The sequence below is a fragment of the Phyllobates terribilis genome, unplaced genomic scaffold, assembly GCF_046119375.1.
Source record: "Phyllobates terribilis strain yellow unplaced genomic scaffold, ASM4611937v1 Scaffold_1__5_contigs__length_1240528914, whole genome shotgun sequence".
Classification (NCBI taxonomy): Eukaryota; Metazoa; Chordata; class Amphibia; order Anura; family Dendrobatidae; genus Phyllobates; species Phyllobates terribilis.
The window spans coordinates 482,587,437-482,875,794 of NW_027362761.1; the positions used below are offsets into that span (position 1 = coordinate 482,587,437).

The following is a 288,358-nucleotide window of genomic DNA, read 5'->3' on the forward strand; positions in this document are numbered from 1 at the left end:
ACCATAGGCTGCAGCTTCTCTTAGGCACAGGATAGATTCAATTGCTGACCAGACACATCTGACAAGAGTCCTCAGAAACAGTAGAACAGTAACATTTAATGAGGCATGGCCAGTGCAATTTAAGTGTCTCTTTGAGCAACAGGCTCCAGTAATAACAGTACAGTCTCCTTTGCAGCACAGTATTACACAGTTTATCCAGTAGCACAGTACAGCCCAGTTTAAGGCATACACAACAACAGGCTTTTTCTTCACAAGAACTCAATAGTACACAGCATTCTTTATCCTGCATGGAGATGGAGGGGGGGGGGTCTGATAAGGGAGATGATCTCTATAACAAGATTCCTTCCAGTCCTTATCTTTCTGCCTGATAATACTCCGCACTGTTAGACTCCCTGAGCTATCTGACCTGTGTTTAGCTTCCCTCTTGACCTGAATTCTGTTCCCTTGCCTTCTGTGAGAAACGTCCCCACAATCCTCCTGGGGCTCTGCTGAAACACTCCCTGTCTCCTGTGACTGTGTTAACCCCTCTAGTTCCTAGATGCTTCTGGAGCACAACACTTCTTGTCTCCTGTGCTTGTGTTACTTCTAATAGTTGCTGGATGCTTTTGAAGCAACAGCATAACTTCTGCATGTCACATCTTCCACATAGAATGTTTCACAGTTGCTTCATTGAGTGACTTGGGACTTCCCAACACCTAGCCACAGCATTAAGCTTCTTCAGAACCTGACTCCATCTTCCGCTCTTTGCAGACACGCCGTGCTATGGTGGGCAGTCAAGAGTTAAGTAGACAAAAACGCCCCAGGTACCTGATCGCTGACTGCGTCGAGCAACATGGTCCTGCCTATGCGGACAAGTGGCTGCATTTTCCGGCTACACTCTCCGTCGCTACGTGGGGGTGATACGGAGAACTCATGGTACACTCTGGTACCCCTCCAAACGATAATCTGAGATCTAAAACACACAAAAAAAAAACACTTAGCACCTAATTTTCCATGGCTAAGGCCCCCTTCACACATCCATATAAAGCCGGTACCAGAAAAAACAGTACTGGAAGCCATCCGTGTGCTGTACATGTTTTACACGAACTCATAGACTTGTATTGGCCCTAGTCATCCGTGATGCTGGAAAAAAATTAACATATCTCCACATGGTTTACATGGACACAGGGTCTGTGTAAAAACACGGACATGTGAGCAGCCCCATAGGTTTTAATGGGTACATGTGAAAAAAACAGGTGCCACACATACTGGAAACACTGATGTGTGAAGGGGGCTCTGAGACTCAGACCCTTGTCTGCCTCCAACTGAGCTAAACAGAAAAAAAACTGACCCCTCCCCACCAGACTACACCTGGGCAGCCGACACCCAGTTTTTCAAAGATGTATCCTTAGTGTCAGCCTCCAGGTGGCAACATGTTAAGCCATGGTTCCCGTGTCCCCCAATGAAGACAACAAGAAGGAAATTTTATGGCGAGTACCAAAAATCTTTATTTTAAGTCTGTTCTGTGACACATTGGGGCCGATCCATTAAAGGGGTTGTCCAGTACTTTAGATTATCTCCCCCCCAATGTATCCCCCCGGGGCCCCTAAGGATTTTTGTAATTAGCTTACGTTGCAGATACTGCCTGTGAGCGGCGCTATCACTGGCCGCTCATGGCTGTCCACCAACGTTCACCATCCAACCTGACGGAACTGGAGAGAATCTGCAAGGAAGAATGGCAGAGGATCCCCAAATTCAGGTGTGAAAAACTTGTTGCATCATTCCCAAGAAGACTCATGGCGGTACTAGCTCAAAAGGGTGCTTCTACTCAATACTGAGCAAAGGGTCTGAATACTTATGACCATGTGATATTTCAGTTTTTCTTTTTTAATACATTTTTAAAAATGTCTACATTTCTGTTTTTTCAGTCAAGATGGGGTGCAGAGTGTACTTTAATGAGAAAAAAAATGAACTTTTTAGAATCTACCAAATGGCTGCAATGAAACAAAGAGTGAAAAATTTAAAGGGGTCTGAATACTTTCCGTACCCACTGTATATGATCAGTACTTGGCACAATATACTTGAATCACCTTGTACAGACAAGAGCAGCATCTTATTCATTTAACAATCTACCCAATTCATTGTTATATAAATTTGTGATGGAGGATAATGTCACATTTGCATGTACAGTTGTACTCAAAAGTTTACATACCCCGGCAGAATTTTTCCTTTCTTGGCCTTGTTTCAGAGAATATGAATTATAACAAAAAAAACTTTTTCTCCACTCATGGTTATTGGTTGGGTGAAGCCATTTATTGTCAAACTACTGTGTTTTCTCTTTTTAAATCTTAATGACAACCAAAAACATCCTAATGACCCTGATCAAAAGTTCACATACCCCAGTTCTTAATACCGTGTGTTGCCCCCTCTAACATCAATGACAGCTTGAAGTCTTTTGTAGTAGTTGTGGATGAGGTTATTTTCTCAGATGGTAAAGCTGCCCATCTTGGCAAAAAGCCTCCAGTTCCTGTAAATTCCTGGGCTGTCTAGCATGAACGGCGCGCTTGAGATATCCCCAGAGTGGCTCAATGATATTGAGGTCAGGAGACTGAGATGGCCACTCCAGAACCTTCACTTTGTTCTGCTGTAGCCAATGACAGGTCAACTTGGCCTTGTGTTTTGGATCGTTGTCATGTTGGAACGTCCAAGTACGTCCCATGCGCAGCTTCTGGGCTGATGAGTGCAAATTTGCCTCCAGTATTTGCTGATAACGTGCTGCATTCATCTTTCCTTCAACTTTTACCAAGTTTCCTGCGCCTTTGTAGCTCACACATGCCAAAAACATCTTCGATCCACCTCTGTGCTTTACTGTAGGAATGGTGTTCCTTTCATCTTAGGCCTTGTTGATCTCTCTCCAAATGTAACGTTTATGATTGTGGCCAAAAAGTTCAATTTTGGTCTCATCATTCCAAATTACCTTGTTCCAGAAGTTTTGAGACTTGTCTCTGTGCTGTTTGGCATATTGTAGGTGAGATACTTTGTGGCATTTGCGCAGTAATGGCTTTCTTCTGGCGACTCAACCATGCAGCCCATTTTTCTTCAAGTGCCTCCTTATTGTGCACCTTGAAACAGCCACACTGCTAGTTTTCAGAGTCCTGAATTTCAGCTGATGTTATTTGTGGGTTTTTCTTTGCATCCCGAACAATTTTCCTGGCAGTTGTGGCCGAAATTTTTGTTCATCTACCTGACCGTGGTTTGGTTTTTACAGAGCCCCTGATTTTCCATTTGTTAATCAGTTTGAACGCTGCTGGCTGGCATTATCAATTTCTTGAATATGTTTTTATATCCCTTTCCTGTGTTATACAGTTCAACTACCTTTTCCCGTAGATCCATTGACAATTCTTTTGCTTTCGTTACGATTCACAATCCAGAAACGTCAGTGGTTAGATGAAAGATGCAAGAGTCTGTCTAGATCCCAGAAACTCACTCAGCTTTTATGCACACACACTGATTACAAGCAAACAGGTCACAGGTGAGGATGTTACCTTTAGTAGCCATTCAAACCCATTTGTGTCAAATTCTGTGCATGTTATCAGGCCAAAATCACCAGGGTAAGTGAACTTTTGATCTGGGTCATTTGGATGTTTTTGGTTGTCATTAAGATTTAAAAAGAGAAAACAGTAGTTTGACAATAAATGGCTTCACCCAACCAATAACCATGAGTGGAGAAAATTTTTTTTGTTATCATTCATATTCTCTGAAACAAGGCCAAGAAAGGAAAAATTCTGCCAGGGTATGTAAACTTTTGAGCACAACTGTAGCTGAAAATGGGGCCCTGGAGTTGGTTACTAGTGGACCTTTGGCACCCCACTCTGACACTGGGTACATGTCACCTCTTTGATGCAGACTTTTTGTGAAGTCGGATACAAACTTAATACTATCAAATCAAAAAGCTGCAAAAATAAAAGGCGTGGAAAAAATGCTTCAAAGACTGTTTCAAAATCCAGAATAAGAAAACCTGTATGGATTCTTGATGTGCATTTGCCGTAAAAACTGCGACACACACACTCCTTAACATAGAAATTATAACAACAAAAAGGGAAAGTCATGAAATTACAAAAATCACAGGATGGATAGGCATGATAATAATATGCCAATGATGAAAAATGGAAACAAAATTGAAAAAAAAAAATTATTTATTCAATATCGAGCATAACCTCCATGGTTCAAAATCTCCACACTTACTCAAATTGGCTGCTATCAATGAGGTACTTAATGGTTGTCTTGAGGAGTGTTCTGCCACACTGAATGCACTTGCGCAAATCATCAAGATCCACTGCTGGCAGCTCCCTTTGCAATTGCCGAACAATGACGGCCCAGGAACTATTCTTCACCATGATAAGGCCACGCTGCATGTTTCTCATGCTACTCTGTGCAGCCTGAGAAGCATACATGTGCTACCAGGGCCTATGTCTTGAAGGCTATGGGAGAAATAATACTGTGTGTGAGACATGATGCTGTGTGGGGACTGTCATACTGTGTATAGAGGAAATGTGGGTGATAATATTGTGCCGGGCTGTGGTATCTGTCATACTGCATATAGGCATCTGTGGGGAACATTATTCTGTATATAGGGGGACAATGGGGGATATCAAACTGTGTATAGAGGGGCTTTGGGGATATTATGCTGTGTTAAGTAGTGCTGTGGGGGCTATAATACTGTGTATAGAGGGGCTGTGGAGGCCATAATACTGTGTATAGTGGAGCTATGGGGCCATCATACTGTATATAGGTAGCTGTGGGAACCATCATACTGTGTGGGTGCTATTATAATGTGTGTAAGGGAGCCACTGGTGCACCTCACTGTGTATAGGAGACCTTTGGGGTAATCATACTGTGTATAGGGAAGCTATACTGGCCATCATCGTGTGTGCGGGTAGTGGGGACCATCATACTGCCATCCACAACCTGTCTCCCCCATACATCTGTGACCTAGTCTCCGGGTACTTACCTGCACGCAACCTCCGATCCTCACAAGATCTCCTCCTCTACTCCCCTCTTATCTCCTCCTCCCACAATCGTATACAAGATTTCTCCCGTGCATCCCCCCTACTCTGGAACTCTCTACCCCAACACATCAGACTCTCTCCGACCGTGGAAACCTTCAAAAGAAACCTGAAGACCCACCTCTTCCAACAAGCCTACAACCTGCAGTAACCACCGCACCACCATAACGCTGTACGACCAGCTCTACCCTCACCTAATATATCCTCACCCATCCCTTCTAGAATGTGAGCCCTCGCGGGCAGGGTCCTCGCTCCTCCTGTACCAGTCGCTGACTCGTTTTGTTAAGATTATGTAAATGCTTTTGTTATGTACATCCCTATCACATGTAAAGCGCCATGGAATAAATGGCGCTATAATAATAAATAATAATAATAATACTGTGTGTGTGTGTGGGAACTAGGTAACATCATAATGTGAGGGGGACATTATGATGTGGAAGGTGTACTGTGTTGTGGGCACAGAGGGGAGGGGACATCATTCTGTGTTGGGGTCACTGTAGCAGCACCATACTTTGCTGTAGGAACTGTAGGGTCATCATATTGTATGTGACAATATATTGAACTGAAGGCACTACCTTAATGTGAACGGGGATCAACCAGAAGCACACTAAGAAATCATGTAACCAAAGAGAGGCAAAGCGGTGTACATAAAGACTGGGATGACCACAAAATATAATGACGTAATTTTATTAGACAAAAAAGATGAACAGGAACAATTTAAAAACATTTAAAAAGCAAAACATGAAAAATTTCATTCCAACAAGTGAGTCCATAATGGGACGAAACACCTCTCCTCCAAAAAACACCACAGACCATACAATATGAATCGTGACCATCAAGATGTATCAGGGGCAAGTCATATAGAGTAAAAACAAGCAATAATGCAAGGAAGTTAGTGTGGAGCCCCTGCGGGTTCAGTTGCCACAGAGGTACTGCATCTCACCCAGAGGTGTAGTATCCCACTCTCAGGTAAGGAAGGAGTACTGCCCGGGACCCAAACACCTGCATCCAACACTACACTACTCCAGACCAGCAGGAGGGGCAAGATGCGCTGCTGAGCCCTGACCCTGGCTGGAGTGGGGGGAACCAAGAGAGGGGGAACCATGTAGTGGGTGTTGGTGGAGGAAGCAGACAGGGGAGCACTAGAGAATAAGGATATAAAAAGGGGAAGCCATCTTGGGTATGTGTTCAGTCAGAGGAGGACAGTGAAAGGAGCAGGAGCTCTGTAGTAGCTCTGCTCGGGAAGAGCGGGTCTGAGTGAGAGAGGCCCAGGAAGAGAGACTGAAGGGAAGAGAGGAGCAGGGAGAAAGGCTCCAGAAGGAAAGAGTGGATCCTAGGGGTACAGGAAGTGCTGGAGGTCACCCGTACGCCGAATCTACCAGGAGTAGAAGGATCAGGCCGCAAAGGGGACCGGCCCCTAACTAGTGAGAATTGCAATATTCAGCTAGAAACCGGAGGCTTCTACATTTCCAGGGTGTAGTTGCCACAGCCGCAATTACTCGCCAAAAAGGTAGCCACACAGGATCCAGGGAACTCCAGGTTGCCCGCCAAGATCTGAGGTTACCGGCTTGGGACACTGTTTGCGAGGCGCAGGGCAGGAGGGTGAGAGCCAGCACAGGAAGACGACCAGGAGGGGCCACATACCACAGGTGGCGTCACGAACATTAAACATAAAAACTATAATCCTTTTCTTTAAAACCCCTTTTACTGACCGCCCTGGGTCATGGACCGGGTCACCGCCACTGTGACATCTCCCCTAGCAACGACCGGCCCGGCTACCGAGTACCCCATGGCCCAGGGGGCGCGTTATTAGAAACCATAGGTGAAGTCACATGGACATGGTGGAAAAAACAAATGCAGCCAGGAGAAATACCTGAAGTAAAGTAAGGTCAATAGGTGTGGAGGAGCTGGAAACCCCACACGTATCGCCACCTCTAATGTGGCTTCATCAGGGGAGGGAGATATGATATTCATATTGTATGGTCTGTGGTGTTTTTGGAGGAGAGGTGTTTCGTCCCATTATGGACTCACTTGTTGGAATGAAATTTTTATAGCATGTTTTGCTTTTTAAATGTTCATCTTTTTTGTCTAATAAAATTACGTCATTATATTTTGTGTTGGTCCCAGTCTTTATGTAAACCGCTTTGCCTCTCTTTGTTTACATCCTATTGTATGTGTGTGCGGTCTGTGCAAGCGAGGTGAATTTTTGTGAGGGAGGTAATTCACTGTGGAGGTATCATGCGGTTTGGGAGCATCATACTCCATAAAAGGGGTATAGAAGTGGGTGAGAACAATAAGGGGCTTCAGTATTGGCATAATTACTGTGTGTGTGCCGCAATACATGTCCCATTCCCTGTTTTTAAATGTTGGGAGGTACGACCCAGCCTATGCTGTCACACTTTTTGGGGGGGGTGGAGAGAGGATGAGGTCCCGATTAGCGCATTTGCTATGGGGCCCCGTGTTTTCAATGTATGCCCCTGCCTGTCGCATCTCTGAACCTGTCTCCTATTGAGCACATCTGGGAAGACATTGGTGGACATTTGCACATTTGAATGCTGAGAGTATTTCCATATGCAGAATAATTGTGTGAACACAACCTAAGGGTATGTGTCCACGGTCAGGAGCCGCTGCGGGTTTGAAGCTGTGTGTTTATGCAGCATCAAACCCGCAGAGTCCAGATGTTACAGCATAGTGGATGGGATTTCTAGAAAAAAAAAAAAATTGCTGCCGCTCATTTGTATAATGAGGGCGAAATCTGCGCGGCTGTTCTGCAGCATCAGGGCCGCAGGCGGCTACGGATCGCGGGCGCATATCCTAAGGCTATGCTCATACAGTTTTATGGGGATTTTTGATTGGATTCTGTGAATAGACCTTCTATTAATATCAATGAGAAACCATGTCTATGGTTCACATTGTTTGCTATTCTTTCCATATTTTTTCCTCAGCATGGAAAAAGAAGTAACATGTCAATTCTTGAGATGTTTTCACCTGAAAAAAAACAACTGAAAATCAGGCCTGTGACTAAACTAAGGTCCAAATTGTCTCTTCAGAGAGGAAGACGACTAGAACTTTAGTGCCACCTAAAGGAAGTAGGTGGCACTAGAGTTCTAGTCCGCTTCCTCTCTGAAGAGACAATTTGCATATTTCCCAGAGGAGCAGTGCAGCTTTAAAAGTCTCCTCACCTGACGTGCTTAACACGTCATTCTCCGCAAGGAGAAATATTACCCGTGGATGCTAAACTAAGGTCGAAACACAGGGCCAAATACAACAACAAAATCCTCAACAGACACTGCACCAAAACCAGCTGTCACGCTAGGTGAGGGGAGGACCAAGTGCACAAGGATGGCAAAAGGGGGGAAGTCCAACAACTAGGGAAAGGGGGAGTGGAGACCCTACAACACACTGACTCCCCTATCATCCCTAAATAGGTTCCGCACCTATCGCCGAGTAGGATACCTAATCCCTGACTGCCCCTTGAGCTAGGCCCTAGGTAGGGAGGGGCGAGCACTAGTCAGCCCCCACTGCAACTAAAGACGAACAGGTAAACAGACAAGGGGATACACTTAGCTTGAGAAGACACCAGAGAGAAGACGACAATAATTCACCTAGAAACTCCAAGAAGAAACGAGCCAACTGCTAGAACTCCAGGCCTGAGCAGGGGAAAATAGTTCTATCACCAGCGACTCTCTGGAGACAGAAGGTGGAGATCACTGCAGGGTCCTAAGGAGAGAACAATACTACACTACAGAGATGAAATGATCAAGGTGTCTGCAAAGCCAAGCGCAGCGACCTTCTACAGCCAGATCCAGAACGACTGTCAAACCTGATACACCCGTGACACCAGCTGTGTGTTTTGTAGATTTCAGCAAGGTAACAGCACATAAAAACCCCCATGTGTGAACATCCTCTAAATGATAGTGGCCTGAGCAGAGAAAAAGGTGGGAAAGTTGTCCTTAACAACCAATTAGATTCAGCCTTATACATATTCTAGGTCAGCTGAGAAATGTAAGCCGCGATTTGATTGGTTACTATTTTTATTTCCATCAATAATTATCAATCAGAATTACACTTTCATCCTTCCATACCGTTTTAGAAATGAAAGGAGAGATCTTATTGGTTGCTACTTGTATTAAATGAAAGGCGCTCCGTGCACCTGTACATTAGTACCGCACTGTACGCGTCCTAGTCACCGTGTACAGGAGGCGGGCAGGAAGTGATGCGAGCCCCGGGGTGGTTGGCGGTGGCAGTGGGTGTGCTGCCGCGCTCCGTCCACTCACGTCGCGTACATGTCATGTGGGAGGTGTGGCGTCCTCTCCTGAGCACTTGCCCGGTCAGGGAGCGCAGGACTGGGCAGGATCGTTGTGCCGGTCCCGTACATGCTGCTCACAATGTGGCCCCGGTGGGCTCTCCTGAGAGGCCGCTCCATGGGCTCGCTCCGGCGACTCTACCACGGAGACAAGGTGGCCACAGTCGGCTCCAGGCCAGACTCCAGTTCCCCGGCTTACCAGGTAGGCCTGTCACTGGGCCGGGGTCACAGGGGCTAACGGGAGCCCTGAATGTAGAGGACATGGTCAGAGTATGTGCAGTCTGGGGAACTACAACTCCCAGCATGCCATATCAGCTGTGTGACTGCAAGGGGATGTAGTCACACAGCAGCTGGAGCATCACAGATTGTGGGGCATGCTCAGATCTCAGGTGTGTGTGTATACACACATACACACACACTATTTGTGTGTGTTTTGGGCGCCCTCTGCTTTGATTCCTTGATGCCCTTGGTAAAGGTAACAAGGTTGGGGCGCAGGCACGCCTCCATCTGCAGGATTCATCGCCATCAGTGGGATTTGTCTAAACCTCTGGGGTGCACCCCACCGTCATATAATCTAGGGCTGGAGAATCAACTGAGCGGCAGTCACTTTGGGCGACACAGTGACTGAGGCTGCGTCTGTTTGTCCCAGTAGCTGTCACCAGTGTCCTTGTAGAGCGCAGCAGCAGAGATGACGGCTGTGGATGCTGCGCTCTGCACAGGCAGCCCTGGTGACAGACGCTTGTCTACTGCAGTGATTGAGGTGACTGGTTGAGTGCAGTAATAATGAACTACAGAATTATGTGCAAAACAGCTGCTGACAGTCATCTCTGCTGCTGCTCTTTATATATTACTGAGGAGGTCCTATTTAAATGCATTTTACCTTAAAGGGGTTGTCTGGGTATAGTTACTTGATGGCCTATCTGCAGGTTCGGTCATCAATAGCAGATGTGTGGGGTTCTGACACCTCCACTGATTGGCTGTTTTTTTTTTGCGGTGGCCAGATGTAAACACCTTGGCCCGAGTTGCTGAGCACAGTTCCATTCAAAGTGTAGCAGCCGCTGTTGGGTACGGCAGAACAGCGCCTATTCTTTTGCATAGAAGATGTGCTGCAGTGGTTGCCAGCGGCTGCTACACTCTGAATGGAGCAGCTCCATTCAAAGTGTTTACCTTTGGCTGCTGCCATAGCAAAGATAGGTGGGGGCTGTGTGTGTTGGACCCCCACACATCTGCTATTGATGACTTATCTTGTTCATAGGTCATCAAATGCTGATGACCCCTTTAAATACAACAGTAGTTTCTTAAAGTACAATACATTTTCTTGGGGATAAGGGGTTCAAGATCGGACTGGTAGAGGGATTTGCCACAGGTTAGGGGGGAGCAAAATACTTTCCTTTCCCTGCAAACCTTTGAAAACTACAGCTAGGCATTTTTTTCTTGGCTTTTCTAGACACTTTTTTTTATTTTACAACTTTTTTTTTCCCTTCTTTCACGAATGTGATGAATTCATGAAACATATAGTCCCGACCCATGCAACTGTGACATATGGATGCGTACACATAGCAAAATGTATGCATGCAATAATACATTTCATGGCCTGTGGATATAAACGTGTTGAGCAGAGCTTTTCGTATGCAGATACCATTGATTTGATGTATTGAAAGTATTCCCCCCCTAGCATGTCGTATTAGTCAGTGTTCACATTACACTAATGGTCTCTGCTTATTCGGTACATGGGGACAACGCTCCCAACTTGTGCGCGAAGTCTAGGTTCACACAAATCCGCTTTAACATCCACACCAAAAACCTCATTAAATCTTTATTTATCTCTTATCTCAATGGAAAGTTCACATTATAGCTCTTATGGTGAGTTTTTTTTATATATATATATATATATATATATATATATATATATATATATCTTATTTCTATAGCGCCAACATATTCCACAGCGCTTTACATTTTAGACTGACATGGTTTTGAAAACCTCACAAAGGAAGCAAAAGGTGACCCGTCACTTCTCTGATGCAGATTCTGTATGGAATCTTGTGTCAAGTGAGAAGGCTGTAAAAAAAAGAAAAAAGTGTTTGGTGCAGAAACACTTAAAAGCATCAAATCTGAAAAATTTGTCCAAAATCACATGGATTCCTGATCTTTTCTCTAGAAAACTACATTGGATTTGTATACCAAAAAAAACAGCTTGGTGTGAACATGTCCTAAGCGGGATTCATATACTTAACCGACAAAGGCCAAAGCAGTGTCTCTTTGGCTTGTCAGGCCGGTTTGCCTGTCGTGTAGTTAACTTTACATAGAGTAAAAGAAATGTGTACCACTTAGTAAAGGTGGGCGACATATTCCACTGTACACCTATAGAGAGGGAAACGTGGCAGCCCTCTGTCGGGTATACATCAGACGCTGTGCTCAGCGTATGCATCACATGGAGGCCATTAACATGATGTGAACAGGGCCTTGCACAGGCATGTCCCATTACTAGGTATGGAGAGCTTACCTGTTTGCTTTGTGTGATCATGCCCTAGGACCAGCTTCACACATCACAAAAATATCACCAAGGTGGTGGTAATATAGTAATTGTAAGACTCTATTCACCAAATAATGATGCTATTATATTACTCCAGTTTATGTAAAATAGATATATAAGGTGTTTTACTGAATTAGTCCTGACATTACCTTCTCATTGCCTTTATCAGGAGAGCTATGACAGAATGAAAGCGCTAGTAACAGAGCTGCAGGATAAAGCAGAGCGGATAAGTCTTGGTAAGTGAAGGTGAAGGCTTGTCATGTACGGCTTTATACACATTAAATGGCTGTATTGTATGCAATGCACAGCAAAATCTTTAGCTTTATATAAACTTATAGCTTGGAAACTTTGGTTCAAACTTGCTGCAAAGAACGGACCAGTTGGTTATCAGGGATTAGAGCCAAGTAAGGTAACGAGAAGTTATTACACTGTATACAACCATAATATTAAGAACACCGGCAGGAGAGGTTATTAAAGTGTTGTCCGGTCTTTTGGTAAAAGTCTACAGGTACTCTGACTGCAGACTTCTGAATCCGCAGGCTGTCAGGATTCTCCAGTGTGGTTGGTGTGAGCGGGCGGTCACGTGACCACAACATGTGCCCACTAGACGTGCTCAGCCTCTCTCAATACAAGTTAATTGATTAAGGCCGAGCACGTCTAGTCAGAATGTGGCCATAAGTGTGTAAATCGTATACTTGTTTTCACATGGCCACCCGCTCTCCCCAGCGACACCGAAGAATCCTGACATCTTGTAGTGCGTGTCCGGTAAGGATTCTGAAGTCTACAGTTGCATAAAGTGACAGCAGACTTTCACTACAAGACCTTACAACCTGTTTATTATCAGTTATTTACTTAGGATGGTATCTACCAAGGGGCCGAGATATAGTAGGCCAATAGTCATTAATTGGTTTATTGCTTATGTATTGAAGGAGGGAATCGGGCAAGCGCAAGGATCAAAGTGACTGACATGGGCCAAATAATTTCTAGTCGACTGGGTCAGGGCATCTCCAAAATGACGGGTCTTGTAGGGTGATCCTGGTATGCAGTGGTAACCACCACAACTAGTCCAAGAAAGCCCAACCATTTACTTGTTGATAGGATCATGAGCACCCAAGGGTTATTGATGGGCTCATTGATAACACTAGCCGGTCCGATCATAGAAGAGCTACTCTAGCACAAATGGCTGCTTGGGTATGCACCAAGTATCGTGGGTGCTTGAGTGACATCGAGTCCCGCATGTTTCGCGGCTGTTGGACACCCAAAAAACAAGCGGGGATTGCCCGTGCAGCACTTGCGCTCAACACTAGTTGCTGACTACGACAGACATGTGTCACTATACACAGGCCGCGCAGCTTGATGTGTAGGACACAATATTACAAATGATCAGTGTATATCCGTCACTAGTGGATCGTTTACTTCAATGCCTGAGCACAGCAGGTTTAGCAGGTCAGATGCTGCAGATACAACGCTTTTCAAAATTGTTGCTTTCCTCATTGTTTTTGATGCTTTTGGTTGTATTACAGGAGGAGGAGAAAAGGCTCGAACACTCCACACCTCTAGGGGGAAACTTCTACCAAGAGAAAGGATTGACCGGCTAATAGATCCTGGGTAAGAAGCTTTAAAGGGGTTGTCCGGGATAATTATTTGCCACAGTTGAGCGTGACAATCTTAGCTATACTCGCCTTCCCCTGCTCCAGTGCTGCCTCTCCACCGTGGCAGTGACGTCACAATTGCAGCGCAGACGATAACTGGGCTCAGCAACTCGTGACGATTCACACCAAATCTGTCAGGCATTATATCAGATTAAAAAAAAATGTGTCAGCGCCACTCTTGTATATAGGCTGTGTCTGGTATTACAGCTCTGTCTCATCGGCCTGATTACAATCACTGACGATGTTGTTATTGGATTAGGTCTCCTTTCCTGGAATTCTCCCAGTTTGCCGGTTACCAGTTGTATGGTAATGAAGAGGTGCCAGCTGGAGGTCTCATCACAGGCATTGGTCGTATATCTGGGTAAGTGGATCCCAAGGATCTAGATGGAAGGGCACTGCGGGCATTTCTGAAAGATTGTAGTGCACCCAAATAATAAAATCAATGCATTTTACATCACTTACTGTGCTTCATGAAGTTGGAGACTTGAGATTGTACTTCCTCTATTTCTTTATATCTCTTATTTCTTTGAAAAATAATAATGACCGATTATTGTCTTGTTATATTCGGTTGTTATAATTGGTTATTTCAGCTGATTCTCTCTATGGTTATTTCAGTTCAGAGACTATGATCATCTCTCTAGGTGATAGATGATACATGTTCTTAGTATTAAAACCCCATCAACATGCTCAAATTGTTGTGCCATTTGGCATCTGAAAGTGCTTAAAGGGGTATTCGCTTCTCCAAGATCCTATCCCAATATGTAGTAGGTGGAATAATAATAATATTAGCAAATACCTCCAATAAGAAATCTAGCTTCAAAAACTGGATATCAATATATACAAGCATGGCACTTCAAACAAACTCATAATCCACCAATCCTGTGCTACATTATTAGTGCAGATAAATGAAGATATCCATAATTATAAAACAATCAATTTTATTTCATCAATCAATAAAAATCAGAAACATGATATTAAAATATATGGCTAAAAAACAGAGTGCCCAGTATGAGAGACTACCTCCTGACCAGGAATCCAATTGTAATAAAGGCTCATAAACTATCATAATTCAGTATATCAGAATATTATAGAAAACACCCTAAAAGTCAAATATAACAGCATAGTAAGTATAATGAAATTAATTAGTGGCCATCTATAATGTAACAAATATAATATAGGATCTTATAATGAACCCTATGTTTAGATCCAAATGAATATTGCCCAAATATTAAAGAGAAGCCATAGTGTTGGTGATAGTAAAGAGATCACGGTAGAAAGGGAGTAAAGACAAGGTATATACCTGTTAAGATTGATGCCAAATACGAAAGAGCCAAAAAATAGAGGTGACCAGGACCCAGTACAGGATGCCGTCTCTTTGCAGTATAGTTCTTCCGATTCATTATGTCACCCCATGTGCAGGGCATTGCTGTAGCTTAGGTATCCATGTTACGACCACTGACCGTCACTATATGAGTGGTCATAACCATGGATACCTAAGCTACTGCAATGCCCTGCACATGGGGTAAGTGACATAGCGAATCAGAATGACTATACTACATTTCTAATTAGAGGTATTTGCTAATATTATTATTACACCTACTATATATTGGGATAGTATCTTGGAGATGGGAATACCCCTTAAACAGGTTGTCTGACCTTCTTTTTTGAGGAGCAAACCATCACCCTGCTTCCTACTTGTGTCTTGAAGATTAGCAATTTCGGACCAGCTGCATGGTCACACTACTAATATGATCTATGTGCTCTCTTATGCTGCGAGAAGAGGCAGCTTTGCTTCTGCAGCATCATAGGAGCACAGGTGCAACAACGCTGTCCACATCCAGCTGGCTCCAGAGCTGCCTTTGCAAGCTCTAAAGCAAAGAGCATGCAAGTATTCCTAGCCGGGAAACCAGGGGCCGTTAACGCATGTGACGAGAATTAAATTGAAATTCCCATTGCGGTTTTACCCATTAAAGTGGTTAAAACTACCCCCCCACCACCACCATTAAAGTAATACTCTATGCACATAGTTTGAGTAGGTAATAGGAAAGACGATGATCCAGCTCCACAGACTCCAATAGTAAAAACAAATGTCTTTTATTTCGAATTTTTTTAAAAATATCCAGATGGCGATAATGTAACTCCAGCTGGTGGAAGAACAATACTAGAAGGGAAACACAGGAGCCCCAAGGAGGGGTGCCCTACCAGACGCGTTTTGAGCGAAGGCCGCTCTTAAACTTGGTATGAATAGGAATAGGAAAGCTAGAGTCTGTTCAAATGTGAGCAACTAGATTATTATACGGGCTTGAAGGTTTTTCTTATGATGAAAGATTCAAAATAATTAGGTAAGTTCAGCTTTGAAAAAAGCTCATTTCCACCAAGGACCTTGCAAACAACCAGTGGACATTTATTGCTTGAGGAGGAAAGGTGATTCTGGCAGCTAAATAGGAAAGGGTTCTTTATAGTTGGAGCAGACTGTGGGATGCCTGAGTGCAAGAGGTGCTAGTGGCAGATACTATATCAACATTGATAAATGGGCTGGATGCTGTGATGCTAATCACTACTCATGGACAAGCCGATAGGCAGGGTAGTCAAACGTTCTGGGGTCATATACCAAGAGAGCACGTAGTAAACTAAAGGGGAAAGACAAAGGTCCGAGGTCAGAATACAGGAAGGTGGTGGATCAGAGCAAAGGGCTAGGCAAATGGATGGTTAGACCAAGGTCAGGCAGCAATAGATCAACAAACAGCGCACAGGAATACAAGGCAAACATGCACCACCGGGCTAATGCTACGGCTAGCAGAGATCTGACAGCTTAGCTACAGGTGCTTCTCACAAAATTAAATTAACTTTTTGATGATATTCTATTTCAAAAAGTGAAACTCATATATTATATAGTCATTACAAACAGAGTGATCTATTTCAAGTGTTTATTTCTGTTAATGTTGATGATTATGGCTTACAGCCAATGAAAACACAAAAGTCATTATCTCAGTAAATTAGAATACTTTATAACAACAGCTGGAAAAATGTTTTTATAATCCAAAATGTTGGCCTACTGAAATGTATGTTCAGTAAATGCCCTCAATACTTGGTCGGGGCTCCTTTTGCATCAATTACTGCATCAATGCGGCGTGGCATGGAGGCGATCAGCTAATTTAGTGAGATGCACCTGTAAGTAGCTGGGTAATCACTTAGAACATGGAAGATCTGATGGAAGCTCAGCACCTCCCCATCTCAGATTGGACGCATGGCTGATCTGTCTATCAAAATACCGACAGCTCAGCACGCCCATGCTCTAGATTGGACGACTTAGATGTCACTCACTGCGTCCAAGACACTGAGCGGAGGAATCGTGACAGAGGCTTTTCTCATAACAAATGGTATTGTGGGTTTGGAACAATTTCATGATAATGTACAATTGATTGAGAAAGGTTGAACTTGATGGATTTGTCTGTTTTCCCCTCCCCCATGACAGCACACCTTGAGAGAGGATCCGCCCCACCAAGGACAGGAAACAGTCTGAAATAAAAGGGCGGTACCTCTCCCTCGCTTCAGTTGGTTTCCTGTCCTTGATGGGGAACCTGTCTGGAAAGAAGACTTACCTGCGGCTGTCCCGGTGTGGAAGAGCGGGCACTGGCCTGTGCACCGGGTTCAGTATCCCAGAAGCGCCGTCTGCAGCTTCCCCTGGGGTCTCTGCGCCGAGCGGGGCGCACGCGGTGAGGCAGGCTCTGTCCTCCCGGAGACCGCGGCGCCGTCCTCCCCCTGCAGTGTGGAACGCTTCCGGGTGTGACGCGCCTGACGTCACTGCGCAGGGCACGCTGGGAGCGGCGCGCTGGGTGACGTCAGGAGGCGGCGCCGATCCAAGATGGCGGCGCCCATCGGAGCGTCCCAGGCCGTTTTTTTTCAACGGAGCTCCGGCCTGAGGAAGGGGGAGGGCCCACAGACCGGAGGAGGCTGGATGGCCCTATATTTAAGGGGGGGGAGCTATCCTGGAAGCGTGGTGCGCTTCTGAGACATGGCTGATCCAGATAGCCAGGAGCAGCAGCTTACCCCCCCACCTCAGCAACAGAAGCAGAGGGATGCATCGTATACAGACAGCCGCTCGAGTAATCGTAGTGGCAGCCGCAGGAGTAAGGCTTCGAGCGCCTCGGGACCATCCAGAATGGAATCATCAGTTCCGCGACAGCCTCCGAATCCGGTACCCGTTTGTGACCTCCGAGGGTGAGTGAGCTTCGTGAATGTCACTGGTTAGTAACGGGAAGTCTCTTATGTGCTTCCTTTTTTTAGGAGCCTAAGAAGAGTAGTGCCAAGCAAAAGCATAGGATGTGTGCCCTTTGCCAAGCTTCTCTCTCAGTAGAGTGGCAGAAACCACTTTGCCAGGGCTGTGTGACCAAAACCATAGCTGAGAATTCCCAGGATTTTCCTGCAAATTTAAAGTCCATAGTACATGCAGAAGTTCAGGGGTCCCTGAAGGGGTTCCTTAGAGGGAAGAAAAGGCCCCGTAGAGCGGTTTCCTCCGTCTCTGATTCCTCCCAGTCCGAGGAGCAGTGGGATTCATCGTCCTCTTCCTCATCGGGGGGCGGTAGACCCTGCTTCCCCATTGAGAATACAGACAGACTGGTTAGGGCAGTAAGATCAACCATGGGTCTGGAGGAAGAGAGAGCATCTAAATCCCGGGATGACATCATGTTTGCGGGCTTGGGAGAGAGGAAGAGACGCTCATTTCCGGTGAACAGTAAGATTCAGGGCCTCATTGACCGGGAGTGGAGGAGACCTGAGAGATCAGGGGCTTTACCCTCCTTCTCCAAAAGAAGGTACCCCTTCGAAGAGAAGGATGCGGAACCTTGGGATAAGATCCCCAAGGTGGACGGGACTGTGGCAAGGTCATCAAAGAGATCTTCCCTGCCCTTGGAGGACTCTGGCGTCCTAAAAGATGCCCTGGATAAAAGAGCTGACTCCTTCCTGCGCCACACGTGGGAGGCGGCAGCAGGTGGCCTAAAACCAGCGGTGGCTAGCACCTGTGTGGCGAGGTCCTTGATGGTGTGGCTCCAACAGCTGGAAGACCAGCTTAAAGATAAAAAGGTCTCCAGGCAGGCAATACTTGCAGAGCTACCTTTAATTCAAACAGCATCGGCCTTCCTGGCCGACTCTTCAGCTGACTCGGTCAGACTGTCAGCTAGGGCAGCGGGACTATCCAACGCAGCCAGGCGGGCCTTGTGGCTCAAGGGTTGCCCAGGCGACCTACCTTCGAAACAGAAACTGTGCTCCCTCCCGTGTGACGGTAGACTCCTGTTTCTCCAAAAGTTAGAGGACCTGTTAGAAAAAGCAGGCGATAAAACCAAAGGGTTCCCGGGATTTTCGGGGGAACCAAGAAGATTTAGTTTTCGGAGGAGAAAATTTAACCGGGGTCGTCCTCCGGGAGACAAAAAGAAATGGGAAGCCAAGTCCAAAAAAGAAACGGGCTACATGTTTGGAGGACCATCCTCGAGTTCGAAGAGATCCTCCCAATGACGCCAGGCTGGAAGTGGGTCGATGGCTTTCCCACTTTTTTCCAGCTTGGGACGCGATAACAACGAACCCATGGATTCTGAAAATTATCAGTGGGGGCCTGAAGATCCGGTTCAGCCAGACCCCCTGGCGGACCTTTGTGGTTACCCCCCTACGAAAGGTCCAGGAAGAACAATTAGCCCTGGAAACAGAAGTGTTAGAGTTAGTAGGAAAGCAGGTCCTTCTCGAAGTACCAGCAACACAGAGAGGGAGGGGGTTCTATTCCCCACTATTCATGATAAAAAAAACAAACGGGTCCTTAAGGACCATCATCAACCTCAGGAGTCTGAACCAAGTAGTAGAAAACCAGACTTTCAAGATGGAGTCAGTAAGCTCGGCAGTGAAGCTCTTACATCGCAACTGCTTTATGGCTGTAATAGACTTGAAGGACGCATATTATCACGTCCCAATCCATCCGGATTATCAGAAGTATCTGAGAGTAGCCCTGTTTATTCAGGGGAAGCTGAGGCATTTTCAGTTTGCTGCCCTACCCTTTGGCCTCTCCATTGCCCCGAGAATATTTACGAAACTAATAGCAGAAGTGACAGCCTTCCTACGGATCAAGAATGTAGTGATCGTGCCATATTTAGACGACTTCTTGATAATAGGGAAAACAGAAGCCCACTGCTCCAGTCAGCTCCTAGTGGTCACGAAAGTGTTGCATCAGCTGGGGTGGTTAGTAAATTTCCAAAAATCAAGACTAACCCCCTCCAGGACTCAGACCTTTCTGGGTCTAATCCTAGACTCTCGTCGTCAAACCCGCTTCCTCCCAGAGGACAAAATCTGCAGGTTAATTGCATTAGTCTCGAAGGCCATTCAAGCTCCAGAGATGTCTCTGAGAGAGGCAATGTCCCTCCTGGGTTCTATGACGGCCTGTCTCCCAGCAGTAATGTGGGCCCAGGGGCATATGAGGCGGCTTCAGTGGAAGGTCCTGTCAGCACAGAGGTCCTGCAACGGGCGTTTAGAAGGCAGGCTCTCTCTCTCCCCAGAAGTAGTAGATTCTCTTTCGTGGTGGACAGTCAGGGGAAATCTGACCACAGGCGTTCAATGGTCCAGATTGATAGATCGGGTAGTTACGACCGACGCAAGCAGTTCCGGATGGGGGGGTCATCTGGCAGAACTCTCAATACAGGGTCACTGGGCTTACCACGAGAGGGGATCATCCTCAAACTTAAAGGAGCTTTGGGCAGTAGAAAGATCCCTCAGGGGCTTCCTCCCTCACATCCAAAATCACCATGTCCAGGTCAGGTCCGACAACCGGACCGCAGTAGCCTATGTGAATCACCAAGGAGGGACAAGGTCACGCCCTCTGATGGTGGTGGCAGACAGGATCCTTGGTCTAGCAGAGCGAAACCTCCTATCCCTCAGCGCCCTTCACATAAAGGGGATAGAAAACGTGAAGGCAGATTTTCTAAGCCGCCATACCCTAAGACAGGGGGAGTGGGGGTTGAACCCGGAGGTCTTCCATCAGATTGTCCAGTTATGGGGGCAGCCAGACATAGACCTGTTCGCCACAAGGGCAAACAGAAAGGTACAGAGATTTTGCTCCCTAAATCCGGCAGAAAATCCCCATGCCATAGATGCCCTCCAGATTCCTTGGGGGTTCAGGAAGGCCTATGCCTTTCCGCCATTAGTGATGATTCCAGTAGTGGTGAGGAAGATCCGGGAGGAAGGCGCCAGGGTGATTTTGATAGCCCCTTTTTGGCCCAAGAGGCCTTGGTTCTCTCTGCTTCGGCTAATGTCTGTGTCAGATCCCTGGATTCTACCAGAGAGGCCGGACCTTCTCATGCAGGGACCAGTATTCCATGCCCAGGCCAGGGGGTTCCATCTTTCGGTATGGAATTTGAGAGGTCGCTATTGAGTAGCAAGGGGTTTTCACCAGGCTTAGTTTCTACTTTATTGGGGAGCAGAAAACCGATTACAACTAAGATTTATAGCAGGGTTTGGGGTAAATTCCTAGAGTTTATAGATATTCCGCTATCGAGCAAACCTCCGATCAGAGGGATCCTGGAATTTCTGCAAAAGGGGCGGGACCTGGGTCTAGCTACAGGGACCCTTAAGGTTCAAGTTTCAGCTTTGGGAGCACTCTACAATTGTAATCTGGCTGGGAATAGGTGGATCTCGAGGTTTATCAAGTCCTGTGCCAGAGCTGGACCGGTTAGGTCCATGGGTGTTCCTCCTTGGGACCTGAATTTAGTCTTGAACGCTCTTACTAGTGAACCATTCGAACCCCTACACAAGGTTTCTCCAAAAATTCTCACCCTTAAGACCATCCTTCTAGTGGCCTTAACATCAGCCCGTAGGGTGGGGGATCTGCAGGCCCTCTCGGTTAATCCTCCTTACACACAAATCTTTGAGGATAGGGTCACCTTGCGGCCAGATCCAGCATACCTTCCCAAGGTGGTATCTAGATTTCACCGTAGTCAGGAGATTGTGCTACCCTCGTTCTGCAGCAATCCCAAGAACCCAGGGGAAGTCAGGTTCCATAGCCTTGATGTTAGGAGGTCCCTGCTACAGTACATTCACATGACTAGTCTGTGGAGGAAAGACTGTTCTCTGTTCCTGGCCTTTCAAGGGTGTAGGAAAGGTCATGGGGTGTCCAAGGGTACCATCTCTAGGTGGCTCAGGGAGGCCATTTGCTTAGCCTATACGTCCACAGGGGTTCCAGCCCCGGACAATGTGAGGGCTCATTCCACCAGAGCCGTTGCAACCTCCTGGGCAGAGAGAGCAGACGTCTCGATCGAGCAGATATGTGGGGCTGCTACTTGGTCTACACCATCCACCTTCTTTAAGCACTATCGGTTGGATCTATCCTCTTCTGATCTCACCTTTGGGAGAAGGGTACTTCAGGCGGTGGTCCCTCCCTAGGGTGCTCATAAATTCTCCAAAATTCTCTCAAGGTGTGCTGTCATGGGGGAGGGGAAAACACCAAGGTTACTTACCGGTAGCCGGTTTTTCCTGAGCCCATGACAGCACCCGTAGTTTCCCCCCCTTATTTTTTCTATGTTTCTCACACCCTGGTGTGCACTGTGTGGGGTGGTGTGTATACAGTTATATGAAAAAGTTTGGGCACCCCTATTAATCTTAAGCTTAATGTTTTATAAAAATTGGTGTTTTTGCAACAGCTATTTCAGTTTGATATATGTAATAACTTTTGGACACAGTAATGTTTCTGCCTTGAAATGAGGTTTATTGTACTAACAGAAAATGTGCAATCTGCATTCAAACAAAATTTGACAGGTGCATAAGTATGGGCACCTCACCAGAAAAGTGACATTAATATTTAGTAGATCCTCCTTTTGCAAAAATAACAGCCTCTAGTCGCTTCCTTTAGCTTTTAATGATTTCCTGGATCCTGGATGAAGGTATTTTTGACCATTCCTCTTTACAAAACAATTCCAGTTCAGTTAAGTTTGATGGTCGCCGAACATGGACAGCCCTCTTCAAATGATCCCACAGATGTTCAATGATATTCAGGTCTGGGGACTGGGATGGCCATTCCAGAACATTGTAATTGTTCCTCTGCATGAATGCCTGAGTAGATTTGGAGCGGTGTTTTGGATCATTGTCTTGCTGAAAGATCCATCCCCTGCGTAACTTCAACTTTATCACTGATTCTTGAACATTATTGTCAAGAATCTGCTGATACTGAGTGGAATCCATGCGTCCCTCAAGTTTAACAAGATTCCCGGTGCTGGCATTGGCCACACAGCCCCAAAGCATGATGGAACCTCCACCAAATTTTACTGTGGGTAGCAAGTGTTTTTCTTGGAATGCTGTGTTTTTTTGATGCCATGCATAACGCCTTTTTGTATGACCAAATAACTCAGTCTTGGTTTCATCAGTCCACAGGACCTTCTTCCAAAATGAAATTGGCTTCTCCAAATGTGCTTTTGCATACTTCGGCCGACTCTGTTTGTGCGTGCTTGCAGAAACGGCTTCTTTCGCATCACTCTCCCATACAGCTTCTCCTTGTGCAAAGTGCGTTGTATAGTTGACCGATGCACAATGACACCATTTTCAGCAAGTTGATGCTGCAGCTCTCTGGAGGTGGTCTGAGGATTGTCCTTGACTGATCTCACCATTCTTCTTCTCTGCCTTTCTGATGTTTTTCTTGGCCTGCCACTTCTGGCCTTAACAAGAACTGTCCCTGTGTTCTTCCATTTCCTTACTATGTTCCTCACAGTGGAAACTGACAGGTTAAATCTCTGAGACAGCTTTTTGTATCCTTCCCCTGAACAACTATGTTGAATAATCTTTGTTTTCAGATCATTTGACAGTTGTTTTGAGGAGCCCATGATGCCACTCTTCAGAGGAGATTCAAACAGGAGAACAACTTGCAAGTGGCCACGTTAAGTAGCTTTTCTCATGATTGCATATACCTGGCTATGAAGTTCAAAGTTCAATGAGGTTACAAAACCAAAAAAAGTGCTTTAGTAAGTCAGTAAAAAGTAGGTAGGAGTATTTAAAGCAAGAAAATGATAAGGGTGCCCATACTTATGCACCTGTCAAATTTTGTTTGAATGCAGATTGCACATTTTCTGTTAGTACAATAAACCTCATTTCAAGGCAGAAACATTACTGTGTCCAACAGTTATTACATATATCAAACTGAAATAGCTGTTGCAAAAACACCAATTTTTATAAAACATTAAGCTTAAGATTAATAGGGGTGCCCAAACATTTTCATATAACTGTATGTATATTGTGGTGTTGGTTATGTGCCTAACCTGTTTAGGGAGGTCCTCTCAATGCTCTGTAAACAACTGAAGCGAGGGAGAGGTACCGCCCTTTTATTTCAGACGGTTTCCTGTCCTTGGTGGGGCGGATCCTCTCTCAAGGTGTGCTGTTATGGGCTCAGGAAAAACCGGCTACCGGTAAGTAACCTTGGTGTTTCCCATCTATGTGATTGAGTTTGTCACTTCCGTTTTTTCAGGATAGAATGCCTTATTGTTGCCAATGATGCCACAGTAAAAGGAGGCACCTACTACCCTATCACTGTGAAGAAGCACCTCCGAGCACAAGAGATTGCTATGCAGAACCATTTACCTTGCGTATACTTGGGTAAGATGCACTTTTACTTAGATGCAATTTATCACCATTTGTTACACCCCTGTCTACTTTTTAACACCATGTTGTCTTTAGGCTTTTCCACATTTATTCTGACTTATCAAATGCAGCTTTTTTAAAAAACTGCCAAAATTGGAGCTCTCTACTTCCCTTCCTTGAGTAATTTTATGAATGCCGTTTATTTTTATGCAGATTTTGTCATTTTGCAAAACGTGTGATTTTTTTTTTTTTTTTTTTGTGCTAAAAAGTTTAAAAATGGGCAAAGACAAATTTTTTTTTATTTTGTGCAAAATTCTTGAAGCCTGCGTGCCATTATGAAAAATTTGGTGTAAAAACCGGCAATGAACACCACAGGACAGAAAAGAAAACTTGCAAATGATGATTTGGGGCCTTATATTGCAGCATCCTTGCATTTCATCATTGTCACACATCCTTATATTATAAAAAAAAAAAAAAAGCATAAATTAATTGTTCCCTTTCAGATAATATTCCGCCCTGGCTGCATTTTGTTTTTTTTTAAAAAAAAAGCAACCAAAAAAAACCATTGTACTCGTCTTCCCTGAGTCCACCGACGAGAGTGCTGATGTCACGTCGACAGCCAAGTAGCCAATCGGTGAGCTCACTGACTCTGAAGAGAGCGTTCCATGTACACTGGTAGAGCCGCTGAGCTCACTGACTGCCATGCTGTCAACGTGACCTCTGCCATAGCTGAATCTGAATAGCAGTCATTCTGTTGGTAAAGCTTTCACCCATTATCATAGGTTATTCACATATATCTTTTTATCCCTCTATAGTGGATTCTGGTGGCGCAAATCTACCTCGTCAGGCGGATGTATTCCCCGACCGTGATCATTTTGGGCGTATTTTCTACAACCAGGCGAGGATGTCATCGCAAGGAATTTCTCAGGTCACTGAATCATTTGCATTGTCGGATAACTTTGCATTACAGGAAATCAGTGTATACATACAAAGTTGTATTTTATGTAAAATCCAGATCTTGTTGCCAGCGCAGAACTGCAATATTAGCTAGAATGTATTGATACCGGAAGTCAGTCACTGATCTGAGAGAGCCAGTCTGGAAATGTATTCTCATTTAATAGGCTAGTGGTATCAGAGTTGGTATGAACATTAACCCTTCAATGTGAGTGTTACATAGACTTCTATGACTGTTCTAGGAACTTGTGTAGAATTTCTCATTGCCTTGTGTACAATTCATTGGTAATGATTATTTGGGTCTTGCTTGCAGGTTGCAGTAGTGATGGGATCCTGTACAGCCGGGGGAGCATACGTTCCAGCTATGGCTGATGAAAGCATAATCGTTCAAAAGCAGGGAACCATTTTCCTAGGCGGCCCTCCATTAGTAAGTAGATTGACATATGCATACTAGAAGAAGAAATATTGGCCAATTTGATATCCATTAAATATGTCCCCAATATCAACACGTGTAAATGGCAAATTAATATGTGGCCTCAACAAGGAAAATAAGGAGGAAATATTTTTCATATATGATGTAATGAAAATATGGATCCAACTTGCATGTATCTGTTGAGCGGGGCCCCATCGCTCGCTGCTGTCAGTGCGGAGGTGCTCAGACTATCCGTACAAGTGGATGAGCATTTTTACCACCTTTGCACTGACAGCTGTGCGCATTAAGGCACCATTCTTGAGATGGGTGCGGGCCCAATGGCTGGGACCTGCATCAACGATACTGTTATGGCATATCCAAAAGATAATGTATGAGGTAGAAATAACCCCTTCACCCCCAGGCCAGTTTCCTTTTTTAAAAAAATTTTTTCCTCCCCGTCCAAGAGCCATAACTTTTTATTTTTCCGTCAATTTTGCCGTATGAGGGCTTGTTTTTTGCAGAACGCGTTTTACTTTTGAATGACATCATTAAATCCAGCCCACCATTGAACACATCTTTGTAGTGTTTGGAGCTCGGAAAAACTGCATCGAGGCATGAGGTAATCACCAGAATTAGGAAGATCCGGCTCAACGGACTGTGAACAAACTGTTATTCACTAAAGTGCTTGAAAGAGGACAGACAAAAATCAGCAGTACAGCTTACATGAGATGCGACATCGACGCGTTTCATGTGACTACCCACCCTTAATCATGATAATTTGTTCACAGTCCATTGACTATATATCAAATCTATATCTATAATGTCTGTGTATGTCTATATGTGGCGAAAAAAAATCCAAAATATGCAAGAGAATTTATTTTTGCTTTTGTCGCCACTTTCCGAGACCCGTAACCTTTTTATTTTTCAGGATATGGGGCTCTGTGAGGGCTTACTTTTTGCGCCCTGAGCTGACGTTTTTACTTTTACCATACGATGTTTTGATTGCCTTGTATTGAATTTTATAGCAATGTTACACAAAAACATAATTCTGTCGTTTTTTGTCATTACTCCGTTTACTGATCGTATTAATTAATTTTATATTTTGATCAGACTTTTACGAACGCAGCGATATGTGGGATTTTTTTAATTGTTTTATTTTTAATGCAACAACGGGGGGGGGTGATTTGAACTTTTTTTTTTTTTTAAAAAAAAAAACAAAAAAACTTTTTTTTCACTGGATTTATTCCCTTGCTGACATGATACGTACTAATGCGTATCTGCACCCTGGGCCTTATGGACCAGATACGTATTAGTATGCGCGATCTTTAATGCGGCACCGCCACTTCAGTCACGGTGATCGCATTAAATTTCCGGCGCCATCTTACCTCAGGGTAGATAGCGTTGGCATCCAGGGGGGTGTGGCCGCCCCCCTGCAACCACAATCGCTGTGATTGGCGGTTCAATTCTGAACCGCCAATCACAGCAATTCTCACTGTTTCCGGCAATCAGATTGCCAGAAACAGTGATGTGCAGCCTAGGATCGGTGCTCCTAGGAGCACCGATCCTAGGCTGCTGCCTAGCAACGCAATCCCTCTCCCCAACCTGCTCTGATTGATGTAATCGGCGATCACACCAATCAGCGCGCCGACCATTAGGTTACCAGGCGGTGACTGGCTTGTGACCGGCCTGTCACCTCCCTGTGAAACCCCTGTAGTGTTTGTCCAGGCCCCAACCAGCTCTGATTGGAGCGATTGATGACCTCAATTGCTCCAATCAGTGCCTGACCAGGTGGTGACCGGCCTGTGACCTGCCAGTCACCACCCTATCACCCCCCCCTGTGACCGCCCTGTAGCTCCTCACACTTGGTGAGGATTTGTACAGCGCAGTCACACTTTTGATCGCTGGTGTGCTGGGCTTTATGGTGCCACAGAAGCCTCTGTGACACGACAAGACGATGTCTTACCTGTTCCGGTCGCTGCTCCTGCTGGGCTGCTGCTGCTCCTATCGCTGATCGACTGCTCCGGTCTCCGGCTGCTGGGCTCCTACTGGTAAGCAGCTCCCGCTGCTGATCCTGCTCCAGAGCCTGAAAGCAGAACAGAGAAGACTTTGGTAAGTCCATCTCCGATCTCTCCTCATCCACCCTCAATCCCCCCCCCCCCCCTTCCCACCCCCCAGTTTTTTTTTCCATGCGTCCTGCAGTGGCCGAGTGCTGACCAGTGACTACGTCACTGATCAATGTCCGTGCTCGACTTTCTTTGTCCCTGTCCATTGCCCAAACCCCCCCCCCCCCGCCCCCACTGTGCACCACCTCCGTGCTGCATCTAGCAGCTGCTGAGAGTTGATCGGTGACGCAAATCACCGATCAGCACTTGCGCACGCTACTTTACACTTTTTTTTTCCACTAACCATTTTTCTTTTGTAGAGGGCGGTCGCGCTGTCCGATTGTGCGCCGTTCTGGGCCTTGCGGAGCCACAGAAGCATGTGACACCACAATCGCCGCTCCAGCTCTAAAAGACATCTTACAGAAGACACCTGACAGACGACAACTGTAAGTAGGATTTTGTGATCCCGTTCCTGTCCGCCTTTCTGCCACCAAGTGCTGATCATTACTTGATCAGTACTTAATTTCTTGACTTTTGTCCTTTTTTTTTTTTCGTGCTTCCTGCAGCGGCCGAGCGCTGATCAGTGACCACAGATCACTGATCCGCACTCGTGCTCGCTGTTTTACACTCCCCACCCCCCCCACCTTTGCACCACATTCGTGCGCACATCCAGCAGCCGTCGAGCGTTGATCGGTGACATAGTTCACCGATCTGCACTCGTGCTCGCTGTTTGCACCACCTACGGTCAGCACACTGACACACACACACACACACACACACACACACACACACACACACACACACACACACACACACACACACACACACACACACTCTAAATAAAGTACTGACACACATGCACCACATACATAACAAAAAATGTCCCGCTCATCCCAAACTCACTATTCAGCGGAGGAGGCATACTGTACGCTTTTCTTGCCTCCGACACTGACAGCGTGGGAGAGGATCCCACATTTCATAATTTTTCCGACTCCTCGTCGTCTTCATCCTCCTTCTCAGGTGCTGCTGGACCGCCATGCAGTCGCCACAGGAGAGAAGATAAACCAGCGCCACCCACTACTGACCCCATATGGACCTCGCCCCCCGAAAATTATGAGCAATTGATTCCTGATTTCGTGGCGGACTCAAGTTTGACACCACCGGCCTCACAGAAATAGACTTTTTCAAAGTCTTTTTCTCTGAGGATTTTGTAAACCTCATGGTGGGCCAAACTAATTTGTACGCTCATCAATTTTTGGAACAAAACCCCGCTTCATCATTTTCTAACTGGTCTCCTGTAGACGCAGTACAAATTATGAAGTTTTGGGGCCTGGTTCTTCATATGGGGATCTTGAAGAAGCCAGAAGTTCAGCAGTACTGGAGTGTTGACGTTTTGTATAACACTCCAGTGTTCTGCATGGCTTTGATCTGGACACGTTTTGAGGCCATCCAGAAGTTCTTGCATTACAACGATAATGCAAGGTGTCCTGCACACGATGACCCAAACTTTGATCGTCTTTTCAAAGTTCAGCCAGTCATCGAGCACTTCAACAACAAGTTTGCTGAAGTGTACGTGCCCCAAAGGGACATCTGCGTGAATGAGTCCTTAATCGCTTTTAAGGGGTGGCTTGGATTCCGGCAGTACCTGCCCAGTAAGAGGGCCAGGTAAGGAATCAAGCTGTATAAACTGTAACTGGTCTGGGAGGTGGAACCTCTGAGCAGCTATACAAGGGGGCAGTCCTTGTAAGGAAGCGGGTGGCTCCCAGGGAAGACGGGCAGGTACTCACGGCAAGTGACAGGGACAGTCTCCGGGTAGAAGGGCAGGTAGTCACGGCAAGTAACAGGGACAGTCTCTGGGTAGACTAGCAGACAGATAGCAGGTGGACTCTCCCAGGTGAGCGGGCAAGAGTCTCTGGACAGGCAGGTGGTCACGGCAAGTGACGGCAGAGCCTCCAGGTAGGCTAGCAGGCAGGTAGCAGGTGAACGCTCCCAGGTGAGCGGGCAAGAGTCTCTGGACAGGCAGGTGGTCACGGCAAGTGACGGCAGAGCCTCCAGGTAGGCTAGCAGGCAGGTAGCAGGCGAGCGCTCCCAGGTGAGCGGGCAGGCTGGTCCATAGACAGACTGACAGGTGTCGGAAGGCAGACCGTCGGACCGCAGGCTTGCAAGCAGGAAACTGGCAGGTGACTGGCAGGTAACAGGCAGGAATCTGGCAGGTGACTGGCAGGTAACAAGCAGGAATCTGGCAGGTGACTGGCAGGTAACAAGCAGGAATCTGGCAGGTAACTGGTAACGGGACCTGAGGGCTGAAGCAGAGTGAAGGCTTTGCAACAACATTGCTCGGGCACCTCCATTTTGGAGGAGGTGCCTTATATATGGAGAGGTCCTCCGGCCATTGGCCGGGGACTCCTTAGGACGGTGCGCGCGGCCCCTTTAAGAGAGGGGGAGCGCGCGCGCCCTAAGCACAGAGGCCGGGAAGCAGCGCGTGCTGCCAGCAGAGCGGGAGGAAGCCGCCGGGCACGGAGCGGAGAGATGAGGGGAACGGCGTCCCTGCCTAGCAGGGGGCAGGGACGCCGACGCTACATAAACTTTGTGAGAGTACCTCAGGGTACACTCACAAGTTTAGAGTTTAGGAAGGGAAGGACTCCCGGATTGAACCCCCTGAATGCTCCCGTGTTCTGGGAGTGAGTAGGTAAATTTGTGGGATTTGATGCACCCACTGCTGGATAAAGGTTATCACCTCTATGTGGATAACTTTTATACCAGTGTCCCTCTCTTCAAGTCCCTCTCTGCTCGAGGTACTGCAGCCTGCGGTACTGTCGCAAAAATCAGAGAGGTCTCCCAAAGACGCTAATTGGGCAGCTGCTCAGAAGAGGTGAGAGCAGAGCCCAATATAGCTTCCACCTGCTGATGGTCAAGTACAAGGACAAGAGGGTTGTCCTTTTCTTGACCACCATACATGGTGATGGCAGCACCCTCAACACTGTACAAGGTTCCTCTACACAGGTCGTCAAACCAAACTGGTTAACAAGTACATGGGGGGAGTTGATCTCTCTGATCAAGTCCTCCAGCCGTACAGTGCTTTGAGAAAGGCCAAGGTATGGTATAAGAAGCTGGCCATGCACATCGTACAGATGGCAATGCACAACGCTTTCCTTCTGTCACAATGTGCTGGCCAGACATCTACATCTTAATTTCACTTCCAGGAGGTAGTGATCAAGGCCCTGATATTTGACAGTGGTGACGGGTCGGGCCCCAGCACTTCCGGAACTGAAGCACCTTGAATAGTACCAGGCCAGCATTTCCTGGGGGTGGTCCCTCACAGCGGAAAAAAAGGTAAGTCACAAAAGAGGTGCCGAGTGTGTTCCAAAAGGGGAATACGCAAGGACACTGCTTATCAATGCGACACATGCCACGACAAACCTGGCTTGTGCATGAAAGAATGCTCTGAAACTGTGACATGAAGCCCGCAGACCATTCCATCAAAGTCTGCATTCCAAAGCGTCACTCCTTCCCTTCCGAGCCCTGACATGCGCCCAAACAGTAGTTTTCTCCAATACATGGGGTATCGGCGTACTCGGGAGAAATTGCACAACAACTTTTGGGGTCCAATTTCTCCTGTTCCCCTTGTGAAAATAAAAATTGCGTCTAGAAAACCATTTACTCTGTCGCCTCATTGGGGGACACAGGACCATGGGTGTTATGCTGCTGTCCACTAGGAGGCGACACTATGCATAATCTGAAAAAGATTAACTGTGGCTCCTCCTCTGCAGTATACATCCCTGGACGGCGTCAGCCTTCTCCAGTTTTTGCTTAGTGTCGCATAGGGCCAGAACACACGACCCTCGGGCGCTAGGAGCGGACGCCCTGGTTCAGGACTGGACCCAGTTTCAGCTCCTGTACATTTTTTCCACCTCTCCCCCTGACATCCAGAGTGGTGAGGAAGATCAAACAAGAGGGAGTTCCAACCATCCTAATCGCACCGGACTGGCCCAGACGTACATGGTACGCCGACATCGTACAGCTCACAGCAGACGTCCTCTGGCGTCTTCCCGACCGCCCGGATCTTCTGTCACAAGGCCCGTTCTACCACCAGAACTCGGGCCCTCAATTTGACGGCGTGGCCATTGAGACCTGGGTTCTAACCCAGTCAGGGTTCTCGCCGCACATCATTGCAACCATGATCAGGGCACGGAAGCCAACCTCTGCTAAGATTTATTACCGTACCTGGAAAGCCTTCTTTATCTGGTGCGAATCTCGTGGCAGACCCCATTGCCTTGTTCCCTCCCCAGGATACTTGGGTTTCTCCAATCTGGTCTGGAGGCCAGACTGTCCCTGGCCTCCCTTCAGAGCCAGGTGTCAGCTCTCTCAGTGCTTTTTCAGAAGTGCATTGCTAACAAGCCGCAAGTAAGGACATTTCTTCCGAGGGTTTCCCGATTGGTTCCCCCCCACAGACGACCACTAGAAACGTGGGACCTCAACCTGGTGCTGACAACATTGCAGGAAACACCTTTGAACCCTTTATTGAAGTCCCACTCCACCTTCTATCCAGAAAGTGGTTTTCCTAGTGGCAATCACCTCGCTACGCAGGGTGTCTGAACTGACAGCACTCTCCTGCAGACTGCCCTTCCTGTTTTTTTTACCAGGACAAGGTAGTTCTCTGTAGGTCCCATCCTACCTTCTGAAGGTTGTGTCCAACTTCCACCTCAATGAGGAAATTTCACTGCCATCCCTCTGTCCGGTCCCGGTTCATAGAGTGGAGAAGGCTCTGCATACGCTTGACCTTGTCAGGGCATTGTGTATCTATGTGTCTAGGACTGCGCCCTTCCGGAAGTCTGATTCTCTTTTCCTTCTACTGGAGGGAGGCCGCAAGCGTCTACCAGCTTCCAAAGCTACCCTTGCCAGGTGGATCAAATCCACCATACAAGAGGCCTACCGCCTCAAAAATTCTCCTCTTCCAGCAGGAATTACAGCACACTCTACACGTGCGGTAGGGGCCTCCTGGGTCATTCGGCACCAGGCTTCGGCACAACAAGTGTGTAAGGCTGCCACCTGAACTAGCCTACACACGTTTACCAAACACTACAGAGTTCATACCCAATCCTCAGCAGACGCGAGCCTGGGTAGATGGGTTCTGCAGGCGGCGGTGCCCCAATTGTGGGGCCTGTCTACACAATATTCGTCCATTGCTTCCCACCCAGGGACTGCTTTGGGACGTCCCATGGTCCTGTGTCCCCCAATGAGGCGACAGAGTAAAGGAGATTTTTGTGTACTCACCGTAAAATCTCTTTCTCTTAGCCTCTAATTGGGGGACACAGCTCCCACCCTGTTGCCCGTCTCGGGCCGTTATGTTGAGTTCTCATATTGGTGTTTTTCTTGAGCTCGTACATAGTTGCCTTCTTATAGGCATGGTTATGTTATCCATGTTACGTTCCTCCTACTGCTTTTGCACAAAACTGAACATGGCTGACGCCGTCAGGGAGTTTATACTGCAGGGGAGGAGCCACCGTTAATCTTTTTCAGATTATGCATAGTGTCGCCTCCTAGTGGACAGCAGCATAGCACCCATGGTCCTGTGTCCCCCAATTAGAGGCTAAGAGAAAGAGATTTTATGGGGAGTACACAAAAATCTCCTTTTTGTGGAAAAAGTGTTTTGTGAAACACTTGGGGGTTCAAAGTGCTCACCACACATCTAAATAAGTTCCCTGAGGGGTCTAGTTTCCAAAATGGGGTCACTTGTGGGGGGTTTCCACTGTTTAGGCCCATCAGGAGCTCTCCAAATGCGACATGGCATCCGCTGTAAATTCCAGCGAGTTTTGCCTTGAAAAACGTCAAAGGGTGCTCCTTCCCTTCCGAGCCCTGCCTTCCGCCCAAAAAATGGCTTTCCCCTACATATGGGGTATCAGGTACTCAGGAGAAATTGCACAACAACTTTTTGGGAATAATTTCTCCTGTTACCTTCGTAAAAATAAAAAAATTGGGGTCTAAAGTAAAATTTTAGTTAAAAGTTAAATGTTCATTTTTTACTTTCACGTTCGATTTATTGCTGTGAAGCACCTGAAGGGTTAATAAACTTCTTGAATGTGGTTTTGAGCACCTTGAGGGGTGCAGTTTTTAGAATGTCACTTTTGGGTATTTTCTATCATAAAGGCCCCTCAAAGTCACTTCAAATGTGATGTGGTCCCTTTAAAAAAAAAAATAAAAAAAAAATGGTTTTGTAAATTTTGTTGTAAAAATGAGAAATCGCTGGTCAACTTTTAACCCTTATAGCTCCCTAATAAAAAAAAAGTTTGTTCCAAAATTGTGCTGATGTAAAGTAGACGTGTGGGAAATGTTATTTATTAACTACCGTATTTTTCGGACTATAAGATGCACTGGTCCATAAGACGCACCTAGGTTTTTGAGGAGGAAAATAGAAATAACTATTTAAGCAAAAAATTTGGTCACAATGCACTGTTATGGGGGAGGGGGTCTGCTGCTGACACTGGTATAGGAGTGATGTCCCCCAATTCTGATAATATCCCCTATCCTGGTATATATGCCCCCCCTCCTATTGTATGTAGCCCCCATCCCCATCCTGATATGCATGGTACCCCTCCATCCTGGTATACATGGCACCCCCCATCCTTATCCTGGTATGCATGGCACCCCTCATCCTTATCCTGGTATGGATGGCACCCTCAACCTTATCCTGGTATGGATGGCCCCCTCATCCTTATCCTGGTATGCATGGTCCCCCTAATCCCCATCACGCTGCACATAAAAAAAATAAACACTCCTACTCACCTTTCTTCTCTCCTCCAGCACTGCGTCCTGTCTGCCCACACTGACCTCGCCATGTGAGCCGGGCATTGCGTCACTGCCATGCGCGGCTCACAAGGAGAGATCAGCTGCCGGAAGTCACTGCTCCCCACGCCGGGACTGTGTGCGTGGGGAGCAGTGACTTCATGCTCCTTAATAGCCGGCACACAGCGTAGCCGCAGCATGAATATTCACCCCCTCCCCATGCCCTTTAATAGCGGGCACACGCGATCGCCCGGCAGCAGCAGGAGCCGCACTGCTGATACACTGTGTGCCGCTTTTAAGGAGCATGAATATTCAGTGCTCCCTACACCCATGGGCGTGGGGAGCAGTGAATATTCATTTTCTTTAGCGGGGAGATTTTAGGCTGCAGCAGGCAGCGGCTGCCTCCTGTGCCCCACTCCTCCACCGCTCCCGCTCCCACCCCACACAGTGTAATATGTATATATAATCTCTCCCTCCCTCCCCCCAAACATTCTGACTATAAGACGCACCCTCATTTTCCTCCAAAATTTTGGAGGAAAAAAGTGCGTCCTATAGTCCGAAAAATACGGTATTTTATGTGGCATATCTCTCAGGTTTAAGGGCATTAAAAAATTTTGCAATTTCAAAATTTAAATTTTTAAGTTTCACCAAATTTCTTATTTTTTTTCACAAATAAACGCAAGTGATATCGAAGAAATTTTACCACTATCATGAAGTACAATATGTCACGAAAAAACAGTCTCAGAATCAGGGGGATCCGTTGAAGCGTTCCAGAGTAATTACCTCATAAAGTGACAGTGGGCAGAATTGTAAAAATTGGCCCGGTCCTTAACATGCAAACCACCCTCAGGGGTAAAGGGGTTATTAGTCGCCTTAGGGAACTTGACGTTGCTATCAACCAATTACTTGAGCTACACTTAGCAGTGCATCAGCTAATATAGACCTAATGGAAAAGAGAAGAATTAGCTGGGTAGAAAGGCAAAATGAGCAATTGTAAGTACACAGTGCTATATAATATGATGACTGCAATATATTAAGAGGATATAAATTTTGATGGGAGGGGGGCGGGGGGGGGGGGGGAGTGCTTCCTTAACGTCAAAGGCCACATTGTATCTGTAAAAATGCTATCCCCCTATTGCGCGCTGTCACTTTGCAGTATGGCCTATCCTATGTGCTCCATTGTGTGTTTTCCCCTTTGATTTTGAAACATGGGGCAATATATGATTTTTTTCCCCTTCTCCCATGACAGCACCACCTGAGAGAGGGTATCCGCCCACCAAGGACAGGAACCTACTGAATAAAAAGGCGGTACCTCTCCTCCGCATCAGTTTTTTTTGGTTCCTGTCCCTGATGGGAGCCTCACCAGGTGGTACCTCACGTACCTGGATTATGGACGGTGCGGCCTGGAGGCCGTGGAAGCAGCAGATGGTCCCTGTTCCCAGCCCGTCTGGCTGCTGCCCGGGTCTGCGTGTGGGGAGGAGGTGCTGTTTTCCTTTGGATGCCTCCTCGCGTGCGCCGGGGCCTGCGGCCGGGTCTGCGCCTCGCAAAGATGAACTGAGCGCGCCGGCCGGCAGGTCTTCCGGGCTGCGCACGTGGGGGTCGCGTCGCACCCTGTGACGGAGCGCGCCGGAAGTCCGGGCTGCGCACGCGCGGGGTGCTGACGCACCCTATCACGGAGTGCGCCGGAAACCGGGTCTGCGCATGCGCGGGTGGGAAGCTGTCATCACGCTGCAAGCGCGCCGGGTGCCGCTGGGCTGCGCACGCGCAGAGGCAGGTGGATCTGCGGGTAGCGCGCCAGCTGGCTAAAATTTAAAAAAAAAAAAGAAAAAGAGAGATGAGCACGCTGCCGGAAGGGGAGGAGCCTAAAGGAGGTGGAGCCCTACTGCTTTTAAGGATGGGGAGCAATCAGGATGGCGGTGTCTGCATCCCCGCCATGATGAATGAGGAACCGCAGTCACCTGGGCAGCAGCTGTCACCGCCACAGGAAGTACAGCAGCAGCCACAGCCATCAAAGCAGCGCAAGCAGCTCAAACAAATGGAACGGGAATCTTCCCATCGACAAAGTCACAGCAGTGAGGGGCGTACGAGTTCCGGCAAGACTGGTCAGAAAAGACTTCATCAGTCCGCCTCCGCCAGATGGGAGCCCTCATGTGAACGGCAACCACCGCCTCCGGTACCCTAGTCTGAACGGCAGTGTGGTGAGTGATCTTCGTGAAAGTCTCACCTTGAATAATGTGCTCTTCTCTCTCTCTCTCTCTCTCTCTCTCTTTTCCTCCTTCTTCTCCTTTTATTTCTTGGGGCAGGAGGCGAAGAAGTGTAGTGCTAAAAATAAAAACAGGGAGTGTGCTTTATGCAAAATCGGTCTTCCCACCTCCTATGCCAAAAACCTATGCTCAGACTGTATTCAGAAAACCATTGCAGAGGAGTCCCCCAGGTTTTCTTTAGAATTAAAGGATCTAATCCAGACAGAGGTCAGAGAGTCTTTAAGAGGCTTAACCTCACTCAAAAAGAAGAAGCGAAAACTAGTTTCTTCAGAATCAGAGGAATCAGTGGAGTCCCGTTTTACGAGAGAACTGCCTTCCTCCTCTAATCACTCCTCATCGTCATCGGAGTCTTCGGATGATAATGGGGGGGGCAGACCTTGTTTTTCGGTTGATAATACTGAGAGACTAGTTAAAGCCGTCAAAGGGACTATGGGTATTACAGATACCAAAGTGCCCAGAACAGTCCAGGATGTTATGTTCGGGGGCTTAGACCAAAGGAGGAGACGCTCATTCCCGGTCAATGACAGGATTAAATCTCTGATAGAAAGGGAATGGAAGAAACCGGAGAGGAAGGGTCAGCTGCCGTCATCCTCCAAGCGGAGGTACCCCTTTGAGGATGAGGATGCGGCTAAATGGGACAAAACCCCTAAGATTGACGTGGCCATTTCAAAATCTTCAAAAAAATCCACTCTGCCCTTTGAGGATTTAGGAGCCTTAAAAGACCCGCTGGATAAAAAAGCGGAGTCCTTCCTTAAGCAAACCTGGGAGTCGTCAGCAGGGGCCCTTAAACCGGCAGTAGCAGCGACCTGCACTGCTAGATCTATGATGATCTGGCTTCAACAATTGGAAGACCAGATCAGGGGGAATGTGTCCAGGGAGAAAATTCTATCAGACCTTCCTCTTGTGCAGGGAGCGGCTGCATTCCTGGCAGATGCATCGGCAGATTCAGTTAGGCTGGCTGCCCGGTCTGCAAACCTCTCTAATGCAGCCCGTAGGGCGCTATGGCTCAAGAGCTGGCCAGGAGATGTGCAGTCAAAGTCTAAACTGTGCTCAATCCCTTGTGAGGGGGACTTCTTGTTCGGCAAAGGTCTAGATGACATCCTAGATAAAGCCGCAGACAAAAAACATGGATTTCCCACGGTGTCTGGTTCCCGATTTAACAGTTCCTTTCGGAAGAGAAAATACAGCCTCAGTAAAGCTCCCAGAGACCAAGGTAGCTGGAAAGACCGAAAGTCGTATAGCAGAGGCTTCATGTTTGGGGGTCCCTCCTCCGAGAATAAGAAAGCCCCTAAGTGACAGTTCCCCCCAGGTGGGAGGAAGATTGTCCCACTTCCTGCCTGCCTGGAAGAAAATTTCATCCAATTCTTGGATCTTAGGGATAATCAGGAGGGGGCTCACACTAGAGTTCAAGAGCAGGCCCAAGAACACTGTCAAAATATCAGCCCCCAGAGGTTTAGCGGAACAGATAGCCTTACAGCAGGAAGTTCTCTCTCTGCTCAGGAAAGGAGTTCTGGTGGAAACACCTGCACCCGAGCAAGGAAGAGGATTCTATTCGACCCTCTTCCTAATAAAGAAGCCGGACGGCTCCTTCAGGACCATTGCGAACTTAAAGAGACTGAACGACCATTTAATCTACAGGCCTTTCAAGATGGAAACAATAAAATCAGCCATAAAGATGTTATTTCCGGACTGTTTTATGTGCGTCCTCGATCTGAAGGACGCCTACTACCACGTCCCGATTTTGCCAGATCATCAACAGTTTCTAAGAGTAGCTGTACAATTCGGCAGGCACGTAAGGCATTTTCAGTTCGCAGCTCTTCCCTTTGGCATTTCCATGCACACTTGAGGGAAAGAGATATTTTAGTCATCCCTTATCTGGACGACTTCTTAGTAGTGGGCAGATCAAGTCAACTCTGTGCTCTAGCCCTGGCGGACGTCATGGCCAGTCTAAGACGCCTAGGTTGGCTGTTAAATCTGGAGAAGTCAAGGCTGGAACCAAAGAGGGTTCAGTCTTTCCTGGGTCTCATTCTGGACTCGGAAAACCAAACCTGTCTTCTGCCAGAGGAAAAGAAACTGAAGATCAGATCCCTAACATCTCAGATTGTCAGCAATCCGACCATCACCCTGAGGAGTGCAATGTCTCTGTTGGGTACAATGACGTCTTGCATTCCGGCGGTTCAGTGGGTCCAGCACCATTCCAGATGTCTTCAACAGGAGATTCTGGCAGCGGACAGGCGGCTCAAAGGTCGCCTGAATGGGAAAATATCTCTTCCAGATGTTGTGATCAACTCCCTGGACTGGTGGACCTCTCCGGTCAACCTATCTTTGGGGGTTCCTTGGACCTTCCAGGTGTCGGATACAATTACAACAGACGCAAGTGCGGAAGGTTGGGGAGCTCACCTAAGGGATCGTTCTGTACAAGGCCTCTGGTCGGACAGCGAGACAAGCCTCTCTTCCAACATGAAAGAGCTGTTGGCAGCCAGAAACGCGCTAAAAGAATTCAGTTCTGTTCTTCAGGGTCCTCACGTCAGGATAATGTCAGACAACAGATCAACAGTCGCCTACATCAATCATCAGGGGGGTACCAGGTCTCTCCCTCTGATGTTAATAGCGGATCAGATCTTCAGGTTTGCCGAGAGTCGGCTGGTTACGCTCTCGGCACTGCATATAAAAGGGGAAGAGAACATAAAGGCCGATTTCTTGAGTCGTCACATCTTGAAACAAGGAGAGTGGGAGTTGAATCCAGCCGTTTTTCAGCAGATTGTGGATCGGTGGGGACAGCCCCAGATAGATCTGTTTGCAAACAGACACAATCGGAAGACCGAAACCTTTTGCTCCCTGAATCCAAAAGAGGGGGCGTTTGCGGTGGACGCGCTGCAGATTCAGTGGGATTTCACTCTAGCTTATGCCTTTCCCCCTTTAGTACTGATCCCTACTATCCTGAGGAAGATCCGAGAGGAACGGGCGAGGGTTATATTGATCGCCCCGTTCTGGCCCAAGAGACCATGGTTCACTTGGATGAAGAGAATGTCCCAAGCAGATCCATGGGTTCTTCCGGACATCCCGGATCTCCTCAGGCAGGGCCCAGTCTGTCATCCCCAAAGAGCGGGCCTGCATTTGACCGCTTGGATTTTGAGAGGTCGCTATTGACGCAAAGGGGGTTTTCTCCAGATCTTGTTACTACCCTTCTAGCAAGTAGAAAGCCGATAACAACTAGAATCTATGGTAGAACCTGGGCTAAGTTCTTGTCTACCTCGGGTCAGTCTGCCAAAGGGAGGGTTCCTATTGAGGCCATACTAGAATTCCTCCAGAAGGGGTTAAACATGGGACTAGCCACCAGTACTCTTAAGGTACAGGTATCGGCTCTGGGGGCACTGTATAATTATGACTTGGCAGCAAATAGATGGATCATTAGATTTATTAAAGCCTGTCATAGATCCAGACCTATTCCTGTTCCAAGAATGCCTCCTTGGGTCCTTAATTTAGTTCTGGAAGCATTAACCAAACCTCCCTTCGAGCCCTTAGAGAAGGTTTCAGGAAAAATCTTAACTTTAAAGACTGCGCTATTGGTGGCCCTGACATCAGCTCGTAGAGTCAGTGACTTACACGCACTATCCGTTAACCATCCATTCACTCAAGTATGTATGGATAGAGTAATCTTAAGACCAGACCCGGCCTATCTTCCAAAGGTAGCCTCCAAGTTCCATAGGACGCAAGTAATCACTCTCCCTTCCTTCTATCCTAATCCTAGGGATTCTGAGGAATATAAGCTTCACACCTTAGATGTTAGGAGGGTGTTAGTCCAGTATTTGGAAGTGACAAAAGCCTGGAGAAAGAGTGACGCTTTATTTATATCCTTTCAGGGGGCTAGGAAAGGACTTAAGGTTACAAGGGGGACCATAGCTAGATGGGTCAGGGATACTATTACCTTAGCCTACTCTTCTAGCAATCTGCCGGTTCCTGAGAACCTGAAGGCCCATTCCACCAGAGCGGTAGCTGCTTCCTGGGCTGAGAAGGCAGATGTGCCCATCGACATTATATGTAAGGCGGCAACTTGGTCATCCCCTGCTACATTTTACAAACATTACCGTCTTGACCTTTCCTCTTCTACTGATCTGTCCTTTGGTAGAAGGGTGTTGCAAGCGGTGATCCCTCCCTCTGGTATTTAATCTCTATAAATCTCTCAGGTGGTGCTGTCATGGGAGAAGGGGAAAAGATCCTAGTTACTTACCGGTAACGGGATTTTACAGAGCCCATGACAGCACCCTATTAATTCCCTCCCCTTTATCACTGTGGTGTGCACTTTTTTTAAGGTGTTTAGTACATATGTTGAGGTGGTGGTTATGTATTAACCTGTCTTCGGAGGCCCTCTCATGCTCTGAAACAAAAAACTGATGCGGAGGAGAGGTACCGCCTTTTTATTCAGTAGGTTCCTGTCCTTGGTGGGCGGATACCCTCTCTCAGGTGGTGCTGTCATGGGCTCTGTAAAATCCCGTTACCGGTAAGTAACTAGGATCTTTTTTTTACGTGTCATTCGACAATCAAAGTTTCTCAAAGGATAATTTCTTAGAGCAGATTGTTGGGCAACAATATGCATAATTCTTGTAATTATTTCTTGTGGTGACCGCTATACACCTTAGGCCAGAGCACAATATTCCTGAACCCCTTCCCCACAGATTTCTGTAGCCAGCTTTGTGCATGACTCCTAGATGAATCCTCCGCAGATCTTCTGCTTTCTGCCTTACAAAGACTTGAGAGATGATGAAATAGTGGAAAATGTTGTGCCCAGTAAATGCTGAGCAGATCTATAACTGTCTCACAATGATAAATATGCAAGAATGCCATTGATTAATTCCTCTTTCGTGTTAATTTTCTCTGTTAGCGTCTCCTGCATTGCTTTGTGCTCCAGGGAAATGGTGGGGTCAGTACAGCCACCTGCAAATTGATTTTTACGTTTAGTTCCATTAAACTTGTGGAAAGACGATCATCGATATAGAGCAGTAATAGGACCTCAAGGAATCCTTCTTTCATCCAGTCTTGGGAAGGCTGAAGCTAAGGGAATGTGCTGCTTGGCCTAGTCTGTCCTTCATGAAATCCGGTGTGTGCGTGTGTCTGTTTTATGGATTTATACATTATACGGCCATTGTTTACTCAATTGAGACAAAATAAAAGAATCATGACATTAAATAATAGATGATAGCGTAGACTCTTTCCACATGCCATTCAATAAGCCGATAAGGGGGCCAGCAGCAAGCCTTCCTGGCTTACGGAAAAGCAGTTAGCTAGGGGTATAAGTAATAGAAAGAGGGATGTTGTGAGGCCGCTGAAGAGGACTCTCCGGAGACCATACTTGGCTAATTGGACAGATTACTGAGGTGTTTGCTTTCAGCTTTTTTCTAAAATGGGGCTCATAATGTTATAAATCTAAAGTTTTAGACCTATTATGTGTTTTAGACACTTTGCTGCTCAAATGTCAAGAGGTATAAGTTAAGGCGTCACTTTAAAATTTGGCAGACAGGGATATGCTTCCATATTATAAGCACAAAATTGACCCAATGAGACGTTATTTTGCAGGGAGAAGATAGAGGTGAGCTGTGCCCATCACTATATGTCAGTGGTGTGATCCAGTGTTATCTATATGTAGATGACTAAAGCCCCCATAGACTATATTTTATCAAATGTATCTGACAATTCCTGTGTATGAATAAAATCTTGCGCAGCGTGACATATTTATTAACTATTTCCAATCTAATAGGCTAGAGGAGTCAGAAGACTTCAATGACATAACCATTACTGCCTTCTTTAAAGGGAACCTGTCACCAGAAAAAAACATTACTAACCTGCAGATATGGGGCTAATCTGCAGGTTAATAGCATTACTAACCTGCCTAGCACCTTCACTTAGCTAAACGCTGCAGGGAGAAAATGAACTTCATTCTCCCCGCCATCATTCGGTTTCAGTCATGTGGGCGGCGTCAGCGCAGGGTTCAGTCACCACTCTGAGAACACAGTGCGGCAGCTATAACCGCGCCCCAGGACCTGACTGACAGCCAGCCCCAATGCAGAGCGAGTGTGCGTCAGGGCTGGGGGCGCAGTTACAGCTGCTGTTTTGTATTCTCAGAGCAGTGACTAACCCTGCAAAAGCACCGCCCCCATGACTACTACCCGAACACTACAGGGGAGAATAAAGTTCATTTTCTCCCAGCAGCGTTCGGCTATGTACAGGCTATGTTCGGCTATGTACATGTGCAGGTTAATAACGCTATTAACCAGCAGGTTAACATCATTCTTTCTGGTGACAGGTTCCCTTTAACCCCTTCATGACATTTGACGTAACTGTATGTCATGATTAGTGTTGAGCATTCCGAAACCGCGAATATCGGCCGATACCCGATATTACAGTATCGGAGTTCCGATACTGAGTTCCGATACTTTTACAATATCGGATACCGGAATCGGAAGTTCCCATAATGCCTGCGCTCTGCAGTGTCTCTGAAGGATGACAAGCTGGATGGCAGCGCTCAGCTGCGATCCAGCCTGTCATCAGAATGCCATCCCAGCGTGAGAGAATTCTCCTGATTGTTTAAAAGCCGGCGGGCGGTAAAAAGCCGGCGGGTGGTAAAAAACCGCCGGCTTTTAAACAATCACACAGCCCCATACTGCTTCCCCGCAGCCTCCCACCCCGATCCTCCGCTCCCCTCGCCATCTCACATCCCGATCGTAAGTTAGGACCGGGCGGGGAGCGCAGCACCAAGGAGCAGGGAGCAAAGGACCCGGGCGGGGAAGCCGGCAGTGAAAAGACTTCACCGCCGGCTTTCCCGTTCTGTGCTGCGCTCTCCCGCCGGTTATTTCAAATGAACAGCTGAGGTATCAGGTGACGCCGATCAGCTGTTCATTTGAAGTAGCCGCGGTGCCCTCAGAGGGTTCATGTGAGTTCATGCTTCACTGCATTGCATGAACTCACATGAACTTTCCCACGGCCGCACAGGTCAGCCACACCTCCCAGACCATCAGACCCATCATGATTGGTGTGTGCGCGGTGTCTGTGCGATGTCTGCGGGTGTGTGCGCGATGTCTGCGGGTGTCTGCGTGCAGGCAGACATAGGCCGATGTGACACTACTACTCCCATCGGCCTATGTCTGTCCTCCGTCCACTCGTGCTAGCAGGATCAGCTCGATGGGAGCAGTAGTTCCCATCAGCCTGATCCTGCTATTTAAACTGCCCCATATGTTATTTTTGCCCCTATATATCTTTTATTCTTTTAGGCCCCCATATATTTTTTTTGTTTTTGGTCCCCAATAAATATTAAATACATTTCATTGGTGGCCAGTGGTTACTTAAAATAAATTAGTTTATACATTACCTGTCCCCGCCGATCGCCACCTAAAATAAAGTAAAAAATAAAAAACTACACCTATACTCACCTAGACACCGAATTCCCCGAAGTCATCGATCTCCTGTAATAAAATATAAAATAATAAACCACAACCTTATCCTTACCCCTCCGTAGTAGTCCACGAGTGTCCCACGAAGATCTCCAGTTTAGAGCAGCCACATAGAATGTGACCGCTCTAAACCGCTGCCGCCGCCAGAATGACGGGGCCGTAAAGCAGCCCCGTCATTGCATAAGCGGGTTCGCCGGAGTTCAGGCAGCGCTGCTCCGGTTAGCTCCTTTACGGCCCTCCTGTACCGTGAGAAATTCCCACGGTACAGCAGTGCCGTAAAGGAGGTCTCCGGAGCTGCGCTGACTGAATGCACTCCGGTGACCCCAGTCAGGGCTCACACTGCCGGGAGCGGACGTGTTCCCGGCAGTGTGAGCTTACAGCAGCCATGCACAGCTGTCACCATCTCCAGATGTGACAGCTGTGCATGGGAGATCAGCGCAGAAACGTGGACAGGTAACTATATTTTTTTTAGTAAACGAAGAATTAAATAAAATGGTGTGTTTTATTTCAAATAAATTATTTTTTTCTGGGTGTAGTATTTTTTTTTTCTTTCTAACACTTTGTAGGTTAGTAATGGGGGTGTCTTTTAGACGCCCATCATTACTAACCTGGGCTTCATGGCAGCTGGCGCTGACATGAACCCCAACCCTATTACCCCCTGCCACCGCACCAGGGCAGCGTGGAAGAGCGAGGCTAAGTGCCAGAATTGTAGCATCCTATGGATGCGCCATTTCTGGGGCGGCTGACGGCTGGTGTTTCTAGCCTGGGAGGGGGCCAATATTCATGGCACCCTTCCTGGGCTATTAATATCAGCCCCCAGCTGTCTGCCTAGCCTTTGCTAGCTATTAAAATAGGGGGGACCCCATGTCATTTTTTTGGGGGGGTCTCCCATTTTAATAGCTAGTAAAGGCTAGGTATTCAGCTGGGGGCTGATATTAGTAGCCTGGGAAGCTCCGTGGGTATTACCCCCTTCCCAGGCTTCAAACATCTGCCCCAGCTGTCTGCTTAACCTCCGCTAGAGACTAAAATTATGGGGGATCCCACGCCAATTTTTTTTTAAAATAAATCCTTTATTTTAACACTAAATGACACTTGAGGGGTTAATAAAGATGCAGTCCCTAAATTATTATTTATTTTTTAATTAATTTTTCCCAAAAATGTTGACGTGGGCTTCGCCATATTTTTGTATGCCAGCAGGTACAGCATCCAGGAACGGGCTGCCCCCAACTCCCAGCTGCCCATTTGTACCTGGCCGGACACAACAATATAGGGAAGCCCTTTTTTTTTTTTTTTTTCATTATTATTATTATTATTATTTCATGAATTTCATGAAATGATTTAAAAAAAAAAAATACGTGGTGCTTCGCCCTATTTTTGTGTCCAGCCAGGTACAACTAAGCAGCTGGGGGCTGGAATCCACAGCGCAGGGTGGCCCAAGCTTTGTGGACCCCCCTGCTGCGAACTGCAGTCCGCAGCCACCCCAGAAAATATCCCCATGAATTTCGGGCTTAGGGCCAGCGGATAATACAAAGCTGGCCCTATCCCCTTTATTAGCCAGTGAGCCACCGCACCAGGGCCCTGGATGAGCTGGATACAGCGCCAGAAGATGGCGCTTCTATGAACGCAGCATTTTCTGGGGTGGCTGCGGACTGCAGTTCGCAGCAGGGGGGGCCCACAAAGCTTGGGCCACCCTGCGCTGTGGATTCCAGCCCCCAGCTGCTTAGTTGTACCTGGCTGGACACAAAAATAGGGCGAAGCCCCATGTATTTATTTTTTTTAACTTATTTAATGAAATTCATGAAATAATAATAAAAAAAAAAAAAAAAAAAGGGCTTCCCTATATTGTTGTGTCCGGCCAGGTACAAATAGGCAGCTGGGAGTTGGGGGCAGCCCGTTCCTGGATGCTGTACCTGCTGGCATACAAAAATATGGCAAAGCCCACGTTAAAATTTTTGGGAAAAATTAATTAAAAAATAAATAATAATTTAGGGACTGCATCTTTATTAACCCCTCAAGTGTCATTTAGTGTTAAAATAAAGGATTTATTAATAAAAAAATTGGCGTGGGATCCCCCATAATTTTAGTCTCTAGCAGGTGTTAAGCAGACGGCTGGGGCAGATGTTTGAAGCCTGGGAAGGGGGTAATACCCACGGAGCTTCCCAGGCTACTAATATCAGCCCCCAGCTGAATACCTAGCCTTTACCAGCTATTAAAATGGGGGACCCCCCCAAAAAAATGACGTGGGGTGCCCCCTATTTTAATAGCTAGCAAAGGCTAGGCAGACAGCTGGGGGCTGATATTAATAGCCAAGGAAGGGTGCCATGAATATTGGCCCCCTCCCAGGCTAGAAACACCAGCTGTCAGCCGCCCCAGAAATGGCGCATCCATAGGATGCGCCAATTCTGGCACTTAGCCTTGCTCTTCCACGCTGCCCTGGTGCGGTGGCAAGGGGTAATAGTGGTGGGGTTCATGTCAGCGCCAGCTGCCATGAAGCCCAGGTTAGTAATGATGGGCGTCTATAAGACACCCCCATTACTAACCTACAAAGTGTTAAAAAGAAAAAAACACACTACACCCAGAAAAAAATAATTTATTTGAAATAAAACACGCCATTTTATTTAATTCTTAGTTTACTAAAAAAAAAATAGTTACCTGTCCACGTTCCTGCGCTGATCTCCCATGCACAGCTGTCACATCTGGATATGGTGACAGCTGTGCATGGCTGCTGTAAGCTCACACTGCCGGGAACACGTCCGCTCCCGGCAGCGGGAGCCCCTGACTGAGGTCACCGGAGTGCATTCAGTCAGCGCCGCTCCGGAGACCTCCTTTACGGCACTGCTGTACCGTGGGAATTTCTCACGGTACAGCAGGGCCGTAAAGGAGCTAACCGGAGCAGCGCTGCCTGAACTCCGGCGAACCCGCTTATGCAATGACGGGGCTGCTTTACGGCCCCATCATTCTAGCGGCGGCAGCGGTTCAGAGCGGTCACATTCTATGTGGCTGCTCTAAACTGGAGATCTTCGTGGGACACTCGTGGACTACTACGGAGGGGTAAGGATAAGGTTGTGGTTTATTATTTTATATTTTATTACAGGAGATCGATGGCTTCGGGGAATTGGGTGTCTAGGTGAGTATAGGTGTAGTTTTTTATTTTTTACTTTATTTTAGGTGGCGATTGGCGTGGACAGGTAATGTATATACTAATTTATTTTAGGTAACCACTGGCCACCAATGAAATGTATTTAAAATTTATTGGGGGCCTAAAAGAATAAAAGATATATAGGGGCAAAAATAACATATGGGGCAGTTTAAATAGCAGGATCAGGCTGATGGGAACTACTGCTCCCATCGAGCTGATCCTGCTGGCACGAGTGGACGGGGGACAGACATAGGCCGATGGGAGTAGTAGTGTCACATCGGCCTATGTCTGCCTGCACGCACACACCCGCAGACATCGCGCACAGACACCGCGCACACACCAATCATGATGGGTCTGGTGGTCTGGGAGGTGTGGCTGACCTGTGCGGCCGTGGGAAAGTTCATGTGAGTTCATACAATGCAGTCAAGCATGAACTCACATGAACCCTCTGAGGGCACCGCGGCTACTTCAAATGAACAGCTGATCGGCGTCACCTGATACCTCAGCTGTTCATTTGAAATAACCGGCGGGAAAGCGCAGCACAGAACGGGAAAGCCGGCGGTGAAGTCTTTTCACTGCCGGCTTCCCCGCCCGGGTCCTTCGCTCCCTGCTCCTTGGTGCTGCGCTCCCCGCCCGGTCCTAACTTATGATCGGGATGTGAGGTGGCCGGGGGAGCGGAGAATCGGGGTGGGAGGCTGCGGGGAAGCAGTATGGGGCTGTGTGATTGTTTAAATCAGGAGAATTCTCTCACGCTGGGATGGCATTCCGATATTAGTGTCCCATTGACTTGCAATGGTTTCCGGTATCGGAATCGGCGATATCCGATACTTCTTGGGTATCGGTCCAATCCGATATTTCCCGATATCTGAAGGTATCGCTCAACACTAGTCATGATCGGGTAGGGGTTCCCACAAAATGATGTACAGTTGCGGGTTCAAGGTGCTCACACCACCTCTAAACAAATTCTTTAAGGGATGTAGTTTCCAAAATGGGGTCACTTGTGTTTTTTTTTTCACTGTTAGGCACATCAGAGGCTCTGCAAACAAGACATGACATCCGCTATCTATTCCAGCCAATTTTGCACTCCAAAAGTCAAATAGAACTCCCTCTCTTCCGAGCCCTGCCGTGCGCCCAAACAGCAGTTTTCCTCCACTTCATGGGGTATCTCTGTACCCAGGAGAAATTTTACAACTAATTGTGTGGCCCATTTTCTCCTGTTACCCTTGTGAAAATCAAAAGGTTGGGGCTAAAGCAACATTTTTTGTGGGGAAAAAAAAATGTTAATTTTTTTTCTTCCACATTGCTTTAAAAGGAACCTGTAACGTTATTTCATGCATCTAAACTGTCCCCAGTGCGTTGTTAGTGATGCAATGTGCATAACTAACACGTTATTTTCATTAAAAACGGCGTTGTAATGATGTATAAAAAGCACTTTATCTACTTATATAGTACCTGCTCGTTTAGTCATTAGGGGTGTGATTCACTTTCTGTTCAGTCACGGGCGTCACCGCCCACTCAATTTGATTTAATTCCCTGGTTGCACTGCCATCAGTAGACTCCCACGCTTGAGCAGTGTGGCACTTGGAGCCGCGCATGCGCAGTGTCGATCAGGAAGCCGCACTTGCGCCGTGACGCACGGATCCCCGCTTGACCCTGCTCAAGCACGGCTGGCGACATGCTACACTCTACGCAAGTGCGGTCCTTAATAACATCTGATATTGATGCCTTATACTGAAAGGTCATCAGTATAAAAGCAGTGGAGCAACCTGTCACCAGATGAAAAGTGATCAGTTTTTGCTCTTATGGTCTTGCTGATCTGAGTATTTCAATTTTTATGTTCTTTACCAAGGGGATGTGACACATGGGATTCTCTGTGGGCATGTCTTTAGGGTCTTCTGCTTTATTACACTGTGAGAAATGCCCCCTTAGTGAAGACCTTAGAAATTAGCACTACATAAAAAGGCCCATATCCCTGAAATCGTATGGAAATGTAAAAAACATAATCAGGAGCGCAGTGGGTATACAATATCAGCAAAAAATGACCACTTTTGACCAGATGACAGGTCCTCTATAAGGGCTTAACGAGGTCAGGATTGCCAAGGAGATCTTGAACATTATAAGGTAAAAGTGAAGTTGCGAAAGCTCCAAACTGGGCCCATTTGCATTTGAAAATAGATAGACTAGGTGTTTAACCCCTGCACACTTTGACACTGATAAGAGCATAGATGTGGTCCAACCCTAATCTGTCTCAAGAGGTTTGGAGTGAAGAATAAAATTGGTACCAGCCAACAGCCGTTTCTGTGTTACAGGCCAAACCTGGGTAATAGTTTTCTGTACCCGTATAGCAGAATAGAGCGATTACTTATGAGCCAAGAATAGTGGCCACCAAGGCAGTAGCCACATTACTTCAGTCAGTGTTTGTTGATCCAACATTAGGAGGCAATAAAGTATAGGTACATATCAGGAGTTACTAGCCCATCTGGATCCTGAAAGTCTGAAGGTCAGCCAAACAAGCATGTTTGTCCCTGCCAGGAAAAGGATCAAAGTATGTTCTCAAAAAGTATACAGAAATTCCTGGGAACACGACGAGACTTAAAAGTAGATTTTGTTGTGATCATGCCAGAAGTGGTGGTAAGATGACTGCTGAAAATGATACAGAAATGGAAATATCACAAAACACAAGAATAAGGGTGAAAAATCAGAAATTAGTTGGAGGGAAGATGAGAAATAATGTCTGAAAATATAATTTTACTGAAAGAGATATGATGTTTGGAACAAACCTCCAGCAGATTGAGAGTGGGTGACAACCTGCCTGGGATAGCCCCATATCTGTCCTAAGAGATGAAGAGAAGGCAGCATTGTAAGGCCAGACTAGATGGACCTGGTGGTCTATTCTGTGTGTCTCTGAAAAGGTAAAAATAATAGATACTTTGGGTTGTGAAGAGGTTACTAAAAGTTCCTGAGTGGTTTTCTTGTGTCTAAAGTCCTTTCTTTATTAATTCAGGTCTGAATTATATCTATTTCTCTGAAAGCTGCTAGAATAAAAGGCATCCACCATTATGACTCGTGCAGAAATTGTCATCCAACTCTTCAAGAGTCCTGAATGGCAATTATGCCTAGTAATCAGGGCTGTGGAGTCAGTGTAAAATGGACCGGCTCTGACTCCTAAAATATAGGGTGGTCCAAAAGTAGGTGGACAGAAAATAATAACATTTATTTTGATTTATATATAAAATTATATTTACTAACACAAGCATAACATGGACAGTTAAATTTTATTCTGAACAATAATACAAAAGCCCTTACATTTTATCAACGCAGGAGCTCAAACTGTTTTCCATTACAATTTGCACAGCTTTGAAGTCGGCCTCTTACGCTTCGAGAAACTTTTTTGCACAAGTCTCTTTCGGTATTAATTTCTTGAAATGCATTTCTTATGTAATTTTTCAAATCACTGACACTTTTTTTGGTTTTCGACTATAAACTTTGTCCTTGAGTACTCCCCAAAAGAAAAAATCCATTGGGGTCAAGTCTGGTGAACGTGCCGGCCAATCAAGTGGGCCTCTTCGGCCAATCCATTTATTAGGAAATGTTTCATCAAGATACTCGCGGACTACTCTTGAATAATGTGGAGGGGCCCCATCTTGTTGGAAATAAAGGTCATTTGAATTAGGCTGTTGCTGTAACTGAGGAACAACTTGATTCATTAGAATTTCGAGATACTTATCTCCTGTGACTGTTCCATCAAAAAATATTGGTCCTAAAACACCAAAACTTGAAATACCACCCCAAACATTGACACCAGGCTCATTTAGTTGTTGCTCTAATGTTAAATGCATGTTCTCATTATACCAGTAAATACAATTATGTCTGTTAATATGGCCGGATAATTTGAAAGAAGCTTCATCACTCCACATAATATTATCTAAAATTACTGGATTTTCTTCAATTTCGTTAAGCATAATCTCACTAAATTGCAGCCGCCTGTCTGGATCATCCTCCAATAAACCATGAATTAGACGTGGACGATAAGCTTTCCACCCAATAGATTTCAGGACTCGCATGATAGAAGCTCGTGAAATTCCCAATTCCAAAGAGGCTCTTCTGGTGGACTTTTTTGGACTCTGAACAAATGTTTCAGCAACAAGTTGTTTATTATCTTCAGTACAGACTGTTTTGGGTCGACCAGTTTTTGGAGCATTAAGGATTGAGCCAGTGGCAGTGAATTTGTCACGAATGCGGTAAATGGTTTGTCTCTTTGGGGCTTGAGTACCAAATGTTTCAACCCACTTTGTCTAACGGTTTCAGCATGTTGAGATTTCCAATACTCTGTTAAAATCCATTTTCTTTGATCTGTATTTAAATTATTTGCCATTATATGTTATCTGAATTATCTGAAAAGAAAACTGATTTGGGGGAGATCTATCTGTGAAAACTAGATATGTGAAACTGGCTCAGTTGCCCTTAGTAACCAATCAGATTCCACCTTTCATTTTCCAAAGAGTCTGTGAGGAATGAAAAGTGGAATCTGATTGGTTGCTAAGGGCAATTGAGCCACTTTCACTTTACACCATGTTTGATAAATCTCCCCCTTCTTAACCTTATTACACTTTCTGTCCACCTACTTTTGGACCACCCTGTATATAATAAATTGGGTACAGTAATTCAATGCAATTTGCGGGGAATATATTTTCATAAGAATTTGGGAAAGTTATGAAATGTCCTATAAATGTCTGTCCTATTCCTGATCTAAGGGTCTAGACTTTTAGCTGAGATGAATCTGAGCTACAGTAAATTTATCACTTAAACATGAGCCGTGTGTGAGGGAGTTGGAGGTTTGGCTTACCGACTCCACAGCCCTGCTAGTAATGCTGTGGAAATGGGGGGAATGTATGGCTCGCATAACCTACAGATACCATACCGAGGTAAGCTAGTGGTTTCACTTGTACAGTACATGACTCACCTAAACGGAAATTAATACTTGAAATAAAACTATTTCTCACCACTCTTCACCATCTGCCGCAAAATGTTTCTATTCAAGCCAGGGTTGTCGGATATCAAACAATTTATCAGGGTTTTAGATGGAATTTGGTGGCAGATGGTGAAGAGTAGAAAGAAATGTGGGGGATTATCAGGTAGTTTATATATAATAGAACACATCTAGTTAGTTGTGAGGTTTATTGCTAGGTGTGGAAACCAATATCCCATCAATCTTGATATGAGGGAGTATTTATATCCACTGATTTCCCCATATACAGTAGGTCAGGTTGCAAGTTCTCTTTTGGAACCTACATGTGTTGCTCTTTAAGATGTATGCAATCTGGCAAATCTCTGTTTTGGGGTCCATAAAATGGACAGGTGTCTTGTGCCTGACATGGTGGTCGTTTTACCTCAATTCACTATCATAAATACTCCATCTGGCACCTAATGTGTAAAAATATTCTCCATTTGCCTCTAGAAAACCTCTGCATACAAATTCCAATAAAAAAAAAATCCATGTAAATAACCTTTGATCCTTGTTAAGCGTTAGTTAAAATGTACTCGTCATAATGGGAATCTCATCGCCAGGTTTGAAACGTATGAAGTTAATCAATCAAGTGGTAAAACTGGAGAGACAAAAAGCGCAAATAGGGTCTTATCTGATAACCAAGTGGTGTAAAATATTATAGGTTCGTTCACCTGATGGGGTTGTGAAAGTCATGACTCCTATAGAAGCATATAAAGGCTGCAGCAGGACCACCAAGGAGATACATGAGGGATACAGTGGTTTCCAAGTCCGCGCTGCCCAAGGTTCAAAGGTACAATCACACACGAAGATGGAGCATGAATGTGGTTTATTTTGTCAATGTGTTTCAAGGTTTTCAAAGCTCTTCATCAGGACCAAACCACAATGATGGTTTGGTCTTGGTGAAGAGGTTTGAAAACCTTGAAACACATTGACAAAATAAACCACATTCATGCTCCATCTTCGTGTGTGATCGTACATTTGAACCTTGGGCTGCGCAGACTTCAAACACATGAAGTTAAGCAGACGTGTTTATGGGGGGCTGTGGAAAAATAATGGTCAACTCTCAAAAATCATACATGTATAGTGAACTCTAGGTTACTGCTGTCTTGTAGCTGTCACTAAAGCACAATCAATCAGGAGGCATTAAGCACCAGAAAGCGAGATCTGCTGCAGCACAAGTCTCAGCTTTTACTTTACTGTAGTTTTACTAAAACTTCTACTAGAATTCAACTATTTAAAAAAAAGATTCTTCCCCATTCACCCTTTCACAGTTCATGTAAAAACGAATTCAGACTAATTACTAGATCCCACCCAATAAGCTGACTTTTTTCTGTATTTGCAAGCTCACGTTTCAACTCTTTTTTTGGTCTGGCCCTCTGGTCAGATATGACATTACTCCTTTTAGTTAATCAGTTTTTTGCTGATAGGTAATAATTGTTAAATTGGTTTTGCCAAAACTCTAAGTGATCAGATGTTCTTAAAATAAAAATAAAAAAAAAAAGTATTTTTATTTCTTTTTTTTCACACTTATTCACATTGTTTTATAAAAAAAAAAAAAAAACCTACATGGTATCGCCTCATTCATGACATTCCCTATCGTTAGAGACTGACCCCTGATCCCTTTAGACACACAATTTTTTCTACTTAATATTTCACAATTTAAACTCAGTTGTAAACGAAGACCGCTTTTATTGCACACAACGGCTAAAAGCTATTTGATAGCCTGTAAATGTAGGTCGGCTCAGTCTCCATCAAACAAAGAGGTACATCTGCGAATACAAGATGTTAGAAGTGTGGAATATCTCTAATAACTTCAAAACGCTCGATAGTTTTATTTATCTGGACTCTGGGAGATTGTTAGTGATTGTAGCTATAAAAATGATTTAGATAGTATAGGCAGATTAAGTAATGTTCTTTACCTCCTTCCCCTCCTCATGTATCATTGTTTTGCCAGTTTATTGCTTTGGTTTTTATAGTATACTAGGATGTAGACTCTTCGAGTCTGATATTTTTTTTCGTTACTGATAACTTTCCTTGTTAATAAAAAAAATTTAACTATTGGCTATTTTTTTCAAGTCACATGCCTTTGATATTTCATGCTTTTTTTTTTTTCCTTTCAGTTAAACTATTTTGAAAAATTTCAGTTAAATAAAAAAAAAAAAAATATTACATTCCCTATATTAAAATTTAACAGGTTATTTCAACCACACAGTAAATACTTTAAAAAGTGAAAAAAAAAATGCTAGAAGACCTTCTTCTCTTTCCATTGCCTCCCCACAAAAAAGTCCAAACACGGCATCATTGGAGTAAAAATTTGTATCAAAACAAAGAAAGTACATATTTGGTATCACCATAATCATACACACATGTAGTATAGAGCTAACACAGTTTTCATGTCGTATGGTGAACTACTAACATTTTAACAACATTGGCGGAATGACTGCTCGCTTTTTTTGCATTCCTTTAAAAAAAAAAAATAGCTTACTGATTAACTTTTGTTAACTATGTGTAAGCCGAAATGGTGCCCTTGATAAGTACTACTTATCCTGCATGAAACACGCCGTCCTACAGCGATGTGGAGGCAATAGAAGCAAAAAGTTTTGGTTCTATTAATGTAGCGATTTCAAAAGCTTAAAAAAAATAAGCTTGGTAATAAAGAGGCTCTGGTAGTGGTTAATAAAATGGTTAATACATTTTGAGTTCAGATGCTGGATTTTTTTCATTCACATTGTAACACTATACACAGGAATACAGCTTAGCATGCATCTAGCATCTCTGACTGGGAGCTGCATTACTGTATCGTCCCTTTTCTGGCCATTAGCGCCCATTTATTTCAACTGTCATAAAACATACACCCTGCTGCACTGTCTATACAGACAATACTGGAAAGAAGTATGTGTGGTCCACATGGCCGCCACCTGGGGATGTTTAATGGAAACTTGTCCGGTCTTCTGACTGTTCCAAATAGTTATTATGGCGGATTACAGACCAATTTGTTCTAAAACGATTTGATGTAACTTGGTAACATGGCAATCTTTCTAAAATGATCTTTCATCCTGCATCACTGCATAAGCTAATGAGGCAGGACTACTCCAGCAGCGTGGCTCTTTCCCCAGACTAGTCCTGCCGCAGATTTTCTAATCTTACCGCAGTGTTTGTGAATCACAGCCTCCATACGGTCACAGCCTCCATACGGTCACAGCCTCCATACGGTCACAGCCTCCATACGGTCACAGCCATGGTAGTGCCATTGTCCAGGCTGTCGATCACACCCAGGGATTAGACGATCCCATGCAGGACTAGTCTGGGGAAATGTACCCCTCTCTGGACTAATCCTGCCTCATTGGCATATGCAATGCTGGAGGATAAAAGTTCATTTTTTAAAAATTGCCGCATTTGTGAGTCACACCAAACACCTTATCAAATAAAGGAATTGGCTTGTATAGTGGGGGACCTAACATATTCCCTTTAAAAAATATTATTGAAAATATACAATACACATTATTTTGTCGTGGCCACCTGTGTAAGTTTCAACAGTTGAAACAGATGTTCAATTTGCGTAACTCTGATTTTCTACCATTACGGCACGCAGTGAGGGCTTTACTGATCTTTCCATCTTGACTAAAGGTTTTCTAGATTATGTAGTTCAAGCTAAAGTTACTAAAGGTCTTTATCTTTTACTTTATAAGTACCTGCTAATACAAATTCTAGGGAATGCCATGGATTTGGTAAAATCTAGGTGGCAGAGAAATGTGGGTCATATTTCCTTTGACACCTTTCCTGGCTACTCCAAAATATCCTCTGACTCGATCAATGTGACCCAAAGAAGATCTCAACTGTTTCTTATACATAGAGCTTATGGACCCCCAAAAGTACGGTAAAAGATGGCCTTATAACAGATGATGATTACCCACGGTGTAGGGAAGAGGGGGCCGACTTGGTTCGTATGTTTTGATAATTTTCTCGCTTAGCTGGGCTATGGGTAATGTTGGCAGAATAATTAAAGAGGGTTTATAACATTCAAATTCCCTTAAATCCTAAATCTTGTATACTGGGATATGTAGGAGATATTGGAGGTACGACCCCAGTACAATTAGCAATAGCACAAATCTTATTGGTAGACATTGGCTTGCAAATATTTCTCCCTCGATAGAAGAGGTAATTTAGTGTCTGAACAATACTAATATAATGGAAAAGAAGGTATATATTAAGAGGGACACAATTGCTAAGTTTGGTAAACAATTGGGTGATTGGATTGGATGTCCAGTGATAGTATCTGATGTCTTAGCAAGGGATGTGATCTTTAATATATTCGGCCTTTCTGAGTTAACTCTTTAATGTTAGTTACCCTTAAAAATAATGTATTTCATTTTTTCCCTTGGTAATAGCACGCCCTGTTTGTAAGCAGCCCATAAAAAAGAGTGGGGTAGAAAAGTTTGGGGGACGTGGAGAGAGTTGAGGTTAAAAATCTGAGTGTCCATTATATTCAAGAACATTGAATGTGGATTCTTTATTCAATTGTTTGTGACTCATCGTGAGCCATGTTTTTCTCAATTGCTCTTCTGTATTTTATATTTTTGTTCAATACAAATGATGTTGAGGCTGAGTCCCTGATTCTAGTGATGTCACTTACTGGTCTGTGTATGTGTGTTGCCGTTTCAATAATATCAGTGTTTTATCAGCAGGAGATTATCACTACAGGACTAGGTGTCTCCTGCCTTCTAGTCAACTGCTCTGTGTACTCCCGCTCCACCACTGATGGGCAGCTTTCTCTCAATGTACAGTGTACACAGGAAGCTGCCAGTCAGTGATGTGGATTCAGAGAACCGCAAGATCTGCAGCAGAGAAAACAGTGATTGTATCAAAACTGCACCAAGCAGCCCAGTAAGTGACACATCGCTAGAATCAGGGTCTCTGTCCCTACATCATGCTATTCTCTGATTATATAGCAAAAAGCTGGTGACAGATTCACATTAATGTCTACATGCTGGAAAACGTGTTGCTTAGGGTTGAAAACTTAGTTGTCATATCCTAATTTTATATCTTTTCCATCTTATTAGGTTAAGGCCGCTACTGGAGAGCAGGTATCTGCTGAAGATTTAGGAGGGGCAGATTTGCACTGTAGGTAAGGTATTGCCTTCACTTGCTTGCAGGCTTAATATTGCTGTGCTGTTGGTTTATATCCTTCTATTTACTCTACTCTCCGAAGTTTCTGATGATAGATTACTTCTTGTTGAGCCCTTGTGTATTAAGAGGAACTTGTCTGTCGATTCATGCTGCCCAAACCACGGACAGGACGACTCGGAGCCTGGCTGCATGATTGCATCAGAGTATGGTTTTTCTCTGAAACGCTGCAGCTCGATTATTCATTTGCTGTTTTTTTTTTAAGTCGCTTTTCTTTTTTTAGGTACACCTTAACGCCATTGGATGGCTTTTGTGCACTCTGATCATACAGCAACTTGGAGTTCATGTATTCACTAATCACAGTGTGCTGATGCATAGTGTATATATACTTTTCTTTTTTTGTCTTGCACATTGAATTAATGCACAGTTGCATAAACACTCTGAGGCCAAAATACGAACATATAAGTACACGATGTGTCAGCACCCCTTCACCCCCGGGCGATTTTCAGTTTTTTCGTTTTAGTTCCCCCTCCTCCTTATCAATAGTCATAACTTTTCTATTTTTCAGTTTACATAGCTGTATAAGGGCTTGTTTTTTGCAGGATGAATTGTACTTTTAAATGACACCATTAGTGTTGAGCGAGTAGATTTCATTAACACTTTTGGCGAGCACACTCGGGTGCTCGCCGAGTATTTTGGCGTGCTCGGCATTTCTTTTACTGTTGCTGCAGCTGCAAGTGTCACTGCTGTTAGACAAGCTGTGACACATGCATAGATTGCCTGTTCGACATGTCTCTGCATGTGTCACAGCTGTCTAACATAAAAATACTCGGGTGCTCGCCGAACGGGTTAATGAAACCTACTCGCTCACCACTAGACACCATCCATTTTATCATGTAATACACTGGAAAGTGGGAAAAAAATCCAAGTGCATCGAAATTGCAAAAACAGTGCAATTCCACAACTTTTTTTTTTTTAATTTACCAGTTTACTATATAGTAAAACTGACCAGGCAATATGATTCTCCAGGTCAGTATGATTACACAGATAATAAACTTGTGTAGTTTTTTTTTTTATTATTATTATTATTATTTTTTTTTTTTATTATTATTATTATGTGGTGAAAAAAAGCTGTAAAAATTAGTTTACAAAAAAAATTTTTTTTTCCTTGTGTTGCCATTTTTTGAGACCCGTAACATTTTACATTTTCAGGGGGATATGGAGATGTGTGATGGCTTATTTTTTTTGTGCCGTGAACTGATGTACCATATTTTTCGGACTATAAGACGCACCAGTCCATAAGACGCACCTAGGTTTTAGAGGAGGAAAATAGGGGAAAAAAGTTTAAGCAAAAAATGTGGTCATGATGCCCTGTTATGGAGTAGGGGGTCTGCTGCTGACACTGGTATTGGGGTAATGTCCCACAATTCTGTTAATATCCTCCATCCTGGTATGTATGGCCCCTCCTTTCTGGTATACGTGGCCCTCATCCCCATCCAGGTATGCATGGCACCCCTTGGTCCCCCATCCAGGTATGCATGGCACCCCTTGGTCCCCCATCCTGGTATGCATGGCACCCCTTGGTCCCCCATCCTGGTATGCATGGCACCCCTTGGTCCCCCATCCTGGTATGCATGGCACCCCTTGGTCTCCCATCCTGGTATGCATGGCACCCCTTGGTCTCCCATCCTGGTATGCATGGCACCCCTTGGTCTCCCATCCTGATATGCATGGCACTCCTTGATCCCCCTTCCTGGTATGCATGGCACCCCTTGATCCCCCTTCCTGGTATGCATAGCACCCCCTGATCCCCATTCTAGTATTCACAGCGCCACTTGATTCCACCATCCTGGTATGCATGGCACCCCTTGATCCCCCATCCTGGTATGTATGGCACCCCTTGATCCCCCATCCTGGTATGTATGGCACCCCTTGATCCCCCATCCTGGTATGTATGGCACCCCTTGATCTCCCCCATCCTGGAATCCATGGCACCCCTTGATCTCCCCCATCCTGGAATCCATGGCACCCCTTGATGCCCCCATCCTGGAATCCATGGCACCCCTCTGAGCCCCCATCCTGGTATGCATGGCACCCCTCTGAGCCCCCATCCTGGTATGCATGGCACCCCTCTGAGCCCCCATCCTGGTATGCATGGCACCCCTCTGAGCCCCCATCCTGGTATGCATGGCACCCCTCTGAGCCCCCATCCTGGTATGCATGGCACCCCTCTGAGCCCCCATCCTGGTATGCATGGCACCCCTCTGAGCCTCTATTACGCTGCCCACAAAAAACAATCCTACTCACCTCCTCTTTCCTCCAGCGCTGTCCCGCTCTGCTGCTGACACTCTCACTGTGCGAGCCGCGCATAGCAGGGCGCGAATGGCGTCCCTGCCATGCACCCTCACACAGTGAGATGCTGTGCTGGTATAGTCATTGCTCCCCACGCTGGGACTGTGTGCGTGGGGAGCAGTGACCATTCAGTCTGTTCAATAGCCGGCGCACTGTACCGCAGCGCAGCTCCTGCTGTGCTCTGCGGTCTGTGTGCCTGCTATTAAAGACAATGGATATTCACTACAACCCATGGGAGTGGGTTGTAGCAAATATTCATGAGCTTTAATAGCGGGCACAAAGATCGCAGAGAGGCAGCTGGAACCGCGCTGCGGCTCCAGTGTGCCGGCTATTAAGAAAAATGAATATTCATTTTCTTTAGTAGCTGGCACAGGGTAGGCTGCAGCAAGCGGCTGCTGCCTCCAGTGCTACGCTGATCACCCACCACCACGCACAGCCATGTATATAGTATTCGGACTATAAGACGCACCCCCACTTTCCTCCAAAATTTTGGAGGAAAAAAGTGCGTCTTATAGTCCGAAAAATACTGTATTTACTGATACCATTTTGGGCTACATCCCGTGTTTTAATTGCTTCTTATTGCATTTTATTGCAATCATGCGCATTAAAAAAAACAAAAAAAAACGTAGTTCTGGCATTTCGATTTCTTTCTCTTGCCGTTTAATGATCAGATTAATTTATTTAATATTCTGATCGGACTTTTACAAATGCAGTGATACCAAATTTGTGTATTTTTTTGTTTGTTTTTTTTATTCTTATTTTTAAAAACTTTTATTTTTAAACTCTTTACTGTATTTCTTAGTCCACTTCAGGGACTTGAACCTGCCATCATCTGATTGCTTCTACTATACACAGTAGTGCTACAGTACTGCTGGGAATAGCAAACACAGTCTTCTTTGAACGCCAGTTGCAGGCTGGCTTTCAGAGGAGTACCATAATGACAAGCACAGAGGTCTTCAGCAGATTCTCGACTGCCATGGCAACTCATCGGCACCCCACGGTCACGACGCGCGTTAAATTCCGCTGACCGAGATTGACAGCGGCATTTAAATGGTTTACAGCCATGGGTAGAGCTCCGCTCCACCTGCGGCTATTAGAGGCAGATGATGGCTGAATAATTCAGCCATCATCTGCCGGGAAAGATGCAGGCTCCGCTTTCGAGCCCGCATCAGTCAGGGACCCAGTACATGACGTAACTGTACGTCATATGTCGGGAAGGGGCTAACTCCCTGCCTAACAAGCGTTTTGTACAGTATAAGTGATTGTAATGTATGGCAAAAAAAAAAAAAAGTAAAGATCCATTTCTAATATGTTAATTAGTTTCGGACTAGTCAAGGGGGTGTTAATTTCCCCACACTAATCATGTTACTACTCCCCTGTGGGCGTAATAACATGATCTACCGGAGTCGGCATTGCAAGTCCCGCGCATGTGCGTAACTTTCCTCATGTCATGTCGGTGCGCAGTGATGCCGGGGGGCGTACATCCAGATGCTATACCAGTCTTGCTGGAGTAGAGGTTGCCGAATACATTTTAGACGCCACTCTTCTAAAACAGTTGCGCTTCTGTGCGCCGCACCAGAAATGCTACTCTAGTAGGCAATTGAATGAATGTGATGGGCAGGCGTGGTGACACCCCTGTCCAGTCCTGATCCTCCCCAGCTCAGCCCCTTCGGTGTACTTGATTCAACTTAGAATGAAAAACGCCAAAAGTCACTATTTCGTGACCTTTCAAAGATTTTATGCCCATTTCTGGCAGTAAAGCTTTGATGAATACACCCCATAGACTTTCATTGCCAAGTTTGATCCAACCCTCAGATCAGCATCAAACATGGCTACGTAATTTTGCACAGACCATTGGCCCACAAAAATTACGGACATGTGAATAGACTATATGAAGTCTGTAGTCTATATAACAGTAAGGCAGTTCACAATGTGTTCAATGTTCACATTTATCTTGGCCCTATGAGTGATCCTGTAATGCCAGTCGCTGCCGACACTACATATATAGAGCTGTGCCTTGTTAAAGAGTCTGGAGCCTATAATTCTGCATAAATGTATCCTTGAGTATAACCGTTCCCAGCTGTGACTTGTTTTATGAAGTCTGTCTTCAACATCTACTTTAAGAACATGACGTGCATGTGATAATATTATATTAGGTAGTAATTCTTTTATACAGCTACATTCTTCTTATACCTGAGCACTTGTCGCGCTGTTTTTCTACACTGAAATCCGTAACTCGACTGTCGTCACCATTGAATTCAATTACTAATTTCCCCTGAGCAATCTGTTATGTTGTTCAGTGAACATGAAGGAATGTTCAGGAAAGGTTATTAATGATCTCAATTATAGGCAAAACATGTGTGTATATATATGATTAATTACACACACACACACACACACACACACACACACACACACACACACACACACACACACACACACACACACACACACACACACACATATATATATATATATATACACACACACATACATACATACATACATACATACATACATACATACATACACACACAACTACACCCTCTTTGAATTAATGTTTCTATGTATCAGGACATAATAAAAAACATCTGGTCCATAGAAGGTCTAAAAGGGACTGTCAGCACAGAATGACTGTTCAGACCAAGTACAGGCGATCGGTGCATCATGTTGGGGCCAAATATTTAAGTACACCTTCTCACCTGCTTGCAGCAGGTCTTACAATCAGTTAAGATTCAAGGCTGTCTTCTTTATACTGTTCCTTTTCTTTCTGCAGTTTACTAACCTGTAGGACATCTTTTTGACTTTTGTTTGCTAATATAAGCTGATGGATGCCTTTTAGAGTTACCCAGAGTACATACTAAGCATACATCATGTGACAACAATATAAAAATAAAATGTAATAAATGTAGCTTGCATATTCTTAGGTGTTCTGGGTCGGTCTTGGAGTTGAGCAAAAAGATTTGCAGGACCACAATCCGGCAGCCACGTGGTTAGTCTGTGGCTGCTGTGCCAGAACCCTGCGATCCTCCTACCTGTTGGCATCTCCTTCATCCCTTCTGATTAATAGGCCCGGTGCACCATAATGTATGCATCACGCTGCGCCTACTAGGAGGTGAAGGAGAAGCCAGGAGGTAGGAGGAGGTTTGCACCACTGGTCCATGGACTACCATTGTGGCTGCTGGCTCGAGGTCCTGCAAATCTTTTCCTATATAGTGTGTTAGGGGAGAATTATACTTATTTATAGAACAGTTTTTTATATTGTCAGTCTACAGGGAAAACATTAGAAATTAAACAATTAATTTTTTTGTTTCAAATTAGGAAGTCTGGTGTGACTGATCACTACGCATTAGATGACAACCATGCCCTTCATCTGGCTCGGAAAACAGTCAGAAGCTTAAACTATAAAAAGACCCTTGATGTAAGTTGCATATATTCTGTAATCGATTCTGTAGTCTGAATTATTTTTGGATTCCTGGAAAAATAAAAAAACTTGATATTATGATGCATGACTTTAATAGATGCTTATTTCGCATAAAAATCAGCAACAAAACTTAGAATTGGATTTTGAAACTGGTTGATAGGACATGCAGATTTTATAGTCTACATTGCAAAGGGTTAATCCAAAGTCAGAACTTGACATGCTGTGGATTACAGAATCTGCAGCATTGGCTTTACAACCCTGTCTGCATGTAATGTACTGTGAGCTCTGCACTGAAAATCCCCAACAGTTCTGCAGCGGGGAAATTCACCCTTATGGTGGAGATCACTGCCTCATTTTTATGTTATTTTCACTTTAATTTATTTAAGGTGACTGTTGAAAAGCCTGAAGATCCACTCTTCCCAGCAGATGAGCTGTACGGGATTGTTGGTGACAATTTAAAGAAGAATTTTGATGTTCGAGAGGTAATGCCTTATTTTACAGTGACAATATAGGGCCCTGTTTTGTTTTGTTTTTTAGAATATTACAATACACAAGACATAATCTATATAACAAAACAAACTTGTTTGCTGAACCCCAAATGTATGCTTTACATCCTTATCGTGTGGGGGATAATCCTGGTATACAGGTAAGCATGGGGGCTCATTTCTAGTAAAATCATATTGCTTCTTACTGGCTATTGATTCAAGAGTAAGTAAGAGACTACACTTGCTCTTATCCATGACGCAGGATCCCATGGCTTTTACATTGAAGACTCAGAATTACCTTGATGCTATTAAGAATGGCTGAACATCTGCCGACCATATACTTTGTCTCTTCCTTGTCCTCCTGCTTTCTAAATCTCCTCTAGGGGAAAAAATTGTATTCATTATCGTTCCACCATCTCCTGTGGGAATTTAGGACATTTGTCCTTTGTAGCGGCTACAAAAAGTGTCTCCTACTCCGGATGACTCAGGACATCTCTGCATTTTGAGCACCGTCTATTGATTTCAGAAAGCGTCGTGTAATGTATAAAGGGGTTGTCTCACGAGTGTTTATGCCAAATCCTAGATTTGGGTACAGTAATGTTGGTGGCAGACTAGTTATTCTTACCAAACTTGCCCTCGTATATCTATTTTAGCCCCCCATAATATTCTCCATGGTTTGTATACCTGAGAAACCATGCTGAGCTATGTGTGACGGAGTCTGCTGTTGTATCCTTTACAATGTCCAAACTTCTTCAAACATAACCAGTTGCTTTTCAATTGCCGTTCCAAACCAAACAGTCTAAATCGGACATGATTGAGTTTAAGGTGCAATCGCAGAAAAATGATAAATTACCTCCAGTGGCTTCACTTAGAATTCATCAGAAGCGCTGCGTGCGATCTCCTGTATAATCTCATCCGCCCCGGCCGTCTCGCTAACAGGGAGAACCGCCATTACCCGGCTTTCAAAGCAACTCTGAGGTTTATCGCAGCCTCCTACTAGTATTTCTCTTAGAACTAATATCCTGCAGGTGAACATTTTCTTTTCCGACCATTCCTGATGTTATTAATTCTGCTCATGTAGAAAAGGGAGAGGATCAGCTCCCAGCAGCCTCGGGTTTCATTTTTCCCCTTTAATTCTGTGTAAATTACTTCAAGTGTAACAAGTGCAAGTAAACAAATGGGGTCTATAAGGATCAATGGCTTTGAACAACAATTTCCTTTTGAATTGCATAGTAAACTTCTGTCCTCATTACCCGAGAATAGAAATATTACTTACCGTATTTTCCCCGGAAACGAAGAAATGGAGCCTGGCTGCCATATAAGAGACAACCCATAGGAAAGTGAGGTGCTGCTTTTATAATTAATAAAATAAAAAAATCTCAATGATTGGGGTCAGGGTTTAGATGAATATTAACTCTTGCGCCCTGACAGGCAGGTTATTTTTAGGTCAGGGCGCTGAGCAATTCTATGCTCGTCTGAATGAGCCATAAGAATGAGAATATTGGAGAATTCCCTGGTGGAGCACTAGTGTAAGTGCTAGAGTTAGCGCAAATCGATTCACAGGACCAGATCCAATGGCCCACGTCAATAATCTGTGGTTGCCTGATGGGAGCCTTGTGAGCCACCTCTTACCTAATGGCATTCTCTGCTCCTCTGTTGATTAGCTGGCCTGGTGCGACGTAGTGCCAGGCTGGCTAATCAAAAGAAGAGCCGCGGATGTTGTAAGATAAGAGGCTGTTCTTCGGCAAGAAATCATTGATGTGGCCGATGGACTGGGTCTTGCGAATCAATTCACACCGACTCTAGTAAGCGCCTGTTCTGTAGCAATGGCATGGAGGATTGTAATACAATGCAAATTTGTATCTTTTCAGAAATGTTTCACCATTCTTATCTGTTGAGAAATATACTATTTCTGCACTTTATAGGTTATTGCAAGGATTGTGGATGGAAGCAAATTTGATGAGTTTAAAGCACTTTATGGAGACACATTAGTTACAGGTACAGTATATATTAGGAATTACTGAAGATTGTTTCATTAATCTGCTTCAAAATAATTTTGTTTTATTATATATTTTTTGCATGGGCACGTTTTTTTCCATTGACATCAGTCTTTGGTCAGCTATGTTTAATGCAGAAGCCCGAGTATTACATTTAAAGTACTCACTCTTGGAAAAGTAGACACCAAACGTTTCTTGCAATGTAAAATAACAAAATCAGATCGTACTCCTCCTCCCCGGGTCCAGTGCCAGATCCTGGGGGAGGATGAGTATTACATGATTTTGTTCTATATTTCAGGAAAAACAATAGATTTTCAGATCTGAAGAGGGAAAAAATTGGTTTTCAAACAGTATATATTCTTGTATTATGTGATGTCATATTTTTGTTATTAAATTGATTCTTTTTATTACTTCAAAGGTTTTGCCAGAATATTTGGTTACCCAGTTGGTATTATTGGGAATAATGGCGTCCTCTTCTCAGAATCTGCTAAAAAGGCAAGTGTACGGTGATCACGAGACACAGCTGCCATATTATAACACTTATTCGCTTTGAATGGTGTTTTCGGTCATAAAGGCCTTCCAGAATAAAATGATTACAGGGTGTCCTGCTTCTAAAATCCGAAACAGTCAGCTGTAATCTTAAGTTAAACCTGGTAGCAAGCGTTTTATATTGGTATAACAGTACTAACAGTACTAAAGTATCAGCGCATAGTTCTCATTTATATGAATAAGCTGTTTGTGTAGTCATGTTGGGTCCTCCAGAGGAAGAGATGTGCTAGCTGCTCTTTTCTCTAACTCTTAGAGATCCTGAATGAAGGTCCTGTTGTCTAAGTATGCCCGATTTTGCTGCGTTTTTCAGGATCCCAAAGTTAATCTTTGCTTTCACCTTGAAAGCATGAGCAATACAAGGTGCTAGGCCACCAATGCAAGACGTATGTGAAAACATAAAACGCTTTTGCAAAAAAGGGCAGTTTGACCAAATTATTTAGGGGAAAAGTTGTTGTTTTATGTTCGGTAGGGCATTGTTTACTCTTTTAACACACATTAATTTAATTTATCACTAATTCCAATTAAACTACTGTATTTTTCGGACTATAAGACGCACCGGACCATAAGACGCCCCAAGGTTTTAGAAGAGGAAAATGGCAAAAAATGTGGTGATGAGGCACTGTTAAGGGGGAGGGGGTCTGCTGCTGACAGTTATAGGGGTAATGTCCCCCAATTCTGTTAATATCCCACATCCTGGTATATATGGCTCCCTCCTTCCTGTCATATGTGGCCCCATCTCCATCCTGATATGCATGGCACCCCTCATCCCCATCCTGATATTCATGGCCCCCTCATCCCCATCTTGGTATGCATGGCACCCCAATCCCCCATCTTGGTATGCATGGCACCCCAATCCCCCATCTTGGTATGCATGGCACCCCAATCCCCCATCTTGGTATGCATGGCACCCCAATCCCCCATCTTGGTATGCATGGCACCCCAATCCCCCATCTTGGTATGCATGGCACCCCAATCCCCCATCTTGGTATGCATGGCACCCCAATCCCCCATCTTGGTATGCATGGCACCCCAATCCCCATCTTGGTATGCATGGCACCCCAATCCCCCATCTTGGTATGCATGGCACCCCAATCCCCCATCTTGGTATGCATGGCACCCCAATCCCCCATCTTGGTATGCATGGCACCCCAATCCCCCATCTTGGTATGCATGGCACTCCAATCCCCCATCTTGGTATGCATGGCACCCCAATCCCCCATCCTGGTATGCATGGCGCCCCTCATCCTGGTATGCATGGCGCCCCTCATCCTGGTATGCATGGCACCCCTCATCCTGGTATGCATAGCACCCCTTGATCCACATCCTGGTATGCTAGACACCCCTTGATCCACATCCTGGTATGCTAGACACCCCTCATCCTGGTATGCATGGCACCCTGTATCCAGGTCCTCATCCCTCTTCCTGGTATGCTTGGCACCTCCCTGATCCCCATCACGTTGCACACTGTGTGAGCCGTGTATGGCGTTACTGCCATGCGCCCTGACACAGTGTGAGATGCTGTGCCAGAATAGTTACTGCTCCCCGCGCCAGAACTGTGTGCGTGGGGAGCAGTGACCATTCACTCTCCTTAATAGCGCGCACACTGTACCCGCAGCGCGGCTCTTGCTCTGGCCGGTGGTCTGTGTGCCCACTATTAAAGACCATCAATATTCACTACAACCCATGGGAGTGAATTGTAGTGAATATTCATGGTCTTTAATAGCAGGCACACAGACCGCAGAGCGGCAGCAGGAGCTGCGCTGTGGCTACAGTGTGCGCGTTAAGGAAAATGAATATTCATTGCTCTCCACGCCCATGGGCGTGCGGAGCAGTGAATATTCATTTTCTTTAGCAGCGGGCACAGCGTAGGCTGATCCCCTGCTGCCGCTCCCCCCACGCCCCCACCGCAGGTATAGAGTACAGGGCACAGTTCGGACTATAACACACACCCCCCACTTTCTTCCAAAATTTTGGAGGAAAAAAGTGCGTTTTACAGTCCGAAAAATACGGTAACTGCTTTGAGTGGGGAGAAACAAGAGGATTGCTTTAAAAAAAATAAGTGCAAATTACATTACAATATAAAAAAATACTAACATTCATGTTCATTCAACAATACCAGGACATTATGGTTTATATTTTGGAAAATCACAAAAATACAGTGCATTGTGTAAGTATTTGGCCCCCTTGAACTTTTTTACCTTTTGCCACATTTCTGGCTTCAAACATAAAGATATAAAATTCAAATTTTTTTGGGGAAGAATCAACAACAAGTGTTACACAATCGTGAAGTGGAACGAAATTTATTGGATATTTTAAACTTTTTTTAACAAATTAAAAACTGAAAAGTGGGGCGTGCAATATTATTCTGCCCCTTTACTTTCAGTGCAGCAAACTCACTCCAGAAGTTCAGTGAGGATCTCTGAATGATCCAATGTTGTCCTAAATGACTGGTAATGAAAAAATAGAATCCACCTGTGTGTAATCAAGTCTCCATATAAATGCACCTGCTCTGTGATAGTCTCAGGGTTTTGTTTCAAGTGCAGAGAGCATCATGAAGACCAAGGAACACACCAGGGAGGTCCGAGATACTGTTGTGGCGAAGTTTAAAGCCGGATTTGGATACCAAATGATTTCCCAAGTTTTAAACATCTCAAGGAGCACTGTGCAAGCGATCATATTGAAATGGAAGGAGTATCAGACCACTGCAAATCTACCAATACCCGGCCGTCCCTCTAAACTTTCATCTCGAACAAGGAGAAGACTGATCAGAGGCAGCCAAAATGCCCATGATCACTCTGGATGAACTGCAGAGATCTACAGCTGAGGTGGGAGAGTCTGTCCATAGGACAACAATCAGTCGTACACTGCACAAATCTGGCCTTTATGGAAGAGTGGCAAGAAGAAAGCCGTTTCTCAAAGATATCCATAAAAAGTCTTGTTTGAGGTTTGCCACAAGCCACCTGGGAGACACACCAAACATGTGGAATAAGGTGCTCTGGTCAGATGAAACCAAAATCGAACTTTTTGGCCACAATGCAAAACGATATGTTTGGCGTAAAAGCAACACAGCTCATCACCCTCAGAACACCATCCCCATTGTCAAACATGGTGGTGGCAGCATCATGGTTTGGGCCTGCTTTTCTTCAGCAGGGACAGGGAAGATTATTAAAATTGATGGGAAGATGGACGGAGCCAAATACAGAACCATTCTGGAAGAAAACCTGTTGGGAGTCTGCAAAAGACATGAGACTGGGATGGAGATTTATCTTCCAAAAAGACAATGATCCCAAACATAAAGCAAAATCTACAATGGAATGGTTCATAAATAAACATATCCAGGTGTTAGAATGGCCAAGTCAAAGTCCAGACCTGAATCCAATCGAGAATCTGTGGAAAGAGCTGAAAACTGCTGTTCACAAACGCCCTCCATCCAACCTCAATGAGCTCGAGCTGTTTTGCAAGGAAGAATGGGCAAGAATTTCAGCCTCTCGATGTGGAAAACTGATAGAGACATACCCCAAGCGACTTGCAGCTGTAATCGCAGCAAAAGGTGGCGCTACAAAGTATTAACTCAAGGGGGCCGAATAATATTGCACGCCCCACTTTTCAGTTTTTATTTTTTTTAAAAAGTTTAAAATATCCAATAAATTTCGTTCCACTTCACGATTGTGTCCCACTTGTTGTTGATTCTTCCCCCAAAAATTTGAATTTTATATCTTTATGTTCAAGGGGGCCAAATACTTTCACAATGCACTGTAAATGTGTTTCAAATCTTTCTGTACCTGGGTTTTTTGTCCCAAGAAAAACTACTAGCGTTTTTACTGTGTTTTTTGCACTGACTCATTGCTTTCCGTGGTTGAAAAAATGCTGCAAAAACACTTAAAGGGGTATTCCCATCTCCAATATCCTATCCCAACATGTAGTAGGTGTAACAATAGTAATATAAGCAAATACCTCCAATTAGAAATGTAGTATAGTTCTTGTGATTCACCGTGTTTCTTTTCCCATGTGCAGGACATTGCAGTAGCTTAGGTGTCCATTTACGACAACTAGCAACTAGCTGTCACTATATGAGTGGTAACCATGGATACCTAAGCTACTGCAATGCCCTGCACATGAGGAAAGAGTCATAGCTTATCAGAAGAACTATACTACACTTCTAATTGGAGGTATTTGCTTATATTACTATTGTTACACCTACTACATGTTGGGATAGGAATACTCCTTTTAACCCCTTTACAACCCAAGGTGGTTTGCACGTTAATGACCAGGCCAATTTTTACAATTCTGACCACTGTCACTTTATGAGGTAATTACTCTGTAACGCTTCAACGGATCCCACTGATTCTGAGATTGTTTTTTCGTGACATATTGTACTTCATGATTGTGGTAAAATTTCTTCGATATCACTTGTGTTTATTTGTGAAAAAAAACGGAAATTTGGCGAAAATTTAGCAATTTTCAAAGTTTGAATTTTTATGCCCTTTAATCAGAGAGATATGTCACACAAAATAGTTAATAAATAACATTTCCCACATGTCTACTTTACATCAGCACAATTTTGGAACCCAATTTTTTTTTTTTATTAGGGAGCTATAAGGGTTAAAAGTTGACCAGCGATTTCTCATTTTTCCAATAAAATTTACAAAACCACTTTTTTTTAGGGACCACATCACATTTGAAGTCACTTTGAGGGGTCTTTATAACAGAAAATACCCAAAAGTGACACCAGTCTAAAAACTGCACCCCTCAAGGTGCTCAAAACCACATTCAAGAAGTTTATTAACCCTTCAGGTGCTTCACGGGAATTTTTGGAATGTGGAAGAAAGAAATGAACATTTAACTTTTTTCACAAAAATGTTACTTTAGACCCAATTTTTTTTTTTTTTTTTTGCAGGGGTAACAGGAAAAAATGGACCCCAAAATTTATTGTGCAATTTCCCCTGAGCACGTAGACACCCCATATGTGGGGAAAAAACACTGTTTAGGCGCTCGGAAGGGAAGGAGCGCCATTTTGACTTTTTGATTGTAAAATTTTATTGAATAATTAGTGGACGCCATGTTGCGTTTGGGGAGCCCCTGATGTGCCTAAACAGTGGAAACCGCCCACAAGTGACACCATCTTGGAAACTAGACCCCTCAGGGAACTTATCTAGATGTGTGGTGAGCACCCTGAACCCCCAAGTGCTTTACAGAAGTTTATAACATGGAGCCATGAAAATAAAAAAATGAAACTTTTTCCACAAAAATGATATTTTAGCCCCAATTTTTTTGTTTTCACAAGGGTAAGAGGAGAAAATGGACCCCAAAAACTTTTGTGCAATTTCTCCTGAGTACTCCAATACCCCATATGTGGGGAAAATACAGTGTTTGGGCGCACGGCAGAGTTCAGAAGGGAAGGAGCACTGTGTGACTTTTTGAATGCAAAATTGGCTGTAATCGAGAGCGGACGCCATGTCGCATTTGGAGAGCCCCTGATGTGCCTAAATAGTGGAAACCCCCCACAAGTGACCCCATTTTGGAAACTACACTCCTCAAGGATTTTATCAAGGGGTATAGTGAACATTTTGAACCCAGAGTTACGACAGAATTTGATAACATTAGGTCCATCATATTGAATAAGTTGTCATTAGTCTTGAGCGCAAGTGCTCGCTACTTGTTTGCATCGGGTACTCAGGTATGCACCATGTATCGCGGGTGCTTGAGTCACATGCTCGAGTCCCCACCCGCATGTTTCATGGTTATTAGATACCCAAAAAAACCCATGCGGGGATTGCTCATGCATGGCAGGCAATCCCCGCGAGGTTTTTTTGGCCGCGAAGCATGTGGGGCGGAAACTCGAGCATGTCACTCGAGCACTCGTGATACTCAGTGCATACCCGAGCACCCGATGCAAACTCAAGTAGTGAGCACTTGAGCTCAACACTGGTCGCCATATCGTCGTCATTTTTTTTTTTTTTTTTTTTTTTTTTTTTAACTTTTGAAAAAATCCCAAGCCCAACCCTAACCCTAGAGTTCATTTTTTACGCCGTTCCTCGTGCGGTATAAGTGATTAGACGACTTTATTCTTCAGGTCGGTGCGATTACAGCAATACCAGAATCATATCGGGTCTTTGATTGACAGCTGTCGCACACTAAAAGACGCTTTTTTTGCAAAGACTAGTTTTTGCATCGCCGTATTTTGAGAGCTATAATTTTTCCATATTTTGGCCGACAGAGTCATGTGACAGCTTGCTTTTTGCTGGATGAGTTGACGTTTTTATTGGTGCCATTTTCAGGCACGTGATATTTTTTGATCGCTTTCTATTCTGATTTTTGCGAGGCAGAATAAACAAAAACCATCAATTCAGGAATTGTTTCTTTGTTTTTGTTTTTTTTTTATGCTGCTCCGCGTGTGGTAAAATTGATAAAGTAGCTTTATTCTTCGGGTCAGTACGTTTACAGCGGTACCACATTTATATAGTTTTTCTATGTTTTGGCACTTTTACACAATAAAAGCTATTTTATAGAAAAAAAAAATTTTTTGCATCGCTTTATTCTGAGAGCTATAACATTTTTATTTTTCGGCTGATGGAGCTGTATGGCGGCTTGTATTTTGCAGGACAAGATGACCTTTTCAGGTGTACCATTTTTATTTACATTCGTCTTTTTGATCACGTGCTATTCCATTTTTTGTTTGACGGTATGATGATAAAGCATTGTTTTTTGCTTTGTTTTTTTTTATTTTTTTTACCGTGTTCACTAAAAGGGTTAACTAGTGGGATAGTTTTATAGGTCAGGTCGTTCCGGATGCTTCGATACCAAATATGTGTACTTTTATTGTTTATTTATTTTCATAGTAATATTTATTGATGGGTAGGTACATTATATTTTTATTTTTGGCGGATTTTTTTTTTTTTTTCATTTTTAAACACTTTTTTTACTTTTATTCTTTGTCCCAGTATAGGACTTTCACTTTTTTTATTCTGATAGCCTGTATAGCACAGGGATGGAGCACCATCCCTGTGCTATACAGGCTGTCAGCGCTGCAGATGCAGAAGATACTTTGGTCAAGCACTGAGCATGACCAAAATATCTTCCTGCTGTCTGGTGACCCAGATGTTGTCATGATGACATCGGGTCATCATGGCAACATCCGGGAAGCCGCGGCAGACATCGCTGGATGCCGGCAGGATAGGTGAGTATCCCGATCACCTCCCCTTACCACCGACTTCAATCGCAGCATTGCGGGGCTTAATGTGCGGGACCGCTCCCAGCACATTGTTACAGCTGACACCTGGTGCTATCAGCTGACACCCTGCGGCGATCGCGCCCACACAGCCTGTGTGCGGGCGTGATTGCCAAGACTTACTAATGCATATCAGGCTCTTAAGTCCCAGGGCGCAGATACGTATTAATACGTCTTGTGCTTTAAAGGGGTTAAAGGATTGACATGCTGCAGGTTTAAAAAACGCAGCAGTTTTCCAGTTTGATCAGGAAAGAAAAAACCAAGCGCGTGCATGCGATTTCTGAAATCTCATAGCTTTTGCTGGAACTGTAAAAAGCCGTTTGTAATTTGCATAAAAACACAGAAACAAACACTACAAAATCACAACTTGTGAAGATAGCCTAAAAGCTAAAAAAATAAGTCTGAGTTATAGATTTTCACTCTCTTGCTCCATTCCAAATCATAGGGGAATTTAAAAAAAACAAACAAACAAAAAAAAAACAGATTGGTAAGGTAATCAAGATGAGCCAGGCGGTGAGAAGGTGAATGGGGGTCACCCAGATGACCATTCTCCCCGGCTGGATTTTCCTGTATGACTGCAGCATGAAGCATAGCTGCAGGGAGGGAGCCTGACTCACATTCATGCTGCATTAGAAGGAATCTGAGCATGGCTTCTATAATACTCATGGTATTGAAGCTGTGTAAAATCACATTTATTCCAAGTGCAATAATGTCTGTCTCCAGATATTTCTTTTCACAAGAAGAATTTTAATTCATTTTCCTTCAGTTGCCATGGCTCAAACTTTAAGGGTACTGGACAGATCAGCAGACAATTTACCGAGACCAGTCCTTAAATGAAGCCCTAGCACACAGTGTCACTTCACTTATTGTGCTGTTTTGTTCAGTGAACAGCTGTGCCATATACGCAATGAAAATTTTATAACCTGCATGTACGAGCCCTGTTACTGAAAATTCAATTTGCTGGTAGCAAGTTCACCCGTCGGGTCTGCCATCCTGCACCTGTTTTATAATGAGTGAAACATGAGCGCAGTGAATTCATAGGAGTTGGGACTTGTCACTTACTTTAAAATATCATGTAAAACGTCCAGTGGTTTCCAGAAGATTAATTTCAAGCGAGACATGTATAGCTCATGTGTATATAGACCTGTATAATGAACAGGTTCTTCATTAGTGTGATTCTGCTGGGTTAGACTATGTTCACATGCAGTGTTTTTTGCTGGGGTTTTTTCTGCAATCAAAACTTTGCTCTATTGGAAGTAAAAATGCTGCTTTTGAAACGTCCGTTTTGCAGTGTTTTCAGCACTTTTTTTGCTGCGTTTTTCAGGTGCGGATTACATATGCGGATTGTCTACAGTACATGTTTAATAAAGTTAGTTTTAGTCACTAAAAACGCCTTAAAAAAACGCTGTAAAAACTGTTTTTGCAGCATTTTTTCACTTTCTCATTGCTCTCTATAGGTGAAAAAACACTGCAAAAACGCTGAAAGAATCGACATACTGAGCATTTAAAAAACACTGCAGTTTTCCAATTCAGTCAAGGAAAAAAGTGTGTGCAATGATTTCTTACTGCTCCTAGCTTTTGCTGGTACTGTAAAAAGCCGCATTTAATTTGCTTTAAAGAAGCATTGTGTGAACACAGCCTTTATCTGGTATTCATGTCACTTCTCAAATCCTATGCTGCACTGTAAGTAAAGTAAAGAATTAATTTGTTTTATTATACTGATATAAAAAGCATTAAAACGCTCCTGTAACATCGTCCAAAGTGTGTGAATAACACTGACTTAAAGGGAATTTGTCACCAGGTTTTGCTTCCCCATCTGAGAGCATCATGATGTAGGGACAGAGATCCTGATTCCAGCAATGTGTCACTTACTGGACTGCTTGGTGCAGTTTTAATGAAATCACTGTTTTATCTGCTGCAGATTTACCAGTTTGCTGAGTGCTCTGCATAACCCACCCACACCACTGATTGGCACCTTTCTGTGCACACTGTGTATAGGCAGAAAGTTGCCAATCAGTGGTGGGGGCGTGTTTGGACTACCTGACAGCAGATGTACTTGTCGTCTAGTGATAATCTCCTGCTGATAAAACAGTGATTTTATGAAGGATACACTGAGCAGCCCAGTAAGTGACACATCGATGGAATCAGGGTCTCTGTCTTTACATTTTGCTCCTCTCAGATTAGGTAGCAAAAACCTGGTGACAGATTCTCTTTAAAAGAATTTGATTCATGTGGCCATAGACATAGCTTTCCTGTCTTACAATTTTCAGACACTTAATGTGAAGTGGTCATGTGCTGATCACATTGTATTGAATCATTGTCCAAGGCGTTTTCTAGCGCCGCTCACTTCCACATTGGTGCTTACTGATGTGACATTGGTCAGCCGCTCGCCAGGTCCTGGGAGGTGTCCTGCATGTATCTATTCTAAGGAACAGAGAAGGTGCACCATACCTGAGATGACCAGCACCCTCTCCTCCGGATGTGCAAGTGAGAGGCACAGGATAACCTCTTTGGAAGTAGCTATATACATAATGATTAGTGTTGAGCGATACCTTCCGATATCAGGAAATATCGGATCGGATTGGATCGGGCCGATACCCAAAAAGTATCGGATATTGCTGATTCCGATACCGGAAACCAATGCAAGTCAATGGGACACAAATATCGGAATGAAAATAAACCCTTTCTTTCCTTGTAGGTTAATTCTACATGAAGGAAAACAACTAACAATAATGTAGAATGTATTGGGGGAGGTGGTTGCCCAAATCGATGGGAACAGTGCTCACAGTGAAACATGAAAAGCCGGCAATTCAGCAGCGGCATACACCGGTACCCGACAATTTAGAACCGAAAGAATAGAGCTTCACACATAGATTAGATAGATAGAAATCATTTAGTGTAAAGGATTTATTTAAAAAAATATTAGTGTTTTCATGCACCGTCTCTTTAAAAAACCTGCCGGCAATTCAGCAGCGGTACCCGACAATTTACAACAGAAATAATAGAGCATCACACATAGATTAGATAGATAGAAACATGTCAGTCACATATATATGAAGTACTGTGATAGTGTTGGTTACTGTACTTGTCATTTAGTGTTAAAATAAAGAATTTATTAAAAAAAAAAATTGGTGTCAGGTTCCCCGTAATTTTAGTCTCTAGCGGAGGTTAAGCAGACAGCTGGGGCAGATGTTTGAAGCCTGGGAAGAGGGTAATACCCATGGAGCTTCCCAGGCTACTAATATCAGCCCCCAGCTGAATACCTAGCCTTTACTAGCTATTAAAATGGGGGACCCCCCCAAAAAAATGATGTGTCGTCCCCCCTATTTTAATAGCTAGCAAAGGCTAGGCAGACAGCTGGGGGCTGATATTAATAGCCCAGGAAGGGTGCCATGAATATTGGCCCCCTCCCAGGCTAGAAACACCAGCCGTCAGCCGCCCCAGAAATGGCGCATCCATAGGAGGTGCCAATTCTGGCACTTAGCCTCACTCTTCCCACTGCCCTGTAGCGGTGGCAGTGGGGTAATAGGGTTGGGGTTGATGTTAGCTTATAATGCCAGCTGACATCAAGCCCAGGTTAGTAATGGAGAGGCGTCTATAAGACACCCCCATTACTAACCCCATAGTCAAAGTTGAAAAAAAACACAAACACCCAGAATAAAGTCCTTTAATTGAAATAGACACAATTCTTTATTGTTCTAAATTAAACCATACTTACCACTACGCCCATTCCAGCTGAAGCCAACGATCTCCTGCAATAAAAGAAAAATAATAAACCAACATCATCCTTACCTTTCGATGGTTCCCAGGACAGCTCCAGCTCTGCTACATCGAGATGACAGGCTGGATCACAGCAGAAAGCTGCCATCCAGCCTGTCATCCCGCAGACACTGAGAAGCGCAGGCATGCTTGCGCTCCTCAGTGTCAGGCTGTGACGGCATCCAGATGAGCCAAGTCTCTCACGCTCACCGCATGCGCAGGAGAATTCTCCCACGCTGTCAGTGACGTGCATGAGTTGAGCTGAGTTCATTGTCGGCTCATCAGGCAAGCAAGCCTGCGCTTCTCAGTGTCTGCGGGATGACAGTCTGGATGGCAGCTTTATGCTGCGATCCAGCCTGTCATGTGAATGTAGCAGAGCTGAAGCTGTCTGGGAACCATGGTAAGGTAAGGATGATGTTGCTTTATTATTTTACTTTTATTGCAGGAGATCGTTGGCTTCAGCTGGAATGGGCGTGACGGTAAGTAGAGCTTAATTTAGAACAATAAAGAATTGTGTTTTTATTTCAATTAAAGGACTTTATTCTGGGTGTTGTGTTTATTTTAAATACTTTTCTAGAAATTCATGGTGGTCATGTCCAATATTGGCGTGACCCCATGAATTTCGGGCTTAGGGCCAGCGGATAATACAAAGTTGGCCCTAACCCCTTTATTACCCAGTGAGCCACCGCACCAGGGCCCTGGATGAGCTGGATACAGCGCCAGAAGATGGCGCTTCTATGAACGCAACATTTTCTGGGGTGGCTGCGGACTGCAGTTCGCAGCAGGGGGGGCCCACAAAGCTTGGGCCACCCTGCGCTGTGGATTCCAGCCCCCAGCAGCTTAGTTGTGCCTGGCTGGACACAAAAATAGGGCGAAGCCCCACATTTTTTTTTTTTTAAACTTATTTAATGAAATTCATGAAATAATAAAAAAAAAAAAAAAAAAAAAGGGCTTTCCTATATTGTTGTGTCCGGCCAGGTACAAATAGGCAGCTGGGAGTTGGGGGCAGCCCGTTCCTGGATGCTGTACCTGGCTGGCATACAAAAATATGGCAAAGCCCACGTCAAAATTTTTGGGAAAAATTAATTAAAAAATAAATAATAATTTAGGGACTGCATCTTTATTAACCCCTCAAGTGTCATTTAGTGTTAAAATAAAGGATTTATTTAAAAAAAAAATTGGCGTGGGATCCCCCATAATTTTAGTCTTTAGCGGAGGTTAAGCAGACAGCTGGGGCAGATGTTTGAAGCCTGGGAAGGGGGTAATACCCACGGAGCTTCCCAGGCTACTAATATCAGCCCCCAGCTGAATACCTAGCCTTTACTAGCTATTAAAATGGGAGACCCCCCCCCAAAAAATGACATGGGGTCCCCCCTATTTTAATAGCTAGCAAAGGCTAGGCAGACAGCTGGGGGCTGATATTAATAGCCCAGGAAGGGTGCCATGAATATTGGGCCCCCTCCCAGGCTAGAAACACCAGCCGTCAGCCGCCCCAGAAATGGCGCATCCATAGGATGCTACAATTCTGGCACTTAGCCTCGCTCTTCCACGCTGCCCTGGTGCGGTGGCAGGGGGTAATAGGGCTGGGGTTCATGTCAGCGCCAGCTGCCATGAAGCCCAGGTTAGTAATGATGGACGTCTATGAGACACCCCCATTACTAACCTACAAAGTGTTAAAAATAAAAAACACACTACACCCAGCAAAAAATAATTTATTTGAAATAAAACACACCATTTTATTTAATTCTTAGTTTACTAAAAAAAAATAGTTACCTGTCCACGTTCCTGCGCTGATCTCCCATGCACAGCTGTCACATCTGAAGATGGTGACAGCTGTGCATGGCTGCTGTAAGCTCACACTGCCGGGAACACGTCCGCTCCCGGCAGTGTGAGCCCTGACTGGGGTCACCGGAGTGCATTCAGTCAGCGCAGCTCCGGAGACCTCCTTTACGGCACTGCTGTACCGTGGGAATTTCTCACGGTACAGCAGGGCCGTAAAGGAGCTGACCGGAGCAGCGCTGCCTGAACTTCGGCGAACCTGCTTATGCAGTGACGGGGCTGCTTTACGGCCCCGTCATTATAGCGGCGGCAGCGGTTCAGAGCGGTCACATTCTATGTGGCTGCTCTAAACTGGAGATCATCGTGGGACACACGTGGACTACTACGGAGGGGTAAGGATAAGGTTGTGGTTTATTATTTTATATTTTATTACAGGAGATCGATGGCTTCGGGGAATTAGGTGTCTAGGTGAGTATAGGTGTAGTTTTTTATTTTTTACTTTATTTTAGGTGGCGATCAGCGGGGACAGGTAATGTATAAACTAATTTATTTTAGGTAACCACTGGCCACCAATGAAATGTATTTAAAATTTATTGGGGACCAAAAACCCCCCAAAAATATGGGGCCTAAAAAAACACGTATAGGGGCAAAAATAACACATGGGGCAGTTTAAATAGCAGGATCAGGCTGATGGGAACTACTGCTCCCATTGAGCTGATGCTGCTGGCACGAGTGGACGGGGGACAGACATAGGCCGATGGGAGTAGTAGTGTCACATCGGCCTATGTCTGCCTGCACGCACACACCCGCAGACATCGCACAGACACCCGCACACTCCAATCATGACGGGTCTGATGGTCTGCGAGGTGTGGCTGACCTGTGCGGCCATGGGAAAGTTCATGTGAGTTCATGCAATGCAGTCAAGCATGAACTCACATGAACCCTTTGAGGGCACCGCTGCGACTTCAAATGAACAGCTGATCAGCATCACCTGATACCTCAGCTGTTCATTTGAAATAACCGGCGGGAAAGTGCAGCACAGAACGGGAAAGCCGGCGGTTAAGTCTTTTCACTGCCGGCTTCCCCGCCTGGGTCCTTCGCTCCCCGCTCCTTGGTGCTGTGCTCCCCGCCCGGTCCTAACTTACGATCGGGATGGGAGGTGGCGAGGGGAGCGGAGGATCGGGGTGGGAGGCTGCGGGGAAGCAGTATGGGGCTGTGTGATTGTTTAAAAGCCGGCGGCTTTTTACCGCCCGCCGGCTTTTAAACAATCAGGAGAATTCTCTCACGCTGGGATGGCATTCTGATGACAGGCTGGATCGCAGCTGAGCGCTGCCATCCAGCTTGTCATCCTTCAGAGACACTGCAGAGCGCAGGCATTATAGGAACTTCCGATTCCGGTATTCGATATTGTAAAAATATCGGAACTCAGTATCGGAACTCCAATACCGCGAATATCGGCCGATACCCGATATTACAGTATCGGAATGCTCAACACTAATAATGATACAATTTTTTCATCACTCTGTAAAGACGTAGACTTTTCCTTTAAAGAAGCACTCCTCCCATCAAACTTTTTATCCTCTTAATATATTGCAATCATCATATTAAATGATTAACTTCTACCCAGCTAATTCTTCTCTTTTCCATTAGGTCTATGACATCATGTGTTTAAAAACTGACTAGCTGAATCCTTCTAAGCTCTATGTAGAAACAGGAGGTCAATTTCCCCTGTATGAGTCACTGCAAAAGTCACTAGCAGGGGGAGGAGCGGAGCAGTTGGGTCAGGAGTTGAAGAGGGGAATGAAAATTCAAGGACAAGAGACTTTTTCTGTTTCTACATAGAGCAGAGAAAAGAGAAGAGTTAGCTGGGTAGAAAGGCAAAATGAGCAATTATACTGTAAGTACACAGTGCTATATCATATGATGACTGCAATACATTAAGAGGATAAAAACGTTGAATTGAGGAGGAGTGCTTCTTTAACCCTTTCTCTTTTGTGCCACTTTTGATAAATCTCTCCCAATATCATGGACTCCTTGAGTTTGAGCTTGGGGATCATACACGGGAGCATGTAAAAATATGGTACCAATAAAATATGGTTTATTTCTCAACTGAGAATCAGGTCTGAAAAAAGAGTGGGGTGATGCAGTCTGTGATGTCAGTTTCTGAGAATCAGGGGTGTGCTTTCCACAATACATTTCAAAGCTGCTGATACTTTCTTTTCGGTTATTGTGTGGTACCACTTGGGACAGGTCTGTAAAGTGTGCTCTACCACTATTCCTCGAGTCCCCCATGAATGTGTTCTCAATGGGGAGAGGGGAATAAGCCTTTGCCTGACATGCCCTGGCAGCGGTGTATACCGTCGCGAGAACAGATGACGCATGTGGAAAGAGGGATTGTCGGCACATATTCATACACAGTAAATGGTTGCCAGCTCTGGCCAGCGTTCGTCCAGTCTGTATGGGCACCCTTCAAGAGGCAGATTCTCTTTATCTAATATCTACGGACAATAGGGATGTGTTTGATGTTGTTAAAAAGTACAAACTTCCTCATTACTCCAATACTTTTAAACTAGTAAGTTAATAATTAATCATAATAACACATGGGAGGTGATGCGTTACCATTGAGACCTATGCTGTAGACTATATTACACCTCCATAATTGCTGTCTGGAATTGAGATTAATACCTTTAATAACAGTTATTAAAAACTCAATGTTACCTGCAACTTTCTAAACTTTTTAATTTAATGTGATAAATAGCAATAACGTCTCCCCTTATTTTACAGGGAACCCACTTTATTCAGCTGTGCTGTCAAAGAAACATTCCCCTCCTTTTCCTGCAGAACATTACAGGTATTTATAAATATTTGGTTATCTAAAACCAAGAGGATAAGAGTTTTGATTATTTTCTTGTAGTAAGCCGAAAAAGGAGACATTTTGTGGAAAGCATGGTGTGGACATCAAATATGCAGCAGGCTCATTATTATGTGGCTTTTCATTGCAGTTTTCACCTTATTCGATGCTTAATGAATGGAGGAGCATGAAATCCTCAATACCGATTTATCACGGATTTGCAACCTAATCAGTAGTGGAAATTTTCTGCAATATGTGAACATAAGTCTAGACTTTTTGGTAATTTAAATGCCAAAGATGGCACTAACTTTGCAGCCATAAATAGTACAATCTTGGTGAATAGGCAACCGTATCCATCAGAACTTACTAGTAACTAATGATGAGCGAGCATGCTTGTTTAACCCTTTAAACGAGCACGCTCGGGTACTCGCCGAGTAGTTTTGGCGTGCTCGGCATATCATGCCGAGCATGCCGAAACTACTCGGCGAATACCCAAGCGTGTTTGTTTAAAGGGTTAAACAAGCACGCTCGCTCATCACTACTAGTAACTGCTGTGGTAGACCGGCTCACTCGACAGCACACGGAGGTAGACACGGGAACACTGTATTTTTTAATTCTTCCCAGGTTTATTATACAGGCAGCATAAACCGTGGCTAAGTAAAAATAAACACGGCCCTTTGGGCAAAAACCGCAAACAAAGCAAAGTGGTAGCACAAAGCACAGTCCTTGTGGTAGCGGGGATCCGCCTGCTCAGAGTTTAGCAAACAAATGGTTCAGCTTTTCCTTGTCAGGACACAAAGTACTGGAGTTCCTCTCTCCAGCCCTACCGAACACTGAATGATTCAAAAGGCCATCTATTTATAGGTGGAGATATGGTGAACAGCCTCTCACCCGCTCTACAGCTGTTCACATAAAATCCTAGGTCATTAAAAATGGCCAATTTAACCCCTAGACACATAGTGGCTGGAGCAAAATTCAAGGTTTCAACTCACTGAAGCTAATAGCCTCAGTGAAAACATATCTCCTCTCCAGTATTTTGCCAATGACTTTGTCACACTGCCTTAAAATGGATCTGCTACGTCTGTCATGTGTCTGTTATAATCAAAAACAATAAATATGCACTGACTGATCTGACCCGGTGTAGGTTTTAGATTTATTTGTTGTGTAGTTCCTGAGGAGGGTCTGACGTAACAGAGCCGCGTCTTCAAGAGCCTTCTTCAAAGGAGTCTATTAGCACGAAGCCGCTCATTGCTATTTCCAGTGCAGCTGAGACCTGTTTTGTACGGAAATAAGACATTTCAAGGTGTACGCCCAATGGTACACACAATAAAATATTAGATATTTTCATTAGAGCCAAATAGCTGTACACATTATGTGACTGCTTGGGCAAATTCCTTTTTCTGGGTTGAAAACAAAGAAATGGCAGGTAATACTCCTCTTTCACCTTGGTGTCCCTTTCAATTGTTGAAAAATAGGATTTGTTGTGGACTCGTGCACACGCAGGCGTATGATTATACTGTACCAAATATTGCACTCTGTACAATGCAAAGTACATTGAAGATTACCCCTTCCATATTGTTTAAGATTTTTTTTCATTTGAACTCCAAATAATTCCTTACTGTTCAAAAACATCCCCTTTAACAGGAAAACTACCCAGAAACATGTTTGCTTTTAATAAGAAATTGCTGCAGTGACCGCTATGTAAGTAGATGCACAATACTGCGTACATTCCCCCTTGAAGACTTTTGTATGGTCGATGTTTCAATGCGTTATTATGACAGGTGTTATTGGTAATAGTGTTGTGTAGGGAAAGTTGGTTAGTGTTTGGGACTAGCCCAGAGTGGGAAGAGATAAGGTGAAGGGACACAGACGGTTTCCTGTCAGGACATCAGATAGGGCCTAGTGTGCATCAGAAGCAGACCTAAGGTCTGGACAGTAAGCAGTGCCATGTGAAGTGGGTGTCCCGAAGCGAGAGGAGACTGAGACAGTGAATAGCATGATACAAAGTAAAGCGGAAGGAAAATTGACAGAAGGGCAGAGTGGTCAACCGAAGATGGGTCCTGAGAGAGGACGCCTAGCAGTACGGCCCCGAGTTTATAACTCAGAAAAGTAATGGGCCAGGTTGGGACAGAGAACGTGAGAAGAAGAGTGCCCTGGGAGGGGGTTCCAAGGTGGCTGTAGCAGAGAAGCTAAGTACCGGCCATGTTGACAAACTAGTTCCCTTGAGGGAAAAGAAGATGCGGAACCGCAGGTTAAGAATAGGGCACTCAATAACTGAACTGTAATACTGAGCTGGGTTGGGGTGAAAGAAGTAGAGACAGAGACCAAGTGCGTGAAGAGAAAAGGAACGGAGAGGCTGAGTTCACGCGATGCGTTTTTCATGCGTTTCCGCGGCATTTTTGCAGTTGCGTAAACGCCGCGGAAACGCATGAAAAACGCATGGTAGAAGGGCAGCAATGTTCCCCAATAGAAATCCGCATGTGAACGCTGCGGTCAAAAATCCGCAGCATGTCAATTAATTTTGCGGAAACGCTGCTCTTTTGCCGCCATTGACTTGCATTAGACCGCATGGAATCCGCATCACTGTATATGTTGATGCGCTTTTCATGCGGTCTAATGTGCGGATGGTACCCGGGTGTGGATGAGAGAACTCTCATCCAGACCCAGGTACCATTAAAAAAAAAAGAATAAAATAAAAAATATATATATTCTCACCTTCTGACGGCCCGCGCTGCGTCCTGCCGGCTTCCCGGGCACTTCGCGGTTGAATGAAGAAGGACCTTCGCTGACGTCAGTCATGTGACTGGTCACGTGACGCTGACGTCGGAAGGTCCTAAAGTCTTCACTGCCGGCAGCCGGGACCGATGAAGCAGGACACTGGGGGCCATCAGAGGGTAAAGTATAGATTTATTTTTTGACATTCACACACTATATAAATCCATGCCGGTTGCATGGATTTATATAGTGTGAAGTTGACAAGCACTTTCCAAGTGATGCTAAAATCGCTTGGGAAGCGCTTGTCAACCCGCATGCGGAAATGAAAGTGAAGACCGCTTCATTTCCGCATGTCCCTGGCAGGAAACCGCATGTACAATCCGCATGCGTTTTTTCCTGCCAGAGAGATGCAGAAACGCTCAGGAAAAAATCCTGAGCATTTCTGCATCGTGTGCACATACCCAGACTGTGTGTGAAAATGCTTCATATTGTGAAGGAAACGGTCATCAAGTAGTGTACCCGCTATCTGTTGTACATAATCCCTACCAAGTTATATTTCAGTAAAAAGTTTCTTTTTGACTGGTGGTCTCCCTCATTGAACTGCTCAACATCTGGTCCTGGCCAACCCAAGCCATCTGTAACATGCGGCCTGCAAGGGCTTAGCTCCCCTTTAGATGAAGTCCACATACCCAGTTCGGACCCCCATCTTCATCTAATGTGTTGGGGCGTAAGAGACGAGTACCTTGCCCACGGCTACTTCCCCGTGTCACGTTACAGCTACATAGAAAATGTAATGCAATGCCTGAACCCTGCAGAGGAATAGTTGTGGCATGTTAGTGCCTCTCCTCGCTGGCTCATGGAGTATGGTACTGGGCACTACACTTATCTATGACATCCATACTTTTTCAGAGAATGTAATTTGTAGTTAAAAAGAAAAAAAAAAAGAATGAATGAAACAGAACGCGTACATCTGCTGGTGCAGGTTTCAATCTTTTCAACACAGGCTGGTTGTACATGTATCATACTGTTTCTATGCCGCTCTGTAGACTATTGCTAGCTGCTTATCCGAGAGCATTCCTGTGCAAAAGTCAAATTTAATTTTGAAACCTACATTTTTCTTGGGAATTTAGACTATTTGACTTTTTGTTTTTTATTCTTTTCTGACTTTAGTTAATATCTGATGAACATATTTATTTCAGGTTTCATGGTTGGTCGAGAGTATGAAGCAGGAGGAATAGCCAAGGATGGAGCTAAGATGGTGACTGCAGTTGCATGTGCAAGCGTACCAAAAATTACTGTAATTATTGGAGGCTCCTATGGTGCCGGGAATTATGGGATGTGTGGTAGAGCTTACAGGTTAGTGATTGTAGAAGCAACAATTGCATATTGTGAAAAAGTGAACCAAAACAGATATTACAAATGACAATACGGTCTATGGTATATTGTGGAACATTGAATCGTGATCGATCCCTTAATAAAGTCTAATATTGACCAAAGAGAACTTGAGTAATCTCAGACCACTCCAGTTGGATAGGTTTTATCACTCGTGTTAAAAAGTAGCTGCCTCCTGACAAGTAATGATTGGTTGAAGCACCTTCAGGTTTGGCTACTGGTGGAGGATCGGGAGACCAGACCACGCCATCAAACTCCTCCAATAGAAATGCACCTCGCGTGGAAAGCTGCTTTTCAATTGATGTAGGCTGATGGACAGGTCTGGTCACACGCTCCTCCATCAGCAGCCATTGCTGGTCAGGTTGTGAGGAAAACTGCACTAATAGGAGAAAGTGGCCAACTCCTTTTTAAAGGCTTTCCCAACATGAAGATTGACCATCTTACAGCAACCCTTTCCTTGCCAAGGACGTACCTTATACGTCCTGGCAGGCTGGCAAATGGCTTAGGATGTATGAGAAGTCCTGGTTATTAATAGACATGTCTCAGCCTGGATTGCTGCTATAGGTGATTCTTAGCAAAAGGAGACAAGGAATCTCCGTTCATAGGGGTTAGTTGTGAGATACAGATGTACGGTTGCTCACTCTCCCATCTCCCACTTTAATCTGTGGTATCGTGAGCTGGCTCAGGCAGAAAAGCATATAATTCGGACCTATGTTATTCAATAAGGCTGTTCAGATTAATGATTTTTCTCTCGGTCTGACTGTTCGGGAGTAAAAAAAAATCTCAGCATTCACTAGTTTCTTCTAAGTCTCGGCTGAGACTCTCACATTCAAGTCTATAGGTGCATGAAAAAAATTGGATCTGACATAGGACATCTGTGTGGCATCAGATTTTCATGGATACATGTCTATTTAATGTAGATGTATTAAAATATCGCACACAAACATCACAAGAATATCACGCGGATCTAAAAAAGCGGGCACTCCCATGAAAAGTTTTCTGGACGACTTTTTTAAACCCTTATCTTACAAAGAGCACAGCGTAGCTGCTGTAGTTGCAATCCAGGCTGAGAATACAGACTGCTAAAAAGCCTTCAGCCACTGTGAAGACATGAACTATAAAACTAGCTTTTCACTCAGCTCTCCCCGTGAATACCAGAAAAAAAGGCAGAATTGTTATTTTTGGTTACTTTGCCTTAAAAAAATTTAACAAACAACAGTCGAAATGTCACTACCAGAGGAGTAAATTGTCCAGATATGGGTTTCCTCCAGTGAAGCATTAGTTGTAGTGGATATTGCTATACACTACAACATGACCCAGACTAAGATTTAGGTTTCCCCTTTACATTCCATGTCTGCATTTTTGCAGTGTGCATTGTGAAAAAGAAGAAAATAAAAAGTTTCCAGGTAGCACCAGGAGACTATCGGCGCGCTTATGATGATGATTCTCCATTTAGTACCTGTGTGCATATTGGTGACGTGATGTGAATGTTCTTTGTGCACCTGACAATCTTTATTAGCGCTTTGTTGCATACGTGCAGTACCATCCATTGAATATTCCACCTCCAGGACCGAGCCCAGTGTCTGCAGTATGGGGATTTGTTGGAGAAATCTCCTGATCAACAGACCTCCAGTTTCCCTATTCTATTTTATGAAGCTAACATGTTTTTATTTGGTCTTATTTCAGTCCGAGGTTCCTTTATATGTGGCCCAATGCTCGGATATCGGTAATGGGAGGGGAACAAGCTGCTACTGTATTAGCCACTATCGCTAAAGACCAGAAAGCAAGGGAGGGGAAACCGGTAAGAAGCTTAATGTATTTAATGGATGTGTATTAATATTTCACTCTTCTACATAATAATGCAATTGTTTCTGAACTGTTAACAATTTGTCAAAAGAAGAAATCTCAAGGGCTCATTTGCTTGGTTTTTTTTTTATTTAGGGGTGAATGCACTTTAACTCCTTAACATCCCAAGTTGAATATATCTGTCGTAAGTGGGGTGTTATTCTCAACTCCATGGCTGACATATGTCATGATGATCTCATGTGTACTGCCGACTGTAATACCAGAGCCAGACAGCCGCTACATCTCGTGGCTCTGGAGTGGCATCCGATGACAGTAGTGTAACCCTTCAAATGCTGCAGTCAATAGCGACCGTGGCACTTAAAGTGTTTGATAGAGGAAGCTCTCTACCTCAGCCTTTGTCCCCTGTGATACTATCACAGGGTGCCAATGGGTTACCATGGCTGATGAGGCTCTAACAGTGGCCCTCATGTCTGTCATTGGTTTCTGCTAGAGATGTGGCCTAATAGGTAGCCTAAAAACATCACCATGTTTACCAAAGCATTATGCAAACAATCTTACTAGTTTGAGATCCTTAATGGGACAAAAGGACAAACATTTTAAGATTAAATAAAATTCAGTAAAGTATCATGAATTCCACACACACAAAAAAATCTAAAAACATTTAGTGCTGCTGCAGTAGTCACAACTCAGAAGTTGAATTGCTGAATATATTAAACAGTGAATTACATAAAATAAAATGTAAACATTAGTAAATTATACAGTTAGATCCAGAAATATTTGGACAGTCCCTGAATCTTTGTGGTTTGGGTTCTGCACTCCACTGTTTTGGATTTAAAATGAAACAACTGAGGTGCAATTGAAGTGTAGACTTTCACGTTTAATTAAAGGGGTAGAACAAAAATATCCCATGAAACATTTTGGAATTGCAACTATTTTTCTACAAAACCTCCTCATTTCAGGGGCTCATAAGTAATTGCACAAATTAACTTTATCATAAATAAAATGTTAATTTTTAATACTTTGTAGAGAATCCTTTGCAAGCAATGACTGCCTGAAGTCTGGAAGCCATGGACGTCACCAAACACTGAGTTTCCTCCTTTGTGAGGCTTTGCCAGGCCGTTACTGCAGCTGACTTCAGTTGTTGCTTGTTGGTGCATCTTTTTGCCTTACGTTTTGTCTTAAGCATGTGAAATGCTGTTCGATGAGGTTAAGATCTAGTGACTGACTCTGGCATTGCAGAATATTCTACTTCTTTGCCTTAAACTCCTGGGTTGCTTTTATAGTATGTTTTGGGTCTTTGTCCATCTGTACTGAGAAGCGCCGTCCAATCAACCTTGCTGTATTTGGATGAATCTGAGCAGAAAGTATCGCTCTGTACACTCCAGAAATCATCCAGCTGCTTCTGTCTACAGTCACATCATCAATAAAGACTAGTGACCGGGTGCCATTGGAATCTATGCATGCCCATTCCATCACACTGCCTCCACCATGTTTTACAGAGGATGTGGTGTGCTTTTGGATCTTGAGCCGTTCCTAGCCGCCTCCATACTTTTTTCCGATCATTCTGGTACAGGTTGATCTAGTTTCATCTGTCCAAAGACTGCTTTACCAGAACTGGGCTGGCTTTAGATGTTTTTTTTGGCAAAGTCTAATCTGGCCTTTCTATATTTAAGTCTGATTAATGGTTTGCATCTTGTGGTGAACCCTCTGTATTTGCTCTCATGAAGTCTTCTCTTTATGGTAGACTTAGATACTGAAACACAGTCTTCCTGGAGAGTGTTCTTCATTTGGGTGCATCTTGTGAAGCTTTTTTTCTCCACCACTGAAAGGATTCTGCGATCATCCACCATTGTTTGTACATGTACAACTAGTCCTTTTTGAGTTCCTAAGCTCACCAGTGCGCTCTATTTTTTGCAGATTTGGAAACTCCTACCATTTCTGCTCTCTCTCGCTGATGGATTTCTTCTATTTTTATTCGTTCTCCCATGACAGCACCACGAGAGAGAGGATCCGCCCATCAAGGACAGGAAACCTACAGGTTAAAAAGGGCGGCACCTCTCTCTCGCCTCAGTTTAGGTTTCCTGTCCATGATGGGAGACCTCACAGGCTTACCTGCAGAAGATGGTCTCTTGCCCCAGAGGGAGCCACAGGGCGCTGGATGGAGCTGTCGGTCCTGGGCCTCTGGAGACGCCACGGCAGGGCTCATTGGGGCACCTCCGTGTGCTTTGCGGCAGGCGTGACATCCCCTCACGGGATGTGTGGAGCCGCTAGCGGTCGTCCGTCCGTCCCCCCCTCCCCCGCTGTACGAGGCAGGAGATCCGGTCCGCGCCGGAGGGGCACGTGACAGGCGCTGCCCTGTGACGTATTTCCGGTGCGTCGGGGACATCACCGGAAGTGGGCGGAAGGAGGACGCCGAAGCCATGAGGAAGACAACGTCAGCTGGGCAGGCGGCAGTGAGCCCACCTGGGTTCGTTAAAAAAAAAAAAAAAAAAAAAAAAAAAAAAAGCAACCTACACATGGTACCTGGTATGGCCAGTATAAAAGAGTCCTGGCAACATACAGAGGTGCTTCCCAGCCCATTGTTACCTTGGTAGTCATGGGAGATTCACAGGAGCAGCTTTCACCTCAGCAAGATCAACTGCTGCAGGAGCCCTCACAACTGGTGGTGCAACGTCATTCCCGGTCTGGGTCTAGTCGTTCAGCTAGGAAGTTCACCACTAAGAGCAGAAAAAATGGTCTGGTTCAGCGTGATTCCCCGCCGGTTATGATGGATTCTTCTGCTTCTACGGTACCAGATATTCTGTGGGGTAAGTGGAATCTTCGTGGAAGTTCTACTAATAGTTTCCTCCTCCTTTTTTCTTTCTATAAACTCCTCTTTCAGAGCAAGAAATGTTCAGCTAAATCGAAACATAAAGAATGTGCCTTATGCAGCAATCCGCTCCCAGATGCATATAATAAGAAATTGTGCCAGCTGTGTATTAACAAAGTAATGGCGGAGGAAACCCCGGGGTTTTCCCTGGGCCTAAAGACTTTAATTAGAGAGGAAATAGGCAAGGGTTTGCAAGGCTCAGAATCTACTCATATTTCTCGGGAACCTCAGCCGGGTTCAGACTCTGACATTTCCTCCTCCGCTGTCTCTTCTTCTGATAGTGAATCGGATAGACAGTGTTTTCCTCTGCAGGAGGTTGATGCCTTGGTAAAAGCTGTCCGGTCTACCATGGGCATTGTAGACACGAGGGCAGAAAAATCTGTGGAGGATGTAATGTTTGGTGGATTAGGTCAGAAAAAGAGAAAAGGTTTTCCCGTGAATACAAGAGTTAAAGACCTCATTGATAGAGAGTGGAAAAAACCCGACAGGAAGGGCAGTGTTCCTCCATCTTTCAAGAGGAGGTACCCATTTGAGGATGCCATATGTTCCTCTTGGTCAAAAGCACCAAAGCTGGACATTGCTGTCGCTAAAGCGGCAAAGAAGACTTCCCTCCCGTTTGATGACATGGGAGCATTAAAAGACCCCCTGGACAGACGAGCCGATACCTTCTTAAAAGGTGCATGGGAGACAGCTGCAGGAGCACTGAGACCAGCAGTAGCAGCCACCTGCACATCTAGAGCCCTGATGGTTTGGCTGGAACAGTTAAACAGTCAGCTAAGGGATGGTGTCTCTAGGAAGGAGATTATTTCTTCCCTTCCACTGGTTCAGGGTGCAGCGGCCTTTCTTGCTGATGCGTCTGCGGACTTAGTCAGATTGGCAGCAAAGTCATCAGCTCTGTCAAATGCGGCTCGACGAGCGTTATGGAATAAATGCTGGCCTGAGGATGTACAGACAAAGTCCAGGCTGTGTACAATCCCTTGCGAAGGGGAATATCTCTTTGGCCAGACTATGGACGAATTATTGGAGAAGGCCGGAGATCCTAAGAAGGGTTTTCCATCGGTACCTCTACCCTCCTTTAAGAGATCGTTTCCGAAAAGGAAATTCATCCGAAGAAAGAGGTCGAAAAGGTAGAGGCCTTCTCTTTGGTTCATCTCCAAAAAATGAGCAGAAGCCAGGGAATGCACAATCAGCCCAGGTGGGAGGGAGATTGTCATTATTTTTCCCAGCTTGGGAACAGATTTCTCATAGTAATTGGATTTAGAGCCTGATTAAATATGGTCTAAAATTTCAATTTCAAGCTTTTCCTCACAAGAGATTCATGATTGTTCCCTCTAGTTCCTTCCCAGAACGCCAGACTGCCCTCGTATCGGAAATTCAAGTCTTAATAAGGAAAAACGTGCTGATTGAGGTTCCGGATTCAGAAAAGGGTCTCGGATTCTACTCCCCGCTCTTCTTGGTCCCAAAACCGGATGGGAGTTTCAGGACAATTATAAATCTAAAATCTTTAAATAGCTTCCTTAAAGTAGACACTTTCAAAATGGAATCCTTGAAAACAGTAATAAAGTTGCTTTTTCCCCACTGTTATATGGTAGTTCTCGATCTCAAGGATGCGTATTACCATATTCCCATTCATAGTTACTATCAGAAATACCTGAGGCTGGCCATTGAAATTGAGGGGGTGGTTAAACACTTTCAGTACACTGCACTTCCCTTTGGGTTAGCAATAGCCCCGCGAATTTTCACCAAATTATTGGCAGAGGTTATGGCCCATATAAGAGAAAGAGACATTCTAATAATCTCTTACCTAGATGATCTCCTGATAGTGGGAAACTCTTTTGTTCAATGCGAGGCCCACCTTCGGGTGACCATGTCTGTCTTGGAGGGCTTGGGGTGGTTTCTAAATTTGGAAAAATCTAGATTAACTCCACTCAAAGCTCAGCAGTATCTGGGGGTCGTTTTAGATTCTAAAAAACCGTTATGTTATTTATCTGAAGAAAAAATTACAAGAATCCAGGGTTTTGTAAGGCAGTGTATGGATAAACCCTCTATGTCACTCCGTAAAGCCATGTCGCTATTAGGGACCTTAACCTCGAGTTTTTCCACAGTTCGTTGGTCACCATTTCATTCAAGGGCTCTTCAGTGGGATGTATTGTATAACAACTCAGTCGTAGAGGGACATTTAGACCGTGAGTTTACCCTGTGTCCTCGGGCCATACATTCCCTTCATTGGTGGTTACGACACGATAATCTTTCTAGGGGGGTCCCCTGGGAGTGTAAGCCGACGGCAGTCTTAACTACAGATGCGAGTGCTGCAGGTTGGGGAGCTCACTTCAAAGGAAACTTAGTTCAGGGGACCTGGTCAAGGAGTGAGATACAGTTGTCATCGAATGTTAAGGAGCTTTTGGCGGTGGATTATGCGTTCAACAAGTTCCTTATATATTTACAGGGCCAGCATGTCCGTATACTCTCGGACAATCAAGTCTCTGTAGCTTATATGAATCACCAAGGGGGAACCCGCTCAAGAGACTTAATGAGGGTAGCGGACAGACTTCTTCAGAAGGCAGAAGATCATTGTCTCTCCCTTTCGGCTATTCATCTTAAAGGGAAAGAAAACGTCACAGCGGATTTCCTAAGCCGTACTTCCATAAAAGAGGGAGAATGGTCCTTGAATCCTCAAATCTTCTCCAGAATTGTGGCAATGTGGGGTCTTCCGACAGTGGACTTATTTGCGACAAAATCCAACCAGAAGGTGACCACATTCTGTTCCCTAGACCCCAGAGAAGAACCCCTGACAGTGGATGCCTTTATGGTTCCCTGGAAATTCCCTCTAGCATATGCATTTCCTCCCATGATCCTGCTTCCAGCAGTTATAAGGAAGATCAGGGTTGACAAGGCCAGAGTAATACTCATATGCCCCTTTTGGCCCAAAAGACCGTGGTTCCCTTGTCTCCGAAAAATGTCCATATCAGATCCCATCCTCCAGCCTCGAGTCTCCATTTGACGGCGTGGAATTTGAGAAGGTGCTGTTAACCAACAAGGGATTCCCCGCAAATGTAGTAAATACTCTCTTGTCTAGCAGAAAACCCGTTACCACCCGCATTTATGCTAGGACCTGGAGGAAGTTTTTTTCATTTACTGAATTTAAACCAGAGGAGGGGCCCCCTATTGGGAAAATACTAGAGTTTCTGCAGCGGGGCTTAGAATTGGGGCTTACCACTAGTACCTTAAAAGTACAGGTGTCTGCTTTGGGAGCTTTGTTTTCTTCCGATATTGCAGCTAATTATTGGATAGCACGATTTATGAAAGTTTCCTTTAGGTGTAGACCCATTATCAAAGCAAAATCCTCTCCCTGGGATTTGAATTTGGTCCTAGATGCCTTAACTAATCCTCCCTTCGAGCCCCTAGATTTAGCCTCCCCAAAAATTATTTTCCTTAAAACAGCCCTGTTGGTGGCCCTGACTTCAGCCAGAAGAGTGAGTGACATACAGGCTCTTTCCATATGTCCGCCATTTACTCAGATTCTGGATGATAGGATTGTATTAAAACCTGACACAGCCTTTCTTCCAAAAGTAGTCACTCGGTTCCATAGAACTCAGGAGGTAGTTCTCCCAACCTTTTGCTTTCCCCCCAAAAATCAAAAAGAGAGGCTACACACTTTAGACGTGAGGAGGTGCGTACTCAAATACCTACAGATTTCACGCAGTTTTAGGAAGGATAATTCCCTATTTATATGCCATCAGGGGGCTAGAAAGGGTTGTAAGGCCTCAAAGTCTACGATTGCAAGATGGATTAGAGAGGCCATATCCCTCGCCTACTGCTCAGGGAATAAGGAGGTTCCGGAGGGGTTGAGAGCACATTCCACCAGAGCGATAGCAACCTCCTGGGCGGAGAAAACAGGGCTTTCCATCAAAGAGATATGTAAGGCTGCCACTTGGTCTTCTCCTTCTACCTTTTATATGCATATAGATTGGACCTGGGTGTCTCTGCCGATCTCACCTTTGGGAGAAGGGTGCTTCAAGCGGTGATCCCTCCCTAATTTCCTTTCGTCTCTGTAATTCTCTCGTGGTGCTGTCATGGGAGAACGAATAAAGCCTTAGTTACTTACCGGTAACGGGATTTTTCGGAGCCCATGACAGCACCCGTATATTCCCTCCCTTCACTGGTGTTTTGCACTCCCGTAGAGTTGACTTTCCTTTGTTTTGTGCACCTTTGGGAGAAGTTGGTGAAAGTAATGTACTTAATGTAATGATGTGTTTATTGTAACTAACCTTGGCGGTCCTCTCATGCTCTGTTAACTAAACTGAGGCGAGAGAGAGGTGCTGCCCTTTTTAACCTGTAGGTTTCCTGTCCTTGATGGGCGGATCCTCTCTCTCGTGGTGCTGTCATGGGCTCCGAAAAATCCCGTTACCGGTAAGTAACTAAGGCTTTTTCACCCTAATGATGGTTTGTTTCTCTTCCAAAGAGAGCTCCTTTGACCGCATATTATGGGTTCACATCTACAGCTTCCAAATGCAAATGCCACAACTGTAATCAGCTCCAGACCTTTTACCTGCTTAACTAATAATGCATTAACAACAATTAATAGCCCATGCAGCCCATTAAAGAACTTTTGAGATTATAAGTGTCCAACTACTTTTGGTCCCTTTTAAGTAGAGGCTGCTACATATTAAAGAGCTGTAATTCCCAAACCCTTGTTTCAATTAGAATGATACCCTCATATTAAAACTGTGAGTCTGCACTTTAAGCCCATATTGTTTACTAAAACATATTCAAGATAGTTATATAAACAGCTCAAATGCCCAAACATGTCACTGTCCAGATATTAACTGTATATTCTCTAAAATGGCATCAATAATGACCACAACGCATATTGTGAAAAAGAAGTCCTCCTATAGTTGCCTTGGAGAAAAAATAGAAAAATTATGGCCCTGTAATACATGTTTTAATTGCGCAAAAGAAAACTTAATTGTATATATCTTTTATCTCTGCACTTAACTTGAGATTTTTACCGCACGGTAAATGGCACAAGTGCAAAGAATAGTAGGGGAATTGCTGTGTTTTGAATAACCTCACCCCAAAAATTGTTAACTTAATTATAAAGGCTGATTAATAAAGTCTAAGTATCAGCCCATAGTGCATTGGGGACAATGTCTGAATACCAGTATGAGAAAGAAGCTGCAGATGGTCTTTATTAGGGTGTGTACTATGTAAAGAAGCGTCTTCCCTTCTCTTCATCTTGTGGCTGCTACATGACTGAATTTTTAGGAGCAATTTCAATCTTAATGCAATATAAAGAGGGCAAAAACTCAGGATATGCTATAGAATTGGTTTTGGAAGACTTTCATTAGTAACTGGCAAGGGCCGCATAGCGCTATGTATGCATCAGTTGGTGGAAATGACTTTGCTGAGCGTTGGCTTGTTGGGATCCTGCAGCTCAGCGGACCGTAGTACAAGAGCTGATTGCAGAGTCCCAGAGTATATGCCATGTGAAGAGTATGCAGAAAAATAGTTTTGCTCAATTCAGTCTCACGTGGCACATTAATATAATCTTGCAGTACACATATGTGCCCTGCCTATTAAAATGGGGTCCATCTCTCAGCATGCGTCACAGGTACTGTGACTCATCCCCATTGTATGGTAATAGGAGAAGGTGCTTGGAACTAAAATAAACCAAAATATTTTTTTTGGAGTAACCTTGATGACAAGTTTTCTGTATGTTGGTGCTGAAAACTAATATTCATTGTACATGTACCATCTGCTCACAGCTGCTTGTGTTCTGTGTGGTGATTCAGAGTGATGTCGGAGATTGCAAAAGCCTTTCAACCATACTGGTTTAGGAACACCGGAATTGTAGCTTACAGAGTGACCGTTGTTTTTATTATTTCATAAATCATTAATACAGATGAAAATAAGCAACTCTGTGAGAAATCCTCTTTTCTCCTCCTGGACTGATCAATCATTCTGAAAATTCTTCATTTTCCAGTAAAAGAATCAGCAGCAACTGCCAACTCCTACCTCAGTAATATAATATTCTGTCTTCACTGAATACAGATTTTACTAAAGAATTAAAGGGGTTGTCCACTACTTTTTATTATGCCCTCAATGCATTCCCCCAGGGCCCATAAGTGTTTTTGTAAATACCTTGTGGTGCCTTTTCTGCCTGTGAGTGGCGCTATCGCTGACCGCTCACAGGCATCACTTGACCCCCCGCTGCAGCCGGCTCTGACATCCGCTGATGTCGCGTCATGGTTCCGGATGCAGCCGGGGGTCTCTCTTCTGCATTACACGGTGGACGCTGGGCTGTGGGAGGGGTTACCCAGCACGTCACACCCGGCATCCACCGCGCGCTCTCCCTCTCCTCATTCATTGGCAAAGCGCACGGTGGATGCTGGGTGTGACGTGCTGGGAATCCCCGCCCACAACCCAGCAGCCACCGCGGGGACCGCGTCACTGATATCACGCCTCACTTGACGTGATACAGAAGGTAATTACAAAGACACTTATGGGCCCCAATGGGATACATTGGGGGCATAATAAAAAGTTGTGGCAAACTTCTTTAAGAATTTTGAGACTGGTCGATCAGCCCAGGAGGAGGAATCTCTGAGAAGATATATTACAAAGTTGCTTATTTTTCATGTTTACTATTGATTTATGAAAGAAAAATTAAAATAGCGGTTACTGTTTAATGAAAACAGGGTTCACTGTTTGTTTTGTTGTTTTTTTCCAGCTTTCTACCCTCAACTTTTCATAACATACAGTATCGCTTACTGAGTAACTGGGCATGTACAGTAACAATATTAGTAATGGTTTCTGAGCTACCATTGTAACAAAAAATAATTGAGACACTTAATTGGAAAATGATTGAGAAGCCTCCAAATGTCAAACAAGAATAAGGAAAAAAAAAAAAACTCTTGAGGATTAGATGATAAATAATACAAAGAAAGTAAGTTCTTAGGGTCTGTTTACATGGACCGACCAGCAGCACTAGACCACCGCCAATTGGTAAAGATTTACAGATCAACAGTTGTTTAGTAGTCTGTTTACACCCCCAGACCTCTAGAAATAATGCGCACTGATCAGTATGTAATATATCGCTCACTGAGCATAGGCAGCCATTTTTCTCGACATTGAGAGACCTGATTACACAGTGGGTGATCGTCAGCTTGTTTACACAGATAGATTATTGTGAAATGAGCATTCTGAAAAACGCTTGTTCATAATAATTTTTCTGTGTCAACACAACTTTACATAAGAATCAGAGCTGTAGAAAGCAGGAGTGTACATGAAACACTGGTGTAGTGCAATACGGCTCATGTAGTACATGTACGTAGCATTACTGTACATTTAGCACAGGTTGTGAACATACTATTTTCCCTTTTACATGTACTATGCGTGGTACAATTTAAGTGTGGTAGAGTGCATTAAGTACAGGTAACCAGTGCAGTATATCTAGTACATGTACAGTGCAGTAAATTACATGGAGCACAGATAGAAAGCAGTACATGTGGCACGCATTGAGAACAATGCATACAGGTGGAGAGCAGGACATTATATGTAGCACAGGAAGAGAGACGTTTAGTAGATTTACAGAGCTATACTTTACATATAGTACAGGTGAAGTGTAGTACAGGTTTAGGGCATTATATATTCAACATTCAAATTGAAACACTAAGGCCACGGCCCCACTATCAGTATCCGGTCAGTATTTTTTCTCAGGAGTGGGAGACAAAACCAGGAGTGGGTGATAAATGCAGAATTGGTGACTTGTTTCTATTATACCTTTTCTCTGATTGTTCCTCACCTGGTTTTAGCTCCCACTCCTGAGAAAAAGTACTGACTGAATACTGACCAAATACTGATAGTGGGGCCGTGGCCTAAGAAGGAAAGTTGGGGAATTATAGATCACAGGATCGATGGACATGTTACTGTTATGCAATTGATGAAGAAAATGGAAGTAACATTTTCAAAACATCCTTATTTAGTATCGATTTTAGTGTGACGCACTTGCATGCCTTGGCATGCTATGGATGAGGTTAGTAATGATTGATAATTGATCTAGCACTTTGAATACCTGGGCACGCACATGATCAAAATTCGCTCCCTTTGCAATTGCAGACTAATAACATCCCAGGAGCCATTTTTCAGCACGACATCGCCAGGTCACATGTTTCTCATGCTACTGTGGGTAGCATGTATGGCCCAAATATGGTACCAGGGCCTGCAGGAGCGTACTGTCCATGTGCTTGTTTGGAGATAAAGTCCAAGATGCTGCAGGCCATGGTAACACATTTAGGCCAATCAGGCAGTTAACAGTAGCATCCGTAACATACAACCTGGTGTTGCCATTGAAAAATGGCTTGAAAATGAAGGAATACAGCACCAGAAACACCATCACTACATGGAATACAATACTAGAACCATCATCCGCACATGAATGCATCACCAGAAGCACTGACAGCACATGAATTCAGCACCAGAAGCACCATTAGTACATAAATGCATCAGTCCATCAATGCAGCACCATAACCACCATCAGTTCATGAATACAGCATCAGACCCAAAATCATCACAGGAATACAGCACCTGAACCCCCATCAATACAGGAATACAGCACCCGAACCAGCATCAGTATATGCCCCTTGACAAAGGCCCACGCCGAAACACTCGTCGGGGTTGTGCGCACAGGATGGTGATCCTCCGGGTACTGACACTTATCACATAAATTCATAGGTCTTTTCACATGTTGTATTAAGTGTCAGCTGTGACTGTGCATGTTTACATATACAGTACAGACCAAAAGTTTGGACACACCTTCTCATTTAAAGATTTTTCTGTATTTTCATGACTATGAAAATTGTACATTCACACTGAAGGCATCAAAACTATGAATTAACACATGTGGAATTACATACTTAACAAAAAAGTGTGAAACAACTGAAAATATGTCTTATATTCTAGGTTCTTCAAAGTAGCCACCTTTTGCTTTGATGACTGCTTTGCACACTCTTGGCATTCTCTTGATGAGTTTCAAGAGGTAGTCACCGGAAATGGTCTGCCAACAATCTTGAAGGAGTTCCAAGAGATGCTTAGCACTTGTTGGCCCTTTAGCCTTCACTCTGCGGTCCAGCTCACCCCAAACCATCTTGATTGGGTTCAGGTCTGGTGACTGTGAAGGCCAGGTCATCTGGCATAGCACCCCATCACTCTCCTCCTTGGTCAAATAGCCCTTACACAGCCTGGAGGTGTGTTTGGGGTCATTGTCCTGTTGAAAAATAAATGATGGTCCAACTAAAAGCAAACCGGATGGAATAGCATGCGGCTGCAAGATGCTGTGGTAGCCATGCTGGTTCAGTATGCCTTCAATTTTGAATAAATCCCCAACAGTGTCACCAGCATGCACCCCCACACCATCACACCTCCTCCTCCATGCTTCACGGTGGGAACCAGGCATGCAGAGTCCATCCGTTCACCTTTTCTGCGTCACACAAAGACACGGTGGTTGGAACCAAAGATGTCAAATTTGGACTCCTCAGACCAAAGCACAGATTTCCACTGGTCTAATGTCCATTCCTTGTGTTCTTTAGCCCAAACAAGTCTCTTCTGCTTGTTGCCTGTCCTTAGCAGTGGTTTCCTAGCAGCTATTTTACCATGAAGGCCTGCTGCCCAAAGTCTCCTTTTAACAGTTGTTGAAGAGATGTGTCTGCTGCTAGAACTCTGTGTGGCATTGAACTGGTCTCTAATCTGAGCTGCTGTTAACCTGGGATTTCTGAGGCTGGTGACTCGGATAAACTTATCCTCAGAAGCAGAGGTGACTCTTGGTCTTCCTTTCCTGGGGCGGTCCTCATGTGAGCCAGTTTCTTTGTAGCGCTTGATGGTTTTTGCAACTGCACTTGGGGACTGTTTCAAAGTTTGCCCAATTTTTCGCACTGACTGACCTTCATTTCTTAAAGTTTTGATGGCCACTCGTTTTTCTTTACTTAGCTGCTTTTTCTTGCCATAATACAAATTCTAGCAGTCTATTCAGTAGGACTATCAGCTGTGTATCCACCTGACTTCTTTACAACACAACTGATGGTCCCAACCCCATTTATAAGGCAAGAAATCCACCTTATTAAACCTGACAGGGCACACCTGTGAAGTGAAAACAATTTCCGGTGAGTACGTCTTGAAGCTCATCAAGAGAATGCCAAGAGTGTGCAAAGCAGTCATCAAAGCAAAAGGTGGCTACTTTGAAGAACCTAGAATAAGACATATTTTCAGTTGTTTCACACTTTTTTGTTAAGTATATAATTCCACATGTGTTAATTCATAGTTTTGATGCCTTCAGTGTGAATGTACAATTTTCATAGTCATGAAAATACAGAAAAATCTTTAAATGAGGTGTGTCCAAACTTTTGGTCTGTACTGTACATTGTTTCTGTTTTGAACGATATCCGTTTTTGAGGTTCCCCATTAAATGTACATATATATATTGAGACAGATACTACTTCATGTCATTTAGGCTTAGCATATAGTAACCATATACATATGTATTTAGTCTCCCTGTGTGCCTTTTCCACATGGCAAGTATTGTTGGTGTTTTTATCCCACATTAACCTGTTATTATTTTAATAATAAAGTTTACCTACGTTTGTACACTATGGACGTTTTTTGATCCTTCATTTAGGCGATTTCTCGTCGTCTCTCCCTCTATAAATAAAGCATCAGAACCGCCCATCAGTACATAAATGCAGCACCAGACTTGCCATCAGTACATAAATGCAGCTCCAGAATTGCCATCAGTACATAAATGCGGTGCCCGAACTGCCATTAGTTCATGAAAGCTGTGCCAGAACTGCCATGAGTACATGAACGCAGCACCAGAACCGCCATCAATAAATTAATACATTGCCATTCTTGGCACAGTGATCAATTGCATTGTCAGATCAGCCCCCACAGTATACATTGCTCTCACATGAACATACATCTCATATTATGTCCTTAAAGGGGCTGGCCGCTTTTGGGAACTTATTCCACCTCACTTATTTTGAGGCTGATTGACTGACTGGTCTGGTCACATACTCCTGCAGCAGCAACCCACAGCCTCCCTTTACACGGTATGATGGCCCCACAGCCGCCCTATCCAGGGTATGATGGCCCCACAGCCGCCCCATACAGGGTATGATGGCCCCACAGCCGCCCTATACAGGGTATGATGGCCCCACAGCCGCCCTATACAGGGTATGATGGCCCCACAGCCGCCCTATACAGGGTATGATGGCCCCACAGCCGCCCTATACAGGGTATGATGGCCCCACAGCCGCCCTATACAGGGTATGATGGCCCCACAGCCGCCCTATACAGGGTATGATGGCCCCACAGCCGCCCTATACAGGGTATGATGGCCCCACAGCCGCCCTATACAGGGTATGATGGCCCCACAGCCGCCCTATACAGGGTATGATGGCCCCACAGCCGCCCTATACAGGGTATGATGGCCCCACAGCCGCCCTATACAGGGTATGATGGCCCCACAGCCGCCCTATACAGGGTATGATGGCCCCACAGCCGCCCTATACAGGGTATGATGGCCCCACAGCCGAGGGATACAGGGTATGATGGCCCCACAGCTGCCCTATACAGGGTATGATGGCCCCACAGCCGCCCTATACAGGGTATGATGGCCCCACAGCCGCCCTATACAGGGTATGATGGCCCCACAGCCGCCCTATACAGGGTATGATGGCCCCACAGCCGCCCTATACAGGGTATGATGGCCCCACAGCCGCCCTATACAGGGTATGATGGCCCCACAGCCGCCCTATACAGGGTATGATGGCCCCACAGCCGCCCTATACAGGGTATGATGGCCCCACAGCCGCCCTATACAGGGTATGATGGCCCCACAGCCGCCCTATACAGGGTATGATGGCCCCACAGCCGCCCTATACAGGGTATGATGGCCCCACAGCCGCCCTATACAGGGTATGATGGCCCCACAGCCGCCCTATACAGGGTATGATGGCCCCACAGCCGCCCTATACAGGGTATGATGGCCCCACAGCCGCCCTATACAGGGTATGATGGCCCCACAGCCGCCCTATACAGGGTATGATGGCCCCACAGCCGCCCTATACAGGGTATGATGGCCCCACAGCCGCCCTATACAGGGTATGATGGCCCCACAGCCGCCCTATACAGGGTATGATGGCCCCACAGCCGCCCTATACAGGGTATGATGGCCCCACAGCCGCCCTATACAGGGTATGATGGCCCCACAGCCGCCCTATACAGGGTATGATGGCCCCACAGCCGCCCTATACCGGGTATGATGGCCCCACAGCCGCCCTATACAGGGTTACTCCCAACATGTCAGCGGTCTACCAAGGGCTACAGCCATAAGGGCTACATTTTAAAAAGGATGATCTCTGATTCCAAACCCTTCCAATAGAAGTGCTGTGCTCATCTGGAAACAGAAGTAACATTACTTTCTTGAAGATACAAATTGTCTATTCAGAGAGGAAGAGGGCTAGAACTCTAGTGCCACCTATACTAAGTAGCAATACTCAGTCAATATCGACCCTTTAACGAGCCTTGTCATATGACTTAGGCTAAAAGCCAGAAACATAATCTCAATTTGCGGACACTGTGTTTCAGGGGACTGCCCCTCTTCAGTGCAAAGCGTGAGATATGGTTTGGCTGGATGAGAGGCGCCAGACCGGTTACCAAGGGGTAACGTTTCTCTAGAGGAGTATTGCGGCTTAAGTCTCCTCACCTTGAAATGCTTAACATGTCACTCTCCGCAAGGAGAAACGTTACCCCTTGGATACCTTTCTTGAAGATGAGATAATGTACAAGCTCTCCTTTGTTATAAATATTTTCCAGCATGTGTACATTACCATTGTTGTTTTATCTATTTCTGAAATTCTAAGTTGTCACCTTGTTATTAAAATCTGCCATCAAATCTCACCCTGGTTTGTCAATCTGTGACAGTAATGTCATTGTGTGCACTAATTTCATTATTTAAGATGATAAATAATGTACAATTGTCTGCATGGTTGATTTATAGTGTAATTGTAATTGATGCTATACAGAACACAACCGCAGGGCAAACTTCTTTTTTTTTTCTTGAATATGAAAGCTCTTCACCTAAAGCGGATGTGTCACCAGAATACAAGCGCCGTACGTTACTAATGGATGTTTTATTCTTCTTTTAATTGGAGTTCTTACTTTCTAAACTCATACCAGATTAACTGTGTAATTCTGATATAAAAATTGCTAAATTTAACAACTTACCTTCATTGTCAATTTTAGGTTTTTGTTTTCTTTGCATTTTCATTTTTTCTTCCTTTTTCCAAAAGTCATAAGTTTTTCACTTTTCCATCCATATAGCCGAATGAGGGCTTGTTTTTTTTGCAGGGCAAGTTTGAATGAGACCATTCATTTTACCATATAATGTACTCAAAAATGGGAAAAAATTCCAAGAGCAGTGAATGAGGAAGAAAAGCAATTGTGCCACAGGTTTTGTGTTTTGTTTCTACGGCTTTAGCTGTGCTGTAAAAATGACCTGGCTAACTGACTCTTCTGATCAGTACATTTTAGACAATACTAAACTTTGATCTTTTTTTACTTTTTTAAGAAAAAAAATTAAAACTGTGTTTGTGTCACGATTTCATGACACCCGTAACTTTTTGTAATTTTCTGTTGATACAGCTGCCTTGATTTATTCACTGTGAGTTCTAGTTTTTACTGGTACCATTTTAGAGTACATACAATCTGATATTTTCGTGATGAGGAGGTGCAAAAACCAGCAATTTTTCCCATTTTTAATTTTTTAATTTTTTTTATTTTGCTGCATTTACCTTCAGGATGAATAATTTTATATTTTGATTGATAGGACTTGTATGGATGCAGTAATGCCAAATATGCCATTGGTGGTGGTTGTTTTTTTTTTGTTTTGTTTTTTTATATATATTTTTAAAAAACCCAATTTCTTAGTTCCCTTAGGGGACTTGAATCTGCTTGATTGCTTGTACTATATACTGCAATACTGAGGTTGGGCTTCACAAGTACCAAGATGGTGTAGATGTTGACCTTCAGCAAACCCTATCCCATGGCTACCTTTCGGCACCCCATGATCTCATTGCTAGTAGTGGACGTGATTGACCCCCTTACTGACGACACCAGGATAGCGCCACTTAGAGGCTGTGATTGGAAATATCTTGTGTCGGGAAGGGGCAAATATTAGGCAGGATTATATAGCCATATTATTTACATAGCCATCTATTTGATCATGTACCTTTTATGAAATTTGGTGACAAGCCCCCTGTAATATAAGTTTATTTATATGCAGTTAGGTCAGTGATGGATACTGCATCCAAACCTCTTTAAATGAATGTGTAGCCCTGTTTAGTTCAGTGAATCCGGTAGACGTTCTACGATCCCTAGTACGTGCTAATGGCTCAGCTCCACTAAGAATGAGATATACAGGAAGGTGATAGAAAATACTGTATTCTTCTGTTTCCTTTATCTTTGTCTAACATAGTGTACTTCAGTACACTAATTTATGTAATGTAATAATGTTTATTGCACAAATGTAATTTAAAGATCATGTGCCGGCTCTCCTGACATGTCTGATTCTGTAAATGCTTTCAGTCCCCATAAAATAATAATTCTAGGGCATGGGATCTTGGACCTTGTATGACGTGTCCCTGCACAGTCTGACATTTCCCAGTCTGCTGACAGTGTCTAGACACCACAATGATGCTAACACGCACTTGTCAGTTTAGTCACCAATTTTCAAGAGGAATAATGGCACAATGCAGATGCTGCAGAATGCTGATTTTATACAGATTGCATATATTTACTATGAGAGGTTTTGGGAGAGCTGACCGGGCCTTGTTAAGCTTTCTTTTTGTCTATTCTGCAATTTTGTGTGATGCTATTTAACATAAACACATTGTGTTATATTAGTTTTCAGAGGAGGAAGAAGCTGCTCTTAAAGGTCCAATAATCAAGCGATTTGAAGAGGAAGGCAACCCATACTACTCCAGTGCCAGGTGAGACCATGTTTAACTAGATCGGACTCCACAAGGTACAGCAACCCAAAAGTAGCAATCACAGCAGGTCCTAAGATCAGGCATTACTGGAATTTTAGCTGCGGACTACACTTGTATAAATTACCTGATCTTTCCAAAGTCTAATGTCTGCAGATGGGTTTATTAAAGGGGTATATTAATCGGAAATGCCATACATTCCAAATAAGGGAGAGCCTGAGAGGTCGGACACACATCTTTCTCCATAGCCAATCTCCTGTATCGCATGGTGCCGCGGCAACCAGAGCAATAAACTGAGAGCAATTGTGGGGGTCCTATGAACATATATTTATTACTGCTATGGTGTCAGATTCCTCTCCCAATGCAGATTGTACCAGATTCATCAACCGGGAGCATGGCATTGTTTTCTGGCACTTTTCTCACACAACTCTAAAGTGTCCTACATTTTTTCAGCACATTCTTATTTGGCAGAAAAAGTGGCAAAAGAGCATCATAAAAAAAAAGGAAAAATTAGTTATTTTCTCCTTCCCCCATGACGGCACCACGGAGAGGGGAACCGCCCTTCAAGGACTGGAAACCTACAGATAAAAGGGCGGTGCCTCTCTCCCGTATCAGTTGGTTTCCTGTCCTTGCCGGGATCTTACAGTTCCAGAGGAGGCATACCTGTGGGATGCCAGGCCCGGCCAGTCCGATCCAGGCAGCGGGGGTCCCCCTGCCTCGGCTGGTGCGGTGTCCTGAGGCGCCACCGCTGGGGTCAGTGGGCCTTTAGGGTGTGCGGAGGGGGGGCCAGAGGAAGAGGAAAGTGCCTGTCGAGGCCGCCGAGGTGCTTCGCTGGACTCCCCTGGTTGCAGCAGGTGGGAGCTCGGTGCGGCCCGGCGGCATTCTTTTCAACTTCCGGGCGCCCCTGGATGATGCGGCGCCGCAAGGCATCACTGGGTAACCAGTCTGCGCAAGCGCGGGCGTCCTCCCGCAGGTGCGGGGGAGGAGGGGGCGTCGGGTCACCACAGGCCCTATGGGAGGGAGGAGCTGCTTATCTCCCAGTGCCTTAAAAGACAGCGGAGGACGCCAGGAGCTGCTTATCAAGCTCTGGCATGCTGTCAGGAAAAAAAGAAAAAAAATTAATTGTATATATTTACAAATTAATTATACACGGGGAAAAAAAAAAAAAAAGGGAAAGTATGAGTGACCAAGAGCTGCCTGAGGTGCATCCTCAGTCGCCACCACCACCGCCAACCCATCGAAAGAAAAAGCCGGAAGAAACGGGGCACCGGGACCATAACAGTGGAAGCGGGCGCTCCTGCAGATCGTCGCAGCGCAGCGAGGACTCCACCTCAGCATCCTCCAGGAGGACTCCGTCTACAAAGAAGGCTCCACCTCCTGAACCGGTACCTGCTCTTCCGTCTGGTTGGTAAGTGAGCTTCGTGAAAGTCCACCTTGTAACTAGGGGCCCTCGCTCTCTCTTTCTTTTTTGTCTCTTATAGGGAAAAAAAAGCACAGGGAAAACAAAGAATAGGACCTGTGCACTATGCACGGAAGCCTTACCCACTACTTGAGATAAGAGACTCTGCAGCTCCTGCATTGAGCAAACTATATGCGAGGGAACCCCGAGATTTGCCTCTGAACTTAGAGTCCTGATTAAATCTCAGGTCGAAAACACCATTAAATCTTTTCAGGGGGGTAAAAGGTTAAGGAAAACTAAAAACATATCCCCCGAGTCCGGATCTAGCAGTTCTGGGGATGGCGGAGATTCGGACACTTCCACCTCTTCCTCATCCTCTTCCTCATCCTCTTCCTCATCCTCATCCTCTTCCTCATCCTCTTCCTCTTCCTCTTCCTCTTCCTCATCCTCATCCTCTTCCTCATCCTCTTCCTCTTCCTCATCCTCATCCTCTTCCTCTTCCTCTTCCTCATCCTCTTCCTCATCCTCTTCCTCTTCCTCATCCTCTTCCTCTTCCTCATCCTCATCCTCTTCCTCTTCCTCATCCTCATCCTCTTCCTCTTCCTCATCCTCTTCCTCATCCTCTTCCTCATCCTCTTCCTCATCCTCTTCCTCATCCTCATCCTCATCCTCTTCCTCATCCTCTTCCTCATCCTCATCCTCTTCCTCATCCTCATCCTCTTCCTCTTCCTCATCCTCTTCCTCATCCTCTTCCTCATCCTCTTCCTCATCCTCTTCCTCATCCTCTTCCTCTTCCTCTTCCTCATCCTCTTCCTCTTCCTCTTCCTCATCCTCTTCCTCATCCTCTTCCTCTTCCTCATCCTCATCCTCATCCTCTTCCTCATCCTCATCCTCATCCTCATCCTCATCCTCATCCTCTTCCTCATCCTCTTCCTCATCCTCTTCCTCATCCTCTTCCTCATCCTCTTCCTCATCCTCTTCCTCATCCTCTTCCTCATCCTCTTCCTCATCCTCATCCTCATCCTCATCCTCTTCCTCATCCTCTTCCTCATCCTCTTCCTCATCCTCTTCCTCATCCTCTTCCTCATCCTCTTCCTCATCATCCTCCTCCTCATCCTCATCCTCATCCTCATCCTCTTCCTCATCCTCTTCCTCATCCTCTTCCTCATCCTCATCCTCTTCCTCTTCCTCTTCCTCATCCTCTTCCTCATCCTCTTCCTCCTCATCCTCATCCTCATCCTCTTCCTCATCCTCTTCCTCATCCTCTTCCTCATCCTCATCCTCTTCCTCTTCCTCTTCCTCATCCTCATCCTCTTCCTCATCCTCTTCCTCATCCTCTTCCTCATCCTCTTCCTCATCCTCTTCCTCATCCTCTTCCTCATCCTCTTCCTCATCCTCTTCCTCATCCTCTTCCTCATCCTCTTCCTCATCCTCATCCTCATCCTCATCCTCATCCTCTTCCTCATCCTCATCCTCATCCTCATCCTCATCCTCTTCCTCTTCCTCATCCTCATCCTCTTCCTCTTCCTCTTCCTCTTCCTCTTCCTCTTCCTCTTCCTCTTCCTCATCCTCTTCCTCATCCTCTTCCTCATCCTCATCCTCTTCCTCTTCCTCTTCCTCGTCTTCAGATAGGGAAGCAGCTCGATCCTCCTCTATCGAGGAAACATATAGCCTTATTAAGGCAGTCAGGTCTACCATGGGGTTAGCAGATCCCTGGCCCAAAAAATTATCCAAGACGTAATGTTCAGTGGTCTAGAGCAAAAAAAGAGGAGATCTTTTCCACTAAATGAACATGTTTACTCTCTGATTAAGAAAGAGTGGAAAAGACCGGAGAGGAAGGGCTTCCTTTCCCCTAAACAAAAATACCCGTTTGACGATCCTGTATATTCCTTTTGGGAGAAAGCGCCAAAATTGGATGTCGCCATAGCTAAAGCCTCAAAGAAATACTCCCTCCCATTTGAGGACATGTGCGTCTTAAAAGACGCCATGGATAAAAATGCGGACACCTTTCTAAAGGGTTCCTGGGAAGCCGCTGGGGGGGGGGGGGGGTTAAAACTTGCGGTAGCTGCCACATGTACACCCTGATCATTAATGGTCTGGCTGAATCAGCTTGAAACACAACTAAGGCAGAAAACATCTAGAGGCACAATTCTTGAATCTATCCCGATAATGAAAGGGGCAGCGGCCTTCCTAGCTGACGCTTCGGCGGATTCTGTCAGATTAGGTGCTAGAGCAGCAGGGCTTGCTAACGTGGCTAGACGAGCCCTCTGGCTCAAATGTTGGCCCGGGGACCTACAGACTAAATCTAGATTATGCTCCATCCCCTGTGAGGGCGAGTTCCTATTTGGGCCCGCCCTTGATGACATCTTGGATAAAGCAGGGGACAATAAGAAGCGGTTCCCTATCCTGTCTAACACTGCTTACAGGAAACCTTTTCGGAGTAAAAGGTTTATCTGTAGAAAACCCCCTAAAGAGCAGGATAGGTGGGAAGACAGGAGAAGGAAGACCAAAGGGTTCCTATATAATAAACCCTCCAATGATGGCAGAAAGCCCCTCCAATGAAGTTTTGCCCCGGGTGGGGGGAAGGCTATCAGGCTTTCTCCTGGCCTGGGAGCTAATATCCAACAGCTCATGGATTCTGAGCCTAATACAATCGGGCCTGAAACTCCAGTTCCTCAAATTCCCTCAGCAAAACTTTGTCATGACCCCTGAAAGGTGGAGCAACTGGCCTTGGAGCAAGAAATCCGGGGACTGGTAGGGAAGGCAGTCCTTCAGGAGGTCCCGGGGGGGTGGGGGGGAGAAGGCATGGGCTTATTATTCCTGGGAAAAAAAACAGATGGGACTTACAGGACGATTGTGAATCTAGCAAAACTGAACAAACTTTTGAGGGTGGAAGCTTTCAAGATGGAAACAATAAAATCGTCAGTAAAAATGTTGTTTCCCGATTGTTTCATGGCCATCCTGGATTTAAAAGACGCTTATCACGTCCCGATACACACAGACTACCGGAAGTTCCTCAGAAGTTCCTATGGGTGGAGTGGTCAAACACTACCAATATATGGCCCTCCCATTCGGCATCGCCATAGCCCCAAGGGTTTTCACCAAAGTTGTTGCAGAGGTGATGGCTCATCTAAGGGAACAAAACACTCTGGTCGTCCCATACCTAGACTACTTCCTGGTAATAGACAGCTCCTTCCTAGACTGCAAATCTCATCTGGAAAAAGTCATGGATTCCTTGACTCGCTTAGGATGGCTTTTGAATCTGGAAAAGTCCAAAACAGAACCATGCCTAATACAGGAATACCTAGGCATCGTGCTGGATTCAAAAAGACATGGGGAAAGTCCCTCCCGTCTATGTCCCTTCGGAAAGCCATGTCCCTTCTTGGGTCCCTGACAGCATGTTTTCCGGCCGTCCAGTGGGCTCAAATACATACCAGGACCCTGCAGTGGGAAATCCTAGAGGCAGAAAAATCCCTAAAAGGGCATTTAGAAGGGCAGTTAACGCTATCTGCAGTAACCACACTTTCCCTAGAGTGGTGGGGGAATATGAACAATCTAGCCCGGGGGATTCCTTGGACAATTCCGACACCGCAGATCCTGACCACAGATGCAAGTCCCAGGGGCTGGGGGGCTCAGCTCAACAACCTGGTAGCTCAGGGGGTCTGGACAGAACGCCTAAAGCTAGTTTCATCAATCATGAAGGAGCTCCTAGCAGTAGAGGGGGCACTCTGGGAGTTCATGCACACACTGCAAGGACACCACATGAGGATCTTTTCAGACAACCCAGTAGTAGTGGCGTACCTAAACCACCAGGGGGGTACACGGTCCTATTCTCTAATGCATGTGGCAGAGGTCATCTTTCACTTAACTGAGAGAAACTTACAATCCCTATCAGCCCTACACATAAAAGGGATAGAAAATCGCACCGCAGACTTTGAGTCGGACACAACTAAAGCAGGGCTAATGGGAGTTAAGTCAGTCAGTCTTTCGGGAGATTGTACGAATGTGGGGTCGTCCCTCCATAGATCTGTTCGCCAACAATCAGAACAAGAAAACACACTCTTTTTTGCTCCCTAGACCCCAAAGGGGACCCCGTAGCCGTGGATGCCTTCACGATCCCATGGAGTTACCCTCTAGCTTACGCTTTTCCTCCGACCGCTCTGATTCCTGCTGTTCTGAGGAAAATCGGGGAAGAGAAAGCGAGAGTAATTTTGATAGCCCCCTTTTGGCCGAAGAGGGCATGGTTTTCATGGCTGAGGAGGTTATCAATCTCCGATCCATGGGTTCTTCTGGAGCTTCCGGACCTTCTTTCTCAGGGTCCGGTTCTCCATCCTCCAGGCTTCAAGCTTACACTTGACAGCCTGGAATTTGAGAGGGCTCTTCTGAAGGACAAAGGTTTCTCCCCAAATCTTATCACAACACTACTTCAAAGTAGAAAACCAGTGACCACCAAACTGTACGGGAAAACCTGGAAGATATTCCTTTCAGTCTCAGGTTCCAGGTTGGGTGGGGAGATTCCATTGATAGCTATCCTGGAATTTTTACAGAGGGGTTTGGAGCAGGGCCTGGCCACAAGTACCTTAAAAGTTCAAGTTGCGGCCCTGGGAGCGCTCTACAATTTTGACCTAGCTAGGGATAGATGGGTATCTAGGTTTATTAAAGCATCAGCTAGATCCCGACCCGTCACATCCCGTAATACTACACCCTGGGATTTAAACTTGGTCCTTTCAGCTTTAACGGAGGCATCCTTTGAACCTCTGTCGGAAGCATCCCTAAAAATTCTGTCCCTAAAAACAGCACTCTTGGTAGCTCTCACATCCGCACGTAGGGTTAGTGATATTCAGGCCCTATCGGCAGGTCCCCTTTCACTCAAATCTTGGAGGATAGGGTTACTCTGAAAACCAACCCTGCCTATCTACCAAAAGTGGCGTCAAGATTTCACAGGTCCCAGGAAAACACCTTCCCTTCTTTCTGCCCTAACCCTAGGAACACAAAAGAGAAGGTCTTGCATACACTAGACATCAGAAGGTGCCTAATTCGATACCTAGAGGCGACACGAGTGTAGGCAGGATAGTTCTCTCTTTGTTTGCTTTCAGGGCCCTCGTAAGGGGAAGAAAGCTTCTAAGGGCACGCTGGCCAGATGGATAAGGGAGGCCATCACGCTATCGTACTCGTCACGTGGGGAAGCTGCCCCGGAGAAACTGAAGGCCCACTCAACAAGAGCGGTGGCAGCCTCCTAGGCGGAGAAGGACGATGCTACGATAGAGCAGATATGTAGAGCGGCAACCTGGTCTTCTCCCTCTACCACCTTCAATCACTACCGGCTAGATTTAACTTCTTCTTCAGACCTTACTTTTGGGAGAAGGGTTCTGGAAGCGGTGGTCCCCCCCTATTGAGTCACTTCTCTGTAATTCTCTCCGTGGTGCCGTCATGGGGGAAGGAGAAAGACGTAGTTACTTACCGGTAACAGGATTTCTCAGAGCCCATGACAGCACCCGTACATTCCCTCCCTTCACGTGTGGGTGCGCACACTTGTTAGTTACTTGTTGTAGGCACGTGGTGTCTCTGATGAGGTGTTAAATTGTAAAATTTTGTGTTACTAACCTGGTGGTCCTCTCATGCTCTGTAAACAACTGATGCGGGAGAGAGGCACCGCCCTTTTATCTGTAGGTTTCCTGTCCTTGAAGGGCGGATCCCCTCTCCGTGGTGCTGTCATGGGCTCTGAGAAATCCCGTTACCGATAAGTTACTACTTATTCTTTTCAGTGTATATAGGCTATAAAACTACTATGGATAGATTACACTGTTCTACATATTTTTCCAAAGTTGTTATGAAATTAGACATTTCTTAATGATTTTGACCTCCTGGATTCAAATCTAACAATGAAAAACTTTATACCACCAAAAGAACCAATAAGTGTATACAGTCTCTTAAAAAACAATATGAGCTCAACAGAGTAACACAATGGAGGACCACACAATACATTTACATAGTTATACCTAATTTCAATAGTATTAAGTCATAGCCAATCTAAATATTTGTTTAAAAATATAATTTTCCCCCCAAAATCAAGGCTTTAATGGCTAAATATATATACTACATAGTGCAAGATTCTGGCATGTTTAAGCAGATGGTAAGGAATGCCTTTGTATGCAAGTAAATGACATCCCCTGATGAAGCAAGGGTGAAACGTACTTTGGGGCTCCAGGACCACATATTGCATACAAAGGTGTTGTAGCTGGCTCTTGTTTCTATGATATCCAAAAGTTTGGACACACCTCATGTAAAGATTTTTCTGTATTTTCATGACTATGAAAATTGTACATTCACACTGAAGGCATCAAAACTATGAATTAACACATGTGGAATTATATACTTAACAGAAAAGTGTGAAACAACTGAAAATATGTCTTATATTCTAGGTTCTTCAAAGTAGCCACCTTTTGCTTTGATGACTGCTTTGCACACTCTTGGCATTCTCTTGATGAGCTTCAAGAGGTAGTCACCGGAAATGGTTTTCACTTCACAGGTGTGCCCTGTCTGGTTTAATAAGTGGGATTTCTTGCCTTATGAATGCGGTTGGGACCATCAGTTGTGTTGTGCAGAAGTCTGATGGATACACAGCTTCTAGTCCTACTGAATAGACTGTTAGAATTTGTATTATGGCAAGAAAAAAGCAGCTAAGTAAAGAAAAACGAGTGGCCATCATTACTTTAAGAAGTGAAGGTCAGTCAGTCCGAAAAATTGGGAAAACTTTGAAAGTGTCCCCAAGTGCAGTTGCAAAAACCATCAAGCGCTACAAAGAAACTGGCTCACATGAGGACCGCTCCAGGAAAGGGAGACCAAGAGTCACCTCTGCTTCTGAGGATAAGTTTATCCGAGTCACGAGCCTCAGAAATCGCAGGTTAACTACAGCTCAGATTAGAGGCCAGGTCAATGCCACACAGAGTTCTAGCTGCAGACACATCTCTTCAACAACTGTTAAGAGGAGACTTTGTGCAGAAGGCCTTCATGGTAAAATAGCTGCTGCGAAACCACTGCTAAGGACAGGCAACAAGAGACTTGTTTGGGCTAAAGAACACAAGGAATGGACATTAGACCAGTGGAAATCTGTGCTTTGGTCTGATGAGTCCAAGTTTGAGATCTTTGGTTCCAACCACCGTGTCTATGTACGACGCAGAAAAGGTGAATGGATGGACTCTACATGCCTGGTTCCCACCGTGAAGCATGGAGGAGGAGGTGTGATGGTGTGGGGGTGCTTTACTGGTGACACTGTTGAGGATTTATTCAAAATTGAAGGCATACTGAACCAGCATGGCTACCACAGCATCTTGCAGCGGCATGCTATTCCATCCGGTTTGCGTTTAGTTGGACCATCATTTATTTTTCAACAGGACAATGACCCCAAACACACCTCCAGGCTGTGTAAGGGCTATTTGACCAAGAGGGAGAGTGATGGGGTGCTACGCCAGATGACTTGGCCTCCACAGTCACCAGGCCTGAACCCAATCGAGATGGTTTGGGGTGAGCTGGACCGCAGAGTGAAGGCAAAAGGGCCAACAAGTGCTAAACATCTCTTGGAACTCCTTCAAGATTGTTGGAAGACCATTTCCGGTGACTTTCTCTTGAAGCTCATCAAGAGAATGCCAAGAGTGTGCAAAGCAGTCATCAAAGCAAAAGGTGGCTACTTTGAGGAACCTAGAATATAAGACATATTTTCAGTTGTTTCACACTTTTTTGTTAAGTATATAATTCCACAGGTGTTAATTCATAGTTTTGATGCCTTCAGTGTGAATGTACAATTTTCATAGTCATGAAAATACAGAAAAATCTTTAAACGAGAAGGTGTCCAAACTTTTGATCTGTACTGTATGTCTATGTACAGTATAGCTGTCTAGTATAACATGCTAGTTTGTCTTGTGGCTCGGGCAAGCTCCTTTGGAAATGATAGATTGGATTCCTATAAATGATAGATTTGTGTAGCAATAACACATCAGTAATAACAGTACTTTATGGGATGACTGTACTTTTTGGAATTATTATAATGTCAAGTATTATGTTAGCACACCAAGACCAAAAGAGAATCTTGGATAATGCTGCACATTTCCAGTTCTATTTCTTTCTTTTTCATCCTAAGTGTTTTTGTGTCTTTTAATTGTAAATCAAATTAGATTACGTTCTAATAGATTACATTCATTGAACAGTGTGAATTTATGAGAGTCATTAGGAGCTTCCTGTCCTGAAAGCATTTATCACTCCTACCTTTCTCCATATGAGCCGATGATCAATTGCACTAAATTAAAGATTAGACTTTTATTTTTGATGATTTTTGGAATGGTCCATGCTCTGAATAGTTCACAATGCCCTCATAGATCCTTTTACTAGTGCCAGAGAAAGTAATTTTATTATATATTCCTTTGTCACGACTGAGATTGCTAGGGGTTTAATATCCAATGCATTAAACAACTTCTGTCTTCTCCATCTGCAAAAATATTCTTTACAAGTAAAAACGCACTGGGAAGAAGATGTTGGTCATCTATCTGAGGAACAATGGAGTGACATTGGTGCTAAGTCCCAAATTGTCTGAGTGAATCTCAAAGACTCACAGGTTTATCTTGTACATGGAGTTTATGAAACCCCCAGATTGCTATGCAAGAAAGGTCTTGGGTTTGATGCAGTATGTCCACGTTGTGGTCACTATGATGCCCACGATGTAGGAATGCGTGAATATCAGCGCTTCCTGGAATGGAGTTATAGGCCTGATGGGGTAGGAACATAACATACCAAAATACTTCCCTATCTCAGGATATGTCTTTAAGGTCTCTTGGATGATGGGGTGGGCTCTGATTCCATGTATACTCTGGGTATTTCTTGCATACTCTTCCAAACTTGGAAACTGTTGCCTTCCACTGCCTGGATCATATATCACCTTCTGTTCAAGAATTGAGAACGAAAATGAATAACCTTATTTAATTAGTATAACGTGTCTATCAGAAGAGAAATGCTATATGTAAATAAAAAAAAAATGGGGTGCAAGGCTAGATACCACAGGTCTCACATACTTAGAATGTAATCAATTTGCTTTTCTCCATATAAGCAATTGAAAAAAAGGCTATAGCTGCCTAAAGCTTTCTTTCCTGACTACCCCATACATATGAAATTTTGGCTCAGACAAACATTAATGTGTTTTACATTGGGTGTGAGTGGAGAAATCTGCCACACAGCTGTAGTGGTGACTTATCTCCTGGAGAACATGCTGCCTGACACATTGTGCGTCAGGGATAATATTGAGGCCGATCCCTTTGCTCTAGGCAGGATCAGTAGACTTTAATTGATAGTGGTGGAAGGGCTTTTAGCCAGATTGGTCCTTACATTAAACAATATACTTGTGTAACAAAAGTATTGACTCTTTCTCAAATCTAAGACATGTAATAGCAAAGGTAAGAAACAGCTTCATTCTGCACATATTAAAACCAGCCTTGGGCAAATGGGAGAAACGCACAAAATAGCAGCTGGCAGTAGAATGACCAATACCAGTGCAAGGGGCCAACAATGGAGAGACACCGGAAAAAAAAAAACCATCCGATTCAGAAAAGGTTAAAGGGGATGTCCCATGAACAAATAAGAATTTAGTTTTCTAGGATGTGTGCACACGTTAAGTATTTGTTGCAGACATTTCTGCATCATAAAAATGTCACATGGCTGGAAAAACGGTGCAGAAACGTGCGTTTTTTCCCCAACCATTAGGGTATGCAAGATCCTTTTTTTTTACCTATTAATTTGAATGTGTGGGGGAAAAAAAGCTGCAAAAAAACGAAAGAATTGACATGCTGCAGACATGAAACTTTAAATCTGCAAGGAAAAAATCAGCAAAGTGTGCATGAGACTTCAGGAATCTCCTACTCTTTGCTGGTACTAGGAAATGCTTTGGTTTTTGTGACAAAACTGCGAGGAAAAATCACAACAAATACTTAATGTGTGCACATACCCTTAAATTGCACAACATTTAGGAAGACAACAGCATTTACACCAGGTAAAAAAAAAATCATATTTATGGCAAGTGACCGATTTCCTTCTATGAGAACTCTTGCTTACATTAGATTTCCTTAGGAATGAAATATTTTCTTCTTTACCTCCTTTTCCCTTAATGATGATATAATCTTTCTCTTCATTGTGTGTCTCCACAGGTTGTGGGATGATGGGATTATCGATCCTGCTGACACCAGACTGGTTCTAGGGATGAGTCTCAGTGCAGCGCTGAACGCACCGACACAGAAGACTCAGTTTGGCGTTTTTAGAATGTGATCGACTCCAGAATCATTGTGCACACTACATCAAATTTTCCAATGTGACCTTTCTAATCTATCCTCTTCTGTAAAATAAAACATTTTATACAATGTCCTCTGTCAGTGTTTTAGGGCATCTATTATTGCCATCGGGGTTAAGAAGTCATATGGAACGCAAAAAGCGAAGCATTGTTGCACAAAGTCTTGACTTTTTACAATGTTGACAGCTAAGAGTAGACTAGTAATTACTATCTATAGGATAATGTTACATAGAAGTAGTTTAAGGAATATGGCAACGATTCAGTGGTTGGCACATCAGTAGCATCTTTGGGGAAGATTTTGAACAGTGCCTGGTATAGTCTGTAGTTTGTCATTTACAGCATCTGTGAGGGTTCATTGTACATCACTGGTCATTTCTGCATTTTTTGTATCTATGTTGCTATAAGCAGAGGCCATGCTGAAGGCAAAAAACATCCAATCTGTTATTAAGGAATTGTTTTTGATTTATAGCTTACTCATAGTATACTTACACAGATGCTTTTTTATTTAACCGTACCTGAACTCAACCCTGGCCATGGAGAGAAATGCAGGAAAATGCATGGTCTTTGTTATATGGTATAATGCTTTACCATGCTCGGTCATAAGAAAACGTAAAAATCCCTAAGGTATCTCACTTAGGTACAGGATTTAATTACTGGGGAGTATGCCTGCTGACAGATCAATATATGATCTACTTAATTAAATGTCAGTTTACAAATTTCATCCCAGCAATACTGAACAAAGATTACCTCATAGATTCACAACTATACCCCAAAGGCAGAAAATGTGTAATTTGCAGAACTGCTGCAGCATCGGGGGTACCAGAATTTGAGTCATTTCATTCATTATCTTTGTGCCACATAAATGCTTAGCACCTAAAGCCCCCAATACAGTCAATTCAGACATATAATCAGTAGATTCTTGTCACTGTGCAATACGCACATTGACAGTGCGCTCTCTCATCGGCTCAGATCAGAAGTAAAGAGCTGGCAGGAGAGTGCACTCTATCAGTGCAGGTTGTAAGAATACCAGGCGTGCAGAGTCCACAAAAAAATACTGATGTGATGTTGCAAAGTAGAACAAACAGACATGTTACAGTCCAATAGTATAGCAGCACTTATTATGGAAGACATTAGATAATCTCATATAATCTCCTACCTAAAAAATTGTTTAATCGGACAAGACCAGATTAAGTGCCAATACATTGTGTGCACAATTAGACAAATGAGTATTTTGACCAAATCATAATTTTTACGTAGATTTTCCAACTCCAAGCTGTATAAATTTGTATGCTTATTGGACTAAAGAGAGGAGATGTGTATTTGTGTAATGAGGCAGGGGTGGCGTAAGGACATCAACACTCACTTTTTCAAGGTGTACAGAATTATTAGGCAGCTTCTTTTCCTCAGGCAAAATGGTTCAAAAAAGAGATTTAATGGACTGTGAAAAGTCAAAAATTGTTACAAGTCTTACAGAGGGATGCAGCACTCTTGAAATTATTAAGATATTGGAGAATATCACCGAACCATCACAAGTTTTGTTGCAACTAATAAACAGGATCGCAAAAAAACCTGTTGAGAGAAAAAAGATGCACATTAACTGGCGAATATTTGAGAAGAATCAAACGTGAAGCGACCAGGAACCAATTATCCTCCAGTGCTGTCATTTTCCAGAACTGCAACCTCCCTGGAGTATCCAAAAGTACAAGGTATTCAGTGCTCAGAGACATGGCCGAGGTAAGGGAGGCTGAAACTCGACCACCACTGAACCAGACACAGAAGGTGAAACGTCAAGATTGCGATAAGAAATATTTGAAGACTGCTTTTCAAAGGTTTTTATGGACTGATGAAATGAGAGTAACTCTTGACTGACCAGATGGATGGGTCCATGGCTGGATCAGTATCGGGCACAGACCTCCACTTCGACTCAGATGCCAGCAGGAGGTGGGGGTGAGGCACTGCTATGGGCTGGTATTACTAAAGAAGAGGTAGTTGGACCTTTTCAGGTTGAAGATGAACTGAAAAACAACACCTAAACCTACTGCCAGTTTTTAGAAGACTTTATTCAAGCAGTGGTACCGGACAAATTCTGCATCTTTCAAGAAAACAATGATTTTTATGCAGGACAGTGCCCCATTATATGCATTGAAGTCTCCACTTCTTGGCTAGCCAGTAAAGGCCTTAAAAATGAAACCATAATGACATGGCCCCCTTCATCACTAGTCAATGCCAAATCATGCCGGATGGCAACTCATTCTTGCCTAATGAATGTTTTGAGTTTACGACAATATCTGTGTTTTTGTTTTTGTCCTCACACTTTTGAAGATTAACCACAGGTTCTCAATGGGATTAAGATCTGGGGAGTTTCCTGACCAGGGACCCAAAATTTCAATGTTTTGTTCACCGGGTTACTTAGTTATTACTTGCCTTGTGACCTGGTGATGCATCGTGGTCACCATGGTCAAACATTCTTCATCTCAAATTGCTCCTGGATCATTGGAAGAAGTTGCTCTTGGAAGTAGATCTAGATACAATTCTTTATGAATGGCAGTGTTCTAAGGCAAAATTTTGAGTGAGCCCACTTCATGCATGAAAAGCAACCACATATATGAATGGTTTTAGGATGCTTTAAACAGGACTCATGGTCGTGCTCACCTTTTCTTCTCTGGCCAATAATCATCTAAATTTCCCACACAGTCTGAAGGGTGTTCTATCAGAGAAAATAACTTTATCCCAAACCTCTGCAGCCCAATTTCTTTATTTCCTCCAGAATGTCTCTGTCCTTGATGTTTTTTTTGTAGAGATGTGGCTTCTCGGCTGTCCTACTTGACAATATGTCAGCCTCCAAAAACCTTTGCCTCACTGGGCGTGGAGATGCGCTGACAACTGCCTGCTGCCATCCCTGAGCAAGCTCTGCACTGATGTTCAATCAGTCTCTTAGTTGAATCTTCTTTAGGATTTGGTCATGGCATTTTCTGGAATTTTTTGGGTGCCCTGAAGCCTTTTTAAGCACAATTTAACCATTTTTTTTAAGTTCTTGGTAATCTGATAAATGGTTGATTTACATTTGAAATAAATCTAATCATTCTTCATAACAACCTAAAGTTACAGAAAATTTCCACTATAAATACTGAAGCATCAAACTTTGTGAAAACCAAAATTTATGTCTGCCTTAAAAAGGTTGTCCATTACTTTTTCATTGATGCCCTATCCTTAGGATAGATAATCAATGACTGATCGGTCGGGGTCCGACACCCGGTGCACTCGCCAATCTGCTGTTCCCGGTGGAGACTGCGGCCCCTGGCTGGAACTGCTTGATTGCGGAGCTGCTCCGTCTTGATAGTGGCCGGGGCAGGGTACTAAATATCTGCCTCCTATTGATTTGAATAGGAGGCAGAGATGTAGTACCCTTCCGCAGCCACTGTCAGAAGACTGAGCTGCTCCGCAATCAAGACCTTGGGGCAGACACTGAGAAAAGCTGATCAGCGGGGCTGTCGGACCCCGACCGATCAGACAATGATAACCTATCCTTAAGGATAGGTTATCAATGAAAAAATAGTGGACAACCTCTTTAAATATTTTGAACACAACTGTACGTAAGATGAAATTAGCTGACTTTGCAATGCACATGTGGTGCTGAAGAGCATAATGGCCGCAGTCTCAGGAAGGTGGGGGAAGAAGCAGGAGCCTGCGCTAGTGACAACCCCCTCAGGACATGCATAAAACTGCCGGTAGGAATGTAGTCAGTCTAGTGCGGAGGTTAAATATACCTAGGTTGGGAAAGTGGTACTCAACAGGGTAATGGCAGCAATGTTACACAGAGGGTAGAGGGGGCAGATGAGATTCATGGCTTTTGCCCATCAGCGGGGAGTACTGTACACTGTAAAAATTAATGTCGCTGGTACTGAAGCAAGATAGTTGTGGTGCACGATGGATTTAGGAATACTGGATGGCGTGTATGATGGCAGAATATATAAGAATGAGAGAGACTTTGTTCAGCACATATTTTCAGGCTGCCATCCTAACCATGCCCGCCAAGTTAAACAATTAATACTGATATAGAAATAAGGAGGAAAGAAATCCAGCTCAACGAACAGATTCTTTATTCTAGTGTGATGATAGCGAGTGGATTACCCCTAGCATATCATTGGCATCTACTCGTTTTAGGTGTCAACGCACCCTTGCCCACAAGCCTAGGATCACCATGTTCAATGCCAAGGTTTGGCTGGAATGATCTTTGTGCTGACACTGAACTCGTGTAGTGAAAACATTATTGGGAGTGATGGAAAAACATTTTACCGTGTAGCATTTTGATGGATGAACCTTGGAGGAGTGGGTGCACTAATGAAGTATTGCAGTATATAATAAAAATGATCGTATGTTGAAGTCCCTCCATAAAAGTTTGATTCACACCCCCTTTTACTAATAGAAAAACAAAGACATTTTAAAAGTAAAAAAAAAATAACAACTCAGAATTGCCTTATTTTAGCCAAAATGAAATAAACTGCTTAAACACCCCAAAAATGATACCCATGGAAAAGACTGCTTGATCGACGGAAAAATAAAAACATTAAAGTTCTCAGAAAATGGCAACACAAACAAAATTATATTTTTATGAAGTTCAGAATTTTTTTAACCACTAAAATATAGAAAAAATCATACTGATCTGAGGATCATGAATTATTTTTACTGCACAATGAATTCTGTAAAAACAAAACCTTTAATACATCTAAGACATTTTAATTACTATGGTGGAATTGCAGGGTTTATTTTTTTACACTAAATGGTAAAATGAATGGTGCCATTCAAAACTATGACTTGTCCAGAAAAAAAAAAACAAGCCTTTATGTGGCTTTGTAAAATTGTGGCTTCTGGAAGAAAAAGGAGGAAAAAAAACACAAAACCATAAATGTTGGACTAGTTAAAACACACACACTCACAAAGTACAACCACTAAATGTTAAAGGTTGTTTCTTCTGAAAATCACCTATACCCTCGTGCATTACTCGCTACAGAGTTCCTAACCGTCTCTAAGAGTGATATCAAAACAATTGGTTTTAAGCTGCCCATAATCCTAGGATCACAATGTACAATAGTGTTCAAAATAATAGCAGTCCAATATGACTAACCAGATTAATCCCTGTTTTTGGTATAAATTATATTACCACATGTCAAACAATTTACCAGGTGGTGCAGTAGATTGTAAGAAAACCAACAGACTCCGCATTCATGATCTGCAGGTTTTTGAGTTTGTATATTTGAATAATTAATTGAAAGGGGCTGTGTTCAAAATAATAGCAGTGTGGAGTTCAATCACTGAGGTCAATCATTCTGTGAAGAAACAGGTGTGAATCAGGTGGCCCTTATTAAAGGGTGAAGCCAGCACATGTTGTACATGCATTTCTCCTTGAAAGCCTGAGAAATATGGGTCGTTCGAGAAATAGTTCAGAAGAACAGCTTCCTGTGATTAAAACGTTGATTGTAGAGGGTAAAACTTGTAAAGAAGTGCAGACAATGATAGGCTGGTCAGCTAAAATGATCTCCAATGCTTTAAAATGGAAACCAGAACCAGAGAGACGTGGGAGAAAACTGAAGATTACAATTCAAATGTATCAAAGAATAGCCAGAATGGCAAAGGCTCAGCCAATGATCAGCTCCAGGATGATCAAAGACAGTCTCAAGCGACCTGTGAGTACTGTGACAATTAGAAGACACCTGTGAGAAGCTAATCTCTTAGCAAGGAGTCCCCGCAAAGTCCCACTGTTAAAAAATAAATAAATAAATAAATTGACATATACTGAAGCGGATACAATTTGCCAAAGAACACATCAACTGCCTTAAAGAGAAATGGAGAAACATTTTTTGGACTGATGAAAGTAAAATTGTTCTTACTCTGTTGCCTCATTGGGGGACACCGGACCATGGGTGTTATGCTGCTGTCCACTAGGAGGCGACACTATGCATAATCTGAAAAAGATTAACCGTGGCTCCTCCTCTGCAGTATACACCCCTGGACAGCATCAGCCTTCTCCAGTTTTTGCTTAGTGTCGCATAGGAGGCACACCTAAAATTTTTACTCCGTTTTTTTCCGACGGGATTACAGATGAAGAAAAGTGGGTCTCCTGCGAGACTCCCGGCATGGCTCTTTCCTCTGCCCCCTTTTATGGGGTGCACAGTTGAAGTCGAGATGACTATTCACCATGTCGCTCCTTCCACAGCCCCTCGGGTGCTGGTTCGAAGTCGAGACCCCCCTCCTTCCCCAATTCCTTTTGGTTTCTGGGTTGAGGTCGAGGCAAGGATAAAGCCCCCTGATGGTGACAGCAGCACCCTCCCTAATCCCCCTCTGGGGGTATTAGGTTGATACGCCTCAGGTAGGGCCTGTACAGGCAGCAATATGCAGCTTCCAGCAGCTAGCACACCACTGCACTGAATCCAGGGACCCCAGCCCTGCTGCGGACTCCTGTCAGGGCTGGGGGGGAGTGCAGGCAGGCATGGCACAATACTGACACAGGCCTTCCTGGCCCTGTCTCTGTGGCAGCACCAGTGCTATGGTGCCTCAGGGGGACCCTTCAAGGGCCCCCTTCTTCCGCTGATACCCCCACCGCTATCCTGCCTTTAAATCTGGGGGGGTCCGGTTCAGATCCAGCCCCCCCCCAGACTTCCGCGCCTGCCTGGAGCCCCTTTGGGCATCAGGTTTCTAATTTTGACCGCGGCTCCGGCCTAGCCGAAGCCACCACCCCGTCTCTGCCCCCCGGCCCGCCCCCCCAGATGACAAATATGACACTCTACAGTGTCATAGAAAGGGCGGATCCAGACTGAAAGGGCACGTTTTCACAGCAAACTGCCACCCTTTTCAGCTCTCCGCCCCCCCTTCTTCATCAAGTTTTACTCCGGCGGCCATTATCTGCTGCAGTAAAAGATTAACCCTGCAGCTACCGGTTGGCAGATACAGACCAGGCCTGCCAGTCTCCGGGGAGGCACAGGACTGTGGATGTTTGGCGCTGGACCTACAGGCACACTGGTGGGGTAAGATCACAGCTGGAGTTTCTCCCTCGGCTTTGAATCCTATAAGCTCCTCTGCATTGCCAGGGCCCTCTGCATAGCCACTCCTGTGCACTATGCCGGGCTCAAGGTCCAAGAGAACCAGGCAGGACTGCTATTATGCACTCTGTACAGCCTGCAGTAATACTCTCCCCAGTGGCAGCACGTACCCGCACTGCCAGGACTGCATCCAGACTGCTGTGCCAGAGCCACAAGAAGCCCCTGCCAATACTTCGGTGTCTAATGCCACGCCAGAATGGGTCACTCAGATGTCGCAATCTATGACGCAGTCTATAGATAACCTCACATCCACATTGCTTCAGGCTCTGCAGAGTCATGCCTCGGCTATGAACACTACCCAGCAAAGGGGGGAGTTCCACTCAGGGACATGACGGCACGGGCACATCCACGTCTAGGTCAGGACCCAAGCAGACCCACAGGTCACGTTCATCTGCGTCATCCCATACCACATGGTTATCCCCTTCTAGGGAGAGACACCGTAGTCCCAGCTCATCTAGACCGTCCCCTGCCAGGGACAGTCAAAGCAGATCTCCACAGCCATCCCTGACCAGAGAAGGCCTCCGCTCCGGTTCATCCAGCAGGAGACGCCTTAGTGATACACAGGATACGGAAGACATCTGTGATTCCGACTCAGACAAGGAAACCGAAGGGTCCCTAATCCCAATCCCCCCTAGCAATACAGCGCTAGTTGATGATCTAATCTCATCCATCCATCGGGTGCTGGACATCTCTGATCCGCCCCCGGAGGCACCAGGACATGATATTTCCTTTGAAGGAGTTCTGCAACCGCCTAAGGTCTTCTTTGACCACCCAGAGTTTAAGGCGATCCTTAAAAAGCAGTTCTCACAGCCTGAGAAGAAGTTTACCAATCGCAAATATCTGGATGCGTGGTACCCCTTCGCACAGGAGGTCACAAAACAATGGACAGATCCACCTGAAGTGGATCCCCCAGTCTCTAGGCTAGCAGCACAGTCACTCCTTTCACTGCCAGATAGCTCAACCCTCAGGGACACAGCCGACCGGCAGGTAGAAGGCATGGCTCGTTCAATTTTCGAGGCCGCTACCCTGGCTCTCGCGTTCGCCTCAGTTTGGGCTGCCAAGGCCATCCTGGCTTGGGCCCAAAATTTACAAGCTAGCCTACAAATATCTGCTCCTGAGCTGTCGGACCAAGCAGTTGTAGCAGATTACATGCTTCATGCAGCTCTGGATTCTGCAAGGGATGTAGCGGGGATAGCATCAAACGCCATCACGATTCGGCGTATCCTCTGGTTGCGGGAATGGAAAGCAGATGCAGCCTCAAAGAAGTCCCTCACGCACCTCCCGCACCTCAGTGGTCGACTTTTCGGTGAAAAGTTGGACACTATGATATCCAACTCCACCGGGGGTAAGAGTACCTCTCTCCCCCAACTGAAGCCCAAACACACTTACAAAAAGCGTAACCAAACTCGATTCCGATCCTTTCGGAACTCTTCGGGCTGGTTCGTCTCGCGACCAGCACAAAATAGCAACCGCGCCCCACGCAGGGACAACTCGCGGTCAATGCAAAAGTTGGACAAGACCTGGCAGTCAAGAGCAGGCCAGTCAAAGTTCAAAGGAGGAAAATCTCAGATTTTCCCCTCATCATGACTCACGGACTCCGGAAGACACCCCACCTGTAGGCGGCCGTCTTTCGCTCTTTCATCAAGTCTGGCTGCCTATTACAGAAGACAGGTGGGTCAGGGAACTAGTGTCTTCGGGATACAAGATAGAGTTCACTTCCAACCAAACAGACTCTTTCTTTCTGTTCCCCAAAAAGCCGCCAGCCAAGGCTTGTGCCTTCCACCAAGCGGTCTCCTCGCTTATTCAAGCAGGAGTCATAGTACAGGTCCCCTCGGCCGAGCGCTTCCAAGGGTTCTACTCAAATTTATTCGTAGTCCCCAAGAAAGGAGGCGGCGTATGGCCCATACTGGACCTAAAACAGCTCAACAAATATGTACGGGTACGTCACTTCCGCATGGAGTCCCTTCGGTCCATCATTGTTGCGTCCATGGAGAAGGGAGAATTTCAATTTCTCGCCTCCATAGACAAGACACCTACAAGACGTATACCTGCATATACCAATTGCGCCCGCCCATCAGAGATTTCTCAGGTTCGCAATCGACCAGGACCACTACAGTTTGAGGCTCTCCCGTTCGGACTCGCCACGGCTCCCAGAGTGTTTACCAAAGTCATGGCAGCCACCTGCACTCCAGAGGCATAGTAGTCGTTCCATACCTGGATGATCTCCTTATCAAGGCTCCCACCTTCAAGGACTGCGAGCTCAGCATCTCAATCACAATCGACATTGAGTCGCCTGGGTTGGTTAGTCAACCTACAAAAGTCATCACCAACCCCTAGTCAGTCTCTGACCTTCCTGGGAATGTTATTCAACACCTTCAGGGGTCTAGTGCTCCTTCCCAAGGACAAAGCACTGCCTCTCCGTTTCGGAGTTCGCACCCTCCTAAGCAAACCCCCTCTATCTCTCTGGTTTGCCATGAAAGTCCTTGGCAGGATGGTGGCGGCAATAGAAGCAGCCCCATTTGCCCAGCTTCACCTCAGGCCTCTCCAATTAGCCATCCTCAAGTCATGGGACAGGAACCCTTTTTCTCTAGACAGGGAGTTCCCGTTGACGTCGTCAACCAGGAGGTCCCTGCACTGGTGGCTCAAGCCAACCTCACTAACAAAGGGGAAATCCTTTCTCACGGGTCAATGGAAGGTTCTGACCACCGACGCGAGCCTGACGGGTTGGGGTGCAGTACACCTTCACCACAGAGCACAGGGCAAGTGGTCCCCAGCAGAAGCGACTATGCCCGTCAACATCTTGGAAATTCGTGCCATCCTCCTGGCGTTGAGAGCCTTCCATCACTTACTGGCAGCCTCTCACATCAGAGTACAGTCGGACAATGCCGCGGCTGTGGCATATGTGAATCACCAAGGGGGACCCGCAGTGCCCAGGCGATGCGAGAAGTGACACACATTCTCCACTGGGCGGAAGACACAGGTTCGGTTCTCTCTGCGGTCCACATTCCGGGTGTGGACAACTGGGAAGCAGACTTCCTCAGCCGGCAAGGAATGGACTCGGGAGAGTGGTCTCTCCATCCCGAAGTTTTTCGCCAGATCTGCCATCGCTGGGGGACTCCGGACGTGGACCTAATGGCATCCCACTTCAATGCCAAGGTCTTCAACTTCATGACCAGAACACATGACCCGCAGTCGCTAGGAGCGGACGCCCTGGTTCAGGACTGGACCCAGTTCCAGCTCCTGTACATTTTTCCACCTCTCCCCCTGATATCCAGAGTGGTGAGGAAGATCAAGCAAGAGGGAGTTCCAACCATCCTAATCGCACCAAACTGGCCCAGACGTACATGGTACGCCGACATCATACAGCTCACAGCAGACGTCCCCTGGCGTCTCCCCGACCGCCCGGATCTTCTGTCACAAGGCCCGTTCTACCACCAGAACTCAGGGGCCCTCAATTTGATGGCATGGTTATTGAGACCTGGGTTTTAACCCAGTCAGGGTTCTTGCCTGATGTCATTGGAACCATTATCAGGGCACGGAAGCCAACCTCTGTAAAAATTTATTACCGTACCTGGAAAGCCTTCTTTACCTGGTGCGAATCTCGTGGCCAGACCCCATTCCCTTATTCCCTCCCCAGGGTACTTGGGTTTCTCCAATCGGGTCTGCAGGCCAGACTGTCCCTGGCCTCCCTTAAGAGCCAAGTGTCAGCTCTCTCAGTGCTTTTTCAGAGGTGCATTGCTAACATGCCGCAAGTAAGAACATTTCTTCAGGGGATTTCCCGATTGGTTCCCCCCTACAGACGACCACTAGAAACGTGGGATCTCAACCAGGTGCTGACAGCATTGCAGGAAACACCTTTTGAACCCTTTAGGGAAGTCCCACTCCGCCTTCTATCCCAGAAGGTGGTTTTCCTAGTGGCAATCACCTCGCTACGCAGGGTGTCTGAACTTACAGCACTCTCCTGCAGATAACCCTTCCTGGCTTTTTACCAGGACAAGGTAGTTCTCTGTACGGTCCCATCCTTCCTTTCAAAGGTTGTGTCCAACTTCCACCTCAATGAGGAAATTTCACTGCCATCCCTCTGTCCGGTCCTGGTTCATAGAGTGGAGAAGGCTCTGCATACACTTGACCTTGTCAGGGCATTACGTATCTATGTGTGTAGGACTGCGTCCTTCCAGAAGTCTGATTCTCTTTTCCTTCTTCTGGAAGGCGGCCGCAAGGGTCTACCAGCTTCCAAAGCTACCCTTGCCAGGTGGATCAAATCCACCATACAAGAGGCCTACCGCCTCAAAATTTCTCCTCTTCCAGCAGGTATTACGGCACACTCTACACGTGCGGTAGGGGCCTCCTGGGCCATTCGGCACCAGGCCTCAGCACAACAAGTGTGTAAGGCAGCCATCTGGACCAGCCTACACACGTTTACCAAACACTACAGGGTTCATACCCAGTCCTCAGCAGACACGAGCCTGGGTAGACGTATTCTGCAGGCGGCAGTGCCCCAATTATAGGGGCCAGTCTACACAATATTCGTCCATTGCTTCCCACCCAGGGACTGCTTTGGGACGTCCCATGGTCCTGTGTTCCCCAATGAGGCGACAGAGTAAAGGAGATTTTTGTGTACTCACCGTAAAATCTCTTTCTCTTAGCCTCTAATTGGGGGACACAGCTCCCACCCTGTTGCCCGTTCCTGGCCGTTATGTTGAGTTCTCATATTGTTTTTTTCTTGAGCTTGTACATACAGTAGTTGCCTGCTTATAGGCATGGTATGTTATCCATGTTACGTTTCTCCTATTGCTTTTGCACAAAACTGGAGAAGGCTGACGCCGTCCAGGGGTGTATACTGCAGAGGAGGAGCCATGGTTAATCTTTTTCAGATTATGCATAGTGTCGCCTCCTAGTGGACAGCAGCATAACACCCATGGTCCTGTGTCCCCCAATTAGCGGCTAAGAGAAAGAGATTTTACGGTGAGTGCACAAAAATCTCCTTTTTTGAGTCCAACGGCCGCAGGTAGTTCGTCAGACAACCGAAGACAGTGAAGCATGGTGGTGCAAACATCATGATATGGACATGTTTCTCTTACTTTCTTACTATGGTGCTGGACCTATGTACCGCATACCAGGGATCATGGACCAGTTTACATATATTAAAATACTTTAAGAGGTCATGTTGCCTTACACTGAAGAGGATATGCCCTTGAAATGGGTGTTTCAACAAGACAACGACCCTAAACGCACAAATAAACAAACAAAATCTTGGTTCTTTAGGTCGTCAGTCGTGGAGCAATGATCAGATGAGTGCCAAACTTGGTGCTGAACTTCAATCTCAGCCATTTGGGAGAAGAGTGATGGAGAAACAATGACACAAGAACCTGGAAAGAAGAAAAGGTTGATAGCCAGAAGCCATCAGGGCTAAAAGTACACACAAGGTAAAAAGTAGAAATGAGTGAATCGATTCTCAGGACCTTGGTCCAGTGACCACCTCTGTATTCTATGGCCACTGGATAAGTGCAGTGCTAACCGCCTCTTATCTGTTGGCATCTCCAGCTCCTCTTTTGATTTGCCGATCCGGTATGTTGTCATTGTTGACACTCAAGACATCATCCCAGGCCGGCTAATCACAAGAGGAGCCGAGGATGCAGGTAGATTGGAGATGGTCAGCAGCGGCCAAGGAATACTGATGTGGCTCCAGCAGGACCAGAATCCTGACAATTTATTTGATCATATCTAGTAAAAAGACATTATAGGCATTGATTGCAAGGAGCCACAGGGGATACAGCAATAGGGAGGTACTAATAGTTGTTACAGCAATGTGACTGGCTAAAGCACACAGAGTAGTGCGAGAGATGGGCAAGGTAAGTAATAGTTATGTTGATGGTCAATACAGTATTTGTGTAAAGAAGTATTAGATAATGAACATTTTTCCCATTAGTAAAAAGGTGGATACTGCAGTCATCAGGTGGTGCTAATAGGCCACCAACGTGACATCTTCTGTTCTCTTGTATTTTTTTTCCTGTAATGATACTTGTATTTTACAGGCTCAGTCTCTCGGGCACAGCTTTTACAGCTGATGTGTTTGTTATATAGGACACTGGTCCTAATCACCTGTTTTATGGTCAGGTTTCCCAGTTGTGCTCATTTGAAATCAATAAAGTCCATAATAAATGGAACGCTTAAAATATTAAAACCTATTTGCACTAACCGCACAAACACGCGGTTTACAGACTTGCAGCAGCCTTGTTACCCACTAAACTTATCCAATGAAACGTGTATACCAGAGATATGAAGAAAAGGGCAAATAAACATTTGACATTGCACACACTTCAATTTCTACACCGTGAGTTACTTGATGATGATGATGACAATTGTACGTTTTTGCACGGTGACCAACAGCAGACCCTCATAAATATAAGGTGAAGCCTTCCTTTCTGACTGGGTTACATAGAAGAACCATGAACTAGCTAGTACATCTGACATTGTTAGCTCATAGTCAGCATGATGTATGAGTATAGATGATGGCTTTAAATCCTTAAAGCACAAATATAGCAGTTTTTTTTAATGCAGCGCTAAAGTAATGCTACTATTCTAAGTTCTCTGCCCCTGGTTTTAGTCACCAGTCACTTTCCTCATCTACTCCTGGCGCCACTCCGGTCGGTCTCCAGCATTTTGTGATCTGCCGGATCGCTCCAATATTTTCTGGGTGATCCAGAAGTCACAACTCCATGTAAGTTTATGAGAGCTAGAACTTAAATTGAAAGATTGTGATCTTTGCCTATGATTTCCGATCAGTCAGAAGTTGCGGTCACAAGATGGCCGGGAGCAGAGCGACTCTGGGAAGAGCTGAAGGCAGTAGGTGACGAGTATAATACTAGAAACAGGGAACTTTGATTAGTAGCACCACTCCAGCACTGCATTAAAAAAATTGTTGGAGTGGTGCTTTAAAATAAGCCTTTGTTCTCCTGAAATATCATATAGGAAAAAGCACAAGTGTCTGCTAGTAAAGAAAGAAAAAATAAAGAAAACCTTAAAATTGTAGCATTTTATTTGTAATAATGTCCTCCATAATGCACATTCTAAGGATATTAGAAGTTAACAAGGAGGCCAGTGACCATAAAATATGTTGAGGCTATAGAGAAATGATATAAAGATCTTGGGTCTAGAGACACAATCTAGTACAGGACCCCCCCCCCCCAATTTTACATGAATTACACAGTACTGGTGTATTATATGGTAGAGGTACCATTCCCTCGCCTCGGGCACTATTTCCCAGGTGCAATTTCATCCTCTACACCTAAAATACTTCTGTGTTTGAAAGTGCGCACAATAATGGCACTGCATAAATGTGATTTTATGTCACAGAACCTGGAAAATGCACACAAGAATAATATACACAGTGATGTGACCGTACAGTGATAATGATCAAAGGACAAATCGCCAAGACATGTGTCTGCAAATGGAGCTTCTGGTTTGGGTTTCTATCCAAAGTCATGTGGCAAGTCGATAATGACTTCTAGGATGCTACTGTCCACGTTCACCTGGTGAGGTGGATTTTCGAAGCTGCAGATCAGGGCTTTGACGCAGCAAGCTAGAAGACACGTGGAACAGAAAGGATTTTGTCAACTGCCTGTGCAGATGGCAGACAAGCAAGCTTAGAAGGACACGCTGGAAGCCACAGAAGGCCTTGGGAGATGGTGTCACTGAGGAAGTCAAGTCCTGACATGAAACACAAGAAAGGGCGGCAATCATAAGAAAGGGAGAGGAGCGGTGCCCTGAAGTCACACCAAATAGGAGAAGTAAACATCTGGATGTTACAATACATAAATAGCAAGAACTATGATGTCATAAGGAAGTGGAAAAGATTATTGCCTACAATGATGTCACACTACACAGGTAGTTGACACAATGGTAATTAATGCAGTGATGTCACAACTAGTCTATAATTATGGTGAAAAAAAGAAAATACTGTATATGCACTACACAGATAATAGTCAGCGGTATCATCTTATTTGACCATTGGGCTCCCTCAAGACCTAGAAAGTACCACAGCAACCTGTACACCTCCAATAATTACTTGAAAGTCATAGGAAACCTTGCAGTAACCTGGTATTCAGCTCACCCATGGACTGAGGATCTCCTCTGTACGGACGTCTTGTAGTATAGCTAGGAACAATGAAGAGAAAAGGAAGGTACTTCCAGCACTGGGTCCTCATAAAAAAATTCTTCTTTATTGCAAATCCATAGTCATGTATGCAATGACTAAGGATGTAACTGTCTGAAACGCGTATGCGATTACTCTGTCTGGAGTTTTTATGGATTTGCAATAAAAAAGAATTTTTTATGAGGACCCAGTGCTGGATGTACCTTCCTTTTCCCTCCAATAATTACACCCCATCCAATTACACTTATATACCTCCAATAATTACTCCCCATTATTGGAAGTATACTGGTTGCCAGGGAACTTAGGCCGTAGGGTTTGAGGGTGCCCTATGGTCAAATAATGATAAACCACTGATTATTATCCCTGTAGTGCACCTATTTTATTTTTTCACCATAATTATTGACCCGTGCTATGCATTTATAAAGATTACTGAACTCCTCAGTGATTTCTACTGTCCTTTATCTTTTAGAGTATAGAGCTAGTTATTCCTTATAATGTACAACACATGGAGGCATTATTGTCCACCAATAATTGATTTAGATTAAACCATTACACATCAGTAAATGGTTGGCCCATGATAGGAAACTTGCTACAAAAGTGCTTTGCGACAGACTGCTGTAGGAAAAGATAAGAAGCACATACAGTGCTCAGCATAAATGAGTACACCCCCTTTCAAAAGCAGGATTTTAGTCAATATCTCACTGAACACAAGAACAATCGCCAACATTTTGACAAGACTGAGTTGTACATAACTGCTCAGTTTTTGTAAAATCATTACGTTCTGACATAAAAATGTCATTTGCATTCAAATATTTATAGACATGTCATTGTAAAATGCAAATTGATATGTATTATATTAGCAAACATTTGACATCCAGCTGTGTGCAGTCATAGATTATATTTATAACTAATATTATAATTTATAAGGAGCACAGAGCTGAATTTCAAAAGTCATAAAGTATTGGTGAGAAATCTAAAATATATTGAAAACTGGCGACTAAACGATACCTGCTTTATTAAAGTGTCTCAACAAGAAAGCATTAAATAGGATATTAGCATTCAGCAGAGGATCCCCTGAAGGATTATACATAAAACATTTCTGTGTAGATAACTAATGAAATTATAACTGTCGTCAAGTACTGATATAACACAGCATGGGCAAATTCCTTATAAAACGTGTAGTTTAGTATTATTCTGTAAATTATGTTTGCTTTGAACTGCTACATCACACATTTTATAAATGAAATTAAGTTCTGTTGTGCGTCTTACAAATCCATACAAAATAATTGGACTGTGCATCTAGCTACAAAATACGAGCAGCAGTGGGCAAATATTTAATTACTGCACCAATCACCGCTTATAGATAAAGTAGAGCTGTTAGATTTAACTATTTACTTTCATAATTGTGACTGATCACTGCAAAAGCATCTGGATGATGTGCAGCAAAAAATCGGCACATCTATAGTTGTCTTATGAGAAACTTGAAGACTACAGCGCCTTCAAATAGTATTCATACCCCTTCAAACTTAAGACTATTTTATTGCAATTTTATATGATATACCAACACTAAGTAGCAAGTATTTGTGAAGTGGAAATGACACATGGTTTTCTAGTGATTTTAAAAATATGAATCTGAAAAATTGTGACGTGCATTTGTATTCAGTCAATACTTTGTACGACCACCTTCTGCTGCAAGTCTTTTGGGTGTATGTCTCTACCAGCTTTGCACATCTAGAGGCTGGAATTTATGCCCATTCTCCTTTGCAAATGGCTCCAGCTCCAAGAGTTTGGATGGAGGTGTCTGCGAACAGTAATTTTCACGTCTTGCCACAGATACTCAATGGAATTTAGGTCTGGACTTTGACTGGGCCAGTCACACACAGGAATATGCTTTGATGTAAACCCTTTCATTGTAGATCTGGCAGTATGTTTAGAATTGTTGTCCGGCTGGAAGGAGAACCTACACCCCAGTCTCAAGCCTTTTGCAGCCTCTAACAGGTTTTCCTCCAGGATTTCCCTGTATTTAGCTCCATCCATCTATCCATCAACTCTGACTAACTTCCAGGGTGTTTTCAGGGTGATCTGTACAGTTAATTTTCTGCCATATATAGTGTTTTGCATTTAGCACAAAACGTTTTACTTTGGTCTCATCTGAGCAGAACACCTTCTTCCAAATACTACCTGCAAACAGGACTTCTTACACAGGTCTACAAAAAAAATAATAATTTTCAGTTGCCAAGGTTTTTTTTTAATGGATTTAGGGTATTTTGAGGGTGCTGAATTCAAAAATCCCATTACTTTTGCTGAATTGGTTCTAGTTTTTGAGCTAATTCATCCATGAAATTAATGCATTCCCCCCAATGCGACTTGTGTGTGATAAATGCAATAGCTTTTGGTCTTTTGACTCTTTAACAGTGTCTTAGGTAATGAAGTATCCCATATAATTATTTTGTATTTCAATTTGTAGGCTTACAATGCTATAAAAGTTACTTTTTGAAGCCAGAATTCTACTGTAATTTATTATTAAATACCTCAGAAACTAGAGCCAATCTGGCAAAACCGAAGTCATATTTTTAATCAGCACCATAAACTTAATATAAAACCATTCAGACATCTTTGGCGCCAAAATCGCTGTATACCAGTGTTATGGCTTGCTTTCAAAAATGGCTTTTTTCTTGCCACTCTTCCATAAAGGCCAGATTTGTGGAGTATACGACTAATAGTTGTCCTGTAGACACATTCTCCCACCTGAGCTGTGGATCTCTGTAGCAACTCCAGGGTGACCATGGGCCTCTTGGTAGCTTCTTGCAGAATTCTTCATGTTCACAATTTTTCTCTATTTCCTTGCACTATCTTGTAGAAAAACACCTTTCAAAATATAACATCCTAAAGGGGATATGTCAGCAGGATTTCACCCCTTAAACTATTTACATGCACATGTAGCTCTTTCAGAGACTCGCCCAGCAATACCTTTACATGGCCAGTTGTTATTTCACTACTGAGAAATCAAGGTTTGAATTGATATTCAAACAAGGCTAAAGAGCTATTTGTAGATGTGAAGCCTCTGTCACTCCAGTTCTATTACTCACCTAGTGTAGCCTCATTTTGCTTGACTAACAGCTCCTTTGACTGATATCATAGATGCTGTCAGTCAACAAGGAGGAGGCAGCACTAGGTGGGGAATAGAGCTGGAGTGACAGAGGCATCAGATCTACTCTAGTGCTTTAGGCTCATTTACATATCAATTTAAATGTTGATTTTTCAGTAATGGAGATGCTGATTGGCCATGTAAAGGTATTGCTGGATTTATCTTTTAAAGAGCTACATATAAATAGTTTGTGGTGTGAAATCCTGCTGTAGAGATTCCCTTTAACAACATTAAATATGTCATACAAAAGGATCATTTTTTAAAAGTTTTGTTCAATATTTTTTCATACTAAGGTTAGTTTAAAGTTGTATTAAACTAACAAGGGCTTTCATAACCAACCATTCTAATATTCTTCATAATTTATAGTGGGGGGGATAAATTATTCCCTATTATACACACCTCAGCTGCTATAGGGCATCTTTTTAGACAGAGAGTAAATGTTTTCTGTCTTATATTGAGTCATATGAGATGTTTTTACTCTTTTATAAAGAAGATCTGCAAATTCTAATTAAGCATTACGTTGTTTTGCAAAACCAGAAAAACAATATTGTTTAATACATTTTGCAGCTGCTGAAGAACATCTTAAAAAGAGAACTACATGTCAATTGATGGTTTGCATTTGTGACCAGCCCTTTGAAAGCAACTATTAAGTAGTCTAACCTATGTGTGCATCTTTCTGTTTATCATTTATCTTTCCAGCATGTATCTGTTTGTATCAGATCTGACTATTTGACTACTATTTATCTGTGTAAGTATGAAGGATTTTCTACAAGCCTCAGTAGTTATCCCATACATGCCTTACTAATGAGGCTTGTGTAGGGTGGGCATTGCCTGCTGATGTCAGTAGGATGGCTCCTTCCCCTATATATAGAGCTCTCTGCAGTCCTTGGAGCAGCCTGGATTCAGCACCATGGAGAGCTCCCGCAGAGCCTTGCTCACACTGCTCAGCTCCACACTCCTCCTCCTGGTGCTCAGAGGCAGCTGTGAGGAGACAGACTACCTGGAGAACAGGTCCCTGGACTTCTACACCCCCATAGACAACAACATCCATGAGAAGGAGCTGGTATGTGATATTAATGCCAATCTATGGTGTGACATACTGCAGCTGAATGCCTGGCACTTACTGGGGCACCTTATAGACATGGACACATTCTCATGGTCTGTCTAGTGCAGAAGTGTTGTCGGGGATCAGTAAGGGCTGTCATATTAGCAGATTTTTTTTTGATCATAAGGACAGAGTATACTAACCATCCATCTGTCCACATCTTACTTAGCGACTGATGTTCCTGTTCTGTTCCAGATTTATGCTCTGCAGGAAGTGTTAGAAAAACTGAAAAGTAGAAAGCTTCCATCATTTGAGAAGAAGTATGGACAAGTGCCCATGGTGAGTGATGCCTCCACTTACTTGTCATTACATATTAAACGTCAAATGATGACTATAAGGTTTTCACCAGTATACTCTGTCTGGATGAAAGCTATCTTTCAGTTCAGGCCAGAAACAGTTAAGTGTCAGTGTTATAGATCTACTGTATAAATATTAGGAGAATGTAGTTCAAACTTTGCACTTGAAATAAGTTTATTCTTCCCCCTTTCTTTTCTACTTGTATATTACTATTATCCATGGTTAGACAGCTCCTCGACATTGCAGACGAGCACCAGACAGTTATAAATCGACGAGGTTTGTGCCCAACTAATTGAGAAAATTGAAGTTTCTGGACAAGATTGTTGTAGATACATGCACTCACCAATTACAAATAGAAAACTGATAAAACTATTACCCTGGATTGTAATTGTGCTGTTTGTATTACATTTATATTATATTAATTGATTCCATTTATTTCTGTTGCATGTTTAATACCAAAATATTCCAATATGTTACACTGACATTGTCATCATACACATAAGTAAATGACATTATCTCTGCATGCACGAAGGGAAAAAGTAAAGGCAACTGAACAATTATAATATCAGAGTTTGTCCATATATATCTTCTTTGCCAATGATGTTATGTATATAAGTGATTATTCTATATCATTAATGTCATAATAATCAACAATAAAAATATTCTAATTAATCAAATTTATATAGTTAGATGCTACAGAGTAATTATAATGAAATCCACATATATTTAAAGCGCCAGTGCAACCAAAAGACTCATGAGATTTAGAATCCCTGGAAGCATGATTTGAACAAACTATGAATACAATATAGGATATGTAGACACATGATTACAGGATATGATAATAAATGTCAATAGAGAGCACAGTTTAGTGCGGACATACCACAACCCCTTCACACCACTCCTTGGTCACTGAGTGCATCTATTATGTTGATACAAAAAAATAAATTTGTCATCAGAACATTCCCCGATCTGTTCTCATGTTTTCATGCTGATAAATATTATTACATTTTATAGAAACACAATGTACTGATCACATCTAAATGATTTCTTATTTTTCCATTTATTGCAAAAAAAATAAATAAAAAATATGTAGCTCTAATATTTTAACATTTATTTTAATAATGAAAATATTATTAATATTGTAAAACATAAAATATAAGCAACAAAACAGAAACTTTAACAAAAAATTAGTTTTTTTTTTTTTAGACAACCCCCTATGCTATTTTACTGCGGTATTATATTGTTCTATAAAGGTAGATTATTTTATTTTTTTTGTTCTTGCAGTGCGACGCAGGAGAGCAGTGCGCTGTCAGGAAAGGTGCTCGGATCGGGAAGTTATGTGACTGTCCTCGAAGGACTTCTTGCAATACATTTCTTTTAAAGTGTTTATGAGAGTAATCTGAAGATGAGGGACCTTCCCAGCTGATATTATTGAGAGATAAAAAGCAGAGTTTGATTTTTACATGAAGTATTTTTTTTATTCCTGTTCTAGCTCTTACTTGAATGTGCTAACTTAATTGTCCCTGTATTTCATTATTTTATACATAATAGTTCCATAAATATATTTATAGCATGTAGTTACGTGTAATAAAGGGTTTTTGTTACAAATGTGTATTTTACCATACATACCTATGGAGGCAGAGTTAGCGTCTGCTGGGAAGAAGAGAACCACGGAATGTGATGGGAATGTCATTGATTTGTTTTTGGTCTGAAAAAGCAGAAGAAAATATGTGATTTAAGTGACAGAACACAACTACCAGATAATGATGATGTTCTTAATGAGATTAATCCTATATAGTTTTTACATCACTCACTATCAGTGAAGGCAGAGCAGTACTAAGGTTTTCCTAAAAACGTTATCTCCATCCAGACCTGTGCTGTAATAATATGTTGCAGAAGCCTGTGCGCTATTATGGCACAGTGATGAAGCCAGATCAAGAATTGTGCCGAAACCATATAATGCAGCCAACACTTAAGTTCTAAATAGTTTTTATACCTGTGATGATTAAATTACTACACGACTTAACTCACCTAATGAATGCAGCAAAGAGATTAAAACGAATACCAGGATTGCATATTTTGTTCATTCTGCCATAAAAAAAAAAACATTAAAACTCGCATCTGTGTCACACATCGTTGCAGGAGATGGAAGAGCAGAGAATGTCAGGATTGTTAAGTAAGCTTTATCCTTCTCCATTCTAAAAATCATAGCATTTAAAGAAACCCTCCTCCCATCAAAATGTGTATCCTCTTAATATTGCAGTCATCATATTATACTGCACTGTGTACTTACAATTGCTCATTTTGCCTTTCTAACCAGCTAATTCTTCTGTTTTTCATTAATTTTATGAAATCACTATGATTAAAAACTTACTAGCTCTATGTAGAAACAGGAGGTACATTTTCTCTGTATGAGTCACTGCAAAAGCCCCTGGTAGGAGTGAAGAGGGAGCAGCTGGGTCAGGAGTTGAGGAGGGGAATGATAAATGCAGGGACAAGAGACTTCCTGTTTCTACATGGAGCAGAGAAAAGAGAATAATTAACTGAGCTGAAAGGCAAAATTAATAATTGTAAGTACAAAGTGCTATATAATATGATTGTGAAGACCCGGGGTCTTCCATGGGCAGAGCACTACCCAGACAACACATGGTGAGGGTAAAACAGCGTGGCAATACTTTATTGAACCTCAAAACAGGCAATAAACAAATAGAACAGTCTCAGCACATACCCAAGATGGTACAACATTACACAGTCTCACCCTTCTGCTGACCCGCCTGGGATAGAACAACTGCGACTTTGGGACTTCCAGGGCCAACAACCTCAACCAGTGGCCCCCCGCCTTTGGCAGGCCCCCACCAAGAGGAGGTAGTGGCAAGCTTAGGAAGCTGACAGTCCATCGAGGTACAAGGCCAGGATACTCGTGGGTCCCACCCTGGCCTCTCCGAGAGTTTCCATGGGGCCAGATGACCGGCTGGTTCCAATCTGGTTTCTCCGAATGTCTCCATTGGTTCCAGGTGACCGGAGGTGACTTCATCATCCCAACCTGGTCTCCCCAAATGTATCCATTGGTTCTCTGATGGTCAATGGAATAGATCTGTATCCTTCCAGTCAGGGCCGTATACCCTTAGGCCGAAATCATGTAGAATCCAAATCTGTGTCTCTCTGGATCGAGACATGCTACCAAGCTGATGTCCTGAAGAGTCTGTCTGATCTTTGATTCTTCTTGTAAAGTCTGCCTGCTACAGAGGCTTTGTTCCTTAAATAGTTCACATTTTTTCTTTCAAGTACACATCCACAGGGCAAGAATTAGGGATGGTATTATTCCCAAGGCTCAGGTCTCATTGTTTGAGCATTTAATCAATTTACATAGTTGGTATAGCAGGGGACTCTTTAAATCAACATCTAGCTTGCTTTAGTACAATATGTAATTAGCATAGTAACAAACATCATTGTTTCACGACCAAGAGAAGTCAACATTCAGGTTTATACACATAATAGTATGTCCTTCTTGACCAGCCACAGAAATGCACATACATTCACAAGCCAACACAAACTCAATAGTGTATTTCTCTTGGCTTAGCAAATCTAGATGTCTGGCTGATTGAGATTAGAAGCTGTTTCATCACAATGATGATTGCAATATATTAACAGGATGAAAACTTTGATGGGAGTGATTCTTTAAGGCCAACACAAAGGGACATTGTGAGAAATGTCACTTAATTACACCAAGAAAGCATGATCTCGTAAATATCATTGTACCCCAATCTTTGAAGTCCCCTTTCTTATCTAGAACAGCCTTTTTTTCTGTATTGCAACTCCTCCAGCCAGGTTCTATGCAGAGAAATGCAGTACAGCTCTATATACGGTAGGTAAATGAGAAATAAAAACAGATTTACTTATACTTTGGATACTGCGTTCTAGAGGTCAATGAGGGTCTTTACACTCAGGCCTCCACAATTAGTAATATTAATATTCCAGAACTGTAAACATAATCCATTATAAATGATGTGTACAGGTTCTACTAAGACAACTGTATAGAGAAGTCTTTCAATAATAGGCTAATGACATTATTTTGCTGAGTTTACACTGTAAAATTCCAAAATATTGAAATCTTGATTCTTTCAAAATCCAAAAGTTGCGATATCAGATGTGCTGCCAATGGTGCGGTCATGGACCAATTTCTGAATAATTCTTTAAGGCCTCCCTCAGATGTCAGTTTTTCTTGCACAAGTTCTGTGTTGTTCACAGATAGAACTTGTACCTAATATAGTTTATGGGGCTGTTTATATGTCCGTGTATTTTTGTGGACTGAGTGGTCCACACAACATCACGGAGACATGCCTTATTTTGACCTAAGTCTCAGATCAAACTCAGCAATGCAAGTGTATGCGTCTGTAAAAAAAATCTGACAGCACTCAGATGCCATACATTTGCGGTCCATTTTCCTGGACAGCTGTATAGGAGAAGATTGAGAAAACTCCATCAGTTTATGTTTTCATCCAAGAAAAGCTGATGAAACTTCGACCAAGCTGTGAGGGTGAAAGCGGACTCTGACCAAATTCTGATGATATTCCGAACAAAACGCTGATGAACCTCTGACCGTTTTTTGTGTGTGTAACACCCCTTTAAGCCACCTCCATGGGCAGGGTGTCCGGTAGTTCTCACCTCAATATGGTGCAGTGCCTCCACCGGAATCTTGCTGGGAGCTGTAGTGGAATTGAAGAGGGTCTTCCTCTTCTGCCAGGGGTCGACTCTGGAAACCCCTGTCCACACTCCATACACACAAGAGTTGAGGTTGGAACACTTAACAGGTTTACTTATACAGAGGGATAAATGGTGAATATTGTGAGGGGAATAGCAAGTAACAACGAAACAAATAGTATTATACAATCTACAAGTACAGATACAAGATGGGGCTTTGCAGTAAACCTGAAATTACAACAGGCACACTACTTACTAATATTACATAACCCAATAATGGCTGCAGCAATGCCAGTAACACAGTCCAACAATGGAGCCCAGTTGCCACAGAAGTTGTCGCGCATTCAGGAACTATTGGTGCACTTTAATATCAAAACCGAAACAAAATCCCTTCAGCAACAGTTCTCTTATTAAATACCCAACAGTGGAACCATAAGTCCCAGCAGCAGCTACTCATCCTTGACAGGAGTGGACACAGACTGTAGCGGGCCCCTGTGCAAGAATTTTTTTGGGGCTCCCCCCCCTGCCCTTCATAGGGGGGCATGAAGGGCCCCTCCCCGTGCATCTCTGATTCCCCCCACTCCTAGTTAATTAATTGTATTTAAAAAAAATAAAACTTGTTATACTTACCCCCAGGGCTGGCTCCAGGTTTTTGTGGGCCCTGGGCGACAGAGTTTCAGTGGGCCCCTTTAACACATACCATGATTCATGATGCACACATACCACAGAGAAATATATATATATATAGTACAAGGCCAAGGATTTCACTTACTACATTACATGAGCGATATCTATTGTAAATTTTACAATAGCTCAGAAACCGGCGAATCCTCACAGCGCACAGTGCAGACCGGACAGTATAGTCCTCCATACAGTATAATGGACCCCATATAGTCCTCCATACAGGATACTGACCCCCATATAATGTTCCTTACAGGATACTGGTCCCCATATAATGCTCCATACAGGATACTGGTCCCCATATAACACTGCATACAGAATACTGTCCCCCTTATAATGCTCCATACAGAATGCTGTCCCCCATATAATGCTCCATACAGAATGCTGACCCCCATATAACGCTCCATACAGAATATTGGCCCCCATATAGCGCTCCATGCAGACTGTTCACACCCACTCTCCCCCCACCATATAATGCCCCATGCCCCCATACATAAAAAAAAAAATCAAATACTCACCTCGCTTCTCACCTGATGCTGATCCGGACTCCAGCATCGCTCGCGTCTTCGTGCTGTGACAGCTCAGGAGAGATCGCGCGCGGTGTAAACATATCACCGCGCCCTCTGACCTGAGACATCACAGTCAGAGGACGCGGAAGACGCTGTGGAGGCACGGGGAGGGGAAGTATTGTGCCGGCGCCGTTACATGACCGGAGATGTCCCTGCGCTCAGCATGGGGCCGGGGACCCATGCTGAGCGCAGTGACATCTCCGGTCATGTGACGGCGGGGGGTCCTGCGGGGGGGCCCCATGAGGAGATGCACAAGACGGGGGCCCCAACAGGGCTCCGAGGGGGCCCCGACCGGCCGGGCCCCATGCTGGAGTCAGGGCAGTCATGCCCTGATGGCGGCCCTGCTGGAGGCTGCACGGGCGGTAGGTCCGCCCCTGATCCTTGATATAGCAGGTCTGGGGTCACACAAGGATCCAGCCTATTCCCCTTACGATATTCTCTCCGATTTCCTCTTGATGTTGAATTTGTCCGAAGGCGGGCATAGTGACGCTAGCACTGATTGTGCGCAGTGCTCACGTGATGTAACAACCTCACAAGAGCCCCAAGAAAACGAGTGCCGACACCGCTGGAACAGCGCCAGCTCCGGAGGTGAATATGAGTGTTTTATTTTAACGGGAGCAAACATTCAGATTCAGAAGGGATTGTCCTAGTACTTAAAGAAATGGTAATCTTGCAATATCCCATCTAAGATCTATATAACATTCGTCTCAATACAAGTCCATATTGAGCGGTGAACATTAATTTGAATAATAGTTTATATACTTATTTCTTTCTCTTATTAAAGTGCTAAGTGTCCCTAGGACAAAAGAGAAGAGATATGGGTTAAATTGATACCACAATATAAGAATGATTATAAGTGCTAGTCAGATAAATCCAGCACTTATAGTGCACCTGGTGGTATAATAGCTTCTGAGGAAGCTACGCGAAACGCGCATAAAAGGGTTCCCGGTGACACCAAATTTTATAGTAAAACCTTTTACAATTGGAAGTATTTATGGTTGTGCTCTGACTTTCTGGGACATTGCATTTGAATGTTGGAGACACAGAACAGAGGTTTCTTTGTGCGCTGTATACTCTTTGTCAAATAATTATGGTGTTTGTACTATATTAGCATTCACTCTAAAAAGAGTGGGGATTATCATTTAATATATCACCAGGTGCTCTGCTCTTCCCTCAACCAGAGATTTTGCACTGATTATGACTCATACAGGGAAAACTGGCCTCCTGTTTCTACATAAAGCTTAGAAGGATTTAGCTAGTCAGTTTTTAATCAAGTGATATCATAGACCTAATGGAAAAGAGAAGAACTAGCTGATTAGAAAGGCAAAATGACTTATTGTAAGTACACAGTGCTATATTATATGATTGCAATATATAAAGAGGATAACAATTTTGATGGGAGGAGTGCTTCTTTAAATAGAGCCTGTAGAGTTTAACGCTCTCAAGTAGGCAGTAGGTAACGTTCACACAGGCACTAGATTCTTGCATCGAAACAATGTGATGTTTATTTTTCACCAGTTGCACAGTCCCAAACAAAACCATAAACATAAATACCTAGCCATGTCCAGGCGCTAACTAAACAACATAGACCCTGGCTACTCATTCACGGCTGAGCTAGTCCCAATCCGGTCAAACAAAACAGCTATCATCCATAGCAAACAGTTATACAGTTTGGTGCACACAGCCTGTACAGTCTCTTCTCAGAGAGATTCTAGCTTGTCCCTCTCTTCTTTTCAAACACAAATCCAGTCTGGTCAGCTTCCCTGGTTTTATTATCTAAGGGCTCTTTCACACTTCAGTGTGTCTGGTACGTGTGATGACCGTTTTCACACGTACCGGAGACACTGACTGTGCACATGTCACTGTGTTTCCACGGACCGTGTGTCAGTGGGCAAAACACTCTGACATGTCCATTTTTTACATGCTGCATGGTCCGCAAAACGTCCCACACTGACGATGACACACAGATGACATCCGTGTGACATTCACCGGCGCCTGGGAATCAGTGGTACAGTTAACGCTGTTCCCAAGCGCCGGGTGCTGAAGAAATAACTCATCATTGTTCCCTGCTTGCACTGCGATCAGCGCTAGCAAGGGACAATGTTGAGAGTAGTATTCATCTCCCGATGTCTCCAAAACCTGTAAAGATAAGAATAAAATAAAAAAATCAATATATTCACCTGGCTTGAGGCGACCGCACACAGAATAACTCGCTCCAGCAAGTGGGCTCCTGCACTGAGCTCATGAGCGGTGTCCTGTCATTCACTCAGCTCAATGCAGGTCAGGGGCCCGCTCGCTGGAGCAAGCCATTCTCCTCCGCTCCTCAGCATCTGATGCGGCAGACACGGGCGGCACACAGTTGCCATACGTATGCCAAACGTATCACACACACGGACACGGATTTCTCTTGTACTGGTTTTTCCAGTACCGGAAATATCTGGACGTGGGAAAGAGCCCTTAGATGAACAGCTAGCCTGTTTAAATGCAGGGCTAGCAAGGTGCATTAATCAAAACCTGCAGAGCTAGGATTTAACCCTTGCCTACCTGGTTTTGCTACAGACCTTTCACCAATTTGAGCATTATAAACTGGCAACATCATGTAATAGTGGCTGTATAGTTTAAGTTACAATTTATGTAAAGTTCAACTGGACGTTACCAGAGATTTGTCTTTGAGTGTGTGTACTTCTTCCTCTGCATGAGGTTGACAAATTAGAAAAGGCAGCATCATACAGCTGAGTTATGTATAATTACAAACACTTTCAGACTTCATCTCATGGCAGTCAGTGTGGGGGCGGGTCAGAGCTGACAGCACTGTGAGAGGAGATCTGGAAGTGTTTATAATGACATAGTAGCAAAAGAGATCGGTCAGGAGGAGGGTGTGTTTTTTTTTCTCCCCTGTATGACATTGCTTGCTTCTGATTGGTCAACCTCATGCAGGGGAAGAAATACACGCCCTCAGTGACAAATCTCTGGTCTGGTAATGGCCAGTTGAACTATAACATAAATTATAAACTTAATTTTACAAGTTAATATCTAAGCAATGGAAAGAATGAATTAAAAAATAAAAATTATGTTTTACTCATGCACAAACCAGTGAAAAAGTCTTCTTTAAAGAACCACTCCCAGTATTTTTTTTATTAAGTAAACCTGTGTAATTGTGTGAGTAATGTAGTTTCCACCGCAGCTCCTCTTCTCACTCACATGACTTCTGTGGCGTTGACCCTGCATGGTGTCCCCTTCTCCCTCCATGCTGGGACGCTGGTGTACTCACTGCCCCGGCCCTTGGCGTGGCTCCCCGGCATGCTCCTGCCTCCTGTCTCTTCCTTGTGTGCACGCCGCACTGTGTCTCGGCAGCATGCCTCGTGCGCGTGTTCACCTGTTCTTTAAGGGGCTGCTTGTACATGGTAAATGCCCCCAGCTTACAGCTGGGAGGAATTTAGTTTTAGGCTGTGTGCCCACGATGCGTTTTTAATGCGTTTCTGCAGCGTTTTTGCAGCTGTGGAAACGCTGAGTAAACGCATTAAAAGCGCATGGTAGAAGGGCAGCAATGTTCCCCAATGATAATCCGCATGTGCTGTGCACATGCTGCGGAAATTTCCGCTGCGGATTATCATTGCGTAAAAAAACGCAGCACTACCAATTATTTTGCGGAAGTGCTGCGTTTTAGCCGCCATTGACTTGCATTAGAACGCGCCAATTCCGCAAGACTGCATCTGTACTTGCGTAATTGGCTCATTCTAATTTGCGGATGGTACTCGGGTGTAGAGGAGAGTCTCATCCACACCTGGGTACCATTAAAAAAGTTGTAAAAAAAGAATAAAATAAAAAATAAATATATACTTACCTTCCGGCGGTCCGCGGTGTGCTCCTCCTTGCTTCCCGGCACTTCGCGATAGAATGAAGGACCTTCGCTGACGTCAGAGTCATGTGACGGGTAACGCGACGCTGACGTCGGCAGGTCCTTCAATCCACCACTGCCGGCAGCCGGGACGGTGAAGCAAGACAGCGCGGGCCATCGGAAGGTAAGTATACTTTTATTTTTTTATTTTTTGACATTCTCTCGGTCACACTGTATAAATCCATGCTGTTTGCATGGATTTATATGGTGTGACCAAGTTGACAACTACTTTCCAAGTGATGCTAAAATCGCTTGGAAAGCGCTTGCCAACCCGCATGCGGAAATGCAAGTGAAGAACGCTTCACTTCCGTATGTCCCTGGCAGGAAAACGCATGTACAATCCGTATGCGTTTTTTTTCTGCCAGGGAGATGCAGAAACGCTCAGGAAAAAATCCTGAGCATTTCTACCGTTCCCCTGTTTCTAGCCAGTTATAGTATCCCGTTAGTCTGCTATAGTCATTGTTTCTGGTGACAGCTTTGGCAGTGTCCTAATCCCGTAACTGTGTCTGCGGCACCTCTACCCTGTGGCAGCATCTGCAGTAGCTGCCTGTCACCCTGGGGGCTGAATACCCAGGCCAGAACTCTGGACCTGTCCACGTGGCTGTCCTGTCGGCTTAGCCTGAACCTGTCCCAGTGGCCGTCCTGTCTGCACAATGTGAACCTGTTCCAGTGGGCATCCTGTCTGCACAGTCTGAACTTGTCACAAATGGCTGTCATGCCCTATTGAGAATCTGAAGTATTGTCTCGGCCCTTTATGGTCAGCAGCTACAGCTGGATGCCGCCCTGGAGTGGCACCTGACAGCTACCTGCCGCATAAGCCTGACTTCACCACTAGAGGCTCCAGTGAACACCAAAGTAGCTGCTTAGTCATGCCCCTCCACGGTAAGTCCGGCCCGTGGCACAGTGGCTCCATGAAACACGTGCACCATCTAGGAGGATAACAACTTCTATTTCGATTTGCTAACAATGTTGTCTATGTGTGAGCAGCAAATCACTTTTAAAATGTAAAGCTATGGACCCTTGTTCTCATGCTCAATAGACTTTCATTGTAAATGTGACTTCTGGCTCACACATACCATCCAACATTTAGGCTGTGTGCCCACTATGCATTTTTCAAGCGTTTTTGCTGCGGAATTTCCACAGCGAAAACGCTTAAAAAATGCTTGGTCATACGTGTCCCATGGTCCCCAATGATAATCTGCATGTGCTGTGCACATGACGCGCCCCCAGGGCCGTGGGGCACTCGGCAGCCGGGCCTATGGATGCTGGTGGGGGATATCACGGTGGCTGGCTCGGTCCGTGGCCCAGGGCGGTCAACAAAAAAAGGGGATATTATTTATAGGGGATTTGTAAAGTGTTCGTGACGCCACCTGTGATGCCTGGTAAGGATTACCAGCGCTGCGACAGTCCTCTGAGGCGGATGTTTGGGCAGCTTATGATGGAACGGCTCCCCACAGGTGGAGCGGGCCTCAGGGCAATGTAGGTGTTGTTGGTTGCGCTGGGCGTTGTAGTGCAGGGGGAAAGATGGCACAGATGAAAGAATGGACGGAGGCAGTACGGTGCAGTCATCCGAGTCTTTACTCACAGTTCTTATGACAGTTCCACTGGTGCACTGTACGGGTGCCAGCCTCCCCACGTTGCGCTGCGTTCACCAGGCAGGGGTTCAGCTCTTCCTCAGGCGAATTAGGAGCACCTGACGGAACCCCGCTGTCTTGTGTTCCTTGCTATTTTGACCGTCTTCACGCTGGGTCTTCTCCCTCCTGCCCTGCGCTTCCCCACTCTCAATCCCGCTCGCTTGCTCTGAAGTCCCTCCTGTCTTACTGGAGTTCCCAGACCTGCTTGACCCTCGCGGAGATTAGAATGAGGCTTTTGGCAACTGACTATATAATCCAGAAGCCTCCGGTTTTTCCAGCCGAGACTTGGAGTTACACAACTGGTCCAGGGGCCGGTCCCCTTCTTGCGGTCTACGATCCCTCTGTCTTCTGACAGATTCGGGGCGTACGGGTGCCGTCCCACACTCACCGTACCCCCTGGGATCCCTTCAACAAAACGGAGCCTACTCCTCTGCTTCCCTCCGGGGCCTCTAAGACTGGGCCCTACTTGAGGAGCAGAGCTCCTAAGAGACCCTGCTCCCAGACTGACTGTCCTCACTCACTGTGCTCTACTCCACTACCTGCCACCCTAAGATGGCTTCCCTTTTTATACCTCTTTCTATGGTGCTCCCCTAAACTGCTTCCTCCACCCACTCCCACTACTGGTTTCCCCTACCTCTGGGTTCCCCCCACTCCAGCCAGGGTCAGGGCTCAGCTCTACGCACGCATGTTGCCCCTCCAGCCGGCCTGGAGCAGTGTAGTGTTGGATGCAGGTGTTGGGGTTCCGGGCAGCACTCCCTCCTTACCTGAGAGAAGGAGACACCCTCAGGGGCGCCACACACATGCTGCGGAAATTTCCGCTCCGGATTATCATTGCGGAAAAATACGCAGTATGTCCATTAATTTTGCGGACACGCAGCGCAATTGCCGCCATTGATTTGCATTGAATCGCTTAATATCCGCATGACTACATGTGCACATGTGGATATTAAGCGATTCAATGTGCGGATGGTACCCGGGTCTGGAGAAGAGGAGACTCTCCTCCAGACCCGGGTACCAAAGTACCTGTAAAAAAAAGAATTTAAAGTAAAAAATTAACATTATATTCACCTTCCGATGTCCCCCGGTCTCCTGTATGATGCGTCCTGGCTCAAAAGGACCTTCCATGACGTCATTTAGTCATGTGACAGGTCACGTGACCTCCGACGTCAGCGGTCGCGTGACCTTTCACATGACTAAATGACGTCATGAAAGGTCCTTTTACACCACCGCAAGCCGTACAAGAGACCATCAGAAGGTGAGTATAATGTTTTTTTTATTATTTTTTACCATTTTTATTCTTTTTTTTAACTATTAACTTGGTCACACTATATAAATCCATGCCGGTTGCATGGATTTATATAGTGTGAACAAGCTGTCAAGCACTTTCCAAATGATGCTAAAATCGCTTGGAAAAGCGCTTGATAACCCGCATGCAGAAATGCATGCAAAAACGCTTGACAAACGCTTCTACCTGGCGGGAAAAACGCATGTAAAATCCGCATGCGTTTTTCCTGTCAGGGAGATGCGGAAAAAATCTGCAGCATTTCTGCATCGTGGGCACTTAGCCTCATAGAACAGAAATAGGGACAAATTAAGCAGTGCATTTAGCAAACTTTTTGGTCACACTTGTTTACCATTTCTTTCTACGCTTGCAGGAGGAGATATCAGAGGAGGCATGGTGGCAGTGAGGGACATTCAGCAGACGTAATTTTTTTATGCCATTTGTTGAGCTTCACAGATAATCTGTTCACTGTCTTGTATAGGCCATTACAATTACAGATATACCAAACATCTCTGTGTTGTTTGCTGATTTGTGATATTTCTGTTTAAAAAAGTGCATTAAAAATGTAATCAATGTAATTTTTTTTCTTTTTTTTAAGGAATTTTCTAGGAAGAAAGTCTGACTTTCATTTTACCTCTGGAATACAGGTACATAGAAATGCACTGGTACATGTGCCTGTAATAAAGACTACCAGTAAATTTAAGTATCATAAATTCTCCCATACTTAACATTGCATCCTGTGGCTCATTGCTACAGCTGCTGATTGCCATGCAAGAGGTTGAGTTCAAGAAAAGCAAAAATTTGTTAAATAAATGAAATCAAGTAAGTACAGAGCACAGAGATGCCGGTCCCCCCTTTCCCTGCCCCCGCAGAAAGAACTTATTTTATGTTTTTGGATTGAGATGGCCAACAGAACTTTTTAGTCATGACTTATTAATGCCCTGCAATGGCGAAGTCTTGGGCTCTCCAGGTTTGAGCATGAACAAGTAGGTGAGCTGGTGGTGATAACACACCTATGACCGGGCCTGCGATTGGGTCACACCATCCTATTGTGAATTCCTCATATTATTAAACATACTGAAATTCATTCCTATGGGCTTTGTAGGAGGTTTCTCTATGTAACTTTGGGTCTCAGCTTAGGAATATGCATCATTGGTTCTGAATACCTTCTCTTTGTTATGTAATGTATCCCTTGTTGTATGTATTCCTAGCTGTAGTTTTGGTAGTACTATCCTATTAGGCTTCAATAAATCTAACATGAGTGAAATTGAATATGATATTTCATAGAACCTTAGAACTAATGACTGTAATGAACGGAACTATCTCATTTGGGATCCATTAGTTACGTAGTAACGTCTTATTAAATTAATACGTTCCTCTAAACTCATAATTATCCTACGGAGAAGAACTGCAAATCGGTACTAAAATGATTTAGAAACACTGGTCCATTTGTGTAAATAAGTTATGTTTGTCCCTGTTGTACATGCTCAGAGCTGCCATAATATCATAATAAATCCTGAGAATCCAATGTGATCTGAATTTACTTAGACTGACCATACTTGCAATCTGATTATTGCTACACTGTAACCAGTGGCATACCGCCAATGGCGGCAGATCATGTAGCCACTATGGGCCCGTGAGTCGGGGGTGCCCGGTGCCAGTGCCACTGGGTTCCCCTAGCCCGGCATCGCACTTTCAACTGTATCGGCATCCTGGATGTCGATACAGTTGAAGACAATGATGGAAGATGGAGTGTCAGTTGACGCTCCCTCCTCCATAATTCTCCCTCTGCATATGTTTGCGTCTAAAGTCTCAGCGCAGTGGGCGTGATGATGTCACTGCAAAGTGCCTGCAATGCTCTGCACTGCAGATCTTCAGAACACATGCTATGGAGACCGGAGCAACGGGGGAATGGGGAGAAGTATTTCATTTACTTATTTTTTTAATCAATGAGTACATTGTGGGGGCCATTATAGTAAATGAAAATCTATGTGAAGGCCAATATATTATATGGAGGGCTATGTGGGGTCCATTATATTATATGGAAGGCTATGTGAGGCCCATTATATTATATGGAAGGCTATGTGGGGGCCATTATGCTGCTTGGAGGGCTATGTGGGGGGCGGCATTATACTGTTTGGAGGGCTATATGGGGACCATTATTCTGTTTCAGGGCCATGTGATGGCCATTATACTGTTTGGAGGGCTAGTGGGGGGCATTATACAGTCATGGCCAAAAGTATTGAGAATGAGACAAATAGTAATTTTTCCAAAGTTTACTGCTTCATTTTTTGTAATGGCAATTTGCATATACTCCTGAATGTCAAAGAGTGATCAGCTTAACAGCAATTACTGTACTTGCAAAGTCAATATTTGCCCAGAAAATGAACTTTAACCCCCAAAACACATTTCAACATCATTGCAGTCCTGCCTTAAAAGGAGCAGCTAACATCGTTTTAGTGATTGATCCATTAACACAGGTGTGGGTGTTGATGAGGACAGGGCTGGCGATCAATCAGTCATGATTAAGTAAGAATGACATCACTGGATACTTTAAAAGGAGGCTGGTTCTTGGTATCATTGTTTCTCTTCAGTTAACCATGGTTATCTCTAAAGAAACACGTGCAGCCATCATTGCACTGCACAAAAATGGCCTAACAGGGAAGAGTATCGCAGCTACAAAGATTGCACCTCAGTCAACAATCTATCGCATCATCAAGAACTTCAAGGAGAGAGCTTCCATTGTTGTCAAAAAGGCTCCAGGGCGCCCAAGAAAGACCAGCAAGCGCCAGGACCGTATCTTAAAACTGTTTCAGCTGCGGGATCGGACTACCAGCAGTGCCGAGCTTGCTCAGGAATGGCAGCAGGCTGGTGTGAGTGCTTCTGCACGCACTGTGAGGCGGAGACTCTTTGAGCAAGGGCTGGTTTCAAGGAGGGCAGCAAAGAAGCCACTTCTCTCCAGAAAAAACATCAGGGACCGACTGATATTCTGCAAAAGGTACAGGGAGTGGACAGCTGAGGACTGGGGCAAAGTCATTTTCTCTGATGAATCCCCTTTTCGATTGTTTGGGACATCTGGAAAACAGCTTATTCGGAGAAGAAGAGGTGAGCGTTACCACCAGTCTTGTCTCATGCCAACTGTAAAGCATTCATGTGTGGGGTTGCTTCTCAGCCAAGGGAATCGGCTCACTCACAGTCTTGCCTAAAAACACAGCCATGAATAAAGAATACCAGAATGTCCTCCAAGAGCAACTTCTCCCAACCGTCCAAGAGCAGTTTAGCGCCCAAAAATGCCTTTTCCAGCATGATGGAGCACCTTGCCATAAAGCAAAGGTGATAACAAAATGGCTCATGGAACAAAACATAGAGATTTTGGGTCCATGACCTGGAAACTCCCCAGATCTTAATCCCATTGAGAACTTGTGGTCAATCATCAAGAGACGGGTGGACAAACAAAAAACAACAAATTCTGGCAAAATGCAAGCATTGATTATGCAAGAATGGACTGCTATCAGTCAGGATTTGGTCCAAAAGTTGATTGAGAGCATGCCAGGGAGAATTACAGAGGTCTTGAAGAAGAAGGGGCAACACTGCAAATATTGACTTGCTGCATTAACTCATTCTAACTGTCAATATAACCTATTGGTACTCATAATATGATTGCAATTATATTTCTGTATGTGATATAAACATCAGACAAACACTAATAAAAAACAGAGGCCAGCAGATCATGTGAAAATATAATTTTGGTGTCATTCTCAAAACTTTTGGCCATGACTGTACAGTGTGGAGGTTTGTGTGGGGTCCATCATACTGTGTGGGGGCTATTATAGTTTATGGAGGGCTGTGTGAGGGGCTATCATATTGTGTGGAGGGCTATGAAAGGGTCACAGTTGGGGCATCAGACTCTGTTGGGGTCACCATGCTTTGCCGGGTGGGTACAGTAGGGTCATCATACTGTGCTTGTGAAAGGTACTGTGTAGGAATTTGACGCGCCCCTGGGCCTGCTGTGTCGTGCGGCATCGCGCGCACGGGGGCTTACCCGGAGCCGGATCAGATGGGGGTAGTCTCGTGGCGGTGACCCGGTCCGTGCCCAGGGAGTCAAACTGAGCGGCAGTATTTAGCAGTAGATGTTAGAATGTTCGACTACGCCACCCGTGGATTGCGGTCACGGAACCGCCGCTGCACGGCAGTCCGCTGAGGCCGGTGTTGTTTGTGCAGCTGAGAATGAGATGACTCCCCACGGGAGGAGTATGGCCTCAGGACAGATCTGTTAGAGATGATGATGGGAGTGATGGTGCGGGTGTCCCAGTGCCGAGGGTGCAGGTGTGACGGCAGGAACACAGAGGCGGGAAGTGCAGTTTCAAAAGCTTTACTCACAGTTCTTTATCAGATCCTTGTGCACAGTAGGACCACCCGAGCCGTGCTGCGTCCACCAGGTCAGGGACTCGGCCAACTCCCAGGCGATTCCAGAGCGTGGTCCAGAGCTCCCCTCTCTTCCTTCCTACTGGCCGTCCTCACCAGGGACCCACCTATGTCCGGCTTCCTCGGGCCTTATGGGGCAAAACCTCTCTCCGGCTTTCCTGACCCTATGTGGCGTGCCTTCCTGGTGGATGTGGCGAGGGGTCGTGCCAAAGCTTGACCACGACCTCCGGTTCCTGGCTAAGGATGATTGACCTCCACCAGTTTGGGATCCGGTACCCTTCTCTGCCAACCCTTCACCCGTTTTAGTTCACTCGTGGGATCTCAGGGTTCCTTCTGCTTGCGTCTCCGGGCCTTTCCTTGTGTTCCTCTTCTTCCTTCCCTCTCTTTGCTTCAGGCCTGGCTCTGGAGCTGGGCCCAGACGGAGCCACAGCTCCCCCTCAGCCCTCTCTGGCTGAGCTCCTCTCTCCACTCCTCCAGGCTGAACAGAACCCTGTCTTAAGATGGTGCCCACCTTATATACTCCCTCTGACACCCGAGCCCAGGTGACTAGCACCCAATGGGCTCCTTCCTATGCCCAGAGTCCCTCCCCTATCTGCTCCTACACTACTGGGATGTCCCCCCCCCCCCCCCCACTCCAGCCAGGGACAGACGCTGTCGTACCTGCACATCTATCTGGTGGGAGTACCGTTGTTCTGTCCCCCGGAAATGGGGTGAGTGTAGTGCATGCAGCTATCTGAGCTCTGTCCCACACTCCATCCTTACCCGGGAGTGGAATACCACACCTCTGGTTTGAGGTGCAATACTCCTGTAGCAGCCGAGTCCTCGGGGTGCTACATTCCCCCCTGGTAAACCACAGCACGTCCTCGGGCTGGAAAAGAGCATAACATTATAAAACATACAAAATTTTTAAAGTACACACTAACATATAAAACATTATATAAAAAAAACATTATCAGAAAATATAACATTACAGGTAACTTCTTATATTATAATCTTAGCAGCATAAACTTTCAATATAAAACTCCTTCATATAAAACGTTCTTGTTCTTCCGGCCACGGTGCAACTTGTGACCGGGTAAAGTGCAACAGTCACTAATAGAAAAAAAAAAACAGTTCCTTATAAAACCAGCAGGGGGCGCCTGAAAAAGCGCAACTATTTACAGGGTATGGCCGCTCTCAGTCCTCGGCCAGTGGGAATAGGAGAACGGCTGCTCACAGTCCTCAGCCTGATTGGGGATAGGGGCACACAGGAAACAGTTCCTTTAAACAGTTCCACACTAGTCCCAACGGGGACCACACTTCACTTAGCAGCATATCGAATACCCATACGGGTAACTTATTTACAGTACTTTGCTTATGCTACTCCCCTTTAGTAGCGATGTCCTCCCCTTGTCTCCTCCTGAGGGTAGTCTTCAGACCCGTCCGGGTCCTCTTGATCTTCCTCATCCTGTATCTCCTTCTCCGTCAACCGGTGCACGTGAAGGGCGTATGGTCCTCTGGCACACTGGTGCCGGGTGAAGGTGACCTCATCACCTGAGTAAAGGTCACGTCCTCGGTGTCCCTCCGGCAGGTGAGACTCGACATCCCTGCGGGTGACAAAGACGTCGCCGGGGGTTCGGTGATCCCGGATAAAGCCCCAGCCATTCTCCAGCTGAAACTTTATCACAGTCCCGGTGGCGCGGGGACCGTGGGCCGTACGGGGGTTTCGTCGGGCCCGGCGTTTCTGCTCCGCGCTTTGGACCTGCAGCCGTTCCTCGCGGATCCGCCTCTCTCGCCGTTCTCTCCCGAAGACCTCTAACTGCTGACGGCAGCACTCCTCACGCCGGGCTGCGTCCGCCCGGGTCTCCTGGGTGAACCCCATGAGGTTTTCACCGGTGGGGTCCCATGCAAATTGGGCCTCCTCCAGCGGGAGCGGAACAATTTTGGCGGGTGCCGGAGCCGGGATCAGAGGCTCACACAGAGGCCATTCCTTCCGGAGTCGGGGGTTGACGTACTCCTGTGGCCAAACGAAAGGCAGCCCGTCCGGGCTAGTATGCTGCGCAAACAGATCTTCACCCAGGGGCAGCACTGTGGAAGTTGAGGGCACTGGAGGGGCAGCGGCGCCCGGAGGTACTTGGCCTTGCGTCCAGGCCGTAGGCATCCTGTCTGGGTTCAAGTATGGCACTTTTGGGAAAGAGGGCGCTGGAGGGGCAGCGGCGCCCGGATCCACTAGGCCTCGCGACCAGGCCGGTGGCGCTGTGGAGGTAGAGGGCGCTGTGGAGACTGCGGCGCCCGGGGGTACTCGTCCCTGCGACCAGGCCGGGGGCACTCTTTTGCCGCGCTCAGGGTCAAGGGGCGTGGCGTAACAGAGGGCGCGACCGCGGCTCCTGCCGCTCGAGGCCTAGTCGGGAGCAGCGGCGGTGCAGCAACGGGCGCGGTGAGTGGAACTTCGGGCTCTGCGACGGGGAGCTGGGGCAGGCTTGCGGCTACTGGGCACGGGGTGATGACGTCCCCATTACCTGCTTCCATCTCTGCGGCTCCCTCCGCGGCGTCGTCTCCGGCCTCCGTTCCTCCTGCACCATCCTCAGGGGCAGACATGCTCCACGTTGCGGGTGGCGTCTTCTGCTGGCGGGTTCCAGCCTGCTGGACCATCTCTCTCCTCCACTCGGCCAGCGCTTCTTGCTGTACCCGGGCCATCTTCCGGGCCAAGGTCTCCAGCGCGGTTTGTGCACGCTCCCGATCTCTGGGGAGCTGTGCCAGGATCTCCACCAGGCCTTCTGGGGTGGCAGCCTGCAACAGGTTCCGGACCACAGGGTCGGTGCTGCTAGACTCTTCCTCCATCTCCGGGTGCGATCTGTCCAGACTCCTCCAGGCTGCACCCATCTTCTCTGTTTTGTTCCCTATCCGCCCCCATTGAGGGTGGTCCCGGGGCAACTTGGTGACAGTCAGTTCCAGGGACAGCCCCCTCACGCTGATGGACATTTCCATCATTGCAGTCTCTGCTGGTGAGGGCGGTTTCCACTTTTGGCGCCATTCCTGGACCTGGCCCACGATGGGAGGTGGCCTCTTGCCACCCTCTGGCACGCCCATAATGGAGTCCGCTCTGCCAGGGCGGGAAATCGTCTCAGATGGCGGGAATCGTCTCCTTATGGCGGGAAACTCCGTGGATGGCGGGAAAAGGCTGCAGATGGCGGGCAAACGGCGGGAAACGATCCGAGATGGCGTCCGATGGCGGGGACCCTCTGGAATTGGCGGGAGACTCCTTTTTACGGTAAATGTGAACTTTTCTTCAGGCACGCAGTACCCGTCGGTTGCGGGCACGTAATCCTGCCGACTACGCCAAAGTTGACGTGCCCCTGGGCCTGCTGTGTCGTGCGGCATCGCGCGCACGGGGGCTTACCCGGAGCCGGATCAGATGGGGGTAGTAGTCTCGTGGCGGTGACCCGGTCCGTGCCCAGGGAGTCAAACTGAGCGGCAGTATTTAGCAGTAGATGTTAGAATGTTCGACTACGCCACCCGTGGATTGCGGTCACGAAACCGCCGCTGCACGGCAGTCCGCTGAGGCCGGTGTTGTTTGTGCAGCTGAGAATGAGATGACTCCCCACGGGAGGAGTATGGCCTCAGGGCAGATCTGTTAGAGATGATGATGGGAGTGATGGTGCGGGTGTCCCAGTGCCGAGGGTGCAGGTGTGACGGCAGGAACACAGAGGCGGGAAGTGCAGTTTCAAAAGCTTTACTCACAGTTCTTTATCAGATCCTTGTGCACAGTAGGACCACCCGAGCCGTGCTGCGTCCACCAGGTCAGGGACTCGGCCAACTCCCAGGCGATTCCAGAGCGTGGTCCAGAGCTCCCCTCTCTTCCTTCCTACTGGCCGTCCTCACCAGGGACCCACCTATGTCCGGCTTCCTCGGGCCTTATGGGGCAAAACCTCTCTCCGGCTTTCCTGACCCTATGTGGCGTGCCTTCCTGGTGGATGTGGCGAGGGGTTGTGCCAAAGCTTGACCACGACCTCCGGTTCCTGGCTAAGGATGATTGACCTCCACCAGTTTGGGATCCGGTACCCTTCTCTGCCAACCCTTCACCCGTTTTAGTTCACTCGTGGGATCTCAGGGTTCCTTCTGCTTGCGTCTCCGGGTCTTTCCTTGTGTTCCTCTTCTTCCTTCCCTCTCTTTGCTTCAGGCCTGGCTCTGGAGCTGGGCCCAGACGGAGCCACAGCTCCCCCTCAGCCCTCTCTGGCTGAGCTCCTCTCTCCACTCCTCCAGGCTGAACAGAACCCTGTCTTAAGATGGTGCCCACCTTATATACTTCCTCTGACACCCGAGCCCAGGTGACTAGCACCCAATGGGCTCCTTCCTATGCCCAGAGTCCCTCCCCTATCTGCTCCTACACTACTGGGATGTTCCTCCCCCCCCCCCCACTCCAGCCAGGGACAGACGCTGTCGTACCTGCACATCTATCTGGTGGGAGTACCGTTGTTCTGTCCCCCGGAAATGGGGTGAGTGTAGTGCATGCAGCTATCTGAGCTCTGTCCCACACTCCATCCTTACCCGGGAGTGGAATACCACACCTCTGGTTTGAGGTGCAATACCCCTGTAGCAGCCGAGTCCTCGGGGTGCTACAAATTCACTGTGTGATTATCATACTGTGTTTGGGGGTCACTTTTGTTGGCATCATACTTTATCAAGGCAAGCAAAAGGGGAATCTAGGGCTATAATAGGAGTAAAATTACTCTGTTTTGGTTGCAAAGTTGTGAGATATGCTCTTCTGTGCCCCACCGAATATTATTAATTTTTCTTTTTGTGTGTGGGGGGACCCTATTTAAACTTCTGCTATGGTGCCCCATGATTTCTATGAACGCCCTTGACTGTAACATGTGCCACATGCCGATTACAATTATCTGCAGATATACCACATCCTCACTCTTTCTCTGTCTTCTAGTTGGTGTATTGATCTAAATAGTTTTTTTTTAGGATTTAGGAGATCTCAATATATTTACAAAGCATGCAGTCATGAAAAGTGGACTACAGGCGGCTGAGAGGTGAGAAATATGTCATTTTCTCCTAATCAGATATTATACAAAGATTCTTCTGCTTAGATCTGTTCCTCAGGGTATGTGCACACAACATCTCTATTCCGGCAGCGAGGTTTTTGAAGCAGTTGTTGTGGCGGTTTTGCTGCTGGTTTCCTTTTCTGTTGTTTCAGATAATAAAGAAAGGGAAGCTTCCAAACTAAGCCATCTGAAGATTGAGCATGTTGTTCCTTTAACCTCTTCACTCCAGGGCTATTTTCCATTTTAGTTTTTATCGTTCCCTTCTTCCAATAGCCATAACTTTTTTATTTTTCAGTCAATATAGCAGTACGAGGGCTTGTTTTTTTTCGGGACAAGTCGTATTTTTGAATGACACCATTCATTTTACCATATAGTATACTGGAAAACAGGAAAGAGAGGTGTAAGAAGCTTGTTGATGGTTACAGGAAGCGATTGATTGCAGTTATTTATTCCAAAGAGTATGCAACCCCTTTTTTTCCTCTTTGTGTTGTTCCAATACGCACAAAGGAAATAAACATGTGTATAACAATTTATGTGTAATTGCAATAATTTTCTGAGAGAAATACTTCATTTTCTGGAACAATTTCAAGGGTGCCAACACTTTCGGCCATTACTGTATATTGATGGTCTATTGTTGCGGGGTTACACAGATCAGCCGGTCTGGCTTGCATGTGACACCTAGTCCACCCGTGATAATCTCCTGCTGATAAAACACTGATTGTATTGAAATTACAGCAAATTGCTGTGCAAGTGATACATGACTGGAGGCAGGGGCTCTTTGTCTACATCATGGTGCCATAAGATTAAATAGCAAAAACTTGCTGTCAGATTCCATTTAATAGGAAAGGGATGCATTGATGGGGGATGGGTGTAGGGATTTCTTAACCCCATCATGACATCCGCCGTACATGTACAGCGCAAGTCGGAAGTGGGGGTATGGAGCGGGCTCACGCTGAGAGGCCGCCCCATACCCGGCGGAAGATGGCTGTGTATTACAGCTAGGACCTGCTGCTAACAATCGCGGGTGGAGCGGTGCTCCACTCACAATTGTAAACCTGTAAAATGCTGCTGTCAATCTCTGTCAGCGGCATTTAACACGCGCCGGCATGCATGCGTGTCTTTCTCTCCGCCCACTGGCACGCCCGTGAAGTGTTCGCTGGTCGCAGATGTGTTGTTATGACAGCTGATGACCCCTGTGCCTGTCATTATGGAGCTCCCTTGAAACCCTGCCTGTGGCTGGGCTTCAAAGAGACTGATTTCTGCTATATGCAGCGATATTGTGGCATCGCTGTATGTAGCACAAGTGATGGACGATCGTAGCTTCAAATCACCTAAGGGGGATAAACTGAACAGTGAAAAGGGGGGGGGGGGAGTTTAAAAAATTATGAAAAAAATAAAAAAACATAAAAGTTCAAATCACCCCGCTTTTCCTCCCTTGAAAATAAAGATGTAAAAAAAAACAAAAAAAAACACATATGTGGTATTGCCAAATTCTGAAAACTCTGATCTATCACAAAATAAAAAAACAATTAACCAGATCGATAAACACCGTAAACAAAAAAATTCATCAACGGCAAAATTACATTTTTTTGGTCACTGAAATTCCACAAAAAATGCTGTTACAAGCGATCAAAAAGTTACATATATCCCAAGCTGATATGAATAAAAATGGCGTCTCGCCCAGCAAAGAATAAGCCATCGCACAGCTCCATCAGCTGAAAAATTAAAAATTTTACGGGTTTTGGAAAATGGCGACACAGCACCCAAATTTTCAGATTGTTTTTTCACCACTAAAATGATAAAAAAAAACTGGACATGTTGGGAATCACGGTGATCGTATTGATGAGAAGAATCATATTGCAATGTCATTTTTACCACAGAATTTACACCGAAAAACAATTCCCAAAAAAATAATGTCAGGATTGTGTTTTTTTCATAATTTCTCCCCACTTGAAATTTTTTTCCCATTGTCCAGTACACTATGTGGCAAAACAAATGATGTAATTGAAAAGTACAACTTGTCCCGCAAAATACAAGCTCTCATATGTCCATGTGGACCGAAAAATAAAAGAGTTATGGCTCTGAGAAGAAGGGGAGTAATAAACAAAAACACAAAAAGGGAAATTGCCGAGGTGTGAAGGGGTTAATATAAGCCTTTTTAGCATTCTTTCTGCTGCCACTAGGGGAGCTCAATGCATATAATAAAAAGTTCTATAGGAGTAGAACAAATCCACTCTCTTATTGGCTATAAAGAATACAATTTTCCAAGACTATTGATCTGGAATATCTCAGTGAAGATTGATTGACCTTGCCCCGGAGGAGGGGTTCAGAACACCAAGTGTTGATACTAAATGCAAGATACGATCTTTCTCCTACTGGATGCCAGTTCCAAAAAAATATGAGGAATTCTGAAGGCTACATTAGTTCTGTTTCCATATATATCCAGTACTCACTGTAATGTTACTGTATCTATACAGCTAGCTTTATTTTATTACTGCATCTATGCACTTAGCTCAGTTTTCTGCACATTCCATTCGTATAGCATTGTCTATCCCTTAAAACTGATGTAAGGATGTTCCCTGATGTTGTTGAGGTGTTGCTGCCTCCTGGTGGATAAGGTGAACAGTGCAGGGGATTATGAATGGCTGGTATTACATGGTATCTCTGTAGCTGGTAATCAGGGCTGGTCTTAGACAAAGTAGGGCCTTGGCAAAAGTTTAAAGTTGGGCCCTAAATGCTTACATATAGTGCCATTACACTCAAACATTTCGGTTGCATTCACATACACTGAGTTCAGACTGTTTAATGAGCGTGATCGACAATATTGAAGTCGTTCTGCGCTTGTTTCCCGGCCTCTTTACACCAGTTAAGGAAGAATGATGGGGACAGAACAAGCACCAATCTGTCAAACAGCATCATGTTATTGTGGCGCCCTGCTGCGCATTGGTGCCACAGATCCCAGAGGGGTGCATGGACGGACTTCTCCACAAGAGGCCCTCATAGCATTCACACACCTCCACCCTACCACCTCAGACCACAAGAGGGAGCCCGGATAGGGATATATATACTGGAGAGTGGAGCTAGGCAGCTCAGTCTGGAGTCTACAGTCTGTGAGAAAGTCAGTCTGTGAGAAGGTCAGTCTGTTGAGAGGAGCTCCTGCAGATGCTAGCCTGCAGTGGAGCTCAGTCAGTTCAGTCCAGACTCAGAGAGCTTGATTTAGTGAGCCTAGGGCGTGCCGACGCCAAAAGAGCAGTGAAGAGTAGCGAGGCCTACTGTCCGTGTGAAGCCTAGTGAGGGCCCCGAGCATGGCCGAAGGCGAGTAGAGTAAGCAAGCAACATAGGGTGCAGAGGAGCTTAACCAGCTCAAAAACCATTTACCGGACACCGGGTCCGTGTCTGCAGGGATTCCTTACATCCAGCAGAAACAACCGGAACCCCTGGCGAACTATATGTCCCAGGAACACCAAAAGCTGATTACGTACCAGGGTCAGGAGTCACGGAGGCCCAAGAGACCAGAGAGTGTGATCTCCAACAGAAGGCCCTACCACCAGATCAGCAGGTGCAAGACAGAGACCAAGTTAGGCCTAGCTCCAGGCAGGTCAGAAACTTATCAAGGAAAGGCAAGGAACAGGAGGCCCCACACCCGCTCACTGGGGATAGTCCTGATATGCACCCTTCACCCTAAAGTGCCCTGGATCGTGCCTGAAACACCACCAGTAAAGGTACTGAAGTGAACAGTTGTGTGTGTGCCTATTCTTCCTCTGACCCGGCTGGGTCCCCTCTGTCCTGCATCCCTACACTTCCGCTGCCCTGAGGCCCCGCTCCACCTGTGGGGAGCCGCACCAACTAAGCTGCCCGAACACCGGCCTCAGAGGACTGTCACAGCGCTGGTGATCCTCACCAGACACCACAGGTGGCGTCACGAACATTCCCCTATCCCACACAACTTTCCCCCTTCTTTTAAGAGTGACCCCAGGGTACGGGCCCGGGAGCCGGCCACCGCGACATCCCCCGAGATCAGGCTACAACAAGGCCCGGGCGCCGAGTCATTCCACATCCCCTGGGTGCGTCATTATCAGCAGCATATCTGCAGTTTACACTGGGTGATGTGATGCTGAAAACTATTTTTGTTCCACCATAAAGAATCCAATGAAACTGATGAAAGAGCAGCATTTTGCTCATTCGTTGGGCGATTGTTGACATGTTTACACCTATGAGTTCTCGTCTGCGCTGCCGGTGTTTATACACTGCTCAAAAAAATAAAGGGAACACTTAAACAACAGAATATAACTCCAAGAAAATCAAACTTCTGTGAAATCAAACTGTCCACTTAGGAAGCAACACTGATTGACAATCAATTTCACATGCTGTTGTGCAAATGGAATAGACAATAGATGGAAATTATTGGCAATTATCAAGACACACTCAATAGGAGTGGTTCTGCAGATGGGGACCACAGACCATATCTCAGTACCAATGCTTTCTGGCTGATGTTTTGGTCACTTTTGAATGTTGGTTGTGCTTTCACACTTGTGGTAGCATGAGACGGACTCTACAACCCACAGAAGTTGCTCAGGTAGTGCAGCTCATCCAGAATGGCACATCAATGTGAGCTGTGGCAAGAAGGTTTGCTGTGTCTGTCAGGGTAGTGTCCAGAGGCTGGAGGCGCTACCAGGAGACAGGCCAGTACACCAGGAGACGTGGGAGGGGCTGTAGGAGGGCAACAACCCAGCAGCAGGACCGCTACCTCCGCCTTTGTGCAAGGAGGAACAGGAGGAGCACTGCCAGAGCCCTGCCAAATGACCTCCAGCAGGCCACAAATGTTCTTGTGTCTGCACAAACGGTTAGAAACCGACTCCATGAGGGTGGTATGAGGGCCCGACGTCCACAGATGGGGGTTGTGCTCACAGCCCAACACCGTGCAGGACGCTTGGCATTTGCCACAGAACACCAGGATTGGCAAAGTCGCCACTGGCGCGCTGTGCTCTTAACAGATGAAAGCAGGTTCACACTGAGCACATGTGACAGACGTGACAGAGTCTGGAGATGCCGTGGAGAGCGATCTGCTGCCTGCAACATCCTTCAGCATGACCGGTTTGTCAGTGGGTCAGTAATGGTTTGGGGTGGCATTTCTTTGGAGGGCCGCACAGTCCTCCATGTGCTCACCAGAGGTAGTCTGACTGTCATTAGGTACCGAGATGAGATCCTCAGACCCCTTGTGAGACCATATACTGGTGCGGTTGGCCCTGGGTTCCTCCTAATGGAGGACAATGCCAGACCTCATGTGGCTGGAGTGTGTCAGCAGTTCCTGCAAGATGAAGGCATTGAAGCTATGGACTGGCCCTCCCGTTCCCCAGACCTGAATCCGATTGAGCACATCTGGGAGATCATGTCTCGCGCCATCCACCAATGTCACATTGCACCACAGACTGTCCAGGAGTTGGCGGATGCTTTAGTCCAGGTCTGGGAGGAAATCCCACAGGAGACCATCCGCAACCTCATCAGGAGCATGCCCAGGCGTTGTAGGGAGGTCATACAGGCACGTGGAGGCCACACACAATACTGAGCCTCATTTTGACTTGTTTTAAGGACATTACATCAAAGTTGGATCAGCCTGTAGTGTGTTTTTCCACTTGAATTTTGGGGGTGACTCCACATCCAGGCCTCCATTGGTTAATAAGTTTGATTTCCATTGATGATTTTTGTGTGATTTTGTTGTCAGTACATTCAACTTTGTACAGAACAAAGTATTCAATGAGAATATTTCATTCATTCAGATCTAGGATGTGTTATTTGAGTGTTCCCTTTATTTTTTTGAGCAGTGTAAATGTGGATGCTTCATACACACCGTATGTGACACACACATTGTATGTTGCACACAAATATATACACACACAGCACACACACATGTATACAGACATAGCACACATACATGTACACACACACATAGCACACACGCATGTATATACCAAGCCCACACACATATGTATGTATACACAGAGCACATTCACACATGTATACAAAGCACATACATACACATATATGTCTTCACACACATGTATACACTGAGCACACACACATACGTATACACACATCGTACGCACGCATGTATACATACACATAGCACACACGTATGTATATACCAAGCACACACACATATGTATGTATATACCAAGCACACACACATATGTATGTATACACAGAGCACATTCACACATGTATACAAAGCACATACATACACATATATGTCTTCACACACACACATATATATATATATATACATATATATATATACATATATATATATATATATATATATATATATATATATATATATATATATATATATATATATATATATATATATATACCACCATGAGTCCATACATTCTAGGCTAAACCTCATACACGGAATCACACTGTAGTGTAGTGTAGAGGAATCTAGGACTTCAGAAGGAGGAAAATGATTATGTAAAAACTGCAAAGTTGTGAGATATGCTCTTCTGTGACTCCGACAATAATTTTTTTTTTCCTTTTTTTAGGGTGGGGGTTGGGGAGGGGGGATCAATTAGAACTACTGCTATGGGGCTCCATGATTTCTATGTACACCCCTGGCTGCATGTGAACATGTCTTACTCTGAAACGCTATGGCTTTTCAGAGAAAACATAGTATAAAAAGCTGACCAGGAACTAAAGAAACAATTCATTAAGACTGGCATTGTACACACCAGTCTTAAAAGGAACTTTATGCAGTGAGCGGTGGCTATAAGCATACCCCGGCACTGACTGATAGCTGTCCCTGCAGCATATCAGTGCTGAGACGGCTGTCAGTCAGAGCCGGGGAGCGGTTACAGACACCACTCACTATGTACTGAGCGGTGACTGAAGCTGTGCCTCTATGACTGAAAGCTGGAGGCTGCGGGAAGGAATAAAGTTCACTTCCTCCTATTAGCCACACTTTAAGGGCTCTTTCCTATGTCAGTGTGTCCAGTACGTGTGGAGACAGTTTCCACACAAACTGGAGACACTGACACATGTAGACCCATTCAAATCTATGGGTCTGTGCACATGTCAGTGTGTTTTCACGGAACGTGTGCCATGGGCAAAACACGCTGACATGTCCATTTTTTTCTCATAGCACGGGCCGCAACATGTCCCGCACATGTGCACACTGATGGCACACGGATGACATCCGTGTACATCAGTGGGACACGTACCGGCGCCTGGGAATCAGCGGTACAGTTAGCGCTGTTTCCAAGTGCTGGGTGCTGAACGCTGCCCTCATCATTGTCCCCTACTTGCACTGTGATCAGCACCAGCAGGGGACAATGTCGAGAGTAGTAGTCTGCTCCCGCTGTCTCCAACTGTAAAAATAAGAATAAAATGAAATCCATATACTCATGTGTCCTAAGTGTCCCCCGATGTAATCCATGCAACCGCTCAGCATAGGAGCCGGGGAGAATAACTCCTGCAGCGAGCGGCCCCGAAGCTGTAGTGAGCTCAATGAGTGACAGGATACCGCTTGCTGAGCGCAGCTCCGGGGCCCACTTGCTGGAGCAAGTCAATCTCCCCCTTCTCCTCTGCTGAGCAGTCGCATGGATTACAGCGGGGAATACTTAGGACTGGTGAGTATATGGACTTTTTATTTTTATTTTTACAGTAGGAGACAGCGGGAGCAGACTACTACTCTCAACATTGTCCCTGCTAGTGCTGATCGCAGCGCAAGCAGGGCCAATGGTGAGGGTACTGTTCAGCACCCAAGACTTCGGAACAGCGCTAAGTGTACACTGATTCCCAAGCACCGGTACATGTGATCCTGATGCGGCATACTGTTGCCACATGTGTGTCACATGTGTGCTACACAGAGACACGGACACGGATATTTCTGGTACTGGTTTTTCCAGTACCGAAAATATCCAGAGGTGTTAAAGAGGCCTAAGGCTGCATGGCTTTAGAACGCTATAAACCTGAAGATTAATCCCATATCTGCTGGTTTGTAGTGTTTTGGAATATGACATGTTCCCTTTAATGAGGTGTGTGCTGCCAAAAATGTTACTCCAGTCAGGGACTAAAGTAAAATTAGTGTATCTTTTCATGAATTAGCTCTGGCCAGGCTCAGCCCATTTTGGCAAAGCTGGGCAGACCTGGTGGGAAAACACTAAAAGTTGCACAATTTTTGTGTAAATTCCAAAGTATGCAAAAATGTTGGGACTTATTAAGGTGTTTTACACCAGAAATCTGGCATAAACATCTTAATGAATTAGAGGCTATGTGTCTTGGCTGACTAGTCCAAGGTCGGTCCATAGCAGGCTATCCCCAAATCTGCTCATATAGACTGATAGGTCTCTCCCTATACATACATGACTGCAGCAACCCAGCAAGTGCCTGATTCATGTAGCCTGTGATGTGGATAGTAGGAATCTCATGTCAGATTCCCTTTATAAATGCTAAGAAAAGTTGTCAGAGATATGACATTGATGAACTACACATTGCATAGGTCATCAATAAAAGATTGGTGGGGTCTGATACTCATCAACCCCACTATTCAACTGTTATCAGCCACTGCCAGGTACTGTACTTCATCTCCAATTCATGAGAGCTGATCCCCCACCAGTCTGATACTGACGACTTATCATAAGGTCCTATCCTGAGGATAGGTCCTAAATGTCATATAACTGGACAACCCTTTTAAAGGGTTCTTTCCAAAATAGTAAGTTATCCACTATCCATTGGATAGGGGGTTACTTTCTGATCGCTGGGACCTCCAATGATTCCAAGAACAGGGCTTTGCATCTTGGAAACGAAGTCCCACAGAGCTAAGTCTCGAATGAAGTGGTGGTGTTCATGCTCGACCTCCGCTCTATTCATGGACTACGGAACTGTACTTGACGCACCCCTGGGCCTGAGTCGCGCAGCGTTGCGCACGCGGGAGCCTACCCGGAGCCGGATCTGATAGGGGGTAGTAGTCTCATGGCGGTGACCTGGTCCGTGCCCAGGGAGTCAAGCTGAGTGGCAGAGTTTAGCAGAAGATGGTGCGGTGTTCGACTACGCCACCCGTTGAATGCGGCTATGAGGCCGCCGCTGCAGGGCAGACCGCTGAGGCCGGTGGTACGATTGTGCAGCGTAGATGGTATAACCCCCAACGGGAGGGGTATGGCCTCAGGGCAGCCGACGTGTTTGAAGGGGGTAGCAGAATAGCATGCAGGTAGCAGGAACCACTCAGAGATGGTGCGGTGTAGTTCAGGGTCTTTACTGATGACAAAGGTAGACCCTCCCGGAGTACTGGCTAGCGATCGGGGCCTGGTCAGTCCGTGAGCAGATGGGATCTCCCCTGGCCAGGCGGAGTTGTAGGCCTCCCCAACTAATTGTACTCTTCTGGCTACCTTGCTAGAGGCGGGTAAAAGTAGCCCACGTCCCTGAGTGTACCGTGTGGTGCTCACCCGTATGGCCGGTGACTCGGGGCCTTCTGGTAGCTTCCGCTCCACGACGGCGGTGCGGGTCCCTTGCGTGTGACCGTGCCTTCGGGTTTCTTGGCCAGAGGACCTGAAATCCCCTGCCGGTCGGTTTCTGCTGCTGGGTAAGGATTAGTCCCCACAGCCTCGGACTCCGGGTCCGGTGAGAACTCTTCAATCAGGGCGAGCTCTACAGCTTCCAGCCCCTGACTCCTTTTAGCACTGCTCCCACTGAGCTCCTGATCTTTCTTTCCTATAGCTGCTCCTCTCCAGACCAGACTGTCTCTGTCTGGGACTCTTCTTCTTCTCTTACTCTCTAACCCTGCCTCAGCCCCAGTTTTATATAGGGGAAGTTCTTCCCCTCCCAGGACTGGGCAGGAGGTGTGGCATGCATAGGATTCCTGACCAGGAGACCTCCCACCTGCTCTCAGACGTAATATTGCTATTACTGTGGAAACCAGACCCCTGGGGTGCCACATTCCCCCCTAGTGAAATTTAGTACTCCGGGACTAAACATACTTTTGTAAACATAACAAGTTATAAACAGAAACAGTACAATAAAGAAAAACACATTAGGATGGTCACGGCGTGTCCGCAACCGGGTGCAGTTTTTGAAGAAAACAAGGGTGTCCATTCCACCAAAGAACAGGGAGCCGTAACCAGGTAGGGGTCTGTCCTGCCCCGAGTCTTTAACAGTCTTTAGTCCGTTCCTGGGTTACGCTCCAAACATATGTACAAAGGATTCCGGATAATCCATAAACGACACCTATAAAATAACTAGAAATACACAATTATTCACAAGCAACAATAAACAAGTAAATACAAATAAAACAGTTTGAGCACTTTAAATCCTCCAACGTACGGGCAACTGGCCTCTAGTGACCCTAGTAGACCTACGGAGCTGACTGACTGGTCCTGATTTACAGGGTGTAGGGGCTGTCAAAGGTAAACTGGGCAGCTGTCTACGAGCTCTTTGGCTCACTAGGGGCACGGCAGGCTCACTATAAGCAGAGGGTTGATCCTCCTGGTCTGCTTGTGTGGGGTCTTCTGCCTCCTGGACCGGCTGCTCTTCCAGCTCTACCTGTTTCTCCGTAGGTACTTGAGATGCTGGTTGGAGGAAGGTGAGGACGGGTACCACAACAGCGCCATTGACTTGAGTACAAGACCGAGGGAAGTCTCCGAGCACAGTACTGACCATATCTTCCCTTTCCTCTGCGGGTCGAGGGTCTTCCTGTTCTTCTTCAGGGTTCCGTAGCTGTTCGGGACACTTCTTCAGGTGATCTCGGGATACAATGGCTGTGGTTTCTCCTCCATCCTTACTGATTGTGCAGACTTTCGGGTTCTCATGGCTTGAGGGCAGTACGGTGTACGGGTCCTTCTCCCACTGGTCGTCCAACTTGTGGAGCCGTCTCTTCCTCTTCAAGACCTGCTCTCCAGGTACCAGGGGAACAGCGGGAGCATACTGGTTGTAAGTCTTCTCCTGTCTTTCTCTAGCTTGACAGAGACTTCGCTCCACGCTCTCCTGTACTTTCCGGTACTGCTGCTGCCTCTCTATGTCCCAGTCTGCTTCTGGTGAAGTGTCCTCGGGTGTCAGGACTCCCATATCCAGATCAACAGGCAGCTTACCAGGTCTTGCTCTCATTAGGTAAGCCGGGGTACAGTTGGTAGAACCTACAGGGATGTGGTTGTATAGGTCCACCAGATCAGGCAGTTTCTCAGGCCACAGACTGCGTTCTTCCAGGGGCAATGTTTTCAAAAGGTCTATCACCACCTGGTTCATTTTCTCACAGAGTCCATTGGTTTGTGGATGATAGGGTGTTGTTCTTATCTTCCGGCAGCCATACAGAGTGCAGAACTCCTGGAAGACCTCCGCTTCAAAGGCAGGTCCCTGGTCCGTCAGCACCTGCTCTGGGTATCCGTGTGGACGGCAGAAGTGCTGCTGGAAGGCTCTAGCTGCTGTTTGAGCCGTTAAGTCCTTGACGGGGACGACAACCAAGAACCGGGAGTAGTGATCCACGATGGTTAACGCATAGACGTAGCCACTTCTGCTGGGGGTCAGTTTTACATGATCCAAGGCTACCAGTTCCAACGGCTGCTTGGTGACGATGGACTGCAGGGGAGTCTTCTGGCTAGCACGGTCCTTCCTTCTTAGGTTGCATGGGCCACAGTCTCTGCACCACCTCTCGATGGTTCCTCTCATGCCTACCCAATGGAACCGCCCGCGCAGCAGGAACTCCAGCTTCTTCCATCCGAAGTGCCCAGCTCCGTTGTGGTATGCCTCCAGTACCATAGCCGCGTCTCTTCTTGGCACCACTACTTGCCAGATCAGTTCATGCATCCGGGAGTTAACCATTCTGTGGCACAACTTCCCCTTGTAAAGGAACAGTCGACTCTTCTCAACCCACAGTTGCTTGGCCTCCTCCGGAGCGTCTGGGTCAAGGCGGGCATCTGGCTGAGTCAGCATCTCCTTCACCAGTCGGACGGCGGGGTCACTGTCTTGCGTTTCCGCCCAGTTGTAATGAGGTAAGGGGTTGAACGTAGCAGATTGCTTACCCCTTACACGGTGGGAATACTGGATAGTCCCATGACGGTGGAACGCGGGGAGTTCAACTTCTTCCAGTTCCTCTGGATCTTCCTCTACGTCCGGTAGGTTTGGCATTCTGGACAAGGCATCCGCGTTGGTATTGGAGCGTCCTGCCCGGTATTTGATCGTGAATTCATAGTTGGACAGGCGGCCCATCCATCTCTGCTCCAGGGCACCGAGTCTTGCAGTGTCCACATGTGTCAACGGGTTGTTATCCGTGTACACGGTGAACCGGGAAGAGGCGAGGTAGTGCCTAAAGCGTTCGGTGACTGCCCACACCACTGCCAGGAACTCTAGCTTGAATGAGCTGTAATTCTCAGGGTTTCTTTCGGTGGGTCGCAGTTTTCGGCTGGCGTAAGCAATTACCCGTTCTTTCCCCTGCTGGATCTGGGACAGTACGGCTCCTAGCCCGATGTTACTTGCGTCGGTGTAGAGGATAAAGGGCTGGCTGTAATCAGGGTACGCCAGGATTTCATCCCCCGTGAGGGCCATCTTCAGCTGGCGGAAGGACTCTTCTTCCAGCTTCTCCCATCTGAAGGGCGGCTTCTGGTTCTTGGCCTTCCTGGACTGGCCTATCAGGAGGTCCTGCATAGGAGCTGCCTTTTTGGTGAAACCGGGAATGAATCTTCGGTAGTAGCCTACCAACCCGAGGAACTGCCGCACTTCCTTTACGCTGGAGGGGCTTGGCCATTCCTTAATTGCGGTGATCTTATCAGGGTCGGGAGCCACTCCGTCAGCACTCACCACGTGTCCCAGGTACTGCACCTTTGGTTTCAGGAGGTGACACTTGGAGGGTTTCACCTTTAGGCCGTAGTTTGCCAGGGCTTCGAACACTTCTGCCAGGTGTTTCAGGTGGTCCTCGTAGGTCTTGGAGTAGACGATGACATCGTCCAGGTATAACAGGACCGTCTCGAAGTTTCGGTGTCCCAGACAGCATTCCATCAATCGTTGGAAGGTTCCTGGTGCGTTGCAGAGTCCGAACGGCATGCAGGTAAACTCGCTAAGTCCCATCGGGGTGGTGAATGCGGTCTTCTCCCGGTCCGCCTCTGCTACAGGAACCTGCCAGTACCCGCTAGTGAGATCCAAAGTGGAGAAGAAGTTAGCAGATTTTAAAGCAGCCAAAGACTCCTCTATCCTTGGTAAGGGGTACGCATCTTTGTGTGTGATACGGTTGATTTTCCGGTAATCTACACACATTCTCATGGTGTTGTCCTTCTTTTTAACCAAGACTAGTGGAGCTGCCCAGGGGCTACAGCTATCCCTGATTACTCCAGCCTCCTTCATGTCTCTAAGCATCCCCTTGGCGTGTTGGTAGTGTGCAGGGGGTACGGGTCGGTATCTCTCCTTTATGGGAGGATGGTCTCCCGTGGGGATGTGGTGTTCTACCCCCTTTACTTGCCCGAAGTCTAACGGGTGTTTACTAAACACTCTCTCGTACTCTTGAACCACCCGATAGACTCCCTGTTTCTGGTGTGAGGGAGTGGAGTCAGTTCCCAAATGTAGTTGCTGACACCAGTCCTCCATTGGTTTCTTAGAGCCGTTACCTTCCTCTAGGTGAGATGGAGGCAAGGGTTCCACTGACTGTACAGAATTTTGGTCGATGGTATACAATTTGGCTAGCGTGGCATACCGGGGCAGGTATACTTCCCTCTTCCCGATATTTATTATGCGAACGGGCATCCTCCCATGGCGTACATCAACCACCCCCCGTGCCGTCAAAATGGTGGGCCTACTGTCTGAGTAGACTGGTTCTACCATTGCCTGGTAATCTCTACCTCTCAGACCAATAGCTGCCCGGCACCAAATCATCATTTCACTTTTCGGGGGCATGGCAATAGGGAAAGGGTCACACATTCTCACGCTTCCTATCTCACCACCGGAGAGTTCCACCTGTTGCCGCCGCATCAGTGCCCGGATCTCTTTTTGGAGCACTCGCTGCTGGCCGGAGCTGGCGTTCTTGGCAACCTGCTGTAAAATGAAAATCACCTCTGCAAGACAATTTTCAATCACATTAGTTCCTAGGGTTATCTTTGGGTGACTCTCGCGCTTGTCAATGTCCACAATGATCAGTCCCTGTGCTGCCAGTTCGACTCTACCGATTTTAATGGTCATCTCTTTAAATCCGATCTGTGGCACGGGCTGACCATTGCTGGCAATGATACTCAAGTCGTCGTCAGGGTAGCGGGTTATATCCGAGTCATTCCAGTACTGCTTGAAGAGCACGTACGGGATGGTGGTGACCTGTGACCCGGTGTCAAGTAGGGCACTCATAGGAATGCCATCCAGTACCACAGGCAAGACTGGACGTCCTCCCACATATTTGTCACGCCAGTTCGATGGGCCTGGTGATCTTATTCCTAGGGGTTGGCCCTCTACCCCAGGTTGTGCCAGTTTAAAGGACAGTACCTTGCCATATGTCCGGGTTGATTGCAGCGGCGGCAGATGGGTTGTCCGTCCTCGTTGTATCGGTCGCTGTGTCTTCCTCTGGCCGGTGGGGTCCTCCTTGGTCGACGCCACGGGATGTCCTCCGGTCCGGATGCCAGCTGGATCTTCCCTGGAGCAGAAACCTGTAAAGACTGCACAGTTCGGGTTAGCGCAGCAACGCTTTTAGCTAGCTCTTGGACCTGATGGTGCAGGTCTGGAGCCGGGTCATTGTTCAAAGCCTGCGCGTCAGCTCCCACAGGCCCTGCCGACAAGGGCGCCGCCTCCTGGTGGTAAGCGGTAGTAGGGCGCCTGTGGGTCACCACGCCACCCGGTGCCGGTTCTCGGAGCACCCGGATGGCTCTGTCCTTGAACTGTGCAAAGTCCAGATGAGGATCCTGTAAGGCCATTGCCCGCAACTGGGTTCGGTGGGCATTGCAATATAGTCCCTCTATAAATTGTTCGGTCAACAGCCTGTCCTCGTTTCCCACGCCGTCAGGGTCGGTCTGCTTAATGGCTCTCAGGGCCTCTTGTAGGTTTAGTGCATAGTCCCTTATATTCTCATGTGCTCGCTGTTTGCACCCGTAGAATCTAAGCTTAATCTCGGCTGAGGTGCGGGTATCAATGGTGTCCTTCAGCCGGGTTAATATCCCTGCGACAGTCCTCCTACCAGGTGGCCAGGACTTTACCTCCCTTTGGGCTGCCCCGGTTAGTTGGGCCACCAGGATGCTCACTTTTTGCTCTTCTGTGAGGGGGTACACCTGGAAGAGGCTATCCAGCTTTTCTCTAAAGTCATTCAGGGTATGTGACTCCCCTGAGTACTGGGGTAGCCAGGCTGCCCCCGGGATATAGGGCATGGTGAAAGGCATGACCGCAGCAGCGGCGGCGCTGGCGGTGGCTGTGGCAGTGAAGCTCTCCTCCGTATCCGACATCCTCCTCCCCCCTAGTGGACCGTGGCCTACCTTGCGATGATCCTCTTCCGTAGGCCGCGGCTCCGCAGTGGATCGTCAGGGTTGAGGACCTTCCGTCGCGCTCCTGTGACGTCGGCGTCTGCTGGGCTCCTTCCAGGACCTTACGCAACGTCCTGACATGAGGCGGGGCTTCAGTTCTCGCGCGCTTTCAGAGTCCACGCCCCTCTTCTTCCCGCGCGGCGTCTTCAAGATGGCGTCCAACGGCGGGAAAACTCCACGGATGGCGGGAAGAAGGCAGAAGATGGCACCGGATGGCGGGAAAACTTCACGGATGGCGGGAAGAAGGCAGAAGATGGCGCCGGATGGCGGGAATCTTCACCACAGGTAAGTTTAACAGTCTTCTTTCAGGCACGCAGTACCCGGTGGTTGCGGGCACGGAATCCTGCCGACTACGCCAAAGTTGACGCACCGCTGGGCCTGAGTCGCGCAGCGTTGCGCACGCGGGAGCCTACCCGGAGCCGGATCTGATAGGGGGTAGTAGTTTCGTGGCGGTGACCCGGTCCGTGCCCAGGGAGTCAAGCTGAGTGGCAGAGTTTAGCAGAAGATGGTGCGGTGTTCGACTACGCCACCCGTTGAATGCGGCTATGAGGCCGCCGCTGCAGGGCAGACCGCTGAGGCCGGTGGTACGATTGTGCAGCGTAGATGGTATAACCCCCAACGGGAGGGGTATGGCCTCAGGGCAGCCGACGTGTTTGAAGGGGGTAGCAGAATAGCATGCAGGTAGCAGGAACCACTCAGAGACGGTGCGGTGTAGTTCAGGGTCTTTACTGATGACAAAGGTAGACCCTCCCGGAGTACTGGCTAGCGATCGGGGCCTGGTCAGTCCGTGAGCAGATGGGATCTCCCCTGGCCAGGCGGAGTTGTAGGCCTCCCCAACTAATTGTACTCTTCTGGCTACCTTGCTAGAGGCGGGTAAAAGTAGCCCACGTCCCTGAGTGTACCGTGTGGTGCTCACCCGTATGGCCGGTGACTCGGGGCCTTCTGGTAGCTTCCGCTCCACGACGGCGGTGCGGGTCCCTTGCGTGTGACCGTGCCTTCGGGTTTCTTGGCCAGAGGACCTGAAATCCCCTGCCGGTCGGTTTCTGCTGCTGGGTAAGGATTAGTCCCCACAGCCTCGGACTCCGGGTCCGGTGAGAACTCTTCAATCAGGGCGAGCTCTACAGCTTCCAGCCCCTGACTCCTTTTAGCACTGCTCCCACTGAGCTCCTGATCTTTCTTTCCTATAGCTGCTCCTCTCCAGACCAGACTGTCTCTGTCTGGGACTCTTCTTCTTCTCTTTCTCTCTAACCCTGCCTCAGCCCCAGTTTTATATAGGGGAAGTTCTTCCCCTCCCAGGACTGGGCAGGAGGTGTGGCATGCATAGGATTCCTGACCAGGAGACCTCCCACCTGCTCTCAGACGTAATATTGCTATTACTGTGGAAACCAGACCCCTGGGGTGCCACATACTCGTGTATCCAGCAGTTCCATAAACAATGAAAAATGCTCAAACAAGAGACTTAACATCTAATATCCCCTAAGTTACAGTATCCCATGAATAGTGTTCCCAAATACAGTTCCTTCATCAAAGATTTCCCCCTTATACGCTGCCACAGTCATAGTAGCCCTATCAGTAGTATCCTAGAGTTATCTAATTCTAGCTTTTGTGGTGCCCTCAAGAGGACCATAGCAGACTGTCTTCAAGAGACTGCAGAAGACACATATTTTCCCTAGGAGAAAGAAGCACTTCTATCAAGCAAAAGAATGTCGCCATGTGGCACTGCCACTGCACATGGTGTCCATTGTATTGCATAGGTGACATCTACTACCTTGTCACTACTCAGTTATCACTGAGTATAAAAAATTTAGGAGGTGGTTGTGGGACAAATCTGTTTATCGGCTTGGGCCCCCGATCTTTTCTGACCCTAGCAACGCTCCTACGTACTGCTAATAGTCACAGACCACGTGGCCGATACGAGGCCCTTGAATATGGGGGCCACGGTGTCGGCACTGGCTCCAGGCCCCTCTGCCAACTGTATCTGCATCCTGCGCATGTAATGTAAACTAAATGTTTCTTTGTGATGGTGCAAAATGTTAGCATTTGGGGCCCCACTTTAAACTTTTCCCCAAGGACCCACTTTGTCTAAACCAGCCCTGCCTACCAGTTTGGGCCACAGACCCTTTTTCTGTTTTCTTTGATGTTTACTAGCACTAAAATGCTCGGGTGCTCGAAGCTCGGGCCGAGCTCACCGTGATACTCGGGTGCTCGACCCGAGCAACGAGCCCAATGTTAGTCTATGGGAGACCCGAGCATTTTTGAGGCGGCACCCCCGGCAGTCTGTAGATAGCCTAAAAAGTGCCAAAAACGATAGTGACAGTGCTCAAATGACTTGGGGACAGCATGGGGATCGCCCCAGGAAGCATTTCTGACCCCCAGGTCACTGCTGTCAACAACGTGGTCAGAGGTATTAAGCCACTTTTACGGGCTTACAATAAAACGTTCAAAAATGAAACTGAAGGTGCTTTCCTGTGAAATATGTTAAGGAACATCCTTTCCAGGGTAAAGACTTGTGTATAAGGTAAAATAAATAACCAAAAACAAAAATACTCCTCCACACCTTGGGCTATGTTCACAAGTAGCATTTTTTATGCGTTTTTGCACTTTTGTATTGCTTTCAACCGTGACAAATGCATTCACCGGGAAATGTAATTTTAACATTTTACAACCTTATCTGGCCATGTGCTGTGTGACACATGCATACAGTGCTGAAAAGACATGGGAACAGCATGGGGAAGACCCCTGGAAGCATCTCTGACACCCAGGTCACTGCCTAAAAGTGTGACAATCAGAAGTGAATCTTGCTGCATCAGAAGATGCAGCCTTGCAACTATCCCCGTTCAAGTCCTTGTCCCAGGGCAGTGTTCAATTGTACCTCCCCCATTCCTTGCAATGCAATCGCAAGTATGCAGCCTGCCACCCACCCACCCCCAGGCTGCAATACCATACTGCTTGCTTGCTTGCACTTGAAATTGGGCCTTTTAGGCATGTGGAGGCAGAATCTGGCCACCACGTCATGGCCCATTCTTGGTCCCCAGCCGCCAGGGGGCGGCCAGGTTTCCATACTCGGTCCCCAGCCGCTCTGCGGCCGGGTGCCCACACATGGTCCCCAGCCGCCTGGGGGCGGCCGGGTGTCCATAAACGGTCCCCAGCCGCCCCTATTTGTCCCGGTGCGCCTTATACACAAGCACGCATACCAAAACATTACCTGTGCCCTCCCCAGTGCATTTAGTGGAAAGGACAGCCTAACCACAAACACGTGGACAAGTGAATGTGGCCAGGGATGGTCCATCTCACTGATGCCTTCACACTGGGTAAATATTGTGGAAGCCGGGACATAGTTGGACACTGGGATGCAACACGTCCTCCAGACATAGAGGATTGCGGGTCCTGGGTCAATCAGGCTTCAACACAAAGTTCAGAAGGTAGACAGCAGCAGTGGTTGGCCTCCTACACAACGAGCAAATTATTCATGATCATGAAGCCATCCATCTCCTTAGCTTTCTGTTCCTTGGAATGCAAGCGCATGTATGTAGTAGCGGCTAGACCTGAGGTGGTCAGCGTTTTGGTGCATATCCTACCTCCTCCGAGGATTGCTGGATGTTTTCCTGCTACTATCCCAGTTCTATGACTCCCGTTAAAGCAAAGCTTCAGGTGATGAGTGATGGATGAGGTGGTGGCAAAGGAGAAAGAGCAGGAGGAACAGGGACCATTCACATCAATATCAGGCCAGTCAACCACACATGTCTTGTAGGATATGTTTCTGTACCAAAAGGAGCGGTTCGGCTACACAGTTATAGGGCATACAGTGAGTGCAATGCCTACCAAAAATTTCGAGGCACTCCAATGCCCCTTGGAAGTGACATGGAGGTCAGAGGGCCTTAACTAAACCTTTTTTTCCATTTATAGCAACTGGGTCTCCTGTACACTGTTGGCCTAAGCAGTGAATGGAAGGCTTTCCAAAAATTATGAGGAACTGCAATGCCCCTTGAAACAGACGTGGATTACAGCATACTAAAAACCTTCTACCCATTATTGGGGAGTGGGTCTCCCTTAGTGTTCGCCTATGCATTGAAAAGCAAAAGCTGACTAAAATTAGGAGGAAATGCAATGCCCATTGGAAGAGTCGTGGAGGTTAGAGGTAATTAAAAACAACATTTCAATGCCCCTTGGAAGGGCTGTGGAGTTCAGAGTGGTTTAACAAGACGGTTTTAATGCCCCTTGGAAGAGTGGTGGAGGTCGCAGTGGAATGAAAAAACAATATCAATGCCCCTTGGAAGAGACGTGGAGGTCACAGTAGCTTAACAAGATGGTTTTAATGCCCCTTGGGAGAGACGTGGAGTTCAGAGCGGTTTAACAAGACGGTTTTAATGCCCCTTGGTAGAGACGTGGAGGACCCAGTGGAATAAAAAGACAATATCAATGCCCCTTGGAAGACTGGTGGAGGTAGCAGTGGAATAAAAAGACAATATCAATGACCCTTGGAAGAGTGGTGGAGGTCGCAGTGGAATAAAAAGACAATATTAATGCCCCTTGGAAGAGACGTGGAGGTCACAGTAGCTTAACAAGACGATTTTAATGCCCCTTGGAAGAGACGTGGAGTTCAGAGTGGTTTAATAAGACGATTTTAATGCCCCTTGGAAGAGTGGTGGAGGTCGCAGTGGGATAAAAAGACAATATCAATGCCCCTTGGAAGAGATGTGGAGGTCACAGTAGCTTAACAAGAAGATTTTAATGCCCTTTTGAAGAGACGTGGAGTTCAGAGTGGTTTAACAAGACGGTTTAAATGCACCTTGGAAGAGACGTGGAGTTCAGATTTATTTAACAAGATGGTTTTAATGCCCCTTGGAAGAAACGTGGAGTTCACAGTAGCTTAACAAGATGGTTTTAATGCCTCTTGGAAGAGACGTGAAGTTCAGAGTGGTTTAACAAGACGGTTTTAATGCCCCTTGGAAGAGACGTGGAGGTCACAGTAGCTTAACAACACGGTTTTAATGCCCCTTGGAAGAGACGTGGAGTTCAGAGTGGTTTAACAAGAAGGTTTTAATGCCCCGTGGAAGAGACGTGGAGGTCACAGTAGCTTAACAAGATGGTTTTAATGCCCCTTGGAAGAGACGTGGAGGTCCCAGTGGAATACAAAAGACAATATCAATGCCCCTTGGAAGAGTGGTGGAGGTCTCAGTGGAATAAAAAGACAATATCAATGACCCTTGGAAGAGTGGTGGAGGTCGCAGTGGAATAAAAAAACAATATCAATGCCCCTTGGAAGAGTGGTGGAGGTCGCAGTGGAATAAAAAGACAATATCAATGACCCTTGGAAGAGATGTGAAGGTCACAGTAGCTTAACACGACGATTTTAATGCCCCTTACAAGAGCCATGCAGTACAGCATATTAAAAACATTATTCCCATTATTGGGGAGTGGGTCTCCCATAGTCTTTGCCTATGCCTTCCAAGCAAAAGCTGCCAAAAATTAGGACGGAGGAACTTGCAATGCTGGCAACACGGACCACAGTCACCCTGGTGGTATAGTGGTGGTGGAGTCTGAGGATAAGGAGAAGAGCAAAAAACAGCCGAAATGAGGAAGCGTATACCCATGTGTGGGTGTGAAGCGGTGCATGGGAGTACACCTCCCGGATCAACACAGTGGATTTGACGTTATGTTTCTCTGCTGTCATTTGGTGGTGATGAGTAGAGATGAGCGGTGTTCGACTAGAACTGTTCGCCAATCTCAAATTCGAGCTGTTTTGGGCGGTGTTCGAGTTGTTCGACGAACCCGAACGATTTGCAAAAAATTCGGCTGTTCGAGGTTATGTTCGATAACTGTTCGTGCACCAAAAGCGAGTCCTGCATGTCTGGCGCTATTTAGAGCACCAATCATGCAGGGATTGTCTGCCACTCACTGTAATGCCACAGCCATGGTGGTTGTGGCATTACAGTGATTGCCCAAATCGATGGGAACAGTGCCAACAGTGAAACATGAAAAGCCGGCAATTCAGCAGCGGCATACACCGGTACCCGACAATTTAGAACCGAAAGAATAGAGCTTCACACATAGATTAGATAGATATAAACATGTCAGCCACATATATACGAAGTACAGTGAAAGTGCTGCTTACTGTACTTGTCATTTAGCGTAAAGGATTTATAAAAAAAAATAATAGTGTTTTCATGCACCTCCTGCACGTCACTGACAGCGTGGGAAAATTCTCCTGCAATCAGCGCTTCAGCGTGAGAATTTTCCCACGCTGTCAGTGACGTGCATGAGGTGAGCCGAGTTCATTGGACATGAACTCGGCTCATCTGGATGTCGTCACAGAGAGACGCTGAGCAGCGCAAGCAAGCCTGCGCTTCTCAGTGTCTGCGGGATGACAGGCTGGATGGCAGCGTTCTGCTGCGGTCCAGCCTGTCATCTCGATGTAGCAGAGCTGAAGCTGTCGTGGGAACCATGGAAAGGTAAGGATGAGGTTGCTTTATTATTTTTCTTTTATTGCAGGAGATCGTTGGCTTCAGCTGGAATGGGCGTGATGGTAAGTATGGTTTAATTTAGAACAATAAAGGATTGTGTCTTTATTTCAATTAAAGGACTTTATTCTGGGTGTTTGTGTTTTTTTTAACTTTGACTATGGGGTTAGTAATGGGGGTGTCTTATAGACGCCTCTCCATTACTAACCTGGGCTTGATGTCAGCTGGCATTATAAGCTGACATCAACCCCAACCTTATTACCCCCTGCCACCGCACCAGGGCAGCGTGGAAGAGCGAGGCTAAGTGCCAGAATTGGCGCATCCTATGAATGCGCCATTTCTGGGGCGGCTGACGGCTGGTGTTTCTAGCCTGGGAGGGGGCCAATATTCATGGCTCCCTTCCTGTGCTATTAATATCAGCCCCCAGCTGTCTGCCTAGCCTTTGCTAGCTATTAAATTAGGGGGGACCCCACGTCATTTTTTTTGGGGGGTCCCCCATTTTAATAGCTAGTAAAGGCTATGTATTCAGCTGGGGGCTGATATTAGTAGCCTGGGAAGCTCCGTGGGTATTACCCCCTTCCCAGGCTTCAAACATATGCCCCAGCCGTCTGCTTAACCTCCGCTAGAGCCTAAAATTAAGGGGAACCCCACGCCAATTTTTTTAATAATAAATCCTTTATTTTAATACTAAATGACAAGTACAGTAACCAACACTATCACTGTACTTCATATATATGTGACTGACATGTTTCTATCTATCTAATCTATGTGTGATGCTCTATTCTTTCTGTTCTAAATTGTCGGGTACCGCTGCTGAATTGCCGGCCGGCTTTTTTAAAGAGACAGTGCATGAAAACACTATTATTTTTTTAAATAAATCCTTTACACTAAATGACAAGTACAGTAAGCAACACTATCACTGTACTTATTATATATGTGACTGACATGTTTCTATCTATCTAATCTATGTGTGAAGCTCTATTCTTTCTGTTCTAAATTGTCGGGTACAGATGCTGAATTGCCGGCCGGCTTTTTTAAAGAGACGGTGCATGAAAACACTAATATTTTTTTTAATAAATCCTTTACACTAAATGACAAGTGCAGTAACCAACACTGTCACTGTGCTTCTTATATGTGTGACTGACATGTTTCTATCTATCTAATCTATGTGAGATGCTCTATTCCTTCTTGTCTAAATTGTCGGGTACCGGTGTATGCCGCTGCTGAATTTACCGGCCGGCTTTTTTAAAGAGAGTGTCTTCTGAGCAGTTTGTCAGCTTTTGGACACCTTTGCAGGTGTTTTCTATGTGTTTCTATGTGTTTTTGTTTGCCTGCCATTGGTTTTAACGGTGTTCGACGGTGTTCTAAGGTGTTCGACGAACAGTTCGACGAACAGTTCCTCGAACATCCCGGTGTTCGACGAACCGAACCGAACCCGAACACTACGGGGGTGGCTCAACACTAGTGATGAGAAGTCTGGCCCAATCCAGCCCTTGTTCATTTTGATAAGGGTCAGCTTGTCAGCATTGTCAGTTGACAGGCGAGTGAGCTTATCAGTTATAATTCCCTCAGTGGCACTAAAAACACGCTCCGATAACACGCTAGCGGCAGGGCAGGCCAGGACCTCCAAGGCGTACAGAGCGAGTTCATTCCAAGTGTCCAGCTTGGATCCCCAATAATTAAAAAGCAGAGAGGAATCACGGAGGACGCTGGTACAGTCGGCAAGGTACTCCCTCACCATCCTTTGAAACTTTCCACTACTTGTGAGAGTACCCCGCGCCTCAGGGCCTGTAAGCTGGGCGGGTCTCAGAAAACTGTCCCAGAACGTTGACAGTTCCCCTGTCTCTGCTGGATTGGAGTTGCGTCTCTCTCGCCTGTACGCCTTGGTTGGTCAACGAACTGTGACCTCTGCCGCTAGCGTGTTCAGATGGGAATTTTTTTTAACAGTTCTGCAGCAAGGGCCTTCTGGTATTGCCCCATTTTTGTAGACCTCTCCACCTCAGGAATAAGAGAATGAAAGTTCTCCTTGACGTGAGGGTCACGGTTAAGGCAGCGTAACATAAAGTCAGCCATGCGTGCCAGACTGGTAATGGGCAAGACTTCCGTGTCCTCACCAAGATGACGACTGACCATGCTCTCCTCCTCCTCCTCCACCCTGTCCTCAGGCCACCCACGTTGAACCAACGGTATGACAGTTGTACAGGTACTACCGTCTACAGCGCATGATACCAGCTCCTGTTCTTCCTCCTCCTCCTCCTCTCCTTCATTTTCCCCCAATGCACGTTGGGATGAGATGAGGCTGGACTGTGTGTAATCGCCCGCTACGGCTTCTTGATCCATCTCATCATACTCTGGCTGCAATGCCTCCTCTTTAATTCTCTGCAGAGAGCGTTGCAAAAGACAGACAAGTGGGATGCTGACGCTAATGATGGCATCATCGCCACTCACCATCTTGGTGGACACCTCAAATTTTATCAGGATGGTACATATGTCAGACAACCAGGTCCACTCCTGAGGTCTTATGTGTGGAGTCTGACCTGAACATCGACGGCCTTGTTGCAGCTGGTACTCCACAACTGCTCTCTTCTGCTCACAAATCCTTTGCAACATGTGGAGGGTAGAGTTCCAACGTGTGGGGACATCACACACCAGTCGGTGTGCCGGAAGCTGCAAACGCTGTTGCAACACAGCAAGGGCGGCGGAAGCTGTAGCCGACTTCCGAAAATGAGCTGACAGGCGGCGTACTTTGAAGAGCAGATCTGGAAACTCGGGGTACGATTTAAGAAACCGCTGAACCACAAGGTTAAGCACATGAGCCAGGCATGGTATGTGTGTGATCTCGCCTCGCCTCAGAGCCGCCACCAGGTTACGGCCATTGTCACACATGACCATGCCTGGATGTAGGTTCAGCGGTCTCAGCCACAGACCTGCCTGCTCTTTCACAGCTGTCCACAACTCACAAGCAGTGTGAGGTTTATCACCTAAGCTTATGAGTTTCAGCACAGCCTGTTGCCGCTTGGCTGAGGTAGTACTGCAATGCTTCCAGCTTGTAACTGATGTGGTGATATCGGAGATGGAGGCTGATGCGCAGAAGCTGTACACTGTGGGGGCAACTCTGACTGACATAGGGCCTGCAATCCTCGGTGTGGGGAGGATGTGTTCCGTCCCAAGGTCTGACTGGGTCCCAGCTTCCACTATGTTTACCTAGTGTGCCCTCAGGGAGATGGTCCCTGGCCACAAGCACTTGTCCATGTGTCCGTTGTCAGGTGGACTCTCCCAGTATCTGCGTTGTTGAGGGCATGGCAGATGTTTTGGGACAAGTGCGGGGATGGCACACCGGGGAAAATAGTGTCGGCAGGGGACCGAGTATCGAGGGACGGCCACCGCCATAAGGTTACAGAAGGATTCCGTCTCCACCAGACTAAAAGGTGGGACGTGGACGTAGACGTTGATGCTGTTTCTTGAGAAACTGCCATAACAAGTGAAGACTGAGAGGGGGGGGCATCTTTGCATGCAGTATGGACAGGGGATTGCCTTGCACGCACAACAGGGGGTTCTCTTACACGCACAACAGCGGAAGAAGCAGTGGTGACACCCGCTGACACTGGTCGTGGACCCTGGGGTTCGCCCCACAAAGTCCCCTGCTGACATGTGCCTGATCATGCTGGTGGTGGTCAGGCTGGTAGTTTTGTCACCCCTGCTGATGCTGGCCTGGCAGGTGGTACAAATGGCCTTTTTGGGGTTATCAGCAGAGTCTTTAAAAAAATTCCAGAATCTGGAAGACCTACCGGTTGTACTGGCAACGTCCCTCGTGTTGGTGTTACGGGGAATGGTTGCCCGCCTTTAGTCTGCGGCCACCACACTGCTTCTTCCTGCCTGTTTGGGTACTCTGCCTCCCTCCCCCTGTGTGCTGCTGGCCTCGCTCTGTGTGTCCTCCTGCCACGTTGGGTCAGTTACTAGATCATCCACCACCTCCTCCTCTTCCACTTCCGCACCACGGTCCTCCTCCTCACTTTGTGGCAATTTTGTCTCATCATCGTCCACCTCTTGTGACAAATTGCCAGCGTCGCCTTCCTGTGGCCATGGCTGTTCAAATATTTGGCCATCACTACATGGGATCTCCTCTTCCACCACTTCAAGCGGAGCAGGCGAGGGGCCCAAATATGGAAGTGGACCAGTGAACAGCTCTTCAGAGTGTCCAACTGTGGGATCAGTTGCTGTCTGACGACACTCGGCATGGTGGGAGGAAGGAGCATCAGGGTGAGGAGGAGTATGCAGTTGAGACTCACGGCTACTAACACTTGACCGTGTGGAAGACAGACTGGAGGTGGTTCCCAGGTGACTGGAAGTATTATCTGCTATCCAATTAATAACCTGTTCACACTGATCAGTTCGCAATAGTGGTCTTGTTGTTGTGTGTTTCCCTAGTAATTCGGTCAAGAACTGGGAGAGAGAAGATGTGGCTGTTGGTTGTGGCACATTTTCACCTTGGCCACGGTCCCATCCTCTGCACGCACCATCACCAGAACGTCCAGTTCCACGTCCCTTGCCACGCGCCTTGCCCATTGTAAATGAAGTAAAATAGCTTACACTCGCACTATCAATGGCAAAAGGGTAATAAAAAGGAGATTAGAACCGTGGAAGAGGAAAACCACAGTTCTAGTTCTCTGGCCTACACCAGAATCTTTTAAACAGGTGTATTTGTGTCTGAACAGTCAGCGAGACACTGAAACAGTTTTTTTTGTTATGCAAAAAGGTGGATTACACCCAGATTTAAACCGTGGACGAGGAAAACCACAGTTCTAGTTCTCTGGCCTACACCAGAATCTTTTAAACAGATATATTTGTGTCTGAACAGTCAGCGAGACACTGAAACTGTTTTTTTAATGGAAAAAAGGCAAAAGAGTGAATAATACAGACATTTGAACCGTGGAACTGCAAAACCACAGTTCTAGTTATCTGGCCTACACCAGACTCTTTTAAAACAGATATACAGTACAGACCAAAAGTTTGGACACAACTTCTCATTTAAAGATTTTTCTGTATTTTCATGACTATGAAAATTGTACATTCACAGTGAAGGCATCAAAACTATAATTAACACATGTGGAATTATATACTTAACAAAAAAGTGTGAAACAACTGAAAATATGTCTTATATTCTAGGTTCTTTAAAGTAGCCACCTTTTGCTTTGATGACTGCTTTGGACTCATCAGACCAAAGCACAGATTTCCACTGGTCCAGTGTCCATTCCTTGTGTTCTTTAGCCAAACAAGTCTCTTCTGCTTGTTGCCTGTCCTTAGCAGTGGTTTCCTAGCAGCTATTTTACCATGAAGGCCTGCTGCACAAAGTCTCCTCTTAACAGTTGTTGAAGATATGTGTCTGCTGCTAGAACACTGTGTGCCATTGACCTGGTCACTAATCTGAGCTGCTGTTAACCTGCGATTTCTGAGGCTGGTGACTCAGATAAGCTTATCCTCAGAAGCAGAGGTGACTCTTGGTCTTCCTTTCCTGGGGCGGTCCTCATGTGAGCCAGTTTCTTTGTAGTGCTTGATGGTTTTTGCAACTGCACTTTGGGACACTTTCTAAGTTTTCCTAATTTTTCACACTGACTGACCTTCATTTCTTAAAGTAATGATGGCCATTCGTTTTTCTTTACTTAGCTGCTTTTTTCTTGCCATAATGCAAATTCTAACAGTCTATTCAGTAGGACTATCAGCTGTGTATCCACCTGACTTCTGCACAACACAACTGATGGTCCCAACCCCATTTATAAGGCAAGAAATCCCACTTATTAAACCTGACAGGGCACACCTGTGAAGTGAAAACCATTTCCGGTGACTACCTCTTGAAGCTCATCAAGAGAATGCCAAAAGTGTGCAAAGCAGTCATCAAAGCAAAAGGTGGCTACTTTGAAGAACCTAGAATATAACACATATTTTCACTTGTTTCACACTTTTCTGTTAAGTATATAATTCCACATGTGTTAATTCATAGTTTTGATGCCTTCAGTGTGAATGTACAATTTTCATAGTCCTGAAAATACCGAAAAATCTTTAAATGAGAAGGTGTGTCCAAACTTTTGGTCTGTACTGTATTTGTGTCTGAACAGTCAGCGAGACACTGAAAATGTTTTTTTTTATGGAAAAAAGGCAAAAAAGTGGATAATACAGAGATTTGAACCGTGCAACTGCAAAACCACATTTCTAGTTATCTGGCCTACACCAGACTCTTTTAAACAGATATATTTGTGTCTGACCAGTCAACGAGACACTGAAACTGTTTTTTTTATGCAAAAAGGTGGATTACACCCAGATTTGAACCGTGGAAGAGGAAAACCACAGTTCTAGTTCTATGGCCTACACCAGAATATTTTACACAGATATATTTGTGTCTGAACAGTCAGCGAGACACTCAAACCATTTTTTTTTAATGCAAAAAGGTGGACTACACCCAGATTTGAACCGTGGAAGAGGAAAACCACAGTTCTAGTTCTATGGCCTACACCAGAATCTTTTAAACAGATATATTTGTGTCTGAACAGTCAGCGAGACACTCAAACTGTTTTTTTTATGGAAAAAAGGCAAAAAAGTGGATAACACAGATTTGAACCGTGGAACTGCAAAACCACAGTTCTAGTTATTTGGCCTACACCAGACTCTTTTAAACAGATATATTTGTGTCTGAACGGTCAGCGAGACACTGAAACTGTTTTTTTTATGCAAAAAGGTTGATTACACCCAGATTTGAACCGTGGAAGAGGAAAACCACAGTTCTAGTTCTCTGGCCTACACCAGAATATTTTACACAGATATATTTGTGTCTGAACAGTCAGCGAGACACTCAAACCATTTTTTTTTTTATGCAAAAAGGTGGATTACACCCAGATTTGAACCGTGGAAGAGGAAAACCACAGTTCTAGTTCTATGGCCTACACCAGAATATTTTAAACAGATATATTTGTGTCTGAACACTCACAGACACACTCCATTTTTTTTTTTGGGGGGGGGAATACCAAAAGGTTAATAAGACGGGTATTTGTACAGTCTGACTGAGGAAAAAAAAAAAAAGAGGATTTAGATGAAAAATAAAAGGTTTTTTCCTGGCCCCTGAGAGCTGGGGCTAAGTATAGCAATTTGAAAAGCAGCACACTGGACTGTAATGCAGTGTTTGTTGGTATAACCACTGCATCTCCTATGCAGCCTGCCTGCCTGATATCTGGGATGGATATTAGTCCTGAGAAGGACTGTTTGTTTGATTTTGCAGGCTTTAGAGACCCTACACTACCTATTTTGCAGTTTATATCTCTCCCTAGCTCAGCAGCACTCTCCCTACACCGTCTGATCCGGAGCGACTGTGTCCAAAATGGTGGCGCCCGGTTTTAAATACTGTAATGCCCACAACCAGCATGGCTGCGGCATTACAGTGACTGGCTGGCAATCCCTGCATGTTCATTGGCTCTGTAAAGAGCGCCAAACATGCAGGGGGGAGACCCGAGCTCCCGCCCGAGTAACCCGGAAATGCTCGGTGCTCGCCGAACACCCCGAGTAGTGAGATGCTCGGGCGAGTACCGAGCAGTGTCGAACATGCTCACTCAACACTAATGTTTACTCATTGTTTATTATGTTTACCCCCCAAATCCCTCCTAATCCTGGAGATCAAACCTATGAAAGCAATTTATGAATGATCATAACCTCTTTATGAAGGTAGTTATTATATCCTTAATATTTGCTTCCCTCTGCCCCACACTGCCACATGAAAAACTTAGTAACCTATTTGGACAGTGTGGGCTGCAGTAAGTGGCAGAGATGTAAGCATTAAAGGGAATCTGTCAGCAGGTTTTTGCTATGTAATCTGAGGACACCATGAGGTAGGGGTTAAAGCACTAAACTCAATGATGTCTCACATACCCGGCTGTGTGCTGTTGTTTACTTAGACGGAAGCTTTAATCACCTTGTGATTAACATTGCTGTGACTAGCTGGCCTTGTGAGCCCTAATCAGACTCCGCCCCTTCTGTGATAAGCACCTCACTGTCTATAGCTATGTACACTGAGAGCCTGGGGTGGGTGGGATTAGCTGTGCTGTGGGTGGGATCAGCTTTCTCAGCTCTGCTGCATTGCTAAATCTAAAAACTCTGATTGTGTCACAACGGCTGCACCCAGTAAACTAAGTGCTACATTGTTGGATTCAGAGTCTCTTTTTCTACATTATGCTACTCTCAGATGAAATAGAAAAAAACTGCTGACAGATTCTCCTTAAGTAAATATTATTTTAACTCTGCAGCTGTTCTGAATCTAAAAGTAATTGATCAAGGCAATGAATAAGAGAATAATCCAGTTCACTCATGTTGAACTAGCCAGCAAATCCTCAGCTTGGATGAAAAACTACTCCTGCTTGGTGTTAGCAATAGGAAAAGATAGGGATATCCAGCCGTTTTTTGGATAAAAAATTTCAAAACAATTTTATTAGTAGAATTCAATAAAAACAGAATATTTCCAGTACTATAGAAAAAATGTGAGACCTTTTCCAAAATGTTCTGAAATTCTAATATTACAACACGATCTGGAAAAGGTTCCTGAAAGGGCAAACACATGGCAGATGAAGTTTAATGTTAATAAATGTAGAGTAATGCACCGCGACCCGAATAATCGCATTGCTGAATATAGATTAAATGTAAATATATTAGAGATTACAGAACAGGAGAAGTACTTGGGTATTCTGGTTACAAGTAAGCTGAGCAGCAGTACTCAATGTCAAGCAGCTGCTGCAAAAATAAACAAGATTTTAGGATGTATAAAAAGAGAGATAAAATCCTGTGATCCAAATGTAGTATTACACCTCTATTACCCGTCTATAAATCCCTTTTAAGGTCACATCTTCGATATGGGATTCAATTTGGGCTCCACGTTTTAAAAAATATATTTGGAATTTAGAGTCAGTTCAAAGGCAGAAACTAGACTATTACAAGATCTCATTTATATGTACAACCCCTGGCAAAAATTATGGAATCACTGGGCTCGGATGATGTTCATTCAGTTGTTTAATGTTGTTGAAAAAAAGCAGATCACAGACATGGCACAAAACTAAAGTAATTTCAAATGGCAATTTAGAGCTTTAAGAAACACTAAAAGAAATCAAGATTAAAAATGTGGTACTCAGTAAGGGCAATTTTTTTCAGACCAAGCAGAGGGAAAAAATTATGGAATCACTCAATTCTGAGGAAAAAATTATGGAATCACCCTGTAAATTTTCATTTCCAAAATTAACACCTGCATCAAATTAGATCTGCTCGTTAGTCTGCATCTAAAAAGGCGTGATCACACCTTGGAGAGCTGTTGCACCAAGTGGACTGACATGAATCATGGCTCCAACACGAGAGATGTCAATTGAAACAAAGGAGAGGATTATCAAGCTCTTAAAAGAAGGTAAATTATCACGCAATGTTGCAAAAGATGTTGGTTGTTCACAGTTAGCTGTGTCTAAAATCTGGACCAAATACAAACAACATGGGAAGGTTGTTAAAGGATAAACATACTGGTAGACCAAGGAAGACATCAAAGCGTCAAGACCGGAAACTTAAAGCAATATGTCTCCAAAACAGGAAATGCACAACAAAACAAATGAGGAACAAATGGGAGGAAACTGGAGTCAATGTCTGTGACCGAACTGTAAGAAACCGCCTAAAGGAAATGGGATTTACATGCAGAAAAGCTAAACATAAGCCATCATTAACACCTAAACAGAAAAAAACAAGGTTACAATGGGCTAAGGAAAAGCAATCGTGGACTGTGGATGACTGGATGAAAGTCATATTCAGTGATGAATCGCGAATCTGCATTGGGCAAGGTGATGATGCTGGAACTTTTGTTTGGTGCCGTTCCAATGAGATTTATAAAGATGACGGCATGAAGAGAACATGCAAATTTCCACAATTATTGATGATATGGGGCTGCATGTCAGGTAAAGGCTCTGGGGAGATGGCTGTCATTACATCTTCAATAAATGCCCAAGTTTACATTGATATTTTGGACAGTTTTCTTATCCCATCAATTGAAAGGATGTTTGGGGATGATGACATCAGTTTTCAAGATGATAATGCATCCTGCCATAGAGCAAAAACTGTGAAAACGTTCCTTGAAAGAAGACACATAAGGTCAATGTCATGGCCTGCAAATAATCCGGATCTCAATCCAATTGAAAATCTTTGGTGAAAGTTGAAGAAAATGGTCCATGACAAGGCTCCAACCTGCAAAGCTGATCTGGCAACATCAATCAGAGAAAGTTGGAGCCAGATTGATGAAGAGTTCTGTTTGTCACTCATTAAGTCCATGCCTTAGAGACTGCAAGCTGTTATTAAAGCCAGAGGTGGTACAACAAAATACTAGTGATGTATTGGAGTGTTCTTTTGTGTGCTTGTTTTTCATGATTCCATATTTTTTTCCTCAGAATTGAGTGATTCTATAATTTTTTCCCTCTGCTTGGTCTGAAAAAAATTGCCCTTACGGAGAACCACATTTTTAATTTTGATTTCTTTTAGTGTTTCTTAAAGCCCTAAAGTTGCCATTTGAAATGACTTTTGTTTTGTGCCATGTCTGTGATCTCCTTTTTTTCAACAACATTAAACAACTGAATGAACATCCTCTGAACCCGGTGATTCCATAATTTTTGCCAGGGATTGTATATCCTTATTCCGACGATGAGTGCACACTTGCAGGAGGTGTGCTGTAATCCTTGTCTTCTCTGCTCCATCATACTCCCCAGACCAGGGGCAACCCTAGAAGAAGACAAACTGGCAAACTAGAAGAAGAGGGGATGGGAAGAAAAACGCCGGACACGAACATGAAACCAGAGAACATACTAATGAAAGATATGAAGAAGGTCCAAGACAAGATACTTGGAAGGGAGGTAAGAAAATTTCTAATACAATCCACAGGGAGAAGATTGGAACAAAACAAAATCGTGTAAACTGCGTGCTAGCAAATGCCAGAAGCCTGACAAACAAGATGGATGAACTGGAAGCAGAAATATCTACAGGTAACTATGACATAGTGGGAATAACCGAGACATGGTTAGATGAAAGCTATGACTGGGCAGTTAACTTACAGGGTTACAGTCTGTTTAGAAGGGATCGAAGAAATCGGAAAGGGGGTGGAGTCTGTCTATATGTAAAGACGTGTCTAAAGCCTACAATACGGGAGGATGTATGGGAGGGAAATGAGGAGGTCGAGTCCTTAAGGGTGGAGATACATGGGGCAAAAAACAATAATAAAATTATCATAGGAGTCTGTTATAAACCACCAAATATGGCAGAAGCCACGGAAAGTCTATTAATGAGACAAATAGACGAAGTAGCAAAAAATAACGAGGTGATTATTATGGGGGACTTCAATTACCCCGATATAGACTGGGAAACCGAAAGCTGTAGATCTCAGAAAGGAAACAGGTTTCTGTCAATTATCAAAGACAATTATTTGTCACAACTTGTGCAGGAACCAACTAGAGGGACGGCCCTTTTAGACTTAATATTAACAAACAGGCCAGACAGAATAACTGAGGTGCAGGTCGGGGGGCACCTGGGAAATAGTGACCACAACATTATACAATTCCACATGTGCTTCAGTGGGGTGCCCAGCAAGGGAGTCACAAAAACACTGAACTTCAGGAGGGCAAAGTTTGATCAGCTAAGAGATGCCCTTCACCTTATAGACTGGGATAGTATCTTCAGTAATAGGAGCACGGATAGAAAATGGGAAATTTTCAAAACAGTCCTACATAGTCACTGTAGAAGGTACATACCTTATGGGAATAAAAGGGCTAGGAATAGGAGGAAGCCAATGTGGCTAAATAAGGAAGTCAAGAGGGCAATGAAAAACAAAAAAAGGGCTTTCGTTAAACTTAAACAAGAAGGCAGCGAGGAAGCACTAATATCTTATAGGGAAAAAAACAAAATCTGTAAGAAACAAATAAGAATAGCAAAAGAGGAGACAGAGAGACTAATTGCCAAGGAAAGTAAAACGAATCCCAAACTGTTCTTTAACTATATAAACAGTAAAAGGATTAAAACTGATGGAGTTGGCCCATTGAAAAAATAACCTGGGTAAAATCATAGAGGGCGATGAAGGTAAAGCAAACCTACTCAATAGCTTCTTCTCCACTGTTTCACAAAAGAAAACAATTTATCGGAGGAAATGCAGAGTGATAAAGTAAACCCTCCGCTAAATATCACCCACCTAACCCAGGAGGAAGTTCAGAAACGCCTAAATAATATCAAAATAGACAAGTCACCAGGCCCAGATGACATACACCCCCGGGTACTAAAAGAATTAAGTAATGTGATAGACAGACCGCTGTATCTTATATTCAAGCACTCTTTATGGACAGGGACTGTCCCACTAGACTGGCGCCAAGCAAATGTGGTACCAATATTCAAAAAGGGGTCTAAAAGTGACCCTGGGAACTATAGACCAGTAAACTTAACGTCTGTTGTGGGTAAATTGTTTGAAGGATTTCTTAGAGATGCTATTGTAGAATATCTTAATGATAATAACTGTCTAACTCCATATCAACATGGATTCATGAGGGATCGCTCCTGCCAAACAAACCTGATCGCCTTCTACGAGGAAGTAAGCTCACAGCTGGACCGGGGAGAGTCAGTGGATGTTGTATACCTTGACTTCTCCAAAGCGTTTGATACCGTGCCACACAAAAGGTTGGTATATAAAATGAGAATGCTTGGTCTGGGGGATAATGTGTGCAAGTGGGTAAATAGCTGGCTGAGTGATAGAAAGCAGAGGGTGGTTATCAATGGAGTAAGCTCAGGGGGTGTCAGGGTTACTAGCGGGGTGCCTCAAGGGTCTGTCTTGGGCCCTATATTATTTAATATATTTATTAATGATCTAGTGGAAGGGTTGCATAGTAAAATAGCAATATTTGCAGATGATACTAAACTTTGTAAAGTAGTTAATACAGATGAGGATAGGGCACAGCTACAGGAGGATTTAGATAAATTGGGGAGTTGGGCCAAAAAATGGCAAATGAGGTTCAATGCCGATAAATGTAAGGTCATGCACATGGGAAAGAAAAACAGCAGTCACCCATACATATTAAATGGGAAACCGTTGGGGAAATCTGACATGGAGAAGGACCTGGGCGTCTTGGTTAATAGCAAATTAAATTGGAGTGCCCAGTGTCAGGCAGCAGCTGCGAAGGCAAATAGAGTCATGGCATGCATCAGAAGAGGAATAGGGGCATATGATGAGAACATTGTTCTTCCTCTGTATAAAGCGCTGGTAAGGCCGCACTTAGAATATTGTGCACAGTTCTGGGCTCCGGTGCTCAGGAAAGACATATTGGAGCTAGAGAGGGTACAAAGGAGGGCGACTAAGGTAATAAAGGGAATGGAGGGACTAGAATACCCAGAGAGGTTGTCAAAATTAGGCCTATTTACATTGGAAAAGAGAAGGCTTAGGGGAGACCTCATAAACATTTATAAATACATCAGCGGGCAGTACAGAGATCTCTCCCATGACCTGTTTATACCAAGGATGGTGACAAAGACGAGGGGGAACACTATGCGGCTGGAGGAAAGAAGGTTCCTGCACCAGCATAGAAGGGGATTCTTTACGGTCAGAGCCGTGAGACTCTGGAACTCTCTGGGAGAGGAAGTGGTGATGTCCAACTCACTTAATGAGTTCAAGAGAGGCCTGGACGCCTTTCTTGAGAACAATAAAATTACATCTTATGCTTAGTGATAGTTAATTAATCCAGGGATTTAATCTGACTGCCAGATTGGAGTCGGGAAGTGAATTTTTCCTCAATGATGTAAATTGGCCTATACCGCATGTTTTTTTTTTGCCTTCCCCTGGATCAACGCTGCGGAATAGCTCCAGTGCACAAGAAGTAGGCTGAACTGGATGGACGCTTGTCTTTTTTTGGCCTTATAAATAGTGTGGAGCCACCCCCGTAGTGTTCGAGTTCGGTTCGGTTCGTCGAACACCCGTGTGTTCGCCGAACTGTTCGTCGAACACCTTCGAACACCGTTAAAACCAATGGCAGGCAAACAAAAACACATAGAAACCACCTTCAAAGGTGTCCAAAAGCTGACAAACTGCTCAGAAGACACAACTAACACATGGAAAAGTGACAAGTACATATAGTCATGAGAAAAGAAAAGAGGTGGAGGAGTAAAAGGAGGGGGAGACACAGATATAAGCATGTCATGCCCTTCTAAAATCCAAAAAGTGAGAAGCCGACACGTTCAGTCCGCTCCTGCCCGTGCCACCTCCGTGTCGCCGGGTTTGTGCCAGAGCCGCGTTGAACCCTGACGGCCAGCCCCCCTCTCCCAATACTGGTGCCTGTCCGCTGGTGGGTCGAGCGAGCCCCCCTGTGGTGGAGGCAGCTCTAAGCTTTTTAAATTTAAATTGTCTCTCTAATTTGAATGAATACACTTTAAATCCATTTACAAGGATCTATTGGAGGGCAAGTCTCATGCCAGCAGCCGCGTAATTCCAGCTCCAGTAGCGTCCACTAAAGCTGCTGCAGTTAAAAAGCTTTTATAAGGATCGAGCTCGGCTGTCCACCGCAAGGCATCCTACTGCCAGTCCCAGCCCCTATGCCTTGGGGTGCCTCCTGATGCTCTTCACTGAGTATCCCGTGGTCCCGAAGCATTTCCTTTGAAAAAATTAAGTGTCCAAACTACAGGTGGTGTAGCTTGCTTAACAGCCGGGATAATCCGCTGACTAGCAGACACTGCTACTAGGCACAAAGTATTTCCTGGGCTAGATGCAGTTAAAAATTTGTAATTAGATACTCTCGTTGGATGCTGAGAAAGCATTCCATAGAGTCTCCTGGCACGCCATATATGATTCTCTTAAAAAGCTTGGGGTAGGGGTCTAGGGGACCCTTTTATAGCCAAAATCACGGCCCTGTATCGCAATACGTCACCTAGGCTGAAGATAAATGGAACTGAGGGCTCGGTTGCTACAGAGGTATTGCACCTCACCCAGAGGTGTGATATCTCACTCTCAGGTAAGGATGGAGTGTGGATCAGGACCCGACACCTGCATGCATTACACCACATTGCCGTGGGGCAGGGCGACCAATATGCCCCTGAGATGGGCACGACAGTCCCTGTCCCTGGCTGGAGTGGGGGGAGGGAACACTGAGGAAGGGGAACCCTGTAGTGCAGGAGCAGGGAGGAAGCAGTTCCTGGGTGCATTGAGAAGGGAGTATAAAAGGTGGGCACCATCTTAGTTCAGTGCAGAGAAGTCTGAGTAGAAGTGGCAGGGAGCAGGGGCTCTGCATGAGCTCTGCTCCGGAGGCGGGCCTAGTAACAGAGGCCCAGGCCTGGAAGAGGGAGAAGGAAGGAAGAGGAGCGGAGAAGGCTCCAGGAACGAGGAACGAAGGGATCCCAGGGGTGCGGACGGGCGAGTCGCCACCGCACGCCCGAATCCACCTGCATGGAGGGGTCAGGCCAAAGGGGGAGACCGGTCCCCGAAACTAGTGGAGGCAGGAAACGACCCTCAGCTAGAAACCGGAGGCTGTGACATTTTATGTGGCGCAGCCCCTCGCTACACCCGCTAGGAGGGCAGCACATAGGGTCAGGGAAACTGGCGCCAAGTTTACCAAGAGGAGGCCCGAGGCAGCCGGACAGAAGGGTTGGTAAGAAAGGCCAGACAAAGGACACACAAAGGGGGTCCTGTGAAGCGCTCCAAAGTTATCTGGGAGTTGTCTGAGCCCCTCACCTGGTGAGCACAGTACGACGTGGGCAGCCGTTACCTGCAGACGTGGTCTGGATAATAAGAACTGTGAGTAAAGGCCCTGGACTGCATCACTGACTCCGTGTCGTTACTGCTGCTGCCCTGCACCATCACACCCATCCTCCGCATACACTGCCCTGAGGCTATACTCCTCCCGTGGGGAGTTATGCTACGCTCTGCTGCACCCACAACACCAGCCTCAGCGGTCTGCCCTGCAGCGGCGGTTCACTCTGACCGCAATCCACGGGTGGCGTAGTCGGACATTTAAACATCAAAACCACATAAATAGTTCCGCCACTGGTTTGACCACCCTGAGCCACGGAACCGGGTCGCCGCCACGAAGACTACAACCACCAGCATCCACCAAAAAGGGTCCGGCTCCGGGTGTCCCAAGGCCCAGGGGGTGCATCAGAACATTTTCATCACCTTTCACAATCACCAATGGGACAAGGCAGGGATGTCCTCTGTCCCCTCTCTTATACATCCTAGTGACGGAGCACCTGCTCTCATCAATTCGCCATAACCCCAATATTAGGTGGATTGAGGTGGGAGGCACCGAGTACAAGTGCTCTCTATTTGCTGATGATGTACTAGTATATATCACTCAATCACATATATCCATCCATGCTGTTATGGCTGAAATAGATCACTTTGTTACATGGTCAAATTTTAAAATCAATGCAGCGAAGTCTGAGGCCCTCGATGTCTCCCTCCCCAAATCCATATAGGATTCCATCCAGTCCAACTTCCCTCAAAGGGTATCAAATACTTAGGAATTCCTATTCATAGAGACCTCTCCCATCTATGTTATCTTAATTTTGGGCCCTTTATTGAACAACTCCATACAGACCACAGTTGGCAAGTTAGAACTGTAAGATTCACTACGTGAACCACTGGTGTTTTGTGGAAAAGCACATGTACACTGTGTTCCAAATTATTATGCGAAAAGTGTTTAGGAGTGATAAGGGAAGAATTTGTTTGTTTGTCAGTTAAACTCATTGATGGTGATGTGTGTCAGGGCTCTTTATATCACTGTAAGCAATTGCAGACACCTGTGCTAATTAGTTTGGCAGGTGTGTCCAATGAAAGGCAAGACTACTTAAGAAGGCTGTCTCACATTATTAAGCAGCCTACATTTTCTGCCAAAATGGGAAAGAAAAAGGATGTGTCGGCTGCTGAGAAGCAACAAATTGTGGAGTGTTTAGGTCAAGGCATGACTACAATCAACATTGTGCGATGATCAGGATGAAGTGTCTTGGCAATCAAGAAGTATGTAGCTGATTCACAGTACACACGTGTGCGTGCTGATAAGGGCAAATTGAGGACTCTTTCCTACAGGCAATTACGTCAGGTTAAAAGAGCAGCGGCAAAAAAGCCTTGTCATAGCAGCAGACAAGTTTTTGAAGCTGCTGGTGCTTCCAACGTCCCCCGAACAACAAGATGCAGGGTCCTTCAGAGGTTTGCAGCTGTGCATATGCCATCCTGTCGACCTCCTCTATCCACTTCACACAAGCAGAAACGGCTCCAGTGGGCCAAACATTACATGAAGACCGATTTCAAAACTGTTTTGTTCACGGATGAGTGCCGTGCAGCGCTCGATGGTCCAGATGGATGGAGTGGAGGATGGCTGGTTGATGGACACCCCACGCAAACACGGCTACAGCGCCAACAAGGAGGAGGTGGAGTAATGTTTTGGGCTGGAATCATGGGGAGAGAGATTGTCGGCCCCTTTAGGATCCCTGAAGGCGCTAAAGATGAACTCCATAATGTATGTGGATTTTCTCAAACAGCACTTCCTGCCATGGTTCAAGAAGAAGAACCATGTATTTCACAGCAAGATCATTTTTTTGCATGATAATGCACCATCTCATGCTGCACATAAAACATCTGCATCTCTGGCTGATATGGGCATAAAAGGGGACAAACTTATGGTGTGACCCCTATGCTCCCCTGACCTCTACCCCATTCAGAACCTCTGGAGCATCATCAAAAGGAGTGTCTATGATGGCGGCAGGCAGTTCACATCTAAGCAACAGCTCTGGGAGGGTATTCTGTCCTCATGCAAAACAATTGAAGCAGAAACCATCCAAAACCTGACAAATTCAATGGATGAGAGAGTTCAGAAGCTCCTTTCGAACAAGGGGTCCTATGTGAAAATGTAACATCACCTAGAATAAAGTTTTGAGTTGAAAACTGTTTGATTTCAGTTTCTAATAACCTGCTAATGCTTATAATTTCAAAAATGACCATTTTTTTGGTCTTTATTAAAATGAAAAGGTTGATCGAAAAGTTTGGGGGATCTAAGAGTGTGGCAACCCAGTAGTCATGATTACTTCGAATTCTGACAATATGAGGGTCATGTTGCAGGTAGTGCAGCAAGAAGGCACTTATGTGTCTTGCGCATCTCGGAGCCCCAAAATTATTTTCCGGGCTAGATGCAGCTACAAATTATTATTAATTTTAAATCTGGTGGAGCTTAGTATAGATGGGCTAATAGGATCAGTGCTGCACACTTCTACAAAGCCCAAATTATTTTCCAGTCAAGATACAGATAAACATGATTAGTAATTTGAAAGCTTAAAACGGTTGGTAGGGTGATTTTAACCAATCATCAAGCTTTTACTCTCCCCAGGATGACACAGGGGTAGAAAAGTCGTTTCGGATCCATGATTTGTTCATCTTTATGAACGTGAGTCTGTCTACATTATCAGTGGAGAGCCGCGTGCGCTTATCTGTCAGCACACCACCAGCAGCGCTGAACACACGTTCAGACAGAACGCTGGCTGCGGGGCATGACAAGATCTCCAAGGCGTAAGTGGCTAGCTCCGGCCATTTATCCAGATTGGAAGCCCAAAAAGAGCAAGGGTCCAGTGACACAGTCATGGCTTCAATGTTTACTTGGAGATACTCCTGTACCATCGTCTCTAGGCGTTGACTATGTGTCAGACTTCTTGTCTCCTGTGGCCTTGCAAAGGATGGGCTAAAAAAGTGGTGAAATGATTCCGCAAAATTGATGTTACCAGCAGATACTGTGGTTCTGTTACGGTTTGAGTGCTGAACACTTGACGGTCCCACGGTTGGCAAGTTGGAACTGTGAGATTCACTACGTGCACCACTGGTGTTTTGTGGAAAAGCACATGTAAGATTCTGCAACAGTCTCTGCTGATACTCCTGCATGCGTGCATCCCTTTCTATGGCAGGAATAATTTCTGCAAATTTACTTTTGTACCGGGGATCTAACAGAGTGGCAACCCAGTAGTCAGGATTATTTCTAATTCTCACAATTCGAGGGTCATGTTGCAGGTAGTGCAGCAAGAAGGCACTCATGTGTGTTGCGCATCCAGGAGCACCAAGTCCCTGTTGTGTTGGTGGCGAGGTAACAATCATGCTTCCTTCCTCTGTCCTCTCCCCCCAACCTCGCACAACAGAAATGTGATCAAGGTCTCCCTCATCTGATGAGTCTTCCATCAGTTCGTCCTCCACTTCTTCCTGGGCTCCTGCACCTTCCTCACTAGTTTGGCTGCTACCATGCGCCCTGGTAAAACCATCTCCCCCACCCTCACATGCCTGCCGCCTTGGTGCTGCCGACCGTCTGGACCTTGCAGATGTTAGCCCTTCCGCATACAACTCCTCCTCCTCTACTTCCTCCACCTCCTCTTGTGCCACCACCTGACTCCGAATTCTGTCTAACATGTGCTCCAGCATGTAAATCACCGGAATAGTCATGCTGATAATGGCATCGTCAGCACTAAACATCTTCGTCGCCATTTCAAAACTGTGCAGAAGGGTGCATAGGTCCCTGATCTGAGACCACTCCTCCAGCGTGATTTGCCCCACCTCCGGATCTCGTTGGCCCAGGCTATACGTCAGAACGTATTGCACCAGGGCTTGTCGGTGTTGCCACAGTCGCTGCAACATGTGCAGAGTTGAATTCCACCGGGTAGGCACATCGCATTTTAGCCGGTGAAGTGGCAGGCCCAACGACTTCTGTAGAGATGTAAGTCGCTGAGCTGCGGGATGCGAACGGCGGAAGTGAGCACACAGCGACCGTGCCCTCTGCAGAAGGCCATCTAGTCTGGGATAGTGGGCTAAAAATTGCTGGACAACCAGGTTCAACACGTGAGCCATACAAGGCATGTGTGTGACATTGCCCGGCGAAGGGCCGCACCCAGGTTTGCAGCATTGTCGCACACGGCCTTCCCTGGTTTCAGGTCCAGTGGAGACAACCATTCATGAAATTGGTTCTCCAGAGCTGACCACAACTCCTCAGCTGTGTGACTCACATTTCCCAGACATTTCAAAGTAAAAACCGCCTGATGATGTTGAGCCCTACTGCCAGCATAGTAAGGAGGTGTGCAGGATCCCTTCTGCGCAGTTAGAAAGCTTGTGGCATGACCAGACAGGCTTTGGGTGCAGGTGGAAGACCGAGAGGAGGTTGAGGAGGCAGAAGCAGTGGAGGAACTTTGAGATAAAGAGGATTGACGCACAACTCGTGGGGACGGCAAGACTTGGACAGCAGCCCCTTGTCCTGCTGTCACCATAGTTACCCAGTGCCCAGTCAGCGACATGTAACGCCCCTGTCCATGCCTACTCGTCCAAGTGTCTGTGGTGAAATGCACCCTGTCACACACAGAGTTTCTCAAAGAAGCGGTGATGTTGTGTGCGACATGCTGGTGGAGCGCAGGCACACCTTTCTTTGAGAAGTAGTGCCGACTGGGCATCTGGTACTGGGGCACTGCGACGGACATAAGGTCTCGAAAATCCTCTGTGTCCACCAGGCGGAAAGGCAGCATTTCTGTAGCCAAGAGCTTGCAGATGGTGAAATTCAACCTCTTAGCTTTCTCATGGCTAGGAGGAAATGGTCTTTTACTTGTCCACATCTGAGGGACCGAGGGCTGGCTATTGTGCTTAGACGGGGTTGATAAGGGTGTCCCCGGCAAACTGCCGGTCTGTGAGGAAGATGCAGGCGGACATGTTAGGTTGCCTTGATCCAAAGGTGGTGCTATCGATGTCGGACAGCGCTCAACACCAGCTGGTGTTACCACCTCCAAAGAAAATGATGACCTGCCAATCACGCTGGCTGTTGCGGGTAAAGAGGTGGCAGGTCTGCGCCCCAAAACAGGTGTGACTGCTGTCCCCTCAGTCACAGAGGATGAAGAGGCCGCGGATGCACAAGATACGGCAGACGGTGGTTGGCCCAGCCGGCTAGGCCGCATTGTAGCACACTGAGCTTCCCACTGCAACTTATGCTTCATGTCCATGTGCCGGTTCATGCATGAAGTACTCAAACTATGTATTTTTTGGCCTCTACTTAGCTTTTGCTGACAAATGTTACAGATAACACGAGTTGGGTCATCTTTATCGATCTGAAAAAATGCCCAGGCTATGCAAGGCTTAGCACCCATGCGACCTGAAGAGCCACCACGACTTGTGGTGAGAGGCAGAGTTGTGTTTGAGGATGCAGTTGTTGACGTGCTTCCAGTACTACGTCTCTGTCCAGGAAGGCGCAACCTGACCTCGTCGTCACTAGCATCTTCCTCCACCTCCTCTGCTGACCTCATCTCTTGGCTGACTGTGGGTTGACAGTAAGTGGGATCTCCAACCTCATCATCATCACCCTGTGCGTTATCACACCCGTCGTCCTCAGAGCCAACCTGTTCCTGCCCTGACAAAAAAACTAAAGTTGTCGCTCCAATCAGGTATTTGAGTCTCATCATCGTCTTCCTCATTGTCTCCACCAACAGGAGTTACAGTTTGGGAATGAGGGTCTACATTATGGTCAGAACCTTCTGCGTCTGGTCCTGGATCCGATTCATAAAGATTCTGGGCATCAGTGCAGATCATTTCCTCGTCTGGATTCACAGAAGCGCTGGAGTCGACCTCTAATTCCCAGGCTATAGTATGAGTAAACAGCTCTGCAGACTCAACCATCTGTTCTACCTCATACTCAGACGGGCAGCTGGAGATTTGGGAGCTGTGAGGAAGCAAGTGCGATTGGGGTGACACCTTTGAGGACTGGAGTATTTGTGATGTTGAAGTTGATGTGGAGGAGAGCCCACTTAAAGGAGCACTTGATATTCGTTGAAGCACCTGCTGTTTTTGTGCCTCATCTGGAATTTGTAGCGATTGGCGTGGCCGTAAGAAAGGGATCTTATCACATTGTCCGCTAAAAGAAGTAGACATTTTAGTTTGGCTGGAAGATGGTCTTTCTTCTGCAGATGTTACTGTTGCTTTAACACCTACCCCACAGACACAACCTTTTTTCCCCTTCCCAACACGCCTATTCCCCTTTCCACCAGCAGCAGGCCTTTTTCCACTCATTTTGGTGGTTAACTAATTCACAACTCTGGAGTTGTTTGCACAAAAAAACAATGGATGGGAACCGAGCAGAGCTGAGTGGCCAAACTGTGGTATTAGGCCAAAACTATTGGCTGGGTTAGATGCAGAAAAAAATTATATTCAATTTGCAACCTGATGGAGGTCAGTATAGATGGACTAATAGAGAAAGTCCCACACACTGCTAGAAGGCCAAATATTTTTTCAGAGCTAGATGCAGACAAAAAATTATTTTCAGTTTGCAACCTGATGGAGGTCAGTATAGATGGACTAATAGAACAAGTCCCACACACAGCTAGAAGCCCAATATTTTTTCAGAGGTAGATGCAGAAAAAATATATATTCAGTTTGCAACCTGATGGAGGTCAGTATAGATGGACTAATAGAGAAAGTCCCACACACTGCTAGAAGGCCAAATATTATTTCAGAGCTAGATGCAGACAAAAAATTATTTTCAATTTGCAACCTGATGGAGGTCAGTATAGATGGACTAATAGAGAAAGTCCCACACACTGCTAGAAGGCCAAATATTTTTTCAGAGCTGGATGCAGATAAAAATTATTTTTAATTTGCAACCTGATGGAGGTCAGTATAGATGGACTAATAGAGAAAGTCCCACATACTGCTAGAAGGCCAAATATTTTTTCAGAGCTAGATGCAGAAAAAAATTATATTCAGTTTGCAACCTGATGGAGGTCAGTATAGATGGACTAATAGAACAAGTCCCACACACAGCTAGAAGCCCAAATATTTTTTCAGAGCTAGATGCAGAAAAAAATTATATTCAGTTTGCAACCTGATGGAGGTCAGTATAGATGGACTAATAGAACAAGTCCCACACACAGCTAGAAGCCCAAATATTTTTTCAGAGGTAGATGCAGAAAAAAATTATATTCAGTTTGCAAGCTGATGGAGGTCAGTATAGATGGACTAATAGAGAAAGTCCCACACACTGCTAGAAGGCCAAATATTTTTTCAGAGCTAGATGCAGACAAAAAATTATTTTTAATTTGCAACCTGATGGAGGTCAGTATAGATGGACTAATAGAGAAAGTCCCACACACTGCTAGAAGGCCAAATATTTTTTCAGAGCTGGATGCAGATAAAAATTATTTTTAATTTGCAACCTGATGGAGGTCAGTATAGATGGACTAATAGAGAAAGTCCCACACACTGCTAGAAGGCCAAATATTTTTTCAGAGCTAGATGCAGAAAAAAATTATATTCAGTTTGAAACCTGATGGAGGTCTGTATAGATGGATTAATAGAACAAGTCCCACACACACCTAGAAGCCCAATATTTTTTCAGAGGTAGATGCAGAAAAAAAATATATTCAGTTTGCAACCTGATGGAGATCAGTATAGATGGACTAATAGAGAAAGTCCCACACACTGCTAGAAGGCCAAATATTTTTTCAGAGCTAGATGCAGAAAAAAATTATATTCAGTTTGCAACCTGATGGAGGTCAGTATAGATGGACTAATAGAACAAGTCCCACACACTGCTAGAAGCCCAAATATTTTTTTAGAGCTAGATGCAGAAAGAAATTATATTCAATTTGCAACCTGATGGAGGTCAGTATAGATGGACTAATAGAATGATGCTATGCCCAAAAGATTTTACTTCACTAGGTGCAGTAAAAAAATTGGTATTCTATACACAGGTGGTATATCTTGCAACACAGATAGGCTACTCCACTGACTAACACACTCTGCAATAGGCCAATAAGGATTAGCTTTGCTAGATTCAGCCAAATGCTGTGAAAAAAACTTGCACAGCGCTGGCACAGACCTGCCTGGCAAAAACTGATAGGAACTGATGTAACCTAGTCCTGAAAAGGACTGCAATTACAATTAGTCTTTACTCCCACAATCTATCTATTTAAGAGCACAGACCTGCCTGATAAAAGTCGTAGGAAATGCTGTAACCTAGTCCTTAAAAGGACTGCAATCACAACTATTCCCTACTCCCAAGCTATCTGTAGATTTGTGCGAAAATTGGCTTGAAATTAACAAGGTATAGCGCACACAGCAACAGCGGTGCCGTCTAACACGCAGCTGCAGCAGTGAGAAAATGGTGGCGACGGGGAAAATGGCTTGGTCTTATAGGGCAAGGACATGTGACATACACTGCCAATGACACATGCCCTTGCTTGTGTGAAAAAAGCACTTCGCTCCGTGTGTGCGCTGCTGATAGGCTGACAGATTGCACCTCCCCACTGTAAATGCGGGAAAGAGAAAAAAAAATGGAGATCTTCATTATTCCTGCAGAGATCCATCCCCTGCCCCTCCCCCCACCCCGCTGTACACTCAAACTGCGTATTAACATTAATTTTCATCATTACTGAGAAAAAATCCAGTTATGATTTTGGTGCACGAACAGTTATCGAACATAACCTCGAACAACCGAATTTTTCTCAAATGTTCGTGTTCGCCGAACGGCTCGAACACCGCCCAAAACAGCTCGAATTTGAGATTGGCGAACAATTCGAGTAGAACAACGCTCATCTCTACTTATAAACTATGTAACTATGTAACTATGCAACCCCTGGGGCAAAACTGCGTCCGGCAGATGTCCAGATGTATGACTCAGGCATGTGTGATGGACACCAACTCCCAAACAAAATGAATCAGTCAGAAGCATACAAAGTAAATACTGAAAGCATTGCAATTAGGTGTCAAACATTCTCAACTTTATTTAAATTCACCTGACACCAAAAATAGCACAATTCCAGACTTGCGAAGAGTCACCCTCCAGCACTCAGGAGAGGAAAACCTCCTGTGGAGGAAACCTCTAGGGAACCACGGCTGGAGAATTGCCCATCCCTTGGGCTTAGAGAGTTTGTCATGATTAGTGTTGAGCGAGCATGCTCGACACTGCTCGTAACTCGCCCGAGCATCTCACTACTCGGGATGTTCGGCTAGCACCGAGCATTTCTGGGTTACTCGGGCGGGAGCTCTGGTCTCCGCCCTGCACGTTTTGCGCTCTTTACAGAGCCAATGAACATGCAGGGATTGCCAGCCAGTCACTGTAATGCCGCAGCCATGTTGTTTGTGGGCATTATAGTGATTGGCTGGCCGCACAGCGTCACCTCGAGTATTTAAAACCGGGCGCCGCCATCTTGGACACAGTCGCTCTGGATCAGACAGTGTAGGGTCAGTCCTGCAGAGATTTATACTGCAAAATAGTTAGTGTAGGGTCTCTAAAGCCTGCCAAATCAAACAAACAGTCCTTCTCAGGACTAATATCCATCCCAGATATCAGGCAGGCAGGCTGTATAGGAGACGCAGTGGTTATACCAACAAACACTGCATTTCAGTCCTGTGTTCTCATGCTGGTAAAATTTCAAGACTTAGCCCCAGGTCTCAGGGGGCAGGAAAAATCCTTTTTTTTTTCATCTAAATCCTGTTTTGTATTTTTTTCCTCAGTCAGACTGTACAAACACCCATCTTATTTACCTTTTGGTATCCCCCCCCCCAAAAAAAAATTAATTGAGTGTGTCTGTCTTGTATACACCAGGAAATTATAACTGTAGTTTTGCAGTTCCACGGTTCAAATCTCTGTATTATTTACTTTTTTGTGTTTTTTGCAGAAAAAAAATTTTTTTCAGTGTATCGGTGACTGTTCAGACACCAATATATCTGTTTAAAAGATTCTGGTGTAGGCCAGAGTTCTAGAACTGTGTTTTTCCTCTTCCACGGTTCAAATCTGGGTGTTATCAACCTGCTTGCCTTTTTTCCATTAAAAAAAACAGTTTGAGTGTGTCGCTGACTGTTCAGACACCAATATATCTATTTTAACAAGTCTGGTTTACACCAGGAAATCATAACTGTGGTTTTGCAGTTCCACGGTTCAAATCTCTGTATTATCCAATTTTTAGTGTTTTTTGCATAAAAAAAACATTTTTAGTGTCTCGCTGACTGTTCAGACACCAATATATCTGTTTAAAAGAGTCTGGTGTAGGCCAGAGAACTAGAACTGTGTTTTTCCTCTTCCACGGTTCAAATCTGGGTGTTATCAACCTGCTTGCCTTTTTTCCTTAAAAATAAACAGTTTGTGTGTGTTGCTGATGGTTCAAATAAAGTAGCACACTGTAACACTGAGTATATAGATGTGAAATATGAAATATGAATAGCATAACTGCTGTAAAGAATAGAAATAAATAAAAAAAATTTTGAAAAATTTTTTTAGCGCATGAAATATGAAGTATGGAAAATGAATAGCATTACTGCTGTAAATAAATGAGAAATTTTAGCGCATAAATTGGCCAATTCATGTGTACCTGACAGCCGCGGTAAGGCGTTTCTCGATGTCAGGACCTACCAATGTGAATACCTCTCTAAGAGACCTCCGTCTGCTTATGTGTGGGAAAGACAGATCCTGATGCATTTAAAACCACCTGCGGCATGGGGGTGGGGGTGGAGTGCTCAGTCAACGCTAAATCTAGTAACAAAGAAAATGACGGCACTTCCACTACAAAAACTAGGTGTGAACAGGTGCTTACTAAGAGCAGCTACCTCCATATATAATGAACAAATAAAGTAGCACACTGTAACACTGAGTATATAGATGTGAAATATGAAATATGAATAGCATAACTGCTGTAAACAATAGAAATAAATAAAAAAAAAATTTTGAAAAATTTTTTTAGCGCATGAAATATGAAGTATGGAAAATGAATAGCATTACTGCTGTAAATAAATGAGAAATCTTAGCGCATAAATTGGCCAATTCATGTGTACCTGACAGCCGCGGTAAGGCGTTTCTCGATGTCAGGACCTACCAATGTGAATACCTCTCTAAGAGACCTCCGTCTGCTTATGTGTGGGAAAGACAGATCCTGATGCATTTAAAACCACCTGCGGCATGGGGGTGGGGGTGGAGTGCTCAGTCAACGCTAAATCTAGTAACAAAGAAAATGACGGCACTTCCACTACAAAAACTAGGTGTGAACAGGTGCTTACTAAGAGCAGCTACCTCCATATATAATGAACAAATAAAGTAGCACACTGTAACACTGAGTATATAGATGTGAAATATGAAATATGAATAGCAAAACTGCTGTAAAGAATAGAAATAAAAAAAATTTTGAAAATTTTTTTTAGCGCATGAAATATGAAGTATGGAAAATGAATAGCATTACTGCTGTAAATAAATGAGAAATCTTAGCGCATAAATTGGCCAATTCATGTGTACCTGACAGCCGCGGTAAGGCGTTTCTCGATGTCAGGACCTACCAATGTGAATACCTCTCTAAGAGACCTCCGTCTGCCTATGTGTGGGAAAGACAGATCCTGATGCATTTAAAACCACCTGCGGCATGGGGGTGGGGGTGGAGTGCTCAGTCAACGCTAAATCTAGTAACAAAGAAAATGAGGGCACTTCCACTACAAAAACTAGGTGTGAACAGGTGCTTACTAAGAGCAGCTACCTCCATATATAATGAACAAATAAAGTAGCACACTGTAACACTGAGTATATAGATGTGAAATATGAAATATGAATAGCATAACTGCTGTAAAGAATAGAAATAAATAAAAAAAATTTTGAAAATTTTTTTTAGTGCATGAAATATGAAGTATGGAAAATGAATAGCATTACTGCTGTAAATAAATGAGAAATCTTAGCGCATAAATTGGCCAATTCATGTGTACCTGACAGCCGCGGTAAGGCGTTTCTCGATGTCAGGACCTACCAATGTGAATACCTCTCTAAGAGACCTCCGTCATATTTCATATTTCACATCTATATACTCAGTGTTACAGTGTGCTACTTTATTTGTTCATTTATTTGTTCATTATATATGGAGGTAGCTGCTCTTAGTAAGCACCTGTTCACACCTAGTTTTTGTAGTGGAAGTGCCGTCATTTTCTTTGTTACTAGATTTAGCGTTGACTGAGCACTCCACCCCCACCCCCATGCCGCAGGTGGTTTTAAATGCATCAGGATCTGTCTTTCCCACACATAAGCAGACGGAGGTCTCTTAGAGAGGTATTCACATTGGTAGGTCCTGACATCGAGAAACGCCTTACCGCGGCTGTCAGGTACACATGAATTGGCCAATTTATGCGCTAAGATTTCTCATTTATTTACAGCAGTAATGCTATTCATTTTCCATACTTCATATTTCATGTGCTAAAAAAATTTTTCAAATTTTTTTTTATTTATTTCTATTGTTTACAGCAGTTATGCTATTCATATTTCATATTTCACATCTATATACTCAGTGTTACAGTGTGCTACTTTATTTGTTCATTATATATGGAGGTAGCTGCTCTTAGTAAGCACCTGTTCACACCTAGTTTTTGTAGTGGAAGTGCCCTCATTTTCTTTGTTGCTGATGGTTCAGACACCAATATATCTATTTTAACAAGTCTGGTATACACCAGGAAATTATAACTGTAGTTTTGCAGTTCCACGGTTCAAATCTCTGTAGTATCCACTTTTTTGTATTTTTTACATAAAAAAAAACATTTTCAGTGTGTCGCTGACTGTTCAGACACAAAGATATCTATTTTAACAAGTCTGGTATACACCAGGAAATTATAACTGTAGTTTTGCAGTTCCACGGTTTAAATCTTTGTATTAAACACTTTTTTGTGTTTTTGCATAAAAAAAAACATTTTCAGTGTCTCGCTGAATGTTCAGACACCAATATATCTGTTTAAAAGAGTCTGGTGTAGGCCAGAGTACTAGAACTGTGTTTTTCCTCTTCCACGGTTCAAATCAGGGTGTTATCAACCTGCTTGCCTTTTTTCCTTAAAAATAAAGAGTTTCGTGTGTGTTGCTGATGGTTCAGACACCAATATATCTATTTTAACAAGTCTGGTATACACCAGGAAATTATAACTGTGGTTTTGCAGTTCCACGGTTCAAATCTCTGTATTATCCACTTTTTTGTATTTTTTGCATAAAAAAAAAACATTTTCAGTGTCTCGCTGACTGTTCAGACACCAATATATCTGTATAAAAGAGTCTGGTGTAGGCCAGAGAACTAGAACTGTGGTTTTCCTCTTCCACGGTTCAAATCTGGGTGTTATCAACCTGCTTGCCTTTTTTCCATATAAAAATAGAGTTTGAGTGTGTCGCTGACTGTTCAGACACAAATATATCTATTTTAACAAGTCTGGTATAGACCAGGAAATTATGACTGTGGTTTTGCAGTTCCACGGATCAAATCTCTGTATTAAACACTTTTTTGTCTTTTTTGCACAAAAAAAGCATTTTCAGTGTCTCGCTGACTGTTCAGACACCAATATATCTGTTTAAAAGAGTCTGGTGTAGGCCAGAGAATTAGAACTGTGTTTTTTTCTCTTCCACGGTTCAAATCTGGGTGTTATCAACCTGCTTGCCTTTTTTCCGTAAAAAAATACAGTTTGAGTGTGTCGCTGGCTGTTCAGACACAAATATATCTATTTTAACAAGTCTGGTATAGACCAAGAAATTATAACTGTGGTTTTGCAGTTCCACGGTTCAAATCTCTGTATTATCCACTTTATTGTCTTTTTTGCACAAAAAAAGCATTTTCATTGTCTCGCTGACTGTTCAGACACCAATATATTTGTTTAAAAGAGTCTGGTGTAGGCAAGAGAACTAGAACTGTGTTTTTCCTCTTCCACGGTTCAAATCTGGGTGTTATAAACCTGCTTGCCTTTTTTCCATAATAAAAAACAGTTTTTGTGTTTCGCTGACTGTTCAGACACAAATATTTCTATTTTAACAAGTCCAGTATACACCAGGAAATTGTAACTGTGGTTTTGCAGTTCCACAGTTCAAATCTCTGTATTATCCACTTTTTTTCATAAAAAAAAACCTTTTCAGTGTCTCGCTGACTGTTCAGACACCAATATATCTGTTTAAAAGAGTCTGGTGTAGGCCAGAGAACTAGAACTGTGGTTTTCCTCTTTCAGGCTGTGTGCCCACGTAGTGTTTTACAAGCGTTTATGCTGCGGAATTTCCGCAGCATAAACACTTGGGAAATGCTTGGTAATCCGCCCCCCATGGTCCCCAATGACAAGCCGCACTTTCAATGCCCATGTTGCGGATTTTTCCTCAGCGTTTATGCTGCGCTCAAAAATCCGCAGCATGTCCATTAATTTTGCGGACACGCAGCGTAATCGCCACCATTGACTTGCATTGAGACGCATATAATCCGTGTCAGTACATTTGTACTCACGGATTATATGCGTTTCAATGTGCAGATGGTACCCAAGTCTGGAGGAGAGGAGACTCTCATCCAGACCTGGGTACCATAGAAACTGTAAAAAAAAAAATGTAAAATAAAAAATAAAGTTTATACTCACCTACCGATGTCTTCCCGGTGTTTTGTCTGCTCCGGGACGGTGTCTTGCAATGTTCGCATTGATGTGAAGGACCTGCCATGACGTCACTGAGTCATGTGACCCATCAAATGGCTCAATGACGTCACCGCAGGTCCTTCACACTACCGCAAGCAGTGCAAGACACCGGACGGAGCAGACAAAACACCGGGAAGACTTGGGAAGGTGAGTATAAACTTTTTTTTTTTTTTTTTTTCACCATTCTTATTCTTTTTTTAAACTAACTTGGTCACACTACTATAAATCCATGCCGGCTGCATGAATTTATATAGTGTAAACAAGTTGTCAAGCACTTTTCCAAGTGATGCTAAAATCGCTTGGAAAAGCGCTTGATAACCCGCATGCGGAAATGCATGCAAAGACGCTTCACAAACGCTTCTACCTGGCGGGAAAACCGCATGTAAAATCCACATGCGTTTTTCCTGCCAGGGAGAAGCGTAAAAAATATGCTTCATTTCCGCAACGTGGGCACTTAGCCTCACGGTTCAAGTCTGGGTGTTATCAACCTGCTTGCCTTTTTTCCATAAAAAAAACAGTTTGAGTGTGTTGCTGACTGTTCAGACCCCAATATATGTATTTTAAAATGTCTGGTATACACCAGGAAATTATAACTGTGGTTTTGCAGTTCCACGGTTCAAATCTCTGTATTATCCACTTTTTTGTCTTTTTTGCATAAAAAAAACATTTTCAGTGTCTCGCTGACTGTTCAGACACCAATATATCTGTTTAAAAGAGTCTGGTGTAGGCCAGAGAACTAGAACTGTGGTTTTCCTCTTCCACTGTTCAAATCTGGGTGTTATCAACCTGCTTGACTTTTTTCCATTAAAAAAAACAGTTTGAGTGTGTCGCTGACTGTTCAAACACAAATATATCTATTTTAACAAGTCTGGTATACACCAGGAAATTATTAATGTGGTTTTGCAGTTCCACGGTTCAAATCTCTGTATTATCCACTTTTTTGTCATTTTTGCATAAAAAAAGCATTTTCATTGTCTCGCTGACTGTTCAGACACCAATATATCTGTTTAAAAGAGTCTGGTGTAGGCCAGAGAACTAGAACTGTGGTTTTCCTCTTCCACGGTTCTAATCTCCTTTTTATTACCCTTTTTCCATAGATATTGCGAGTGTAAGGTATTTTACTTCCTTTACAATGGGCAAGGCGCGTGGCAATGGACGTGGAACTGGACGTTCTGGTGATGGTGCGTGCAGAGGATGGGACCGTGGCCAAGGTGAAAATGTGCCACAACCAACAGCCACATCTTCTCGCTCCCAGTTCTTGACCGAATTACTAGGGAAGCACACAACAACAAGACCACTATTGCGAACAGTGTGAACAGGTTATTAATTGGATAGCAGATAATACTTCCAGTCACCTGTGCACCACCACCTCCGGTCTGTCTTCCACACGGTCAAGTGTTAGTAGCCGTGAGTGTCAACCACATACTCCTCCTCACCCTGATGCTCTTTCCTCCCACCATGCCGAGTGTCGTCAGACAGCAACTGATCCCACAGTTGGACACTCTGAAGAGCTGTTCACTGGTCCATTTCCATATTTGGGCCCCTCGCCTGCTCCGCTTGAAGTGGTGGAAGAGGAGATCCCTTGTAGCGAAGGCCAAATATTTGAACAGCCACGGCCACAGGAAGGTGACGCTGGCAATTTGTCACAAGAGGTGGACGATGACCAGACACAATTGCCACAAAGTGAGGAGGAGGACCGTGGTGTGGAAGTGGAAGAGGAGGAAGTGGTGGATGATCTAGTAACTGACTCAACGTGGCAGGAGGACACGCAGAGCGAGGCCAGCAGCACACAGGGTGAGGGAGGCAGAGTACCCCAACAGGCAAGAAGAAGCAGTGTGGTGGCCGCAGACAGAAGGCGGGCAACCGTTCCCCATAACACCAACACGAGGGACGTTGCCAGTACAACCGGTAGGTCTTCCAGAGTCTGGAATCTTTTTAAAGACTCTGCTGATAACCCCAAAACGGCCATTTGTACCACCTGCCAGGACAGCATTAACAGGGGTGACAAAACTACCAGCCTGACCACCACCAGCATGGCATGATCAGGCACATGTCAGCAAAGCACCCGACTTTGTGGGGCGAACTCCAGGGTCCACGACCAGTGTCAGCGGGTGTCACCACAGCTCCTTCCTCTGTTGCGCGTGTAAGAGAACCCCCTGTTGTGTGTACAAGGCAATCCCCTGTCCATACTGCATGCAAAGATGCCCCCTCCTCTCAGTCTTCACTTGTTATGGCAGTTTCTCAAGAAACAGCATCAACGTCCACGTCCACGTCCCACCTTTTAGTCTGGTGCCATCCCGGCACTACACAAGCACGTGTCCCAAAACATCTGCCGTGCCCTCAACAACGCAGTTACTGGGAGAGTCCACCTGACAACCGACACGTGGACAAGTGCTTGTGGCCAGGGACGGTACATCTCCCTGACGGCACACTGGGTAAACATAGTGGAAGCCGGGACCCAGTCGGACCTTGGGACGGAACACATCCTCCCCACACCGAGGATTGCGGGCGCTATGTCAGTCAGAGTTGCCCCCACAGTGTACAGCTCCTACGCATCATCCTCCTCCTCCTCCTCATGTTCAGCCTCCATCTCAGATATCACCACATCAGTTACAAGCTGGAAGCACTGCAGTACTGCCTCAGCCAAGCGGCAACAGGCTGTGCTGAAACTCATAAGCTTAGGTGATAAACCTCGCACTGCTTGTGAGTTGTGGACAGCTGTGAAAGAGCAGGCAGATCTGTGGCTGAGACCACTGAACCTACATCCAGGCATGGTCGTGTGTGACAATGGCCGTAACCTGGTGGCGGCTCTGAGGCGAGATCACACACGTACCATGCCTGGCTCATGTGCTTAACCTCGTGGTTCAGCGGTTTCTTAAATCATACCCCGAGTTGCCAAATCTGCTCGTGAAAGTAGCCTGTCAGCTCATTTTCGGAAGTCGGCTACAGCTTCCGACGGTCTTGCTGTGTTGCAGCAGCGTTTGCAGCTTCCGGCACACCGACTGGTGTGTGATGTCCCCACACGTTGGAACTCTACCCTCCACATGTTGCAAATTATTTGTGAGCAGAAAAGAGCAGTTGTGGAGTACCAGCTGCAACAAGGCCGTCGATATTCAGGTCAGACTCCACACATAAGATCTCATGAGTGGACCTGGATGTCTGACATATGTACCAATTCTGACAAACTTTGAGGAGTCCACCAAGATGGTGAGTGGCAATGACGCCATCATTAGCGTCAGCATCCCACTTGTCTGTCTTTTGCAACGCTCTCTGCAGAGAATTAAAGAGGAGGCATTGCAGCCAGAGTATGATGAGATGGATCAAGAAGCCGTAGCGGGCGATTACACACAGCCCAGCCTCAACCCATCCCAACATGCATTGGGGTACAATGAGGGAGAGGAGGAGGAGGAGGAAGAACAGGAGCTGGTATCATGCGCTGTAGACGCTAGTACCTGTACAACTGTCATACCATCGATTCAGCGTGCGTGGCCTGAGGACAGGGGGGAGGAGGAGAAGGAGGAGGAGAGCATGGTCAGTCGTCATCTTGGTGAGGACATGGAAGTCTTGCCCGTTACCAGTCTGGCACGCATGGCTGACTTTATGTTACGCTGCCTTAACCGTGACTCTCGCGTTGTTAAAATGTTGGGTGACAGTCATTACTGGTTGGTGACACTTTTAGACCCCCGCTACAAGGAGAACTTTCACTCTCTTATTCCTGAGGTGGAGAGGTCTACAAAAATGGGGCAGTACCAGAAGGCCCTTGCTGCAGAACTGTTAAAAAAATTCCCATCTGAACACGCTAGCGGCAGAGGTCACAGTTCGTTGACCAACCAAGGCGTACAGGCGAGAGAGACGCAACTCCAATCCAGCAGAGGCAGGCGAACACTGTCAACATTCTGGGACAGTTTTCTAAGTCCCGCCCAGCATACAGGCCCTGAGGCGCGGGGTACTCTCAGAAGGAGTAGAAAGTTTCAAAAGATGGTGAGGGAGTACCTTGCCGACCGTACCAGTGTCCTCCGTGATTCCTCTGTGCCTTTTAATTATTGAGTATCCAAGCTGGACACTTGGAATGAACTCGCTCTGTACGCCTTGGAGGTCCTGGCCTGCCCTGCCGCTAGCGTGTTATCGGAGCGTGTTTTTAGTGCCGCTGGGGGAATTATAACTGATAAGCGCACTCGCCTGTCAAATGACAATGCTGACAAGCTGACCTTTATCAAAATGAACAAGGACTGGATTGGGCCAGACTTCTCATCACCACAAAATGACAGCAGAGTAACATAAAGTCAAATCCACTGTGTTGTTTCGGGAGGTGTATTCCCATGCACCGCTTAACATCCACACATGGGTATACGCTTCCTCATTTCGGCAGTTTTTTGCTCTTCTCCTTATCCTCAGCCTCCACCACCACTATACCACGAGGGTGACCGTAGTCCGTGTTGCCAGTATTGCAGGTTCCTCTGTCCTAATTTTTGGCAGCTTTTGCTTGGAACGCATAGGCAAAGACTATGGGAGACCCACTCCCCAATAATGGAAATAATGTTTTTAATATGCTGTACTGCATGGCTTTTATAAGGGGCATTAAAATTGTCTTGTTAAGCTACTGTGACCTCCACGTCTCTTCCACGGGGCATTGTTATTGTCTTTTTATTCCACTGCAACCTCCACCACTGTTCCAAGGGGCATTAAAACCGTCTTGTTAAGCTACTGTGACCTCCACGTCTCTTCCAAGGGGCATTAAAACCGTCTTGTTAAGCTACTGCAACCTCCACCACTCTTCCAAGGGGCATTGATATTGTCTTTTATTTCCACTGCAACCTCCATGTCTCTTCCAAGGGTCATTAAAACCGTCTTGTTAAGCTACTGCGACCTCCACCACTCTTCCAAGGGGCATTGATATTGTCTTTTATTTCCACTGCGACCTCCACCACTCTTCCAAGGGGCATTAAAACCGTTTTGTTAAGCTACTGTGACCTCCACGTTTCTTCCCCGGGGCAATGATATTGTCTTTTTATTCCACTGCGACCTCCACGTCTCTTACAAGGGGCATTTAAACCGTCTTGTTAAGCTACTGTGACCTCCACGTCTCTTCCAAGGGGCATTAAAACCATCTTGTTAAGCTACTGTGACCTCCACCAGTCTTCCAAGGGGCATTGATATTGTCTTTTTATTCCACTGTGACCTCCACCACTCTTCCAAGGGGCATTAAAACCGTCTTGTTAAGCTACTGTGACCTCCACGTCTCTTCCAAGGGGCATTGATATTGTCTTTTTATTCCACTGTGACTTCCAGCACTCTTCCAAGGGGCATTAAAACCGTCTTGTTAAGCTACTGCGACCTCCACGTCTCTTCCAAGGGGCATTGATATTGTCTTTTTATTCCACTGTGACCTCCACCACTCTTCCAAGGGGCATTAAAACCGTCTTGTTAAGCTACTGCGACCTCCACCACTCTTCCAAGGGGCATTGATATTGTCTTTTATTTCCACTGCGACCTCCACCACTCTTCCAAGGGGCATTAAAACCGTTTTGTTAAGCTACTGTGACCTCCACGTCTCTTCCCCGGGGCAATGATATTGTCTTTTTATTCCACTGCGACCTCCACGTCTCTTACAAGGGGAATTTAAACCATCTTGTTAAGCTACTGTGACCTCCACCAGTCTTCCAAGGGGCATTGATATTGTCTTTTTATTCCACTGTGACCTCCACCACTCTTCCAAAGGGCATTAAATCCGTCTTGTTAAGCTACTGTGACCTCCACGTCTCTTCCAAAGGGCATTGATATTGTCTTTTTATTCCACTGTGACCTCCACCACTCTTCCAAGGGGCATTAAAACCGTCTTGTTAAGCTACTGCGACCTCCACCACTCTTCCAAGGGGCATTGATATTGTCTTTTATTTCCACTGCGACCTCCACCACTCTTCCAAGGGGCATTAAAACCGTTTTGTTAAGCTACTGTGACCTCCACGTCTCTTCCCCGGGGCAATGATATTGTCTTTTTATTCCACTGCGACCTCCACGTCTCTTACAAGGGGAATTTAAACCGTCTTGTTAAGCTACTGTGACCTCCACCAGTCTTCCAAGGGGCATTGATATTGTCTTTTTATTCCACTGTGACCTCCACGTCTCTTCCAAGGGGCATTTATACCGTCTTGGCTACTGTGACCTCCGCGTCTCTTCCAAGGGGCATTAAAACTGTCTTGTTAAGCTACTGCGACCCCCACTACTCTTCCAAGGGGCATTGATATTGTCTTTTTATTCCACTGTGACCTCCACGTCTCTTCCAAGGGGCATTTAAACCGTCTTGTTAAGCTACTGTGACCTCCACGTCTCTTCCAAGGGGCATTAAAACCGTCTTGTTAAACCACTCTGAACTCCACATCTCTTCCAAGGGTCATTAAAACCGTCTTGTTAAGCTACTGCGACCTCCACCACTCTTCCAAAGGGCATTGATATTGTCTTTTTATTCCACTGCGACCTCCACCACTCTTTTAAGGGGCATTAAAACCGTCTTGTTAAGCTACTGTGACCTCCACGTCTCTTCCAATGGGCATTAAAACCATCTTGTTAAACCACTCTGAACTCCACAGCTCTTCCAAGGGGCATTGAAATGTTGTTTTTAATTACCTCTAACCTCCAAGACTCTTCCAACGGGCATTGCATTTCCTCCTAATTTTAGTCAGCTTTTGCTTTTCAATGCATAGGCAAACACTAAGGGAGACCCACTCCCCAATAATGGGTAGAAGGTTTTTAGTACGCTGTAATCCACGTCTGTTTCAAGGGGCATTGCAGTTCTTCATAATTTTTGGAAAGCCATCCTTTCACTGCTTAGGCCAACAGTGTACAGGAGAACCAGTTGCCATAAATGGAAAAAATGGTTTAGTTAAGGCCCTCTGACCTCCATGTCACTTCCAAGGGGCATTAGAGTGCCTCGAAATTTTTGGTAGGCATTGCACTCAATGTATGCCCTATAACTGTGTAGCCGAACCGCTCCTTTTGGTACAGAAACATATCCTACAAGACATGTGTGGTTGACTGGCCTGATATTGATGTGAATGGTACCTGTTCCTCCTGCTCTTGTCACGCTGTCTCTGTATACTGGAGGTAGGGGGCCTAAGCTGACCCTAAGCTGGGGCCCTGACTAGTCCCTCAACCTGGAGGTACTGTTAAAGGTACAGAGGTCCAGGCCGCCAGCGTAACCCCTACCTCCTGAGGATCCCTGCACCTAAGTAATCTAGTCCTGAGAAGGACCCCGATCACAACAAAAGGGGACAAGTAATAATATGCCCACACACAGTACTTAGACGAACGAGACAGTACAAGGGAAAAACCAAAACCACCTTGCATACAACAACTACACAACTACAACAGAGGGAACACCAACGGGAAAGGAGATAAATGATAAAGCGAGGAAGGGAAAAAACACTCCAAATACACTTATCTCAGAAACTCCAAACACCACGATCCGCTCTGTTAGTCTGAATGAAATGCTTTCACCGACACTTCCCAAACAGACCAGCAGGCATTTGAAGGAGTCTCACTACAGCAGTATTGATTGCAGCTGGGCGAGGCTGGACCTCGTCTAGCTCAGAGAGAGAGAGAATTAACTCCCTCACTGCCGAAAAACACAAAGCACCAACAAGTCAGCTGCGAGAAGTCAGGCTGTGTACTCGTGACGATCTTCGTGGCGACACACCCGTGACAGTACCCCCCCTTCTACGAGGGGCCTCCGGACCCTCAGGGCCAGGTTTATCCGGGTGAGTCGTGTGGAAGGCCCGAACTAATCGGTCTGCGTTAATATCCGACGCAGGAACCCACATCCTCTCCTCAGGACCATACCCTTTCCAATGAACCAGGTACTGAAGGGACCGGCGATTAAAGCGTGAATCGATGACCCTCGATACCTGGAACTCCAAGTTACCATTGACCACCACTGGAGGGGGAGGTAAAGGTGACGGTACCACCGGCGCCACATACCTCTTAAGCAACGATCTGTGGAACACGTTGTGAATTTTAAACGTAGGGGGGAGGTCAAGACGGAATGCCACCGGATTAATAATAGAACTGATTCTGTACGGCCCGATGAACCTGGGACCCAGTTTCCAGGAGGGAACCTTAAGTTTAATATTCCTGGTAGACAACCATACCCGATCGTTCACACTTAGGTCCGGACCAGACACTCTCCTCCTATCAGCCATACGTTTGTATCGGTTCCCCATAGTATTCAGATTCTTCAGCACCCCTCTCCATACTGAAGCGAGTGATGAGGAAAATCGTTCCTCCTCAGGAACCCCCGAAGAGCCCCCCCCTACTGAAAGTACAAAACTGGGGGTGAAAACCATATGCCCCAAAAAACGGGGACTTACCAGTGGACTCGCTCCGCCTATTATTAAGAGCAAACTCTGCCAGAGGTAAGAAAGAAGCCCAGTCCTCCTGGTTCTCTGACACAAAACACCGGAGATATGTCTCCAAGCTCTGGTTCATACGTTCCGTCTGACCATTGGTCTGAGGATGAAAAGCCGATGAGAATGACAAATGCATCCCCCGCCGTGCACAAAACGCCTTCCAGAACTTGGACACAAACTGAGACCCCCGATCAGACACCACCTCGGAGGGTACCCCGTGAAGCCTCACAATCTCCCCAATGAACACCTGCGCAAGAGTTTTAGCATTAGGGAGAGCCGGAAGAGCGATAAAATGTGCCATCTTGCTGAACCTGTCCACTACAACGAGTATGACCGTTTTACCCGAAGACGGAGGGAGGTCCGTAATAAAGTCCATAGACAGATGAGTCCAAGGACGCTCCGGGATCTTCAAAGGTAAGAGGGCCCCAGACGGACGGGTATGTGAGGTCTTAGAGCGCGCACAAACCCCACAGGACGCGACAAAAGTTACCACCTCCTTATGTAAGTTAGGCCACCAAAACCGACGCGAGAGGAGATCCACAGTTGCTTTACTCCCCGGGTGTCCTGCAAAAACTGAGTTATGGTGTGCCTCGATCACCTTTTGTCGCAACTGATCTGGAACAAACAGTCTCCCCGGAGGTCCAACAGGGGCGTCCCCCTGAGCCTCCAATACCTCCTCCTCCAGCTCAGAGCATACTGCCGAAACCACCACCCCCTCTTGAAGGATAGGAATCGGGTCGTCCGTATTCCCGGCCCCAGGGAAACTACGAGATAAGGCATCCGCCTTTACATTTCTTGACCCAGGACGATATGTAACGACAAAATTAAACCTGGTAAAAAACAATGACCACCTAGCTTGTCTGGGATTCAGACGTTTCGCGGACTCCAGATATAGCAGGTTCTTGTGATCGGTGATGACGGTGACCGGATGGACTGCCCCCTCCAAAAAATGGCGCCACTCCTCAAAAGCTAACTTAATGGCCAAGAGTTCCCTATTGCCGACATCGTATTTCCTCTCAGCGGACGACAATTTTTTAGAGAAAAAGGCGCACGGATGCCACTTACCAGGGGACGAACCCTGTGACAATACTGCTCCCACCCCTACCTCGGAAGCGTCTACCTCTACAATGAATGGCTGTGACGCATCAGGTTGAATGAGTATGGGTGCCGAGGCAAAACATTTTTTCAAGGAGGAGAATGCTTGACAAGCCTTGTCAGACCACCTAGAAAAATCCGTCCCCTTTTTAGTCATGTCTGTGAGAGGCTTAACCATGGACGAGAAATTACGAATGAACTTCCGGTAATAATTAGCAAACCCCAGGAAACGTTGTAGTGCCTTAAGATTCTCTGGCCGATCCCACTCAAGAACTGCCCGCACTTTCCCAGGGTCCATACGAAAACCGGACGCTGAAACCAGGAAGCCTAAAAACTGGAGTTCCTGTACGGCGAACACACACTTTTCCCATTTGGCATACAGTTTATTATCCCGCAAGATCTGTAACACCTGCCTAACGTGCTCCTGATGAGACACCAGATCCGGCGAGTAAATTAAGATATCATCCAGATATATGACAACAAACTGTCCCACCAGGCGGCGAAAAATGTCATTAACAAAGTGTTGGAACACCGCCGGGGCATTAGTCAGACCGAATGGCATGACAAGGTTCTCATAATGCCCCTCCGGAGTGTTAAACGCCGTCTTCCACTCATCCCCCTCCTTCATCCTAATCAGATTGTACGCCCCCCTGAGATCCAACTTAGAGAACCATTTGGCGCCCACGATCTGATTAAAGAGATCGGGAATAAGTGGGAGCGGATACGGATCTCGGACCGTAATCCGATTAAGTTCACGGAAATCCAGGCAAGGGCGTAGGCCTCCATCTTTCTTCTTAACAAAGAAGAACCCCGCAGCCACCGGTGAAGATGAAGGTCTAATATGCCCCTTAGCCAGACTTTCTGAAATATAATCCTTCATGGCCTGCCTCTCAGGACCAGAAAGGTTATACAACCTAGCTTTAGGTAACTTGGCCTCAGGGAGCAGTTTTACAGAACAGTCATACTCGCGATGAGGAGGTAGTTCCTGACACCCTTTCTCCGAGAATACATCCTCAAAGTCCGCCAGAAATGGAGGTAAGACCCAAGGAGTAACCGCACCGATGACCGTTTTCATGCAGTTTTTATTACAGAATTTACTCCATTGGCTTATCTCTCTGGTTTGCCAATTAATAACCGGGTTATGCTTAGCTAACCAAGGAAGGCCCAACACTATAGGAGTGGGAAGACCCTCCAACACGTAGCAAGACAACAGTTCTTTATGTATCGCCCCCACTTGAAGTTTTACGTCATGCACAGCTTGCAAAAAACTTCCCTGACCGAGAGGCCTGGCATCGATCGAGAATATGGGGATGGGTTTAGCCAACTCACTCAATCGCATACCTTGAACCCGGGCAAACCGAGCATCAACCAGATTAGCCCCGGCCCCACTATCCAGAAGAACAGATATCCTCTCAGTTCTCGTACCCACCACCACCTCCGCCGGTACGAGAAACTGAGACGAACCTAGGGACGAAATACCTACTCCCAGATTGCCGTCCACCACACAACCTGGGATCAACAGTTTTCCGACGACTCTTCACTCTGCAAGGGACGGGATGGACACCCCCCAATAAAATGTCCCTTTCTCCCGCAGAAGAAACACCTTCCTGTCTTATGGCGCACCACCGGTCCCCTCCCCCGAAATGATGTCCCTCCTAATTGCATAGGCTCCTCTGGACTGACCAGGGGAACCACCATATGAGGGGACCTTGTAGGAGGTGGAGTCATCACAGGGGGTAGAGTTATCCCGCACCTCTCCCGAAGCCGTCTGTCAACGCGAATAGCAAGGGCCATAGCGGCTTCCAGTGATGCGGGAGAGTCATACTGTGCCAACACATCCTGTAATTTGTCGGATAAACCATGACAAAACTGGCTCCTAAGAGCCGGGTCATTCCACTGGGTGTCCGTGGCCCACCTACGGAACTCCGAACAGAATTCCTCCGCCGGACGATCTCCCTGCTGGATCCTACGTAACTTAGACTCAGCAAGGGAGATCCGATCTGGGTCATCATATACGAGTCCCAGAGCAGCGAAAAACCTATCCACTGACTGGAGAGCCGGGGAGCCCGGGGGAAGAGAGAACGCCCAAGATTGTGGGTCCCCTTGTAGGAGCGAGATGACAATTCCCACCCTTTGTACTTCACTCCCCGATGACCGAGGCCGCAGCCGAAAGTACAACTTGCATGCCTCCCGGAAAACAAAAAACTTGTCCCGCCCCCCAGTGAACCTGTCAGGGAGAGCTACTTTAGGTTCTGGTCCGGCTTGCTCCTGAGGATGCAAAACCTTGGACCTAACGTCTGCCAGCTCCATGGACAAACTCTGCAACTGCCGAGCTAGACCGGCTACTGAATCCATGGTAGCTGGAGAAAAACTAAGTGGGTCGGTGAAAATGTCACGCTGTCTCTGTATACTGGAGGTAGGGGGCCTAAGCTGACCCTAAGCTGGGGCCCTGACTAGTCCCTCAATCTGGAGGTACTGTTAAAGGTACAGAGGTCCAGGCCGCCAGCGTAACCCCTACCTCCTGAGGATCCCTGCACCTAAGTAATCTAGTCCTGAGAAGGACCCCGATCACAACAAAAGGGGACAAGTAATAATATGCCCACACACAGTACTTAGACGAACGAGACAGTACAAGGGAAAAACCAAAACCACCTTGCATACAACAACTACACAACTACAACAGAGGGAACACCAACGGGAAAGGAGATAAATGATAAAGCGAGGAAGGGAAAAAACACTCCAAATACACTTATCTCAGAAACTCCAAACACCACGATCCGCTCTGTTAGTCTGAATGAAATGCTTTCACCGACACTTCCCAAACAGACCAGCAGGCATTTGAAGGAGTCTCACTACAGCAGTATTGATTGCAGCTGGGCGAGGCTGGACCTCGTCTAGCACAGAGAGAGAGAGAATTAACTGCCTCACTGCCGAAAAACACAAAGCACCAACAAGTCAGCTGCGAGAAGTCAGGCTGTGTACTCGTGACGATCTTCGTGGCGACACACCCGTGACAGCTCTTTCTCCTTTGCCACCACCTCATCCATCATTCATCACCTGAAGCTTTGTTTTAACGGGAGTCATAGAACTGGGATAGTAGCAGGAAAACATCCAGCAATCCTCGGAGGAGGTAGGATATGCGCCAAAACACTGACCACCTCAGGCCTAGCCGCTACTACATACATGCGCTTGCATTCCAAGGAACAGAAAGCTAAGGAGATGGATGGCCTCTTGATCATGAATAATTTACTCGTTGTGTAGGAGGCCAACCACTGCTGCTGTCTACCTTCTGAACTTTGTGTTGAAGCCTGATTGACCCAGGACCCGCAATCCTCTATGTCTGGAGGACGTGTTGCATCCCAGTGTCCAACTGTGTCCCGCCTTCCATAATATTAACCCAGTGTGAAGGCGTCAGTGAGATGGACCATCCCTGGCCACATTCACTTGTCCACGTGTTTGTGGTTAGGCTGTCCTTCAAATAGGGGCGGCTGGGGACCACTTATGGACATCCGGCCGCCCACAGGCGGTTGGGGACCAAGCGTGGACACCCGGCCGCCGGGTGGCTGGGGACTGAGTATGGATACCAGGCCGCCGACGCAGCCATGACGTGGTGGCCAGATTCCGCCTCCACATGCCTAAAAGGCCCAATTTCAAGTGCAAGCAAGCTAGCATTATGGTATTGCAGCCTGGGGGTGGGTGGGTGGCAGGCTGCACACTTACGCTTGCATTCCAAGAAAACAAAGCAGATGCTAACTTCTATCATCATCATCATGCTCCTCACCTTGGCACTCTCAACTCCCCTGATGGAGAAGCCAGGGCCCACTGGAGGAGTCTGGTTGTCTGGTGGGCTGGGCCAATGCTGCCCTAAAGCAGGCCAGGCTAAGAAAAGTGTAGCGAAGGTTACCGGGACAAATAGGGGCGGCTGGGGACTGAGTATGGACACCCGGCCGCCCCCTGGCGGCTGGGGACCAAGCGTGGACACCCAGCCGCCGGGCGGCTGGGGACTGAGTATGGATACCAGGCCACCGACGCAGCCATGACGTTGTGGCCAGATTCTGCCTCCACATGCCTAAAAGGCCCAATTTCAAGTGCAAGCAAGCAGTATGGTATTGCAGCCTGGGGGTGGGTGAGTGGCAGGCTGCATACTTGCGCTTGCATTGCAAGGAATGGGGGAGGTACAATTGAACACTGCACTGGGACAAGGACTTGCACAGGGATAGTTGCAAGTCTGCATCTTCTGATGCGGCAAGGATCACTTCTGATGGGTACACTTTTAGGCAGTGACCTGGGTGTCAGAGATGCTTCCAGGGGTCTTCCCCATGCTGTTCCCATGTCTTTTCAGCACTGTATGCAAGTGTCACACAGCACATGGCCAGATAAGGTTGTAAAATGTTAAAATTACATTTCCCGGTGAATGCATTTGTCACGGTTGAAAGCAATACAAAAGTGCAAAAAACGCATAAAAAAAGCTACTTGTGAACATAGCCCAAGGTGTGGAGGAGTATTTTTGTTTTTGGTTATTTATTTTACCTTATACACAAGTCTTTACCCTGGAAAGGAAGTTCCTTAACATATTTCGCAAGAAAACCGTTTCAGTTTTGCTTTTGAACGTTTTATTGTGAGCCCGTAAAAGTGGCTTAATACCTCTGACCACATTGTTGACAGCAGTGACCTGGGGGTCAGAAATGCTTCCTGGGGCGATCCCCATGCTGTCCCCAAGTCATTTGAGCATTGTCACTATAGTTTTGGGCACTTTTTAGGCTTTCTACAAACTGCCGGGGGTGCCACCGCAAAAATGCTCGGGTCTCCCATAGACTAACATTGGGCTCGTTGCTCGGGTCGAGCACCCGAGTATCACGTTGAGCTCGGCCCGAGCTTCGAGCACCCGAGCATTTTAGTGCTCGCTCAACACTAGTGATGATATATAAAAGCTGTAACAGCAGAATTTTTTCAATTTTTCCATTTTGCCAGATTTGCAGAGAACGATATAACAAATATGGACTATAAATGTGATAAACTGTATGTGGGAGAGATCAGGCTGTGATATCTGTCACCACTTTGATTACTAGAATGAATTTGGTTGATCTGATTGTCCAGGTGGATGTATAATTTCTCCCATACAGATCCAGATCCAAGTCTCAAGAATTTGGACACTTGGTTAAAAAGGATTGTTCTTTATGGATAACCCCTAATAAGATAAATACCCCCTCCCCGCTTCCTCCCCGCTTCCTCCTCGCCCCTCCCAATTTATCACCCACTAAAGTCATAGATCCGGCCATGAACTCCTAAAGGAGAGCAGCTTTTTGTAGAAGGTAACAGAAGGGAATTCTGTGGTGGGTACCCCCCCTCTATTACCTTCCCATGCCCTGGGGGTGTCTAAAGCAGACAACCCCTTTCCCTGCTAGAACCTCCAAATTACACCAAGGTCGGCACATTACATGGGGTGGTCAAGCTCAAGGTCCTCATGCACATCAGTATTGGTGGCTGATCGTGGCAGCGCGCCCTTCTTTTATGGAATCTACTTTATGACATGTTATGACCTCATAACAGTTGTCATGGTTACTGCAGGAGCAATTACCGAAGGGCCCAAGTATTAACCCTTTCATCATTGGTAATTCGCTTTCATTATAGATGCAAATAACTACACCTGTTACCAAGCAGGCTCCTTCCATTAGGCACCATAAGAAATACAGATTACCAATTAAACGTACAAGTTGTTCAGGAGGATTTTGCACCTTTTAGGTGCAGAAATTGGGCTTATAACTAGCACTTTACAAAGGAAAAAATTAAAAGGAAATTACTTGTAAAATAATATTATAGGGAATTGCATTTCAAGCATTTTCCTAATGTATAGTCTACATAGTTACATAGTTATATAGGTTGAAAAAAGACCTAGGACCATAATGTTCAAAATATCTTCAAAGTTGTACATTTTCTATTGCTAGACTATTTATAACTCACAATGTCATGTTTTGTTTAAAAAGTATCCAGCCCTTTTTTAAATGCTGCTATAGTGTCTGCCATTACTAGCTCTTGTGGTAGATAAGAAAAAAGGAGAGAGAGGAGTGCACCTTGCGCAGATCAAACAGGACAAGTAAGAGACTCAGCGGTAGTGGTACTCACCTGAGTGAGTTGCGCATCTCGGGCACCACACTGAGTCAGGTATGACATGTCCTCTTATTGGCTGCTGCACCATCCGCTGGATCCCACTGGGGATCCAGAAATTTGATCAGAAGATGGGAGAATTTGGTGGATGAAAATACCGCTGCCAAAGATTTTTAAATCGCAATACCACTAAGGTTTTGGCTTTAAAAGTTTATTGCTTGCTACGCATTTCGAAAACACAGCACCTTCAGATCATTATATACATCCACAAGGGCGTCATCTAACAAATCAGGTGTTCAGATTAGTTAGGTGACATCTGTGATGTGCCGCTAAAGAGCAGCAAAGTTTGCACAGTTATTTTCAAATTCTTTTGTGCAAAGTTTGCTGCTCTTTAGTGGCACATCACAGATGTCAGCTAACTAATACGAACGCCTGATTTGTTAGATGACGCCCTTCTGGATGTATATAATGATCTGAAGGTACTGTCTTTGTATGTTTTGCCTCAAGAAGGGCCTAGAACAGCTCCGAAACGCGTAGCAAGCAATACATTTTAAAGCCAAAACATTAGTGGTATTGCGATTTAAAAATCTTTGGCAGTGCTATTTTCAACCACCCAATTCTCCCATTTTATGACCTCTTGTGGTAGGGCATTCCGCAGTCTTTCTGGAAAGAACCCTTTCCTATTTAGCTGCCAGAATAGACTTTCCTCCACGTGCATCAAATGTTCCATTACCCTTTGTAAGGGAACGTGATGTCATGTGCCACTACTATGCATTGACTACATATGTATTTATACAACCCCTGCCTAAAATTATGGAATCACCGGGCTCAGAGGATGTTCATTCAGTTGTTTAATGTTGTTGGAAAAAAAGCAGATCACAGACATGGCACAAAACAAAAGTCATTTCAAATGGCAACTTTAGGGCTTTAAGAAACACTAAAAGAAATCAAAATTAAAAATGTGGTACTCCGTAAGGGCAATTTTTTTCAGACCAAGCAGAGGGAAAAAATTATGGAATCACTCAATTCTGAGGAAAAAAATATGGAATCATGAAAAACAAACACACAAAAGAACACTCCAATACGTCACTAGTATTTTGTTGCACCACCTCTGGCTTTAATAACAGCTTGCAGTCTCTGAGGCATGGACTTAATGAGTGACAAACAGTACTCTTCATCAATCTGGCTCCAACTTTTTCTGATTGCTGTTGCCAGATGAGCTTTGCAGGTTGGAGCCTTGTCATGGACCATTTTCTTCAACTTCCACTAAAGATTTTCAATTGGATTGAGATCCAGACTATTTGCAGGCCATGACATTGACCTTATGTGTCTTCTTTCAAGGAATGTTTTCATGGTTTTTGCTCTATGGCAGGATGCATTATCATCTTGAAAAATGATGTCATCATCCCCAAACATCCTTTCAATTGATGGGATAAGAAAACTGTCCAAAATATCAATGTAAACTTGGGCATTTATTGAAGATGTAATGACAGCCATCTCCCCAGTGTCTTTACCTGACATGTTGCCCCATATCATCAATGACTGTGGAAATTTGCATGTTTTCTTCATGCAGTCATCTTTATAAATCTCATTGGAATGGCACCAAACAAAAGTTCCAGCATCATCACCTTGCCCAATGCAGATTCGCGATTCATCACTGAATATAACTTTCATCTAGTCATATACAGTCCACGATTGCCCATTGTAACCTTGATTTTTTTCTGTTTAGGTGTTAATGATGGCTTATGTTTAGCTTTTCTGTATGTAAATCCCATTTCCTTTAGGCGGTTTCTTACAGTTCGGTCACAGACATTGACTCCAGTTTCCTCCCATTTGTTCCTCATTTGTTTTGTTGTGCATTTCCTGTTTTGGAGACATATTGCTTTAAGTTTCCGGTCTTGACGCTTTGATGTCTTCCTTGGTCTACCAGTATGTTTATCCTTTAACAACCTTCCCATGTTGTTTGTATTTGGTCCAGATTTTAGACACAGCTGACTGTGAACAACCAACATCTTTTGCAACATTGCATGATGATTTACCTTCTTTTAAGAGTTTGATAATCCTCTCCTTTGTTCCAATTGACATCTCTCATGTTGGAGCCATGATTCATGTCAGTCCACTTGGTGCAACAGCTCTCCAAGGTGTGATCACGCCTTTTTAGATGCAGACTAACGAGCAGATCTAATTTGATGCAGGTGTTAGTTTTGGAAATGAAAATTTACAGGGTGATTCCATAATTTTTTCCTCAGAATTGAGTGATTCCATAATTTTTTCCCTCTGCTTGGTCTGAAAAAAATTGCCCTTACTGAGTACCACATTTTTAATCTTGATTTCTTTTAGTGTTTCTTAAAGCCCAAAAGTTGCCATTTGAAATTACTTTAGTTTTGTGCGATGTCTGTGATCTGCTTTTTTTTAAACAACATTAAACAACTGAATGAACATCCTCTGAGCCCAGTGATTCAATAATTTTTGCCAGACGTTGTATATTACAGCAGTATTACAAGCAGCTTCCTCACCACATTCACACAGTGAGTATTTTGGGCAGTAATTTACATCAGTATTTGTAAGCTAAAAATCAGAGGGGAACAAACACAGAGAAAAATAATAACAGAATCACTTTCACCTCTTCTGTGTTTTCGATCCACTCCTGGCATCTCTTAACAAATACTGATGCAACATATCGCCATGTAAAAGTGCCCTACTGACTGATTTCACTGTTTGAGTTGTAGTGAAACAGCAGAGGTTAGAATCATAGAATGGTAGAGTTGGAAGGGACCTCCTGGGTCATCTGGTCCAACCCCCTGCTCAAAGCAGGATTCACTAGATCATCTCAGACAGATGTCTGTCCAGCCAACAGATGTCTGTTGCAGCGTTAAAGGTTTTTAAAACCCGTGTCTCCTGGTTGGCACTTTAAAAATGAACAAACTGTACTTTCTTCACCCTCCCCAGGAAAGACTGCCACATATGATCACTTCTATGATCACTGCCTCCCTATCCTCACCTCACTTATAACCAGCTACTGCATCTGTGTTTGAGACGCACTCATTTAGTTCTGCTGCATATTTTCATGCAAAAAAAAAAAAAACGTATTACAGCGTATTGAAATTCCAGCAAAGTGGATGACATGTATATAATCAAAAAGGCAAAAAAAGTCAGCTCACCCATAAGAAGATCCATGCACAAAGACTTGTTTTGGGGGAGAGGTAGCCAGAAGGAAAAACAGTGATCCAGCATCAGAATCTTCTATTAAGAGCCATACTTTATTGTGCAAAAATAGAGAACGTTGCAGCTTCATCTTTAAAAAACATTAAAAAATTATGCAAACGTGTTTCAGACGACTGACATAATCATTGCATGTTTTTGCTTCTTATATGTATGTAAATCTCACGCCCCTGAGCTTTTTCTAAACACTAAAGAATTTGATATGCATTGAGTTTTTGAAATCTGCAGCGTCACTTTCTCTATCCTGAACCTGTGCTGCCTGCCCCGATCTCAGTCCGTCTGACCTCATCCTTGTCTTCGCTCTCCTATACCTGGCACCTGTGCCTCTGACCCCCTGGTCTGCTGCTACAGTCCTGGGGACTGCCCTGGGGTGGTACCTGGTTCCTACCGGCAGCCCAGCCTATCCTCACCACCAGAGGCTCTAATGAAGACCCAGATAGACAACATCCACTGTGTTTCCCTGGTCCAATCTAGAACTTACCTCCTCAAAGAATTTGATCAGATTAGTTTGCTGGACAGATCCCTCATAAACATATGCTGATATTGGGAAATTAGATTATTCTTATTGAGATACTACAGGATAGCATCTTTTAGAAAACCCTCAAAGATGTTGCCTACAGTAGAGGTTAAACTTACCAGCCTATAAATTCCAGGCTCAGATGTTGTCCCCTTCTTAAATATTGGTACCCCATTTGCTATGTGGCTGTAACACTGGTGGGTGAATGTAACGCTGCTGGATGTCGAACCACTACACCACAGGCCGGGCTTACCTTGGAGGGATGTGACTAGGTGTCTACTGGACTTTCAAAGCCATTTGATACACTGCCACACAAAAGGTTGGTACATAAAATGAGGGCAATGGGACCAGGGGAAAATATGTGTAACTGGGTTAACAATTGCCTCAGTGATAGAAAACAGAAAGTGGTTATAATGGAACACACTCAGATTGGGTCACAGTTAACAGTGGGGTGCCACAGGGATCAGTAATGGCAGAGGTGGACATATATCGCTGGTGCCCAGAGTTGGAGGGGTCCTGTGACAACGGCGCACATCCAGCTGAAATGTATTGCAACGTGTGGCGCCCTTGAGGGTTCAGTCGCCACAGGGGTACTGCAGCTCAGACCGAGGTGTGGTATCTCCTCTCCGAGGTAAGGAAGGAGCACCTCTCAGGGCTCAGCCATCCATCCAATACTACACCTCTCCCACCTGAGGGGGGCTTATAGGCACCATAATGCTGCCCCAGCCGGGATAAGAGGAGATGGGGGGAACCAAAGATAGGGGGAACCATGTAGTGGGTGAGGGTGGAGGACGCAATTTAGGTTACACCACAAAATTCATATTTAATAAACGGCCATCTTGGGCTTATGGTCTTTGATTGTGATCTTCATCACTGAACGTGGCTTTCTGTGTGAACCTGCAGCTGATTGAAGATACACGGTCCTCGTGCTCTGGCCTTGAGGCGAGGAGCATTCTAGAGTTCACGGCTGTCTCTACCCAGTCAAGGTCCCTACCTAAGAAGGCCTGGAGGGGAGCACAGGAGACAAGCTCCACAGGCAAAAGGATCCCAGGAGGATGCAGATGGAGCGGCATACGCCACCTGTCCTCACTATTCTGGCCTAGTCAGAGGGATTCCTGCTGCAAAAGGGATACCGGCTCCCGATATTTGACTCTGTCACTTCAAGTCTTAGTCAGAGAAGCCCGGAGGCTTGGAGGATCCCACCGGGTAACGGACGGAGCGGAGTCGCCACCCGTACCCTCGTTCTGTGCATAGTCCAGAGGGAGACCCAGCCTTGTAACACGCACCACATACGGACAGGAGAGGACCTAGTGGGAAAGTCTAGGAACACTCTGGTGCAGGGGGTCCTGATTGATACACCCGAACTACCCGGAGTGTGCTGAACCCCTTCCTGGTGGACGCAGCGCGCCGTGAGGAGCAAGGAGAAGCCTTGCAGCTGACACCTAACAACGAGGAAGGGAGGTAAGAAAATTTCTAATACAATCCACAGGGTGAAGATTGGAACAAAACAAAATCGTGTAAACTGCGTGCTAGCAAATGCCAGAAGCCTGACAAACAAGATGGATGAACTGGAAGCAGAAATATCTACAGGTAACTATGACATAGTGGGAATAACCGAGACATGGTTAGATGAAAGCTATGACTGCTCAGTTAACTTACAGGGTTACAGTCTGTTTAGAAAGGATCGAAGAAATCGGAAAGGGGGTGGAGTCTGTCTATATGTAAAGACGTGTCTAAAGCCTACAATACGGGAGGATGTATTGGAGGGAAATGAGGAGGTCGAGTCCTTATGGGTGGAGATACATGGGGCAAAAAACAATAATAAAATTATCATAGGAGTCTGTTATAAACCACCAAATATAGCAGAAGCCACGGAAAGTCTATTAATGAGACAAATAGACGAAGTAGCAAAAAATAAAGAGGTGATTATTATGGGGGACTTCAACTACCCCGATATAGACTGGGAAACCGAAAGCTGTAGATCTCAGAAAGGAAACAGGTTTCTGTCAATTATCAAAGACAATTATTTGTCACAACTTGTGCAGGAACAAACTAGAGGGACGGCCCTTTTAGACTTAATATTAACAAACAGGCCAGACAGAATAACTGAGGTGCAGGTCGGGGGGCACCTGGGAAATAGTGACCACAACATTATACAATTCCACATGTGCTTCAGTAGGGTGCCCAGCAAGGGAGTCACAAAAACACTGAACTTCAGGAGGGCAAAGTTTGATCAGCTAAGAGATGCCCTTCACCTTATAGACTGGGATAGTATCTTCAGTAATAGGAGCACGGATAGAAAATGGGAAATTTTCAAAACAGTCCTACATAGTCACTGTAGAAGGTACATACCTTATGGGAATAAAAGGGCTAGGAATAGGAGGAAGCCAATGTGGCTAAATAAGGAAGTCAAGAGGGCAATGAAAAAAAAAAAAAGGGCTTTCGGTAAACTTAAACAAGAAGGCAGCGAGGAAGCGCTAATATCTTATAGGGAAAAAAACAAAATCTGTAAGAAACAAATAAGAATAGCAAAAGAGGAGACAGAGAGACTAATTGCCAAGGAAAGTAAAACGAATCCCAAACTGTTCTTTAACTATATAAACAGTAAAAGGATTAAAACTGATGGAGTTGGCCCATTGAAAAATAACCTGGGTAAAATCATAGAGGGCGATGAGGGTAAAGCAAACCTACTCAATAGCTTCTTCTCCACTGTTTTCACAAAAGAAAACAATTTATCGGAGGAAATGCAGAGTGATAATGTAAACTTTCCGCTAAATATCACCCACCTAACCCAGGAGGAAGTTCAGAAACGCCTAAATAATATCAAAATAGACAAGTCACCAGGCCCAGATGACATACACCCCCGGGTACTAAAAGAATTAAGTAATGTGATAGACAGACCGCTGTATCTTATATTCAAGCACTCTTTATGGACAGGGACTGTCCCACTAGACTGGCGCCAAGCAAATGTGGTATCAATATTCAAAAAGGGGTCTAAAAGTGACCCTGGGAACTATAGACCAGTCAGCTTAACGTCTGTTGTGGGTAAATTGTTTGAAGGATTTCTTAGAGATGCTATTGTAGAATATCTTAATGATAATAACTGTCTAACTCCATATCAACATGGATTCATGAGGGATCGCTCCTGCCAAACAAACCTGATCGCCTTCTACGAGGAGGTGAGCTCACAGCTGGACCAGGGAGAGTCAGTGGATGTTGTATACCTTGACTTCTCCAAAGCGTTTGATACTGTGCCACACAAAAGGTTGGTATATAAAATGAGAATGCTTGGTCTGGGGGATAATGTGTGCAAGTGGGTAAATAGCTGGCTGAGTGATAGAAAGCCGAGGGTGGTTATCAATGGAGTAAGCTCAGGGGGTGTCAGGGTTACTAGCGGGGTGCCTCAAGGGTCTGTCTTGGGCCCTATATTATTTAATATATTTATTAATGATCTAGTGGAAGGGTTGCATAGTAAAATAGCAATATTTGCAGATGATACTAAACTTTGTAAAGTAGTTAATACAGATGAGGATAGGGCACAGCTACAGGAGGATTTAGATAAATTGGGGAGTTGGGCCAAAAAATGGCAAATGGGGTTCAATGCCGATAAATGTAAGGTCATGCACATGGGAAAGAAAAACTGCAGTCACCCATACATATTAAATGGGAAACCGTTGGGGAAATCTGACATGGAGAAGGACCTGGGCGTCTTGGTTAATAGCAAATTAAATTGGAGTGCCCAGTGTCAGGCAGCAGCTGCGAAGGCAAATAGAGTCATGGCATGCATCAGAAGAGGAATAGGGGCATATGATGAGAACATTGTTCTTCCTCTGTATAAAGCGCTGGTAAGGCCGCACTTAGAATATTGTGCACAGTTCTGGGCTCCGGTGCTCAGGAAAGACATATTGGAGCTAGAGAGGGTACAAAGGAGGGCGACTAAGGTAATAAAGGGAATGGAGGGACTAGAATACCCAGAGAGGTAATAAATATATAGGCCTATTTATGTTGGAAAAGAGAAGGCTTAGGGGAGACCTCATAAACATGTATAAATACATCAGGGGGCAGTACAGAGATCTCTCCCATGACCTGTTTATACCAAGGATGGTGACAAAGACGAGGGGGCACACTATGCGTCTGGAGGAAAGGAGGTTCCTGCACCAGCATAGAAGGGGATTCTTTACGGTCAGAGCCGTGAGACTCTGGAACTCTCTGGGAGAGGAAGTGGTGATGTCCAACTCACTTAATGAGTTCAAGAGAGGCCTGGACGCCTTTCTTGAGAACAATAAAATTACATCTTATGCTTAGTGATAGTTAATTAATCCAGGGATTTAATCTGACTGCCAGATTGGTGTCGAGAAGTGAATTTTTCCTCAATGATGTAAATTGGCCTATACCGCATGTTTTTTTTTTTTTTGCCTTCTCCTGGATCAACGCTGCGGAATAGCTGCAGTGCACAAGAAATAGGCTGAACTGGATGGACGCTTGTCTTTTTTCGGCCTTATAAACTATGTAACTATGTAACTATGTAACGTGAGTAAAGCTTGGAAGACTGCATCCATTGCCTCCGGTCCCTTATTTCAGCGCGACACCACACCGCACCACCCACTAAGACCCCCCTGATCCGTCTTCTCTGCCCTGAGGCCCTGCTCCGCCTGTGGGGACTAGTACCATCTTCTGCTGCCACTACATCCCACCTCAGAGGACTGCTGCAGCGCTGGTGGCGAATCACCAGGCACCACAGGTGGCGTAGTCATTGAATCCACTCGATTACCACCGTCCCTCCTAGCCCTTATTTTGATGTGACGGCCCTGGGCACGGGCTGGGCCTAGGCCACGACTGCATCCACCTTCCACGTGGAGGCCCGGTTCCGAGTACCCCCATCTCTCAGGGTGGGCTAGCGAGGTAGGCGTCACACAACGCAGGGAACCCGCCGGCTCCCTACACTGCCATATACGCCGCTGGACAATCAGAGGCTAGCAGCTGATGACTTTATTCTTTGGGTCGGTGCGATTACAGCAATACCAGATTCATATCGGGGTTTTATGTCTGGCAGCTGTCACACACTAAAAGACGCCTTTTTTTGCAAAGACTAGTTTTTGCAATCATTTTTCCATATTTCGGGAAACAGAGTCATGTAAGGGCTTGTTCTTTGCGGCACCATATAGTCCTTCATACAGTATTATAGGCACCATACAGTGCTCCATACAGTGCAAAGACTGCAGACTTATCATTTTAGACCGGACAGTATAGTCCTCCATACAGTATTGTGGGCACCACATAGTCCTCCATACAGTATTATGAGCAACACATAGTCCTTCATACAGTATAATGGCCCTACATAGTTATCCATACAGTATTATGGGCACCGTATAGCCCTCCATACAGTATTATGGGCACCACATAGTCCTCCATACAGTATTATGGACATCATATAGTGCTCCATACAGTATTATGGGCACCACATAGTCCCCCATACAGTATTATAGGCACCACATAGTCCTCCATACAGTGTTATGGGCACCACATAGTCCTTCATACAGTATTTTGGGCACCACATAGTCCTCCATACAGTATTATGGGCACCACAAAGTCCTCCATACAGTATTATGGGCATCATATAGTCCTTCATACAGTATTATGGGCACCATATAGTCCTCCATACAGTATTATGGGCACCATATAGTCCTCCATACAGTATTATGGGCACCACATAGTCCTCCATACAGTATTATAGGCATCACATAGTCCTCCATACAGTGTTATGGGCACAACGTAGTCCTCCATACAGTATTATGGGCACCACATAGTCCTTCATACAGTATTATGGGCACTGCATAGTCCTCCCTACAGTATTATGAGCCTCATATAGTGCTCCATACAGTATAATGGACCCCACATATTGCTCCATACAGTATAATGGGCCCCACATATTTCTCCATACAGTATAATGGGCTCCACATTGTCCTCTATACATAGAAAATAAATAATCAAATACTCACCTTTCCCCTTTCCCCACTGCTCCATTTATCCAGTATCCTGGCACTTGCCCGGGTGTTCTGGGTGGTGACGCAGGCCCTGCTGTGGGGGAACGTATTATGGATGGAAGAAGAGGTCCTGTGGGTCTGGGCTGAATGGAAAAGAAAAGGGAAAATGAATGACACCAATCAGCGAGCACACTACTGGTGAGTATCTGTACAGCATATAGTACACATACCGCATATGGTCTGCAGAGCACTGGAGTAGAATTGATGTTACCATTATATGGTTTTGATTAATGATCAGTGTGGTTTTGTTATAGTATGGTATTATCACTACTGTATGTGATGGTGATATCTGGTTATAGTCTGATGGTATTTGTCTCTTATATTGCAATATTATTATTAAATCTTATATACTGACGAGCAAAAGGGTAACAATGTTTAGAACGTTTGGCTTTCATGCTCCATATCTCACCATCCGCTACTCCTTCTAACGTGAGACTACCGTCATTTTATAGGCAATTATCTTAGGTATCTCATACATAAATTTGACTTGAAGCTATTTAGCATATGATTAGTTATGCAGATTCTTGTCATGTCACTGCATTGTCACTGTTTTGCTCCTGGTGGTGGAAAAATCTTTTTTTTCCTGTATACTACAAAATACAACCTGTTCTCACATTCCCTAATAGCTCAGCGTGTTATGAGGTTGATGCCCAAGTGCTGCGTGAGGGCCATTATACTATTTGGAGGGCTAAGTAGGGCTATTATACTGTTTGGAGGGCTAGGCAGGGCCCATTATACAATGTGAGGTGCTACAGTATGTAGAGGTCATTATACTATTTGGAAGGCTGTGTCATGATATTGCGCGTGTGGAGGGTAGGGTGAAGGAATTCACTATGGGGGTGTCGGACTGTGTTTTTGGACTACTTTTGTTGTCATCATACCAATTTCATGGCCCCTATAAAGTATCTTAGAGCGTGGAAACACTATGGTGCTTCAATAAGACCAAAATTATTTTGCAAGGACTGCAAAGTTGTGAGATACGCTCTTCTGTGACATCGCCGAAAATCAAATCTTTTATTTTTTTTGTGGGGTGGAGGGGGGGCCCAATTAGGAATTCTGCTATGAGGCCCCATGATCTCTATGTACACCCCTGTGCACCACCCTTTCTCTCCCATATACAGTACATAAATGTAGCAGGTGTCAGAAAACTGGTTATAGGATGTTTCGCCCCCAGCAGTTCGCCCCCAGCAATTTGCCTCCATCAGTTCGCCCCAGGTACATTTCGCCCCTATCATTTCGCCCCGAGGAAGATTCGCCTCCGCACATTTGGCCCCCGCACGTTTCGCCCCCGGACCGGGGCGAACTAGGGGTGATATGTGCAGGGGCAAAACATCCTGGGGGCCAAATGCTGGGGACGAAATGTGCGGGGGCAAAATGTACCCGGGGGCGAATTGCTGGGGGCGAATTGCTGGGGGCGAACTGCTGGGGGCGAACTGCTGGGGGCGAAACATCCAATTCCCCAGAAAACTTGCCAGCATAGCTTGATAAATGGGGATTAATGCTGAAATATTTGTCGGATTCTTTTTTTTTTTTTGTACAATAACACTGATTGTTACCTTATGCATGTCATATTGCTATACTATTGTTACATTGGAAATTTGAAAAACCACCACTAAGTGGCAGTATTGACTCACACAATCTCATCATTTTCATAGGTTTTAGAGTTGAAAGTAGACAATAGTCCATCTAGTTCAACCTACAGTGTAAGTATACAGTGACACGTAAAACTTTGGGCACCCCTGGTCAAAATTACTGTTGTTAAGAACAGTTAAGCAAGTTGAAGATTAAATTATCTCTAAAAAAACCTAAAGTTAAAGATAACACATTTCCTTTGTATTTTAGGCAAAAAAAAATATTGTAATTTTTTTTCATTTTAAAAATTACAAAAAGGAAAATGGTCCGATGCAAAGTTTGGGCACCCTTGGAAATTTGTGTGCTCAGATAACTTTGCCCAAGGTTTCAGACCTTAATTAGCCTGTTAGGGTTATTGCTTGTTCACTATCATCATTATTCTACTGTACAGAGACACCTGTACAAATATGACCTTTATGAAAGAGTCATCAGAAGAAAGCCTCTCCTGCATCCTCATCATAAAATTCAGCGTCAGAAGTATGCAAAAGAACGTCTAAACAAGCCTGATGCATTTTGGAAACAAGTCCTGTGGACAAATGAGGTTAAAATAGAACTCTTTGGCCACAATGATCAAAGGTATATGTGGAGAAAAAAGGGCACAGAATTTCAGGAAAAGAACATCTCGCCAACCATTAAGCATGTGGGTGGCTCAATCATGCTTTGGTGTTGTGTTGCAGCCAATGGCACAGGGAACATTTCAAAATTCTTGATGCAAACATAACACCATGTTTTAAAAAAAGCTGAAGTTAAAAAGAGGATGACTTCTACAAATGGATAATGATCCTAAACACACGTCAAAATCCACAAAAGACTACCTCAAAAGGTGCAAGCTGAATGTTTTACAATGGCCCTCACAGTCCCCTGATCTGAACATCATTGAAAATCTGTGGCTAGACCTCAAAATAGCAGTGCATGCAAGACGACCCAGGAATCTCACAGAACTGGAAGAATTTTCCACGGAAGAATGGATGAAAATCCCTCAAACAAGAATTGAAAGACTCTTGGCTGGCTACAAAAAGCGTTTACAAGCTGTGATACTTTCAAAAGGGGGTGCTACTAGGTACTAACCATGCAGGGTGCCCAAACTTTTGCATCAACCCATTTTCCTTTTGCAATTTTTAAAATGTAAAAGATTAAAAAATATACGTATATATTTGGAGCCTGAAATACAGAGGAAATGTGTCATCTGTAACTTCAGGCCTGTTAGAGATAATTTCATCTTCAACTGTTCACAACAACAGTAATTTTGACCAGGGGTGCCCAAACTTTAACATGCAACTGTACACTGACATTTTGGTTCAAAGGAAGGCAAAAACTATGAGACAGATACTAACAGCCCCATATTATGGGAAAAATTCCTTCCCAACTCAACATTTTGCAATCAGACTAGTTCCCTGGATCAACGTCCCATCACAAAATCTAGTACCTTAAACTGCAATATTATATATGCAAATTGCCTCTTTAGAGAGGAAGAAGACTAGAACTCTAGTGCCACTTATTGGAAGGAGCAATCCTAAAAGTCAATATCGACCCTTTAACCCCTTAATAACATCTGACGTACTAATACGCGTCTGTGCCCTGGGACTTAAGAGCCAGACCCGTATTAGTACGTCATCGCGATCGCGCGCGCACACAGGCTGTGCGGGCGCGATCGCCGCCGGGTGTCAGCTGATTGTCACAGCTGACACCCGGTACTATGTGCAGGGAGCGGTCACGCACCGCTCCCAGCACATTAACCCCCGCGATGCTGCGATCGAAGTCGATCGAAGTCGATCGCGGCATTGCGGGGGCAAGGGGAGGTGATCGGCGATACTCACCTCCTCTTCCGGCTTCCAGCGCAGTCTGCAAAGGCTTCCCGGGTGTTGCCATGACGACCCGATGTCGTCATGACAACATCCGGGTCACCAGAGAGCAGGAAGATTGCTTGGACATGCGCAGTGCATCTCCAAGCAATCTTCACACTGTGCACTTCTGACAGCCTTCATGGCATAGGGATGGTGCTCCATTCCTGTGCCATGCAGGCGATCAGAAAAAAAAAAGTGAAAGTCCCAGAGTGGGACAAAGTAATAAAGTGTATAAACTGTGTGAAAGTGGAAAAAAAAAAAAAAAAAAAATGTGCAAAAATATTATAAAAAAATAAAAAAAATAATACACCAAAAATAAAAATATAATGTACCCATCAATAAATATTATTATAAAAAAAATAAAAAAAAACAATAAAAGTACACATATTTGGTATCGCCGCGTCCGGAACAACCTGACCTATAAAACTGTCCCACTAGTTAACCCCTTCAGTGAACACGGTAAAAAAAAAAAAAAAAAAAACAAGCAAAAAACAATGCTTTATCACCATACCGCCAAACAAAAAGTGGAATAACACGCGATCAAAAAGACGCATATAAATAAAAATGATACCACTGAAAACGTCATCTCGTCCCGCAAAAAACAAGCCGCCATATAGCTCTATCAGCCGAAAAATAAAAAAGTTATAGCTCTCAGAATAAAGCGATACTAAAAAATATTTTTTTCTATAAAATAGCTTTTATTGTGTATAAGCGCCAAAACATAGAAAAATGATACAAATGTGGTACCGCTGTAAACGTACTGACCCGAAGAGTAAAGCTGCCTCATCAATTTTACCACACGCGGAACAGAATAAAAAACAAAAACAAAAAACAATTCCTGAATTGTTGGTTTTTGTTTATTCTGCCTCCCAAAAATCGGAATAGAAAGCGATCAAAAAATGTCACGTGCCTGAAAATGGCACCAATAACAACGTCAAGTCATCCCGCAAAAAACGAGCCGTCACATGACTGTCTGCCAAAATCTGGAAAAATTATAGCTCTCAAAATATGGCGATGCAAAAACTAGATTTTACAAAAAATGCGTCTTTTAGTGTGTGACAGCTGTCAGTCATAAAAACCCCATATGATTCTGGCATTGCTGTAATCACACCGACCCGAAGAATAAAGTCGTCTAATCACTTATACCGCACAAGGAACGGCGTCAAAAATAAACTCTTGAGTTAGGATTGGGCTAGGGTTAGGGCTGGGTTTGGGGCTAGGGTTGTGCTGGGGCTAGGGTTGTGCTGGGGCTAGGGTTGTGCTAGGGTTAGGGCTGGGGTTGGGATTTTTTTCAAAAGTAAGAAAAAAAGATGACGATATGGCGACTAGTGTTGAGAGCAAGTGCTCGCTACTTGAGTTTGCATCGGGTGCTCTGGTATGCATTTAGTATCGTGGGTATTTGAGTGACATGCTCGAGTCTCTGCCCCATATGCTTCGCGGCCAAAAAACTTTACGGGGATTGCCTGCCATGCACGAGCGATCCCCGCATGTTTTTTTTTGGGTGTATAATAACCGTGAAACATGCGGAGCAGGGACTCGAGCATGTCACTCGAGCACACGCTGTACATGGTGCATACCTGAGTACCCGATGCAAACTCAAGTAGCGAGCACTTGCGCTCAAGAATAATGACAACTTATTCAATATGATGACCTAATGTAAACAAATAATGTGCCGTACCTCTGGGTTCAAAATGTTCACTATACACCTTAATAAAATCTTTGAGGGGTATAGTTTCCAAAATGGGGACACTTGTGGGGGAGCTCCACTGTTTAGGCACATCACGGGCTCTCCAAACGCGACATGGTGTCCGCTAACAAATTGAATGGAAAATCGGCTCAAATTGTTAGCGGACGCCATGTTGCGTTTGGAGAGCCCCTGTGTGCCCAAACATTGGAGCTCCCCCACAAGTGACCCCATTTTGGAAACTAGACCCCCCAAGGCACCTATCTAGATGCATAGTGAGCACTTAGAACCCCCAGGTGCTTCACAAATTGATTCGTAAAAATGAAAAAGTGAAAAAAAAAACACTTTTTCATTTTTATGAATCAATTTGTGAAGCACCTGGGGTTCCAAGTGCTCACTATGAATCTAGATAGGTGCCTTGGGGGGTCTAGTTTCCAAAATGGGGTCACTTGTGGGGGAGCTCCAATGTTTGGGCACACAGGGACTCTCCAAATGCAACATGATATCCGCTAACAAATTGTCGGCTCAAATTGTTAGCGGATATCATGTTGCATTTGGAGAGTCCCTGTGTGCCCAAACATTGGAGCTCCTCCACAAGTGACCCCATTTTGGAAACTAGACCCCCCAAGGCACCTATCTAGATGCATAGTGAGCACTTGGAACCCCTAGGTGCTTCACAAATTAATTCGTAAAAATGAAAAAGTGTTTTTTTTTTCACTTTTTCATTATTACGAATCAATTTGTGAAGCACCTGGGGGTTCCAAGTGCTCACTATGCATCTAGAAAGGTGCCTTGGGGGGTCTAGTTTCCAAAATGGGGTCACTTGTGGGGGAGCTCCAAAGTTTGGGCACAGAGGGGCTCTCCAAACGCAATGTGGCGTCCGCTAACAATTTGAGCCGATTTTCCATTCAATTTGTTAGCGGATACCATGTTGCATTTAGAGAGTCCCTGTGTGCCCAAACATTGGAGCTCTCCCACAAGTGACCCCATTTTGGAAACTAGACCCCCCAAGGCACCTATCTAGATGCATAGTGAGCACTTGGAACCCTCAGGTGCTTCACAAATTAATTCGTAAAAATGAAAAAGTGTTTTTTTTTTCACTTTTTCATTATTACGAATCAATTTGTGAAGCACCTGGGGGTTCCAAGTGCTCACTATGCATCTAGAAAGGTGCCTTGGGGGGTCTAGTTTCCAAAATGGGGTCACTTGTGGGGGAGCTCCAAAGTTTGGGCACAGAGGGGCTCTCCAAACGCAATGTGGTGTCCGCTAACAATTTGAGCCGATTTTCCATTCAATTTGTTAGCGGATACCATGTTGCATTTAGAGAGACCCTGTGTGCCCAAACATTGGAGCTCTCCCACAAGTGACCCCATTTTGGAAACTAGACCCCCCAAGGCACCTATCTAGATGCATAGTGAGCAGTTGGAACCCCCAGGTGCTTCACAAATTGATTCATAAAAATGAAAAAGTGTTTTTTTTTTCACTTTTTCATTGTTACGAATCAATTTGTGAAGCACCTGGGGGTTCCAAGTGCTCACTATGCATCTAGATAGGTGCCTTGGGGGGTCTAGTTTCCAAAATGGGGTCACTTGTGGGGGAGCTCCAATGTTTGGGCACACAGCAGCTCTCCAAACGCAACATGGTGTCGCTAACAATTTGAGCCAATTTTGCGTTAAATTTGTTAGCGGACACCATGTTGCATTTAGAGAGCCGCTGTGTGCCCAAATATTGGAGCTCCCCCACAAGTGACCCCATTTTGGAAACTAGACCACCCAAGGCACCTATCTAGATGCATAGTGAGCACTTGGAACCCTCAGGTGCTTCACAAATTGATTCATACAAATGAAAAAGTGTTTTTTTTTTCACTTTTTCATTGTTACGAATCAATTTGTGAAGCACCTGGGGGTTCCAAGTGCTCACTATGCATCTAGATAGGTGCCTTGGGGGGTCTAGTTTCCAAAATGGGGTCACTTATGGGGGAGCTCCAATGTTTGGGCACACAGGGACTCTCTAAATGCAACATGGTGTCCTCTAACAAATTTAACGGAAAATCGGCTCAAATTGTTAGCGACACCATGTTGCGTTTGGAGAGCCGCTGTGTGCCCAAACATTGGAGCTCCCCCACAAGTGACCCCATTTTGGAAACTAGACCCCCCAAGGCACCTATCTAGATGCATTGTGAGCACTTGGAACCCTCAGGTGCTTCACAAATTGATTCATAAAAATGAAAAAGTGTTTTTTTTTCTTCACTTTTTCATTGTTACGAATCAATTTGTGAAGCACCTGGGGGTTCCAAGTGCTCACTATGCATCTAGAAAGGTGCCTTGGGGGGTCTAGTTTCCAAAATGGGGTCACTTGTGGGGGAGCTCCAAAGTTTGGGCACACATGGGCTCTCCAAACACAACATGGCGTCCGCTAATTATTCAAGCAAATTTTACAATCAAAAAGTCAAATGGCGCTCCTTCCCTTCCGAGCCCTGCCGTGCGCCCAAACAGTATTTTTTCCACAAATATTGGGTATCTGCGTGCCCAGGGGAAATTGCACAACAAATTTTGGGGTCCATTTTTTCTTGTTACCCCTGCGAAAATAAAAAAAATTGGGTCTAAAGTAACATTTTTGTGAAAAAAGTTAAATGTTCATTTTTTTCTTCCACATTCAAAAAATTCCTGTGAAGCACCTGAAGGGTTAATAAAGTTCTTGAATGTGGTTTTGAGCACCTTGAGGGGTGCAGTTTTTAGAATGGTGTCACTTTTGGGTATTTTCTGTCATAAAGACCTCTCAAAGTGACTTCAAATGTGATGTGGACCCTAAAAAAATGGTTTTATAAATTTTGTTGGAAAAATGAGAAATCGCTGGTCAACTTTTAACCCTTATAGCTCCCTAACAAAAAAAAATTTTGGTTCCAAAATTGTGGTGATGTAAAGTAGACATGTGGGAAATGTTATTTATTAACTCTTTTGTGTGACATATCGCTCTGATTTCAGGGCTTAAAAATTCAAATTTTGAAAATTGCAAAATTTTCAAAATTTTCGCCAAATTTCCATTTTTTTCACAAATAAACGCAAGTGATATCGAAGAAATTTTTCCACAATCATGAAGTACAATATGTCACGAAAAAACAATCTCAGAATCAGGGGGATCCGTTGAAGCGTTCCAGAGTAATTACCTCATAAAGTGACAGTGGTCAGAATTGTAAAAATTGGCCCGGTCATTAACGTGCAAACCACCCGCGGGGCTTAAGGGGTTAATGAGCCTTGACATATGACGATATTGTCTTTTAGGATTGCTACTTCCAATAGGTGGCACTAGAGTTTAACGGGGTATTCCCAACTCCAAGATCATATTCTAATATGTATTACATGTAATAATAATAATATTAGCAAATACCTCCAATTAGAAATGTAGCATAGTTTTTCATGTGCAGGCATTACAGGACCTTAGGTATCCATGGTTATATCCACTGATATAGTGACAGTTAGTTAGCTAGTTGCTAGTGGTCATAACCATGGATACCTAAGGTCCTGCAATGTCTTGCACATGAGGAAAGAGACATAGCGAATCAGAAAAACTATACTACATTTCTAATTGGAGGTATTTGCTAATATTATTATTATTACTCCTACTACATATTGGGATAGGATCTTGGAGATGGGAATACCCCTTTAAGTCATCTTCCTCTCTAAAGTGGCAATTTGCATATCTAATTTTCCAGAGGAGCAAGCATGGCAAATAAGTCTCTTCACTCTGACATGCCAGGCCTGGCTTGTCACTCTCCAAAAGGAGAAACGTTACCCCTTAGATCCCTGCAATATTATTGTTTTCAAGAAAAGCATCCAAGCCTCCTTGTCCTTTTTCAGTGAGTCAACCATCACACCATTATGTGGCAGAGTTCCATAGTCTCACTGCTCTTACAGTAAAGAATCGCTGCCTGTGATTATGATTAAACCTTCTTTCCTCAAGATGTGGAGTATGCCCCATTGTCATCATTGTATGCTTAGGTGTAAAAGAGATGATTAGAAGGATCTTTTTACTGTCCCCTCATATAATCATACATTATAATAATATTGTCTTAGTTTTTCCAAACTGAATAATCCAAAGTTTGATAACCTGTCTTGGTATTGCAGTCCACACATTCTATTAAAAACCTTGGTCGCTCTTCTCTGCACCCACTCTACACTGTGTTCCAAATTATTATGCAAATTATAAGCATTAGCAGGTTATTACAAACTGAAATCAAACAGTTTTCAACTCAGAACTTTATTCTAGGTGATGTTACATTTGCACATAGGACCGCTTGTTCGAAAGGAGCTTCTGAACTCTCTCGTCCATTGAATTTGTCAGGTTTTGGATGGTTTCTGCTTCCATTTGTTTTGCATGAGGACAGAATACCCTCCCAGAGCTGTTGCTTAGATGTGAACTGCCTCCCGCCATCATAGACACTCCTTTTGATGATGCTCCAGAGGTTCTCAATGGGGTTGAGGTCAGGGGAGCATGAAAATGATCTTGCTGCGGAATGCACGGTTCTTCTTCTTGAACCATGGAAGGAAGTGCTGTTTGAGAAACTCAACATACATTATGGAGTTCATCTTTACCCCTTCAGGGATCCTAAAAGGGCTGACAATCTCTCTCCCCATGATTCCAGCCCAAAACATTACTCCACCTCCTCCTTGTTAGCGCCGTAGCCGTGTTTGCATGGGGTGTCCATCAACCAGCCATCCTCCACTCCATCCATCTGGACCATCGAGATCATTTCATGCATGATAATGCCCCGTCTCATGCTGCACATAACACATCTGCATCTCTGGCTGCTATGGGCATAAAAGGGGACAAACTTATGGTGTGACACCCATGCTCCCCTGACCTCAACCTCAATGCTTATAATTTCAAAAATGACCATTTTTTTGTTCTTTATTAAAATGAAAAGGTTGAAAACTCTGCTGTGCATAATAATTTGGAACATGCATTTTGAGTGCAGTTTGAGTTTTTTATTTTTTTAAAATTATACTGTTATCATAGGCAGTTTGTCCAAAAACCTTTCAATTGTACGCTAATAGTTATTTGACTGGAAAATTACAATGACTGCAATTCATATAGGTAATTTGGGAAAATCGGAGAAAATATTATTTGCATAATAATTTGGAACACAGTGTAGTTCAGCTTTGTCCTTCTTATACTTATACAATGGAGACCAAAATGGTACAGTATTCTAAGTGTGGCCACACTAGTGACTTGTATAGAGGCAAAACTATGTTCATGAACATCTATGCCTATTTTAATGCATCACAAGATTTTATATGCCTTGGCAGAAGCTGTCTGGCACGGGTCACTAAAGTTGACTTTGCAATCCACCCATATGTGTTAGTATTTTTCAGTGACAGTTTTACCTAGTGTTTTAACCTTAAAGGGAAGGTGGCATCAATTTTTTTTCAACAATTAAAAAAATGTAAACTACTATTGTACTTTTTTAAAAAAAATATTAACATTTGTTTTTAACCCCTTTATACCCTGAAGGCTGTTTGCATGTTAATGATTAGGCCAATTTATACAATTCTGACCAGTGTCGCTTTATGAGGTAATAACTCTGGACTGGAACTCTTCAACAGATCCCACTGATTCTGAGAGAGATATGTCACACAAAATAGTTAATAAATAACATTTCTCACATGTCTATTTTAGATCAGCACAATTTTGGAACCAATTTTTTTTTTTTGCTAGGACGTTATAAGGGTTAAAATTTGAACAGGAATTTCTTATTTTTCCCCCAAAAAATTACAAAACCATTTTTTAGGGACCAAATCACATTTTAAGTGACTAAGTGACTTGAGGGGCCTTTTCTGACAGAAAATACCTAAAAGTGACACCATTCTAAAAACTGCACCCCTGAAGGTACTCAAAACCACATTCAAGAAGTTTATTAACCCTTCAGATGCTTCATAGGGATTTTTGGAATGTGGATGTGGAAGAAAACAATGAACATTTAACTTTTTTCACAAATTTTTTTACGTTAGACCCAAATCTTTTTATTTTTACAAGGGTAACAGGAGAAAATGTACCCAAAAATTTGTTGTGCAATTTCTTCTGAGCATGCCGATATCCCATATGTGGGGGAAAACCACTGTTTTGGTGCTCGGCAGGGCTTGGAAGGGAAGTAGTGCCATTTTACTTTTTGAATGCAAAATTTGCTTGAATAATTAGCGGACGCCATGTCGCGTTTGGAGAGCCCCTGATGTGCCTAAGCAGTAGAAAACCCCCACAAGTGACACCATTTTGGAAACTAGACCACCAAAGGGGTATAATTTCCAAAATGGGGTCACTTGAGAGGGGATTGTGCTCTTCTAGCACTTAGGGTCTCTTATATGGAATCTGCATACTATTCTAGGAAACTCTGCCCTCCAGGAGGCAAATAGCCCTCCGTCGCTCCCAAGTCTTGCTGTGTGGCTATGCAGTATTGTACAGCCACATATGGGGTATTTCTACATTCAGCAAAAATTGTGTGACAAATTTTGGTGCCATTTGTACCCATTTCCCAGTAAAACAAAACTTTGGTGGTAAAAATTTAATTATTCTTTCTTCACTGCCCAATGGTGTAAAATTCTGTGAGGCACATGTGGTGTCAACATGCTCACTGCACCCCTATATGATTTCATTGAGAAGTGTAGTTTGTAAAATGGGGTCTCTTATGGGGGGTTCTGCTACCTTACGGGCTCTGCCAATGTGACATGGCACCGTCAAACCAGCTTCTTCCCTTCTGAGCTTTGCACTGTGCCTCAAAAGTAGTTTTCGACCACATATGGGTTATAGGCATACTCAGGAGAAATTGCACAACAAATTATTTTGGGGTCCATTTTCTCCTGCTATCCTTGTGAAAATGAAAATATTGGAGGCTAAAACAACATTTTTGTGGGAAAAATATATATTTTCATTTTTACAGATCCACGTTGTAAAATTCTGTGAAGCACCTGTGGGTTCATCTAGCTAAATTCCCTGAGGAATTTATCCACAGGTGTGGTGAGGATTTTAAATACATGGGTGTTTTCCAGAAACAAGTAGTAGTGTATGTGGCTGAGTGAAAATTGCAAACTGCTGTTGTAGTGACCAGTATGTTATGCCCAGCTCATGGTTCTGGAGACATGCACCTGTAAATTAGGCAGGCTCTCATTGATACAGAAATGCCAAACATGTGGGCGCTAACTGCGGGTTATGCATACTGTGGGGCACAAAAGGAAGGTGGGCATTTGTATTTAGGAGCACAGAATTTGCTGAATTTCTTTTGGGGGTGTGTGAAGAATATTCAAGACAATCCCATGTCAATCACTGTGCCCTGTTTAGCAGGTTTTTTAAATATCTCTATGTACAGTGTAATTCAACACCGCAACTTTCAAAGGAGGGAGTCGACAGGCTGTAAGTGACAAAACCCCCATCAGTAGCTGTGAAGCTGCTACAGCCCGGCCCTGTGGTCCTTTGTGTAAGAAACTATAATTCAACAGCGAGTTATGGGAATACAATACATCTCAGTGATAAACCATTCAGATTTTTGGGAACCTGAGGGAATAGGGAACGTCACCATAGCTTTAAACACAGTCCAGTGTGCCCGGATGGGGAGATACCGATCACATCCTTGTATGGGCCCCTAGGACCCCGGTGTTTGGTATCCACATGTAGCAGGGGCCCGGCTGGGTTGATGACACCAGAACCGGCTCCCTAGGACCGTCCAGTAAGGATGTATGGCCCATTTTAGTTTTTGGAGTTTCTTAGCTAAGAGAGACCAGGGGAGGAGATTTGGACGCAGCCAGGAGGCAGGAGTAGGAATGATCCAGAGGGGTTAAGAACTCAAGCAGCCCTGACTCCATGGTATTTTTTACATGGGAGGTCATGACGTCATGTCGTGGGGGGAAAGTCCGGCAACAACAGAGAGGGCCCGCAAACCTCCCATGTGGCAGCCCTTCCTCCGAAAGCCAGGTCGTCCATCTGATCGGTAATTGGCACTTAAGTTTTGCTTATACTTGTTGTACCACTCCTATTGTACTTGCAACTCTGACCATTGTGTATGTATGACCCTTATGTACAGTATATAGTGTTTATCTAGTGTGCCCCTGGGGCGATTAAATGTATAATTTAACCTTGGGCTTTTCTTTTATCTCGAACCCCGAACCTCATGTCTGTTGTTCGGTCCAATGAACATGCTACCAGGCAGGTTTCTAGCCCGATATAAGTCTGTTATATCAAATAGAAACTGGTGGCAGCTCTCCCAGGCCGACCAGGCTCTGCTTCACTGGAGCTAGGGAAAGAGCCTCTCAGTCTGTCAGGGGTGTGAGTGAGTGTGGTGCCACGTCAGTGACTGAGTGGGCCTCCACTTCTCATTCCCTGGTGCCTTCCTGTACCTGTGTGGACAGGGGGTGTCTGTGCAGAACAGTACCAATCTGACCTTAAGCGTCCTGTAGGGGGGTGCGGAACATCATGTAGGTGCAGAGGGCAGGTCCGTACCACATGCTCCTTCTGACGTAATTGTGACATCAGGCGGATTGCGGGGTGGGGATCCATCACATTGGTGGCAACAGTGGGATTCTGCGGGGTCCCTCTGATGCCATTTCATCACAAGTGGTGGCAGCAGCGAGATTCTTGCAGGGTCTCTATGCTGCCATTTCATCACAGGGGACAAGGGTTTTTCCAGAGCCTTTATGATACTAGTAATGTGGAAGCTCCCTATATTTCCGGTAACAGATGAGGGACCTAAATGGGGACTTGTTTTTTTTTGTGGATTGAGTCAAAGCTTTTATTGTGATCCAAAATGTTATGTAAAATGTTCCCATTTATCCTATGCTCTACGCTGAGCACTAATATCGGGCTTTACATTTAAATCTCCGAGTGACGTAATTCAGATGAGAACCCCTAGTGATCCATTCACTATAATGAGGCAGCAGAGTTACTCTGGACTCCGTCTGGCCTATATTTAGCAGTGTCCTTTTTTTCAGAGGTTCACAAAACTGTGGCTGACGGCACTTTTATGCACGCCTAATAAAAAGACGGACACTGCCGGACCATAGGCCAGATGGTGTCCACGGTGCCTCCATCTGCCTCATTACAGGGAATCTTCCACCGGAGGTTTTGTCTGAATCACGTATTTCAGAGATTTACATGGAAACCTCGGTGTAAGCGCTCAGCGCAGAGCACAGGATAAATGTGAGCCATATTAGGTCTTATTTTTTGAGGGACTAGTTGACGTTTTTATTGTTACCATTTAGGGCACGTAACATTTTTTGATCACTTTCTATTCTGACTTTTGGGAAGCAGAATAAACAAAACCAACAATTCAGGAATTGTTTTTTCTTATGCCATTCCACGTGTGGTAAAATTGATAAGGCAGCTTTATTCTTCAGGTCAGTACGTTTACAGAGATACCACATTTATATAGTTTTTTATGTTTTTGCACTTTTACACAATAAAAACCTCACACCTCCGTCTCCAAGACTTCTCTCATGCCGCACCAGTTTTCTGGAATACACTGCCCCAAATGATGCGACTAATATCTAGCCCCCATGTCTTCAAACGTGCTTTAAAAACACATCTGTTTAGACAAGCCTATCACCTCAACTCACCAACTTAACTCTTCCCTGTTCCCTCCTAAATGTTAATCTCAATCTGCTCCTGACTATTCATCTGTCTCCACAACCTCCATGCACCAAATAGCATTCGGTAACTGCTCTTAGACAGATACTGGCTGATGACCATGTTCTACCTATTGTGTCCCCCATTTCCATATAGATTGTAAGCTTGCGAGCAGGGCATTCATTCCTCCTGTAACTGTTGAAATGTGATACATTGTATTGTTTATAGTGTCTGTACATGTCCCTACTTAATTGTAAAGTGATGCGGAATATGTTGGCGCTATATAAATAAAAATTATTATTAATATTATTTTATAGAAAAAAAATTTTTTGCATCGCTTTATTCTGAGAGCTATGACTTTTTTATTTTTCGGCTGATAGAGCTGTATGGTGGCTTGTTTTTTTGGGGACAAGATAACGGTACAATTTTTAATTACATTCATCTTTTTAATCGCGTTTTATTCCACTTTTTGTTCAGCAGTATGATGATAAAGCAAAGTTCTTTGCTCCGTTTTTTATTTTTTTTACCATGTTCACTAAAGGAGTCAACTAGTGGGACAATTTTATAGGTCAGGTCGTATTGGACGCGGTGATACCAAATATGTCTACTTTTATTGTTTATTTTTTTCATAATAATATTTTTTATGGGTACAATATATACATACAGTACAGACCAAAAGTTTGGACACACCTTCTCATTTAAAGATTTTTCTGTATTTTCATGACTTTGAAAATTGTACATTCACACTGAAGGCATCAAAAATATGAATTAACACATGTGGAATTATATACTTAACAAAAAAGTGTGAAACAACAGAAAATATTTCTTATATTCTAGGTTCTTCAAAGTAGCCACCTTTTGCCTTGATGACTGCTCTGCACACTCTTGGCATTCCCTTGATGAGCTTCAAGAGGTAGTCACCGAAAATGGTCTTCCAACAATCTTGAAGGAGTTCCCAGAGATGCTTAGCACTTGTTGGCGCTTTTGCCTTCACTCTGCGGTCCAGCTCACCCCAAACCATCTCGATTGGGTTCAGGTCTGGTGACTGTGGAGGCCAGGTCATCTGGCGTAGCCCCCCATCACTCTCCTTCTTGGTCAAATAGCCCTTACACAACCTGGAGGTGTGTTTGGGGTCATTGTCCTGTTGAAAAATAAATGATGGTCCAACTAAGCGCAAACCGGATGGAATAGCATGCCGCTGCAAGATGCTGTGGTAGCCATGCTGGTTTAGTATGCCTTCAATTTTGAATAAATTCCAAAACAGTGTCACCAGCAAAGCACCCCCACACCATCACACCTTCTCCTCCATGGTTTACAGTGGGAACCAGGCATGTAGAGTCCATCCGTTCACCTTTTCTGCGTCGCACAAAGACACGGTGGTTGGAACCAAAGATCTCAAATTTGGACTCATCAGACCAAAGCACAGATTTCCACTGGTCTAATGTCCATTCCTTGTGTTCTTTAGCCCAAACAAGTCTCTTCTGCTTGTTGCCTGTCCTTAGCAGTGGTTTCCTAGCAGCTATTTTACCATGAAGGCCTGCTGCACAAAGTCTCCTCTTAACAGTTGTTGAAGAGATTTGTCTGCTGCTAGAACTCTGTGCGGCATTGACCTGGTCTCTAATCTGAGCTGCTGTTAACCTGCGGTTTCTGAGGCTGGTGACTCGGATAAACTTATCCTCAGAAGCAGAGGTGTCTCTTGGTCTTCCTTTCCTGTGGTGGTCCTCATGTGAGCCATTTTTTTTGTAGCGCTTGATGGTTTTAGCAACTGCACTTGGGGACACTTTCAAAGTTTGCCCAATTTTTCGGACTAACAGACCTTTATTTCTTAAAGTAATGATGGCCACTCGTTTTTCTTTACTTAGCTGCTTTTTTCTTGCCATAATACAAATTCTAACAGTCTATTCAGTAGGACTATCAGCTGTGTATCCACCAGACTTCTGCACAACACAACTGATGGTCCCAACCTCATTTATAAGGCAAGAAATCCCACTTATTAAACCTGACAGGGCACACCTGTGAAGTGAACACCATTTCCGGTGACTACCTCTTGAAGCTCATCAAGAGAATGCCAAGAGTGTGCAAAGCAGTCATCAAAGCAAAAGGTGGCTACTTTGAAGAACCTAGAATATAAGACATATTTTCAGTTGTTTCACACCTTTTTGTTAAGTATATAATTCCACATGTGTTAATTCATAGTTTTGATGCCTTCAGTGTGAATGTACAATTTTCATAGTCCTGAAAATACAGAAAAATCTGTAAATGAGAAGGTGTGTCCAAACTTTTGGTCTGTACTGTATATATTGTACCCATAAAAAATATTATTATGAAAAAAATAAACAATAAAAGTAGACATATTTGGTATCACCGCGTCCGGAACGACCTGACCTATAAAATTGTCCCACTAGTTAACTCCTTTAGTGAACATGGTAAAATTAATAAAAAAAGAAGCAAAGAACTTTGCTTTATCATCATACTGCCGAACAAAATGTGGAATAAAACGCAATTAAAAAGATGAATGTAAATAAAAATTGTACCGTTATCTTGTCCCCAAAAAACAAGCCACCATACAGCTCTACCAGCCGAAAAATAAAAAAGTCATAGCTCTCAGAATAAAGCGATGCAAAAAAATTTATTTCTATAAAATAATAATAATAATTTTTATTTATATAGCGCCAACATATTCCGCATCACTTTACAATTAAGTAGGGACATGTACAGACACTATAAATAATACAATGTATCACATTTCAACAGTTACAGGAGGAGTGAATGCCCTGCTCGCAAGCTTACAATCTATATGGAAATGGGGGACACAATAGGTAGAACATGGTCATCAGCCAGTATCTGTCTAAGAGCAGTTACCGAATGCTATTTGGTGCATGGAGGATGTGGAGACAGATGAATAGTCAGGAGCAGACTGAGATTAACATTTAGGAGGGAACAGGGAAGAGTTAAGTTGATGAGTTGAGGTGATAGGCTTGTCTAAACAGATGTGTTTTTAAAGCACGTTTGAAGACATGAGGGCTAGATATTAGTCGCATCATTTGGGGCAGTGTATTCCAGAAAACTGGTGCGGCATGAGAGAACTCTTGGAGACGGAGGTGTGAGGTTTTTATTGTGTAATAGTGCAAAAACATAAAAAACTATATAAATGTGGTATCTCTGTAAACGTACTGACCTGAAGAATAAAGCTGCCTTATCAATTTTACCACACGTGGAACGGCATAAAAAAAACAATTCCTGAATTGTTGGTTTTGTTTAGTCTGCTTCCCAAAAGTCAGAATATAAAGCAATCAAAAAATGTCACGTGCCCTAAATGGTAACAATAAAAACGTCAACTAGTCCTTCAAAAAATAAGACCTAATATGGCTCACATTTATCCTGTGCTCTGCGCTGAGCGCTTACACCGAGGTTTCCATGTAAATCTCTGAAATACGTGATTCAGACAAAACCCCCGGTGGAAGATTCCCTGTAATGAGGCAGATGGAGGCACCGTGGACACCATCTGGCCTATGGTCCGGCGGTGTCTGTCTTTTTATTAGGCGTGCATAAAAGTGCCGTCAGCCACAGTTTTGTGAACCTCTGAAAAAAAGGACACTGCTAAATATAGGCCAGACGGAGTCCAGAGTAACTCTGCTGCCTCATTATAGTGAATGGATCACTCGGGGTTCTCATCTGAATTACGTCACTCGGAGATTAAAATGTAAAGCCCGATATTAGTGCTCAGCGTAGAGCATAGGATAAATGGGAACATTTTACATAATATTTTGGATCACAATAAAAGCTTTGACTCAATCCACAAAAAAAACAAGTCCCCATTTAGGTCCCTCATCTGTTACCGGAAATATAGGGGGCGTCCACAATACTAGTATCATAAAGGCTCTCGAAAAACCCTTGTCCCCTGTGATGAAATGGCAGCATAGAGACCCTGCAGAATCTCGCTGCTGCCACCACTTGTGATGAAATGGCATCAGAGGGACCCCGCAGAATCCCACTGTTGCCACCAATGTGATGGATCCCCACCCCGCAATCCGCCTGATGTCACAATTACGTCAGAAGGATCACGTGGTACGGACCTACCCTCTGCACCTACATGATGTTCCGCACCCCCCTAGAGGACGCTTAAGGTCAGATTGGTACCGTTCTGCACAGACATCCCCTGTCTACACAGGTACAGGAAGGCACCAGGGAATGAGAAGTGGAGGCCCACTCAGTCACTGACGTGGCACCACACTCACTCACACCCCTGACAGACTGAGAGGCTCTTTCCCTAGCTCCAGTGAAGCAGAGCCTGGTCGGCCTGGGAGAGCTGCCACCAGTTTCTATTTGATATAACAGACTTATATCGGGCTAGAAACCTGCCTGGTAGCATGTTCATTGGACCGAACAACAGACATGAGGTTCGGGGTTCGAGATAAAAGAAAAGCCCAAGGTTAAATTATATACTGTACATAAGGGTCATACATACACAATGGTCAGAGTTGCAAGTACAATAGTAGTGGTACAACAAGTATAAGCAAAACTTAAGTGCCAATTACCGATCAGATGGACGACCTGGCTTTCGGGGGAAGGGCTGCCACATGGGAGGTTTGCGGGTCCTCTCTGTTGTTGCCGGACTTTCCTCCCACGTCATGACGTCATGACCTCCCATGGAAAAAATACCATGGAGTCAGGGCTGCTTGAGTTCTTAACCCCTCTGGATCATTCCTACTCCTGCCTCCTGGCTGCATCCAAATCTCCTCCCCTGGTCTCTCTTAGCTAAGAAACTCCAAAAACTAAAATGGGCCATATATCCTTACTGGATGGTCCTAGGGAGCCGGTTCTGGTGTCATCAACCCAGCCGGGCCCCTGCTACATGTGGATACCAAACACCGGGGTCCTAGGGGCCCATGCAAGGCTGTGCTCGGTATCTCCCCATCCGGGCACGCTGGACTGTGTTTAAAGCTAGGGTGACGTTCCATATTCCCTCAGGTTCCCAAAAATCTGGATGGTTTATCACTGAGATGTATTGTATTCCCATAACTCGCTGTTGAATTATAGTTTCTTACACAAAGGACCACAGGGCCGGGCTGTAGCAGCTTCACAGCTAAGCATCTCTGGGAACTCCTTCAAGATTGTTGGAAGACCATTTCTGGTGACTACCTCTTGAAGCTCATCAAGAGAATGCCAAGAGTGTGCAAAGCAGTCATCAAAGCAAAAGGTGGCTACTTTGAAGAACCTAGAATATAAGAAATATTTTCAGTCGTTTCACACTTTTTTGTTACGTATATAATTCCACATGTGTTAATTCATAGTTTTGATGCCTTCAATGTGAATGTACAATTTTCATAGTCATGAAAATACAGAATAATCTTTAAATGAGAAGGTGTGTCCAAACTTTTGTTCTGTACTGTGTATGTATATATATATATATATATATATATATATATATATATATATATATATATATATACACACATTTGTATTATTATTATTTTGTGATTTTTTAAAAATATATTTTTCCAACTTTTTTTTAACTTTTTTACTTAGTCCCTCTATGGGACTGTCATTTTATGCAGTCTGATCGCTGCTGTCAGCCCTGCAGACACAAGATAGTTAGATCATGCAATGCGCATGATCTAACTACCTCGCTAGTACCTGGTGACCCAGATGTCGTTATGATGACATCGGGTCACCATAGCAACGATCGGGACCCCATGATGACATCGCGGGTCTCTAATCCAAGAGCAGAGGGGCTTTTGTCCCTCTGCTCGCTCGCTAAATGCGGCGATCGCAGCGATCACAGCATTTAGGGGGTTAAGGTACCGGGAGAACCACTAACTGCACTGAGTGCCGGGTGTCAGCTGTCAGAATCAGCTGACACCTGGTGGCGATCGCATCCACACAGCATCTGTGTGGGCACGATCGCCGACACGTATGTACACATACCTGGTCATTAAGGCCTAGGCCACAGGGACGTTTAGATACGTCTCGCATCCGAAAGGGGTTTATGGAGTAAAATATGAAAAAATATTTAAAAGGTTTTGATATTTTCGACTTTTAAACACTAGGGGGAGTAGTTGCTGAAATGAGCCATTCTAACCTAGTGTACAACTAACTAACATTATGACTGCAGTAAAAGTGGGTGGAATCTACTCACATGTGTGTGATGTCACTCATTTCCTAAACTTTTGGGCTTTTGCAAAAGGATAAGGAAGGATGAAGTTTAGGATCACAGTGAGGAGCCATTTTGTTGGTGACTGCAAAGTGATACTGAGATGTGGAAAGTGTCACAAAAGACGTCTAGCAATACTGATTATATTAGCTGCTGCTGCTCGCTGTATCGTTCGCTGGGGTTAGATACGTGGAGTGTAACACATGCTGGGATTAGATACAGGGCTCAGTGTAGCGTATCACTTGATATGATTAGTTATAGGGCTCAGCACAGTGTATCACACAAGATGGGATTAGATACGTGTGGTCCCACTCAGTTTGTGGAGCAGTGGTGTAATGTGTGATGTGGCGCCCAGCTGCGCACTGGTGCCACAGAACCCTGAAGGGTGCATGGATGGACTTCTCCACAAGAGGCCCTCACACATTCACACACCTCCACCCTACCACCCCAGACCAGCAGAGGGAGCCCGTTAGGGACATATATAGGGAGGGTGGAGCCAGGCAGCTCAGTGAGTTGTTAGTTAGTCTCTGAGACACAGAGAGAGACAGAGCTCAGAGTTGAGCTGAGAGCGTGCTGACGCTCAGAGAGCAGCGAAGAGGCAGCATGCTGGCTGCCGTGCTTAGGCGAGCCAAGGCCTACAGCACAAGGGAAAGCCTAGTGAGGGCCTGAGTGTGGCCGAAGGCGAGAGGAGAAGGAAGAAGCAGTGAGGGGGAAGAGGAGCATACCAGGCTCACCCCGATATATACACCGGACACCGGGTCCGCGCCTACAGGGACTCTCCATACCCAGTAGGAATCACCGGAACCCCTGGAGAACTACAGGTCCCAGGTTCACCAAATGCTGATTACAGTACCAGGGCTAGGAGTCATGGAGGCCCCAGCGTCCAGGGAGAGTGATCTCCAAAGAGAAGGCCCTACCACCAGGTCAGCAGGTGCAAAGAGAGACAGTCACCAAGCTAGGCCTAGCTCCAGGCAGGTCAGAAGCTTAGCGAGTAAAGCCACGGATCAGGAGGCCCTATACCCGCTCACTGGGGAGAGTCCAAAAGTGCGCCCTTTGCCTGGAGTACCCTGGACCGTGCCTGCAGCAACACCAGTAAAGGTACTGAAGCTTACCCCCGTGTGAATGTCCGTCTTTCCTCCGGGACCATCCTGCCGTCTCTCCCCTGCACCACCATCCATTACACCCCACGCTGCCCTGGAGCTAGCTCTACCTGTGGAGAGCCACACCATCCCTGCTGCCATAGCACCAGCTCCAGAGGACTGCTCCGCAGCGGCGGCTCCCCTTAGCCGCATTCCATAGGTGGCGTCACGAACTTTCCAAATCCCCTATAAATCTATCCCCCCTTTTTACTGACCGCCCTGGGTCACGCACCAGGCCAGCTACCGTGATATCCCCCAAGCAACCAGGGGCCCGGCTGACAAGTACCCCACGGCCCAGGGGGCGCATCAGCCTTGGCGTCACGAACAGGATTCCGTGCCCGTTGCCATCGGGTACTGTGCGCCTTAAAAAACTGTAGTATTCACTGTGGTGAAGGTTTCCCGCCATTCCCGAGATTTCCCTCCATTGTCCGCCATCTTCCTGTCGCCGTGCGGGAAAAAGAGGGGCGTAACCGCGGGAATCGGATAGGCGTAACCGCTGGAAGCGCGTGAAGCCCAGGACACGCCCCGCCCCTGACGTCGAACCAGGAAGCGTCTGGTCCTGAAAGGAGTTCAGAGGATGCTCTGATGTCAGACGCGAGCGACGCAAGGTCCTGGAAGAAGACCGTCGCCCGTGAAGCTGCGGCCTACCTGATAAAGAAAGTGAAGAAGGTAGGCTCCGGTTCACTAGGAGGGCGCAACCATGGCCGACGACCAGCAAGCTGCCGGAGCACCGGTTAACGCTCCTGATGCCCAACTTGCGCCTGGCGCTGCACAGGCCATAGCGGCCGCTCCACCAGCAGGGGTCGTGACCCCGTTGATACCCATGGCCCTGCCGTATATCCCTGGAGTGAAGTGGCTCCCCCAGTATAATGGCAAACCAGACACCCTGTCTGGATTTAAGAGAAAAATATGCGGTGTGTTAGACATGTATTCTATGACCAGTAAACAGAGAGCCGCTGTTGTGCTGGGACAATTGACTGGTGCTGCAGAGCGGGAAGTTGAAACCTGGCCAGCCGCAGACCAGGAATCAGTATCCATCATCTTTAAGAGACTGCAAACTGTGTTTGAAAACCGCACTGAGACGGATCTCCGGATGAGGTTCTACCACCGTGTCCAGAAACCTGAGGACAGTATCCGGGACTACGCCTGGCGCATACAGGAGGCCCTGCGGGCCCTGAAACAGGTTAGTCCAGCCAGCATACAAGATGAAAATAAAATGCTGACGGAACAGTTCATCCGGGGGTTGAAGTTCCAGGAGGAGAGCAGAACTGTACGGTGGTGGGCCTTAGATCATCCACATGCCACCTTTGACACCCTTAAGGACATGCAGCCCCTGGAAACAACCGACACTGCTGTCCAACGTTACCAGGGTGGGGCCACCCCAGTGCCCGCAGCACCCACTGCTCCTTCATTAACGGCTGAAACAAAGATGCAAACAGTGCCTCCTAGTGAGCTGGACGGCCTGCGCTCTGAAGTGCGCCAGTTAAGTAAAACCCTGGCCACTGTCCTGAGCACCCTGCAGCTACAGACGGAGCCTGAGCCGGAAGGGAGGATCCTACTCGCCGACAGCCCTGATGATGTCCCCTGGATGAGGAGAAGAAGGAGGACAATGCCACCCCGTAGGAGGACAATGCCACCCCGGAGGAGGACAACGCCACCCCTTGGGAGGACCAACGACCAACGTCACCCTCCTGGAGAATTCATCTGCTACCGCTGCCAGAAGGCAGGCCACACAGCGCGGAACTGTCCTTTAAATGAGCAAACCCTGGGGCCGAGGGCTGACACCCAGGAGTAGATCAATCAGGCCCATCAAACTGGTACCATCGGTTCGTGGGGGGAAGACCTTTCCTGTCTATTGTGCTGAATGGCATCATGACACCTGCCCTGCTGGACACTGGATCTCAGGTAACCATCATGCCTGATGTCCTCTACAAAAGGTTCTGGTCCATAGACGAACTTCACCCGCCAGCTCCAAACCTTTCCGTGTATGCCTCCAATGGCCTTCCCCTTAACCTATTCGGGGTTAAGGATGTGGCAGTAAAGGTGGGAAGAGTGGAACTGAAGGACCAGGGACTAATTATAGTAGAGACTAATCCTGATGATACAGACTTGTACATGATATTTGGTACTAATGTTGTTGGTAACTGTTTGGGAGAAGTGTTATTCTTGCTTCAACAGATGGCTGACACTGCCAAGCCAGGGCAGAGGAGGGTGCTCCAGAAAGAGATCCGAGCCCTTATGTATCAGGTGGCGAAATTGGAAATGTACGGGTGACAGACCCGATACCCATTGTGATTCCCCCGATGAGTGAAATGCTGATTTGGTGCAGAGCAGCAATAGGTCTAAGAGGACAGAACTACCAGGCGGTAGTAGAGCCCATTAGTTCGGAGCACAGACCTACACTCTTAACTGCCAGAGGGGTGGTTGATGTATGCAATGGGAGGGTAGCCGTACGACTCCTAAATTGTGGGGAGGATGAAGTTAAATTACCAAGATACGCCACTGTTGCTAGGTTGTATACTGTGGATAACAACGCCATACACACAGTGGAGTCCTTAACCTCATCAGACACAGTGGAGGTTAATGACTCAGAAACCCAGGTGGGGGATTGGTGTCAACAGCTCCATGTTGGGACTGATGCCACTCCTGTCCATCAAAAACAAGGTGTATACAGGGTGGTCCAGGAATACGAGCAGGTATTCAGCAAACACCCACTTGATTTTGGGAGGATTAAAGGGGTACAACACCATATACCCACAGGTGACCATCCACCCATCAAAGAACGTTACAGGCCCATACCACCATCACAGTAGGTATATATAGGGAGGCCATCTTAGGGTGGCAGGTCAGTTCAGAATGTAGATCAGTTGTGAGGGAGCAGTTCAGAAGAACAGCTCGGGACAGTTCAGAAGAACAGTCCGGGAGCAGAGGCTCATTAGGAGCTCTGCTTCACAAGTAGGGCCAGGTCTGGAGGCCCAGGAGGGAGCAGGGAGTAGGCTCTGTTCTAAGAAGGGATCCTAGGGGGTACGGCGCGTGCAGGACGGCACCCGTACACCCCGCATCTGTCAGAAGACAGAGGGATCGTAAGCCGCATTCTAATCCCCTGAGGGTCAAGCAAGTCTGTGTAACTCCAACGGACAGGAGGAACTTTAGAGTACCCGAACAGGATTCAGAGTGGGCAGCGCAGGGCAGGAGGGAGAAAGACCCAGAGTGAAGACGGTCAAAATAAGAACACGAGAAAGTGGGGTTCTGCCAGGTATTCCCAAGCTGCCTGAGGAAGGATTGAACCTCTGCCCGGTGAGTGCAGCGCGACGTGGGAGGCCTGCACCTGTACAGTGCACCTGTGGACTGTCTTAAGAACTGTGAGTAAAATCTCGGATGACTGCACTGTACTGCCTCCGTCCATTCTTTCATCGGCGCCATTTTTCCCCCTGCACTACAATGCCCAGCGCAACCCACGCTCTCACTTCACTGCCCTGAGGCCTGCTCCACCTGTGGGGAGCCGTCCCATCACAAGCTGCCCTAACATCTGCCTCAGAGGACTGTTGCAGCGCTGGTGATCCTCACTAGGCACCACAGGTGGCGTCACGAACTTTCTATAAATTCCAATTAAATAAAACCCCTTTTGCACTGACCGCCATGGGTCACGGACCGGGCCAGCCACCTTGATATCCCCCAGCAGCGACAGGAAGCCCGGCTGCCGAGTACCCCTTGGCCCTGGGGGCGCGTCATGTGACACCTCTTGGTCCACTTCTAGGGGAGCAGTAGTGTAATGTGTGACAGCCCAGGGAGCATGCCCAGGTCATAGCTGGAAGCAGCCACAATGCAGGAGATGTGGTCAGCCACCCACTGCAGTCTCCTATGTACAGGAACTGCCGTATTTGAGGTGTGCAAGTGTCGTGCTCAGACACTTACACACCAGCAAATGAAAATGGCAGCCCGCAGCGGCTGTAAAAAATATTGAAATAATAAAAAGTTAAGCCAGTACATTTAATTTTGTATTAAAAATAATTGATTATAGAATCAATAATTATTAGTTCAAAAATAAAAATCATGGCACCTTCCATTTAAGTGCAAAATTGTACATTTTATTTCAACACTCAAGCTCCTTTATTTTATCTGCATTAAACCTCAATTGCCATTCTCAGCCCAAGCCTCCAGCTTACATAAATCCCTCTGTAATAAATTATTCTCCTCTGTGTTGATTTACATTGCAGAGTTTAGTATTATCTACAAATATTGAAATTCTACTCTGTATGCCCTCTTCAAGACGATTAATAAATATATTAAAAAGAAGAGGGCCCAATACTGACTTTTTTGGTACCCCATTGTTAACTGTGACCCAGTTAGAACATTTTCCATTAAAAAACACCCTCGGTTTTTTATCAATGAATCAGTTGTTAACCCAGTAGTAGAATATTTTCCCCTAGTCCCATTGCAGTCATTTTATGTACCAACCTTCTATGTGGAACTATATCAAACATCTTTGAAAAGTCCAGATAGATGCCATCCACAGTCTTACCCTGTGTCACAATTCCACCATTCAGTGTGTCTAACAGCTCAGTTGTCCAATCTAGTGCTGGGGCGTGTTGAGCTGTCTGTGTTTTGATTAACAGCTCAGCCATCCATTTTGAGACTGGGAGGTACTGAGCTTCCTTCAGGTGTTCCCTTTTCAAAGTGTTTGTCCAGCTACTTAACTAGGCTTGTCAGTCCCAGATAGCTGCCAGGCATAGCTTTCAGCTCAGTGTGGTGTGTTCTCTGTTCTTTGTGCTCTAAATTCAGACATTCTGATCTTCTGTTTCTGGACCCTGGATATGCCTATTGACTATCCATTTGTATTACCCCTTATGCCTTGATGCACTCTGACCTTGGAATTCTGACTCTGGACTGTAACCTGACCACGCCTTTGTCTCTTCCCTCTGTTTATGACGTACCCCCCTGGCTCTTGACCTCGGACTCCTTGACTACCCTGACTCACGGTTTGTCTGTAAAGAAGTGACTCAGCGTCACATCCTGGTCCAGTTTGGAGATTATCTCCTCATAAAAGCTGAATCTCATAACATGAGTCAGAAATTAATCTTGGGTTATTACAGCTATCCTAAAGTGATGATTTCATTTTTTGTGAAAATTCTGTAAGATTAATATTAAACAGAACTGATAAAAGAGATGGAATATTACTACTACTAATTATTCTACTACTACTACTACTACTACTACTACTACTACTACTACTACTACTACTACTTAATAATAATAAAAAAGAACATCTTAAAATGGTTGTCCACTACTGGACAACCCATTCTTAGCAGCACCAGCCTGCAGAAAAAAAAGAGAATGTTTACTTACCTCCCACTGATTGGGTACAGCCATTTAGTATTCCATCAGAGTGGAAGTCCACTGTGACGGAATAAAGAAGGATGTAGCCAATCAGTGCTTATTGGCTTTCACTGTCGCAGGATATAATAATGTCACATGACCACTAGACACATGGAGAAGAGGCACTGGTCCAGAAGGTAAGTGTGCATTTTTTTTAAATTTATTCTGTTGTGCTGTTAAGGGGTGGTCCTAAACAAAAATACATAACATAAATTCCCTCCTTCTTTTAAACATCCCTACATGTGGCAGACAAGAAATGAAAAAGATATCTGCGAATTCTAAAAATGGAGTGAACACAATTTCCATATGAGGTGGAATAAACTTCCTATAATTGCGAAAACAAAGTAAATGTAACATACTAACAGTTTTATATACATATATAACAATAAATTAATATATGTATAGGGGTCACTTTCTGAGTCTAGTATTTGCATGCATAACGTAAAATGAACACATATAAATAAGCATAGAGTGAATGAAATTTTTGGAGTTCTCCCCTTAACATAAGAAATACGTTGATCTACAGAGTAGGAGAATAAATAGTACTAGATGGGCTTACAGTATGTTTTCTTTCAATCTAACTGCATTACTATATTGATATGAAATAGTTATCCAATAATGCACAGCTGTTACAGTACTCAGATACTGCACACAGTGTTATCACATCAATGGAATAATGTAAAAAGTGATGTCACAACTAAGGGATAATGCACTTGGTAATTTCTCAAACATTAGGTGCACATTGTTGTCATAGTGCAACAATGCAAACTGTGATATTGAGGCACAGGAAAATGCACACAGAATAAGGTTGAGCAAGTATGTTCTGTCCGAGTATGCTCGGGCTGAGCTCCGAGTATTTATAGCTGCTCGGTGATATGGTTGAATCGCTCCCGTGTGCATGATTTGCAACTGTTTGACAGCTTTCTTACATGTGAGGAATGTGTAAGAAATAGACATTCCTCACATGTAATAAAACTGTCAAACAGTTGCAAATCATGCGGGAGCGACTTAACCATATCACCGAGCAGCTGTAAATACTCGGAGCTCGGCCCGAGCATACTCGCCGAAAGGGTTAATAGAACATACTCGCTCAACACTAACACAGAGATGTCACATTACGGAAATAATAAAGAACTTAAGCACAATATAAAATAAATTCAAATAAATAATGAATGCAAAGCAAATCTGGGGCTTATACTGGTAAAAGTCAATTTACTGTATAGTAAATGAAGAAATAACATCCAGATTTCATTAAAAAAATATTTAGTTTATCAGATTTCACCTCAGATCAGATGATTTGGCTCATATGTATTACTTGAGACTTTGGGGCCCCAGAACAAAATGTGTAACAGGGCCCCTCACTTGCAATAGTCAGAGTAGTTGGCCATAAATTTCCCCTGCCATGTGTGGCTGATCATGTATCACATGAAAGGGCTGTGTATGGCTGAGTCTTTCCGTCTACTGGATCAGGATCATAAAAGGAGTGTAAAGGTGACAATCTTTTTAAGAACAGAAACAATGTTAGCTCCAAGATGAATATTTCTTCATAGCATATTAAAACATTTTATTTAGAGAAGCCCTCCCAGGAAGATTTTTTTTTAATTAAATCTGTGTATATGTGTATGTAATGTAGTGTGTATGTGTTAATATACTCACCTACCGCTGCTTTCTCCGGGATCCAGTGCCGTTCTGTGCCTCTACTGAGTGACGTCACTACTCTGCAAACTGTCTGTTTTCTCACTGTGCTCTGTGTGACCCGGAAGTGACTTTTACATTGTAAGCCTATGGAGCGTCAGATTGAGGAGGCTCCATAGACTTGCATTGAAGGCTCACACCTAGAGTGGTGAGCTGGAGAGTCTGAAGCGGTGACGTCACTGAGAAGAGGAGCAGAATGGAGCTGGATCCTGGAGTAGAAGGCACTAGGTGAGTATAAGGTCCTTAAAAATGATTACAGGGAACTAGGAGAGAATCTGAATGCCATGACCTCTAAGGTGGTGTTCTAAGAAATACTGCCAGTGCCATGAGCATCACTAGATAGACAGCGGGAGCTTAGGGAGATAAATAAGTGGCTCAGATATTGGTGCAAGAAGGAAGGGTTTGGGCTCATGGAGAACTGGGCCGACTTCGGTGTCGGCTACAGGCTCTACAGTAGGGACGGGCTGCATCTTAATGGGGAGTGTGCAGCTATGTTGGGGAAAAAATGGTCAGACAGATGGAGGAGCTTTTAAACTAAGATCTGGGGGGAGGGAGGGTATTCGTGCTAATAAGGGGATATATAGAGTAAACAGAGAGAGTGGGACAGCAGGGGTTATACAGGATCTAGGGGGTGCTGGGATATGCAAGGAAAGTAGGGAGCTGAGTAGGAGTAACAAATGTGCTAATGGTATTAAATGTTTGCTGGCAAATGCAAGAAGTCTCACAAACAAAATGGCTGAACTGGAGACTCTTGTCGGTCGCGGAATATGATGTGGTGGGCATTATGGAAACCTGGCTGGATGAAAGCCATGACTGGGTGACAAACATGGAGGGATACACTACATTTAGAAAGGACAGGAAAGACAAAATAGTGGAGGGTTGTGTATTTGCATAAGATGCAACATAAAACCTGTGCTCAATGACAACATTGGGGGGAGCTGTGACAATGTAAAGTCAGTCTGGGTAAATGTATATGGGGATCGACATAAAGCTTTTAATTGGAGTTTGTTACAAGCCTCCTAATATACTGAACTGGTAGAGGACGAAATGCTGCAACAAATTAAAAAGGCTGCAAATAATAATAGGGTCCTTATTATGGGGGATTTTAACTATCCAGATATTCAATGGGACATTAGAATCTTCCAGTGGTGCTAAAAGCTGCAAGTTCTTATCCACAGTTCAGGACAATTACCTCTCTCAGCTGGTAGATGAACCAACCAGGGGAGGTAATCTGCAGGATCTGGTTCTGTCAAATAGACCAGCTACTGTTTAAGATCTAGAGGTCCGGGAGCATTTGGGAAGCAGTGACCATAATATGGTAAGTTTCAAATTAATATTCTATAAAACATTTCAAAAAGGAAATGCAAAAACCTGAAACATTAGGAAAGCTGATTTCAACAAATTAAGGGAAGAGATTAATCGTGTAGACTGGGACCATGTCATGGTAACTGGGCTTACCAAACGTAAATGAGGCATGTTTAAGGAAATACTACTAAAATCCTGGTAATAAAATGTCCAGTAATAAAAATAAACAATCATGGATAAATAAGACAGTACAAAGTTTAATAAGACAAAAGCAAAGGGCATTCAAAATTTTGAAGGCCGAGAATACAGAAATAGCATTTCAGGAGTATAATGACCTAAATAAGAAATGTGAAAAAGAAATCAAGCTAGCAAAATTATCTACAGAGCAACAAATCGCCAGCAACAATAAAATAAATCCCCAAAATTTTTATACTTACATGAGTGCCAAAAAGAAAAAATCAGATGGTATTGGCCCCTTAAAAAACGATAACAACAAGATAATTATAGAGGACAAAGAAAAGGCTGAGATATTAAACAGGCTCTTTTCATCCAGGCTCACCAACAAACCGTCCGTTCCAGGGATCTTTCAACTGGACAAAAATCAAAGTTCACAACTTAATATAACTAGTTTAATACAAAAAGAAGTACGCCTGCGTCTGAGCAAATTAAACATTGACAAATCCCCCGGCCCAGATGGTATTCATCCACGGATACTGAGAAAAATAAGCTCAGTAATTGACAAACCGCTGTATCTCATATTCTTAGACTCTCTGGTAACAGGGGTAGTGTCACAGGATTGGAGTATAGCTGATGTGGTACCGCTATTTAAGAAAGGTAAAAAGGTGGATCCAGGTAATTACCATCCGGTAAGTCTGACATCAGTAGTGTGCAAAGTTTTTGAGGGCATCATAAGAGATGACCTGCAGAGTTATATCGCAGAAAATAATATAATAAATGATGATCAGCACGGACTCATGAAAAATAGGTTGTGTCTAACCAACATGTTGGGGTTCTATGAGGAGGTAAGTGCAAATCTGGATGTTGGTAATGCGGCTGATGTTATTTATCTGGACTTTGCAAAGGCATTTGATACTGTACCACATAACAGCCTTATACTGAAACTACAGAAGCAAGGACTTGGGGGAACTATATGTAGATGGGTAAGGAATTGGCTAAATGACAGGAAACAACGAGTCGTCATAAATGGTACGTTCTCTAAATGGGACATAGTCAGCAGTGGGGACCGCAGGGATTTGTGCTAGGACTGATTCTTTTTAACCTCTTTATTAATGACCTTGTGGATGGGATTGAGAGTAAAGTGTCAGTTTTTGCTGACGACACCAAATTATGTAGGATATTAAAATCTGATCTTGACATTACAATATTGCAGAATGATCTGGATAAGATGACTGAATGGGCAAACACTTGGCAGATGAGGTTTAATGTAGATAAATGTAGAGTAATGCACCCAGGAGAGAGTAATCCTATTGCTGCCTATACATTAAATGGGAGTATACTTGGGACTACAGAACAGGAGAAGGACTTGGGTATTCTGTTACTATGTTATATTAACACACTCACACTACACTACATACATATATACTCAGACTTATTAAAAAAAAATATCATGGGAGGGCTACTTTAACTGGGGTCCTGTCTATTGACATTGACTTATAGAGCAGTATTTCATCTTAGAGTATGTTTCTCATTTGGTTCATCAGATTTCCCAGATTGCCAGTTTTTCTGGTAATATACAGTAGATCAATGCACCTCCAACTTGTAACAACACTGATCCAGAAATCAAATTTTCACCTTCTAATGTACATTTTAAGGCCACTTCCAATACTCACGGACCATCAAGTGGTTAGTCCTTTTTATGTAGCATTTCTGCATTACTTCCATGATGTTGGAGTAAAATGTTTTCCACATGATCAGACAACAAAAAGGAATAAAAACATTTTTTTAACATATTTGGACATCTGTAACATCATGTGTCATAGAAAAAAGAGAGGGGTCGCTCACTGGTCAATTCGGGTGCTCTGAAGAAAAGAGTAATCTCAATTGCAAAAAGAACTTCGGCACTCCATACATGAATATATAAGAAATATTGTATCTAGACTAATGTCACTTTGAAAAATGAAGGTTCTTTGCACATAATTTGGCCAATTTATGTGTGCCCATCAACCATGACAAGGTCACCTTCGTATGATGGGAAACTACGCTACGCTACCACTGGATATGCCACTCTTGGGCTGTAAGCCTGTAGGGACAATACAGCTTATAGTCTTGTATATGTATGCTATTGTATACTATAAGGATAAATGTTGCCCTATCAGTTGTGGTCAGTTATACATTTCCTTTGATAACTCTGACTTTCATTTGTAAAAGGGGGATCCCACATCCCCCATCCTCAGGGATCCACCCATCTGTGATATACATATGCCCTAAATGTCATGTGGAAGGATAATTATTTTTGATATATTAGAGTTGAGATCAGATGACGACTCTTGGCCATTTAGGAGGCATAAAGACATGTACAGTAGTACTGACTGAAATAAAATAGCTGATTTTATAATGCATTAACATTCAAGTCCTCTGATGTAAGAGGTCATTGCAATGGCTTTCTGCTATGGCTAAAATATGGAGGAGGGGTGATGTATACAACAGCTGAAGATGTACGCATTGAGGGACTATATCACATGCAGCTGCACTACTATGCCGTGATGGACAACTGTGACGGACAACCGACCATGATGGACAACCGTCACGGCATAGTAGTGGAGCTACATGTGATCTGTAGATGCAGGAGTGGTTAATTATCGTCGGTGCCTTCTCTATCGCTGTATACACAGGGCTAAGCTGCACTATGTATGCAGTAATAGAAAGCTTTGATGGCCATGTGATCTCTGGGTATAGGGAAGGAGCAAGAGATGCTAGGTCATAGGAGACCAAGACAGCTCTGCTATTCAGTCAGAAGGTTGGATTTCCACTGTAACTGGGGCTAATATACCAGCCCCAGGTAGAAGGGAAATGAGATGAAAATAAAAATATTTAAAAATGTAAATGCCTCCACCCTACCTCTCTTTTATGACCATATAGGGGGCACAATGTGTAAAATAAATGAAAAAAAAAGATTAACTAAAAATAGCAAGTAAAAAATAAAAAAATAAAAATACCACTGTCAATAATAATAGCTGTTATTAGCTCAGCCCCCTAAAAAACCCATGACCAATATCAGAAAGAATTGTTACAGAGTAGGGAATACATTTTTAAATATATATTGGTGTTCCTTTGTTGTGATAAAAATATAAAAACTGGAAAAAAACTGACAATTATATCCCTTATTTTCCCACTGATATCTCCCGATATCTGCCAAAAAAAAAGAGAATATGACCGTAACATAAAAATTAAGCCCTGTGCATCATTAGAAAACCGCGAACAATTACTTGAATTTCCAAACTAGAAAAATGTTGACAGTTCTTTAAATGGCACGTATGAAAAAAACAGAAAATGTAGCTGGTCAGGGACTGGGGAAATGGCTTGGTCTTGAACTGGTTTACAAATAATACAGGGCATTCTCTCTACTATACACTTTCCTACAATGTAAGATCTGTACCTTTTTTACATGACCTGGCAGGAAGGAATGTTCCTTTATTGCTGGCTCACACCAAGATATATAAAACTGCCTGAAAAAATAAATCTTTACCACTCTGCAAAAAAATGTTCTGATACTAATTACCTTTTAGTGTCTTACATTTTAATGACTATATGAATTGTAAGTGGATGGTGAAAGGTCCGACATTCATTTTAGAAATATCTTCTCAGGGTATTGAATGAAGATTACAGTCACTGTATTGGATGACAATGCTCAGTGGATCCAACAAGTCCCAAACAAGACACTACATCATTATAATGACAACTGTAGGCAGGCTGCCTGGATCAGGTAAGGCTAATGCCATCTACAATTATCAGCAAGTAACAGATTGAAAATGCAAAGAGTCCAAATATATTTCCTGCACAGTATCCTGCGCTCATAGGGGAAGAGTTAATAAGGTTAATGCACCAACAAGTTTTTGAGGCTCCCTGAACAAGTCACCATTGCTTAGTGGGAAGAGCGTGGTTTAACATAAAAAGTGAGGATTAAAATATTTTATGCCAAAGCTGTAACAAAATAAATATGCAAAATATTGATCCAAACTAACTCAACCAATAAGTGGTTTAGGGTTAGGTTAAATACACGCGAAGCAGATTTAATATAGGTATTATACTGTATATAGATTATATAGACATTTGTCTTTCGATACCACACACTACACCAACGGGAGCTTTCTTGATATTATATTCTAAATCCATAAGTATTAGTGGAGCTGTTCAGTACTGACAACCCCTTCTTAGCTGCTTAAGTACCCCACATAACATAAAAATTCTTAACTAGGGATGAGCGGATCCATGGAAGTTTGGGTTCGACCGTACTTTAATCTAAAGTTCGGTTCGGGTGCCAGAACTGTACCTGAACTTGAACCCCATAGAAATCAATGGAGACCCAATCTTGGGAGCTGGAAAAAAAATCTCTCTCTCTTCTCCTCCCTGAACTGTAAAACAGACTTCCAGGAGAAGTCCATGTTCGGAGTTCACCACTGGACACCAGGTGTCTGGTACGAACCCCGAACTTTACAGTTCAGCTTTGCTAATCTCTTCTCATAACCCTACCTCCCAGACTGGGCATTATGTCATGTGACCACTGCCAGTGATTGGCTTCTGTAACATTCACAGATCCATCAGCTGGAGTAGCTCCGTCAGACAGACGTTTGACAGCTATAGACATAACGGCATATGACCACTGGGAATCAAGGCGTAGATGTGGTGCCCCTGAGGGTTCAGTCGCCACAAGGGGGGGATACTGCAGCCTGTCGGCAGGTGTAGTGTCTCCTCACCCAGGTAAGGATGGTGCACTGGTCAGGACCCTAATCTACATTCAACACTACACACTCCTGACCTATGGGAGGCAAGCATGCACCATAGTGCTGCCTCAGCAAGATCACAAGTGGGGGAACCAAAAGATAGGGGAACCATGTAGTGGGTGAAGGGTAGAACACAGTTTTAGTTTACACACATAATTTCATATATAATAGCCAGCCATCTTAAGCACAAGGGTCTTGGGTCTTGGTTCTTGATTCTTAGTTCTTGGAGTGTGATCTTGACAGCTGGCAGCGGCCATGTGTTGGAGCTTACAGCATGTTGAAGACACGTGACCTTGACACGAGGAGCGGGTATGAGTTAACAGTGTCTCTACCCCGGTCAAGTTCCCTTGCTTAAGAAGGTCGGGAGCTATAGTGAGAGCTCCACAAGCAAAAGGATCCCAGGGAGCACGGATGGAGCGGCGTACGCCACCTGTACTCTCCATTCTGGCCCAGCCAGAGGGACTCCTGCTGCGAGAGGGGTACCGGCCCCCGACATCTGACTTTGCCACTTCACGTCTCTGTCAGAGAAGCCCGGTAGGCTGCAGTGGATCCCATCGGGTGACGGGCGGAATGGAATTGCCGCCTTACCCTATATCTGTGCATAGTCCAGAGGGAGACCCAGCCTTTGCACGCACACAGACAGGAGAGGTTCAAATGGGACTGTTAGGAACACTCGGAGGGTCCTGATCGAGGTACCTGAATACCTTGGGTGCGCTGAGCCCTCATCCCTGGTGGCCGCAGTGATCCGTGAGGAGCAGGGAGAAGCCTTGCCGCTGCTTAAAAGAACTGTGAGTAAAAGACCTGGAAGACTATCCCTATGGTCTCTGGTTCCTTCATTTCTGCACTGCACCACACAGCATCTGAGTGACCCAGGACTACTCTCCCCATCCTCCTGTCACATCTGCCCTGAGGCCCTGCTCCGCCTGTGGGGAGTTATAACATCGCCTTCTGACGCTACATCCAGCCTCAGTGGACTGCTAGCAGCACTGGTGGTGCATCACCAGACACCACAGGTGGCGTAGTCGATAAATACCACTCAATCCTGAAAGCCCTTACATCCCTTTTTAATGTGACGGTCCTGGGCACGGAACGGGTCCAGGCCACGGCTGCATCCCCTTGACATCTGACCCGGCTCCGAGTACCCCCCATCTTCCCAGGGCAGGGCTGCAAGCGTCACATCACTGGCGTAGTCGGCAGGATCTCGTGCCCGCAGCAACGGAGAAGATTGCCCATTGTACCGGGTACTGCGCGCCTTTTTCTACAGACTGTCGTTTTTCACTTAAAATGACGCCCGCCCAAGAAGAACAGACGCCATAATGTGCAGAAAGGACAGCGTCTTAGCACCTCCCATCGTGGGCCTGGCTCCCCAATGGCGCCAAAAGTGCAGATCGCCCCTTCCATTAGAGACTGTCCGCGGGGTAGTGTCCATCACCCCGAAGGGGACGTCAGAGGGAGTGCCAGTCGGCCTTCAGCCCTGGAGCCGCCCCAAAAGGAGGTGGAGACGAAGAGGTGCAGCCATTGTTGTGCGAGTTCCAGCATCGTCACCACGAGCAGCGACGATGGATGCCAGCGGAGACGGAGCCAGACCCGATCCCTACCTGGGAGCCCCTGCGGTCCCCAGCTATGGACCGACCAAGCTGGCCCGGGAGTTCATGGAGGCGGCTATGCGGAAGCAAGAGGAGCAGCGGCGAAGCAGTGAGGCCTTGACCCAGGAGGCGGCTGCCCCAGAAGGAGAGTCCCTGGAGGGCGCCTGCAGCCTAGCATCGGGTGAGTCAGAAGCCCTTACCTCGGCCGCGGAACAGGCCGAGCCCCTCCTGGACCTGTGGTCCGAGTGCCAGTTCCCAGGTGCGGTATCCTGGGAGGAAGCCTTCTCCGCGGAGCCCCAAACCGCCGCCATCGCCGGAGACCTCCGTGGTCTCTCACCTCCCGGTCCGGAGGAACCCGGTTCTGCATGGGGGTCCACGGGCCCCAACCCAGACTGGTCCGCATACTCGGGCCTGCTGCAGCAACCCCTAATGCCGCTTCCGGCCCCCTGCGTTACCTGCCCGGCGGCAGAAGAGTGGGCCTGGGAAAACCAGGGGGGCGAGCTAATGGGCTTCCCCAGGGAGACCCGAGTGGAAGCTCAGAGGAGGAGCGAGTTTTGCTCCCAGCAAATCCAGCAGCTGAATCGGGAGCAGCAGGAATGGGAGCTTCGCTGTGAGCAGCTTCAAGTGCGGGCCAAAGCTGCCAAGTCCAGGGCCCGCCAGAAGGAGGCGTCCAACCCAAGCCCCTGTGAAGAAGGGCAGGTGGTCCGCTTCCACCGTGAGTCAGGATGGGGCTTCATAAGGAGTCCCGGGCTGGAGCGGGACGTCTTCTTTAACCGGCGTGACGTCGAGCCCCAGCTCAAGAAGGGACACCCTGGCCGGAGTCTCGCCGTGGGCGACGTGGTAACGTACACCCGCCACCGTGGAGAGCGAGGTTGGTACGCCCTGGATATTCATAAAGTGTCCAGGAGCGAGGCCCCTGCGCGCTCCGCTGCGGAGGACCGGCTAGCCTCTGTCGGGAGGAATGAGCCCTTTCCCCGGCGGGAACATATGGACTGAGCAGCCCCCCCGGCTGCTGTTGTTAAAGTTTTGAGTTAAATGCTGCTATTTTATGTTTTCCCCCCCTTTACAGAGACTTTGGTCCCTGCGGACTATGGCAGGCGGCAGACTGTGTTTGTATATAGTTATGCATCTATTTAGATGCTTCCTATTGGTTTTATGCAAAACCGTGCCTCTTCTTCTACCTCAGACCTCAGAAGCAAAACCTGTCTGGAGTGGCTCTTGTGGAGGTCCAACACCGGATCTTCATGCCCTGCAGCCACCCCAGGGCCCACGGAGAGGGTTTAGGACAGGTCCCTATTGCTACTGAACTGACTGTCGCTACCTTTTAATAAGTCTGCTGCCATAGTCAAAAGTCTCTTGTCCTAATTTGTACTTTTATAATTTTATACTTTTGCACTTTACTGTTATGCAACGTTTAAGTGTCCTTACCTCCCATAAAGGGAAGATTGTTATGTTATCATAAAAATGTCTTTACCAGGCTTTGCTCTCTTTGCAGCCCACGGACGTGCTGTGTTTTACCAGGGGGGAATGTGGCGCCCCTGAGCGTTCGGTCGCCACAAGGGGGGATACTGCAGCCTGTCAGCAGGTGTAGTGTCTCCTCACCCAGGTAAGGATGCTGCACTGGTCAGGACCCTAATCTACATTCAACACTACACACTCCTGATCTATGGGAGGCAGGTATGCACCATAGTGCTACCTCAGCAGGATCACAAGAGGGGGAACCAAAAGATAGGGGAACCATGTAGTGGGTGAAGGGTAGAACACAGTTTTAGTTTACACACATAATTTCATATATAATAGCCAGCCATCTTAAGCACAAGGGTCTTGGGTCTTGGTTATTGATTCTTAGTTCTTGGAGTGTGATCTTGACAGCTGGCAGCAGCCATGTGTTGGAGCCTGCAGCATGTTGAAGATGCATGGTCCTCGTGCTCTGACCTTGACACGAGGAGCGGGTATGAGTTAACAGTGTCTCTACCCCGGTCAATTTCCCTTGCTTAAGAAGGTCGGGAGCTATAGTGAGAGCTCCACAAGCAAAAGGATCCCAGGGAGCACGGACGGAGCGGCGTACGCCACCTGTACTCTCCATTCTGGCCCAGCCAGAGGGACTCCTGCTGCAAGAGGGGTACTGGCCCCCGACATCTGACTTTGCCACTTCACGTCTCTGTCAGAGAAGCCCGGTAGGCTGCAGTGGATCCCATCGGGTGACGGGCGGAACGGAATTGCCGCCTTACCCTATATCTGTGCATAGTCCAGAGGGAGCCCAGCCTTTGCACGCACACAGACAGGAGAGGTTCAAAGTGGACTGTTAGGAACACTCGGAGGGTCCTGATCGAGGTACCTGAATACCTTGGGTGCGCTGAGCCCTCATCCCTGGTGGCCGCAGTGATCCGTGAGGAGCAGGGAGAAGCCTTGCCGCTGCTTAAAAGAACTGTGAGTAAAAGACCTGGAAGACTATCCCTATGGCCTCTGGTTCCTTCATTTCTGCACTGCACCACACAGCACCTGAGTGATCCAGGACTACTCTCCCCATCCTCCTGTCACATCTGCCCTGAGGCCCTGCTCCGCCTGTGGGGAGTTATAACATCGCCTGCTGCCGCTACATCCAGCCTCTGAGGACTGCTAGCAGCGCTGGTGGCGCATCACCAGACACCACAGGTGGCGTAGTCGATAAATACCACTCAATCCTGAAAGTCCTTGCATCCCTTTTTAATGTGACGGCCCTGGGCACAGAACGGGTCCAGGCCACGGCTGCATCCCCTTGACATCTGACCCGGCTCCGAGTACCCCCCATCTTCCCAGGGCAGGGCTGCGAGCGTCACATAGACATGGAAAAAGAGGCGTCTGTCTGGAAGGTAAGTATATGAATTATGTTATGTGGGCGCTTAAACAGTTAAGAAAAGGTTATCCGGTAATGGACAACCACTTTAATATGTAGATGGTACCTCATTTACAGTTATAGCAGCTTCCACTTTTCTAGAAAGACTTTCTACAAGATTTTGATGTGTGCCTGTGTCAATGTTTGTGCATTCATGCAGAAAAGCATTTGTGAGGTCAGACACTGATGTTGGATGAGAGCTCGGGGTCACAATTTCTATTATTATTCATCCCAAAGGTGTTGGATGGGGTTGAGGTCATGGGGTCTTTGCGACCAGTCATGTTCTTCCACACCATGCTCCCCCAACCTTGTCTTTATGGATCTTTGTGTACTGGGGCACAGTTATGCAGGAATAGAAAATAACCTTCCCATAAAGTCCCCTATTACATAGTGTCCTCTCTTATTATGCATAGCACTGTCCATTATTGCATAGTGTCTTTTATCATGTATAGTGCCATTCATTATTACATAATGACCTCACTTATGTACAGTATAGTGCTGTCCCGTATTACATAGTAGAATAATGCTATGTACAAAAAAGGGAGAGAGAGGGTTTGCTCCTTAGCGAAATACCATTAGATTAAAAAAGAGAGAGAGAAGAAGTATATGTCTGTGCTCACCTTGTGAGCTTTGCAAAAACCTATACACAATTCTGTATTTGCTGGCCCCTTTATTCGGGTCTCCCTGGTCAGGGTACCATGGATATGGATATGTGGAGTGTGATTTTTTTTCTCAGGCTTATTTATTAGTTACAAAAAAAGTAAAAACAAGAGAATTCAATCAAATATAAAGTATTAAAAGTTCTTAAATGCGTTTTCAACTTTGAACCAAAGTCTTCATCAGGTAAAAAGCGTATGAGCTGTTTACCTAATGAAGACTTTGGTTCAAAGTTGAAAATGTGCTTATTTTAGCACTCTTAAAGGTGTTGTCCAGTACTCAGACAAACCCTTCTCAATCCAGGGGCAGACATATCATTGGTGCAACCTGTTCGGCCGCACAGGGGCCCAAGAGATAAGGGGGCCCATTTCTACCTCCAAAGCAGGTGTAATTTTACATTTTTAGGAGCTCTTGGGCGGCAAAGGGCCCATATATTATCTCAATCCGTATGTTGCCTCCAGTAAGATAATACCAATTATACTCACCTCCGGTGCCAGCACTGTTAAAGCAATGTCAGCACTGGGTATTCATGCAACCATTCAGCTCTAACTTTACTATCCCCTCCTTCGAACCAATCAGACATCCGGAGGAAGTCAGAGCTGCGGCTGCTCTCTCACTTCCTGCAGATGTCAATTACCTCTGTAGGAGGGGAGAGTGAAGCCAGTGCTGATTGACTGTAGGGATCGCGTAACATAACAAGGTCATGCGAGCCCCGGGAGAGGAACTGCCAAACACCATTGGAACGGCGAATGCATCGGATGTGAGAAAACAGGGATTGAGAATGGTTGCCCGCGTAATGGACAACCCCTTTAATACTTAACATTTTATTGCATCACTTTGTTCTACTTTCTTTAATTAATAAATAAGCTTACTTGAGAAAAAAATGAAGCTCCACACATTCTGTTAATATAAGCTGACAACGCCTGATAGAACTTCATTCTTCTACTATTGGAATTCGTCCCTTATTACAGTGTCCTCTTTTGCTATGCATAGCAACCTCCATTATTACATAGTGTTTTCTGTTATCTGCTGCTGTCTGAATTATTTTTAGAATAAGTTTTATTATAAAAATCAATGGTATCTTTCCAGTCACTTTTTCAGATGAGGATGCAACCTTTGACATTGACAGACAAAAAATTAATATGGACATGTTCATTCATGAAGAGAACAGATTCCATGTTGTTAACATGATATCTGCACAAATAGTGTGTTTCCAATACTAAGATGAATAACAATATGGGAATTCTCAGTACAGTTTCTCTCTATTCTTGTCACTTTGGATTTAGACCTTTTGTAGGGATCTGAAACTGCTGTTAAAAATTGTCCAATGGTTGGATAGATTTATAATCAACTAGCTTTTACCCGCGGCTTCGCTCGCGTGGAATTTGGTCTGCCACATTAAGTTTCGTGACAGATCATTTTAATAGTAAAAAAAAATAATCTTAATAGTAAAAAAAAATAATCTTATTTAGTTACTTTTCAGATGTCTAACTTCAAAACTGACGGATTCCATACAATCTTTGAACCCCTATAATATGAAGAGGGAAACTCTTGAGGGTGGAATTATCAAAATTCCTTTCTTAGTGCTCATTTAAGCTATAATAGAACCTATCTGCAAATTTCAAGATGCTAAGTTCAGTGGTTTCGGCTGTGCGTTGACCGCTAGGTGTGTCAGTCAATCAGGTTTACAGTTTTATATAATCTTCGCCTGTATGGTGTGTTTATAAAAAGTAGCCCTATGTCCTTCCCCAGGCTTGAAATTATCCATATCAAATTTCATCACAAACGGATTACTAAACACTGATTAATAAACAGGACGGACTGAAGTTACTTGCGTTTAATATTGTTTGTGTTAGTAAAGAATTAGTATGTAATTGGAATAATGGACATCTGCAGGTAATTTATCTATGTGTTTTTGCTGCAATATACTCCTGTAAACTATGTTATTTGATTTCTTTCGTTCAGCGAAAATATGTAGATTTTGCGATTTAGAAACACGTGAGCAAGCTACGTATAGCTGACCGTGGGAAAAACAGGGCGTGCCTAAATGTATCCCCGCTACCTTCAAAGTTTGCCCTTGCGATTTATTGATGGTCATTGAAAATGCAACTTTAAGTGGGAACTGCAAACGTTTTAAATTAAAGGGTAAGTTATTGGGTATTATTGGGATGCGTGGTATAAGAATATTTTCACCCTTAGCTTCTCCAGTTAAAATTGTGGCCTTTACAATGTGCCTGCCTAGTTCAGTGACTCGCAATCTAGTGCCATTACATAATCTCGGGGCGTCCAAGTTGCGCATTAACAAAACGGGTATACCGACCTTTAATTCGAGCTTATGAGATGGGACCCCGGATAGCTCCAAAGAGTTAAGAAACTCCACGGGGTAGCTCGTACAGTCTTCAGATGACATGACTGTGTCGATGGAGTTGTAGGTTGTTGCATCGCTGGTTACTTGGTTCTAGATAATTTTATTGATTTTCGCAACTGTTTCATTTCTTGGTGCTAGTATAGTTCTTTCACATAGCCAATTTTCATCATGGATGTTTTGTTGCAAATTTGGAAAAACTTGAGCAATAAGTGCGTCTTCCGAATCCACAACATGACAAAATTGGTTAGTGAATAGAACCATACCTTCTTCGTCAGTTTCAATTCGACCTTCACCGATCTCGAGCAGTTTCTCAGCGTACGTGCCCGACTCTAGATCACTGAATAACTGGACACGCATGTTGGTGGTGAGGTGCAGCTTTTCAACTTTGGTCCATAAATATGAGGATTTCAGACATGCGTTAATTTCGTCTGCTGCAGTGCCTCGCTCGATGACAGGCAAAGTTTGCCTAAAGTCCCCAGCCAATAAAACAACCTCACCACCCATTATTGTTTGTTTACTGTGTAAGTCTTGTAGACAGCGATCAAGAGCTTCGATGGCGCGTTTGTGTGACATTGTGCACTCGTCCCACACGATTAGTTTGCACTGTTGCAACAGGAGGCCATGGGCGCTGCTCTTGCTGATATTACACGATGGGGTTTCTTCGTTCACCAGATTAAGAGGTAATTTAAAGACTGAATGTGCCGTCCGTCCACCGCTTAGCAATGTTGCAGCAATTCCAGAGGAAGCCACAACTAATGCAACGTTATGACCGCTACGAATTTTTGCTAAAAGTAAATTAAGCAAGAAAGTTTTTCCTGTACCACCCGGGGCATCAAGGAAAAAAAGTCCGCCTTCACCATTCTCAACTTGTCCTACTATTTTGTGATAAATCTCTCTTTGATCAGGTAGCAAACGTGGCTCAGTTTCGCAAACGTGAGCGTCTAACTGGTTGGTATCATAGCTTAGCTCTTTTATCAACTCGTTCGACAGCTCTCCTCTACGCCGCGGTGAGGGTAGACCAAAATCGGACAATTTCTTTCCAGAAATTATTAATATTTTGTCCTCGATAAGCCCCAACGCCTCATTGAAACAGAGATCATCGTTAACGTGATCCATTCTTTCAAATCTGTGCATGATATCCTCTGATAACGCAGTTTTATACTTGTGCCAGAGTTGTAGAGGATTGGATAAACCGCAAGTGCATATCAATATGGCAAACAGCTCTCTTATTTGCGCCGGGGAGCGACATAGCACGGCCTCTTCTAAGGTGGTATCCCAGTGGTTATCATCTTCCAACAACCCCATCTTCTCACACACCTGCCGAAAAGTTGCAAGTTCTTGACCTTCAAATGTTTTTAAATCCGAGAAGTTGGTTGGACCCCTTATTACATTCAGCAGCATACGCAAGCAATAACATTCAAAATTGCTAACGTGCACCGTGTAAATGCGCCCTAGAGCGTCTCCTGCCTTCACACCTGGCCAGCCATCGACAGGTGTTCCTTGTAAACGACGTTTCCATTGCTTCCGTGCCACATTCCAAGTATAGTAGCGAGGTACGTCAATGTAAAGTAATGTTTTTGCAAATGTATCACTTTGGCACAACAGGAAAAATGCAGTTAGTGTAGTTTTAGGTGGTGCTTCTAATCTCTCTCTAAAATTATTTTCCGTAAAGTAAACCCTCTCGCCATTGGGTAAATGAATCGCGAGATGAGTGATGGTTGGGTGTCTCTCGTGCAGAGGCAGACCTAAGATCCGCCACGCTGCTTCGTGACTACTAACATATCGGCCGGTTCTAAAGGTCTGCACCTCATCTCTTGGGTCAATGTTAACATTCCCTTGCTGGCGGATGTTAAAAATAGCCTGGTCGCTACCCTTATTATTATATTTACAAATATATTTTATCGCCTGTACCGTATTACAGAACTCTACATTTAAATGAGAATTAAACATTTTTGATAAGAGTAGAGAATATGGGACCACCCAGCTATTGTCCACCAATATTTCCTGTGTTCCTCTACGGGTTTTTATAATCGTCGTGCATCCACCATTCTCTTGTGCTCTGCGCCTGTACAAAGGATAACATTTGTCATTGGTTTGAGTATCTTTTAAAAGCTTCCTCGGATATTTTTTGGTACATTTTCCTTCCTTCATGCATGGCGATGAAGAATTGAATGTACCACATGGCCCGTGAATCATATTCTTTGTCACTGTATCATAGAGCTTTTGATCGGTTTCTGGGTTTGGTATCTCAGCACATATGATTTTGTCAATTTGGTTCGGATGCAATTTTTCCTTTAACCACAGCAGTAAGTGCACATGAGGCAAACCTCGCTTTTGCCACTCGATCGAGTACATGAAGCATTGCATATCACCAAATATGTTACCTTTTGTAAGTAGAGCTACCAACTTCTGTACTTTTATTCTAAATATTCAAGCTGTTAAGTCATGTCTGTCCGTTGAATTTTGACCAGCCATAAGCTCTTTGGTGATTTCTGGCCAAGCAGGGTTGCAAGTCATTGTAATAAATAAATCAGGCCTCCCATAATTACGTACGTATGTGAACGCATCTTGTGTGTATTCGTGTAGGTATCTCGGGCTATTTACAAATGATGACGGGAGAATCACCATCTGACCTAAGTTATTTGGATCCAAATCCGCATCATTTCTTATTGCATCTTGCAAGTGAATATAATTTTCTGCGCACAGTTTTTTTTTATTTAAAGAAATGAACCTTAAGCGCTCGCTTTCCATCTTTACATACATGTCGACCAGAAACTGATGAAGTAGGAGCCTACACTTAAGCATCAAATTAAAATCGCTGCGACGGACCATCAAGTGAAAGGCATAAAAATCTTTGCAGGACACCTTTTTGCTTGGCATTGCTTGTTTGGTAATTGGATTTATCTGAGGAATATCAATGCTGTACCCCTCTTGTCCTTTCCAAAAAATTATTGGGTACTCGAGAGCGTCATAGAATCTATGTGTATCGGGAACCCTAGTAAGCATGCCATCGCGCGGCTGCACAACGATGCCCCGAGACATAGTTTGTTCGCTACTAACTATTACAGCAGCTATTTCATTTGTAGTAGGGGCATTGAATCGTCTCTCATGTTGACCACGTGGTACATGGTCTGAGTGAATCACTACTTTGAAATGATCGTCATTGATCATTCTGTCTCTAGCCGTTTTAAATTCATGCAGCAAAATGTTGTGGTCGTGAAGTACTCGTTGTAATTTTTTAACTATGTTTCTATCTACGCTTTGCACGCACTCAGTACGCCTGTTGATTTGTTCTTCTTTGTCACCTATGAAATAAACTTGTAAAAATTGTGCTTGCGAAATGGACGTAGGAATTAAAGAACCGAAACGGTGGTATACTTGTTCTTGTATTGTAAAGGTCGGGCGAAACCCTGGCATTGAGACAATTTGATCTGCTCCAAAAGACGTCATATGAAAGCACATGTTGTATTTTCTTATATTATTTAGAAAAGGCGAGATTCATCACTTTCATTAGAGAAAAGCTCTTTTAAAGGTTGAACTGGCTCGTCCATATAAGGAAGAGCTACTTTCCCGCCCAAACAGCACATACCTGCTGCTTCCTCTTTCCACTTAAGAGCTCCGCAATATTTGCAATCTATGGTCATTGCTTCTATTTTTATAAGCTTGTGAGTTTCATAAACAAGAGTCTCGTCATACTCAAATGCAGCTTTATTAAACAATATCCATGTATTTCTTGTAAATGTTTGACGTCGCTGTGCTGCCCTTTCAGCAACAGTGCGTCTGCGAGATTCGGCCATTTCATAAGTTTCAGTGGCTCTTTGGGACGCCATGTAAGTCGCTTGCTGCTGACGTCGAGCTTGGGACTGTTCTGGAGTTTCAGCAGCCCGTTGAGACGCCAGATACTCCGCATGCTGTTCACGTCGGGCTTGGGACTGTTCTTGAGTTTCATCAGCCCGTTGAGACGCCAGATACTCCGCATGCTGTTCACGTCGGGCTTGGGACTGTTTTTGAGTTTCAGCAGCCCGTTGAGATGCCAAAAACTCCGCATTCCGTTCACGTCGGGCTTGGGATTGTTCTGGAGTCTCTGCAGCTCTATGTGCCGCACAACGCACCGCCTGCTCAAGCCTTCGTTGCTCGGCTTGTTGAGACGTCTCATCACGTCTAATTATTTTCATAGCTCGGGCTTTATTAGAGCTTTGCGAAATGTTAGACTTACGCTTTCGCGGCATTTTTATAAGTACTAATTACAAAATAGGTACTTAGTAAAGTTCAAACAAAATACTAAAACAATCTAATTAGTTATATTACGATCGCTGTACAGACGATATCAGTTGTATATGACTGGTCTATGAGGAGCAGCTGTTACCCATAGCAACCATTTCCAGTGCTCTGTGGGAGCTGAGAGCAGCCTGCTGGTGCTGTGGGTGACATGCTGCGCTGCACACACACAGGGCTGTGCTGCACACAGGAGGGGAGGACGCCATTTGTGTAGCGCTGCTGCCGGTGCTGTCAGGCTGCAGTGTGTGCATCCTCCATGGAGCTGCGCTCGGGTTACTGCCCCTCCCCGTGTGTGAGTCACTTCCCCTCCGCCCAGGTGAGGCGCTCGGAACTTTCCCGGCTGCAGCAGCTGGCGCAGGTGAGCGCATGTTTTATTATACGGTGTTATGTGGAGGTACAATGGCGGCGGGGACCCCCTGTGTGAGGACAATGATGTCCCGGTGCCCCCGGGCAACCTGCAGGAGGAAGCCTCACACTCCCCCCGGGCTGTGGGCGCGGGCAGGCCGTGCTGGGACGTGTAGTTCCCTAGTAACCTGTTCCTGACATATGGGCTGTTTTCTGGGCTATTTTTTTTTTTAAATTTTTTTTAAGTCTGAGAAAATGTCATAAATTATCCTCCCTTCCGCTGTTTCCAGAGTGTAATGTATCAGGGTGAGCTCATGACTGACAGCTGCCAAAGTTTCTAGGAAATGTCAGTCCCTGGGGGTCGTGTGTGAACCCCCTGTGCCACACTTGTACCTGGCCACGGTATATGATCACCCCTGTATTCTGACTGTGGACAGGCGGCAACTGTGACCTCACTATACAATGATCCACTATGGGCAAATTATTGTATTATCAATCTCTTCTGACTGCTGTAAATCAGCCATTTAAATATCACCTGTGTATGTGTGTATATAAGAGTTTGATAAATATACTAAAAAGTTTGATAAATATACTAAAATGTGCATTGTAAAATAGTATCTAATTTAATTAAATTTATGGTTCACAATTTTGGTCATAGTGGCTTCCACATAAAAGGTAGATATATGCTGTCGCGGACTTTTATTTAGAACTATTCAAGACAAACAATTCTACGGTACATCATCTTTGTGTAACTCCAACGGTTTAAGCAGCGTACGCCAAGATAGCTCTCAGAGGCCAGATTTTTTTCCGACTTAATTGACATGTATCGTTATATTACGACCAAAATTACATAAAATCATTACAAATTGTAGCCTATATGTTATTCCAATGTATAATCTATATTACTGTAAAGTTTCATGCAAATCCGTCCAGTAGTTTTTTCGTGAAAGAGTAACAAACATACATACTCACAAACTTTCGCATTTATAATATTAGTAGGATTTCAAGATCTAGATCTCTTGACATCTGTAATCGAAGACATTTTATTAGTTAAGGCTACATTAACACATCTGCGTGACACGTCCAAATGCTGTTGTTTTTTTTTTAGCACACAGCACATGGATCCTTAGAGTTTCATTTAATTGTTTACACATCTCTGAAAAACATGGATCTGTGTGTGAGATCTGTGAAACTCAGAACATGTCCTATTCTAATCAGTGTTAGCAGTTCAGACTTGACCATTCAAGTCTATGGGATCCGTTGCAGACTGGGGAGGCTGGAGATGGGTATATAGGGGGCTTTTTATACTTGTGGGCTAGGTCTTATTATAAGCCCCAGCCTGTTAGTATAACAAGCCCCCATACAGTAACCATGGCATGAGCTGCATTGTATTTAGTAATTTCATAATAGGGAATTTATTATTATAAAGTTATTATGTGACTGCAGACTGCCAAGTCATGACAGGGCGCGCCTGCGGTCATGAGTCCCCAATATCACTGGTGCACTCATGCGACCACATGTTTGCTATTTGCATGTGTCGACTAGAAAGGTTCTCAATCGAAGAGAATTGAGGAAAGTCGAAAGGGTCTAGTGGTCACATTACCGCCTGTTCACATCTGTGATGCTGGGGTCGTTATTAATGTACATGGGGCGATTATTAAATATTAAGTGGGCACTTATGAAGCATTATTATTGTGGGCACCAGTAACATAGGTACCGGGTGGTAGAGGGGGCAGTTTAGAAGGTGCGGCCCCCCCCACCCACATATCCCCTGTGATAGATTATGTGATAGTTCACGTGAAACTAATTTGGCACAATATTAATTATAATAATTTTTTTTAGGCTGTGTGTCCACTATGCGTTTTTTAAGCGTTTCCGCAGAGGCAATTCCGCTGCAGAAACACTTAAAAAACGCTTGGTAGAAGGTTTGCCATGTTCCCCAATGATAATCCGCATGTGCTGTGCGCATGCTGCGGAAATTTCCGCTGCGGATTATCATTGCGGAAAAAAACGCAGCACTAACAATTATTTTGCGGAAGCGCTGCATTTTCGCCGCCATTGACTTGCATTGAAATGCATGGAATCCGCATCACTGCATCTGTACATGCAGAATCCATGCGTTTCAATGTGCGGATGGTACCCGGGTTTGGAGAAGAGGAGACTCTCCTCCGGACCCGGGTACCATAAAACTGTAAAAAAAGAATAAAATAAAAAATAAATATTATACTTACCTTCTGATGGCCCCCGGTTTCTTTATCCGATACGTCCTGGCTTGCCGGCAGCTCGCGATGGTCTGAAAAGGACCTGCCGTGACGTCATTTAGTCATGTGACGGGTCACGCGACCGCTGACGTTGGCAGGCCATCAGAAGGTAAGTATATATTTTTTATTTTTTACCATTCTTTTACGGTCACACTATATAAATCCATGCTGTTTGCATGGATTTATATAGCGTGACCAAATTTTCAAGCACTTTCCAAGTGATGCTAAAATCGCTTGGAAAGCGCTTGTCAACCCGCATGCAGAAATGCAAGTGAAGAACGCTTCACATCTGCATGTCCCTGGCAGGAAAAACGCATGTACAATCCGCATGCGTTTTTTCTGCCAGGGAGATGCAGAAACGCTCAAAAAAAATCCGGAGCATTTCTGCATCATGGGCACATAGCCTTACATTAATTGTATGACTCAATATGGAGCACACGTAGCCATCTATACACAGCGGGAGGCCGCACGTAGCTATCTATACACAGCGGGAGGCCACACGTAGCCATCTATACACAGCGGGAGGCCGCATGGTGCCATCTATACACAGCGGGAGGCCACACGGTGCCATCTATACACAGCGGGAGGCCGCACAATGCCATCTATACACAGCGGGGGGCCACACGGTGCCATCTATACACAGCGGGGGGCCGCAAGTTCCATCTATACACAGCAGGGGGGCGCACGGTGCCATCTATACACAGCGGGGGGCCGCACGGTGCCATCTATACACAGCAGGGGGCCGCACGGTGCCATCTATACACAGCAGGGGGCCGCACGGTGCCATCCATACACAGCAGAGGGCCGCACGGTGCCATCTATATACAGCAGGGGCCACACCGTGCCATCTATACACAGCAGGGGGCCGCACTGTGCCATCTATACACAGCAGGGGGCCGCACGGTGCCATCTATACACAGCAGGGGGCCGCACGGTGCCATCTATACACAGCAGGGGTGTCCGCACGGCGCCATCTATACACAGCGGGAGGTCGCACGGCGCCATCTATACACAGCGGGAGGCCGCACGGCGCCATCTATGCACGGCGCCATCTATACACAGCGGCAGGCCGCACGGCACCATCTATACACAGCGGGAGGCCGCACGGCGCCATCTATACACAGCGGGAGGCCGCACGGCGCCATCTATACACAGCGGGAGGCCGCACGGCGCCATCTATACACAGCGGGAGGCCGCACGGCGCCATCTATACACAGCGGGAGACCGCACGGCGCCATCTAAACACAGCAGGAGGCCGCACGGCGCCATCTTTACACAGAAGGAGACCGCACGGCGCCATCTATACTCAGCAGGAGGCTGCACGCAGTCACGCACACACACAAACATATACAGACATACACATACATACACGCATAAACACATTTGAAACACAAATATACATATAAACAGACATCACACAATTATGTCTGCCTGCACACACACACACACACACACACACACACACACACT

The 288,358-nt window shown here is 45.2% G+C and overlaps 2 protein-coding genes across 2 annotated transcripts; both read left to right on the plus strand.

Annotated features, from left to right (window-relative positions):
- The first annotated feature begins 9,303 nt into the window (after window positions 1-9,303).
- MCCC2 (methylcrotonyl-CoA carboxylase subunit 2) lies at window positions 9,304-117,407 on the plus strand. Its single transcript, XM_073655032.1, has 17 exons — window positions 9,304-9,553; window positions 12,057-12,123; window positions 13,411-13,495; window positions 13,799-13,900; window positions 24,023-24,150; window positions 24,951-25,063; window positions 25,403-25,516; window positions 57,303-57,367; window positions 63,040-63,139; window positions 63,529-63,624; window positions 65,553-65,625; window positions 66,043-66,119; window positions 81,724-81,790; window positions 85,705-85,861; window positions 87,584-87,698; window positions 105,525-105,610; window positions 117,194-117,407. The coding sequence occupies exons 1-17, from the start codon at window positions 9,422-9,424 to the stop codon at window positions 117,309-117,311; spliced, it is 1,695 nt and encodes a 564-aa protein (XP_073511133.1). The 5' UTR covers window positions 9,304-9,421; the 3' UTR covers window positions 117,312-117,407.
- Window positions 117,408-136,627: 19,220 nt separating this feature from the next.
- On the plus strand, window positions 136,628-138,743 carry CARTPT (CART prepropeptide). The gene is made up of 3 exons (XM_073655033.1): window positions 136,628-136,796; window positions 137,034-137,117; window positions 138,420-138,743. The coding sequence occupies exons 1-3, from the start codon at window positions 136,644-136,646 to the stop codon at window positions 138,525-138,527; spliced, it is 345 nt and encodes a 114-aa protein (XP_073511134.1). The 5' UTR covers window positions 136,628-136,643; the 3' UTR covers window positions 138,528-138,743.
- Window positions 138,744-288,358: the final 149,615 nt, after the last annotated feature.

Coding starts and splice junctions, on each gene's coding strand:
- MCCC2 (XM_073655032.1), top strand. CDS start 9,422: ATGCTGCTCACAATGTGGCCCCGGTGGGCTCTCCTGAGAGGCCGCTCC. Junction 13,496..13,798: donor GACCGGCTAATAGATCCTGG/GTAAGAAGCTTT, acceptor TTATTGGATTAG/GTCTCCTTTCCTGGAATTCT. Junction 13,901..24,022: donor GGCATTGGTCGTATATCTGG/GTAAGTGGATCC, acceptor CCGTTTTTTCAG/GATAGAATGCCTTATTGTTG.
- CARTPT (XM_073655033.1), top strand. CDS start 136,644: ATGGAGAGCTCCCGCAGAGCCTTGCTCACACTGCTCAGCTCCACACTC. Junction 136,797..137,033: donor ACATCCATGAGAAGGAGCTG/GTATGTGATATT, acceptor GTTCTGTTCCAG/ATTTATGCTCTGCAGGAAGT. Junction 137,118..138,419: donor AGTATGGACAAGTGCCCATG/GTGAGTGATGCC, acceptor TTGTTCTTGCAG/TGCGACGCAGGAGAGCAGTG.